The sequence below is a fragment of the Paroedura picta genome, chromosome 12 (genome assembly GCF_049243985.1).
Source record: "Paroedura picta isolate Pp20150507F chromosome 12, Ppicta_v3.0, whole genome shotgun sequence".
Lineage (NCBI taxonomy): Eukaryota > Metazoa > Chordata > Lepidosauria > Squamata > Gekkonidae > Paroedura > Paroedura picta.
The window spans coordinates 11,618,241-11,900,883 of NC_135380.1; the positions used below are offsets into that span (position 1 = coordinate 11,618,241).

The following is a 282,643-nucleotide window of genomic DNA, read 5'->3' on the forward strand; positions in this document are numbered from 1 at the left end:
CATCCCTGGTTCAGACCAACAAATGATTCATTCCGGTCTTGAGCTTTAGTGGCATGCATGTTGGTCCGTTGGTCCGAAAGGTGCCATTGGTCTCCAGTTCTGCTGTCAATCCGATTCGCTGCAATCGCAGTTTAGGAACAGGCGCCACGCCTTGCGAGCGAACACCGTTATTTGAATGCACGCCGCTGCTGCAATTGCACGGAAAGCTCCGAAGAGCCCGCTGGAACCAGCCCTCTCTCCTCGCGCCACGCGGCCAATCCCCGCGCGCCAAGCGCCCCTTGCCCGCCGCGCCCCGCCCCGCTCGCGCCCCGTGGCCACACCCACCTCCCCTGTCGGCTCGTCCCCACCGCTCCAGAGAGACACGTCACTGCTCGCCTCTCAACCAAACCGCTCGCTCGCCGCACGACAACCGCCCCTGGGCCTGCGTGATCTCTCGCCAATCGGGAGCCGAGGCTGCGGGAGCGCGTCTCTCAAACTTCCTCTCCGGTGAGAGACAAGGCTGGCGCCCAATGAGCTGACGGGAAGAGAGGGCGTTCTGGGCCCTCGGGCATGACGGAGGCAGATTTGTACCAATAGCGCGGCCGCGGTTCAGGCCGGAGAGGCGGGCCGACGCTGCAGTAGGGGGTAGGTGAGCGTGGAGCGGATGGCTGAGGGAGCGGGACGGACAGCGAGTCCCGAGTCCCAGGTGAGACGGGCGGCGCCTGAGGGGGAAAGAGCCGGGTGGCGCGGGCGGGCGGAGGGCGTGGGCGTTGCTCCCTGAGGGAGAAAAGGCCTGGTCGGGAGTCTTACAGGAAAAAAATCCCTGCATGTTTTCACCAGGGGGGGGGGTGGAGGAGAGAAAAATCATGTCCCCCTCGCGAGCCTCCTGACTTGAAAGGGCAACCTCCCTGCGCCTAGAAAAGTAGCCTCTCAGGGGGAGAGCCTTGTCGTTGCAATGCTGCTTTTCTGCTTGCAGGGCGTCTGTCTGTCCAAAGGCTGGAGGGCGTGGAAATGGGGCGTTGTTGGGATACCGTTCCCGGCCTCGCTTCATCATCCTGCCAAAGCCTGTCTTAACAGCCACCTCGCCAAAATGCTTCAAATTGTGGGTCTGTCAGGGACCCGGCAGGAGCTACTTATAGGCTGGTAGGAGAGGTGCGATAACGGAGTGGGACTGGTGGTAGTACCATTTAAAGACCTTACGGCCTAAGTCTGATTTCTATTCCTTCTGATGCTAATAGCATAGTTAGTTGTTGTGTTGTGGGTTTTTTTCCCTTTTTGTGTTGCATAGTGATAACTCCAGAGGGGTAGCTGTATTACAAGAGTCTCCAGGCACTTTAAGAACAGCGGGATCCAGCCATGTAAAATTCAGCCCTAGTCAACAGAGATACAGGGAGTATGTTCAGGCGGGTAGCTGTGTGGGCCTGAAGCAGCGGAAGAATATTGGAATCCAGTTGAACCTTTAAAACCAATCAAGTTTTGTTCAAGGCATAAGCTTTCATCAGTATGCACCCTTTTTGTCTGTTTATTTATTTAATTATATTTATATACCGTTCTCCCCTGAAAATCAGGACTGTTTACATGGAACTTAACGAACAGGGAACAGTACAGATAACTTAGTAATAGTAAACAGTAACAATAGAGTGTTGATGGTAGAACAGTATGATGGAACAGTAGAACAATGGTGATGACAGTAATTTGACTCCAACATACTGACAGCCACGTGGCTTGGACAATCAGCAGTGGTTTTCATGGTAGGAAGGTGATTTGTTCAGGTCAACCCCAACCAAGTGCCTGGTGGAGGAGCTCCCTTTTATAGGCCCTGCGGAATTGTTCAAGTTCCATCAGTACTTCAGATACAATAAAACTTTCCTCAACCTTTACATACAATAATTTAATTTTTATAGTCCGCTTTCCCTAGTTGGCTTAGCGTGGGTAACGACGATATTACAGTATAGGTGTAGAGTGGGTAGATGAATGGGTTTAAGGTCTAGTCGCATACATGATGATACAAGAAAATGGCAGTAAATTAGCATACAGATCTGAGAATTAAGTTTGAATCCAGTAGCTCCTTGAAGACCAGCAGTGTTTCTGTTTCATTGTATCTAAAAAAACTTGCATGTACAGTATTTGCTGGCGTATAAGACTACTTTCCCCCCCTGAAAATCATGCCTCCAAGTGGGGGGGTCGTCTTATACGCTGGGTGCACTTCAGTTGGGATAGACATAGTGGCCCATAGTACTGTATTTTGAATGGAAATGTTGAGGGGTCGTCTTATACGCCCAGTCGTCTTATACGCCAGCAAATACGGTACACAAAATCTTATTATACCTTGAATAAAACTCGGTTGACCTTGAAGGTACCACTGGACTCAAGTTTTGTTCTATAGGCCTTATGTGTTCTGCATGCTTGTCTACATAAAAGCACAGTACAGCAGTATCCGCTTGTGGCACCTGAGAAAGCAGGCTGTAGTTTAGGTGTGGCCAAACTGTGGCTCTCCAGATGTCCATGGGCTATATTTCCCATGAGCTTCTGTTGACAGAGTATGCATGTTCATAAAACTGAAAAGAATGCCTTCATTCAAGCTTCACACATTTAGAAACATAAGCTACTGGGTATGTTTTGTGTCATTTGAAAGGAGCTGTGATGACTGGGAAGGTAAAGATATTGGAGCAATTGATGGAGACCGCTATTTAAGGGCATGAATTACGGTATTGGATCAGATCCTTAAGGAAATTCTTTGTTTGGGAGTGTCATTTGGATAAGTGACTAAACCTATGACCTTTTAGGTTGTCTGTGGTGGAGAAGACCATGTGCAAGCTGCCTAGGGAACACCTTTGCTTGTAATTATCTAATTTGGAGAGCCTGAATAACTGAATGCTTAGCTCAGCTTTTCTTCACCTTGTTCATCTTTTGTTTTCCTTTCAGGTGTTTAAGTATTGCCTTTTGTTGCCTTTGCCAAAATGACCAAGTTAGGATTTCTCCGTTTGTCCTATGAAAAACAAGACACCCTCCTCAAGCTTCTCATCCTGTCAATGGCAGCTGTGCTGTGTAAGTTCAGGCTTTTAAAATGCTGAAGTAAGAGTGCATGGCATACTCCTAGCGTTCTTGTAGCTTAAGTTGCATGTTGGGTCATGGATGCTTGGACCTCACGTTTTTCTGCCTCTGAGCTAGAGGCTTAGTTGATGGCTGTAATATTTTCTAGTTAAACTTTTGTATTTCTAGCAGCAAAGTAATCGTTTTATTTGTGATAATTTGCATTGATTGTCCTTCCTTTCATATTGTAGCTTTCTCTACCCGACTGTTCTCTGTCCTGAGATTTGAGAGTGTCATTCATGAATTTGATCCGTAAGTAGCTCAGTTTTCACTGTCGGTCTTCTTAGTTTTGTGAGATTGATTGTCACACTACATTAGGTGTTGATTATATTTCCCTTTTGTAGTGTGTTAACTGTACAAAGAACTGTGCAGATTATTATATTTTAATCCTAGAGGTTTTAGAATGCTTCATGATGGTTAACTGTTTTTTGGGCTAATCGCAATAAGAGTTGCCTTGGTGGGTTCAGTAGTAGTTCTAATATCTATTCTAGACAGTTCCACCCAGGTCTTACACAGGCTAGGTCTCTAGAAGCTGAAAGGATGAGAATATTTGAAATACTATTATCTAGAGCAGCGGTAGTCAAACTGCGGCCCTCCAGATGTCCATGGACTACAATTCCCAGGAGCCCTTGCCAGCATTCACCAGCGAATGCTGGCAAGGGCTCCTGGGAATTGTAGTCCATGGACATCTGGAGGGCCGCAGTTTGACTACCCCTGAACTAAAGTAACACCCCAAGGCCAATTAAATCCAATTCTTTAAAGAATGGCTTGAAAAAAAAATCACTTGGTTGCAGAAAAATGCTTTAGGGAAGTGGTGGTGTTTTCACAGCAGATGTCCAGTGAGTGGAACTTGCACAAGATAATGCACTCTTTGGCATATGGTAGCACATGTTCCTGAACAAGTCATTAGAAACGGAACAGAAGATTGGGTGCTTCTGGTTGTCTGTTGTAAAGAATCAGTTGCTAGATGGGAGCTCATTTTTCGTGTGTGTGTTTGGTTCAAACAAATATCATTTCCTGAAAGAAGTCATTTAGCCTTTAAGCTGGTGGTAATATGTGCGTTATATTTGGCAGAGCTTCTACATAAGCATATTAACTGAAGGCTGAGATTGTAATATAAAGAGAGTGAATGGTGTTTCCGATGTCCACCTGGAACCTGGACATTCCGGCATAAGCTTAAATTCTCTGTTGATATTGCAGCTATTTTAATTACCGTACAACTCGCTTCCTGGCAGAAGAGGGTTTCTACAAATTCCACAACTGGTTTGATGACCGAGCATGGTACCCCCTGGGGAGGATCATTGGTGGAACTATCTATCCAGGTAAAAAGCAGGACTCATCTTGAGGTACAAGCACAGGGGACCTGTATTTAAGGTTTTTTAATTGTCTTTTGACCATCTTTCTTGGCTCTGTGAAACTCTGTGGCTGAAAGCTACTTGAGAGATTAGTAAGTGCTGCTATTGATTCTGCGGTAGTAATGTACTTATTCAGAATGGCATTAGTGTTTTAGTAAAAAAGCGGAAATAATACATTCAAATGTTTCTGTTGATTTGCTCATATCAGTCAGCCACTGATGGGCCAGTGAAAGCCTCAGAGAGCCCATTCAGGCTTAATTCAGTTTGATCTGCATAGCCAGTGATGTTTCTTTTATTTACTTTTGTGTCAGGCTTAATGATCACATCTGCAGCAATCTACCATGTTCTGCACTTCTTCCATATTACAATTGATATCCGAAATGTTTGCGTGTTCCTGGCTCCCCTTTTTTCCTCTTTCACCACTATCGTAACGTATCATCTCACCAAAGAGCTCAAGGTAAAAACAAGGGTGAAGCATAATTTCTGGATTTAAAGCAGTGCTCTCCATGGCTTGATTTATTTGCATATCACTGCATAAGAGCTGAGGCTGGAATTGTTGGTTTCTAATGTTTGCTATTTTGCCACCTATTGATTATTTGTTTCTTAAGTCAGATTTATCTAGCAGGTCATATTATGCCTGTGATCTTAAATCAATATACTTTGAACTTCTTTCCATACTTGGTGCCCGTGTGATATCTGTCATGAGTACTCTCCCCTTGATTAGAATAATCACAGCTAAGAAAATCTTATTAATTTGAGGAATCATCTTGGCTGTAATAATGTTCAGGCATTTAATATCTATGGTTATACATATGACAGAACTTGTTATTGATTGGAATGTTGGTATCTCTTTAAATTTATCCCCCCCTCTGTAATGTAGGATGCTGGGGCAGGTCTCTTAGCTGCTGCGATGATTGCTGTGGTACCAGGTTACATTTCTCGTTCTGTTGCTGGGTCCTATGACAATGAAGGTGAGTGAATCAGAGAGTGTAATTTTGATCCAATAACAGGTACCTCTGGGGAATCAGTGTAAGTTGATAAAGGGAACTTGTGGTCCCAGCTGTTACCTGATGCTTGAAGGAAATCTTGGTCCAAGAAAGCCTACCGACTTGTAATGTGATCTTTTAAGGACAATGTAACCTCTTCTAAAGGGAGCATTTTTATTAACTCACTGAACTTCCTAGGAATAATATGAATTGCAAATAAGAGATGCAGCGTTATTTTTTTCCTTATATTTTGTTATATTAAAAATAATGGTGTAATTTTGGGTGCAATATAATGACAGCCTGTTACTCTTATAAATAAGATAAAAGTATAAACTAAATAAACAGCATTGTTTAGTGAAGCATGTTTTACTCTGTTATAGGTTTTGGAGGTACCGTTGTGCATTTTGTTTGCAATAATCTTTCAAGTTTTACTTTATCTGCAGGTATTGCCATATTTTGTATGCTTCTGACTTACTACATGTGGATCAAAGCAGTGAAGACAGGCTCCATTTATTGGGCAGCCATGTGTGCACTTGCCTATTTCTACATGGTGAGTGAGAGTTTTTAGTCACATTCTTTCTTGAGGAATTTGTCAGCTGGCCCTGCTGTGGGATGATGAGAAAGGGGGGACAGTAGAATAAGTGCAGCTTGAGTAGAATGTATCTTGCACTCTTAGAACCAGCTGAGCTGTCATGGCTTTCAGCTTCCCCAAATTATTCAGGGAGTGAGTTTTATAAATGGACTATATATCTCCGAACGCATGCTGGGAGACAACAGCACAGTGACGTATGTGCAGTGTGCCCTGCTTCTAGACATTGAGGCATCTGTTTGGCTGTGCTAAGTAATAGGAAGCTGGAACTATAGATCTGATCCAGTAGTGCTCTTTTGTTGGCCTTAGCACTACCTCTGTAATATCATGTGCAAGGTTATTTGGCTGTTTTTGCAAGTGGTCAAATTATATGCTTAAGGAAACCCCAGCAGTGTGTAACAAATCTAGGTGGCAAAAATAAGTTGCTGTAATGTTGTTACATAGAATGGAGAAAAGCAAATGTTAAAGAATGCACACTAGAAGTGTTAAGTGCAATATATTAACCAGTGTGTGCTATCAATAAAATCTAAGAATGCATATATATGGCAACATTAATCTTACAAAGGACTTGCATCTCTACATAATATCAACCTGCTTTAGCTTGAGTAGCAAACAAAGAAAAAAAAAGGCCTTGACAGAAATATTTCCAACTTTCGAACCGTGCAGCCTTGAAGTTCTTAGAAACTTTGATGGCAAGCAGCCAAAAGTGTGATGACACACTTCCCAGGTATCATACTGTCAGTTTTGAACAGCTCTTTTTCATAAGATTTCAAAAAGTCAAAGCCTTCATTATTTTGAAGAACAAAATAAGACATCTTTATCTCAACAATCACATTAATTTTAGTACAGAAGGCAGCAGGCAATTCTGCATGTCTGAGATGTTTAAACAAATGTCTTTGGTTTGCTGAACAGCAGTGTTGTGTCGGTCATTGTTGTAATTTTATGGTCTTTATTGCATCTGGAGGAATGATCACTTGTGTGCCTCTTTTCCCTGCCCTCTTTCAGGTCTCTTCATGGGGTGGCTACGTGTTTTTGATTAACCTCATTCCTCTCCATGTCCTGGTGCTGATGCTGACTGGACGGTTCTCTCATCGGATATATGTGGCCTACTGTACAGTATATTGCTTGGGAACTATCTTATCCATGCAGATCTCTTTTGTTGGCTTTCAGGTGAGGGAAGATCATTGACTGACTTTGTAAGGTTGATGGAGTTGATTTTTGAATTGATTTTTGCTATATATTCCCCGTCATATAAGAAGATCATAGTCTGAGGAAGATTGCACTCGAAAGCTCACGCCTTGAATAAATCTTTGTTGGTCTTAAAGGTGTTACTGGACTCTGATTTTATTGTGCCACTTCAGACCAACACGGCTACTCATTTGAATCATTGACTTTGTAACTTCTCTAGCATCTATATGAAGGGAAAAGATCAGGGGTCTGTCTTCAGATATAACTTCCAGTTTAATAGGGGTTTATTTGGTGATCAACTTCACAAAGTATTTCACGAAGAGATTTCGTGAAGTAAATCTCTTCATGAAGTACCATAATTCCTGCAATATCTTTCCTTTTTGGTAGTCACAGAACTGTATGTTCTCTCTGGGCTTTGTCATGAGCATGGTGTGATAAATTCTGGTGCATGGGTGTAGGAATTTATGTGAAAGAAAGGATATCAAATAAGTAGCAGGAAAAATAGATTAAAATAGTGGGCCAACTTTTACCAATGGTGATCTAGTTGTCCTTGCTCGGTCCAGCTGTTTATAATGATAAATATTTTGTGTCAGGGGCTGAAGGCATGGCTCATGATGCTTCTGCAAGACTGGGCAAAAGAGAAATTGTTTTAGTATAACAAAGTGCAGCTCAACTGGACCTTTTCATTTTTTCCCTATTCAGCCTGTCCTGTCATCTGAACATATGGCTGCGTTGGGTGTCTTTGGCCTATGTCAGATCCATGCCTTTGTGGATTACCTACGCAGCAAACTCAACCCTCAGCAATTTGAGATTCTCTTCCGGAGTGTGATCTCCCTGGTTGGGTTTGTCCTTCTAACAATAGGAGCTGTTCTGATGCTGACAGGTGTGGTGATTTTATTGCTGCTAAAATACATGCTGACTTTATCTGGTCTTTATGCTTTTAATAGGAATGTTAGACTAGAAACAGTTTGCTAGTCCCTGGACCTCGGTTTGAGAAATTTTGCATTAAACTGTATCTGCTTAAATCAGAGACTCTTCAGATTAATGAGGTGCTGTCCTGAGGATGCTTTAACAGAATGACTGTAGCTGCAAAGTAGTTTGATTCCCTCACTATGGGACAGAGCAAAGATGTCTATTTGATACAAACTGAATGTTCTTTGGCATTTTTGAGATGCATGAAGGTTGGCTGAGCTTATCTGTTAAATTCTACTAAATTTCTAAATATCTGGGAACTTCAAGTGTGATTTGAAATTGTTTCGGTTTGAGAGACATTCATGCCCTATAATAAAACTATCAGTTGTCTGTATGTAAATACGGATCTCCTGTCTCTGCCAGGAAAAATTTCTCCATGGACTGGTCGCTTCTACTCGCTGCTGGATCCTTCCTATGCAAAGAATAATATCCCCATCATTGCCTCAGTCTCTGAGCACCAGCCCACCACATGGTCTTCTTATTACTTTGACCTGCAGCTTCTTGTTTTTATGTTCCCAGGTGAGTGTAGCATTGATCCTTAATAATAAATGTTTTTTATAGTTTGTCTTCTCGATAGCTGTTCTTTTAAAAGAACAGCAGGAGCCCGACGTATTGTTTTAGAAAATTAGTGGTCTCTTCCAATAGTAATCAACAAGATGATATTATAAGAGGAAAGTTGACTTATCTCTCCCTCTCTTACAGTTGGTCTGTATTACTGTTTCAGTAACCTGTCTGATGCCCGCATTTTTATCATCATGTATGGTGTGACCAGCATGTACTTTTCTGCAGTGATGGTGAGGACTGAATCGGCTAATCTGGGGATTTGCCAGTTTGGGAGTGGGTCAATAGAGAAAACCATTGAAAATCGAGTTCTTCTCATTTTATTTGCCTTAGCGATCTATCTTACTGAGGCTTCATATGACGAGTGTTTTTAGGAGTACGTCAGTTCAAAATTAAGCATGTCTCCATTTTAATCCAGCCTTCTCATGTTTAAGGGAGCATCACCTAGGAGAAAGGGATAATGTCATGGTGAAAGGGGGTAGTGATTGCTACACCACCTTTTAATATTCATTCTGTTTACTTGGGCATCAGTTGGAGACTCCACAATCAAAGTAACTTCATGAATTTAGGGAAATGTTTAATTCTTTTGCACTCCCTCCATTTTTTGTTTTCACCTGCATATTGGGTTGTTGTTTTTACAGGTTCGTCTCATGCTGGTATTGGCTCCAGTAATGTGTATTCTGTCTGGCATTGGAGTTTCCCAAGTGCTGTCCACTTATATGAAAAACCTGGATATCAGTCGACCAGACAAGAAATCGAAAAAGCAACAGGATTCTACTTACCCCATCAAAAACGAAGTGAGTGGCTGCATGAGGAAGGTTTAAAATGAGGGGTATGGGGTTCTCCTCTCAGAAGAACACAGCAAACTAGAAAAGTATTGTGGGAATTACACTAGGGTTTGCTTTAGTTGAATAGCATTTGTTCTGTTTATCATTTGGTTGCATCTGAATATTTTGTGAAGATTTTCCTTCTAAAGAATTATGATTTTTGCTGTCATAATTTCAGCTTCCATGTATTTTGATAGTCCCTGTCGCTTCCCTAGGTTGCCAGTGGCATGATCCTTGTGATGGCTTTCTTCTTGATCACCTACACTTTTCATTCGACTTGGGTGACCAGTGAAGCCTACTCTTCCCCCTCCATAGTGCTGTCTGCTCGTGGTGGTGATGGTAGCAGAATCATCTTTGATGACTTCAGAGAGGCTTATTACTGGCTTCGTCATAACACACCAGAGGTAATTCTCTCCAGATTGGTCAGCTTTAAGAATAGCAAAGAAAATAGAGTGCTGTTAACTCCTGATGGAGCAAGTATGTTTCCAGCGTTTATAGTGGTCAAAGTTTGAAATCTGTAGCTTGGATGCCTCTTAAACTTACTCCAAGGACATCAGCGTATATTGCTTTTTAGTTTTAGGAGTAGAAGTCGAACAACTGCATGGATTTGTACCTACTGGTTGTAAATACATAATGCTGTTGTCTGAAGGATTGATTCCCCCTTGTGGAATTTTGGTTAATGTTCTTTATACTGCCTGCTCTGTAACTTGGTCTAAATGTGGGGTGCCCATAACTTAATTCACAGAACCTCAGAGAGAAAAAAATTCTCACCTATAAATGTTTTTTTCTGATTTTTAAAGAGAAAAAAATGTTTTGCACTTTAGATAACTTGTTATAATATTAGGTCTTTAGTGATGACAAATTCACTATACTGGGATCACACCTGTGCAAAACAGTTGCACTTAGAGGAGTTATGAATTTATGTAAATTATAATGCAGTGGCTGCCAGCAAGCCTATGATACTGGCATAGAAAAAAATGTTTTTCTAGCCACTGTATTTTTTTTTTACATTCACAAATTAACTCGGATGAGTATGTTCGATTAATAGAAGTATGATATGTTGATTTTGCCTCTGTGTTTTGATTCAGGATGCCAAAGTTATGTCGTGGTGGGATTATGGATATCAAATAACGGCCATGGCAAACAGAACCATTCTCGTGGACAACAACACTTGGAATAATACGCACATTTCTCGAGTTGGTCAGGTAGGTATAGAGATGCGAAGCCCCAGGGGGAAAAATTAGAATTTTAGAAAAAACACCCCCCAGCTTTTTTATTGGAAAAACAGACATCTTTGTGAGCACTGAATGAAAAAAAAATCTATGGAATATTTTCACTTTTAGAATGAATGTGGGGAGGGTGGAGGGTTTTTCAGGAATTTCTGGATCGCCTATCAAACAGAACTCTTCATCTCTAGCTTGGTTCTGCAGTTTAGTAAGTTGCAGTGTTTTTTTACTAGCAATCTTGAGAAATTATGGATATGATGTTTTAAGGTCCAGAGGTGTCATGCTTATTTGTTATGCGGACCAGATTGGACATAAATGTAACTTTGTCAGACGGTCCATGTCTGCCATAAAGTATAATGCCAATTAACCATATTTTTTACCCAAAAGACCAACATGCTTCAAACATTAGCATTTTTACAGCATTTCCTTAGAGTATCTTTCTGATGCCCACCCTCCCACTTCCACTGTCCATTATTCCCAATAAAGATAATGATCAGTTGCTCTTGGGCCAGTCCTAGATGGACAGGTACTGGCCATATATTTGACACCCATGGTCTTAATTCCTCCTTTCAAATAAGTGATTCAGAGAAGTTGTGGTAATTGACATACTGTGAACTTATGCAGTTGTTTTGTTTTCAGGCCATGGCATCCACAGAAGAACGAGCATATGAGATTATGAGGGAGCTAGATGTCAGTTATGTGCTGGTAATTTTTGGAGGCCTCACTGGATATTCATCAGACGGTAATCTTGTCCATTTGTATATACATTTTATACCTTCCATCAAAATAACAATTGTATAACTTCAGTGATTTACTAATCTCCCCTATTAATGGTACAAATGCATGAGCAACTCACCTGATGCTAAGACATACCTCTTTTATGCATAAATACAGTGAGCTCATCATTGTTGTAGACAGTCCTTAGTAACCAGAACTGTGGAATGTAGGGTTTTCCCTCCTGTACTTAAAGCTTGTGGTTAGTTTGCAAACTGCATGTTCATCTGATAAGCAGTCCAATAGGCATTCCTACTGTATTCTGCTCTGCTGTGCTGGCAATTTGGTGAAGTCTCTCATTCATGTTGCTTTTATTTTCCACAGATATCAACAAATTTCTGTGGATGGTTCGAATTGGAGGGAGCACGGACACTGGCAAGCACATAAAAGAACACGATTACTATACACCAACTGGAGAGTTCCGCGTGGATAGGGAGGGCTCTCCAGTGCTGCTCAATTGCCTTATGTACAAAATGTGCTACTACCGCTTTGGGCAGGTGTACACAGAAGCCAGTAAGTGACTTTCATCAGAAAATGGCAGAAGAGGAGATTTGTCTTGGGAGTTGTATTTTATGGGACTAAATTCTTGGTTTCTATGTGAAAGTCTTCTGTTGAACACAATCACATTTCAGAATTTACAGTATAAATGAATTTCTTCCATCAGTTACTTTTCTTCCAGAACATTGACATAACTGTGCATTGGAGGAAGACTGGTTAGAAAAAATACTTAAGTCATATGTGTTAAAAATGAAGATAATATGAGCTGGTGGAGGGTACCACTAACAGTGAGAAGCTGCTGTGAGCTGTCACTTTTTCTCCCTCTGTTTCTAGAGCGTCCTCCAGGTTATGACAGAGTAAGGAATGCTGAGATTGGTAACAAAGACTTTGAGCTCGATGTACTGGAAGAGGCATATACCACAGAACACTGGTTGGTCCGAATATACAAGGTTAGCAAGCTCTGAGTTGTATCACCTGCTAAAGGGGAGGAGAGGTGAAGGCAACTGGGCATTTTCTACAAGCAGCTAATGTGAAATACCTTCTGTCTTCTTATGCGAGGTAGAAGTCTTAGGATGTCCTTTTTTAAAAACAAGGGTTCCATATTTTGAATTGGGCATTTATTTAAATGTATATCCCACTATTCTTTCATAGAACTCAGGACAGTGTATACAAGGTTCCAGAAGGTCTCTCTCATTCTGGACTTGGGTATGATGGGTCCAGTAGCAGGAAGACACGTATTGAAACTTCTAACTATACTATCCCAAGAAAGACTCTTTGCTCAACTGCCTGTTTTGTAGAGCGTTGTTTGATGGCTATATATGCACAATTTGTGATTTGCAGCACCCAGTTCTGACTAAGGAAAAGCCACTGCTATGTCAGCATCATCAGCAGTGTACTTCAGTTCTCTTGCCCTCAAGGTCCCCCTGTGAACCTGACCATTTCCCTATTCTCCCTCCAGTCTTCTACAGAGTTCTCTGCAGAGTTAGGTTGTAGAGCATGTTAGATGGCTGATGGTCAGTGTCAAGGCTCATCTCTAGCCTTATTTCTGGGTATTACTGAAACTAGAGAACTCATTGGTGCCTAACTATGAATTGAAAGATTAAATGAGAGAGCATAAAAAGGAATAGGAAGACATTTGAATTAAAATTCCATTCTTACTGCTTCCAAGTAACTTCCTGGTTAACAGTTGGAGAAAACTTGGTGTAAACCTAACTAACTGGTGTACCTATTTGAGTTCCTTTTTTGCCCTTTGAGGTTAGCTGGTCAGGGCAACACTGAGGAAGCAACAGGAACATATTACATATAGAGGTTCTTAACAAAGCACAGTGAGACTGGTAGCTAATTAGTCATTGGAGCTAATGAACACAGGAGACAGTTGCTTTTATTAGCTTGGGGACCTCCCCTCAATGCCTGAATTGCAGAAAGCTGAACATTTCAATATTGTCTTAACAGGTAAAGGACTTGGATAATCGAGGATTGTCAAGAACGTAATTTGCTTTCAGCTGTACCAGAATGAGCACTGACCGAGCCTTTGCCTGTGAGGCAGATGGGGTTTTTTTTATACTGTTTGTCAGTAAGCAGTTGGGGGGATTCATTTGACCAAGAAATGCTGTCCTCATGCAACAAGTCTGTATTAGAAGGAATGATTTTTATAAATATGAACCAACTACCAAATCAGAATTAGTACCTTTTATGATGGGAAAATTAAAAAGGGTATGTAAAAGTGTGTGTTCTTGATCATTAACCTTTTTCACATGATGGTTCGTAACAATAGCAGCCTGAATACCTGCAATTTAAACTAAGAGTGGATCTGTCACTGTTTATTTTCCATCTCATTTGCTCACTACATCTGTTGTGTATATTGCCTGGACTCTTTTCAAATTTTATACTGTGTGAAACATTTACTTCCTGTACGAAAACACAAAGTTCCCCATACCTATCTATGTTGAAAGCATGGCCTCCAAAGAATTAATTTGCTTCATTTATACTTTGCCTTTATCCCTGAATGGGACACAAAGCCACTTATATTCTCTCTTCCTCACAACAGCCGTGTGAGGTAGGTTGTGCAGAGTGTGTGTGTGATTGGCCCAAGGTCACCCAAATAAAACTGGAGTCCAGGGGCCACCTTAAAGAATACCAACATTTAATAATGTGAGTATTTGTGTGTCACAGCTCACTTTGCATATGTGGAAGTCCTGTATAAGGGAGAAGATTGTTGAGAGGGAGGGGAGTTAAGGTAGAGGGTACATTCCACCATGAACCTTCCAAGTGTGAAGCTGGGGTTGGGTAAAAAAATAGGTAAAAAGATAAAGTTGGATTTCAATCCAGTCATGAAACTTTCAAGTGTGTGAAACAAAACAGTAGTTACAAACAACAGGAGAGACATCAGGTTTGAGTAGGTGAACAGGTAATAAATTTTAGGTGAAAATTTACAGCCACTAGTATGCAGTTATAATTTGTGCACTCATTTATCTTCTTGCTTATCTGTTTGATCCTGTCATCTTAATTGTGCCAGATATTATTTCTAGTACACAGAACTCACAGTTGGACGTTTCAGATGTGAATCGAACCTTTAAGTAAGGCTAGACCAACTTTGTTATGGTAGGAGAAAGAAGCCTGCTCCGCCTCCCTTTTTGTATAAGGGTCCAGGTGCTGCATGACTACGGAATATCATAATGAAGTACCTGCACATTAAACTCTTGCTTTAGTCTGAATGTAAAAGTATGATATGATACAGGATTCCATATATGTATATGTATATGCTGTGTCCCTTGCTAGAAAGGCTTATTTTGAAAGGCCAGTTCAGTGGTTTATGAGCGAAAGGAAGCAGTGCAGTACTGTTCGCATTCTGACATCCAGGGAAGGAATAAGCTAGGTGGTAGGTCTAGTCTTGTGTTCCAAAAGCTAAGTATGTGTCTGTAAATGTGCTTCCTCATAGTATGCTTAATTAAAAATAAAACACGGCTGTTTGGCTGGCAGTAGGGCAGGCTCTGCTTAATACAGTGTGAGCCTACCAATGTTATTCTTAAGGTATTTATGGTGGTAGTAGCCTTTTGGCATCTAAGTAGCCTTGAGGCATCTAAGAAAGAACTTCGAAGACATGACAAAACCAAAATAGCCATAACAAGCAAAACAAGAAAGCTACTGAATTAATGTCACTGCAAGACCATTCAATAGACATGGTAAAAAGAAAACAGCAACCAGTCAGAGAATTCTAGATGCTTTGCATGAATGAACAGCTTCAGTCTTATACTAATATAACTAAGGAAAGTCTCATTTTGGATGAAATTCTAGTTTTGACATCTCTGTAGAAGAGACTTTAATCTTTTAACCATATCACTGATGAAGGATGCAAAGAAGGGTTTGAAGCAGATTAATAAGTGGAAAGTTCGTGTGGAAGTAGGTAGTCCTTTACATGGAGGTAGGCTCCTTTGAATTCTGGGGTATAAAACTAGCAGTAATGGCAACTTAGTATATATGTCTGCCTAACTGGGGGGGGGGGCACAGACTCCAGGACAACGATTTACGAGGGAGAAGATACCAGAGATTCTTTTGGAAAAAGTGATTAGTGGTTACAAGCTCTGTGCAATTCGCTTCTTTGGGGCTAATAGCATGCGTTTGTGCTTGCTGGACAGGGTTCCAGCCTAGCTGCCTGCCTTACTTGCTAGGGTTGTCTGTTTTTTTTTTTCTTTTTTGGGGCGGTGGGGAATTCAGTGTTAGCTATGGGATTTTCTTTTTAAACCCTACTTCTGAGGAGCCTAGTACATCAACACAAATGGTTCCTCCATTTTACCCTCGTAAGAAGACAGTGATGTAGGCCAGGCTCAGAGACCCAAGGCAGATCCACTGGGCTCTTCCAGAGAGCAGGGATATGAACAAGCCTTACCAGAGAGGCTTTCCAATACCTGGGCAGCTGCTCAAAGCCTCCAGGGTTGATAACCAATGTATCACATTGCCCCACCCACTAATATCTTCAAAACTTTGGTAGCAAGAAGTTCACTAGAGTTTCTACTAAAACAGGCCACCTTAAAATACGAGGAAATACCCGACAGCGATGCTTTAATGAATAAAATGCGATAACAAAAGGGAGGGAGAGGGAAAAGGAACACAGCCACGCAGCCTAATGAAGGGCTCCTCCATTGTCTCCGGGGGAACACATCTTTGCAGCGTGACTCGTCGTAGCTCCGGGGGAGCTCCAGGCCAGGCCCCGACCGGAGGGTGGCAACCACCCGCAGGAGGCCGGGCTACAACTCTCCCGGGTTGGCTCGCGCGCGCACCTGGCGGGGGGAGGAGAACACCTTTGTGGGCCTGAGGGCGCCGTCCCGCCTCCCGGGGGGGTCGCAGTGAGAGGAAAGTTGGCGCGGGGCGAGGGGGGCGCGGCATAAGCGCGTGCGGGGAGGGTCCGCCGGCGGCTTCCGCGCCAGCAAGCGAGCGGGGCTCGAGGTGGGGCGTGCGCGCCATGCTGCCGGGCGCCGAGGCGGGCCGGGGGCGGGGCTGGCGCCGGAATCCGGAGTCGGTTTCGCCGCCGCTTTTCGTTTCCCCGCCGCCTGCTGCCCGCCGTGGCCTGTCCTGGTCGTCCTCCTCCTCCTCCTCCTCGTCGTCGCCGCGGCGGCTGGTGCTGCTTGGCGGGAAGCGCCGCTTGCTGAGGAGCCGCAGAGCCGGGAGCCGCCGGGCGGGTGAGGCGGGGCGGCCGTTTATTTCGGGCGCGGAATGCCTCGCCAGGGCAGCCTGGCCCCGGCCGGTTTCCTCTGCTGATGGGGGCGGCGGTGCTGCTTCCCCCCACCCACCCACCGCCGTCCGTGGGGTGCGAATTCCTCCCTGACCCGCTGCCTCGTCGGCAGACGCAATTGGGGGACGGGGTGTCTTGGGGGCTAAGCTTTAGTGCCCTCCACACCCCGAGGCACATTTTAAATACAGCTTTTTGAGCTTTCTAATCTCTAACCTACTCTCCCCCACCTCCCTCCCTCCCCAAGCACTTCTTGACCCGTGCTTGCTTTTGGGGACCCTGTAATTCATCAAGGATTCTGTTCCCCTGATAATTGTGCTCGGAGGCCTGGAAAACCTTGGCCTTGTTGACTTAATTCCCCAGGTAGTTCTTCCAGGTGTTTGGGGATGGAAATAATAAGTGGTTTGCACCGGCCCTCCGTTATTTGGGGGTAGTAATAGTTATTGGGAGATAGTAATCTCTTATTAGGGGTGGTAGGCTGCAAGCAAGCTATATTACATTGTACAGCCCAGCCCCCCCCCCCCTATCATTCATTAGGTGCAGAGGGAAACAAGCTTTTGTGCGGACCTGAACGAGGCTTCCAGACTGGTCTGTGTTTGGGAGAAGCAGCCCTGATCATAGGGTGGAGCTGGCCATTTGTATCTGCACTGGCTTGGTGCCCATGTGGTATGGGGCTACTTCCTGGTGTCCCTGTCCCCCCCCCCCCATGCATGCTTCTGTTATATGCTCACTTGTTGTTCCTATAATAAGAACAATACATCTGAATTCTGTAGAGCAGGGGTAGTCAACCTGTGGCCCTCCAGATGTTAATGGACTACAATTCCCATGAGCCCCTGCTAGCAAACACTGGCAGGGGCTCATGGGAGTTGTAGTCCATGAACATTTGGAAGGCCACAGGTTGACTACCCTTGCTGTAGAGTACCATACAGATTGCACTGTCAAAAGAACAAACATTAGAAAAACTATAGTGCTACCTGAAATTTGAATGTTTTTGTTGGTCCCATAAAATATATTGTCATTTGCCCTGCATTTCTTATTCCCTGGGACAACGTGGCTACTAATGAATGATTTTTAAGTAACTTCCTGAGATGTTGTTTTGGAATGACAGCCATTTGTAGCTTTTATTCTTGAACTTCACAATTCACATTAAGCATCTTGGCATTTAGGAGATATCCACTTGCCTCAGCCATTCTCCATAGTAAAGGAGAAGAAAACATTCTTAAATATGCTGCCAGTTTTTAAATGCTTCTTTCTGCAGGGTGTAGGTTGACAGAATTTACAAATCAACAAGTTCTGAAAGGTGTGGGGGAAATCCATAAATGGCTGTGCTAGGAAATTAACAGTGCTATTTACTAGTTGGAGCAAGGTGTCTTGTCTTAACATAATTTCATGCCAAGTAACTATGTGTTACAGAAAAAAAGGTACAAGAAGCTGCTTCTGTGTGATTAATCCATTGTTTCTTTTATTTCTGTAGTGTATGTGGTGTTTGTAAACATGGCAGTACCCTTTGTGGAGGACTGGGATCTAGTGCAGACCCTGGGAGAAGGGGCCTATGGAGAGTAAGTATAGTCACCCACATACAATTCATGCCTTGCAGAGGTAGAAAATGCTTGTGTGACTGCAGAATAAGGAGACACTATAAATTGTGGATTCTTGATACAATTAATTCATTTTTTTCAAGGAATTTAAAAAATATTGAATTTGAATTTTCATCTAAAAGGATAAAGAATGGACTGTGGGCAGTGGTCAGAGCTAAGGCTAGCAGAAAATAATAAGGTAACTTGTCTCTCTCCTTTGTAATCATGTTTTTCATCCTTTAGAGTTCAGTTAGCTGTGAATAGACGCACTGAAGAAGCAGTTGCAGTGAAAATTGTTGACATGAAACGTGCAGCGGAGTGCCCAGATCAGATTAAGAAGGAAATCTGCATCAACAAAATGTTAAATCATGAAAACATTGTAAAATTCTATGGGCACCGACGAGAAGGCACTATTCAGTATCTCTTCTTGGAGTATTGCAGTGGAGGAGAACTCTTTGACCGAATAGGTACTGGGTGCTTTGGGCTACATGGTGATGCTAGTGGTGAAGGTGAACATTTGGATGTAAAACTGAAAGATCTACTCTTAAATCTGCCCAGATTTGCCTGTTGATATTCCATTTGTTCACTAAGTCCTGATTACAAAGACAGGAAAAGAAGACTCCTCTGTGGTTATATTGCAGTAGTAAAATCTTTTGGGGGCACTACTTTAGGGCTGGGGTTCTTATGTCTATATCATTTCTGCTGTCTTTAGATTGCAACTCTCCCCTGAGGTTTAGGAATGGGGCTATTAAAAAAGTATTCATTCCTCTCCACATTTCTGCTTCTGTGTTGTTCAAGCTGCATAGGCTTACTGTGCCTTGGTTACATGCACAAGTGCTAAATGATTTTCTGTATCCAGAAAATTTCAGTTGGGTATCCAGATTGAAATCTTTGTTCTTTCACATGCTGCTTTGGAGCCTAAAACCACAGCTATTTCAGGACAAACTATTAGAGTTTTATAATACATTATTATATCATATGTCATGGTATAACTATATTTTGAACAAACTATCAACAGCTTCCTGATAAGATGTTTTCTTACAGAGCCAGATATAGGAATGCCTGAACCAGATGCACAAAAGTTTTTCCACCAACTTATAGCTGGTGTGGTAAGTTTCTTTGTACTTTTTCAAACTCCCCCCCCCCTCCTCATGAAGAACATTAAATTAATGCCATGTATTGTTTTTAAAGGTCTACCTCCACAGCATAGGCGTAACACACAGGGATATTAAGCCTGAGAATCTCTTGCTAGATGAAAGAGGTAAGATTAAAAAAAAATTCTAACCTAATGACCTGAAAACAGGTAGCTGTTGGGAAACTAAGAAACAATGTTTACAAGGAAAGTGACTTTCTGTTTAAGCAGTTTGTGTTTATAGGCTTATTTAGCAACTGAGAATTTTCTGTCTGACTAAATTCATTTTTGATTTGGGATGTAGCTCTTAATCTTTCTAGCTATTGGATCACATAGTCTGTCCTGTCTTCCTCAGTAAACATCCAGTTTGGTATTTCCCATGCAAGGCATTATGGCAGCCATTATCCCCTGTTGTTTGACTCCAGAATCCTACACATGGAGTGGTGCTGCCTTTGTATTTGTAATACTTATTAGATTATTTCAGAATCTTGCTGCACTTGAAGAAAAATAATAAAGGAGGGTTTACATTATAAAGTAGGAGCCAGTTTCAGGAGGGCGGTATAGAAATTTAAAAAATAATTATTATCTACTTCTGTTTGCTTAGATAACCTCAAAATATCAGACTTCGGTCTAGCAACAGTGTTTAAATACAATGGTCGGGAGCGATTGTTGAACAAAATGTGTGGCACACTCCCCTATATCGCCCCAGAGGTCCTTAAAAGAAAAGATTTTCATGCAGAGCCCGTTGATATCTGGTCCTGTGGAATAGTGCTCACTGCGATGTTGGCAGGAGGTAAGGGATGTTTTTGTTTTGCGAACTTGGATTTGACTGTCTAGCACATAGTGGGTTTTCTTAACAATAGTACAGGTTACCAGTACAACCTTTGTATTCTCAGGATATACAGGATATATATATAGTTTAAAATGGTGGTCCCCAACCACCGGGAGTGCCATGCATGCGCGTTTGCGGCCGCGCATGGCGCAAATGCGCGTGCGTGACCCAGCAACGCATGCATGGGAGTGCCCTCCCCGCCGGTCCACAGCCTGAAAAAGGTTGCGGACCACTGGTTTAAAACACTTATGTATTTTCTTGGTGGTCTCTCATCCGAATTCTAGCCTGGGCTAACCTGCTTAGCTTTCAAGAAGTGATGAGATAGGGTTAGCTCAGGGCAACGGTAAATGCTATTGACCAGCGTGGTGTAGTGGTTAAGAGCGGCAGCTTCTAATCTGGTGAGCCAGGTTTGATTTCCCCTTCCATATGCAGCCAGCTGGGGGGATCTTGGTCTCCTCACAGCAGTCACAGAGCAGTCCTGCCAGAAGCCCCCTCAGCCTCACCCTACCTCACAGGGTGTCTTGTGGGGAGAGGAAAAGAAGGCAATTGTAAGGCAGTGAAAAGCAGGGTATAAAAAAAAACTTTTAAATAAGTTCTGGAGTACCTCTTTCTGATAGGATGAAAACCCTCATGACAAAGAGTCAGCCTTGTAAATGTTGCCTTTCTCTGAGATTGCTTCCATGCTTGTTAAGAAATTTGACTTCCTTTCTTGCAGAATTACCATGGGACCAGCCTAGTGACACTTGTCAAGAATACTGTGATTGGAAAGAAAAGAAAACGTACCTTTCACCGTGGAAGAAGATTGATTCATTGCCCTTAGGTATCTCATTTGACTAATTAAAATCTGCTTCTTGGAGGGATTTGGAAGCTTCAGACATTGAAAACACTAGACAAATGCTAAACGTTATGCTTGTAGAAATATTTTTGTATGTAGAAAACATCCTTCAGGGGATATTTAGAACCAAAAGCCTTGATTTTGTAGTCCTTTTAAATGGCTACTGAACACACTGAGGAAAAATACAAATTTATTTGAGGTTGAGATGCTGATTTTGTTGACAGTTGTTATGGTGGAAGTTTCTTGGGTTGCTTCTGAAATTCTAAGTCCTGTACAACCAGATTGTTCGTTTTTCTTCCCAGCTTTACTTCTCAAATTACTAACAGAGAACCCTGCATCGCGGCTTACTATTGCAGACATAAAAAAGGACAGGTGGTATACAAGACCGCTAAAGAAAGGTAAGTATCTTAAAAATGTATTTCAGTATATATCAGTGTTTTCTAAAATCCTTACAACAGGTCTGCAGAACGTTTAATAGATTCCTTATTCTGCATAGTACAGAGGACATACCATGGAAAGAAATTCATTGTGGGTTACATCCATACTACAGCCGGCAATTTCTACCAACCTGTTCTTGCTGGAGACTTCTGTCGGAGTCTTCTATCCCCAGGAGCAGCTATTTTGTGGAGATCAGTGGGAGTGGGGAGGCAGGAAAGTTTATTCCTCTGACATGAAATTTAGTCAGGATCTGGCTCTTTTGCATAAAGGTAGTGAAATGAGTATTTTATCTAGTTTAAGACCATCAAGGATAGTTCTAGATTCTATTATATTCTTAGTTCATTTTTCAAGGGTTATTACTGAAGGCCCTTCCTGGATTCTTCATAAACTTATATCGGCTTGAGAGAAAGTCAGAGTGAAAATCCCTTTCCGTGTTATAATTTTTCCTTGTGACAAATTATTTTTGGCAGTACTTCTCTGAATAAAAATGACATCAAAGAAAGTGGTTCTCGGCTTACACAGTCTGTGTCTGCAGGCTTATTTAGCAACTGAAAAAGTTGACTATGATAACACTGCTATCATTTTCCTCCCTTCCGTTTGATCCTTTACTCCTGAAGTTGGTATGGCTGCTTTGACATCAGTGTATATTAAAAATGGCAATACTTTGGTTTAGCTTCTTCTAGCATTTTCAAGAGAGATAGAAATTAACTTGCACAAAGCTCTAGATCAGGGGTAGTCAAACTGCGGCCCTCCAGATGTCCATGGACTACAATTCCCAGGAGCCTGGGAATTGTAGTCCATGGACATCTGGAGGGCTGCAGTTTGACTACCCCTGCTCTAGATAGTCCAGACTTCCTTGGCATTATCAGGCAGGTTGCAGCCGGACACCCAGTATCAAAAAGCAAGGATGATTTGCCTGTCCTGGGATGAAAAATAATTTCTGCGTACTGATGACTGTGGTGTTTGTTCCTTAGGTATAAAGCGACCTCGTGTTTCTTCAGGGGGACTTTCAGATTCTCCAGGAGCATTTTCTAAGCACATTCGGTCTGACATGGACTTCTCACCCGTGAAAACTGCACACAGGTGGTAATCAGTTTACTTGTAGTGTCCAGTTAATATTTTATAATTGATAGTTTAGATGTCTCTTTTGGCCTATCAGACCTGGGTGTTCCTTGCCACTCCCATCATGTCCTACCTCTTGATGTTATTCCTAGTGATGACCAAAACAGGGGACACTGGGATACCTGTATGGAAGCCGTTTTGTGCTTCCATACAAGCATCCCAGTGTCCCCTGTTTTGGTTAATGTTCTGTTTTTTGTACTGGGTCCCACCCTTCTATCTTTGTAATCCCTAGATGATGGACAGCATAAGCAGTGCTCTGCATGCTACAAGGATGCCTGTGAAATACTTGATAAAAAGACTGACCATCTGTGCCACAGAGATTAATAGACCCCTATGTTTTGTATCAAATGGCATTCTTCCCATCTTGCTTTGAGCAAATTCAGGAGTTGAGCTGCCGGTGGGATTTTAATGCGGGCTTTTAAAGCATTTAAATATTGTATTAACAAAGCTACAACTTCTGTTCTATTCCTTCTCTTTTCAAGTTGGATGGAAATGTTATGTGTGATAACCATGGATATGCAATGCAGAATAGGACGGGGTGGTTCTAAATCAACATGCCTTAAAACCACTGAGGGAAAAAGAAGAACCTTCATTGGTTAATATAACCAAGAAAACTATGTACAACTAAATAAAGCACTTTTACTACCCAGGAACATACTCCAAAACATCTGATCACAGAGTTCCCAGACCTTTTGAAGTAGAGAACTCATTTTCCCCTTGATTGGAAAATTACCATATCTGTTTTCTTTTAAAATAGAAATTGAGGGTTTTGAAATAAGTGTTCTCCTTAGCTTGGGACCAGTGCTTTGTGAACGCTTTGCTCCTGATAAATAGCAGAGGCAGAATTAAATGCCTTCGCATAGAGCCAGACCATAGCTAGGTCACCTCCTGTCAAGCAGTACTTCTACATGGGTGGTTTGTTGCTATTTGGACCTGATTGTGGACTAGTAGAATATATGTGAGCGAGCCAGTTCACTGAGAGCGGTGGGATAGAAATTTAGAAATAAATAAATAAATAAAAAATAAATAAACAAACACTTTGTAGTTGACATAGACAATTGAATCCGCATATCTCTTTGAGGTTGCATATAGTGCAATGGCAGCTATGGACCACTTATTTTTCTTCAACTTAACCTACCTTGCAGAGTTGTGAGGACTTTAAAAAAGAGAGTGGGTAGAGTTAAAGAGCTCCTTGGTAGGACAAAATAGAAATGTGGTATTTAACATATATCAGTAATCTTCTGATTCAGCAACTTTAGAAAATCTTCTGTTTAAATAATTCCTTCTCTCTGGGTTTCTTTTTTTAAAAAAATATTTATTGCAGTGAGGAAAGAATGACATGTTCCAATTCTCAGCCAGAACTGGGAACTGGCCTTTCCTTGTTGGACAGCAGTCCAGCAAGTATTGACAAGCTAGTGCAAGGGATCAGCTTCTCCCAGCCAGCCTGCCCTGAACACATGCTGCTGAACAGCCAGTTGCTTGGCACGCCAAGTTCTTCACAGGTAACCTTGTCCACGAATATTTTAATTTAACTTCACACAGAATCCCGTGACATACAATCCCAAGTATACATACTCGTGTGCATTTCCTATTGAACTCAGACTTAGTAGCCAACCAGCTAGCAGTTCAATTCTAGTAATTTTTATTGTTGCTGAGACTTGCCACACTTTCAAATGCTCAGGATAATCCACTTTCGGTGCACTTTGCAAGTAGATTGAACTGTGGGAACTGGCAGATTCACTTGCAAACGCTTGCTAAATTAGATTGGAAATTCATTATTGTAGGAAGTATCTCTTTTACTAAAAGAGCCTCTTGAGGCGCAGAGTGGTAAGCGGCAGAAATGCTGTCTGAAGCTGTCCATCCATGAGGTTGGGAGTTCGATCCCAGCAGCCGGCTCAAGGTTGACTCAGCCTTCCATCCTTCCGAGGTCGGTAAAATGAGTACCAGCTTGCTGGGGGGTAAACGGTAATGACTGGGGAAGGCACTGGCAAGGCCACCTTTTATTGAGTCTGCCAAGAAAACGCTAGAGGGCATCATCCCAAGGGTCAGACATGACTCGGTGCTTGCACAGGGGATACCTTTACCTTTATCTCTTGTACTGGTATCTGTATGTCACTTCTTAGCCACAGGTTTGCTTCATTTAATCACCCAGCCTGTTGTCCGAGCACATGAAAACCTGATATAAACCTTTCATTTTAAAACAGAGTTTGTTTGAGAAGACTCGTTTTAATTACTCAGCTCCTAGCTGGCTTTATGGCATCTGGCTGTGTCTTGCAGAACCCTTGGCAACGCTTGGTGAAGAGAATGACTCGTTTCTTTCTGAAGCTGGATGCTGCTCAGTCATACAGCATTTTGAAGGAGGTTTGTGAGAAGATGGGCTATATTTGGAAGAAAGGCTGCACAAACCAGGTAAAAACAGATTGACATTGACTTATTTTTGGCCATGACATAATTATAAAGAGGGCTGTAAAAGAGACCTTCAGTCAGAATTTGTCATATGTTCCCCAGTGTCTTTTCCCCCTTCTAATAAAGCAGTAATTATTTTTCCTTGGCAAGGTCACCATATCAACCATGGACAGAAGAAACAACAAACTGATTTTCAAGGCAAACCTGGTGGAAATGGAAGACAAAATTCTTGTGGATTTCCGTCTGTCGAAGGTATGCCAAATTTCTAAGGAAAGTTTCAGCGTGCGCACCTGATGTTCTGTAGCAAACAAAAAAGTCACAGGATAGAATCATTTTTAGGTGATGCGACATAAAGCCAAGTGTTTGATTTGATCTGGGGATTCTCTGTTCCTCATAACCTCAACATCCTGCAAGTTGAGGAACAGAGGGTCCAATCATTCTTTGATGTAGGAAGCCATTAACAGTATCAATGTTCCAAGCAATGGCAGACCTTCAGCAGTGCAAACAAAACTGGCTGATATTTGAAATAATTACGGTGGTGGTGGGAATTACATTAATTTCAAAGTTCTTTTCACCCTGTTTACAGAAGCTTCTGCTAATAATGCAGGGTTGCTGAAACCTCATCCAACCCAAATACAGGGTCTCAGGCGGAGCAAGGCCACTGGAGTTGAGCCTTCCAGTCTTAATGGCCTAGTAGGTTCACTTGATTTACTGCTGATGTGTTTGTTGTTCTTTTCCTGTGTAGGGTGATGGTCTGGAGTTCAAGAGACATTTCCTGAAGATCAAGGGGAAACTTAGTGATGTTGTCAGTGTGCAGAAACTGTGGCTTCCAGCCACATGATGGAAGTTGAGAGCTGATCAGCGTTGGATCTTGTCACTCTGACTTAGTCTTCTCCTGGGAGACATTTATGCCTGCTACAGTATGAATCAGACTTTTGGTGCTTTACTGGGTTAAGCAACTCCACTTACTGCTTGTGACAAGTATATGAATAATTTCACTGTGATCATGGCAAAGCTGATAGTGCCTTAGTTTATGGAAAGTTCTTAGAACTATTATTGTGCCTCATTCAAGACTCAAATGCCTGCGTCCCTTTCTTTCTCCAAACTGCTGTAGTCACAAAACAATGGAAATTGAAGTCTGTGAAAAGCTGTAGCATTCATGTTTTTAACGTTTCATCAAAAGTTCACTTTTTGTAAATTTGATACTAGCTTACAAAATACTAGGAATTTAAAATGAGGTCCTTAACATGACATGTTGTTTGATTTATAATGACGCTATGTTTCTAGTCCTTCAGATTTTTATTTGTTCCATTTAAGGTAACACTAGACAGTAGGAAATCTCCAGGTCCAACAGAGAGAAATACTGCCATTTTTAGAACTTATAAAAAAAAGCTTTTCAAAACACCATGGGACCACAGGAGGATGAGAAGCTCAAGGCCCACCCCCAAACTCCACCATTTTGGTGCTGGGAAATAGAAGGGGAGGGAGTTCAGGAGCTCCACCCCCTTCAGCTGCAGTTCCTAGAAAAATTATGTCCCCTGTGACATTTTCAAATGGTTTTTAAAAGCAACAACACTAAGCTTATAGAATGGTATCATACACTTGTGACAGCCTCAGGGATTTTGTATTAACTAGTTTGGCCCTAAGAAGGACATGAGTTGGAACTACAAGAATTATTGTTTAAGCCTTGTTAAACTTTCTACTGTTAGCTAATCTGCATATACATCCCCCAAAATCTGACAAAACCTGTTGAGCCTCTAAGAATAGAACAGAAGGTTTCCATTCCATGATTTTCATTGCCCCAGATGTCTCAGGGACATTTTAATTATGTCTTGCGCCCCATCACCACACCCCTAGAAATTGGAACTGTCCTCCTGTCTGATCATATTCAATGTACAATAATGTGAATTTTTGTATGTGTGTATGTCTGAGAAAAAGATCCTGGAAGAAAACACTTTGCACAATAAAGGATGTTTAAACTTAATATGACTGATCGTATATTTAGCATAGAATTCTTCTGTTTTTGCTCTTTATTGGAAATCCACATAGTTTGAATCAGAATGGAGAAAATGCTTGTAATTTCTTTGTGTTGTGATATCAGGTAATCAGACAACACTCACAAAGGGAGGGGAAGCACCATCCTCCAGCTACAAACAATGGAGAGCATAAACATTCTGTTTGGTCACCACTTGGAACTGGAATGGTTTTAGAATCATATCACCAGATGCATAACATGTAGATTTCCCATTCAGTGTCAATTCCCTTTAATCCATTCCATTCTCAGCAACATTTGATCCCAGGATCCTTTGTGTCTTAAACTAGGCTGGTACCCTAGCTTAAATCAGTGAGCCATTTTTAAATATGCAGCTGAACATTAACTCTGGGCCTCATTAGGGAAAGGATAGAAACTGGTATAGCTCTGGCTTTAAGACCATTTATGCACTGGGAACTTCACTGCCCCCAGCTCCCGTGCAGAAGCACAACTCAAGGGTGGATGAGGCACACCGGGCCAAACGCTCCCCCATGTGGGTGCAGGAAGAGGTGGAGCAACCTGCTACAACTAAAACCCCAGCCTGCATCCCGGCATGAAACCTCCAGTGCGTAAACGGTCTAAGAGCTTTTCCCCTTTAGGTTCCTCTCCTTTATGCTGTACTACTTGCCTTATGATTCATTCTGTTGGTTCTTTGTCTTTGGGCATCGCAGGCAGGAGTGTGTCCAATTAGGTGGCCCTCCACTGTCACCTGGCTTTTGATATTAGCACGAGTTCAGTCTGAGCTCTAGATGACAAATAGTTTTGCTAGAACTTTTATATGATGGTTTATTGTTGGCATTTCTTGTAGAGCTAAATTTTGGGATATGGCGAAGTAAAAAGCCTTTGGGTCTTGATTTTAGTTTGAAAAGGTTAAACTCTGGATATTCTCTGCAAAATAACATGGTGGTGAGAATATTAAATATTAAAATGCAAAACAACCCTGAATTTACTACAATCAAATTGTATAATTATTTATCATTAAACTTGTCTGAAGAAGATACATATAAGATACAAAGCTGTATGCCCCCATCACAAAGAGAGAGAAGGCAGCAGTGTGCAAGATGACAACTCCTTAAATAGAGCTGACTTTAGTAGGGAGGTCTGCTGAAGATCTGATGTACCTTGGGTTTCAATCATAAACCCAGCAGAACAGCTCTGTCCTGAGGGCCCTGCAGAATTCCTTATTTTAAAAATTTTATATGGAATATTTAAACTTTTCAGCTATCCCAAAACTGTTCCTAGAGAGGGGCAGCCTAAATATATATAAAATAAACGTTCTGGAGGGCCTTGGTCTCACTGGTCAGAGTTGTAAGAGTTGAAGGGAAACACAGCTGTGTCTTTAAGGTGTTCCAAAAAGTAGATTTTAATGGAGTCGATGCTGCTTACAGAATTTACTTTCTGTTCTCATAACTAGTTTGTGTAATACATTCCAGTTTTTAAAAAGAGCAACATAAAAGACCTTGTCCAAGACAAAGTGGTTGGGGAGGGACATAGTTCTGAGTCTAAAATCCAGTGTTTTATTTACTGGACCACCCTAGCGTCTTATTAGCTTAAAGTGCAGATTGGCCATTGCTGATTTTTATTACCAGATGTACTAAGGCTTGCTAAGTAATTCAACATTATCAGTTTGTTTGGCGCCAGTAGTTCATTCCATTAGGGTTATTATCAGAATGAGATGGCAGTGCTGTTGGGATGAGATGTTACATACATTCCCACCTGCTTTGATCGCCCACGCCATGACCTTTTTCTTGTGGTCAGCTGATTTCACCACTGACCAAATCTCTATTATTTTTGGAACAGATGCAACATTTTGATACATGTTCTTCAAAGGAGCAGTACGGACTGCATCTACTGAGGTTGGACCAGCCAGTTATAGGAGTTGAAGGGAAATACCGCTGTGTCTTAAGGTACTCCAGGGAGTAATGTTCAGTAAAGTAAAAGTCGATTATTGTTTTAAAAGCATTGTATCGGTTTTTATCCTGCAAGTGCTGGAAAGAGCACGTCATCAGTCGTGGTTATATATTGCATACAATAACAGTTAAGGAAACATAGCATAAGATGAAAAAAAAACCTGCCAAGATATTGTAACAGCTTATACTAATCACATTGCATTTCTTGTGTATCTTTATAGATAGTAACAAGGCCAAAACTAGTACTTCTGAACTTACAAACTTGGTGGGTCCCAAATGTCCATGTAAGTACTGTTTTGCTAATTCTATATACAGTGGAGTCAGTCATTCAGTGTGAAAAATATGCTCATATGTCAACCAGAGGGTACAAAAACAGAGTCTCTTTTTTTGTAATGTTAGCCAGTTAGCTATCATAGCTGTCCTTCTAATTTAATAATATACATAAAAGGATACACAGAATCAAACATTGGATAAAGACATAATCTGTGTATTACTAGCTGTACACAATAATATAAAGGCGTCTTGAAGAAAAGTTCATCATACAGTTGACATCCTAGATATTCTCTATTCCATAAGATTTAGTTTTAATATTCTTAACTTCAATTACACTCACGTGTTGTAGTTTAGTGACAAGCAGGTAGCTCACCTTGTTTCAATAATTCTTCTTCAGACACAGATATTGTTGTTAGGTGCGAAGTCGTGTCCGACCCATCGCGACCCCATGGACAATGATCCTCCAGGCCTTCCTGTCCTCTACCATTCCCCGGAGTCCATTTAAGTTTGCACTGACTGCTTCAGTGACTCCATCCAGCCACCTCATTCTCTGTCGTCCCCTTCTTCTTTTGCCCTCAATCGCTCCCAACATTAGGCTCCCAGCATTAGCATTAGACGCAGATATATCTTTATATAAAAGGCTTTGCCCTTCATTTACCCTTCCAATGTTTAAGATCTATCACCGCCGACATCCAGAGTTAACCATAAAGATAATTGTCTGACATCACTCCAAGCTGCTTTTCACTGCAGTACAATTGGAGACTACAATTGAAGTGAAGAATATTAAAACTGAATCTATTGGAATAAAGTATATCTAAGCTGACAACTGTATGAAAAACTTTTCTTCAAGAGGCCTTTATATTATTGTGTGTAGCCGGTAATATGCGGATTGTGTCTTTTTCTATTGCCCTTTTAATCCAAACGTGGCTGTCTTTAAAATTATGCAGCTGGAATAAAGCTAATAGAGCATACACTGGAAAAAGCGAAGAGAGTGATGCTTATTTTGCCTTCGTGCAGAATAAGGACAGTGCTGGCCAGCCACACATCATATAGAACAGGGGTAGTCAAACTGTGGCCCTCTAGATGTCCATGGACTACAATTCCCATGAGCCCCTGCCAGCGTTTGCTGGCAGGGGCTCATGGGAATTGTAGTCCATGGACATCTGGAGGGCGGCAGTTTGACTACCCCTGGTATAGAACTACATGTCTTGACCTGTTCTACTCAAGGGAGAAACTCTCATATTACATGGTTATGATTTCCATTTTGCAGGCATTAACTGTGCTGTTGGGTCAGCCTGAAGGTGAGGGCTATTGTGTTTTTAAAAGAACAATAAAAAAATCATTCTTTCCTCTGCCCTGTCACATTTTTCATCCCCTTATGAATCAACCTGTAGTGTCTATTTGCAGTTTGACTGAGAGACTTTGTTGATCCAGAAAATGGAAAGGCTAACTCTTAATCTAAAAGAAGGAGATTGTGAAGCCCTGATTGAAACCTGAGGTGTAAATATAATAAAATATTTGATAATGGTTAACGGGGCTTGGCCACCTCATGAGAAGGAAGGTTCCCTGGAGAAGAGCCTAATGCTGGCAGCGATTAAGGGCAAAAGAAGAAGGGGACGACAGAGAATGAGGTGGCTGGATGGAGTCACTGAAGCAGTCAGTGTGAGCTTAAATGGACTCCGGGGAATGGTAGAGGACAGGAAGGCCTGGAGGATCATTGTCCATGGGGTCGCGATGGGTCGGACATGACTTTGCACCTAACAATAACAATGGGGCTTGGATCAGCTATCTGGTCACTGCATTGTTCTTTAGGCTTTGTGGACTCCTTCCCCCTCCTGCCCTACACAGCCTGATTCTTGGTACATTTAGCTCAATACCCGTTTCTCCATCTAGTTCTACTTATTCCTTGCAACGAATAAGCCAATACTGAAAATAGACGGTCACTGCCATTCATCTGTTGGTTGATGTTTTGAAAGCTGGATGTGCTCTTTAAACTTATATGGCTTTCTGTTTTTCAAACTCACATTTTCAGAATGAAAATCCAGATGAATGATATTCTGGCACTGTGTTTCTTAGTGATGCTCTCCGTAGGAATAGGTAGGTTGTTAAAGGAGGGAAGAAAAGTGAAACTATTGCCATCTAATTGACTGGGAAGGAACTCAAGAAGAGAATCATGAACTAAAGGGCTGTGTTGTTGTTAGCTGAAGGACAGCATACCTCCATAATGAAGGTGCTTGAGCTACAGGTTAGTGAAGATACTAGGGATTTGGGAGTAGAACCGTTTCATCTGCCAGTATGAAAATGCTGCTTGTGGAGTTTTGTACCGCAGATGTCAAACTGTTCAGCAGCTTGCTGGACAAAACTCACAACTTGTTATTGCAGGTATGGGTGTTAAGGACCGCCATGTGCTCTGATTTTTACACTCTTTTAGCACATTAGGTTAAGTAAAAACCTGTCAAGAAAGATTAAGTGAATGCTTAAAAACCCACAAAAATTGAGCAGGGGCTACAAGACAGATCTGTTCCACCAGGCCTATGGTCGAATCCTAATGGGTCATCACGGAGTGCTGGCCTCACTACTACAATGGAGAGAAGATCTGTCATCTAAAGCTGGGGTAGTCAACCTGTGGTCCTCTAGATGTCCAGGGACTACAATTCCCATGAACAATTCTGGCAAATGCTGGCAGGGGCTCATGGGAATTGTAGTCCATTAACATCTGGAGGACCACAGGTTGACTACCCCTGCTCTAAAGTTCTGACCCCCCCCCATCCACTCTAAACCAGTTGGGAGCTACAGAAAATGAATGTTTTAATATTTATGGAATTTATATATGATTTTACATTTTTACTGATTGTTGATTCACATTACCCATCCTGAGTGTTTATTAAAATGTTTGTTTATTTATTTTATGTTGCCAGATAGTGATCGAACAAGGTGTGATGGAGAACAAGGATGTCACGAACCAAGGATACTGTCCCGCAGGAAACGAGGCAAGCTGAGACTTTTCTTGTAGAAAAGAGTTCAAAGCTATTTATTGATTCCGAGAAAGGTACATATGGGCACTTTGCGAAAGGATCTATTGCTAAGAACAATTTGCTTAGCCCAGCATGGGGTTCATGTAGGTAAACCCCCCTCTTCCTCCAACGATCGTACATTTTTCCTGCCAAAATCCTTTCCCACAGGAGAAAGCTTTTATCTACAAAGAAAGACCCTGTCCAAGACCTTGTCTCTATGGCCTCAGTCCATTTTTGTGAGGAACCTGTGAACCAAACATTAACTACTGCTGTGTGTAACCCTCGTCTGGGTTAAGCATCTCTGACATTCTCCTTTCCCGTTTCAGCACCCAACCGTGTCAAATGCCTTGGCTGTACTGATGTTGGATCTGACAACAATTGTAAAACAAAGGCCTATGAATGCACTGCTGGCAAATGGCAATTCTGCTATGTACAAAGGTTTTCTCGAAGTGAGTTCAGAACAAAAACTTTATTTAGATAAATGATTTTCTTCAGGTGACCAGGGCCCATTCCACACACATTGGATAATGCAATTTCAATGTGCTTTTGTAGCTGGATTTCCCTGTGCAGAACAGGAAAATCTACTTCTAAGGTGCATTGAAAGTGCCTTATCCAATGTGTCCGGAATGGGCCCTGATGTTCTTTTTACAGTTGTTTTAGGCAGGGAATTGAGCCTGCCTTTTTGCGATCAAGCAACATGCTGTTGCATTGTTAGCCACCTTACGTCTCAGGAAATAACCTAGAATATAATTTTTTAATGCAGTATATTTTCCGCCCATGGGCTTGAAGGCATGGCTAGTATTATAATTTGGGGGAGCCTTGATACATTTCCTATCATGCCTGTGTCCTGGAAAAACTTCAGCATTCTAAAAACATGAACAATTATGAACAGCTAACATGGACAGAAAAATGGCAGTGGCTAATTGTTATCACAAGGCCTTCATACTGATCGCTTTTCCATTTCTTTACTCACAGTGCGAAAGACTGTAAAAGTTCAGCGGGGTTGCACCGCGTACTGCAAAAGTGAGTCCCGGATCAAATATACCTACCGCCTTAATACCTGGTGCTGCTTTAGAGAACTCTGTAACTCCATGAATGTCTGGTAGTAAAGCTGTTAAGAGCAGCTTTGTTCTTAAGTGATCTGGTAGTATGATGAATGCTTCCTTCAAATTGTCTCCAGTATAAAATTGCAGAATTAGAATTCCAGTCATTTTAATTATATTACTCAGTGTTTAAACAAAAGCCCTTCTTAGTCACTACAGATGTCAACCTAGCTTCAGCTGTTCCAAATGTGTCTAGCTTCACAGATAGTCTCCCTTTCATTTAATGGCCTTTCAGTATCACAATTCACAGCATCTTTGCTCTCTATCTGTGCGAGTGTGCGTGCTGATTGAGTTCATGCAACCCCTCAAAGCTTTTAGCACAATAAACCTGTAGTCTAAGAAATAATAAGATGGCTGTTAACCTTGAATATTACAATTTCAGCAGTGGGGGATGAAACTGGCTATTTATACAGTAATAAATGTGAGTTTCAAGGCGATATTTAGAAACATGCCGATGGATGCTGTTGATGCAGCTGATTCTTTAGGAATGTCTAATAATTGGTTACCAGAACGAAGGCCAATGGGAAGAAAATGTTGATTTGGGGAAGATTTCTTCTCACCTGCACAGTTGTCTTTCACTTCCCACCTGTTCAATAGCAGGCAACCACAAGCATGTTTTTCAGTGGGCTGTGTACAAATTTTAAAGTGGATAATCATTTTAAACTATTTTTAAATGTAAAGAAATAAAATCCAGTATGTATAATTGTTGATATCTAGCAATGGAACTAGGGATGCCAGTCTCCGGTTGGGCATGGGGTTCTCCAGGAATTACAGCTCATACCCATACTACAGAGATGAGTTTCCCTGGAGAAATGGTTGCTTTAGAGCAGGGGTAGTAAGCCTGTGGTCCTCCAGATGTCCATGGACTACAATTACCATGAACCCCTGCCAGCAAATACTGCCATTTTTAGAACTTATAAAAAAAAGCTTTTCAAAACACCATGGGACCACAGGAGGATGAGAAGCTCAAGGCCCACCCCCAAACTCCACCATTTTGGTGCTGGGAAATAGAAGGGGAGGGAGTTCAGGAGCTCCACCCCCTCCCGCTGCAGTTCCTAGAAAAATTATGTCCCCTGTGACATTTTCAATTGGTTTTTAAAAGCAACAACACAAAGCTTATAGAATGGTATCATACACTTGTGACAGCCTCAGGGATTTTGTATTAACTAGTTTGGCCCTAACAAGGACATGAGTTGGAACTACAAGAATTATTGTTTAAGCCTTGTTAAACTTTCTACTGTTAGCTAATCTGCATATACATCCCCCAAAATCTGACAAAACCTGTTGAGCCTCTAAGAATAGAACAGAAGGTTTCCATTCCATGATTTTCATTGCCCCAGATGTCTCAGGGACATTTTAATTATGTCTTGCGCCCCATCACCACACCCCTAGAAATTGGAACTGTCCTCCTGTCTGATCATATTCAATGTACAATAATGTGAATTTTTGTATGTGTGTATGTCTGAGAAAAAGATCCTGGAAGAAAACACTTTGCACAATAAAGGATGTTTAAACTTAATATGACTGATTGTATATTTTGCATAGAATTCTTCTGTTTTTGCTCTTTATTGGAAATCCGCATAGTTTGAATCAGAATGGAGAAAATGCTTGTAATTTCTTTGTGTTGCGATATCAGGTAATCAGACAACACTCACAAAGGGAGGGGAAGCACCACCCTCCAGCTACAAACAATGGAGAGCATAAACATTCTGTTTGGTCACCACTTGGAACTGAAATGGTTTTAGAATCATATCACCAGATGTATAACATGTAGATTTCCCATTTAGGTTAGAAGTTATCTCAGTGTCAGTCCCCTTTAATCCGTTCCATTCTCAGCAAGATTTGATCCCAGGATCCTTTGTGTTTTAAACTAGGCTGGTACCCTAGCTTAGATCAGTGAGCCATTTTTAAATATGCAGCTGAACATTAACTCTGGGCCTCATTAGGGAAAGGATAGAAACTGGTATAGCTCTGGTTTTAAGACCATTTATGCACTGGGAACTTCACTGCCCCCAGCTCCCGTGCAGAAGCACAACTCAAGGGTGGATGAGGCACACCGGGCCAAATGCTCCCCCATGTGGGTGCAGGAAGAGGTGGAGCAACCTGCTACAACTAAAGCCCCAGCCTGCATCCCGGCATGAAACCTCCAGTGCGTAAACGGTCTAAGAGCTTTTCCCCTTTAGGTTCATCTTTATGCTGTACTACTTGCCTTATGATTCATTCTGTTGGTTCTTTGTCTTTGGGCATCGCAGGCAGGAGTGTGTCCAATTAGGTGGCCCTCCACTGTCATCTGGCTTTTGATATTAGCATGAGTTCAGTCTGAGCTCTAGATGACAAATAGTTTTTCTAGAACTTTAATATGATGGTTTATTGTTGGCATTTCTTGTAGAGCTAAATTTTGGTATATGGTGAAGTAAAAAGCCATTGGGTCTTGATTTTAATTTGAAAAGGTTAAACTCTGGATATTCTCTGCAAAATAACATGGTGGTGAGAATATTAAATATTAAAATGCAAAACAACCCTGAATTTACTACTATCAAATTGTATAATTATTTATCATTAAACTTGTCTGAAGAAGATACGTATAAGATACAAAGCTGTATGCCCCCATCACAAAGAGAGAGAAGGCAGCAGTGTGCAAGATGACAACTCCTTAAATAGAGCTGACTTTAGTAGGGAGGTCTGCTGAAGATCTGATGTACCTTGGGTTTCAATCATAAACCCAGAAGAACAGCTCTGTCCTGAGGGCCCTGCAGAATTCCTTATTTTAAAAATTTTATATGGAATATTTAAACTTTTCAGCTATCCCAAGACTGTTCATCTTCGTGGCTTCTGTGCAGTCACACATGGGGGTTCTGCGGAATCGCAGGCCTGCCACGGAGAGGAACTCGCACGCTTTTATACATATAAAATTCTAGAAACTCCCAAGAGTGCTCACCCCTCCCCTACAGAGGGTGACTTTCCCGCCCAAAGTCACATGATGTGGGAGGGGTCAGCACTCTCCCCTCAGTTCTTTTTCTGCCGCCTCCGAGAGAGGACTGTTCAGCAAGCTGAAGAGAAATTTTTACCTCAGATTCAGAAGGAAGGCGAATGACTCAGAATTCCGATATTATGGGCCACTGTTTTAAATATTTGCGGCCTTGTTTAAATAAGTAATTAAAATAAATAAATATTTTTAAAAAAGAGAGAGAGAGAGAGAAGAAAGTGGGGTGAAATAGCCCCAAATGAAAAGCTGAGTCCTTCGCCTCTGTTCTGACAGGGGACAGTGCCTCAGCCTTGCTGCCAAACCACCCCGGAAGTCGAGGGGAGGAAGAGCAGTTTGTCTGGAAGTTCTCTGAGAGACGGCCTCGGCGCCTCAGACCTGCGAGGAGAGAGAGCGCCGGCGGCTGATTTATGGCCAACAGCCACCTCAGGTGTGCCCAGTGCCAGTCCCAGTGGTGCCTAATCGAAGGAGGAGTCTGCCCTGTCTAGGGCCACATCTTGCCCACTGGAGAAGGAGAGCCCCAGCGGCGGATTTATGGCCAGCAGCCACTGTCGGTGTGCTCAGGGCCAGTCCCAGTGGTGCCTAATCGAAGGAGGAATCTGCCCTGTCTAGGGCCACATCTAGCCCACTGATGAAGGAGAGAGAGCCCCAGTGGCTGATTTATGGCCAGCAGCCACTGCAGGTGAGCTCAGTGCCAGTTCCGGTGGTGCCTAATCGAAGGAGGAATCTGCCCTCTCTAGGGCCTCTCGTAGCCCACCGATGAAGGAGACAGAAGAAGTTCGGCATCGGCCTGTTTATCGTTCGCATTTAGAGGCGATTTGTCTCCTTGATGCCAGCAGGCACCATTTCCTTGATGTCAAGATCTGCTGCTGCTGGCTGATTCCCAAGGGCTGCCTGGCACTGAGAGTCCTTGATCACGTAAGTCATGACTCCATGTGATGATAAATGTCATAATTTGGTGCCAAGGGGTGCTGTGTTGACACACAACTCACCAATTTGTCAGCTCTCTGACAATGAGACCCTGAGCATGCTTGCCTCCATAGTATTGCCACCAAGCGCTGCTGCCAAGCATCAGCACCAATCGTCGTTGCCCAGCAGTGCCACTGAGCATCACTGCTAAATGTCACCACAGACTGTGGGGAAATCCAAAGGACAGGCAATGGTGCTCTCCCCCTGTCCCCTACTTTGAGTGTCAGCTCTGCAAGTAAGCTCTGCCCACCTTCCCAACACCCAGGAAAGATTGGGAAAGAGATTGGACATGTGGTCCTAGGCTATATAGATGCCATTACCTGCTGCCACCACAAGTGAATCTTTGACACAGTTGCTGGCAAAGGATCTGAGATCATCTCAGAACTGATTTTTATAAAAGCAAGGGTATTATAGCCTTCTGTCTACAGAGGCCCTGAGTAAACTTGCATTCACACCTGCATTAGCAGAAAAACAGGATGTTTAGACTCAGGAGGAAAGGCTGTTCTTATTTTGGATTGTTTTAAATTAGAGCCACCTCCATCATTTGGATGTACAACCAGCAATGATTAGATCTGTTTGTCACCTTCCTCCCTCCCCGCTTTTTGAAACTAATGGAAGGAAAATATATTTTATGACGCATAGGGGATCCACTGGCATAGTGGCAGTGCAACTCAAATGTGGAGAGTGGCAATTGAATGCTTCAGGAAAGGGGGCAAAAAGCCACAATACGGTAATGCCAGCCTATATTGTAATGCATCATCATTCTTGGCTAATCATTCCCCGTGGTTCCCTGAATAAGGTCTAAACCTGGGGGGTTTTCCTTTTGATGGTAAACATTTAGTGCTCAGACATATGAGATGCTTGGGTACATAAAGAAATTCATATTGACAGCCAAAATATTGGCAACGGTAAGCATGCAGGTTCCCATAGTCAGGATCTTCTTTTATCCTGATCAGATCTACCAAACAATCCCGCCCACTCAAATGCAGCTGTGCACCCCTCAAAATAGAGGGTAAGGGGATGCTACGAATGGAAATTCTGCTTAATCCCCAGGGAATCTGCAGCCCCAGCATTGGGGGTCCTTTGTATATTTTCTGGAAACTTATCCTATTGTTCCCATGTTTGGGAAACAGTGATAATAATAATAATGTTTTTGTATTTGTATATTTATGATGCAGAGCATTTGGTGTAGCCTCCGTTTGGCATCCACCATTCCTGATCGATGAAGTGGCAGCCATCCTTAGAGACAGTGTTATATATGTGTGTGTGTGTGTATCCATCCTTCCGAGGTTGGTAAAATGAGTACCCAGCTTGCTGTGTGGTAAAACAGTAATGACTGGGGAAGGGAATGGAAAACCACCCTGTGTTGTCTGCTGGGGGAACACTGGAGGGCATCACCCCAGGGGTCAGACATGACTCGGTGCTTGCACAGGGGATACCTTTACCTTTATGTATATAATAGTCCTAAAGAGTGTAGGTGAAACAGCTATCCTGTATGTTGGGTGACATACTAAGTACAGAGAGATTGAGGAGTTCATATGTCATGAACAAGAGTCTCCCTCATTTGTCAAAAAGCTTATGGTCTGCCATAATCACTCTTAAGGGCACTGGCTTCTTACATCCATTCCTGCATTTCTACATAATGCTTTTTATTATGTTTATAATGTGTTTCTTTTTGGTCTAGTGTCTGCAACTTGGTTATTCCCAACTTATATTGCAACTATAGTGGATCACATCAGGCTATATAGTTGCTATGTGTATCCCTATTTCAGTGACTGGATGGTCAGGCAGGTTCCCTTTTGTATTTGAATCCAGTCTTCAGTGGGCATGCTGTCCAAGTTGTGGGTCTGCAGCATCTGTGCTCATTCCCTATTGAAATGTGGCATTTATGGATCTATTTCACAATGTTTTTTCCATTGAAAGGACTACTGAGGCTATCCCTCTGGAAAACAGATTTCCACCCCCTGGGGGGTGGGTGAGGGAAAAACAAAACAAAAACAAAAAAGTAGAATCTTTAAGGAACACCTTTGGTTGAAACTCCCTATTCCCTTGACTCTCCTGAGGGCTCTGATATAGTGATCTTCCACTTTCTCCTCACAGTGACCCTGTGAGGTAGGATAAGTTGAGAAAGAATCACTCTGCAAATTTCCATGGCAGAGTGGGGATTTGAAGCAGGATCTCTAAGATCATACTCTTACACTCATCACATTGAATCTCTAGTAGGGGATACCTTGATACTATCTCCTTTGACTTTGAAATCCTCACAGTTGCCTTGTTATTTGACTGTGGAAAGCGTTGTACTATTATTGTCTGAGTACCGGGTCAGAACTATTATGTGTCTTTGATTCTTTGATTGTGCAGGATTCAAGAACAGCAGGTCCTGTTTGCCTACAGATGACTCCATGGCATAAACCTATATGAATTACTATGGTGGAAACAGGCTACCTGAGGTTATGTTACAGTGCTCAGGTTCTGTTCAACATGTCTCTGTCATCTACATGATGGGAAACCTCAGTGTGCTTTGGTGCTAGCCTCAGCGCATATATTGAATTGGATTGATACAGGGAAGATTAAGCAATGATTGCGGTCACATATGAGTGTCAATAATGGACACTCCAAACATAGTTCCTTTTTTGCTGCAAGAAGCAGTACAGGGTACTCATTTGCTACTGGAATCAATGCTTGTTGTGCTCTGGGGTATCAGCGGGTTCACAACCCACTGGGGAAACCTTTCCATTCTTCATTAACCTTCTTCTTCCCTTGCAGGATTCCTAGATATGGTATTTGAAAGTTCTAACTGGACAGTGTACACTGCATTTCTGAAGCAACCTGTAGACCAAGTGGAGTATGTTTCCTACTGCAAGCATACAGGTTCATTGCCTGTCTGACAGAGCCAGAATTCCTGCATAGAGACCTCCACCATCACCTAGTGGTCAGGCAATTCCAACTGATAGTTCGTCTGCTATTCCTGGCTGGTGGTTAATATTTAGGGTCTTGAGGGCGTGGGTGGTAAACCACAAACCCTCTTCTACTTGTTCTATTGGTGTAGATGGAAATGTTTCTAGATCAGGATAGCAAGATGTTAGCAACTCAACCGTTAAAAATGCATTTGTGAATCTGCCTTTTCTTTGATTCATTGATTGACAGATTTATGTATTACAGTACATCCTTTTTGGATGGCCGTGGATTCAGCCTGAAGGTTGGAGGAAACGTCTACCTTATCTGATGGCCCTCTCTTCTCTAAGATTTCATCGAGATGAGTAGTATTAAAACCGAACATGGTTTTTCTTCCCCAAGTGATTTCTAAGTTACTCCTGACTTGACACCTGGTTCTGAAGCAGAGAGGGCTATGTGTATGGGATATGTTTGGTTAAAAAAACCAAACAAGTAAATAATGGAATGGGCTGATCCAGGCAATGTAGAAATCGTTACTTGCCTTACTGATCCATGAATGTGTAGAAGGGCCTCAGTACAGATATTACCATGTTGAATGATGTTTCCATAAACTGACAAGCTTTGCCTGAAGTAGATGGCCCTATTGGTATCTCTCTGAATTACATGTTCTCAGAGTTTTTTTCTGCAGTCTTCTTGCCTGGATTGCCTCTAATAGACATCCGCAGTGGAGTGACCTGATCAATCATCCACATTTGTCCACCACTTTGTTATAGATGTCAACTCCTGGAAAGAGGTTCTGTGGGTAGAGTGGATTCAATCCATTTTCTGCTATGTAAGCCCACACCCACCTCCAGGGTGCGTGATCTTGCTAGTCTCCCATGTGGGACTGCACAAAAGCCACGAAGATGAAAACAGGGTTGCACTTACCTGTAACTGTTGTTCATCGAGTGGTCTTCTGTGCAGTCACACAACCCTCCCTCCTTCCCCGCAGTGGGCCGCTGATAATGGATTGACTTGCCTGTTCCGGCGGCAGGAAGGAGAACTGAGGGGAGTGCTAACCCCTCCCACATCATGTGACTTTGGGCGGGAAAGTCACCCTCTGTAGGGGAGGGGTGAGCACTCTTGGGAGCTTCTAGAATTTTATATGTATAAAAGCTTGCGAGTTCCTCTCCGTGGCAGGCCTGCGATTCCGCAGAACCCCCATGTGTGACTGCACAGAAGACCACTCGATGAACAACAGTTACAGGTAAGTGCAACCCTGTTTTCCTACAGAGGGGCAGCCTAAAATAAATAAAATATATAAAATAAATGTTCTGGAGGGCCTTGGTCTCACTGGGCAGAGTTGTAAGAGTTGAAGGGAAACACAGCTGTGTCTTTAAGGTATTCCAGAAAGTAGATTTTAATGGAGTGGATGCTGGTTACAGAATTTACTTTCTGTTCTCATAACTAGTTTGTGTAATACATTCCAGTTTTTAAAAAGAGCAACATAAAAGACCATGTCCAAGACCAAGTGGTTGGGGAGGGACACAGTTTTGAGTCTAAAATCCAGTGTTTTATTTACTGGACCACCCTAGCGTCTTATTAGCTTAAAGTGCAGATTGGCCATTGCTGATTTTTATTACCAGATGTACTAAGGCTTGCTAAGTAATTCAACATTATCAGTTTGTTTGGCGCCAGTAGTTCATTCCATTAGGGTTATTATCAGAATGAGATGGCAGTGCTGTTGGGCTGAGATGTTACATACATTCCCACCTGCTTTGATCGCCCACGCCATGACCTTTTTCTTGTGGTCAGCTGATTTCACCACTGACCAAATCTCTATTATTTTTGGAACAGATGCAACATTTTGATGCATGTTCTTCAAAGGAGCAGTACAGACTGCATCTACTGAGGTTGGACCAGCCAGTTATAGGAGTTGAAGGCAAATACCGCTGTGTCTTAAGGTACTCCAGGGAGTAATTTTCAGTAAAGTAAAAGTAGATTATTGTTTTAAAAGCATTGTATCGGTTTTTATCCTGCAAGTGCTGGAGAGAGCACGTCATCAGTCGTGGTTATATATTGCATACAATAACAGTTAAGGAAACATAGCATAAGATGAAAAAAAAAAACCTGCCAAGATATTGTAACAGCTTATACTAATCACATTGCATTTCTTGTGTATCTTTATAGATAGTAACAAGGTCAAAACTAGTACTTCTGAACTTACAAACTTGGTGGATCCCAAATGTCCATGTAAGTACTGTTTTGCTAATTCTATATACAGTGGAGTCAGTCATTCAGTGTGAAAAATATGCTCATATGTCAACCAGAGGGTACAAAACAGAGTCTCTTGTTTTGTAAGGTTAGCCAGTTAGCTATCATAGCTGTCCTTCTAATTTAATAATATACATAAAAGGATACACAGAATCAAACATTAGATAAAGACATAATCTGTGTATTACTAGCTGTACACAATAATATAAAGGCGTCTTGAAGAAAAGTTCATCATACAGTTGACATCCTAGATATTCTTTATTCCATAAGATTTAGTTTTAATATTCTTAACTTCAATTACACTCACCTGTTGTAGTTTAGTGACAAGCAGGTAGCTCACCTTGTTTCAATAATTCTTCTTCAGACACAGATATTGTTGTTAGGTGCGAAGTCGTGTCCGACCCATCGCGACCCCATGGACAATGATCCTCCAGGCCTTCCTGTCCTCTACCATTCCCCGGAGTCCATTTAAGTTTGCACTGACTGCTTCAGTGACTCCATCCAGCCACCTCATTCTCTGTCGTCCCCTTCTTCTTTTGCCCTCAATCGCTCCCAACATTAGGCTCCCAGCATTAGCATTAGACGCAGATATATCTTTATATAAAAGGCTTTGCCCTTCATTTACCCTTCCAATGTTTAAGATCTATCACCGCCGACATCCAGAGTTAACCATAAAGATAATTGTCTGACATCACTCCAAGCTGCTTTTCACTGCAGTACAATTGGAGACTACAATTGAAGTGAAGAATATTAAAACTGAATCTATTGGAATAAAGTATATCTAAGCTGACAACTGTATGAAAAACTTTTCTTCAAGAGGCCTTTATATTATTGTGTGTAGCCAGTAATATGCGGATTGTGTCTTTTTCTATTGCCCTTTTAATCCAAACGTGGCTGTCTTTAAAAGTATGCAGCTGGAATAAAGCTAATAGAGCATACACTGGAAAAAGCGAAGAGAGTGATGCTTATTTTGCCTTCGTGCAGAATAAGGACAGTGCTGGCCAGCCACACATCATATAGAACAGGGGTAGTCAAACTGTGGCCCTCTAGATGTCCATGGACTACAATTCCCATGAGCCCCTGCCAGCGTTTGCTGGCAGGGGCTCATGGGAATTGTAGTCCATGGACATCTGGAGGGCGGCAGTTTGACTACCCCTGGTATAGAACTACATGTCTTGACCTGTTCTACTCAAGGGAGAAACTCTCATATTACATGGTTATGATTTCCATTTTGCAGGCATTAACTGTGCTGTTGGGTCAGCCTGAAGGTGAGGGCTATTGTGTTTTTAAAAGAACAATAAAAAAATCATTCTTTCCTCTGCCCTGCCACATTTTTCATCCCCTTATGAATCAACCTGTAGTGTCTATTTGCAGTTTGACTGAGAGACTTTGTTGATCCAGAAAATGGAAAGGCTAACTCTTAATCTACAAGAAGGAGATTGTGAAGCCCTGATTGAAACCTGAGGTGAAAATATAATAAAATATTTGATAATGGTTAACGGGGCTTGGCCACCTCATGAGAAGGAACGTTCCCTGGAGAAGAGCCTAATGCTGGCAGCGATTAAGGGCAAAAGAAGAAGGGGACGACAGAGAATGAGGTGGCTGGATGGAGTCACTGAAGCAGTCAGTGTGAGCTTAAATGGACTCCGGGGAATGGTAGAGGACAGGAAGGCCTGGAGGATCATTGTCCATGGGGTCGCGATGGGTCGGACATGACTTTGCCCCTAACAACAACAATGGGGCTTGGATCAGCTATCTGGTCACTGCATTGTTCTTTAGGCTTTGTGGACTCCTTCCCCCTCCTGCCCTACACAGCCTGATTCTTGGTACATTTAGCTCAATACCCATTTCTCCATCTAGTTCTACTTATTCCTTGCAATGAATAAGCCAATGCTGAAAATAGACCATCACTGCCGTTCATCTGTTGGTTGATGTTTTGAAAGCTGGATGTGCTCTTTAAACTTATATGGCTTTCTGTTTTTCAAATTCACATTTTCAGAATGAAAATCCAGATGAATGATATTCTGGCACTGTGTTTCTTAGTGATGCTCTCCGTAGGAATAGGTAGGTTGTTAAAGAAGGGAAGCAAAGTGAAACTATTGCCATGTAATTGACTGGGAAGGAACTCAAGAAGAGAATCATGAACTAAAGGGATGTGTTGTTGTTAGCTGAAGGACAGCATACCTCCATAATGAAGGTGCTTGAGCTACAGGTTAGTGAAGATACTAGGGATTTGGGAGTAGAACCGTTTCATATGCCAGTATGAAAATGCTGCTTGTGGAGATTTGTACAGCAGATGTCAAACTGTTCAGCAGCTTGCTGGACAAAACTCACAACTTGTTATTGCAGGTATGGGTGTTAAGGACCGCCATGTGCTCTGATTTTTACACACTCTTTTAGGACATTAGGTTAAGTAAAAACCTGTCAAGAAAGATTAAGTGAATGCTTAAAAACCCACAAAAATTGAGCAGGGCCTACAAGACAGATCTGTTCCACCAGGCCTATGGTCGAATCCTAATGGGTCATCACGGAGTGCTGGCCTCACTACTACAATGGAGAGAAGATCTGTCATCTAAAGCCGGGGTAGTCAACCTGTGGTCCTCTAGATGTCCAGGGACTACAATTCCCATGAACAATGCTGGCAAATGCTGGCAGGGGCTCATGGGAATTGTAGTCCATTAACATCTGGAGGACCACAGGTTGACTACCCCTGCTCTAAAGTTTTGACCCCCCCCCCCATCCACTCTAAACCAGTTGGGAGCTACAGAAAATGAATGTTTTAATATTTATGGAATTTATATATGATTTTACATTTTTACTGATTGTTGATTCACATTACCCATCCTGAGTGTTTATTAAAATGTTTGTTTATTTATTTTATGTTGCCAGATAGTGATCGAACAAGGTGTGATGGAGAACAAGGATGTCACGAACCAAGGATACTGTCCCGCAGGAAACGAGGCAAGCTGAGACTTTTCTTGTAGAAAAGAGTTCAAAGCTATTTATTGATTCCGAGAAAGGTACATATGGGCACTTTGCGAAAGGATCTATTGCTAAGAACAATTTGCTTAGCGCAGCATGGGGTTCATGTAGGTAAACCCCCTCTTCCTCCAACGATCGTACATTTTTCCTGCCAAAATCCTTTCCCACAGGAGAAAGCTTTTATCTACAAAGAAAGACCCTGTCCAAGACCTTGTCTCTATGGCCTCAGTCCATTTTTGTCAGGAAGCTGTGAACCAAACATTAACTACTACTGTGTGTAACCCTCGTCTGGGTTAAGCATCTCTGACATTCTCCTTTCCCGTTTCAGCACCCAACCGTGTCAAATGCCTTGGCTGTACTGATGTTGGATTTGACAACAATTGTAAAACAAAGGCCTATGAATGCACTGCTGGCAAATGGCAATTCTGCTATGTACAAAGGTTTTCTCGAAGTGAGTTCAGAACAAAAACTTTAGATAAATGATTTTCTTCAGGTGACCAGGGCCCATTCCACACACATTGGATAATGCAATTTCAATGTGCTTTTGTAGCTGGATTTCCCTGTGCAGAACAGGAAAATCTACTTCTAAGGTGCATTGAAAGTGCATTATCCAATGTGTCCGGAATGGGCCCTGATGTTCTTTTTACAGTTGTTTTAGGCAGGGAATTGAGCCTGCCTTTTTGCGATCCAGCAACATGCTGTTGCATTGTTAGCCACCTTACGTCTCAGGAAATAACCTAGAATATAATTTTTTAATGCAGTATATATTCCGCCCATGGGGTTGAAGGCATGGCTAGTATGATAATTTGGGGGAGCCTTGATACATTTCCTATCATGCCTGTGTCCTGGAAAAACTTCAGCATTCTAAAAACATGAACAATTATGAACAGAGAACATGGACAGAAAAATGGCAGTGGCTAATTGTTATCACAAGGCCTTCATACTGATCGCTTTTCCATTTCTTTACTCACAGTGCGAAAGACTGTAAAAGTTCAGCGGGGTTGCACCGCGTACTGCAAAAGTGAGTCCCGGATCAAAAATACCTACCGCTTTAATACCTGGTGCTGCTTTAGAGAACTCTGTAACTCCATGAATGTCTGGTAGTAAAGCTGTTAAGAGCTGCTTTGTTCTTAAGTGATCTGGTAGTATGATGAATGCTTCCTTCAAATTGTCTCCAGTGTAAAATTGCAGAATTAGAATTCCAGTCATTTTAATTATATTACTCAGTGTTTAAACAAAAGCCCTTCTTAGTCACTACAGATGTCAACCTAGCTTCAGCTGTTCCAAATGTGCCTATCTTCACAGATAGTCTCCCTTTCATTTAATGGCCTTTCAGTATCACAATTCACAGCATCTTTGCTCTCTATCTGTGCGAGTGTGCGTGCTGATTGAGTTCATGCAACCCCTCAAAGCTTTTAGCACAATAAACCTGTAGTCTAAGAAATAATAAGATGGCTGTTAACCTTGAATATTACAATTTCAGCAGTGGGGGATGAAACTGGCTATTTATACAGTAATAAATGTGAGTTTCAAGGCGATATTTAGAAACATGCCGATGGATGCTGTTGATGCAGCTGATTCTTTAGGAATGTCTAATAATTGGTTACCAGAACGAAGGCCAATGGGAAGAAAATGTTGATTTGGGGAAGATTTCTTCTCACCTGCACAGTTGTCTTTCACTTCCCACCTGTTCAATAGCAGGCAACCACAAGCATGTTTTTCAGTGGGCTGTGTACAAATTTTAAAGTGGATAATCATTTTTAAACTATTTTTAAATGTAAAGAAATAAAATCCAGTATGTATAATTGTTGATATCTAGCAATGGAACTAGGGATGCCAGTCTCCGGTTGGGCATGGGGTTCTCCAGGAATTACAGCTCATACCCATACTACAGAGATGAGTTTCCCTGGAGAAATGGTTGCTTTAGAGCAGGGGTAGTAAGCCTGTGGTCCTCCAGATGTCCATGGACTACAATTCCCATGAATCCCTGCCAGCATTTGCTGGCAGGGGTTCATGGGAATTGTAGTCCATGGACATCTGGAGGACCACAGGTTGACTACCCCTGCTTTAGAGGGTGAAGCCTATGTAGGTCCCTGTTTTTCTGAAGCTCCATCCCAAATCTCCAGGGGTTTCCGAACTAGGAGTTGGCAACCCTAAATGGAACAGCAGTCCTGCTTGTCCTCAAAAAACTTGTGTATTCTCTGTTTGGTTGAATCTAATAAAGACAAATTGCCCAAGAAACTGCATCTCTTTAGTGCATTTTTGAGAATACAATATTGTTAGAATGTGCACTTGTGGTGAGATGATGAGTGAATGCGGTGGTTGTCTGGGTATCACAGCTTCACTGTCCACAGAAGGCCTGAGAGCTATGCCGTTGGACCCTCAAAGATGGTAAGTTTGGTCAACACTAACCACCTGGGGGTTCCTGGCCCCAGGGTCAGGGCCTTTTTGCTACTGGCACCTGCTTGGTAGAATGAGCTCCTAGAGGAAGTTAGGGCCCTGTTGGAGTTTGCTGAGATCAACAAGGCCTGCAAGATACTCTTCCATCAGGCTAGAGTGACAGCTGACATCTAACTGCCCCCCTCTCCTCCCCCTCCTCAACTATGTATTTGTGGAGGGACCCTGAACTTTTTGAATGTTTTGAAGTGGGACAAGTTGGCCATGATTGTATTTCCTTTGTGCTGAGTGTATTTTAAGTCTGATGGTCATTTTGATAATGCCTTGTCCCCTCCCCACGACAGGAACCATGCTTTAGACTGATCATATTAAATGTGCATCCACAATGCACAGCAAAAGAGGATTCAACTTGAAATGTCTTTCAAACGCATTTGCATAGAATTATTCTGCTTTTGTTCCATCTTCAGTTAGATTTCTCTGTTATTGGAATCGCAGTGGGAAAAGCCCAGGCAACTTCTCCCTGTTACAGTATCCCAGTGAGTCATGGAATACTTGAAGACATATTGCAAAGTGGCACGTCTGAGGCAGAGAAAGAAGGGATCCACCTGCACGAGCAGAGAAGTGCCAAGGATATTGACAGCATGATGCTTCTGTTCGGTCTAGGCTGACAATATGTCCTTGATACAAAAAGGGGACATTGAGATGGAAAAATGGGATGGGGGTTAAATATTCTGTATTCATGAAAGTCAGATGACAAAAAAAAATTGATAAACGTATTGAGCTTACCATTATTCTTGGGCCTGCAAATACATTCAAACTTTTGACTGTGGAAGAGCCCCTGAAATAATTTTTCAGGCTTTGAGGAGCACCAGAAATGGAAGCAGCTGGACACACCTCCCTGCCACAGCTCTCTGAAATGACATGTCACCAGAAGTTCATTGTCTGTCTTGCTGTGCAGCCCCACACTGGGACTGGGTACGTGCACAGGCTGGCCACATAAGTCTCTTCTAGCTCTAGCCCTATACTACAACAGGTACTAAAACCACAACTAACTCACACTTTTTGGGGGCGGGGAAGGGGAAGCAATAGAAGCAGATGGTTCTCTAGTTTGCAGCTGAGTCTACAAGCTCTGGAGCTCCCACAGACTCCTGTGGATCCATGGATCTGGGAATCTCTGGTTTAAGTCCTGGCTTTCTCTCTCTCTGCAGGCCAAAAGAACTCAACTAGGGGAAAGGGTTTTTAACCATATCTTTAAGTACAAAACAAAAGTACAAAATGAGGGGGCGGCCAGGAAAAGTGGAGAAAAGTACTGTACCCTTCAAAAGGGGATATGTATAGTTCTAGTTGGGCCACCTCTTCTAACTGAAATTTCACGACCAGGTGTTGGGATCTCAGTGGCAGTCCCCTTTAATCGTTTCAGCAGCTTTTGATTGTAGGATCCTTAGAATTTCAAGCGGAGTTTGTACGCCAGCTTAGATGAATGAGCCACATTTGTACATGAGGCCAGAATATTGCAAATCTGGTTCTCTTAGGGAATTGACATATATTTGCTGTAGTTTTAGGAGCCCTTTCTTCTTTCAAGCTATCTCCAGATACTGCATTGCTTGTCTTCTCATTCATCCTGTTGGTTCTCTGTGTTCATTCAGGTATTGCAGACAAGGTCTCTCTCCAGTCATGGAGCCCTCCACCAGAATCTGATTGGCTTTTGATAACTGCACGACTTCCATCTCAGTTAAATTGGCTCTAGATGATAAATAGTTTGAATGCTGGAAATGCTGCGAAATGCTTGTTTGTTTGCATTTCCTTTAGAGCTATTCCCTAATGGCAGTGCAGCTTTTGGCTCTCAGTTTTAAACTTCAGTTCTGTATATTATCTGCAAAGTGTCACATGTTTTATCTGCAAAGACGTCACACTTTTTAAAAATCAGATATTAATAAAATCTCTGAAGTTAGTATGGTCAAGATGTTTAGTATTAAACCATGGCTTGTAGAAGATGCTGAAGAATGAATGAATATAGAGATTGGTAAGTCTGGTCAAAAATTCAACAAAACTTAAAACCAACGTGATAAAGCCAATAGCATTATAAGGCATTTTAAATGGTTCTTAACGTAATGGATGCTGGTTACAATATTTTCTATCCGGATAACAAGTTAGTGAAGTCTGGTAACTTATTTACTGGCCCATCCTAGAATCCAATTAACCTAAAGTTCAGATTGGCCATTGTTGCTTTCTTAATACCAGATGTACTAAGGTATGCTGAGCAAACCCACAGTACTGCTCTGTGATTACTGCCTGTAGATCATTCTGATTTGATAATCAGGAAAAGTTGTTAAGGACATTTGATCAACCACCTTTGATCGCCCACACAGTGACCTTTTATTGGTGGTCCGCTGACTTCATTGTGGCCAAACCACCATTATTAGTGAGACAGAAGCAGAGTTTTGGTGCATGTTCTTCAAAGCAGTGGTACAGGCTGCACCTACTCAGGTTTGCACCATTCTCTTGTGGGAGTTACTTGGCAAGTACCTGATGCTTCTGCTGTAGTGGAGAAGGTTGATTTCTTTCTCTCCTGCTATCTGAGCTGAAGAAGCTGGTGCATATCCCATATAATTACCCAGGCATGGAGTGAGAGCTGCATTAGCTAAATAAAGGAAATGCATGAAGTTCGAACCCTGAAGTAGAAAGAAAAGTATTGAAGAGAAATACATCTGTGTCGTAAGGTGTCCGAAGGAGTGATTATTCATGAAATCAAAGAGGTAGATTCTTCTATTAAAAGGTTTCATTATTGTATAATTCTTATAGTGTGAAAATACTTGAAAGAACAACATCCTGAGTAATTATGAATATGAATGTTAAGTCAGTAATGGTAAAAGAAACGCATCATACTAGGACGATATAACAAGATGCAGTAGGGAGATGATGTACTAATCTGTATGTCTGGTGCATTCAGGTGTAAACAGTAAAGAGGCCAAAGAAGTTCCTCTGGTTTTAATAGAATCACTGGTGAATTCCAAGTGTCCATGTGAGTATTATTTGGCTATATTATCACTAAATATCAACTTGAATGCTGAAATCTGAAAATTATGCTTCTGAATCGCTGGCATGTAAATACCAGGCTCTCCAATTGGCTATTATGTCTGCCCTCCTGATCTGTGTGGCTGTTTTGAAATGTCCATCTAGCTGGAATAAAGCTGAAGGCAGAGATTAGAATCCTAAACCTGAATCATGACTTCTATGCAGAATGAGGACACTCCTAGGCAATCCTACATCGTGTGGAATCAAAGTTTTGATCTGTGTAGCATAGTCTGTTCTTATACTTTCCATTTTACAGGGCTCAACTCTGTTGGATCAGCATGAAATTAAAGGACTATTCTGGCTTAATGAATGGAAGGACTACCTTTCCTCGGCTTCTGCCCTTCCAGATTCCTCATCCCCTGTAAATCTCTCTAGCTTCCTTTTCTTGAGAGATGGCATTGACCCAGGAAACCTCAAGGCTTAACTCCAAATGCAAAGAAGGGATTTTGTGAACTGCACATGAAACCTGAGATGTAGATTTAGAAGATATTAAATAGTTAATAATACTAGTGCTTGTGTTGGCTATCTAACCTGTGCACTGTAATTGAGAAATTGTGGATCCTCCAATGAATCTGCTGCATCAAGAGGAGTTTGTTGACCAATTTGGCTTGATATTGGGTTTCCTGGCTGGCAGCTTTATCTGTTTCTTTGCAATATTAATATTAATGGGAAGATGGACTATCTCTGCCCATAATCTTTTGGCATAATGCTTTGTAGTTTTGAGATGCTGTTTTAACCTCTTGTTTTTTCCTGTTTTTCAGAATGAAAATTCTCATGAACAATATTCTGCTGCTTTGTGTCTTAATGATACTCTCCTTTGAAGTAGGTAGGTCATTAGAGGAAGGGAAGAAAGGTGAAATTGTCACAATGCAAGGGACTGGGAATGATTTCTCCAAGAGAACCATGAATTCTGTAGAGCCATGTTGGAAATATTTATGTAGTATGGTGCTTAAGATACTGGGGTTGGTGGAAAATGGAATGGTTTCATATGTAATCGTCAGGGTAATGAAAAAGAATTGCTTTTTATACCTGAAGGGGTCTCAAAGCAGCTTAAAATTGCTTTCCCTCCCTCTCCCCACAACAGACTCCCTGGGAGGTAGGTGGGGCTGAGAGAGCTCTCATGGGACTGCTCTGCAAGGACAGCATTATCAGGACTGTGACAAGCCCAAGGTCACCCAGCTGGCTGCATCTGGAGGAGCGGGGAATTAAACCTGGCTCACCAGATTAGAAGTTGACGCTCTTAACCATTACACACTATGTAGCTGGGATATGAAAATTGTGGATCTTTGACTTTTAAAGCAGGATTATTGAATTATATTGGGGCCACAAGTGGTAGGTGTTTTAACATCTCCAACCAGCTGCTTTCATGAACCATCTTGTACTTTAAAGGGGAAAAGCGTGGTGTGTAGTGTGCGTGTGTAAACATGTTTTACTGAGTGAATGGTAGAGGAAGCTGTTACTTAGATTGCAGCTATAACAGTATATAATGGCCAATGGAAATCCATGATCTTCCTCTTACCCTGTTTGACCCCCAAATATGGTATGATCCAAATATAAACCAATTGCATCTCCATCCCTCACACAAGAACCTATTGCTGCTCCAGAGAGGAAGTCTCATCCCGGTGGGATTACTCGTAAATTATGAAAAGTTGGGAGTTAGTTGTAGGAAGCTACGGGAAATGTGTAAATTGTCCATAAGCCTCATCATGAGTCGTAATTGAACCCGGATCGTCCTGGTCCAGCATTCCACCGATTACACAGTAATTCAAAGAAACAAACTGTGGCCCCTAAGCTTCCATACTCAGTCGTACGTTGCCTGGTTTAGCAATCGGGATCCAGACACAAAAAAGAAAGTCCCCTGAAAATCACAGTCAAAAAATCAAGGTCACAAGGAACCATGTAGGCAGCAGGAATGTAATTCTTCAAAGCATATGAGTGAGCGTAAAGTAGCTTTCATCTTCCGCTTCCTTCCAACAGAAGTCAAACTTGCACTGGTTACGAGCTACATTTTCATGGATACTTCATCAATAATAATTCACAATCAGGCTTACAGGACTTCAAACAGGTGAACAACCGTCCCAACACTCGCAGCCTTTTAGGAACATACTTGGGGTTCCTGAAATCCCAAAAATCTCTGAGTTTTGAAAACATTTTAGGCTGTTGAACTCTTGTAAGCCTGATCATTAATTATCACTGATGAAGGATTCACGAAACTTTAGCTTGTTAAGTGGTGCAAGTTTGACTTCTGTTGTGGGGCAGCTGATGATGAAAGCTATTTGATGTTATCTGCCTTGAGGATTGATGTTCCTCCTGCCTCCACGGGTTCCTCGTGGTCTAGCAACTGTGCCGTGTGTCCAGGGAAACTTTAAACTACAATACCCTGGAACGTGAGGTGCTGATAGGAATGGCACGTCCATTCCTGCGTTTTCCAGGGTGGGAAATCCATAGGTATGACAAAGAAAGGAGTTAAGAGTGGATTGGAAAAAAATTGACCCATAGAGCTGGTTCTGCTGGAGGTGATCTCATCTTTGGAAAAGAAGGATTTGTACAAATTACCCTGCATCACATTACACATTTATGGTCAGCTTTCCATGGTACTGTTTACAATCTATTTGTTTTGGGGGATGGGGTGAAGGGGTTGTGGAAGCATTTCTGGATGCATGCTAACAGTGGTCTCCTTTAGAGCAGAAAAGCACATAATGCTCTTGTTCCTCAGTCACCCTTTCATCTGACAATCCTTTGAAGCACAGTTTAGGCACTGGCTGAGTTTAGGGTCTATCTCTGATATTCTCCTTTTTCCATTTGTCTCCCCCCAGATGGAGGTATCCACTGCCAAGGCTGTTTATATGTTAAATCTGATAACAGTTGTGCAAGACAGCCCTATGTGTGTGACATAGGCAAAGGGAAATGGCGACACTGCTTCATTCGAAAAACTCAAACAAGTGAGTCCTCATGGCCGATTTCATGTACTGTAGACAAATGTACTGTAGGCAAACGCTGGCAGGGGCTCATGGGAATTGTAGTCCATGAACATCTGGAGGACCACAGGTTGACTACCCCTGGTCTAATTGGCTAACTGTGTTCTTCTAGAGGCAATCAGGAGGGAGTGTACTCAAGGGAACGGGTAGTCTCCAGTTGAGCCAATTGGGGAAAGATTATTAGAAAATACCAGGAAGTTCCTAATCTGAAAATGCTAACTACATTGTAGGATATGCTTTTGAATCATACACACAACAGATCTTGCACAATTCAACACATGCTGACTCGTCTCTCTCTTTCTCTTTTTTATTCATAGACGGGATCATTCTGAAAGTTAAGCGAGGTTGCACCTCCTTCTGCAGAACTGGGCTCTTAAGTTTTAAGCGCATTCAGGTTTTTACCTGGTGTTGCTCTTCAAATAACTGTAACTCTATGCATGCTTGGACCTAACATTACTACACGTGTTATCCAGCTTTGGTCTTACGGCACCTGGCAGCCTGTTGACCCCACCCTTCAAAGACTCTGTCCAGTGTGAAGGTTCTGAGCTGGAACTAGTTAGAATGACTTCTGTAATTAGATCGTCCTGTTATGTTATTCACTTCATGAATCTGTCCAACGGGTAGGATTGGCTGCTCTGGGTTGGGAAATCACTGGATATACTGGGGGTGTGGTTTGAGGAGGGCAGGACCTTCAGTGTTGATATAATGTCCTAAAATCCACCTTCCAAAGCTGACATTTTCTTCAGATGAACCAATCTCTGATGTTGCCAGTTGTCACCTGGAGGTTGGCAACCCCACCTGCAGACCTTCAACGCTCTTTCCCGAACAAATCAGCCTATGAAGCAACAGCAATGGATCCTAATCTGATAAAACACAGAAATGCAAAATAATCACTCAGAAGTCGCAGATAGAGCAAAAAGATAAAAATATATTCTGAGCAGAATAGGAAGGTCTCAAATCATAGATCAAAGGTAACTTCCGTTTCTCGTTTGTTACAGAGGACACATTCCCATTGGTCCACACAATTCCATCAAAGAACTATTACTATTACTTGATTGGCCACACAGTTGCTCTGGCCCAGCCTACCAGGTTGGGCGACTCCCATTCCTGCGGGCATAGTAGCCATGCTTAAGATGAGTCCCTCTCCTCCCCCAAATATGATTCCTCACAGATGTACATTCCTAAATCTGACCCATTCACTGACAACCTTGAAAATATCACCATAGAACAGCAGGCCTCACGAATACTGCAGAGACATTTGTTTAGTGGGATTCAGCCAACAGCGAGCGTGTGTTTTTCGCTGACAAACAATGGTGGTTTCATCTCTTCTGGTGTCTCTGTGTAACTTTGGTCAAGCCTCCGAATATTAAAAGCTTATAAAACAATTGTACTGTGTTTTTATGGTCCCATAACAACTTGTACTTGAACATTATAAACTTTGACAGCTGAAGATGACCAAGTGGCTGTTTGCATGTTGGTTTCATGAGGAATTCTTGAACCATGCTGATAACCAGTAAGCAGAATCAGCAACCACTGGGAAGGAATAGTCTGATGGCTCTTACACTGCCACTGAGGCCGGGCTCCAGTGTGCGCTTAGGGTCATATGCGTAGTTCTTCTCCCAACAAGCCTATGGCCCAAGGTTAACCAGAGATCTTCGTTTGACAGTGATTTGAACCTGGTTTTGTCCAGTCTTGGTTCTACATTCTGACCTCTACATCAGGGGTAGTCAACCTGTGGTCCTCCAGATGTTCATGGACTACAATTCCCACGAGCCCCTGCCAGCGTTTGCTGGCAGGGGCTCATGGGAATTGTAGTCCACGAACATCTGGAGGACCACAGGGTTGACTATCCCTGCTCTACATGACTGACCTTTTGTTCCATGCCTGTTCATTAATAAGCAAAAGCTAGCCTAAATTTGCAGGAAGCCATGGACAAACTTTGAAAAATCAGTTAATAGTTTTAAAAACTATTTTTACAAATTAAAAAGAAATGAAATCCAGTGTGTATCTAACAACAGGCTAGCAAGCCCTGTGTTTTCACTGGTTGGTTTATTCTGATAAAATTACAGCTGGATTGCTGAAGAGATGATATCTATTTATCTAGTGCTGCTCTCTTGGAATGTACCCTTCTAATAAGGAGCAAACAGGGCCTGTTCCCTTTTATCCTTGATCTCCTGTGGTTTAGGCCCAGCTCTGCCTCTCTCTTCTCCGAGCCTTGTTCCCCTCTTAACCCTTTACTTGCCTTGTCTATCTCCAGAGCTGCTAGGATCTTCTTGCAAACCCAATCCTTGCCCAACCTTATCCGGGGCGTGACCATATATAGCCATATCATCTGATAAATGTTTCACAAATTTAAAATATGTATAAAAAATTAGTTAACTCCCACCCATTCAGGAAACCCTTCCAGGGCTGTCAAGAAACCTCAGGAATTCACGAAACCCTGGTTGAGGAAGCCTGGTCTACACTATCATAATGTTCTACTAACTCAGGGGTAGTCAAACTGCGGCCCTCCAGATGTCCGTGGACTACAATTCCCAGGAGCCCCTGCCAGCGAATGCTGGCAGGGGGTCCTGGGAATTGTAGTTCACGGACATCTGGAGGGCCGCAGTTTGACTACGCCTGTACTAACTGAACTAGATGGTAAAGCTGTGCAGATGTGTTGTTACATAAACTGCAACCTGCTTTGCTCGCCCACGTCATGACCTTTTTCCAGTGGTCGGCTGATTTGAGCACTGGCCTGTCCTCCATTATTTCTTGGGCAGACACAGCTTTTGGCTGGACGTTCTTCAAAGCAGCGGTACGGGCTGCGTCTCCTAAAGTCTGGACCAGCCAGTCGTGGGAGTTACTTGGTGACTACTGGATGCTGCTTTCTGGCAGAGAAGGTCAATACTTTTCTCTCCTGCTACCCTAGTTGAAGAAGCCTGATGCAAAGAAAACTTGTGTGCCCCATAGAAATACCCAGGCATGGAGCGAGAGTTGCACCAGCTAAATGGAGGAAATGTATGACGTTCAAGCTTTGCTTTCAAAAGCATTGAGTTGAAATAACCGGTGTCCTACGGGGTCCCAAGAAGTTATTCTTTTTGTGATATAAGATGTAGATTCTTCTACAAAACAGTTTCAGTGTTATATGTTTTTTATATTGTGCAATGTTTGGAAGAAAGGCATCATATATAGTTACATATGTAATGACAGATACTTTGTAGTCTTGAGATGCTCTTCTAACCTCTTGTTTTTCCCCCTGTTTTTCAGAATGAGTCTTCAATTGAACAATATTCTGCTGCTTTGTGTCTTAGTGATGCTCTCCTTCGAAGTAGGTAGGTCATTAGAGGAAGGGAAGAAAGGTGAAATTGTCACAGTGCTAGGGACTAGGAATGATTTCTGCAAGAGAATCTTGAACTCAGAAGGGCCATGTTGGAAATATTTATGTAGTATGGTGCTTAAGATACTCAGGGTGGGTGGAAAATGGACTAGTTTCATATGTAAACTTTGGGGAAATGTATGAAGAAGTAGAGGTTTTTTTAACACCCCACTTTTCACTGCCCGAAGGGGGTCTCAAAGTAGCTTATAATTGCTTTCCCTTCCTCTCTCCACAACAGACACCCTGGTAAGTGAGAGAGCTCTCACAGGACTGCTCTGCAAGGACAGCACTATCAGGACTGTGACAAGCCCATGGTCACCCAGCTGGCTGCATGTGAAGGAGTGGGAAATCAAACCCAGCTCACTAGAGTAGAAGCTGCTGCTTGTAACCACCACACCATGCAACTTTAAAATGCTCCTGTTGGGCTTTGTCTTGCAGATGCTAAAAGTGTTCAGCAGCTTCCTGAACAAAACTCACAACTCATTATTTCAGATTTGCATGTCCAGGCCTGCTGTGTGCTCTTCCCTAGGCTGGTTTTTGCTAGCTGCATTTGGGCAACTGAGTCAAAATGGTGAAGTGAATGCTTAGAAATGGAGCAAAGCACCTGAGTATGTTAACTACTAATGGTTATAGCAGGTGGGATATGGAAAGGTCACAAGGAACCTGTTTAGGCAGCAGGAATGTCAGTCTTCAAAGCACTTGAGTGAACATCAAATAGCTTTCATTATCTGCCTCCTTGCACCAAAAGTCAAACTTGCACCAATGATGAAAGCTATTTGATGTTCACTCATCTGCTTTGAAGATGGATGTTCCTCCTGCCTACCTGGGTTCCTCGTGGTCTAGCAACTTGGCAGCGTGTCCAGGGAAACTGTGATCCTACAATACCCTGGAACGTGAGGTGCTGGTGGGAATGGCACGCCCATTCCTGTGTCTTCCAGGGTGGGAAATCCATAGATATGACAAAGAAAGGAGTTAGGAGTGGATTGGTGAAAAATGACCCATAGAGCTGGTTCTGCTGGAGGTGATCTCATCTTTGGAACAGAAGGATTTGTACAAATTACCCTGCATCACATTACACATTTACGGTCAGCTTTCCATGGTCCTGTTTGCAATCTATTTGTTTTGGGGGATGGGGTGAAGGGGTTGTGGAAGCATTTCTGGATGCATGCTAACAGTGGTCTCCTTTAGAGCAGAAAAGCACTGTAGCGCTTTCCTCAAGCTTCCATACTGTGTGTAATTGTTATGGCTGGGTTTATGGGGGGCTCTCTGACATTTTTCTTTTTCCATTTGTCTCCCCCAGGTGGAGGTGCCCAATGCCAAGGGTGTTATAATATTCGATCGGATAACAGCTGTGCAACAAGGCCATACATGTGCGAAATAGGCCATGGCGGACGGAGACGCTGCTTCATTCGAAAAACTCTAAGAAGTGAGTCCTTCCGGCAGATTTCATGTATTGTACACAAATGACTCTGGGGTAAAATGGCCATTTTCTAACCAAGGCATGGCTGTGGTTCCTTTCGCCATAGACATAGGCAGCAAACTAAGAAGAAGCAGCATTGGATTTTTGCAACCTGCCTTTTACTACCCAAAGAAGAAGAAGAAGAGTTGGTTCTTATATGCCGCTTTTCCCTACCCGAAGGAGGCTCAAAGTGGCTTACAGTCGCCTTCCCATTCCTCTCCCCACAACAGACACCCTGTGGGGTGGGTGAGGCTGAGAGAGCGCTGCCCGGTCAGAACAGTTTTATCAGTGCCATGGTGAGCCCAAGGTCACCCAGCTGGTCGCATGTGGGGGAGTGCAGAATCGAACCTGGCATGCCAGATTAGAAGTCCACACTCCTAACCACTACACCAAACTGGCTCTCAGAAGATACAAAGCAGCTTACCATTGTCACCCCTTCCTCTCCTCACAACAGAAACCCTGTGATGTAAGTGGGGCTGAGAGAGCTCTGAGAGAACTGTGCCTTCCCAAGGTCACCCAGCTGGCTGCATGGGTTCTCCAGATTAGAGCTGGTTGCTCTTAACCACTACATCAACCGGTCTAAAGCAGATGCCTAGCACAGGGCTTAATCCGCAGCAGGGTTTCACCTGTAACTCGTTTTGATTGTCTGAATATAACTTGGAAAGTCAGAGTGGATGGAAGAGCACTTGAGCAGGTAAAATAACGCATTTCAATGCATTTATTTCTTTTTCTACATCCAGCTACCCTCTCAAGCAGGTAAAAGAATACATTTCAAAACTGCATTATATGCACATCCCCTGAAACAACGTGGTCCTGTGGCACGCCTGTCCATTCTTCATTGAGGAGTATTTAAGTATCATTTGGTAGCCACATCTGCTTTGAAAGAACTGGGCTGCCCATCCTTAGTAATTTTTTTATTTCTAAAAAGCTGTTCTTTGCAGAAATTATTTCCTTGCCAGTCTATAACTTTGGCTCTTAGAGGCAGAGCTGCTGTGGAATTTTGTTGGCGATCATGATTTTGCCTTTATTTCTTTTCGTGAGAGCCAGTTTGGTGTAGTGGTTAGGAGTGCGGACTTCTAATCTTGTGAGCCGGGTTTGATTCTGCACTCTCCCGCATGCAGCCAGCTAGGTGACCTTGGGCTCCCACAGCACTGATAAAGCTGTTCTGACCGAGTAGTAATATCAGGGCTCTCTCAGCCTCACCTACCTCATAGGGTGTCTGTTGTGGGGAGGGGAAAGGGAAGGTGACTGTGGGCCGCTTTGAGACTCCTTTGGGTAGAGAAAAGCAGCATGTAATAACTAATTCTTCTTCTTCTTCTTCTTCTTCTTCTTCTTCTTCTTCTTCTTCTTCTTCTTCTTCTTCTTCTTCTTCTTCTTCTTCTATAACCTACTGTTCCCCCTGATACTTGAAGTGGATTGCAGAATATAAAAACAGTGGGTTCAGACAGCATGCATGAGACAGCCAATGAGTAGCACCACAGGATGTGATGCAGAAAATGGATCACAAAAGTCTAGGCAACAAATTTAAGTCGGATGCAACAAAGAGAGCAATAGACTACAGTCCCGCTCCATTGATGATTTTGCTCTTGTGCTTGTGGGGAAAGAATGTAAACATTGTTCTATTTATGTTGGGGAACATGAACAAACATGAATGGAGAACATTCCTATGAATAGAAAGATCACAGTGCTGAGCATAAGAGATTTCCAGGACACAGCCGTCATACTGTTGGTAGAGTTCAAATATGACACAGCATGTGTTTATTGTGAAGAGATCCAAGTATGTACAGAGAGAGAGGAGAGAGATAGTCCTAACAGTCTAACTGACTAATTGTGTTCTTCTGGAGGCAACCAGGAGGAAGTGTACTCAAAGGAGCAGGTAGTCTCCAGTTGAGCCAGTCAGGAAGAGAATATTTGAAAATTCTAGGAAGCTCCTAATCTGCATATGCTAGAACGACATCTTCCCCCCCCCCCAAGGTCTCCTGTAGGATTTGCTTTTGATTCATGCACAGAACAGATTTTGTATAATCCAGCACGTACTGACCCTTCTCTCTTTTTCTCTTTTTATTCATAGGAGGGATGATTATGAGAGTAACTCGGGGTTGTGCCTACTACTGCAGAACTGGGGCAGTTTATAATAGGGGCAGTTATGTTGTTACCTGGTGCTGCTCTTCAGATAACTGTAACTCTATGAATGCTTGGTACTAAACATTACTGCATGTGTTAGAGCAGCTTTGGTCTTACAGCACCTGGCAGCCTGTTGGCCCCCCCCATCAAAGACATTGTCCAGTGCGAAGGTTCTGAGTTGGAACTAGTTAGAATTACTTGTGTGATTACATCACCTTGTTAGGTTATTTATGAATCTGTCCAACAAGTAGAGTTAGTTAATCTGGGTTGGGAAATCACTGGAGGGCCCCGCCTCAGATGCCCTTCCATGACTGAACAAATTTGATCTCCCCAGTGTTGTTGTTATTTATGTTGTGTTATAAATTGTTACTTGGTTGTTATGATGTTGTATTGAAACTTGTATATTATAGATTAAATTATTATAATGTGCCATGTAAAATGACATAATTATTCCATGTAAATCGCCCAGAGCTGTAAAAAATGGGAGGTATAAAAATCCAAATAAACAAACAAACTAACTAACAAATAAATATGAGGGGTGGGTTTTGAGCAGGGCATGAACTTCAGCGGGATATAATGCCATAATGCTCCAAAGTGTCCGTTTTCTCAGATGAACTGATCTCTGACACTGGCAGTTGTAATCCCAGGTTATCTCCAGCCGTCACCTGGAGGTTGGAAATCCTACCTGCAGACCTTCAAAGTTCTTTCCCTAACAAATCAGCCTACGAAGCAACAATACAGAATCCACTGTGAGATTCAAAGCTCAAAACCAATAAATCACAAGAATCCAGGGATGATCTTGGTTCAACAACAGTTTGAACCTGGTTTTGTCCTGTCTTAGTTCTACATTCTGACCTCTGCACAACTGACTTTTTGTTCCACGCCTGTTGAGTAATAGCCAAACGCTAGCCTGAATTTATTTATTTATTTATTTGTTTGTTTGTTTGTTTATTTATTTATTTATTTAGATTTATATGCCGCCCTCCCCGAAGGCTCAGGGCGGTTTACATTAAAACTAGTCAACGATACATGAAACATGTATTTGCAGGAAGCCATGGACAAACTTTGCAAAAACAGTTAATAGTTTTTTAAAAAAACTATTTTTACAAGTTAAAAAGAGATGAAATCCAGTTTGTTCACGAGTATCTAGCCACAGGCCAGCAAGCCCTGTATGTGTTCACTGGTTGGTTTACTCTGATAAAATTACAGCTGGATGGCCAAAGAAATCACATCTTTTTATCTAGTGCTGCTCTCTTCAAATGAACCCTTCTAATGAGGAGATGTGTGAACAGAGCCTGTTCCTCTTGAGAACTTGGCCCTGGATTTCTGCAGAAGGTCCACTGGTGTTACCTCTTTTTGATGCTGCAACCTCCCCCCCCCCCCCCCGGGACATCATAACTGATTTCAGTTCAGACTCAGCAGGTGCAACATTATTTCATAATTGGATGCAGCAGAGTCCAAACAGGCTTCCTCATGAGCTGGTTTCCTTCACCTGCCCATTTCTGCCCCTTGATAGTCATTTCCCTGCCAGGTATCTCCTGCAAACACCCTTCTCCTCTAGTCACTTTGGGAGCAAACACAGTGTTTTCTCTTACCAACTGGATAAAAGAAACAACAGAGTTATTTAAAGGACAATCTGGTGGAAATGGAAGATAAAACGCTTGTAGATTTCTGTTTGTTGAAGGTGTGCGGAATTAAACAGAAACAGCTTGAATTCTAATTCACTTGAAACCTCCATGTTCATGCGCTGCAGTATAAAATTGCTATTTGATTTGACCTGAATGTGTTTGGGTTTTTCACTTCCACCTTGCAGCTTAGCTGTCCTCCACGGTGTTCTCATTTTGGAACCATGACATCTACAGGGCCGTGGTCTTTTTGACTTCCTTGAACAACAACGCATTCCTTGCCGTGATGAGGGGGCGAGCTAGCCTATTGAAGAGGCACGGCAATGGGTCTGAGCACAGGAGATCCTTTACCCTCCTTCGTCACAATGCCCTGCCCTCTGCTTACTTGAGTGGGAAATTTGATGGACTCCCTCTCAAGGATCGACTCTGTATCTGCAATGAGGGCCAAGTAGAGAACACAGAACACATCTTATTTGAGTGCAAGCTGTATAATCATATTCGCACAGGGGCATTAGTAGCAATGCTTATAGGATGCCCTCACGACCTGAGAAAGCATCGCCTGCAAATATTGCTATTAGATTCAGACTTCCTCGAACATGGAATGGGTGCCACATTGGGGACAGCGCCTAGAAGAGCCACAGGTGGCTCCCAAACCACTGAGTGAACATCAGTTGTTTTAACCTCTTAAACAGTGGATACTAATCTTTCCTTGATGGAGGGAGTTGGTTCTGGTGTTCCAGGCAAAGATCTTCAGCAGTGCAAAGAAAATTGGCAGAAAGTTGAAAATTTCACATCGTGATACTGTTGCACTTTTCTAGCTTATATAAATGCTACTAATATATGCAGGGTTGCTGATCCTTGGATTCCCAAATCAATATTCTGTCTGGTCTCTGGTTGACATCACCCAGCTCAGACGTAGCCACCATATGAAAGTTAATCACATAACTTTGAATCACAGAATCATAGAGTTGGAAGGGACATCCAGGGTAATCTAGTCTAACCCCCCCTGCAGAATGCAGGAAATTCACAACTACCTGCCCACTACATTCCATGCCCAGATGATGCTCACCCTCAAAAATCCCAGAATTCCTGGCCAGTCTGGCCTGGAGGAAATTCACCTCCAAACCCAAAATGGTGATTGGCATTTCCCTGGGCAGGCAAGAAAGAGCCACAAGACCCAAGCATGGGCACAGTCCCTTTTGCCCACCCACTCACAATCTGCCTAAATTCACAGAAGTGGCTGTCTAGCCTCTGGGTCACCTTAGAACACCTAAGGAAGGCCACCTCTGTGGAGACCCCAGGGCTACCAGGGCCTCTAGAGCCAGCGTGGTGTAGGGGTCAAGAACAGCAACCTCTGATCTGGAGAACCACTTTTGATGTCTCACTGCTCTACATGCAGCAAGCTGGGTGACCTCAACCATTATACCTGGTGGAAAAGCTCCATTTTGCAGGGCCTGTGGAACTGTGCTAGCTTCGACAGGGCCCAGGTGTCTTCATTCCACCAGGTGGGGCCCAAGGCTGAATGATCTGGCCCTGATTGAGGTCAAACATGCTTCCTTGGGGCCAGGGAGTGTAGTGCTCTTTGAGGGGCATAGGCAGAGAGGCAGTCCCTCAGATACACGGGACCCTGAGTGGCATGATGGCCTGAAGGCAGGCCTGCCACAAATACTTACAGGCTTCTAGAAAGCAAAGCTGAGGGCTCCCCCTGAGGACAAACATCCCAGAATTTACTATGGCCAAAATATGATTTTGCTGCTAAAAATGGCCTGGAAAAGCAGTGGAAGAATATAGATGCATGAATACATTGAAGAATAGTTCTGGTCCAAAATTAAACTGTCATTAAAACTCTAGACTATAAGGTAAAGGTATCCCCTGTGCAATCACGGGGTCATGTCTGACCCTTGGGGTGACGCCCTCCAGCGTTTTCATGGCAGATTCAATACGGGGTGGTTTGCCAGTGCCTTCCCCAGTCATTACCGTTTACCCCCCAGCAAGCTGGGTACTCATTTTACCGACCTCAGGACTATAAAGACAATACTATTATTAAGTATTTTAAATAGTTCCCCAACACGATGAGTGCCGCTTACAATATTTTCTGTCCTCATAATGAGCTTCTGAAAAACTGAAAAAAATCCTTGGCCTAGGCCTAGTGGCCAGGGGGTAGGGTGGGGGGGGGGGTCAAATCTGTTGGCAGATCTATTGGACCATCCTAGAATCTCATCAGCCTAAAGTGCAGATTTTGCCATCACTAGTTTCTTATTTCCAGATGTACTAAGGTAGGAGTTCCCAACCAGGATTCCAGGGACCCCTGGGGTTGTGTGAGACCCCCCCCCCAGAGGTCTTTCCCAGATGCTCAGATAATGGCTGGCATCAATAGGTGTCACTGGAGCCCTCTTACTCGGTTGCTCTACAGGCCTACTCTCTTTCTCCACAATGGAAACAGTCAGTGATTGATGGTCTGGTTCCTACATCATACTTCGTACTTCCGTATCCGCTTTTCTGAAGGGGCATGACACCACTTCCAGGGGTCTTTGACGCCTGAAATGTATTTCAGGGGTTCCTCCATGTTAAAAAAGTTGAAAAAGGCTATACTAAGTTATGCTGAGCGAGTCCACAGCATTGCTGAGTGGTTAGTGCTCACAGTTAATTTCATTTGGCTAATAATAATAGTATCAGAGTGATCAATTCAAGTGGGTAGCTAGGTTGACCCAAAGCAAGTCCAGGGGCACCTTTAAGACCAACAAAGTTTTATTCAAGGTATAAGCTTTTGTGTGCTTGCTTGCTTCTTCAGATACAATGAAATGGGAATTTCCAGTTTATGCTATCAAAATGAGATGGTAATGCTGTCAGGATGAGTTGTTACATAAATTGCCACCTGCTTTGCTCGCCCACGTCATGACCTTTTTCCGGTGGTCAGCTGATTTAAGCACTGGCCTGTCCTCCATTATTTCTTGGGCAGACGCAGCTTTTGGGTGGATGTTCTTCAAAGCACCAGTACGGACTGTGTCTCCTAAAGTCTGGCCAGCCAGTCGTGGGAGTTACTTGGCGACTACTGGATGCTGCTTTCTGGCAGAGAAGGTCAATACTTTTCTCTCCTGCTGCCCTAGTTGAAGAAGCCTGATGCAAAGAAAACTTGTGTGCCCCATAGAAATACCCAGGCATGGAGTGAGAGTTGCATGAGCTAAATGGAGGAAATGTATGACGTTCAAAGCTTTGCTTTGCATTGAGCTGAAATAACCTGTTTTCTAAGGGGTCCGGAGAAGTGATTCTCATTGTAATAGAAGGCGTAGATTCTTCTACAAAACAGTTTCAGTGTTATATGTTTTTAATATCATGCAAATGCTTGCATCATACAGTTACGTATGTTAAGGCAGTAATGGTAAAAGAAATGTCTCGTGCTAGGATGATATTGAAAGATACAGTCGAGAGATCATATACTACTATGTATTTTTGTGTGTGTTCAGATAGAGGCAGCGAAGGGGACATAACAAGTTTTTTCAGTACTTAATACAATAATCGGTGAATTCCAAGTGTCCATGTGAGTATTATTTGGCCTTATGACTGCTAAATCTCTTCGTGATTGCTAAATCTGAAAATTATGCTCCTGAATCACTGGCATGTAAATACCAGGTGCTCTAGCTAGCTATCATGTCTGCCCTCCTGATCTGTGTGGCTGTTTTGAAATGTCCGTCTAGCTAGAATAAAGCTGAAGGTAGCGACTGCAATACTAAACCTGCATCATGATTACTGTGCAGAATGAGGACACTCCTAGGCAATCCTACATCATGTGGAATCAAAGTTTCGATCTGTGTAACATAGTCTGTTTCCATTATAGTTTCCATTTCAGAGGCCTCAACTCTGTTGGATCAGCATGAAATTAAAGGACTATTCTGGCTTTAATGAATGGAAGGACTATCTTTCCTCGGCTTCTGCCCTTCCAGATTCCTCATCCCCTGTAAATCTCTCTAGCTTCCTTTTCTTGAGAGATGGCATTGACCCAGGAAACCTCAAGGTTTAACTCCAATTCAAAAAAGGGATTTTGTGAATTGCACATGAAACCTGAGATGTAGATTTAGAAGATATTAAGTAGTTAATGCTAGTGCTTGGACTGGCTATCTAAACTGTGCACTTTACTTCAGAATTTGTGGATCCTCCAATGAATCTACTGTATCGAGATTGTTGACCCATTTGGCTTGATATTGGGTTTTCTGGCTGGCAGTTTTATCTGTTTCTTTGCAATATTAATATTAATGGGAAGATGGACTATCTTTGCTGATAATCTTCTGGCACATGCTTTGCAGAGATGCTGTTTTAACATTGTGTTTTCCCTTGTTTTTCAGAATGAACATTCAAATGAACAATATTCTACTGCTTTGTGTCTTAGTGATGCTCTCCTTCGAAGTAGGTAGGTCATTAGAGGAAGGGAAGAAAGGTGAAATTGTCACAATGCAACTGACTGGGAATGATTGCTGCTAGAGAATCATGTACTCTGAAGGGCCATATGGGAAATATTTATGTAGTGTGGTGCTTAAGATACTCAGGGTGGGTAGAAAATGGAACAGCACTTCTTTAGGCTAGTTTATAGTGGTTATAGCAGGTGGGATCTGGAAAGGTCACAAGGAACCCGCGTAGGCAGCCGGAATGCCAATCTTCAAAGCAGTGAACATCAAAAAGCTTTCATCATCTGCCTCCTCGCACCAAAAGCCAAACTTGCACTGGTTACAGGCTAAAGTTTTGTGAGTCCCTCATCACTGATAATTATCGGTGTGGCTTACAAGAGCTCAAACAGCCGAACAACCATCCCAATGCTCAGACCCTTTTAGGAATGTACTTGAGGGTCCTGAAATCCTGAAATGCTCTGAGTATTGGGGCTGTTGTTAGTCTGTTGATCTCTTGTGGGCCTGACCATTAATGATCACTAACGGTGTATTCACAAAACTAGCCGGTAACTGGAGTAGGTTTGACCTCTGTTGCTAAGTAGCCAATGATGAATGCTATTTTAGGTTCACTCATCTGCTTTGAAGATTGACATTCCTGCTGCCTACATGGGTTCCTCGTGGTCTGTGCAGTATGTGCTGGTGGCAATGGCACATTCTGTAACGGGAAACCCAGATGGATATGACAAAGAAATAAATTAAGAGTGGATTGGTAGAACTTGGCCCATAGAGCTTGGCCCATAGAGAGTTTCTACTGGAGAAGATCTTGACCTCTCAGACCTTCTATCTGATCTTTGGGATGGATCGATATAGATAACCTGTAATGGCATAACAAGTAGCCACAGATAAATATAGGTGGCGAACACTAAAACCCAGAACAAATTGTAGCATTTTTGCAAACACAAAACAAAAGGATTTCCACAAATTACCCTGCATCACATTACACATTTAAGGCTGGCTTTCCATGTTAATGTTTACAATCTATTTGTCTTGGGCGATGGGGTGAGAGGATTGTGGAAACATTTCTGGATGGGTACTAATGGTGTCGTCCTTTAAAGCAGAAAAGTACTGCAAGTCTCCCCTTCCTCGGTCAATCCCCTCTTCTGACAATCCTTTGAAGCAGAGCTTAGGCGCTGGCTGGGTTTAGGAGCTCTCTCTGATATTCTCCTTTTTCCATTTGTCTTTCCTAGATGGAGGTGCTTACTGCCAAGGGTGTAAGGATGTTCTGTCGGATAACAGTTGTGCAACAAAGCCATACGTGTGCAAAATAAGCCGTAACAAACGGCGACGTTGCTTCATTCAAAGAACTCAAAGAAGTGAGTCCTGACGGCAGATTTCGTGTATTGTAGACAAATGACTCTGGGGTCAAATGGCCATATCCAACCCAAGGCATGGCTTTCACTATAGACATAAGCAGCAAATTGAGAAGAAGAAGAGCTGTTTTTTTGGAACCTGCTTTTTACTACCCAAAATAGTATCATGGAATCACAGAGTTGGAAGTGACTTCCTAGGCCATCTAGTCAGCCCCCCATACAATGCAGGACTCTCACAACCCTATTGCTCATCCACTGCAATCTGCCACCCCCTTGAAAGCAGCTTATAATCGCCTAGCCTTTCTCTCCCCACAACAGACACCCTGTGTGGGAGGTTAGACTAAGAGAACTCTGAGAGACCTGTGACTGGGCCAAGGAATGTGGAGTTGGCTGCTTTTAACCACTACATCAACTGGTCCAAAGCAGATGCCTAGCACAGGGCTTAATCCACAGCAGAGTTCCTTCCTCCAATCTTAATTCTGGTGACTGATTCTTTGCGTTCAATTTGTCTCGTAATGATCTCAGCATACAAATTAAACCGGAAGGGGGAAAGAAAACTCTTAGAGGCAGAGTTTCTGTGAAATTTTGTTGGCGATCAGGATTCTGCCTTTATTTCTTTTCATCTATAACCTACTATTCCCTCTGATACTTGAAGTGGATTGCAGAATATAAAAACAATGGGTTCAGACAGCATGCATGAGACAGCCAATGAGCAGCACCACAGGATGCAATGCATGTTGGGAAACATGAACAAACATGAATGGAGAACATTCCTATGAACGGAAAGATCACAGTGCTAAGCATAAGAGATTTTCAGGACACAGCCGTCATACTGTTGGTAGAGTTCAAATATGACAGAGCATACGTTTATTGTGAAGAGAACCACCTTTTTAAAGAGAGAGAGGGGATAGTCCTAACAGTCTAATTAACTGTGGTCTTCCGGAGGCAATTGGGAGGAAGTGTACTCAAGGTAGTCTCCAGCTGAGCCAGTCATTTGAAAATACCATGGAGTTCCTAATCTGAAAATGCTTCAACTACATCTCTCTCCCAATGTCTCCTGTAGGATATGTTTCTGAATCATGCACAGAACAGATCTTGCATAACCCAGCATGTAATTACCCTTGTCTCTCTCTTTCTCTTTTTTTATTCATAGATGGGATTATTCTGAAAGTTACGCGAGGTTGCTCCTACTCCTGCAGAACTGGGTACCTTTATATTACAGGCACTGATGTTTTTACCTGGTGCTGCTCTTCAGATAACTGCAACTCTATGAATGCTTGGTACTAAAAATTATTGCATGAGTTAGAACAGCTTTGGACTTATGGTACCTGGCAGCCTGTTGACCCCACCCTTCAAATACTCTGCCTTGTATGAAGGTTTGGAGCTGCAACTAGTCAAAATCATTTGTGTAATCATATCATCTTGTTTTTCACTTCATGAATCTGTCCAACAGATAGGGTTGCTTGCTCTGGGTTGGGAAATCACTGGAGATTTTGGGGCTTGGGTTTTGAGGAGGGCAGGAACTTCAGTGGGATACAATGCCATAAAGCCCACTTTCAAAAGTGACCATTTTCTCCAGATGAACTGATCTCTTGTCGCCTGGAGATCAGTTATAATCCCAGGGGACCTCCAGCCATCACCTGGAGGTTGGCACCCCCTCCCTGCAGACCATTAAAGCTCATACCCGAATAAATCAACCTATGAAGCAAAAACAATGACTCCTTTGTGAGATCCCAAACTCAAAACCAATCAAACACAAGAATCCAAAATAGTCCAACAATAGTCCCATAATATAAAAATTATATTCTGTGCCGAGTAGAATGACCTCAGATCGTAGATCTTCAACTTAGCAAGTGAATACAAATCTTTTAAACTTCCGTTTCTCATTTGTTACAGAGTACCCATTCCCATTGGTCCACACATTTCCATCAAAGAACTATTACCATTACTTGATTGGCTGCACAGTTGCTCTGTCCCAGCCTACCAGGTTGGGCGACTCCCATTCCCACAGGCATTGGTTGCCATGCCTAAAATGAGTCCCTCTCCTCTCCCAAAGATGTACATTCCTAAATCTGTCCCACTGACCGACAACCTTGAACAAATCACCATAGAACAGCAGGCCTCACGAATACTGCAGAGACATTTGTTTGGTGGGATTCAGCCGACAGTGAGCGCGTGTTTTTCGCTGACAAACAGTGGTGGTTTCATCTCTTCCGGTGTCTCTGTGCAACTTTGGTCAAGCCTCTTAATATTAAAAACTTATAAAACAATTGTACTCTTTTCTATGGTCCCATAACAACTTATGCTTGAACATTATAAACTTTGACAGCTGAAGATGTCCAAGTGACTGTTTGTATGTTGGTTTCCTGAGGATTCTACAACTGTGCTGGTGTCTCTTGTCATTCCAGCAGACTGTTTTTGAACACATCTAATAATCCAGAAGCAGAATCAGTAACCAGTGGGAAGGAATAGGCTGATGGCCCTTAAACTACCACTGGGTCCTGGTTCCAGTGTGCACTTAGGGTCATATGCGTAGTTCTGCTGGGTGCCCATTTATTTTCCCAACAGGCCTATGGCCCAAGGTTACCCAGAGATCTTTGTTTGACAGGGATTTGAACCTGGTTTTGTACACTCTGAGTTTTACATTCTGACTTCAACACGACTGACTTTTCGTTCCATGCCTGTTCAGAAATAGCCAAACGCTAGCCTAAATTTGCAGGCAGCCATGGACAAATTTTCCCAACAGGAGAAGGCCAGCAGGACATCCTAACTGAGACTCCCCAGATGCAGTCGTATTCCTTCATTTGCAGTAATGTCCATTGTGTGCTGTAATACAATGGGCACTCGCTCAAGGTTTGGTGTGGGTTCTGTGCCTCACTTGGAAGCTGGCAACTCTAAGACGAGGTCTCTCTACGCTCAACAGTCAGGTTCACGCACACCTAGGAAGTGGAAGGTGGACAAGTTTGTCATGCAGAAGAAACATTTGAAGCTTCCCACACAGGTGGTTGTGGAGATGAAACACTTGAGGCCTACTGCACAGGGTTGTTGATGAAGCTGAAGGCAAAAGCATCCCGTTTCATCTGCATAACAACCTTGTGTGGTAGGCCTCAAATGTTCAGATAGTGATGGAGAAGACACGTGTCTGGCTTGGCTGCATCTGCCCTCGAGCAACAAGGCTGGCCAGAGCAGTATTTTAAGTGAGAAGAAGCTTTTCTGTGGCCTCCTTGTCAGCCGACCCTTAGGCAGAAGGGGAAAGCTCCCCCCCTCAAAAGGAATGCAGGTGCCTGCCCTCAGACTCCCCTGTTTTGCTCTTGGAAACATGTCCCTCGCCTCAGTCAGGGGCTGTTAGAGGCTTCCTTCACAGCAGGCCTGAATGGAAGGGGTGTGTGTGTGTGGAATCCTGAGCAAGAGCAGCAATTGGCCCTGTGTGGGGGATCCTTCACCAATAGGAGGCTTTGGAACCTTAAGCATGTTGCCAGGGTCACGATTTTATAGGTTATGATTGGATGGAGCAGAGTCCCCACAGGCTTCCTCATGAGCTGGTTTCCTTCACCTGCCCATTTCTGCTCCTTCATAGTCATTTCCTTGCCAGGTATCTCCTGCAAACACCCTTCTCCTCTAGTCACTTTGGGAGCAAACACAGTGTTTTCTCTTGCAAGCCCACCAGATCAACTGGATGAAGGAAACAACAAACGGATTTTCTTTTGAAGGACAATCTTGGTGGAAATGGGAGATAAAATGCTGGGAGATTTCTATTTGTTGACGGTATGCGGAGTTAAGCAGAAATAGCCTTAATTTTAATTCACAGGAAAACTCCATGTTCGTGTGCGGCAGCATGAAACACCTATTTGGTCTATGCTATTATAATGTTCTACTGTCTGAATGAGATGGTAATGCTGTCAGGACCTGTTGTTATATAAATTGCCACCTGCTTTGATCGCCCACATTGTGACCTTTTTCTGGTGGTCAGCTGATTTGAGCACTGGCCTGTTCTCCATTATTTCTTGGGCAGACACAGGTATTGGGTGGACGTCCTTCAAAGCAGCCCCCAAAGGTAAATCCCTTCTACTTTAAAAATACTTCCCCCAACTAAACAGGTATTACCCCTAGATATTTCTCAGTGTTAGTCATTACCCTCCTCCCCCCCAAATTCCTATATCAACTTATCTTTCCAATATTTCAATATTTCAATGTTTTAAATCTCTATTTAAAAAATCCTACATCCAAAGGTGAGATCCTTCTTTGATCATTTCTATATGGAGGGTTTCCCTTGTGTTGCTGATCTAATAAATTCCCATATAAAATTTCTATTATCCTGTTGTAGTTATTAGTTATTAGATTTGCAATGATATTGTGTGTTTATAAGAGTCAAAAGTCTATTAAGTATCTGTTGCGTTTTCATCTTCTTAGTCATATTTTTTCAGTAGAGGTTTTATGTAGAACAGTAGATGGCAGTATATCTCTTTAAGCAATTATTGTCTTCAAAAAGATGTAACAAGAATTCTTGGGTGAACCCATTTTCTAAAGAGGGAAAGTAGGTAGACATAAATTTAGACAAAATATAGCAAGATGTAGAAAAGTAAAAGAAATAAAGTAAAATAGAGTAGTTGGGCAGGCAAGCACTAATGTTTACTCAAAGTGAGCCTCCTCTATGATAATATCTTCAGCTAATTGGGAGCAAAAATAGCACCTTTTCCTTAAGTACCTGTTTTCCTGCAGGTGGACATTAAAGATACACTTTATCTTCACCTGGTTTATCAACCCTGGAATAGAAGAGTCAGCAGAGCTTGCTGAAGAAGCTCCTTGGTTCACTGCCATTACCCAGGAGCGAGATCTAAGCAAATATTAAACAGTTAATGTTAGCATTTGGATTGGGTATCTGATCCATGCATTGTATTTTAGAGGCTGTGGATCCTCCAATGAATCTGCCATTTCTAAAGTAGGTTGTTTGCCCATTTAGCTTAAAAGTGGCTGGCAGTTTTGTTTGTTCCACTGCAATATTAATATCAACGTAGCCAAGATGGCAAGGTGGCATAAGGCCATGCACAAGGGTGTGTGTGTGTTTGGGGGGGTTAACTCCCCCCCCAAAGACTTTTAACAAGAAATACCATTGAATCAATGAAAATTTAACAATGGTGCTAGATAAAAAAAATAATAGAAAAAAGTGAGAAAGACCTAATTAAGAAGTTGCACAAAGCGTCTGGAATGTATTGTAATCCCCCCCCCTTTTAAAAATCCTGCGCATGGGCCTAGTGGTCCATTTTAGTCCAGAATCTGTTGGCAGATGCTTTGTAGAATTTAGGTATTCTTTTAACCTTACATTTCTGTTTTTCAGAATGAAAACTCACGTGAAGGACATCCTGCTGCTTTTTGTTTTAGTGATACTCTCCTTAGAAATAGGTGGGTCAGTCTGAACATATCAGCAAGTCTGTAGTGCATGGCATGTGGAAATGACAGATTTCTCTCTTCCACAGTGGGAGATCCACAAAGTTTTATGGAAAACAGGAATTAAGGGCAGACTGATAAAAATTGGCTTATAGATCTGTTTCTGTGAGAGACGATGTTGTCTTCACACATAGATCTTTGGAACAGAAGGATTTCCACAAATTAACCTGCTTCAGGTTACGCATTTAAGGTTGGCTTTCCATGGCACTAATTCAAAACTTAGACTTGTTTTGAGGATCAGGGTGAGGTGGAAGCATTTCTGCATTGGTGTTCTGGTGCTCTCCTTTAAGGCAGAAAAGCCCCATAATTCCCTCCTTCAACCATCCATGTTCCTGAGAAATATTTCAAGTAGATGTTAGGCACTGCTATGTGTGATTGCTTTGTCTAGGCCAGCCTCTCACTCTCAACTGTTTTACTGTTGAGAACCCCCTGAAGTATTCTAAAGGCTTTGAGAAAACCCAGTAGTGGTGTGATTGTGCAGAATATGGATGAGAAGCAGAGCTGTGGACATGCCCACCTGGGGCCTCTCCTCTTCCCACCCCCTTTAGGCCCATCATTGACCATTTTTGGAAGGGAGGGCAGGTAGGCATGTTCATATATGGTCATATCACCTGATAAATGTTTTAATTAAAAAAAAATAAAAATTAATTAACTTCCACCCATTTGGGAAATTCTTCTAGGGCCATCAAGAAACCCCGGTTGAGATAGCTTGGTCTTGGGAGGTTCTCTAACATTCTTTTTTTCCATGTGTCTCTCCAAGTTGAAGGTGCTCAGTGCCACGGCTGTTTAAATGTTGGATCTGATCATGAGTGTATACGAAAGGATTTTGTGTGCACTGCAAACAAACGGCAGTTCTGCTACGTTCGAAAAGTTACTAAAGGTGAGTCCTGACCACAGACAAAATGACTCTTGTTAAGCTGAAGACAGGTGTTTCTTTCACTGTGGTCTAAAGCAGCAAACTAGCCCTGACTTCAGTTGATATTCTTGTGTCACCTAAACTCCAATGATTCTTACCTGAACACTTCTCTACTTCCATTCACTACCCATTCTGAAATTGAACTTTAAGAGATTTGGAGCAGGCGCCTGAAACTTGGCAGCTTGGTGTAGTGGTTAGGAGTGCGGACTTCTAATCTGGCGAGCTGGATTTGATTCCATGCTCCTTCCCCACATGCAGCCAGCGGACCTTGGGCTCGCCACAGCATTGATAAAGCTGTTCTCACCACGCAGTAATCTTAGGGCTCTCTCAGCCTCACAGGGGGTCTGTTATGGGAAGAGGAAAGGGAAGGCAAAGGGAAGCCACTTTGAGACTCCTGGTAGAGAAAAGCTGCATATAAGAACCAACTCTTCTTCTTCTTCTTCTTCTTCTTCTTCTTCTTCTTCTTCTTCTTCTTCTTCTTCTTCTTCTTCTTCTTCTTCTTCTTCTTCTTCCTTTTAATACTGGCCAAAGCAAGTATAATACATAGCTGGGATCATCTGTAACACCTATTTCGATGGCCAAACCATATCTTATGAAGTGAGAGAGAATGAAAAAGCCCTTGAGGAGGGGCTCACAGAATGCCTTTCAAAACCACACTTTATCCATGTAGGGAATCCCCTTTAGAGATATTCTTGGGCCCCCGAAATTCCAATGATTCTTACCTGAGCTTTTTTTGTGTGGGGGGGAGTGATATTTGTTCGGTTGATATAGGACAGGGCTCTTGAAAGACTGAACAAGCATGCACAGAGAAAAAAACACATCAGTAGGATGCTGATGTTAGGAGACTGTCACGACAGGGCCTTCATCCTGACCCCCTTTTCATTTTACTTTTAACTTCGTAGGGGGAAAGACGGTGGTTGTTGATAAAGGTTGCACGTCATTCTGCAAAAACGAGATGCGGGTTAAACCGAAATACAGGATTTATACCTGGTGCTGCATAACAGACTTCTGTAACTCGATGCGTATCATGAATTAAATGTCAGTGCTCATCTCCGGGCAGTTTTGGTCCGACGTCATCTGGCAACGTGATGAACCCCGTGTCCTTCTAAGAGCGTCTCGAGAATTTCCCAGTAGGTTTAATTGTATTAACAAAGGCTCAAGCGTGACACTTTTTATCCACTGCAAATATTAAATGAATCACAGCTGTTAGCAATGCGGCTAGTTTTTGCATGTGTCATATCATCTTGTGGTTCACTTCGTGCATCTGAAGTATCCTGCAGACTTATCATGGCTCTGGCCACAATAAATAGATTGAAGAGCCAAGCTGAATGTGATGGTGGCCGTGGGTCCTTCTCATAGACACTGTCACTGCTTTGGAATATGTTGTCGTTCTTCGAAAATTGCTGGGAAGCCCCGATCCAGATCAAGCGCATGGTGGCCCCAGGAGCTGTTGTGTCCCCGCTGCCAGACACCTTTCAGGTACCAAAGCAGCTCCCCATGGCTACTGTCATGTAGAAGCAACAGCACAATTTATGCTTGACAGTGGATGATGAAACATTTGGGCCGGGAAAATGGTTTTCTGGGTTATTAGCTTCTGAGACTTGTCTGCCAGTCAAGGACTCAAAGGGGAATGGTCAACTGGGGAAGAATAAATTCAAGTGGGTAGCCGTGTTGGTCTGAAGTAGCACAACAAAATCAGAGTCCAGTGGCACCTTTAAGACCAACAAAGATTTATTCAAGGCGTGAGCTGTCAAGTGCAAACACTCTTCCTCAGACTTGCTCTTGCTCACTCCCCACCGGCGATGCCTGACTTGGATGCTGGTTTCATTCGTGTTGCTCACCCCCTCCGTGTTGCACCCAGCTCCTCCATCTGAGCAGGATAGGTAACTGTATGAACTTTGCTGCCCTCTTCCCCAAACTGGGCCATTTCCTATCTTATTTTTTGTGCTGTAGGTGTTAGTGCAATGGCTTAGTCTTATTCTGTAAATAAAGCTACAATATTGTTTTTAAACAGTATTGAGGCCTTGGATTTCTGAAAGACAATCACCTTGTAAACTATGCAGACAGATCCTGCTAGTTATCCCCGCTTTGGCATAGCTGATTCCCCCAATTTTTGATCAGAGCATTTGGGGATAACAGAGCATTTTGCACATGTCCAGACACACATGCACACAGTCCTCCCTCCCCCCCCCCGTATCACTTGCCATGACCCTTCCCCTACTGGCACTTTGCATATGGGCAGGGAATATGAGTGCCCCTTCCAGATCCAGTTTCATATAACCCCAGTTTAAATTTCTCAGCTGTCTGTCTCTTGATTGAGACTGGCTTCACGCAGAGCCAACATTTGGCTTATTTCTGACATGTAAAGCTTTCTGGGTAAGCTAAAAGGTAAAGGTAAAGGTATCCCCTGTGCAAGCACCGAGTCATGTCTGACCCTTGGGGTGACGCCTTCCAGCGTTTTCATGGCAGACTCAATACGGGGTGGTTTGCCAGTGCCTTCCCCAGTCACCGTTTACCCCCCAGCAAGCTGGGTCCTCATTTTACCGACCTCGGAAGGATGGAAGGCTGATTCAACCTTGAGCCGGCTGCTGGGATTGAACTCCCAGCCTCATGGGCAAAGCTTTCAGACTGCTGCCTTTCCACTCTGCGCCACAAGAGGCCCTCTGGGTAGGCTACTCTTGGGCTAATCTGTCCTGCTTATAGTGAACCAGAAATAAAACGGAGGATTGCAGCCGTTTTCCTCTTTTTCCAGTGAAGGGCATACCTGGGGTGTATCACCACTGGGGGGGGGGGGAGATGGAAATAACTATTTATGGGTAGCGTGACTAGTTAGTCCCTTTAGGAATCCAGCTTCATCTGTGGTTTGCTTCATGATCCTGCTTGAGCTGGCCTTCGGTCTTTACAGTGCCTGCAACAGCACGGTACCTGAACCCTACCATCATGATGAAATGTACAAAAGTCTGTGCTCCTGCAGAAGCAGATGTGCACAGCAGGAAGAGGCGGATGCAGAATGGTCCACCCACACCTGGCCTTTGATAAAGGAACATTCTTAATTGGGTATGTGATGTATCTGTTTTCAAACCAAAAAACACCCACACACAGCTCCCCACTCCAAAGTTCAAGAGGATTTCCATTACATTTAGTATCCAGTTAGCTCTTCCTGCAGTCCTTCAAGGAGGAGCATGAAAGGTCCAAATCAGGGCCAGGTAGTAGGAAGGGCTTTCAGGTATCACCCGCTTTTGTTTAGAGACCTGAAAGGATAACCGCGGCCCTCATTTAGAAAACGGTGACTAAAGATGAATAGGATTTTGCTTTGTGGCATATGGGTTCTGCTCTGCACTTCAGAGGGTAAGTTCCTGAAAGAAAATGAGAGAAGATTAGATAGAGAGCTGTTATTGTATGGACCAAAGGCCTTCACAGCGGGATAATAAAATATAAATCAGAAAAAACAGATAATGGATAAAAATTCCATAAACAATTTAAAATACAGTAACCAGAATTCAAATGTCTAGGGGTGGCATTTTTTACATAACCTTTTTTCCTCTGATCTTCCCAGCTGCAAGTTCACAAAGAGCCGCTCTAGTAGAGAAATATAGGTTGGAATCAGATAATAGAACATGACAATCAACCAAAATGCAGAACTGAAGGCGTATGTATTCAATGTACATACCACCCTGCACTATGGCATCTCTGAAACCTTATATAGGTAAAAGCCATTCTTAATGGAACAGTGGTAATATTAGCCAGGTAAGGTCTGTCTGTCTGCCCGTCCATCTATCCACCCACCATTCATTCATTCATTCATTCATTCATTCATTCATTCATTCATTCATTCATTGCCCACCCTTGTGGCTCAAAACGGTTTACATCTAACAAAGGAATAATACGGTATAATTCAATTACTCAAATAAATATAGCAGTAACAATGGTTTCAATAACAGTTTTGTAACTTCTAGAACAATTCCAACACTACCTAACTATAACAAAATCAACCTGTTGATTATGGTCCTGTAGGTTGGTTGATTCAGGTTCTGTTCATGGGAAGGGGCTTAAAAAAAATGATCTGCATGTGATCTTTTGTTTTTAAAAAAATAAGCCAAGGCGTGGTCTTTGACTGAGAAATTATGAAGCTATCCATGGCAGTAGCCATATGATAAATCTACCCACAGAGAGTGTGACCAGTACCCTCATTTCTTAAAAAGTCATTTGGTACAGAGCACTGTGACTAGATTATTCACAATGCATTTGTCCAGCTCTGTAGTCCTCTGTAGTCCTCTGTAGAGAGAGACAGAGAGAGAAGCTCTGCTTAAGCACTGCTTAAATGTTGGAGGCTCTGGGTGTTCACATTTATATTCAGGGATGGTTTGTGTACAACAAAGGAACCTGGAGAGGAGTGGATGAAGGGTTGATCCTCCGAATGGTTTGTCTCTCCCCATCCTGCTTTTGAGGTAGATCCCAGTATACCAAAGGAAAAGTAGCATTTCTTTCCCTTCAGTTTTATTATACACTGTACTTTAAGTAAATAGACTATGCTTGCTATGATCTCAACCCTGGATCCATGCTCCTGAGACACCATAGGTATTTTCCCTCCTGTCTCAACTTCTGTGCTGGTATCTGAATTTTGGCTTTTGCAAAGTGGCAACTCAAATCCATCTTTCTTATCCTTGTTCTTACACCCCTAGAATCCCTGCTTGGCTTTCCTGTCTACCTTGCCTGGGCTGAATCTGAGAATCTTCACCATTTTCTGTTTCTTCACCACACATTGTTTTCCTGTAAAACACTCTTTTTTTTGCCACATTGTTTGAGTCTCATACTGACCAAATACATTACATGCATGTGATGGACCTTATACCTAAAGGGGGCTTACTAATTGCTTATAACCCCCCCTCCCATCCAACATGCTTACATAATGCAAACAAACTGGTAAAACCAAGAGAAAAAAGGAGAGAGCTGAAAAATATATACAACAGAAATATATATATATAAACAAAAGAAATATGGAACTTTAATTCATATCTCTGAAAATTCTGTGTGACTTTTCCTCCTGTTCTGTTTAGCAACAGCCATTTGGTGTTTCCATTGTGATATGCTGGAACCATTTGCTGGGTGCCCACCGGGCAAGAAACGGTTCTGTTGGGCTGGTCCAAATTCAAGCTGCAGCACAGGACGACTTTATATTGGTAAGTGCCCACATTTCAAGGGCCTTCCAGAAGACAAAGGCAGCTCCTTAGGCTTGATTTCAGTGGATAGATTGCTGGCATCAGTGAGGCCCACCACTTGCCTCCGGGATGTCTGCTTCTTGTAAAAGCATGCAGTGAGAAGATCAGAGGATCTCTCTGGAAGATGATAAACTTCTTAGGGGGTCTAAAGGAGGCAGTGGTTAAGCCCTTGCTGAAGAAACCATCTCTGGATCCATGGGACCCTGTCAGTTACCATCTTGTCTTGCATGTTGCATTTCTGGGAAAGGTAGTTGATCTGCCAGCCATGGACCAGTTGCTAGAATACCTAGAGAAAACTTTGGCCTTGGGCCCATTCCAATCTGGCATTCAGCCCAGTCATGGAGTGGAAACAGGCTTGGTTGCCCTCATGGATGACCTTCTTCGACAACTAGTGGGTCAGTGCTGCTTGTATTGCTCGATTTTACAGCAGTGTTTGATGCTGTAGATCATGAGCTTCTTGCTCACTGCCTTGTCAATACTGGGAGACAGGAGACTACCTTGAAGTGACTGGTCTCCTTTCTTGAGGGTCAGGGACAGAGAGGAAGGACAATCTCAGTCCTGCTGCCTCTAATGTGGGGTTCCACAGAGTGCAATTCTCTCACCAATGTTGTTTAATATGTTTCTGCACCCTCTAGCCCAGCTGGTTTAGAAATATGGGCTTGGGTTCCATCAATATGTAGATGACACCCAGCTCTATCTGCTGATGAACAGCCAGCTGCGTACACCACCTGGGTTGTTGACCGGGTGTCTAGAAGTTGTGAAGTCACCTGAAGTTGAGCCCTTTGAAGATAGAGAGCCTGTGGCTAGGAAGGAAAGGGCCTAATGAGGAAGCATGCCTCCCCAGTATTAACATATGTTGTTCATCACCCTGAGTCTGTTTGAGCAGAGAGGGCAGTTTATAAATCTAAAATAAATAAATAAAGGGTTTGTGGACACAAAGGGCATACTGTCTAGGTGTCATGTTGGTTAGGACTCTCTGTCACCCTATGGAAATGCTTTCTAACATATTTCCAAGATCAGCAACGGCTGACAAATTGACTTTATGTTATTCCTGACTTTTTTTGGCGGGGGGGGGGGATTCTGTTTCAGAAGAAACTCAAAGTCCCACAGAACCTACTTTGATTTTTTATTTATTTCTTTACTGAGTCACATCACTTCTTCTCGTCCCCATTACAGGTTACAAACGTGAAATTTAAATGGCTGGGTGGGGGGAGCAAAGTACAAAGAAAAGAAAAAAGGACAAAGATAAGAAAAAGCACAATAGATTATATCCTGGACTGATCTTAGTCCCACAGGTTCATCCCACATAAGAGCACAGGCTGTGAAAGCTACAGGGTTAAGAGGTCCCTTGACTTGTGCTTACAAGAAGGGTTATTTCATATAATTCTGATATCTCATCTTATGATTCCTAGGCCGTAAATGTCAATATGTTCAAAGAATCTGTTCTCTGACCTGTAAGGAGGAAAGGTTACCCAAGAAAAACACCATTGCTCTCTTATCACACGAGGTCCTTTGCTGTAATACGGAATTCTGCAATTGGGAGTGATGAAATCAAGACATCTGCAATACCTCCTTAACAGAGGCAAAAATGAGATGAACGATCACACCTTGAACAGCAATTCCTCTTTCAAACCAGTTATGGGGTGATGGTGGAATGTCCGTCCAGTCACACACACACTCATCATTCCTATGGGCCTGTATCAAACAATTCCCCACACGGATATCCACCCAATGTCTACATGAAGAAACTTCTCACTAGGAATGGTTCTACATGTTTCACAGAATGAGATGGCAAAAATGTGGACTCTTTGTTGTTTCAGACTTCAATTGTCATCATCGATAGCAACTTAGCTCAAGCTCAAATCATGCCTCTGACTGAAATGCTCAGGCCAGGCAGAATGTCTCATTGAATGATAGAATTTCTGCAGTAATTACATGAGATCAACCTGTAGCCTGCATAGAAGAACTTGGAACTTTACAGAGGGTCTCCTGAAATGCTTCACTAGATAAAACAGTTTATCCTCTAGCTTCTGTAATCACATGTAGCACGATGGTTAGAACTGCCTTTCTCAACCTTTTTACCTCTGAGAAACCCCTAAAACATTCTTCAGGCTTTGAGAAACCCCAAAAGTGATGTCAGCAGGCCACGCCTCCCTGCCATGCCCCCGGAAGTCACATGTCACTAGAAGAGACATCATCCAGACACTCCTACCAGATATGACATCACACTCCATTGCCCCTGGCCCTCCCACCTCAGCAGCCTATTCCGCTGCGGTGGGAACAGGTATGTGGCAGGCATCTGCTGCTCCATCACCCCTGCCACACCCTAGGTTAAGTGGGAATACTTATCTCTCTGGACTCAGTCACTACCATGTGCAACTAGCTATGGCCTGCAAGGATTGGATACAGTTGCTTTCACAAGTGCTCCCCTACCTTCAGTTTCCAGTGCCCTTGTCTTGTGAGGTTATGCAGGGGACAACCTGGGAGAGACCCTTCTCGGTCATGGTACCAAAGTTCTGGGACTCCCCCCCCCCCCCCCCCGGAGATTAACCTTTCCCCTTCTGTTGCTGTCTTTGTTTTATTTGCATCCCTTTCACTGATGCCGTTTAGATTGCTATTATATCTTTGTAAGCATTTTAAGCCTGTTTTTTTATTTGTTTCAATGATGTCTGTTGGTGAGGTTGATTTAAACAGCTTAAAAATGTGAGTTTAGCATGCCTGTTTTAAATTGCTGCTGTCTAAGTGGCCGCTGTGAGGGTTGCAAATAAATAAATACATGGACGGGTGTGTTGTCAAGCAGTATTATGGGAAAAGATGCTAGAATGGGAACAGAGGGGAACATGAAAAGAGGCCCCTTGAAATCAGCAGAGAGGTATTTGCATCCTGGTTCAGCTAAGGTTGCCCACCTCCGGGTGGGACCTGGCTTTTGTCATTGATCTCCAGGCGATAGACATCAGTTCTTTTGGAGAAAAATGACTGCTTTGGAGGGAGATCTGTGGCACTGTACTCGGCTGAAGTTTTGAAGTCTATCAGGGAATCAAACAAGGCCTGTCAGCAAAACACAAGGGCAGTATAGCCAAGAAGACACTCTGGGGTTCCTGTCATGGCACGTTCAAGAAACTGAATATTGAAAATATCTTGATTTTATTAAGTATGCACAAAAAACACGTCTAAAACCAGGAAGGAAAGACAATAAGGAAGTTATTTAATGTTCCTATCTAAGCACATTTGCTCATGAGCAAAAATTACAAAGTTGATTCGCAAAGTCCATAGAACACAAGCAGAGTTTGAAATGGTCAGACCCACAACATCCAAAAAGAACAGAGCTCCGGCAAAACAAGAGGTCAAGACGAAAGGGTAATACCAGGGATGAGACAAAATGGAGTTCTTTATCAACAAGTCCCAAGTGGGGCTTAATAATGAAAAGCAATCCAATTCATATGCCTGTCAATATTAAGGCCAATGATATGCTGGACATCGGGGTGGCCACTAGAATAATGACCAGTCAGGGGCTTGGCCAAGAAAGATGACTTTGTGGTGATCCAGCCTAACAATGGTGACAATTTCTCAGAGCACTAATTGGCAACAACTGGAAAGGGGAAAGCTTATCTTCAAAAGTTTCAACTAGGTCCAGCTACTGAGCAGGGGGTTGGACTAGATGGCCTGTATGGCCCCTTCCAACTCTCTGATTCTATGATTCAAGGATATAGGTGTAAAAGGCTCCAAGGACAATGTAATCTACAACTAATTGGAAGCATATAGTTTCACAGAAAGATCAGTTTGAGGCCTACTTGTTGTTACAGGCCTTGACCAAAGTTTGAAGCAGCAAAATTATGCAAGATAGCCATTGTTCCACGACAGTACATTGTTGTGTCAAAGGTACCTCCAATCAGAAAGGCAATGTTGAGGTTAAATCACATTTTGGAGGAGATGGCGGGGGCTGTTCACCGATAACCATCTCAGCTGTGGTGTTCTTCAGTCCCCTGGCCCTGATGTTATCACTGGCTTTTATGCATACCGCTCTATGCGCGGCGTGATCTGTGGATGGCACCCCGTGTACCCATTGCAGTATGCCCTGCGTGGGAGACAAAGGCAGAATGTTTGAATTGCTAACTGGTATCCTGAAATAGTTCACGTAGGTTAATTATGTGGCATTCTTGTGGGGCATTTCCAGATTGGCTTGTTTCGCCTCTGACTTCAGCCAAACACCTGCCCAAGGAGAAAGTATGAGGAGGCACAGGGGAAATTAAGGCACATAACTTGGACAGTGCAGATGGTACTAATGCTGTCTCTGAAGATCATCTTCCGCCTACCTGAGGACTGACTACCTCGGAAGGTTATATGTAGGAAGGACTGGTGAAGCCCCGTCCAAGCTCCTGATTTGTATGCTCACACTGATCCTTCAAGGAACCATCTTGGAAGCCTCTGGCATTTTCTTAAATCCAGACTGCTCAAGAATCTGGCCTATGAATTATGAACAGGCTTCTGGCATGCGGACTATGGATGCTTCTTGGCCCTTCCCCTGGTAAGTCCTGAAGGGAAATGGAGAACTGCAGAAGTTCCAAGATCTCGGTTAATAAATGATTCACAGAGTTTTAGTTCACGTGTTGGATTTGATTCCGAGTTCACGTTTTCTGTCTTGCAAAAACGTGAAACTTGCACCAAATTGAAAAATATGTTCTGTTTCCTATTCCTGTGCTTGTACAAATTGCAAAAAGCTAATATCCTGTGTATCTAAACGCCGCCCGCGGCGCCACGGGTGCCGCGGACTAAATAAACCGGTAAGGGGTTCTGGGGCGGGATGTGTCCGTGATGAGGAAGGGTCCGGATTGGACCCTTCCTCCAGACAGACAATCGGAGGCACCAATCGGCAGGTGCGATTGCCCCTCAGAGAGCTGCCGCCCGAGAGAGCCGCTGCCGCCGTGAGACCACCGCCCGGGGGAGGCCCCGCCGCCCGATGGAGCCCCCGCCATCAGGACGCCGCCACATACTGACACGCAAGACTGTAAGTTTCTAGCGCCCGCTGTATTCGTCATACAGCGGGCTTTATTACTAGTATATATATATTCTTGAATGCAACAGAAATGGCTTGCAGTGCACAGGCTAGTCTACCCAGTCACCTCCTGGTATTGTTTATTACTGCATCAGAATGAATCTGGGAAGAGGGGTGGAAAGGTAGATATGGATGGTTACATTTTACAAAATGGGACCTCACTAGAGCATAACACTATTAACTGACAGACCACTGGTGATTAATATTATAGGTGTCTTTCAAGGATGATCAAGCCTGTGTGGTGTAGTGGTTAAGAGTGGGGACTGTAATCTAAAGAACCGGGTGTAGAATCATAGAGTTGGAAGGGACCTCATGGGTCATCTAGTCCAACCCCCTGCACTATGCAGGACACTCACAACCCTATCGCCCATCCACTGTCACCTGCCACTTCTCGGGAAAGGTTCTGAAGAGGGTGGGCTATACATCTTTTAAAGCAGGGGTAGTCAAACTGCGGCCCTCCAGATGTCCTGGGACTACAATTTGCTGGCAGGGGCTCATGGGAATTGTAGTCCATGGACATCTGGAGGGCCGCAGTTTGACTACCCCTGTTTTAAAGGAATGTCCTAATGGAATGCAAACTCTGATCCCCTCTTCTTCCCGTCTGCCCTTTCAGCCAGCACAATCAAGTGTTTTAAATGTGAAAAGCCGTTTCCAGGTTCAGGCTGTCCCGATATCCCAGAATTCTGCACAGCAGAGGAAGGAGCGGCTTGCTATACACAGAATCTCTACATTGGTAAGCACGCATCGCAAACGACACCCCGACTGCAAGCCGCTGAGCATATCTGCCCCATGCACATGACCATGCAACCATCGCCTTCAGATGAGATTACTGCAACTTGCTCTCTGTGGGGCTACCTTGGTCCTGACCCAGAAATGGCAGCTGGTACAGAGTGCAGTTGCTCAGATAATTATGGATCCCATGAACTGCCCACTATTTGACATTCCCTCCAGCAATTGCACTGGTTGCCAATCGAGTTCCAGATCAGGTTCAAGGTTTGGGTTTTGACCTTTAAAACCCTACATGGTCTGGCCCCTGCATGCTTGAGGGACCACCTCTCCCAATATGCCCCAACCTGGAGAGTAAATGCTAATTTGCTGGTGTTGTGGTTAAGAGTGGCGGCTTCTAATCTGGAGAGTGGGTTTTGATTCCCCACTCCTCCACATGCAGCCAGCTGGGTAACCTTGGGCTAGTCACAGTCCTGTTCGATCTGTTCTCACGGAGCAGTTGTCTCAGAGCTCTCTCAGCCCCACCTTCCTCACAGGGTGTCTGTTGCGGGGAGAGGAAAGGGAAGGCAATTGTAAGCTGCTTTGAGACTCCTTCAAGTGGTGAAAAGTGGGGTACAAAACCTCAACTCTTCTCTTCAAATGCCCTTCGTGGTCTAAGAGCTGCTGAAAGAATGTGTGTGTGGGGGGGTTATGACCAAATACTATGTGTTATGCAGGACCTGCAGTGTCTCATTTCTTTCTGTTTCCAGGAGACACTGTTCTCGTTTCTGAAGTCGGCTGTCTCCAGGACTGTATAGATGAACATCTGCCCACTTTCTTCATGTGGCACGAGATTATTTGCTGCCACAGTGATTTTTGCAATGTATAGGCTGATGGGGAGCTTGAAGAGCCAAAAGTTGGGAGTCAGCAAATGCAAGGTGTTCTTCATTCCTCCCCTTTCTTCTCTTTCTTCATCTGCCCATACATCTTTCTTTGGGCCACCAGAATCAAGCTCAGGTGAGAGAAGATTCAAGTCTGGTACCCATCTGGATCCATCCCACAGATACCTCTGGATGCCACTGCTGCTCCTTTTCGCTTGCGTTTTTGGGAAAGTTTCTCTGCTTTCAGGAGCTGGTGGTGGTTATAGTGGTTAAGAAGCCAGGAAGAGAACAGGATACTCCAGGTTAAAATCCCAGTCCAATCAGGCAGCTCTTATTCAGCCTAGCCGACCTCCCTGGCATGAGGATGCAGCCACAACAATAACTCAGACCACCCTGAGTCGAGAGCTTGGAATCTAAGCAGGTTCAGCCATGATCAATGCATGGATGGGAGGCTGCCCAGGAGGAACGGGGCTGCTATGCAGGGAAGGCAATGGCAGGTCACCCTATCTTGAATAAGGACGCTGAAATACTGAACTAAGGAAATCCAAAGATTGCCATGCAGGGAGTAATGCCTGCTCAGCTGGATGTGTCTGTTGAGAAGGATGGGCTATGCAAATAAATCTATTGTTATATTCATCGATGCAATTTGCATAATAAAGCAAGGCGGATGGAATTTTGAGATGCACCCTGCATGGGTCTGGGTCAGGGTCAGGGCAGAATCATACAGCGGGAAGGGACCTCTAGGGTCATCTAGTCCAACCTCCTGCAGAATGCAGGCAATTCACAACTACCTGCCCACCCATAGTGACCCCAATTCCATGCCCAGATGATTCCCCATCCCCAACCCAGAATCTTTGGCCAGTCTGACCTGGAGGAAATTTGCCTCCCAACCCCAAAGTGGCAATCGGTGTTTCCCTGGACATGCAAGAAAGGGCTGTAAGGGCCAAGCATGCACACAATCCCTTCTGCCCACCTGCTCACAATCCGAGTGTGAGACCACTGGAAGTACTGGGAACCTTGTTTGAGAGCCAGTTTGGTGTAGTGGTTAGGAATGCGGACTTCTAATCTGGCATGCCGGGTTCGATTCTGCGCTCCCCCACATGCAACCAGCTGGGTGACCTTGGGCTCGCCACGGCACTGATAAAACTGTTCTGACCGGGCAGTGATATCAGGGCTCTCTCAGCCTCACCCACCTCACAGGGTGTCTGTTGTGGGGAGAGGAAAGGGAAGGCGACTGTAAGCCGCTTTGAGTCTCCTTCGGGTAGGGAAAAGCGGCATATAAGAACCAACTCTTCTTCTTCTTCTTCTTCTTCTTCTTCTTCTTCTTCTTCTTCTTCTTCTTCTTCTTCAATGGCTGTGGCTCAGGGGTAGAGCATCTGCTTGGGATGTAGGAGGATGCAGGTTCTGTTCCCCTACACCTCTATTTAATGGAATCAAGTAATAGGTGGCATGAGAGATCTCTGCCCGAGACTCTGGAGCGCCTCTGCCAATCTGAGTAGACAATTCCTTGATAGGCTGAAGGTCTGACTCAGTATAAGGCAGATTCATGTAGTTGTATAACCCACAAACACAGTCCCTCCTTAAGCATATCATGTCCTAGATCTCAACATCCCAGTTTCCGGATATCACAGCGCTGGTTGTGAACTGATTGGCTGAAGGAGGTGCCAGTCATCAGCTTTTGTTCACAGTCACCACTGACCATCCAATACAGAAATCAGACATCGATAACCAACATGACATAAAGCACCAGAGCTCCCTTCAAAGTACTGTCTCCACGGTGACTCATGAAATTCCAGTGTGAAGGGTTCTACTTGACATATATGCTCATAGCACCTGTACAGGCTGACAGTGTAGCCTTTAATACTTCCATCTCTCCCTTGCGGTAGCATATTGGTGTGCATGATTAGCAAACTTAACAATCATAGAATCATGATTAGTTGGATGGTACCTCCTGGGTCATCTAGTCCAACCCCCTGCACTATCCAGGACATACACAACCTCATCGTTCATCCACTGTAACCTGTCACCCCTTGAACCTTCACAGAATCAGCCTCTCCCTCAGATGGCTATCCAGCCTTTGTTTAAAAATTTCCAAAGAGGGAGAAACCACCACCTCCCGAGGAAGCCTGTTCCACTGAGAAACCGCTCTGTCAGGAACTTCTTCCAGATCTTGAGATGGAATTTCTTTTGAATGGTTCTGGTCTGTCCCTCCGGGGTAAGAGAGAACAACTCTGCTCCGTCACCTGCATGGCAGCCTTTTAAATACTTGAGAGACTTTGGTTTAATTCTGGAGGAAGAGAAGCCCAAAGGAACCCACACTACCTGTTCAGGTTTGGTGCTCAGGTTGACCACCACAACAAGAATGATGAGTTGACCTTTGCATCACTGCTTCTTTTATTTCGGCCTCCTGAAGCATTTCCCCTTCTCTTGGATGGTGTGGTATTTTTTGAAAGCAGGGCTCTTCAGGGACCAACGAGACCCATGTGGTCCTCACCTCTTGTCTCTACATGCTTCGTAAATCTTTGAGCATAAAAGACCCATGTGGCCTTTTATCTCTACACGCTTTGTAAACCTTTGAGCATAAAACGAGATGAGCAGGCCTGTAAATCGCTTAGTGTGGTCAGTTCTCCCTTGGACAGCAGACTGGGACATTTGGGAGATGGAGACTAGGGAGGACTGAGGCTCCAGTGGGGGACCATGCCATGGAGTCCACCCTCCAACCCATCTATTTCCTCCAGGGGAACTGATCTCCATAGTCTAGAGGTGAGCTATGATTCTGGAGGTTCCCCTGGTACCATCTGGAGGCTGGCATCCCTAGCATGGCTGCTCTCCTGTGGAGGGGAGGGGAGTAACAATAGTTTCCTAGTCACCAGATAGTTCTGCCATGATCAGTGACCCCACCTGTTCTTCCAGAAGCTCCTTGAAGAAAGAAAAATGCTCCTTGAGGAAGAGCTATTCTTTGTGTTGGCTAATAATGAAAGAAAAGGAGGTGGGAAGCAGAACTAGGGTGGTAAGAAAGGAACAGTGTGCTTTTCACACCCTCTCCTCCCCCGTGGATGCTCTTGAACTTGTCTCTTATTGCCGGAACTACTTTTGAGGCACTCCAGTTGGCAAGGAAGCCCCTGGCATTAGGATCCATCCCTTTATGACTCCTGCTGCTTTGGGAGAACTATTAAAAAAAAAAAAAAGCAACCACAGGCATTAGGTTTGGTGTTACTTTGCAGCATTCTTCGAACTGAAACTCCACAGCTTCTGGCAGATCATCCGACAAGCAAAGCAAAGGTTTGTTTCCTTTTGCATTAACTCCCCCTCCCCAGCCACGGTAGCTGAACTAAGTTTTGCGAAGGATTTGGTGCTTCTTGGTAACTTCAGTTTGAATTAGTGGCTTCTGAGGGAATCGCTGTGACAATTTTTTCAGGCAGCTTCTGTCTCACAAGGCAGGGAGTCAGCTGTTGCACGTCCCGGTGACCTAATCTTTATCGCACTCTGAAGAATAAGTTCCCTCCTATGTTCTGAATGGTCAAGGAGCAACAATTGACTACCAGAAGGGGCCTCTGTCACAAGAAGGAGTCATTATTTTGCAGTGTGAGAATGTGTGGGTGGAAAGCAGTGCTTTTGAGAAGGACCTGGGGACCAAGTCCTATGAGGAAAGGCCGAGGGACCTGGGAATGTTCAGCCTGGAGAAGAGGAGGTTGAGAGGGGACCTGATTGCTGTCTTTAGGTATTGGAAAGGTTGTCACTTAAAGTAGGGCAGGGAGTGGTTACTGTTGGAGCTATGTGTAGAATGGTACCAGCTAGATCATGAAATTTTTTTTTCACAGAGTAGTTCAGCAGTGCAACAGGTCGCTTAAGGAGGTGGTGAGCTCCCCCTTACTGGTAGTCTTCAAACCGTGGCTGGACAGAAGATACTTTTCATGGATGCTTTAGGATGATCCTGCATTGAGCAGGGGTTTGGACTAGAGCAGGGGTAGTCAACCTGTGGTCCTCCAGATGTTCGTGGACTACAATTCCCATGAGCCCCTGCCAGAAAACGCTGGCAGGGACTCATGGGAATTGTAGTTCACGAACATCTGGAGGACCCCAGGTTGACTACCCCTGGATTAGAGGGCCCGATTAACTAGAGCAGGGGTAGTCAAACTGCGGCCCTCCAGATGTCCATGGACTACAATTCCCAGGAGCCCCTGCCAGCATTCGCTGGCAGGGGCTCCTGGGAATTGTAGTCCATGGACATCTGGAGGGCCACAGTTTGACTACCCCTGAACTAGAGAGTCGATTCCATCTGATGTTCAGCCTTCCTCTTTTCCTGCTGCCTTAAATGCTTCCTAGCACAATTGTCTTTTCCAGTGACTCTGGTCTTCTCATCGTGTGACCAAAGAATGGTAACTTCAGTGTAGTCATTTTAGCTACTAGGGATATTGACCTAAAGCCCAAATAGTTCAAGTAAGTTCATTTGGTGGGCTGTTCTACAGTAAAGCTGCAGTAAAGATTCAGCCGGATGCCTGCCAGAAGAGAAGGTATGGTGAGCCACCAGAGGAATTTGCATCAAGCACATGGCTTGCATGGTGGAGATTGTGTTGGCAAGATCTTAAGCTCTGCACTCAAGGATCGATTGATCCAGAAGCTAATATGTAGGGAGGATTTGCTAAGCTCCGAATGTAGCCCTCTTTACATTTCTTTTATATATTCGCAGAGACCATTATTTGACCCAACTTCAAAGCTTTTCCTCACTTCAAATACAAATTAAAGATGCACAAGTTTCTGGCGTGTGGCCTGTGGATTCTTCTCAGCATTTCCTCCGGTAAGATCCTATAAAAAAAACAACAACAATAGAGTTTCAGATTTTATGCTGAATTCTTGCGAGATGGGTAAATCAGAGTTTAATTGGCATGTCTGCAATGCAGACATGAAGCTTATCCTGGATATGAACATACTTTCAACCCTAGGCCTGTCCAGCTGAAAGGATCAGGTAGGAGGCGATGGGAAAGGTGTGGAAAGACAGGGGGCATTATGCCGGGAGGGGGAACAGCTCCCCCCTCCCACGCAGTTTAACCACTGAAACCTTCCCCTTGGTTGTTCTGTCATTACCATGAAAGGATGAGAAAATGGCCCACCAGCAGCGAGGTTTTGAAGACATCAGAAGGCTTAAACCCTCCAGGCTAAATCGAGCCCCACATGGACACAACGCGTAGTTTAAAAACAAGGCGATGCTCCAGTGGCAGATCTCCCAGCCTTGCATCAGGTTGAACTCTTAAAGCTCCCCTTTCTTCCCTCCCTAACCCTTCCTTTTTAATCCCCAGTGAGTGCCGTCTGGTGCCATCACTGTGAAACGAAGTCTGTAAAAGAAAGATGCCCCATGAAGGAGGAAGCTAGGTGCTGGACAGCTCCAGGAGAAACCTGCTATAGCCAGAACCTCTATCTTGGTAAGTACAGGTGGCAAAGAAGGAGGAGAAGAGCTGGGTCTTTATACCTTACTTTTCACTAACCAAAGAAGTCACAAAGGAAGTTCCCTTCCTTTCCTCACAGCAGACACCCTGTGAGCCAGGTGGGCCTGAGGGAGCTCTTAAGAGAACAGCCCTAAGAAAACTGACTAGCCCAAGCACCATGCTGGCAGGGGCTCGTGGGAATTGTAGTCCATGGACATCTGGAGTGCCACAGTTCATCCACCCCTGCTCTATGGCATTATGGCACTACTGAGGCCTCTCCTGTCCCCAAAACCTCACCCTCCCCAGACTCCACCCGCACAATCTCCAGGAATTTCTCTGTCCAGAGCTGGCAACCCTTCTTCTTGCCAAATGGCAGTAGGGCTGCTAGGGGTGGGTGGTAGGGGCAGGTTGGGAACCTCCTAGAGATGCAAGGATTGAGCCTGAGGAGGACCTGGGCTTCAGTGGGTACAATTCTATAGACTCCACTCTCCAGGGGAACTGATCTCTGTAGTCTGAAGATTCTGGGGGATCCCCGAGTCCCACCTGGAGGCTAGCAGCCTTGGGATAAAGTGCTACTAGAACTGAGGGCAACGCCTGTCTTATATCACCCAGAGTCTGCAATGTCCTTCCTTTTCCTTCTGTCCCCAGGAAACAAGATCTTGTTTATGCGATACGGCTGCTTCAAGGGCTGCAGATACATTTACAAGACGGCGAAATTCATGTGGCACTCCGTCACTTGCTGCAACAAAAACTACTGCAACAAATAGGCAGGAGCGACACTGTCACTCCAAAAAGACCATGTGTCTTACAGCAGCTTGCACCATGCCCTTCTTTCCCCCTTTATCATTTCTCTGTTATGAACAGAGCTGCCTTCCTGCGTAGCTGCCTTCCCGCGAGGTTCCTCTCCCTCTCCCCCGTTTTGTGCTGACACAATCAAGGTCGGGGTAGAGTAGAGCAAGATACATACTGGGAGCGGCTTGTCACCGAGGGAGAGAGATTGGCCCTGGTAGGGAACAATATTTTCCCAGTACATAGATGTGAAATAAGGAAAATCTGTACCCTGCCAGCAAAGGTTGCTTGGCTTGACTGTATATGTTTGCATAATAAACTGACTCATATGGAATTGGGAGGTATTTGTTGCACAGACTGGTGAGGGATGGGGTGGGACGGGTCTAGATCACGGGAAGGACTGGGAGGAGGGTTGCCAACTCTGGGTTCAGAAATTTCTGGAAATTTGGGTGGATTTAGGGAGGGCGGGGACCTCAGTAGGGTACAAAGCCGGACAGCCCACCTCCCAAGGCAGCCATGTTCTCCCCAAGAAGCAGGAAACAGTTTTTTTGATCAATGAAAGGTTTTTTAATATCCTGCTTTTCACTACTTGAATGAGCCCCCAGGCAGTTTACAAACACCTTTCCTCTCCCCACAACAGAAACTCTGTGAGGTAGGAAGGGAGGAGAGAGCTCTGAGAGAACTTCTCTGAGAATAGCTCTTAGAGAACTGACTATCCCAAGGTTACTCAGCCGGCAGCATTTGGAAGAATGGGGCATCAAACCCGGATCTCCAGATTAGGATCTCCAGATTAGTGTCGCTCTTTACCATGCTGGCTCTCATTCAAAGCCATCTATTACACCTGAAGATCAGGTGTAATAGCCCTTTAGCCCCCACCTGGAGGGGGACAAATGTGCTCCCCAGGCAAAGCCAATAAGCAAATCCAGAATGCAGATAGGTTAGTAAGCATTTTCAGAAATTCACAGGCTAGCTAAGGTAGGCACATAATAATAAAAAAATAAGACAATTGATTAAAATTAGTGATTTCAACATTCCCCAGTGTAAAGTAAAGGAAAAAAAAACATTGCAAGTGATCCTGTATGAAAATTGCTTTTGGGAGGGGGGGGGGTATGACGATGACAATGAGTTGAGTTTTGTTTCTTTCCCCCTTTTTATTTACTCAAAAAAAGTTTTGCTTGTTGGTGAAGACTCCAGTTAGATCAGACAAAGAGAAAGAGAGCAGGCTGGTCCCAGGCCATCCAGCGAGCTTCTGTGGCAGAGTACAAATCCGCATCAGTGTCTCCTGCAAAACTCTACTTGCTAACTGGCCTGGGTTAAAATGCCCTCTCCCTTTAACAGAGCATGCATAGATTTATTTACCACCCTGTCAAAAAAAAAAAAAGCCTTAGCTGCTCATTCTCCCACCTGAAGCCTCATTAAAGGGATAGGAATTGTTTTCTTTTGCTTTTACATAGCTTTGGATAAGGCGCTCTCCAGACACTGTAGCAGTCAATTGCAAACAACTGCAATAGGGCAGGGGTTCCCATCAGACTCCCCAGACTTCCCCTGCATCCTGCCTTAATGGACTCAGCCACAAGCTATTTAGATAAATGAAAGAAGAAGTAGAAGCTTTTTTATACCCCACTCTTCCCTATCTGAACAGGTTCCTATGAAAGCAGGGTTCCATTGACCTGGGGGTGGTGTTCTCACATGGTTGCCATGCCTGGGAAAGAGGGTGGAGCCTGGATGCCTACTCCTGTCTCAAACCACCTCTATTATTCCCCCCCCCCCAGTCCTCCTTGGGTGTGGCTAGGTGACTGGCCACATTACATTTTTGGATAGTTTCGGGCTCTAAGGATGAACTATAGGGTACTGAGAGGGCCTCATCCAACCTGTGTGAAATCAGCTTAAAAGCAGAACACACCTGTTCTGCTTACAGTTGCCAACAGCCCTGGGGAAACATGCCCTGTCCCTTTAAAAGAGGCTCAATATGTGGAAGCAGGCAGCTGAAGCTGTTCATGGCTTAGGGGGAAATAATATGACCTGATAAAACACAATTAAAGGGACAAGACACTTTCTCTCCAGGCAGTTGGCAGCCTTAGGACTTGTGCCCTCTTGTGAGCCGAAGATGTAGTCAATTACTTGGAGAAGTAATTACTCCTTGTCAGTCAATTACTTGGAGAAGCCCTATTGCAGTGAACAGAGGTGGTTCAGGCTAGCAATGGGTGGAAGGTAAGATTGCAACTCCTGGATCTAGACAGAGCCCAACGCGCAACTTCAGTGACCATCAAGAACCTGGATGTGACTCTTGATGTCCAGCTGTCTGTGGAGTCCCAGGTCACAAATGTTGCCCGTCAGGCTTCCTTTCCTCTTCTTCAGACATGGCAGCTGGTGCCCTACCTGCTGGCACCGAACGTCATCCTCCCCAGGCTCCAGTCCCAAATCTGTAGGAATTTCCCAACCCAGAACCGGCAGCCCTAGAAGATCATGCCGAAGCTTGTCCCAAGGTGGTTATTAAACTTGTTTTGACCAAGCCACTTATTTATTTTTAATTTTAGATTTCTATACTGCTATAAAACCCAATAAAAACACCCCAGAATAACAATTACAAATTAATTGCAATTAATCAGGTGGCGATTTAAATCCTAAGAGCCCTGACCCTCACTCCCCTCCATTCAGTCCAGGGGTCAGTCCTCTTACAATAGGAGTGAAGCCAGATCTAATCAACATGGGGGGGGAATCCTCCAATGAAAACACCCAGACACTGCCCCAGCCTCAACCGTATGCCTGGCGGAAGAGCTCTGTCTTGCAGGCCCTGTGGAAAGCTGCCACCTCTGGCAGGGCCATCAGCTCTTCTGGGAGCTCATTCCACCAGGCTGGGGCCAGACGAATGCCCTGGGACAACCAGCAGGTTCTCAGAACCTTACTTCTGAGAAACAGGCATGCAGCTGGCCTGGAAGGCAGATTTTTAAATTAAACTCAGGTGCTGCAAATCACTGTTAGGATTAAGGTGGTGGTGGTGGTGGTGGTGGTGGTGGGGATTTAATAGGTACTACATAGCAGTCAGACTGCTGTATTTAATTGCTGGCCATTTTTTAATTTTTAGAAACATCCTATATTTTTGTCCCTTAAACCCAGAACCAAGGAAAATCACAGTTGTCCCTAATACAGGTAAAAATGCGTGATCTGAAAGTCTTTGCTCTTTAAGACCAACATTTTGCCTCTGAGCTGATTGGCCCACACTCCTTTATAAAGATGGGCTTGTTAAGGTCCTTGATTTTTTCCCCCTCCTTCCTTCTTAGAGACTGTGTTGGGTGAGTTATCCCTAATCTGTTTTGCACCTCGTTGTTTGTGCTAATTGTTTTGCACCTGTAAGGCTAGTGATTTTGAAAAGAATTTTGAAAGTATTGTTAAACTTCCCTGCTACTTCTTTTGATGGTGTTCAGTTACCTGAAACACCCTTATTTTATTCTGAGTTAAGATAGGCAACAGCTGTGTTGAGTGAGGTGTGGTATTGTGGTGTGGTGTGGGGGTGGGAATCCCAAACCAGTTATCTAATACTGCTGTCCTTGTCCTTAATAAAATGCATTTGTTCTAACATAGAAGAGTTTGGGGAATTTTTTCCCCTCATAGCTGTGTTGGTCTGAAGCAGCAGAACAGAGCTTCAATCCAGTTGCACCTTTAAGGCCAACAAAGTTTAATTCAAGTTATAAGCCTTTGTGTACAAGCACACTTTTGCCCATGAAAGCTTATGTCTTGAACAAAACTTTGTTGGTCTTAAGGGTGCCATTTGGACTCCAACTTTGTTCTCTTATAACTTGGATCCTTAAAGGGCAAGTGCAAAGGTGAAAGCAATGGTGCCTAATTATGACACTGGGTTAAAAGCACCTGTCCTCTGATGCAGGGGTAGTCATCCTGTGGTCCTCCAGATGTTCATGGACTACAATTCCCATGAGCCCCTGCCAGCGTTTGCTGGCAGGGGCTCATGGGAATTGTAGTCCATGAACATCTGGAGGACCACAGGTTGACTAACCCTGCTCTGATGGATTCAGGTGCATAGCCACGTTGGTCTGAAGCAGCAGAACAAAATTTGAGTCTAATCGCACCTTTAAGACCAACAAAGGTTTATTCTAGGTGTCAACTTTAGTGTGGATGCACACGAAAGCTCACACCTAGAATAAAAAATGGGTTGGTCTGAAAGATGCCAGTGGACTCAAATTTTGTTCCATTCCTCTGATGCTCATTGAAAGGGGGGCTCTTTGCTTCTTTCCCTGTTTTGCTGTCCCATCTCATAAGTTGGTACGAAGGTAAAACCAGTAGGAGAATCAGGAGATACTTGGATTGGGTCATCAGGTTTCCCCTAAACACCAGTCAGCAATGGGGGGTGGGGGAGGGGTAGGGTTGCCAGATCCAGGTTGGGAAACCTCTGGAGAGGACAGGGACCTTAGTGGGGTGAAATGCCAACGAATCTATTCTCTAAAGCAGGGGTAGTCAACCTGTGGTCCTCCAGATATCCATGGACTACAATTCCCATGAGCAGGGGCTCATGGGATTTGTAGTCCACAGACATCTGGAGGACCACAGGTTGACTACCCCTGCTCTCAAGCATCCAATTTCTCCAGGCATTTCTGTAGTCTGGAGATAAGTTGTAATATTGGAGCATCCCCATCCTTGCAGGAAATAGGATAAAAATTAGTGATAGACAAAGAACCATCTGTTTGTGTTCAACTGGGGGAACCGACAGAGTAAGTTGGTAAGTTTCATAATCTTTCTCTCAAATGTTGTTGAGTATAGAAACAAAGAGTTCTTCTGACACCCCCCCCCCCTCCTCCAGCAACCTGCTATCTGGATTGCCTTGAACTTTTTTGTGAACAGAGAAGTGGGAATGTGAAGCTAGAATAATGCAGAATTTTCATTTGGGATACTCATCATCTTTTATGGGTGGATATAAAGCCACCAACTAGACAGGCTAAGAGCCGTAGACCTCTTACTCAACGGAAGCGCCAATGGAAGCACATACTGAAAAGTGGGGCTTGAAATTTTTGGTGGCCTTCTTGACACGTGTGCTTTTTTCTGTGTTAGGAAAGAGACACTCTGAGCCCAATGGCTTTGGAAAACAGCACCAACGACAGCTGTCGGTCAGAAAGAACCATTGCGCTGGTCTGGGGTGAGGTGTTGGGCTTGTCCCTCTGCAGCACAGGAGGGTGGGGTGAGGGGATCAAGGCCCTCTCCTGATATCTGCTTTGCACACAGGGTGTGAGTTAACCAAGGAGGCACCAACCTATACGTTTGAAGTCCCAGATGACTGGTCCTATGAGCAGCAGTTGGCCCTGAGGACGGTATGTGTCTCGCTGGCCGGTTTGTGGCACAGAGTGGTAAGGCAGCAGACATGCAGTCTGAAAGCTCTGCCCATGAGGCTGGGAGTTCGATCCCAGCAGCCAGCTCAAGGTTGACTCAGCCTTCCATCCTTCCAAGGTTGGTAAAATGAGTACCCAACTTGCTGGGTTGTAAACGGTAATGACTGGGGAAGGCACTGGCAAATCACCCCGTATTGAGTCTGCCATGAAAACGCTAGAGGGCGTCACCCCAAGGGTCAGACATGACCTGGTGCTTGCACAGGGGATACCTTTACCTTTACCTTATGGGCTTGGATGGACTCTGATGAATCTCTTATTCCTGTTTTGATTTTGCAACTTAAAACTGTGATTTTTAAGTAGTTCTTCTGTGGCTTTTTTTCCTGCCAATTTTTCCTGCAAAACTGATATGCTTTCCAATACCAGGGCATTAATTTGTTGGCCTTACACATGAATTGATGATGTATACTGCATATGCCTATGCTGTATGAACTATTTTTTTTTAACAACCAAACTATGCAGCATACAAATACAGTGTCAGCGACTTTACAAAACTAACAGCAAAAAGCAGAGACGTGAAAGTGTCAACAAACAGAATAAAGGAACAGGGAAACCCTTGCTTATCCTTTATAGCAAGGATAGTCAACTTGTGGTCCTCCAGATGTTCATGGACTACAATTTCCATGAGCCCTTCCCAGCAAACGCTGGCAGGGGCTCATGGGAACTGTAGTCCACGGACATCTGGAGGACCACAGGTTGAGTACCCCTGCTTTATTGCAAGTGGGAAAGGTTGATAGTTTCCTAGTAGGGACGCCAGCCCCAGGTGGGACCTGGAGATCCCCTCGAATTACAGCTCATCTCCAGATTACAGAGATGAGTTCCCCAGGGGAACATGGATATCTTTGGAGATTAAACTCTATGGCACCATACTCCACTGAGCCCACTGTCCTTTCCAGTTTCCCACCCACTTCCCCCACCAATGGCGGTGTGTGTGTGCTTTGCAAACCTATCTCCAACTCCTGTAGTGGGTGATGTGGATGAAGAACATGGCTTTCTCTAGGAGATCTTAAGGTACTGCTTTGATGAAGGATGAATAGAGGCACAAAATCAAGGCTTGTGAGAAGTGCTCCCACTGCTATGAATGTGTCCTGTCCTACTGAAGAAGGGCTTTGAGCTCATGTCCCAAGCTCTGTGGTGCAGCTTCACTTTCACATTTGGCCTACTGGGCTGGAGAGCTGTGATTTAACGGTGGTCGAGGAAAATGAGCTGAGAATGTAGAACTAGGCCATGGATGGCAACAGGAGGGAACCAGGTTCTAAGTGGTTGCCCCTTAGTCCAGCAGCTGCCTGTGACCTATGTTGGTTTTTAGAGCTTCTGTACAATCATTCAAGCCTACACCTCAAGCGGTGAGCCATCCTGTGTTAAGTGGCAGCTCTGACCAATGTAGAGCTTCCTCATGGTTCTACCAACTTGAGTGAGTGCTACAGTTGTGTTGAGAAATGTTTCTGGTTTCGCTAGGTTTGTTCCGAGGAGTTGATGGCTCTTTCCCTCCCCCCCCCTCTAAGGTCTGCCTCGGGGAGAAAGCCAAAGATGAATTTCACGTGGTGGAGATCCTGCCCCCAAAGGACAGCAAGGAATCTGCTCCAGTATGCATAGCGAACTTGAAACTTTCAGTTCTCCCCATGGTGAGTGCCTTGGTTGGGCTAACTACCCTTGCCCAAAGTTCTCCTAGTTAGTTTCTCAAGCTTTCAAAAAAGAAAAAATCTGTCCGGAGTGCCGATCTCTATGGCCCTTTAGTGTTATCCACCGTGTCTTCCAGTCTGTAACACTTAAGTTGCCATGACAGTTGATAGCAAGGAAGGGCATCATATTCATAGCCCACCTAATAATTTAAACCTTTCTGTTTTCCAGGTTGCCTCCTTAGGATTTGATCTAAATCCACCGGTCACATTCAGACTAAAGTCAGGGAGTGGACCAGTCTACCTTGCTGGACAGCATCTGACAGGTGAACATTATGTTGTGTTGCGTCTTTTCCAGTGATCTAATGTTTACCTTGTGTAGGTAGAGTGAAGGCTAGTTGCAGCCATTTTGGGGCAGCTCCCACCCCCAATAGGTTTTGAAAGCAAGATTCAGGCAAGATTGGACTAACCCTGGACCATCCACCTTGGGCAGTAACTGATAATTCCAGGGTCGCTGGCCAAAGACTTTGATAACTGTTAAATGTATCGTATGTACATTCCGGAGTCTTCGGAATGTTCCAGGAATTATGTTGGGACATGCAAGGGAAACAGTTCGAGATTTATTAATCTGAATGGCCAACGTCTTCGGAGAGGTAGCAGGAGCCCCTGCAGTTTGCCCAACTGGTAGCTGAGCCGTAGGGGAGGGTAGTAGATAAATTAAATAAAGAATAATTAGTGGAAGCCATGTAGGAAGTGCCCAACCTTGGACTCCATGCTGAGGAAACCCAGGTGCAACACTTAATCTACAGATTTAAGTGAGCTTAGTTTAATTAATTGCTAACTGTCAAGCTTCATGTGGAAGCACAGTCCAATGGGCCTGGGGCAATTGCAGTTCCATTGGGAGTGAAGGGCTGGAACTGATATTAAGGCTGGTGCCCTTGATCTGTGAAGACCAGATGATGGTTGAAGCAGGCTTCATCATAGGGTTACCAGACTCCACTGTGGAGGGGTGTGTGTGTGTGTGTGTTGTTCTCCTGCTGCCAGGGAAACGTACCGTGGTATGTAGCAATGTGCCTAGCTCTGGTATCTGGGCAAAAACTGTATGGTGGAAGCCATATTTACCATAGAGTTTCTACCCAAATACACCCAATATGAAGACATTTCTTCCAGATCATGTGGGCAGGCACATTACAGCATGTTGGCAGAGCCTCCCTCCTGCTCCTGGTAAGGCTCCCTCCCCAATCCCCCACCTTACTTCCTCAGTAAAGGCAGCTCTGGGCTTGGGAGCAACCTAAGAATTGAATCCCCTGAAATGCCACAGACCATTCCTCCAGGCAGATTTTCTCAAGCCAGATGAAACGATGGGAGTTCACATGCCGGGCATGTGGGATTCAATTTCAAGTCCTGGTATTTTGGCTGGCTTGATCATGCACCGAAGGTCCACTGAAACCTCAAGGGAATGCTACTATCTTGATAGCTTCATGAGCTGTAGTTCCTGTTTGCAGCTGTCAACGCATGGAATGATAGTGAAGAGGAAGAAGAGTCCTCGGGAGATGAAGAGATGGAGGAATCTTCCAAGGAATCCATCAAGATTCCAGACATTAAGCATTCTTCTGTAGCAGCCAAGAAGAAGACAGGTGTAGCTGCTCAGGAGCAATCTCAGGTAAAGTCATTCATTCATTCATTCATTCATTCATTCATTCATTCATTCATTCATTCATTCATTCATTCATTCAGTTTTTATACCGCCCTCCCATATGGCTCAGGGCAGTTCACAGAAAACATTGCAGGAGTAATATATAGAACAGTCTGAATGCTTAACAGCTATAAATAACATATCAACAATAAACTAACAGAGACTTCGAATAGAACGACAACCCCCAGGGAGGTCAGGCTGCTTTAGAACATGGAGGAGGTGTCTGGGGACAGGGGGGGGGGGGGACCAGCGGATGTTCATAGGTTGGATTAACCTCAGTCGAATGCCTGGTGGAGGAGCTCCCTTTTGCAGACCCTGCAAAATTGTGGTAGTTCAGGCAGGGCCCTGATCTCTTCAGGGAGCTTGTTCCACCCGGTTTGGGGTCATTAGGAGAAAGAGGCTTCATCTGTAGTTGTCCCTAAAAGATTTCCTTGGGCCCTGTATCTGTGTCCATTCAAGTGTTTTGTCTTTATACAGACCAAAGGAGCTGGCAGAGGGAGGAAGCCAGCAAGTAAGAAATAGATTAACATCCAGCAAGGTAAAGATACGGTGCATATGGCCACCATCTTTATGGTATTGTTTATTGGATTTCTAGTTCACCCTTCCCTGGAAGCTCTAAAATTACAAGCTCTAAAAATTTTGTCAAGAAAGGGGCACCCAGAGGACCACTCTGATTCCATGACTTGGACTCGTTGGGGGGGGGGGGTCAACAAAGGCGAGGAAAAATACTCATGACTACTGGACTTCAGCTAACTTTAATTCTTTTTTTTTTTTAAGGAGGTGGAAAAGGAGTGGGAACACCTTGGCACTGCTTGAAAGGAATAAACGTTGCATGTTGTGTTTCAGTCTGTTGTGTGTATTCAGAATCCTTACTGTTGGTTCGTTTCTATGGGATGTACCTAGTTAGTAGGAGGCATGTATAGCTTCTTGTTCTGCCTTCTCCAAAATTGCTGAGATGGCATTGCTAATGGCCAGGTGAAGCACCTCCAGAGATGTCGTCACATACTCCAAGCTGGCAGGCAAGAAAGCCCCCCCCCCTGAATGGCTAGTGGGCTCTCCTGCCAGGCTGGAGCCCACAACCCTCCCAGTCTTCAGGTCAGCCAGGCTCCTCGAGGGCCAGACCGGTCTACCCAGCCCCAAGGAAAGCTCTTCCTAGCAAGTGAGCAGGCCCTGCCTCCACTTGCTCTATGGACATGTGCCTTTCCTGTCCATAGGCTACTTGTATCCAGATTGGTGCTCCTTCCGTTGGAGCTCTTGCCCCTATTTGCAATCTTTGGCTGCAAACGACACCCAGGTAGAGAGGGGAAGAGGGACAGGCTGTCTTTCAACACACGCACAGTGATTTTGTGTGACTACTGACAATGCTGCTAAAAAAGGTGGTTTTATTGAGGACAAAGGTGAAAAGAACAAAAGGGAAAAAACAAAAGGGCTGTACTGGTTGCTAAGAGAGAGAAATAAGACCAAGGCCACGGGTGCAAGTAAAGTAAGATGTGTGTTTTATTACTCAGCTAAAAATCTTCTATGTGTTTTGCCAACTGGCTTCTGCCGTCGTTGAGTGCTCCTTCCGCAAGAGTGCAAGATCAGCAGCCCCCATCGCTTTGGAGCCCCGTGCAAAAAATCAGTGCTGTTATCCTAGGACAGAGAGTGATTAGAATGTGGGCCACAGGAATGAAAAACTTTAAAGGGGGACTGGATAGATTCATGAAAGATAGCAATGGTTACCAGCCATGGTTACTGAGGGCAACCTCTACATTCAGAGACACAAAAACTGATGAATCCCAAAGCCAGGAGTTGACATCGAATCATAGAATCATAGAGTTGGAAGGGGCCGGGCCATACAGGCCATCTAGTCCAACCCCCTGCTCAACGCAGGATCAGTCTTGAGCATCCTAAAGCATCCAAGAAAAGTCTTGGCCTTTGTGCCCTGCCTGGTGGGCCACTGTGTAAGACAGGATGCTGGACTGGAGGGACAGTCTTATCCAGCAGGGTTCTTCTTATATTTGTTTGACATTTATTTAATTTGGTTCACCACCACTACATTTTCCTGCTGAAGAGCACAAGCCGAAGTAAGATCTAGAGTAGCTACCAACACTATGGTTTAGGCCAGGGGTAGGGGCTCATGGGAATTGTAGTCCATGAACATCTGGAGGACCACAGGTTGACTACCCCTGGTTTAGGCATTGCAGAAATCCTTATCTGAACAGCATCTGTACACCTGGGGGAGACCCTTGTTTTGTAGCTTCTTCTCGCAGTCCTGAAGGCAGCCTCTCTCCGTGTAGAGAGGTTTCCTTCCTGGGGAAGAAGAAAGACCTGTGAGACTCCAAGTTCCTTGTTTGCTTCTAAGTTTGCATTGGTTTGGAAGCAGCCATTCTCAACAGAGGCTCTATGGCTGGGGGCAGTGGATCCTTTTGAAGGGGACCACAGACTGAAAGATGCAAGAAGGGAAACCCAAAGGGTTTATGGCATGGGAGGGTGGGTGGGGTGGGATGGTAACTTAACCAACAAAATACCCCTTTTGTGACATACAGCATCATTCAGTGCTAGAAAGTTTGACCTTGGTCAAGGGAAAGAAAAAGAGATAATGTAAACCATTCCTTTGTGTGTGCTTGAATTAATGCATTCAAGACAAAAATGAGCTCACATGCTTTTCCTGGTTGATCTGTTCTAGAAATCTGCCTCATATGTATACAAGGTGCATCGAGTATAGTAATTTCACTCTTAGCTTAGGCCTTTTTAAAGCCTAGCTCATTGCGCAAGCAGCAAGCCTGCTGGAACCTGAGAAGAGCTCCAAAAAGGTTGGGGCCAAATAAAGGGTTGAGAATGGCTACTTTAAAGGATGGACACTTAGCAGGATCTGCCATAGGCAATGCATAACATTAAAAAGTACAATTTGAAAGGAAAAACCAAATAATTAAAATAAAGCAGCAGCAATAAGAGGTTGTCAGTATTGTAAGTAGAGATGCCAGCCTCCAGGTGAGACCTGGGGGATCCCGCAGAATTACAGCTCCTCTCCAGACTATAGAGATCAGCTCCCCTGGAGAAATTGGAGGCTTTGGAAGGTAGACTCTATGGCATTGCACCCCAACGTGATCCCTGTCTTCCCCAGGCTCTATTCCCATTTCTCCAGGAGAATTCAAACATAGATCTGGCAAGTGACAGTACAACCAGTAGCATAAATTAATCTTAAAAATGAGAGATTAAGGCAAAGAGATAACACTAGGGTTAAAAGAATGGGTGGACCAAGGCACTGGATGAGCATCAAGGCGAACGACAGCATTCCACTGGCAGTGTGCCCATGCAGAGAGGGGCGGAGCCCCGATCAACTGCACAGATGCCAATCACACATCCATGCCCAGACTTTGTTAAGGCTGCCTGAGCTAATGTCCAAGTGCAGTAGAACCTTTAAAACCCAGCAAAATTCCCAGGGGATCAGCTTTCAAGAGTCAGAGCTCCCTTGGTCATGTGCAAGGAAACATATGAAGCAAAGAGAACATCAGCAACTGAAACCTACCAGGGATGGCCAAACTGCGGCTTTCCAGACGTCCATGGATTATAATTACCATGAGTCAGTGCAATTCACGTGCAATTCAGGGGCTCATGGTCATTGTAGTCCATGGTCATCTGGAGAACCACAGTTGGAGAATTCTTGTTGGTCTATAAGGTGCTTTCAGACTTGGATCTTGCTCTTCTATGGTAGTCCAGCACAGCTACCCATCTGAAACCATCTGCAATAAAAGTACTACCTGTACCCCTTTCCTATAGCTGCCAGCCTCCAGGTAGCATCTGGAGACCTCCCACTATTGCAATTCATCAACAAGATCACCAAGATCAGTTCCCCTAGAGGAAATGGCAGCTTTGGAGGGTGAATGCTATGGGGTTATACCCTGATGAGGTCCTTCCCCAGGCCAAACCCTGCCTTCTCAAGGCTCCACCCCCAAAATATCCAGGTTATTTCCCAACCCAGAGCTGGCAACCCTACCTTTTCCTTGCTATTGGGTCGAGGGGAGTCTTTTAGCCACAGGATTGCAAACTGGGCCATGTTTTCATAGCCACATGTTCCCCCTCGCCTCCTTTTCCAACCTTTAAATTTTTCATTCTGGTCAGTTATCTGGTGCTAGGACTTGAGCAGATTTCACCTTTTCCTTTTCTCTGCTCTTCCAGAATTTCTTTCTCCAGTGCATTCCTTTAGTGATAAAGGGAATGACTCTAAACACTATATTCTAAGTTAAGGAATCGGCAATTTTGTTAAAGATGACATGAGGTTAGTTCTCAGTAGAAGGACAATCTGTACAAGATATGAATGTTGCCTTAATTTGCTTCTTGTTGGAGTACGGACCAAGGAACATTAAAGTGATGTGCCTCAATTAAACTTCAATAAAGAGAATTTCTGTAATTAAATCTGGAATCCGATCACATGCACAATGCCGCAGCTTCTAGCTCTCTTGGTTACTTTGCATCTCCTCTCCTCCTGGCTGCAAGCCATTTGTGCCTACCATTAAAGATGGTCTGTCTGAAGCAAGATTCTCCATCTTTGAGTGTGCAGGTAGCACGTGGGATAAGGCACGATGTGTCCGGGAGCCGAAAGATACACCACTCGCATTTTATGCCATCAACTAGAAAAAGACAAGAGAACAGACAAGAAGTCATATTGGCAGAGTGAGAGAACAAAGCCTTTTTAATGCTGTGGTGCTCTACAGATGGTTGGTAGGCCCAGCCCTTCATTAACTCTTCCACAACCAGCCCCCTGTGATGCAGACTCCTGTTCAGGCTTCTTCAGTGTGTGGATGAAGCCTTGGTTTGAATAAACATTCTTCCCCCCAATGCACCAGGATGCAGCGAATTGATGTTCAACGCCTTTGACCCTCCATTTTGTGCTGGACAGCTTGTGCATAATGAGATGGGGTGTGGGGTCAGAATAAGGTTAACAGCTGGAGGTTGGGAAATCCCTGGAGATTTGGAGGTCGAGCAATGGAAGGGCAAGTTTGGGCAAGGGAGGGACTACAAGGGGTCTTAAATCCAGTTCCTCCAGGGGAAGTGATCTCTGCTATTTGGAGATCAGTTGTAATCTTGGGAGATCTCCAGGCCCCACCTGGAACCCTAACCCCATTCTGCTAAGGATTTGGACCCAGAGTCCACAGGTGTGGCTGCTCACTTGACTTCAAACACTTACCCATAGCCATGGACAACGACATCCATAAACCAAGGCACAGGTGCCTGTTCATGTTGCGGTTTTTTGCCTTCAAACCAAGTGTAGACAAGTCTGGGGGTGGGTCAAGAACAGCATGTCCGCTGCAGGAAAGTTCCAAATTTATAGCCTCCTCCGAGGATGGGGTACGTGGGGAGCCAATGACAAGGTCCTCCCCTGATGGATAGATCAAGAAGGTGCCTCTTCAGAACCCTGCTTTGGGGGGCTAAGAGGAGAAGCCCGGTTTTATTGTTGCGATGATCAACCCTCACAGAAGAACACCTGATCTGGTCAGCGGACAAACTGAGGAAGAAAATCTGAAGGTGCCGTACGGTGTGCTTGAGAAGGTTATTAGAACCTAATCTGAAAGCATTGATTTATCTTTAAAACTGTTGCTTGCTGTATATAAGTACAAACCTTTCTTCTTGAAGCAAAAGTCTACAAGGATGAGACTTTACTGAAACATTTCAGTGTGGAATTTTACAGAAAGGGTATGTTGCACCTTACGATTGCCTCCCCCTCTCTGAATGACTTTCTCTCTTTCTCTCTTTCTCTCTCTCTCTCTCTCTTCCTGTCTTCCTTTCTTCCTTCCTTTCCCTTTCCCTTTCCCTTTCCCTTTCCCTCTTCCTTCCTTCCTTCCTTCCTTCCTTCCTTCCTTCCTTCCTTCCTTCCTTCCTTCCTTCCTTCCTTCCTTCCCCTTGTTCTTTTTTCTTTCTTTTTTTTAAAGAAATGTACAAGGTTAAAGAGAGTTGAGGTCTTCTGAAGGAAAGGTGTAAAGTCTATGGCATTATACCTGACTGAGCGCTCCCCCTAGGTTCTGCCCCCCAAATATCCATATATCAAATATCAAAGCATTAAGTTGCTCAGAGGATACAACTGGAAACCAAAGGAACATTCCAGTTGTGTGCAAGAGAACAGACCATTGTACTGAAGCAAACGATACCCTGTGGTTCAAAAACTAGCCAAAGCTTCTCTGGAGGAAAGAAAGAACCTTCAGAAGACTTATTTTAAGAGAAACTTTTTGCAACACGCAAGATGCGGGAGGAAGGTATAAGGAATATCAGGACTATTCAACGTTGGTTTGTTCAGGAACAGAAGATTTGGTTACATAGAGCTGCCAACACTGGACTAGGAAATTCCTGGATATTTGGGGGGCAGAGTTTAAGGTATAATTTATTTTATTTATTTATTGGATTTAAATAAATAAAGCCAGTCCGAAGCCAGTCTGGGATGCCGTAGAATTCACCCTCCAAGGCATCCCTTTTCTCCAGAGGAGCGCATCTCTTTTTAACTTTTTACATTTCTTCCTTTAAAAAAGAGAGAAAAAGGAACAAAGTGGTGGGGGAAAAAATCCACCAACTAGATAGATTTTTTTTTTTTAAGAAAGAAGAGAACAGGGGACCTGAAGACCTGAGGCTGGCCCACAGTGTCTCACAGACACATAGCTCCATGACTTGAGAAGCTCTGGTCGTCTACACCAGGGGTAGCCAAACTGTGGCCCTCCAGATGTCCATGGACTACAATTCCTATGAGCCCCTGCCAGCGAACGCTGGCAGGGGCTCATGGGAATTGTAGTCCATGGACATCTGGAGGGCTGCAGTTTGACTACCCCTGATCTACACAATCCAAGACAGCAACGGATGGGGGATTATCCTCTACCATCTCTCAATGGAGACAAAGCAGCAATTCAGAACTCATACAAAGAGGGGCAACAAATCATTTCTTTAGAATTCCACATTGAAATGGTTCAGCAAAGTCTTGTCCTTGGAAACTTTATAATTGTTTGGATATATATACTGAAATCAACAGTTTTAATGATAAATCAATACTTTCAGATTAGGTTCTAATAACCTTCTCAAGCACACCCTACGGCACCTTCAGATTTTCTTCCTCAGTTTGTCCGCTGACCAGATCAGGTGTTCTTCTGTGAGGGTCAATCATCGCAACGATAAAGCCGGGCTTCTCCTCTTAGCCCCCCAACGCAGGGTTCTGAAGAGGCGTCAGAGACACCTTCTCGATCTGTCCATCAAGGGAGGACCTTGCCATTGGCTCACCAAGTACCCCACCCTCGGAGGAGGCTATAAATTTGGAACTTTCCTACAGCAGACATGCTGTTCCCGATCCACCCCCAGACTCGTCTACACTTGAAGGCAAAAATCCACAACATGAACAGGCACCTGTGCCTTGGTTTAGGGATGTCGTTGCCCATGGCTATGGGTAAGTGTTTGTAGTCTAGTGAGCAGCCACACCTGTGGAGTCCGGGTCCAAATCCTTAGCAGAATAGGGTTAGGGGTCTAGGTTTGGCCTGGAGATCTCCCAGGATTACAACTGGTCTCCGGACAACAGAGATCATTTCCCCTGGAAGAAATAGAATAAAACCCCACTGTAGTCCCTCCCTTGCCCAAATTTGCCCATCCCTTGCTTGATCTCCAAATCTCCAGGGATTTCCCAATTTACAGCAGTTTATTCTGACTCCCAGTCCCTGCCCACTCATGGACAAGCTGTTTGGCGTGGGCATTGATATGCTGCCTCCAGGTGCATTTTGTACAGAATGTTTATTTAAAACAAGGCTTTTGCAACACACTGAAGAAACATGTGTCTCAGAGGGCTGGCTGTGGGAGGGTCTCTTGAAGGGCTGGACCCATCTATCATCTGCAGACCTCTATAGCAGGGGTAGTCAACCTGTAGTTCTCCGGATGTTAATGGACTACAATTCCCATGAGCCCCTGACAGCAAACGCTGACAGGGGCTCATGGGAATTGTAGTCCATGAACATCTGGAGGACCACAGGTTGACTACCCCTGCTCTATAGTACTCGATAGACCTTGTTCTCTCATTCTGTTGTCCCGAGGAAGCCTGTTCCACTGAGAAACCAAACTGTCAGGAACTTCTTCCGGATGTTTAGACGGAATTTCTTTTGAATTAATTTCATCCCATTGGTTCTGGTCTGTCCCTCTGGGGCAAGAGAGAACAACTCTGCTCCATCCTCTATAAAATGAAGGAGAGGAGAATGCTGGGCGCTGGTGAGGCACGAAGCAAAATCAATGAAATGAATGCATCTGCATTGATCGAATCACTCCTGGGAGAACGACCCAGTCCTTTTAATCCTCTACTGCGGAGCCAGAAGGGGGCACCACAAACCCTAAGGCTTGGGTCTCTTCAAACGACTCTTGGCACCTATCTTGAGCCTGTGACCCCACAAAGAATGTGGCCCTGCCGCTTCGAAGTTTAAGCCCTCCGATGGGAAAGGAACGTTCTCCTCCCATTCGGATAAGATTTTACTTCCTAAATGGCATTCTGCGAGGCATAGAGAACAGACTCACCGGAGCCTTTCTTCAATAGCGCATCGCTCTGCTTAGCTTTGGTGAGCAGGGGGGCAATGGCCAGGATTGTGCTCTTCAGCTTTGTAGCCCTGCTTTGCTTTTTCCAGAGTGAGTACCAGAAATAAAACTACAATGGGGGAGATGGGGATGGTGGAGGGGGATGGAGGCGCGAATGCTCGAAGACAGCGAATCTTCAGCTAGCCCATTGGCCGTCACTGGTCAAGAAATCCCACGTGGGGGAAATAGACCAACGACAAGATGAACATTGTCTGTTCTCTCTGGAAAGCAGCTGAACCTAAAAGCTGATCCTTAAGCAGAAGTCATTGTAAGACAAACACACACACCTCCGGTATGCAGCTCCTCCCTGGGTGTCCTACTGCCCTGTCCTGTCCATATATGTTGTAATATTTGAGTATTTAGGATGGAACAGAGTTGTTCTCTCTTGCCCCAGAGGGACGGACCAGAACCAATGAGATGAAATTAATTCAAAAGAAATTCCGTCTAAACATCGGGAAGAAGTTCCTGACAGTTAGAGCTGTTTCTCAGTGGAACAGGCTTCCTCGGGAGGCGGTGGGCTCTCCATCTTTGGAAATTTTTAAACAGAGGCTGGAGAGCCATCTGACGGAGAGGTGGATTCTGTGAAGGCTCAAAGGGGGTGGCAGGTGACAGTGGATGAGCGATAAGGTTGTGAGTGTCCTGTATCATGAGGAGGGTTAGTCTAGTTGACCCATGAGGTACCTTTCAACTCTATTATTCTATGATTCTAATATTTCTATAGAAATAGGGAGCTTGAGGGCTGTGGAATGTTCATATGAGTTTGAGCTTGCTAACAAGGACCTGGAGAAGAAGTGAGATCTGGTCATGAAATGATTCTGCATACTTCCCACTGATTCTCTCCCCCCCCCCCATGTTTGTCACTTGATCTCACCTGGTCTTTTCAGGGCTTTGACTCTCGCTAGGCTGAACTCCCATTCAAGAGGCTGCTTTTGGCTTTCCACACTTTTCTTTTTGCAAAATCATTATTTTTGCAACAGGAGCAGCCACAAATGCAAAGAAAAGATGTAGAAAAGGATGCACTGGAGACATGACATGGGTGTTAGGGGTGCAAGGTGCATGCAGCGGCATAGGTAATTATGGACTATATTTTAGGGCATGGCTCAGACCCTAAAACTCTAGCCCTAACCCTGTAAGCCATGCTTCATTTCTCGAGCAAAGGGCATGAATTCGAGTATCATGCACATCTAGCACTATGATGAGTTCTTGATTTTACAATCGTCGGGGGTTGTTTCCTTCTTTCTCTGCAGCTGAAGCTCTCAAATGCCACGTTTGTGATTTATACGATCCCTTTCAGGGCTGTCTTAAAGGAGAAGGAGTCTGCGAAGCATTACCTGGACAATGGTGCATATACATCGACTACTTTAAGAGTATGTTTGCTCTCAAGTGAATACCTACTTTCTGCGGTCAAGTCCTCTAATTGTACATGTGATAGTGAGCTGGGCCAGGAGATCCCACTCAGCTCATGCCACATGTCTCATGTCTATGAGTCCTAAGTTCCCAGCGGAGAACTCTCAGAACGTGTCTGCTGTAAGTCAACATGGGGGACACGTGAACTTCATAAGGTGTAAATCAGCCCTCCGTTTGCTGAGGGCCGTGAGGACATCCTGACATGAACTGTCTGCCACTGGACAGTATATCCCAGAATCCTTTGCAACAGATAGTGATTATGTAGGAGAGAAGTGAAAATTCCAGAGAATGTGACTAGGGATGCCATCTTCCAGGTAGAACCTGGGGATCCCCCAGAATCAGTTCCCCTGGAGAAAATGGTTGCTCAGATGGTGGGCTGTATAGCACCCTACCCTACTGAAGTCCCTCCCCTCCCTAAACCCTGCCATCTGCAAGCTCTACCCCCAAAGTCTCCAGGTTTTCTCAACCCAGAGCTGGCCTCCCTAAACATGACATAAGTATCTTCAAGTCCAGAACAATTGAAAGCTACAAGCAAGTTAGTGAAGAATACAAGGGCATCCCCTATTATGTGGCTTTGACTTTTATCTGTAATGCCAATAAAGCTATGATAGGTAGGTAGGTAGGTAGGTAGATAGATAATGTGGCTTTGACTGGAAATGAATAAAAACTCTCGGGGAAAACTCTCATGATTTGCTTGTACTAAAATGTGTTTGGGTTTTAATCTCTTTTCAGAAAATGGGGAAAAATGGGCTACACGAGGGTGTACCACGCCTGGCATATGGTGCGAAGATATAGAACAAGTTGAACATGACTTAATCATGACCACAGCATGCTGTAATCATCGTGATTTTTGCATGTATCAAATTGTTTTCCCTCCAAGAATCGTGGGTTGAGTTTGTACCCCACCGAGAACTGTGACTTGCATTCCACCTCTGCCCATGCTGCATACCCAGGAAGTCTGCTTTCTGCCTACTTTACGCTGGGTTCCTCGACTCTCTGAAATCTTGTCTTGGGTCGTTTCCAAATAACTTTCTATCATGTACTGGCTGCAATGATTTCCTTTTCGCTTAAGGAAGTGTAATACAATGTTTAGTTGCACAATACATCTTGTACTAATCATGAAAAGCTGGTGGCCCATAAAGAACAGAGGAGGAGGAAAAAATATTGAGAAAAGACCTTAGGAGGAGCAGGGAATCAGACTTGGCTCATCAGATTAGACGTCCGCACTCCTAACCACTACACCAAGCTGGCTTTGTTATTCTAGCTTTATAGCTTACTCCTCTGCTGGGGCTGACTGAGTGGAGCAAAAATTGGCCAGGATCCTGCTGTTCAGTTTGGCAGCTGTCCTCTGTTACATCCAGAATGAATGCCAGGGGGGAAAATATGGTCAGAAAGACTGGGAACACGGACTGCCAACGCGAGAAAAAACCAAATCCTTCCCCAATGGCCCATCAGCTAGTGCTGGACATGGAAGTGCCCCTCCTTTCCAAACATAGGGAATTAGAAAACTCATGAAAGGCACATCATGCAAGGAACCCAGCTAGCAACTAGACCTGCAGAAATGGCCTTCCATGTACACAAGTTATAAAAAGCCTTCATTCTGTCCCCCCTCCCAATGTGATAAACCACCCTATACAGTTCTGCAGAACTTGAGCAGCTTGAGGCAAGGATTGGGGTCAGCAGCATCCACTCATTAGCTGCTAAAGGATAAATTTTCCGGTGGGAAGGAATGCCTACCAGCCTCTAGGTTGGACCTGGGGAGACGCCCGAATCACAGCTCACCCCCAGACTACAGGAATCCAAATTTTACATTGCAAGATTTTTATTTTATAACTCACCGCAAGATGATCCTCAGTAGTAGTGGGCAATAAACAAACAAACAAACAAACAAATCAATAGTAACATCTAGCCAATGAATGCACACCTGCTCAATAGTGGACCAAATCTCAACCAATAAGTAAGCATCTATACATCCTTCTTAATGAAATTTGAGTCCAGTGGCGTCTTTAAGACCAAAAACTTTGGTAAAACACTTTAAAAATCCATAACATTATAAAACCAGTGGGGGGACATGTTAACTTCCCAGGACATTCAGATTTCTCTGCACCTCCTTAGGGTTGCCAACTTCGGGCTGGGGAAAACCTGGAGACTTTGATGGTAGAGCCTGCAGAAGTTGGGGTTTGGAGTGAAGAGCTTAAAAACATGCAAACGACTGAAAGCTATACCCTCTGGTGTCCCAGAGTAGTACTGGGACAAAGAGGCTGTTCTTCAAAAATAACCAGACCATGGCTGATTTTGCTGGGACAAAACAAGGTTAGGAAGCATGGCAAGTGAGGCATCTCTTAAGCCCCTTTCAACTCATGCAGCAGGTATGATCTGTCTCCATGCTTAATTGGATGGGATGGCATTGACTCATTCACTCACATGAATGAATAGGGGGCCATCAAGTCACAACCAGCTTATGGTGATCCCACCTCAGGGCATTCAAGGCAAGTGATGCACAGAGGCAGTGTATCATTGCCGTCCTCCTCATAGCAACCTCAGTCTTCCATATGGGTCTCCCCTCCTAGTAGTGACCGTGGTTAATCCTGATTAGCTCTGATACATTTGGGCTAAGCTGGGCTATTGGCGTGGCTTCTCCCCTACATACTTTGAGGAAAATGGTGCTGTATCTAAGGCCATTTCCAGTGCACAGTTTTTCATGTGTAAGTCTTCATAAGCATGGCAGGAGAGGGACAAAAATGTTTTTTGCAAATAAACCAACAATGTGGGGCTTGCACCATTCTTTGGGAAGTCTGCCGATTTAATTGGAGAAATTAGCTGTGAATTGCAGACTTAGCGGGAGGTGGGTAACTACGTGTTCTCCATCAGCGTTTGCAGCAATTCTAAACAAACCAATTGGGGCAAACTGGAAATGTTCTTTATTGAAAAGAATTAGAGAGGCACAAGCACACAAGAAACCCCATAAAGCAGATAGTCAAGATTGTCTAATGAAAACAAGGGGGCGAAAAGGGATATTGGGGGTTTTTTGGGTGGGGGAGGTGATAATTAATGTTCCTGATGTGACAAGAGACTTGGCAGGGAAATGCACAGCGTTTTACAGAAAGATGAAAGCCTATATTATTATTATTATTATTATTATTATTATTATTATTATTATTATTATTATTATTATTATCAATCTCAGTATCAGTATCAGTATCAATATCAATATTGACATTAATAATATTAATACTAATATAGATATTAATATTGTCATTAATATTGATATTAATAATATTAGTAATATTATTAGTGTCAACATCAACATCAACATCAACATTTACATTAACATTAACATTAACAATATTTAATTTATATCCTGCCTCCCCCCCGGCACTATACGTAAGTAAGGCACTATGAATACACGGAGAGAGAAGAAGAAGGCAGGTCCACATGCAAGTGGGGAGGGCAAAGAATCCCAGAACATAAGCACAGCACTGGTGCTGGGAGCCATATTTTTATAGGAAAAATGTTACCTTGGGCTATGCCGGCATTCTAGCCCCTAAAACAAAGCAGTGATGCAATTTCCTGCATTTGACCATGACACCAGAAGACATCTAATCGGTGTGTCTGCAGAAGTACAATGTTCTGGGAGGAACTTTGTGGAGTTAGAATCATAGAATGGAGTTAGAAGGGACCTCCAGGTCCAACCCCCTGCACGATGCAGGAAACTCACAACTCCCTGCCCACCCATGGTGACCCCAATTTCCAGAGAATGCCCCTCCCAAGAAAACCAGAATCCCCGGCCATTCTGGCCTGGAGAAAATTCATCTCCTGACCCCAAAGCGGTGATCGACATTTCGCTGGGTGTGTAAAAAAGGGTCATCGGTGCCAAGCACTGACACAGCTCTTCCTGTCCACCCACTCAGCTGCCAAGCCTGTAACACAGGGGTAGTCAGCCTGTGGTCCTCCAGATGTCCATGGCCTACAATTCCCATGAGCCCCTGCCAGTATTATGGCACAAATGTCATATAACATTGGTGGCTTAGTGGGAGATGCAGCATGGAGTGACCAATTTAATGCCTTCCTTTTCCTATGGCATAAAAGAGTTGGAGATGAGCATTGGAGTTAGGCATGCATTATTCTGGAGGATTTGTTAAGACCAGTTATGGGCACAACATAGCCTTTAGTGGGCAATTAATCAGGACCAGAGAAAACTGATGTTCTAGGCCAATTTTTGGTGTCTTTTCAATTTCCCTTTTTGTTTACTTAAACCTCTGCTCAACAGACCTCAGACCTCAGTGTTCCGTGCCTCTCTGGAGGGAAGTGACCATATTCAGTATCCATTAGGCTGAATTTGGGGGGCAGAGGCTGTGTTTCTTGGGCAGAGGTTGGGTTTTTTCTTTCTTTTCTAACTCACTGGTTAACCTAGGGAGTTCTTGGAGTACCTGCTGTCTTCAGTAGGTGACCTTCCTTCACTTCCCTATTGGTAGCCAAGGGACCATCATGTTCACTATGGGAACGAAGGATCATCATGAATATGATGACATTCCAAACTATTGGCCTCTCCATGAAGGTCAATAATGTGACTATCAAGCATTCAACTGAAGCCTTGCAGTGGACATAGAGGTTATTTGGGGGGTTTGTTCTGGTCATTTGTACTGTTCTGTTTTCTGGGATCCCTCCAGAACTGACTTCCTGCCTCAAGTCATTTAAATATATCTCAAAGTTGCTCAGGAGAACTTTTCAGACCCATAACATAGACCAAAGGGTCTCATCACTGGTCTTGCCCTCTGCGTTTTTGCTGGCAACCTTGCTTCTCCATCCAATCACCCATTACTAGCAGAAGACCATTCATTCATTCATTCATTCATTCATTCATTCATTCATTCATTCATTCATTCATTCATTCATTCATTCATTCATTCATTCATTACATTTCTAGCCCGCCACTCCCGAAAAGGTTCATGGCGGGTTACAAACGTTCCTCTATCAAGGTCAGTAGGATCAAGTGCAACTGACATAGGGTCTCCAAGAGTTTCAGGCCAAGATCTTTCCAATCATCTGCTCCCTATTCCTGGAAATGCCTGTAAAGCAGATATTCTGCCAATGAGCCAGAGATGTTGATGATAAGTATCAGGTTTGTTTGAGTTTCCTCCTTCTGTTTCATTTGATCTCTAATTAATGCCTTGAGTATGGATGAATGTGTTAGCATTGTCTGAATACACAAAAGCAGAGCTGCCGAAAAGAATAAAATAGTTTTATTTAGAAGAGAGACAACTTTCTATAGAAAGAGGAGAGAACCCTACCCTCTAACTACCCAACTGTTCTTTTTTCATTCAGTCTGTTCATTCTGAAGGCAAGCTGGGAGGAAGCGTGCTCAAAGGAGTCAATCAGGAGGTTGGAGAAGATTATTTGAAAAACACCAGGAAGTTCCTACTCTAACTATGCTGAATATACATATACTCTGATGCCTACTGCATGTTCTGTTCAATCATGCATGCTGCAGATCTTGCATGTCCAACAGAATGTTCCCCAATGTGACTATCAAGCATTCATCTGCAGCCTTCCAATGGACATGGCATGTTCTAATTTTAAGCTAACCCTCGCTGATAAGAGATGGTTCCCCCTAAACAATTTGACCATTTCTACTGTTTCTGGGCTCCTTCCAGGACTGATTTCCTGTTCCAAAGTGTTTAAATATTTCTTTGACTTGTTCAAGAACAGATGCAGGAGAACCAGAACACAGGCAGCAGAATTCCTTCTGTGTTGCGACAGTCCGTGTTCTGCTGACAACACCTTGTTTCTCCTTCAAATCACTCCTTATTGGCAGAAGAGGGGGAAAAATGAACAAGATTCTGCTTCTTGGCATTGGAATACTTCTCAGTTGTGTCCCAGGTAAGAAAGTCAGCAAGGCAAGATTGTTGGGATGAGTGTGTGAGAAGGAAAGAGGAAAGTCATGTATTCAAGGTTGCCCATGAAGGTTGTCCTCTGTACAAACCCAAGGTCAGATGTTCTTACGCTCATGAAGCAGAGGTGAATTGGGCTTTCCATTGTGTCTTATCCAATCATTGTCAGAATTCCTTAGAATTAAATCTCACATAAGTTCCACTTGCTGTTTTAATCCCCCCCCCAAATCTTTCATTTAAAAATATTTACATGTCAGTGTGAGAACTGTATCTATGTACATTATACAAAGATGTGACAGATGAAATTACAGAATCAGGAAGGGACAGAAATAAAGGCAATGTATTTTCAATCAACCATGATTATGCTTCTCCACTGGTTTGCTCTCCCCCGCCTTCTGCTCCTCCTTATTTCCAATTTAACTTGGATAACTTCTACAATTAATTCCAAAATTGAAACAGGCACTGTTGTTCTTTTTTTTAACTAGACTATGTGAAGAAACAATATAAATATATAACACAAGTTGGAAAGGCGGGGAAAGTTATACACAACAACAAGGCAAGAGTACAAATTATAGAAACCAGTAAAAAGAAAGATGTTACATGCCCCATCTCATAAATTTACCCTTAAGGTAAAGGTAAAGGTATCCCCTGTGCAAGCACCGGGTCAGGTCTGACCCTTGGGGTGACGCCCTCTAGCGTTTTCATGGCAGACTCAATACGGGGTGGTTTCCCAGTGTCTTCCCCAAAATCTACCCTTAGTGATTCTATTTTCTTCATCACTGTATTCCCTTGATGATCTGCTGTATTAAAGTATTAAGCATTTTGCTTTGCCCAAAAACATAGACTACTTTATTCCTACTTAGTCCAGTACTTTTTCTGACAGGGAAGTTTCTATTTCCAGACCTTAGTAAAACTTTATCCAGCAACAATTAACATACAAAGAGCTACCAACTGTGAGGCAGATGCCAATAAACAAGAGTAATCTATTTCTGTTCTGCACCCTAAAACCTCTAACCCTATTAGGCTTGCCAGGTCCTCCTTGGCTTCTGATAGGGTTGTCAAATCAGGGTTGGGAAACACATAGAGATTTGGAGATGACATCTGGGTAGGACCTCAGTGACATAGAGTCAACCCTCTAAAGCAGGGGTAGTCAAACTGCGGCCCTCCAGATGTCCATGGACTACAATTCCCAGGAGCCCCCTGCCAGCGAATGCTGGCAGGGGGCTCCTGGGAATTGTAGTCCATGGACATCTGGAGGGCCGCAGTTTGACTACCCCTGCTCTAAAGCATCCATTTTCTACAGGGGAATAGATCTCTGTGGTCTGGAGGTAATTCTGGGGGATCCCCAGGTCCCATCTGAAGGCTGATGCTAGGGGAGTTTTCAGAATCCTAATCTAACACCCCCTTTCTCTAAAATATGGGGAAAAGATTTAGGCTTTGCATAGCATGCAGTTTTAATAAGATGATCATCCTGATCCAGGCAAGATAGATGCTCACTTCTTCCTCGAAGCTTCGCAAAGACATTTTGGATTATAGTTTATTCCTCCATTTACACGACATTGCCAACTGATTCTCTCTTCTCTTATAGCTAAAGGTCTCGTCTGCCATTTCTGTAGAGACTATAGAAGAGGGGCCGGCTGCATCAAAGAGGGTACCTGTAGAGCTCAACGAGGACAAAAGTGCAAGATAGAGGAACTCTTTATGCGTAAGGAATACTCCCTCATGACTCTCTATCTTCCCCTTATTTCCTGATTCTTCAACCGAATGATAGATTGCAACGGATATGACGCAGGCTGCCTCTGGTCCAGTGAGGAATTGCCTGCTTTCAGTCCAAGGCTCTCAACCTGAAGAAATTGAAGAGAAGGAGGAAAAAAAGTCTTACAGATAATCGAGGAATTTCCTCTTGTCCAGGGGTAGTCAACCTGTGGTCCTCCAGATGTCCATGGACTACAATTCCCATGAGCCCCTGCCAGCAAACGCTGGCAGGGGCTCATGGGAATTGTAGTCCATGGACATCTGGAGGGCCGCAGTTTGACTACCCCTGAGTCTTGTCTTTACCATAGAGATTAGGGGAAATTCCCAGAGTGTCACCGAGTGTCACATCTTCTTATAACACTGCAATGAAATGAGCTAGAATTCTTTTTTTAAAGAGAAGAAAGCTGGAATTAGCAGGTGAATGCAATAGACTGTTACCTGGGGGTCATGCTACATAGCTGTTACAAAGTTAAAAAACAAACAAACCCAAAGCAGTCAAGCGGCGGTAAGGAGAAAGGCAGCTTCAAAGGACAGGGAAAACTTCTGCATGAATGCTCTGTTTTTGCCACGAATGTTGCAGCAGCCCAAGGAACTCCATGGGAATCCTCCCCAAGGGAAAGCAGCCAAGGCCATTAGGGCGAAAAAAGATAAGATCAGCTAAGGATCCCTGGCCCTAAAGAAGTCTGTCTGGTCTCGACCAGGGCCAGAGCATTCTCTGTTCTGGCCCCTACCTGGTGGAACGAGCTCCCAGAGGAGATCAGGGCCCTGATGGAGCTTAAACAGTTCCGCAGGGCCTGCAAAAAGGAGCTCCTCCACCAGGCATTTGGCCGAGACCAGACGTAATCTACAGCGACCAAGGGCCCCTGCTCCCCCCCAACCCCCCCTCAGAATTCAACGAGATCTGAACACAATGGAAAAATGGGCAAATGAGAACAAGATGCAATTTAATAAAGAAGTGTAAAGTTCTGCATCTGGGTCAGAAAAATGAAAAGCATGCCTACTGGATGGGGGATACGCTTCTAGGTAGCAGTGTGTGTGAACGAGACCTTGGGGTACTTGTGGATTGTAAACTAAACATGAGCAGGCAGTGTGATGCAGCGGTAAAAAGGCAAATGCCATTTTGGGCTGTATCAACAGAGGCATCACATCAAAATCACAAGATGTCATAGTCCCATTGTATACGGCACTGGTCAGACCACACCTGGAGTACTGTGTGCAGTTCTGGAGGCCTCACTTCAAGAAGGACATCGATAAAATTGAAAGGGTACAGAGGAGAGTGACGAAGATGATCTGGGGCCAAGGGACCAAGCCCTATGAAGATAGGTTGAGGGACTTGGGAATGTTCAGCCTGGAGAAAAGGAGGTTGAGAGGGGACATGATAGCCCTCTTTAAGTATTTGAAAGGTTGTCACTTGGAGGAGGGCCGGATGCTGTTTCTGCTGGCTGCAGAGGAGAGGACACGCAGTAATGGGTTTAAACTTCAAGTACAACGATATAGGCTAGATATCAGGAAAAAAATTTCCACAGTCAGAGTAGTTCAGCAGTGGAATAGGCTGCCTAAGGAGGTGGTGAGCGCCCCCTCACTGGAAGTCTTCAAGCAAAGGTTGGATACACACTTTTCTTGGATGCTTTAGGATGCTTAGGGCTAATCCTGCGTTGAGCAGGGGGTTGGACTAGATGGCCTGTATGGCCCCTTCCAACTCTATGATTCTATGATTCTAATTCAATCAATAAGCCACCCCCCTCAGAATCCCATCAACAAGCCCTGGACCTGTTTGTATTACGATTGTTTACTGTTATACTGTGTTGTGTTTGGTTGCAATTGTTGGTTATCGATGTACATGTTCTACAGACTGTTTTATGTATGGTTCTCTGTTATAATGTAAACCGCCCTGAGCCTCTGGGGAGGGCGGTATAGAAGTATGATAAATAAATAAATAAATAAATAAATAAATAAATAAATAAATAAATAAATAAATAAATAACAATATTCTAAAGTAGTCAAGGCCGCTAAAGTGCTAACAGGAAGAAAAGAACCCTCAAACAAAAGCCCGAAGGAATAAAAACACCTTAACCTGGCCCTTCAAGGCTGGAAGGACAGGCACGGGGTCCGGTGGGCAGTGCAGGACCCTGCCACGAATGAAAACCCTGGTTGTGCTTGCTGCTGGTCTCGGAGCGGTTTACGAAAGCAATTAAATGCACTAGAACAATTAAAACAATTGACAATTAACCTGCCAATCGATAGGTGATGCCCAATTATTTTTTGTCTGGTTGGGGCAGGCGGTGAGCTGTTGGGTTGCAGTGAGGAAAGCCCGTTTGTTGTTGGTTATATTTCTTTGTCTGAACTGTCCTCAACCATAAGCCTGACGGAAGAGCTCCATCTTGCAGGCCCTACGGAACTGCGTTAGCTTCCATTCCCCCTTATTTGCATCTTTGCTTTTCCATGGCAGAGGCTGTCCTCTAGCCATACAGAATCACAGAATCATAGAGTTGGAAGGGGCCAGACAGGCCATCTAGTCCAACCCCCTGCTCAACGCAATCAGCCCAAAGCATCCTAGAATCATAGAGTTGGAAGGGGCCATACAGGCCATCTAGTCCAACCCCCTGCTCAACGCAGGATCAGCCCTAAGCATCCTAAAGCATCCAAGAAAAGTGTGTATCCAGCCTTTGCTTGAAGACTGCCAGTGAGGGGGAGCTCACCACCTCCTTAGGCAGCCTATTCCACTGCTGAACTACTCTGAATTTGTTCCCCCTGATATCTAGCCTATATTGTTGTACTTGTAGTTTAAACCCATTACTACGGGTCCTTTCCTCATGGCTTCCTTTTGGTTCCTACTGCTTTGGGGGCTGCTGACGTGGAGCGGGATGCAGAGCTGCCTACCAACGTATTCCATTTGGTCTCTCTTTGCAGAAGACGCACCCAGACAAGGATGCACCAGGACGGTTTATGAATGTGGCAGGCAGTATTTTGATGAGGAGTATGGCACTACCAAAGTAACGTGCTGTGATGATGACTTATGCAACATAATATGAAGACCTCACAAACGCAGTCCTCACCAAAGCAGATGTCCAGCATGCGAGCCTCTCCGACATCCAGAGGCCAAGGACCTCCTACCATTCTCTAGCAAAACTGTAGAAATTGGAATGCGGACATTATCACATGCTTGTATTCTTTTCTCTGCCCTACTTCAGTGACCTTGGCTGCTGCCGGTGGAGATAAGGATTCATCTTTAATAAAGAGAAGCTTAATCCAGAGAAAACTGGGGTGTTGTGGCTTAAGAATAGGACCCACTAACACTGATGCTTGTCTCCAGTTTTTGTAATTCTCAATAAATCCGATGTCTCGTCATATTGCCTGCGCCGACTTACACTGTGTGATCTGCCACGAGAAAGGCAGAGTATAAAGAATGCAACAATATAAATTACCCACATTTCATTGGCTGCTGTTATCAGGCCCGTTCAAAGGGAACTAACAGAAGGCTTTCTCTTTTCAAATAGGGGTAACTTTATTAAGGTCCAAAGCCAGAAGCTGCATAAATCCCATTCATCTCACAGACCCATTCTCACTTATTTCGGTTTAATAGCCCACATGTTTTGTCGGTTGCAGAAGTCTCTCCTACAGCACACCATGTACATTCTCCAATGCGCGGTCTTGATGCTTCTGCATCGTTTAGTGCAGCCCCGGGTGACCCACCGGTCTGTCCCATCTGGAGAGGAAAGTCAAGAAAAGAGACCAGTGAAGTTCCCCAGCTCAATGGCTGGTAAAGTTATGTTCCACAGGCGTCTGTTAAAGAGTGCACATTAAGAAGGAGCAACGGAGACATTAGTCATAGGGCTTCACATCATAGCTTCTGTGGCCTTTCTTCTCCTTCTTTGGAAGTTTTTAAGCAGAGGCTGGATAGCCATCTGACCGAAATGCTGGTTCTGTGAATTTAGTCAGGTTGTGAGTGGGTGGGCAGAAGGGGTTCTGTCTGAGCTTGGCTCTTGTGGCTCTTTCTTGCATGTCCAGGGAAATGCTGATCGTCACTTTGGGGTCAGAAGGTGAATTTCATTCAGGCCAGATTGACCATGGATTCTCTGTTTTTTTTGGGGGGGAGGGCGTGGAGTTGGGGTCAATGTGGGTTGTGAATTTCCTGCATTGTGCAGGGGGTTGGACCCTGGAGGTCCCTTCCAACTCTATGATTCTATGAGCTGGATGTTTGGTGGTTGAGACCCACCTCATCCTTGCTCCTACAGCTTGATTCAGTTGCTTTGATTGCTTTAAGGGCCTTCCCTGATATGACTCATGCTTTTGCTTCCCATTCCACAGATGCTCTCATGGCCCTGTAAACTCTTTGAGGTGCCTCAGTTTGAAGACCTCTTAAAATAGTTTCTGGTCCTCACACTGCTATGAGTGAGTATGATGGCAGAATCATGGTAGCTAGCTAAAAAAGCCCTGGCCCTGGTCGAGGCCAAACATGCTTCTTTGGGGCCAGGGATCACCAACGGATCGGAATTAACAGAGCACGATGCACTCCAGGGGACATACTTGGAGAGGCAGACTCTTAGATAGGCATGATCCAGACTGCATAAAGCCTGAAATGTCAAACCCAATATCTTGAACTTGAACCGGAGCAGCATACCAGGAGAAAAAGTAAAATGAATACTAATTCCTCATCTATGTTCAGGAAGTTCTTACCATGATGTTCCTGGTGATTCCTAGAACTACCTGGAAGTGGCAAAGGGATCTGGGGGTAGGATAGCCCCTGCACATGAGGGCAGTCGTAGCGGACAGGGCTATGGGGCACAAGTTCAAGGGCTTCTTGCACTCCCCCTTTAGTTCATGAGTGATATCTTTGGATTAAGCAGCTATAGAAGCCAGGTCCGATCTGAGGCACAGCTTGCTGTTTTGTTCCTTTATTTGTATTGTAATTCTGTTTTGGTGCCATAAGCCATCTTGGGACATTTTGGGGAAGAAGACAGGATACAAATACTGAAATCAACCGATCAATAATTTCATGCTCACCAAGAAATGCAGCTTCCTCCTGGACTCACCTCTAATAAATTTCTTAGCAAAGCAATATGACCAGCTCTTTCCAGAACAAATAGTTGTTTTAAATACACATTTGTTTTCTCGGTTAACGTTCCGGCAGTAGTGGCAGATGACAGCTTTAAGAGAAATGGGAAATATGTATATAGATACACGCACACATACCCCCTTCCACAGCAAGCCATGGTTAAATTAAACAGTGGGTTCTGAAAGCAGAATTAGCAATGAAGAGTCAAAAGCAAAGTGAAGCCAAGAAAAGGCCCCATGACACTTGACCCAAGGGTATTGAAGTCCGGGCTTCTCCAGCTAAACATGGGGCCTAGAAATGCCTTCATTCTTGTTTATTTGACTTCTTCATTTCAAAACATGTATAAGCCACTTGTTCTTTAAGCATTCAAGGTTGCAGCAACAGGACTAAACAACCACACTAAAACAAATCAAATCCAGCCTACAAAATATAGTAAGGGATGGATCCTCTCCATAGCAGGAAAAGTGGGGCGGCGTCATTTCCGTAGAGCTTCACATTGGTGATGACAACACAATAACCAATGAGATTATTTCCTGTATCGGGGAAGGGACTAAGGAGGGGCTGTAGCTTAGAGGAAGAGCCTTTACTTTGCATGCGGGAAGTCCCAGGTTCAATCAAATCAAATCAATTAATACAATAAATAAATCCCTGGCATCTCCAGTAAAAGGACCAGGCAAGCCCTCTGCCTCCACGGCGAAAGTCCACCTGCCTTGCTGCTCTGAAGCACTGCTTGGGAAAACGAAGGCACAAATCCTAGAGTTGCCAGCTGTGGGTGGGGACATTCTTGGAGATTTGGAGGTAGTGCCTGATGAGGGCAGAATCTAGGGAGGGAAAGGAGTTCAGAGGTGAGGTGAAGCGGTAAAATTCACCTGTTGAAGCCACCAGTTCCTCCAAGGAAACTGATCTCTGTTGTCTGGAAATCAGCTGTGATTCTAGGAGAACTCCAGATCCCACCTGGAGGTTGTCAAGCCTGACATGCTTGGTTCTCTTAAGAGTACAAGGACATGTATAACCATAGGCATGGATACATATACATGCTTAGGAATCATACAAGAGACCAGGGCAGTGAAATACTTGATAAAGAGCAGGAAATGAGATCATTTGGACTTCTTTGCTCTATTTAAAAGAATTATAGAGACATAGAGTTGGAAGGGGCCTCCAGGGTCATCTAGTCCAACTCTCTGCAGAATGTGGGAAATTCACAACTTAACTGCCCACCCATGGTGACCCCAATTCCAATTCTCAGATGATGCTCCCCCCCGCCCAAACCAGAATCACTGGCCAGTCTAAGAATAAGAGCTGGTTTTTATATCCCAGATTTCACTAGTCTCAAAGTAGCTAACAATTGCTTTCCCCTCCTCACAACAGACAGCCTGTGAGGTAGATGAGGGATGAGAGAGCTCTGAAAGAACTGCTCTGTTATAACAGCTCCTTCAGGATTGCAACTAGCCCAAGGTCACCAAGCTGGCTGCAGAACCTGACTTGCCAAATTAGAAGCCACCACCCTTAACCACTACCCCCCACAACTGGGGATGGGGGTCCTGAAATAATAGGGATTCCAACCTACAGGGGGGACCCAGAGTGACCCCTCATCTACAGTTACCCTAGAGAAAATGGATGCTTTGGAGGGTGGAGCCTACAGCATGGTGCCCCACTGTGGTCCCCATCCTCCCTCAAGCTCCACCCCAAATCTCCAGGAGTTTCCCACCCTGGAGCTGGCAACCCTAGCCCTGCCCCCTGGTGGGGGCCAGGAGGAATCTGGCAACCCTATGAAATAACCATGTCTGCCTAGAGACTTGGATCCTTTATTGTTCACATGTATCACCATCCTTATACAGCTACAAAAAGAATAACCAGTCATATCACAAGGACATCAAGGGAAGAAAAAAGGGACCTGGGGTCTGAAGGGACTGGAGACAAACTTCCCTTCCCTTCCCTTCCCTTCCCTTCCCTTCCCTTCCCTTCCCTTCCCCTTCCCCTTCCCCTTCCCCTTCCCCTTCCCTTCCCTTCAGTGAACCTTTTTCTACTGGAAATCAGACAGGGTGAGAGCTCAACACTGGATGTCCTGGAGCATGGACATTGGCAAGACCTTTTCCCCTACCTGCCTGCAGTTTTGAAGAGTGAGGGAAAGAACAGCTGACAATTTTGTCACAATAGAGTCGGGGACATGACCCCTGACAAAGTGTTTCCTATAGTAACAGCTATTGAACCCAGATCAACTTTTAAAATGACAAAATAGCTACATTTAAGACTTATTTTTATGGCACACCTTTAAGAGAAAGCCAGCGTGGAGCAAAATAGTGTTAAGGTTTAGAGTGGAGACCTCTGATCTGGAGAACTGGGGTTCATTCGCCACTCCTCTTCCACATGCCTTCATCCGGGTGGCCTTGGGCCTGTCACAGTTCTCTCAGAGCTCTCTCAGTCCCACCTATCTCACAGGGTATCTGTTGTGGAGAGAGGAAGGGGATTGTCAGCCGCTTTGAGACTTTTTCAGGTAGTAAAAAGCCGGGTACAAAAAAACAGCTCTTATTGGAGAGTCAGCTTGGTCTAGTGGTGAAGAGCAGCACTCGAATCTGGAAAACCAGGTTTGATTCCCCCACTTTTCCACATGCCACCAGTTGGGTGACCTTGGACAAGTCACAATTCTCATAGAGCTCTCCCAGCCCCACCTACCTCACAGGTTAAGTGCCTGTTGTGAGGAGAAGAAGGAAAGGCGATTGTGAGCCGCTACGAGACTCCCTCAGGTAGTGAAAAGTGGGGTATAAAAGCCAGCACTGTTTCTTCCCTCAAATCTGCTTTATTATTTTTTTTATTTGGGTGACCTACCTGGATTATGCAAATATGGAACTGAGACTGAGACTCCTATCATCAAAGCCAGATACACCAGAAGGGTCATTCTTCTAAGATCCAGGATAAACATGATAAAAAGTCCCCAGAGACAGATAACATTGGGTGGCGAGAAGCAACCTCCCTACTATGGAAGAGAAGAAGAGGCTGGGTTCACGCAATTTCGTCAGGAGGTCCAGTAGGGTTAATATTAAAGCCCTGGAAGTCAACATGTAAAACATTAACAAATGAATGGGCACCTGGCAGGTCTTGTGTGTTCTTTAGTAAGAATGGTGTGGGATTAGGGAACTGGAATATTTCCTTGGGTGAGGAATTTCTGGCCATTCTTCCCCATCTAAGAGGGATGTACAGGTGCAAACATCCTACCCAGTGGAAACAATGAAAACAGTGAACCTGAAGGACCGGGGCTTAGTGGTAGAGCATCTGCTTTGCATGCAAAAGGTCCCAGGTCCCATCTCTAGCATCCCCATCTCAAAAGGATCTTCCTGAGACCCTGGAGACCCACTGCCAGCCTGAGTAGACCATACTGCCCTGTCTTAATCAGTATAAGGAGAGGACATAAGGTTGCCAGCCTCCAGTGAGATCCGTTCCTCTGGAAGACATGGATATTCTGGAGGGTGGATTGTGTGGTTTTGTGCTCCATTGAGGTACCTGTCCTCTCTGGGATCCATCTTCAAATCTCCAAGAGCTTCCCAACTTAGATTTGACAACCCCTCATCTTCTGCTGCTGTCCAGGCGGGCTTTGTAACCTTAGAGAGGAGGGCTATTGCCTAAGTTTTGCTGCTTCAAATGTACAGATACTCCTCATGGAACAGCAAAATCAAGGAAATAACTTCCACTGGTGTGATTTTCATATAAGAAACTAGGCTTTGAAAGGGGCGGCAGGCAGGAGGGTGTGAAAGGGTGGCCACGGCTCCCTGTGACCCACAAAGTGGGCTAAAGGAAGTGGAAAGCCACCCTGCTGGTGGTGACAGAGCTTTGCAGCCCGCAGGGAGGCTCCAAACTCCCCCTGCCTCCCTCCCAGCAGGAGCATACCTGTAGGCCGCAAAGCCCTGTCACTGCCTCTCTCCTTGTGGGCGACAATGGAGGTCACAGCCACAAGGCTTCTAGCAAGCAAGGAGGGAGGGCGGGAGCTGGAGGGGGAGGGCCAATCAGGGCGGACTTGGACAGACAGGGCCCTGGACAGACTCCTCCCAGGAGGCTGTTTCCCAAATATATAAGGGAGCGAAATAGTGTTAAGGATGTTACCCCAAATGCTCTAAAACTGCGGGGAAATTAGCAGAGTGAGAAGGGGGTTGAGCCCTTCTAGGAACCCAAAGCAGACAACAAGTATTTTAAAATAATGTATTTTTATTAAAGAATAACATACAAGGCAAATGATAGACTACATGCATTGACTGATTGATTGATTATTTATTTGTTGACTGCCACTCCCAGACTGGCTGACTCGTGGCGATTCACATCACTGTAAAATACAACCCCAGCAATACCTGCCAACATCACCCTTCTCCCCTCCCGGCAACTCAATGGACTGCCAGCTCCATGCCATAGAGACAGGGTACCCAGTGGTGTGTGAGCTGTTCCAAATTGTTCGGAATTCTGCTGAAGTTCAGATGTTCAATCCCCAGATAGTCCGGCCTTCACAGAGCAGATGTTCAGGGGGTATTCAGAGGAGGGACCTGGTAGATTACACTAACACATGTCTTCAGAAAGAAAAATAAGGTAGGAAATGCCTAAGTTTCAGGGGAAAGGGGCAGCAAGGCTGTATGTAATTTGGGGAGCATAGATTGAAGGAGTAGGGCAATGCGAAAGAGCTGGCAGGATCTAAGGTTACCAGAGAGGCAATCTGGAGTGCCCAGGTTAAGGGATTTTGTATCCTTTTTTGTACCCTTTTCATGGTGAAAAGTCATGGAGGCTGAGGAGGGCTTTAGACAAAAATTGTGGTTGCCCTCTGATTGGTATAACAAAAAGGTTCAATCTGTTGCCATGGGAAATAGAAGATGGTTATGGGGGTGAGGCAGGAGTCCAACTTCCCATCTTGGCACCATTCTGAGCCATAAATGGTCATGTTGACCCACCCACCCCAATGAAGGGCCTGGAGGGGGTGGGAAGGGGAGAGGCCCTGGCTGGGCGTGCACAAAGCTATGCTCCCCGGTCATATTCTGAACTATTGCACCCCTTCTGGAGGTTCTCAAAGGCTGAAGAATGTTTTAGGGGTTTCTCAAGGGTAAAAAAGTTGAGAAAGGCTGTTCTATCCAGGCATAGAGGTCCCAGGAAGACAGGAAAAGGATAAGGTTTTTTGAGCTGCCCCTCTCACGTCATTCACCCACACCATTCTGCTTAGGGAACACAAGTGACCTACCAAGTGCCGGATGTTTTGTATGTTCCCTGCCAAGGTTCTAATAATAAACCCACTGGGCTACATATCTTAACCAGCCTAGTCAGTTCGGCTCATTGTGAAGAGTAGGAAGGTTGGAATTTGATTTCTCCCCAGCTGTGACTGTGAAGACTCTGAACATCCCTAGGAGAATGAAACTTGAGATGTGTCAAGGTTTGGCAGTAGGATTCTTAGTCTTGCTTTTCTTTGATGCAGGTAAGTCCCTAGGGCAAGGGAAATGAAACTTTGTAGGGATAATCTATTAAGGAATCATGCAAAAGAAAAAGAAAGGTCAGAAAGGTTCAAATGGGGCTGTTTTCTTATTTTAAAAAATAGTATGGGTTTGTCCATCTAGACTTAAAATTGGTTCTATCATGAGATCAATCTGATAGTTGCTTTCGTCCATTTTCAGTGGGAACTGCTGTCCAGTTGGAACTTCCGCCACTTGATTTGTAAGAAAGAGTCAGGGGTTGCTTGCCACAGTGGTCCCCAACCCCCGATCTGGGGACTGGTACCGGTCCGTTGATCAGTCTGTACTGGGCCACAGCTCCTCCTCGTCCTCCTCCCCGGCTGCTGCCTCAGGGGCTGCCCTGCCACTCTGCCACCAGCTCACCTTTGGTGCTCTCTGGCAGCCGCCATGGCTGGGGCTCCCCCTCGGCGTGGCACTGCGCATTTCATTTTGCTTTGAAAGACAATAAGAAAGACTAAGGAACCATTTGTTTCTCCAGCGTGTCCTTTGCTTCCCCCTGTTGCAGGGCAGGCAGGAAGGCTGTCTATTGGCGGCGGGGGGGTGTCTTTTCCCCATTCTGTTCATATCTTGCCTGTCATGGTTCTGGGGTGGGGGTGGGGAGAAACATCGGGCTCTGTCCCTGCCCATCTCTGTCCCTGCCCCTGCCTTGATCCCTGCCCATCAAATGCAATTCCTCCCCTCCAAAAAAAGTCCCCACAAATGTGGGATGCACGCTTATGTAGAATAACAAAGCGCTACCAGAGGCTTAGACTCGTCAATGATTGGCAGAAAGGAGAAATGCTGTCAAAAGCAGAAACATCACTCGGGAAGGTGCAGCTTGGAGAGCACATCGCCTAACTATGGTAGGTCAGCTAAAGCTATTGTGAAAAAGATAAAAAGAGACAAAACCGACCGTAGTCACTCAGACCTAAAGGACAACGTTTTGCAAGTGTTTGAATTTTGATAAGATTTTTAAGTGGATTCATTTTATGTAGTTACTTGATTCCCTTCACTAGGCACAACTGAGGCCTTGGGGGATCATTGGGGCACAGTTGTTTTGGAGTAAAGGTGTGTGTAAAGTGAAACGGCATCAAGTGGCAACTGAGCTATGGCCAACCCAGCAAGGGTGTCTCCAGGCAAGAGAAAAACAGGGCTTTCTTCTGCATGGTCCCCCTTGGAAGAATCCCTTCTAAGGACTGTCTCTGCTTAGCTTCCAAGATCGGACCAGACTGGGCTATACCCCGTGGCCTTCCCTCCTTTGAAATTAATACATAAATAAAACCACAGCATAATTCCCAGAATGCTTTTGTAACACAATCAGCATCCTTCTTTCCCACGACTGAGCGTTCTGTTGCCTTTTCTTTCCTTTTTTGTTAGATTTTTAACTAGGCACGATCAGTTTTACCTTTGTGAGTCTCACCTAGCCATGGCTTAACAGATCTGTTCATCTTACCCAGTCCAGGCGGTCACGTGCTTTCGCTGCCGGAACGTCCCTCAAAATAACATGTGTAAGGGTAAGGAAACGACCTGTCAAGCTGGAAGGTGGAAATTTTGCTTTACTCGGAAGGTTATTCGAGGTGAGTCCAGGAGGGGGAGGGAAATGTTTTTTTATAGAGAGCAAAACGATAGGTCTATATGCCATGCCTATCGACTGAAAAGGTAGCTAGCTCATACAGGTAAAATGTGTAGTCCAAATCCCAATTCATCCCTGAAAAGCTTGAAAAATTAGCTCCCCACAGTTGCAGTCTGTGGGTACAGGAAGAGAGCCAGGTTAGAGGAACCCGGTCCAAGACCCGGCTTGTTCAAAAAAGTATTGCTGACTTTAACATGAAGTCTGCAGTGTCCTAAGACAGGGGTAGTCAACCTGTGGTCCTCCAGATGTTCATGGACGACAATTCCCATGAGCCCCTGCCAGCGTTTGCTGGCAGGGGCTCATGGGGATTGTCGTCCATGAACATCTGGAGGACCACAGGTTGACTACCCCTGTCCTAGGAGACATAAATCTGTCAAGTGCAGGATCCTACACAGGATGGCAGGTGGGGAGCATTTAAAGGGAACAGGGCCTCTGTGTAACAGCTGATCATGACAGCTGTGCAGATATGGCGTAATCAGCTGTGACATGGGGGCTAGTCCCTTTAACAGTCCCTACCAGTCTGCTAAGCCGCCCTGAGCCTTCAGGAAGGGTGGTATATAAATGCAGTAAATAAAATGCAATAAATAAAACAGGTGGGGTGTTTAAAGGGAGCGTGGGCCCCATGGCTGTCATGATCAGCTGTAATGTGGTACCTTTAAATACCCCCCACCTTTGCTGGCAGAACTTTGCCTCTGAAGTTGGGGGGGGGGCAGGTGGTATACAACTTGAACATGCCAAAGCTTCCTGGTGTGGGCGGGGCCCTGCTTGGAGGCTTTGGAATGGCCATCGAAAGTACACACACTCAATTAAATGGTATAGAGGAGAATTAAGAACTATTAGCTCCAGCAACACTGGGCAGCCTGCCTACATGATTCTCATCACAGACTTCAGGCACATGAACTGGTGAAATCCCCAGAGCCATTTTTAGAGGTCTCCTAAGTGGCACTCCTTGAAGGCAGCACAGAGCCATTAAAGAACTTGGAGAACAGCAAAAGAAAAAGCAGCACAACTCTAGAAAGACGCTCAAAGCAATACAATTTATTTACTGTATTTATGATTGGACTTGTATCCCGCCTTTCCTGGAACCCACCTCTTGGTGGGTGGCTGGGAACAGCAGGAGGCAGGCTGACGGGGGGCGGGGGGGGGATGACCATCAGACATCCCACCCACAGGACCAAAAGCCAATGAGGGACAGACAAACATCTTCCTTGGCCTGCTCTAGACCAGTGCTTCTCAACCTTCCTAATGCCACGACCCTTTAATACAGTTCCTCCTGTTGTGGTGACCCCCAACCATAAAATTATGCAAGGGTTCTTTCACAGAAATTAAACCGAAACTGACCAATGGCGAGAAGATCCTTTGTTCATGATTGTATATACATTGATTATAAATTGTATATAAATTGGAGGGCGCCTTCAGGAGGAGTGACAATAGTGGTAGCCCCGGACAAGCTGCTTGCCATGCTGCAACCCCTGTGAAAGGGCTGTTCGACCCCAAAGGGGTCCCGACCCCCAGGTAGAGAACCACTGCTCTAGAAGAAGCAGCTTATCAATGCCTGACATGATTTTTCATTTTCTTGCTCTCTGTTGCCAGATGACAAGACTAAGTGGGTGAGCCGGGGCTGCACAACCCGATGTGTTGACATAATGACCCGGAAACTTCGAGTACGAACAGAATGCTGCTTGGAGGACTACTGCAATTTGCATAATTTGTGGAAATACCTGTAGGCTGGTGCCTCTTGTGGGTTACCTGGCACTGACCTGGCTCTCTTTTCAGCACCAGGACAAAATGTGTCTGTCTTTTCACTCCAACGAATAAATAAAGTCCCCGGCATTTCTGGAATTCATTTCTGCCTAGAGGAGTCCACGTTTTGACATCCTTGGTTCCCATCTCAAAGTTTTCTACTGCCTTTTCTTTCCTTCCCTTTGCATTCTCAGACTTATCCAGGAAAAGCTTCATGATCAGACACTCAAGGCGAACGGATGTTGCTAGTGAATCAGATGAGCCGGGTACTCAAACTCATTGCTCTGACCTACCGCCTCTCCGAGGGAATCTGCAGTGACCCAAATCCCACCACTTCAGAAGGGCCATGACAATAGACTGGGTGCCTGGTTGGATTCTTCCCCTGGTAAACTGGGGTTTACCAGGGGAGCTGCAGAGCTAGCTGCCCAGCTGCCATGAGCTCTCCAACAGAGCTGGAATCAGGGGGAGGGGGCTGGAAAAGTGGGAGGGGGCTGGAAAAGTGGGAGGGGGGTACACCCGTGCTCAGAGCTGAAGCAGGCAGTGGCTGAGGAGAGGAGATTGGTCTTTCTGTGAATCCTGTTCATTCTGTGTCCTGAATAAACAAGCAGCAGATAAGAGCACTCTGACTGTATTGTCCGTTTAGATCAAAATGGGCAGCCCTGCTAGACTATCTGAAGCAACAGAAAAGAGCTAGAATTTGGTAGCACCTTAAAGACTAAGAAAATGTGTGGCAGGGGATGAACTTTCTTCAGATTTTATTGTGCTGCTTCAGACCAACATGGCTACCTATTTGAATCTATTCTTCAGCCCTGACCAAGCTAGCCAGTTCCAAATCTGTGAGTGTGCTGGATGAGAGGAAGATGGGCAAGAGATGTTATAATAGTTGTGGTGATGGAAGAGCACATGGGCATTCCTGTGGCTGGGGGAACATGGGAAAGGTGCTCTTCTCTGCATAGGGAGCATCCCTTACAACAGACAGGGAGCACACACTAGCTCTCTGAGGTGTTAACACGTCATGAGAGCCAGCTTGGTGTAGTGATTAAGTGCGGCGGCTTCTAACCTGGAGAGCTGGCTTTGATTCCCCAGTCCTCCCAATGAAGCTAGCTGGGTGATTTTTAGCTAGTCACAGTCCTATTACAGCTGCTCTTGCAGAGCAGCTCTCTCAGAATTCTCTCAGCCTCACCTACTTCAAAGATTGTCTGTTGTGGGGAGAGGAAGGGAAGGTGATTGTAAGTGAGATTCCTTCAGGTAGTGAAAAGCAGGGTATAAGAAACTCTTCTTCTTCTTGTTCGTGGCCATGTTCTGGTGGTCTGAGCCCCAGGACCAGGCACCCAGATTGGGAATTTATGAGGGGGGGGTCTGAAAAGGGGAGATGTTCGTTTGTTTGGTTCCTTTGTTAGGGTGGCTGTCTCTCCTCTATGCACTCAAAATAATGGATGACAGAGGAGAAGATGCTACAGATGGTTGCATAGGAAGGAGGTATCATGCAGCTAACAAAGACCAGATAGAGCATGGATTGCAAGTACCCATTTAGTACTTTACTTTACTTGGCTTGGCTTAGTGTACCCAGATCTGACTTGTAGTACCAATTTTGTGCCTTGTGGCAATACAACTATTAAACAGGAGTGTCTGCCCATCTCCCGAACCACCTACCTTGGCTACTTGGCATGCTAAAGTATCACACCCCTATGATGCCTGCCTCAGGCGGACCCATGACACAGAGAGGGGTTGAGTTTGTTGGAATGCGCAAGATCTGTATTGTGCATGAATCAACAGCCTATGAAGAATACCCTACAGGGGGCACCAGAGAGGATGTGTAGTTAGCATAGTTAGATCGGGAACTTCCTGGTCTTTTTCAAATAATCTCCTTCTGTGTCCTTCTGTGCCCTGATTGGCTCAGCTGGAGACTTCCTGCTCCTGTGAGCTCACTTCCTCCCTGATTGCCTCCAGAAGGACAACAGTCAGCTTGACACTTAAGACTCTCTTTCCCATCTCTCATAACAATGCTGTTTATTATTTTAAGCTGCTTGGAGCTTTACCCTCTTCTCAATAAAGCTATGTATTCTTTAAGCAGCCAGTGCTCCACTGCTCCTTTGAATTTTTAAAGCTCTGTTGCCTGAACCTGCGTCATGACCCTGGTATTCCTTGGAGGTCACCCTTCCAAGTGCTATCCTGGGCTGACCCTACTTCGCTTCCAAGGTCTGATGAGATCAGGCATGCTTGGGCTATCTGGGCTTGCAGAAGGTCTTGCACAACACCCATTGCTTTTCCTCCATGTGTACTATATTGCCAAAACTGGGTGTTCAGCATCTCTCATTTTGTAAGAATTCAGCTGCATTCCAATGTCCTCCTTCCTTTCACGGCCACCAACCTGGGTAAAGTTCTGTGGGCTGCTTAAAGAATTAATAGCTTCATTGAGAAGAGAAACAACATTGTGAAGAGAGAGAAGAGAGAGAGAGAGCCCTAAGTGTCTAACTGCCTGTTGTTCTTCTGGAGGCAATCTTGGAAGAAGTATGTGGGTATGTAGCTCGGGGAAAGGAGAAGAGTCCCACCAGGGTATCTCTTCTGTTGTCATGGCCTTTCTGATATGGTGGGGTTTTGTTACTGCTGATCCCCCCTGGATAGGCATGGGGCAAAACAATGACTCGTCTGATTTGCTAGCCACACCAGTTCCCCTTGAGTGTCTGATTATAAAGCTTTTACTGTATCGGTTTGAGAATGCAAAGGAAAGGAAGGGGGGGAAGGCCAAATTGTACTTTGAGATGGGAATGAAGGATGTCGAAATGTGGACTTCTCTCGGTAGAATAGAATTCTAGAAATGCCATGGACTTTATTTATCCATTCATTTGAAAACATTTGGACGGCAATTACCCCCAAAAGAAAGGAACATTCTGTCCTGGTGATGAAAAGAGAGCAAGGCCGGTGCCAGATAAGCCTCAAGGGAAACTTGTCTATTCTTATTCATTCTCAAAATTTATACAGTTGCAGTATTGTTTGGTACAACAATCCTTTTGTACTACTTCTCTCTCGGTCTGTATGTTAATACGTCAATCTGCACAGCCCCGGTGTGCCCACCTCACCTCATTATCTGAAAAAAAAGAGAGCATAAAAATAAAGTAACCTTTAATCAAGCATTGGAATAAGCAGTGGAATAGGCTGCCTAAGGAGGTGGTGAGCTTCCCCTCACTGGCAGTCTTCAAGCAAAGGTTGGATACTTTAGGACAGTGGTCCCCAACCTTTCCGAGGCTGGGGACCGGCAGGGCATCGGGCCGCGCCCCCGCGGACCGCGCCCGTGCGGGCCACGCCCACGGATCGGGCCGCGCCCGCGGGCCGCGCCCACGCCGCGCCCGCGGATCGGGCCGCACCCGAGCCGCGCCCGCGAGCCGCGCCCGGGCCGCGCCCACGGATCGGGCCGCGCCCGCGGATCGGGCCGAGCGGGCGTGGCCCGCACAGGCGCGGCCCGGCCCTGATTCCCTCTCCCCGCCTCCCGCAGTAAGAAGCTTCCCGGGCCGCAAGCTTGCGGCCTGGGAAGTTTTTTACTGCGGGGGCGGGGCGGGGAGAGGGAGCCGCGGCCCGGTGCCATGGCCTTTGCGGCCCGGCACCGGGCCGCGGCCCGCAGGTTGGGGACCACTGCTTTAGGATGCTTTGGGCTGATCCTGCGTTGAGCAGGGGGTTGGACTAGATGGCCTGTATGGCCCCTTCCAACTCTAGGATTCTATGATAAGCTTGTTCTTAATTAAGAAGCCCAAGAAAGACCTCACTGCCTTTTGGTCCTGTGCATTGGACAGCTGATGATCACCCCCCCCTGTCAACCTGCCTTCTTCAGTTCCCAGCTTTAAGGAGCTTTCCTGGTTGCATTTGCTCTTTGTCTTGCTGTCCCCCAAGCTATTTCATGGATCTATGTTATCTTCAAGGAGTTCCACTTTGAAGACCTCTAAAAATGGCTTGGGGGGGGGTGTTTACCAGTTCATATGAAGACCTGGGAAGATTCCTTGCAATTGTGCTTGTACTGATACAATGATTGTTGCATGTAGGCTTGTGCACTAAGGGCCCAATCTGGCCGTTTTAGATTTGGCACCCATTAAAGTCAATGGCGCCATTGACTATAACGGGATTTTGAGCTTTTCTGACTTTCCCAGGGCCTGGGGGGGGGGAATTAATTTACAGCCTCAAAACTTTCAGGGAAGCTCTGGAATGCTCTTCACTGACTCCCCTCCAAGTTTCAAAATTATTGATCCAAGGGGTCCACTTTTAGAGGCTCCCAAAGAGGGTGCAGAGCCTCTTGTGGCGCAGAGTGGTAAGACAGCAGACATGCAGTCTGAAAGCTCTGCCCATGAGGCTGGGAGTCCGATCCCATCAGCTGGCTCAGGGTTATCTCAACCTTCCATCCTTCCGAGGTCGGTAAAATGAGTACCCAGCTTGCTGGGGAGTAAACGGTAATGACTGGGGAAGGCACTGGCAAACCACCCCGTATTGAGTCTGCCATGAAAACGCTAGAGGGCATCACCCCAAGGGTCAGACATAACCCAGTGCTTGCACAGGGGATACCTTTACCTTTACCTTTAAAGAGGCTGCCCCTATCACTCCATTATATCCAATGGACAGTCCATCCCATCCTATAGGATATAATTGCTCTTTAATTGCAACCTGGAAAGCTGCTTGAAGCAATAAAATTTGCTGGTTGGGAACAGAAGGAGACAGGTTATCCATCAGACATCCCATCCACAGGGTCAAAAGCTAATGAGGGACAGACAAATGTCTCCCTTGTGCTCCTTAAAGTGTAGAACAACAAGCTTATCAATACTTGATTAAAGGGAACTTTCTTTTTCATTTCCTTGCTCTCCTTTTCCAGGTGACAAAATTAAGTACGTGCACCGGGGCTGTACAAATCGATGTATCAACATAAAGACCAAGAGACGATCAGTACACATGAAATGCTGTACTACAGAACATTGCAACTTGCATAATTTGTGGAAATATCTTTAGGCTCGTGCCTCTTGAGGCTTACGTGGACCTGGCTCTCTTTTCAGCACCAGGACAGAATGTGTCCACCTTTGGAAACAATTGTTGTACGAATGTATTCATTTGAACGAATTTCTAGAATGCTTTTCTTCCTTGGGAACCTGCATTTCAACACTCTTCACTCCCCTCTCAAAGGATTCTCTTGTCTCTTCTTCTCTTTGCTTCCTCAAATTTTTGCTATATATTCCCTGTCATGTAAGGCAGGGGTAGACAACCTGTGGTCCTACAGATGTTCATGGACTACAATTCCCATGAGCCCCTGCCAGCAAGCAGGTTGACTGGCACAGGCGTTTGCTGGCAGGGGCTCATGGGAATTGTAGTCCATGAACATCTGGAGGACCACAGGTTGACTACCCCTGATGTAAGGAGTTCATAGTCTGACAAAGAGTGCTTGCACTTGAAAGCTCACGCACTGAATCATAGAATCATAGAATCATAGAGTTGGAAGGGGCCATACAGAATAAATCTTTGTTGGTCTTAAAGGTGCCCCTGGACTTTAATTTTATTGTCAAACTTATCTGGTAGAAGCTTTATGATCAGACTAGATTTAAAGCCCATTTTAATTGAAAATAAAATGGGCACTAGATGCTATAGGACCCGGGCCCGACTCCCAAGGGCTTCTGCGTACGCCTGGACTGGGTCCGTGGGGCCGCTGAAGCCTTAATGCTCCCCCCCCCCAGCGGATGACAGAAGGCTGAAGTGGGGCCGGCGCTGGATTGGGGGGGAAGCAGCCTACCTGTCTCCAGCGTCGTCGTGTCCTCATGGGCCGGGAGCTGCGGGGACGCTGGTTGCGGGAGGGCCTGAGGCGGCCGGCCACATGGCACATCACGGGAGTGGCGGCCAAGGCAGCGGGCCCCGGCGGCGACGGTGAGTTAGCGGCAGCCTTCTCCCGGCCACTGGAGTAGCCTCGCTGAATCTGCGATGCGGCATGGCCGCTCCTGCGGCTGGGAGAAGGCAGAGTTGAGCAGGTGTGCAGGTGGAAAGGAGCAGGGCCGCCGCGTCTTCGACGTGGCAGCCCTGCTCCTTTCCCCGCATCGAGGCGGAGGGAATGGCGGCCAAGTAGGCAATCCTGGACCTCCTTGGTCCAGGATTGACACTCGGAGGAGCGAATCAGGAGCCACTTCGTGGCTCCTGATTCGCTCCTCCGAGTTTTTATCCCGGACAGAGCCCGCCCTAACTCCTCCCCACCAGCCCTTACTGCTTTATTTAGTCGGTTTAAAGATGTTCAAGGGGAACTGGTGTTGCTAGTATGATTTACTAGATGGGAAGGACACTCGCACCCATGGCGCTCTGCCACCCCTATCCAGGGGAATCTGAAGCCACTAAACCCCACCACATCAGAAAGGCTATGACAACAGATTGCACACCGGATAGGGCCCTTCCTCTTTCTCTGAACAACAGAGCTATGCAGCTGCATTAGTTGCTGGTTGAATTCCAGCTCAAATTGAAGGTGTCGGTTTTAGCCTTTAAGGCCTTGCACAGTTTGGGTCCTGCGTATCTAAGGGAACGCCTCTCCCAGTATAGCCCCGGACAAACTCTAAGATCTATAAATGCAAATACACTGGTGGACCCTGGCCCTAAATAAGCACTACTGGCTTCATCCAGGGCAGGGTCTTTTCACCCCTGGCCTCAACCTGGTAGAATACGCTGCTGGCAGAGATGTGTGCCAAGATGGAACTATCAAAATCCTGCAGGGCCTGCAAAATGGCAGTATTCTACCAGGCATGCAGCTGAGGCCAGGACGTGCAGGCAAACTGCATGCCCCCACCTCAGAATACCCCACCCCACTCAGATACACTGACACTGAGCATTGGGATAGAGCCTTGCCCTATACACCCCTGAAGAGCTCTTCACCCTGAAAATCCCTACTCACTGGTCATCTCTGGCCCCAGAGAGGCATACTTGGCCTTGACCAGAATCAGGGCCTTTCCAGCCCTGGTTCCTTCCTGGTGGAATCAGCTGCCAGTAGAGATCAGGGCCCTCACTAAACTTTTTAAATTCTGCAAAAATGGAGCCTTTCCAATGGGCATTTGGTTGAAGCCAAGGACTGCGCCCCTACCCATATGGGCCCCTTGCCAGCCCCCACGCCTGGCATCCTGTCCAAGTTGTTGCCCCCATTCCAATCGGGCCAGAAACCTGCTTTCTATCGGTCAGTGTGCCTCAGCTTGTTATGCACGTATTTATTTTATTTATCTGTGTTTGGATTTATACGTCCGCCTGTCCCAGGATGCCAGCTTGCGGGAGTTTACAGCAGCATAAAACGTCACACCCGAAACCATTAAAAATATTTAATACAGTTCAAAACCATAAAGTGCATTTTGACTCCGTTATTCACAGGTATAACAGGTTTGGTGGAGGCCAGGCTGAGGACTATCATAGCCCCTCCATTGGTGGTCTGTTAGTTAATTACACCATCCCTGGATACACATAGCAGATAGTGGGATGCTTCGTAGGGGGTAGAGGTAGGGGGCTCAGAGGGTGGTTGGAAGAGGGGGAGGGAATTTTTTAATAGAACACTTTATTGAATTATTGTACCGTATTTTAAATGGATGCTGTTAGCTGCTGCAAGCTAGCTGACTAGGAGTGCTGGCCTAGAAATCAAACTAATAAATAAAAATAATAAATACATATTTATTTGGGGAGGGGGCCTTTGTAGGCTCTTGTACGAGGGGGGGGCAGCTCAGTGTTGTTCTGTAATTCATTGCCCCAACCAAATGCCTGGCAGTATATTGATACTGATACTGTTCCATGTAAATATTCCAAAATGTTTTTTGTAACCGCCCAGAGCCGTAGGGAAGGGGCGGTATAAAAATCTAAATAGAGATAGATAGATAGATAGATAGATAGATAGATAGATAGATAGATAGATAGATAGATAGATAGATAGATATGAAATGAAATGAAATGAAATGAAATGAAATGAAATGAAATGAAATGAAATGAAATGACATGAAAGAGGGAGAAATCTGGCATAGAGCAAATACGTAGTCAATTTTAACTGATAAATTTTTAGATTTTTTATGTATTTGTATTTCAGGTGTTATTTTACAAAACTGTTGTAAGCCCGAGACCTTTTCTTAAGAGGGTGGCCTAAAATCTGAATAAATAAACATACATTTATTTGTACAGTTTTAATATTCTGATTTTAGAATATTTAGAATAGAATATTTAGAATATTTAGAGCTAGTTTGGTGTAGTGGTTAGGAGAGCTGACTTCTAATCTGGCGAGCCGGGTTCGATTCTGCGCTCCCCCACATGCATCCAGCTGGGTGACCTTGGGCTCGCCATGGCACTGATAAAATTGTTCTGACCGAGCAGTGATATCAGGGCTCTCTCAGCCTCACCTACCCCACAGGGTGTCTGTTGTGGGGAGAGGAATGTGAAGGCGACTGTAAGCCACTTTGAGCCTCCTTCGGGTAGGGAAAAGCAGCATATAAGAACCAACTCTTCTTCCTCTTCTTCTACAATTGCTAGATGTTGGACATGGCCTGGGTGCAGAGAGGGGCATTTAATCAACCAAACTAATGAATAAATATGGTATACAGCAAGGCAGCTGCCATGAGCTCTCCAACAGAGCTGGAATCGGGGGTGGGGGTGGGGGAGAGAGGAAAAATAGGAGGGGGGGTACACCCATGCTCAAAGCCAGAAGGAGGTTGTGGTTGAGGAGAGGAGCTTGGCCTTTCTGCGATTCCTGTTCACTCTGCGTCCTGAATAAACAAGCGGTAGATAAGAGCACTCCGACTGTATTGTCCGTTATGAATTTAGATCAAGGTGGTCAGCCGTGCTAGACTGTCTGCAAGAGAAAGAGCCAGATTCCAGTAGCATCTGAAAGACTAACAACATTTGTGGCAGGGGGTGAGCTTCCGTGAGCCACTGCACGCTTCTTTAAATCTGAAGAAGGACACCTGGGCATTTCTGTGACTGGGAGAACATGGGAAAGGTGCAAGTATTGGGCTTGAGTATCGGGCTCATTTGATTAACCAGCAACTTCCTGAGTGTCTCATAATAATTTTTTTTTACTATGTAAGTTTGAGGATGCAAAGGAAAGGGGGAGTGGTCAAAACAATACTTTGGGATGTGAAAAAAGAATGTCAAAATATGGACTTATCTAAGTAGAATTCTAGAAATGTCATGGACTTTATTTTCTCATTCATTCAAGAACATCTGCATGACAATTATCCTCAAAGATGGAAACATTCTGTCCTGGTGCTGAGAAGAGAACAAGGTCAGTGCCAGGTAAGCCTCCAGGGAAACTTTTCTATTTTTATTCATCGTCAAAGTTTATAAAGTTGCAGTATTGTTTGGTACAACAATCCATCCGTACTACTCGTCTCTTGGTCTGTACGTTAACACATCGATCTGTACAGCCCCGGTGCACCCAATGGATCCTATTATCTGAAAAAAGAGAGCAAAAAAGTTTAAAATAAAGTTGCTTTTAATCATATTGATAAGCTTGTTCTTCTACAGTTCTCATTCAAGGAGCACGAGAAAGACATTTGTCTGTCCCTCATTGGCTTTTGATCCTGTGGATGGGATGTCTGATGGTCAACCTGTCTCTTTCTGTTCCCAGCCAGCAAATTTTATTGCTTTAAGCAGATTTCCAGGTTGCAATTTCCCTTTGTCTTGCCGCTCCCCAAGCTCTTTCATGGCTCTATGTTGTCTTCAAGGAGTGCCACTTTGAAGACCTCTAAAAATGGTGGTGGTGGTTTTCACCGGTTCATATGAAGTACTGGGAAGATTCCTTGCAATTGTGCTCATACTGACTACGGTGCTGCAGGGAATCTCTTACTGCAGGGAATCTGAGCTGTCCTGCCTTTAAGCTTGATTTCAGATTTCTGTACTTGCCATATGCACCATTCTTTTTCTGCAGCTACATTAAAAAACACACACCGTTTTTCTTAATTGGGGTGGGAATGTCATTTGTGATGTGCAGTGGTGTTGTCCATGTGCGGTGGTGTTGTTAAATAAGGTTTGTTTAAATGACATAACTGTAGCTGCACAGTAGCTTCAGGTAAATGTCTTCCATTTAAAACCTTCTGGTTCAGTTCCCCATATGAAATGAGTGTCCAACACTCTAGCCACTAGCCTGCACTGGATCTCAAGATTTAGTCAGGAGAGTCCTTCTTGATGTGTAGTTGTCAGTGGCAGAAGGACCTTGGCACTAAAAGCCTGAGAAAATCTACCTGTATGAGCTAGTTTCCATTCAACAGATAGGCATGGCATATCAACCTTCTTGGCTCTCTGTGAGAGATAGTTTTCCCCTGGACTCACCTCGAAAAACCTGACGTTTAAAGCAGTATCTCCACTTTCCTGCTGTACAAGTCGATTCTTTTCCCTTACACAGGTTATTTTGGTCAACATTTCGGCAGTACAAGCATTTGCGAGCTTGAGCTGAATAAGAGTAACAGATGCATTAAGCAAAGGCTGGGGAAGGCTCACAAAAGCCAAAAGTGAGTACGCATCATCGAAAAGCTAACAAAAAGGGAAGAAAAGGCAAGGGATCCCTCAATAATGGGAAGGAAGGATGCTTTTCTGTGGACTCCTCATGCTTCAGAAGCATTCTGATGGTTAGGATGCAAATTTTATTTATGTGTTAATAGAGCCTCTTGTGGCGCAGAGTGGTAAGGCAGCGATATGCTGTCTGAAGCTGTCTGCCCATGAGGCTGGGAGTTCAATCCCAGCAGCCGGCTCAAGGTTGACTCAGCCTTCCATCCTTCCGAGGTCAGTAAAATGAGTACCCAGCTTGCTGGGGGGTAAACGGTAATGACTGGGGAAGGCACTGGCAAACCACCCCGTATTGAGTCTGCCATGAAAACGCTAGAGGGCGTCACCCCAAAGGTCAGACATGACTCGGTGCTTGCACAGGGGATACCTTTGCCTTTACCTTTATATTGGATTGGTGTGGGCAAACTGTGGCCCTCCAGTTGTCCATGGACTACAATTCCCATGAGCCCCTGGCAGGGGAATTGTAGTCCATGGACATCTGGAGGGCCACAGTTTGCCCACCCCTTGTATAGCCCAGTCTTCTCAGATCTCGGAAGCAAAGCAAAACCCATACTTGGAAAGGAGATCTCCCAGGAAGACTATGCAGAGGAAAGCCCTGGCCAACAACCCCGGCTTTTCTCTTGCCTAACCCTTGTTGAGACTTGATGCTACTTCACTTTACGCACATATTCATTCCAAAACAACTGTGCCCCAATGATCCCCTGAAGTCTCAATTGTGCCTAGCAAAGGGGAATTAAATACCTTCATTAAATAAATCCAAACCAAAAGGATTTCAATTATACCACTTAAAAATACACTAAAATTCAAAGACATATAAAAAGCTGTCCTTTAGGAATGAATGACCACCGTCTGTTTTGTCTCCTGGTCTCTTTTTAGTTGACCTACCATAGTGAGGCAACGCTTACCAAACTACACCTTCCCCAGTGATATTTCTACTTCTGAGAGCATTTCTCCCTTCTGCCAGTCTTTGCAGGGTCTATGCGTTGTCGAAGGCGTTTAAAGCTGGAATAAGCCAGCTTTTGCAGTTTTCTTGGGTTGTGGGGCCATGTTCTGGTAGTTTTTGCCTCTTATGTTGCACCTGCATCTGTGGCTGGCATCTTCAGAGGTCTGCCATAGCAAGATGTGTATCTCTTTGAGGCATGGAGTTGGATGTCCTTATGATATTATTCATCTCTCAGGTGGAGATGCATTAGACTCACACAGTTCAAAGGAAAGGGTTCCTAACGCTCCTCCCTTTCACTTTACTGGGCTAAAGTTCTTTTGCTCTGCTAGCAGCCTTGTATATGTCCCCATCTATACTCTTCTGCCTAGAAGTCCACTAGGCTTCTGACTCAACACAAAAAGCCTCAGAGCAAAGTCAATGAGGCCGGGAGGATTCGAGCATTCTTCCCCATGTCCTGCATGCTGTATTTCTGTTTAGAACTTGGCTCATCTGCCATGTAAATCTACGAGGAAAGAAGGAAGAATGAACTCACAATATGTCAATTTGCGCTCCTCTGCTCCTATTCTGTGAGATTTTTTGTCATCTCCAAATTAAGAGCTTTTGCCTATCTTGTCTGCAGTTTTGGGGAGAGGCATGGGCATAGTGAACAACCCCTGATTCTTTCTTCCCAATCAAATGGTGGACAGCCGTTCCCACTGAAACTGGATGGAAACAAGTATCAGGTTGATATAATGATATTTTCAGTGCTAATTCTAGATGGAGGAACCCACACTAACTTATTAAGATAACAAAATAGCCATATATGAACCTTTCTGACTTTTTTTTCCCCATGATTCCTTAATATATTATCTCTAAAGATTTTGTTTCCCTTGCTCTAGGGACTTACCTGCATCAAAGAAAAGCAGGACTAAGAATCCTATTGCCAAACCTTGACACCTCTCAAGTTTCATTCTTCTAAGGATAAAGGAAATGCAGAGTCGAATAGTAATAGCTGGGGAGAAATCAAATTCCAACCTTCCTACTCTCAGCAGTGAGCCAAACTGACTGGGCTGGTTAAAGTATGTATCCTGGACCCAGTGGGTGTAAATAATAGAACCTTGGAAATGAACATGTAAAGTAGCTGGCAATGGAAATGCACTCAGTAGGTCTCTTGCATTCCCTAAGAAGAAGGGTGTGGGTGAATTATGTGAGTGGGAGAGCTCCAAGAACCTTGTCCTTTTCCTGTCCTCCCGTAACGTTTGTATCTTGGATAGGCGGTCCCTTAGGACAGGAGTAGTCAACCTGTGGTCCTCCAGATGTTCATGGACTACAATTCCCAAGAATTCATGGGAATTGTAGTCCATGAAGATCTGGAGGACCACAGGTTGACTACCCCTGCCTTAGGATTTCCTTGACATCCACAATGCTATCTAAAATAGCCGTCAGACCACCAAGAAAGCAAATCTGAACTTACCAGGTAACATTTCATATGGATCAATAATAAGCATACATCTCAAAACCCTCTGGCCGGGCCAGTGATTGTATGGCAGCAGGACTAATCCTGGCTTCCACATGATGTCGGTGCCGGCCCGGCCCCTTCCTGGCCCTGCATTTTTAAAATCCGCACAAAGGTTTATTACATCATTACATAATCCTGTGTGCAAATACCCCCCCCCCCTGCGGCACCCCCACACGACAGAACCTTTTTGCCCCAGATGCACCATTGGGATGCAGAAATCCAGGGTGGAAAAGGACACAGGAAGTGGTGGGGCATGCTGCTCTGTTGCAACCAGCTGGAGCGGCGTTGCTCTTGCGGAATTTGCAATATTCGGCACGCTTGATGGTGATGGTGACGCCAAAGTTTGGTGTGGAAATCAATACACTTCGCTCTAGTGCTTCAGCTGTACAGAGAGTTTATTTTTTAAAGGATTGTGAAGATACATCAAGCCTACCCAGAGGGAAGATCCCTTTGACATTAGAGTCATCAGTCGCAGCGCAGAGGGGACCATCCCACCCAATTTCAGTCATCACTGTGAGCCACCTGGTTTGAACAGAACCGGTAGACGGTCAGGTATGTCTTGAGAGGGGTTATTCAGACATCCGGTCAAAGGCCAGGCTTGGGGGAAGTCCAGGAGACGATGCAAGACTTTTAACATCTGCGGTGCATTTTCATGTTGTGGGTGTTACATAGTTTTTCGTCACAGCAGCTCATTTGTATCTCTCTGTATGTGGACCAAATATTACGACATCTTGAAGTGCAGCCCCGGGAAACCTTTGTGTAACCAGGACCTAGACAGATTCAAAGAGAACAGAATACACCCCAGGGACTGAGAAATGTACAATGCAATCCTAAGAACACTTTCCTGGAAATACCACCCCTAAATAGTAATCTCTATGATTCTGAGTAGACCTGTTCTCTTAGCCAGTTTGTTTGTTTGTTTGTTTGTTTGTTTGTTTGTTTGTTTGTTTGTTTTTATTTATTTATTTATTTATTTATTTATTTATTTATTTATTTATTTATTTATTTATTTATTTATTTGTATACCGCCCTCCCCAGGGGCTCAAAAAAGTTTGGTATAGTGGTTAGGAGTGCGGACTTCTAATCTGGCTTGCCAGGTTCAATTCTGCCCTCCCCCACATGCAGCCAGCTGGGTGACCTTGGGCTGGCCACGGCACTGATAAAACTGTTCTGATGGAGCAGTGATATCAGGGCTCTCTCAGCCTCACCCACCTCACAGGTGTCTGTTGTGGGGAGAGGAAAGGGAAGGGGAATGTAAGCTGCTTTGAGCCTCCTTCAGGTAGAGAAAAGCGGCATATAAGAACCAACTCTTCTTCTTCTTCTAGCCTCTACCTACAACTTTTCCTCTAAATTTCAGAAAGCTAGAATTACACTGGAGTTGGCTTGCACACATTTCCTTCTCAGTCTTCCATCAAGCCCTACAGTTTAGGATTGGTATTCCCAACTAGGATACTGGGGAACGCTGGGGTTCCATGAGAGTTTCCCAGAGATTACGTGGCCTCTGCATGTGCTTATGGGGCCCTGGAAGCACTGCAGTAATAGTAGAAGAAAAAGAATTGGATTTTATATGGCACTTGCCTCTACCAGGAGTCTCAAAGCATCGTACAATCATCTTCCCTTTCTTCTCCCCACAACAGACACCCTGTGAGGTAAGTAAGGCTGAGAGAGCCCCAATATTACTACTTGGTTGGAACAGTTCTATTAGGGTTGTGACAAGCCCAAGGTCACCCAGCTGGCTGCTTGTGGAGGAGTGGGGAATCAAACCCAGCTCGCCAGATTAGAAGTCAGCACTTCTAACTTCTACACCCAGCTGGCTCTGCATCATCTTGCTTCCTGCAGAGTTCCCATGGCTGATTTTACTGCTGCAAGCAACATTAAGACGCATAGAGATATGCTGCCACGTTGCAACCAACTTATAGCAACCCCAGGAAGGGTCTTTTAAGGCAGGGGTAGTCAACCTGTGGTCCTCCAGATGTTCATGGACTACAAATCCCAGGAGCCCCTGCCATCAACTGCTGGCAGGGGCTTGTGGGAATTGTAGTCCATGAACATCTGGAGGACCACAGGTTGACTACCCCTGTTTTAAGGCAAGTAAGAAACAGAGGTGGTTTGTCATTGCTGTCTTCTGAAGAGTCTTCCGTGTATTCTCCCATGCAAGAACCCATCTAGGTTCTAAGATCTGATGATCTCTGATCTCTGCCATGCCCCTTTCTCTTACACAGGCAAGCAACCAGCAGATACGATCAATTTCGGCGTGTTGATACAGCGATCACAAAGGTTGACTTGGGAGCCAGCGTGGTGTAGTGGGTAAGAGTGGTGGCCTCTAATCTGGAGAGCCGGGTTTGATTCCCCGCTCCTCCACATGCAGCCAGCTGGGTGACCGTGGGCTTGTTGCAGCCCTGATAATGCTGTTCTGACCAAGCAGTGATATCTGGGTTCTCTCAGCCCCACCTACTGGATACCTGTTGCAGAGAGAGGAAGGGAAGGTGATTGTAAGCTGCCTTGACACTCCTTTGGGTAGAAAAAGGCAGGTTATAAATACCAACTCTTCTTCTGCCCATTGTTGAATTTCTGCTCTTAATAGAGCCCCAGTCTTCAGGCAAACTGGTATGGGCTTGCTGCCTCTGCAGCCTACGGGCTTAGTAGTCCTTATTCAAAGGGAAGGGGGGTGGGGAAGGAATCCGTCTTTCTTCCAGACTCACGTGTAACTTTTTTAGTGTAGCAAAATCTCGTCAATTGTGCTGTGCACGTTTTGGAACGATGAGCACAAGTGTTATCCTCTTTAACCATTCGACAAACATGGCATAAATGAGAGGAAGCTGAGAAAGGAAAGAAAGGAAGCACTTAGAAAAGGACCCCCTAAAGACAGAATGGGTCACAGTTGTTACCGAATTGGAAAAGTCTGGATGAAAGTGAAGGAATATTTTTTTTTAAAAACTGTTGGGATGAAAAGTGTTGGAAATGTGAACTCTTCAACAATCTGTCAACCATGGATTTAAGTTAGGAGAAGATCACTAGATCTATTATTTGTTGGTGGATCAGATTATATTTTTGAGCCAAACAGATGAATAACATGGAGTCCCACCAGTGACATAGGGCTGATCTTGTGGACATTGCAGGGGAAAGGGGAGAAATGGTCACAGGTGCATTAAAAACCCTGATTGCAGTCCTTTCATCATAATGGTGGACTTAATGTCTATATCAGATAGAATTAGTGAGAGGAGAAGCCCTAGATTGTTCCTGTGACCCAACGGGAAGAAACGGCAGTGGGTGAAATATTCTGTTCTGCCTTCTGGTAGCTCTGAAAAATAAAAGGTCAATCTAAGGGAGGTCAGATCAACGCAGCAGGAAAAGTGGGAGAAAGTAATTTCTATATGCCTTGATCCTGGTGGCGATAAAAGGAACAGAAGGTAAAAGGCATTGGAGTTCAGCCAAGGATACCCCTTTGGAAGTCTATAATGTCCTTTTCTAGAACACCATGTCCAAGGACAAGGTGTGTCTTGTTTTTTTAGTTTCAGATGTAGGAGGAGTTCCAGACCACATTTCCTCAGGTCCGTAAAGAAGCCATTCGCTGGCTTGAACTGCATTTCTTTCTTTTGCTGTCTGCTATAAGATTTGCTGTCTCATGCAGCTATCCAATTCCTTATCTGATTTGACAACATTCCCGTGTTCAAATGCTCATCTTTGGTTGCCCTTTTATTGCTCCCTTGGGATTGTTCTAAACAAACCAAGATCTTTCCAGTGGCTACTGCTTTTCCCCTCTGCAATGTTTTTGATTTCCCCTTGAGACTTACCAGAATCCAGGAAGAGCAGGGCTGAGATTGCTAGAGTCAGAATCTTGTGCATCTTTAGTTCTTTGATTCCACTGAGTTAAGACCATCCAAAGTCTTCAGAACTCAGCAAGAGCAGCTGGGGAGAAAAATGTAACAGTCTTGCATTCAGTGATGGGAATCAGAGACTGAGTCAACTTGTGTTCTGGGTCTGGGACATTTATTATTAAGGCTTTTTCAAGCTCCAACTGTCCTCCCAGTGCCATGCGTTGGGGTGTGGAGGGGGATGTTCCACAAGCCTCTGACAAGCAGGACGTTTTTTCCCCCTCCCTGTTCCTTCGCCTCCCACCTGGAGATCATCGACAGGTAGCTTGCAATCTACAGGTTGCTCATCACCCCAGCTTGACATTTGGAGTCCCATTTGGAACTTCTCACCACCCACCTGAAGCAGAGTGAAGACTTTTTATGGTTGAGAAACCCTTGAAACATTCTTCAGGCTTCAAGAAACCCCAGAAGGGGAATAAAATTGTGCAGAAGACCGTTGAGAAGCATAGCTGTTTACATGCCTATATGGAACCCCTCCCCTTCCCACCCCCTCCAGGCTCACCATTGGCCATTTGGGGACGGCAGGTTGACATGCCCATATATGATCATATTACCCAAGAAATGCTTAACGCATTAAAATATATTAAAAATTAGAATCATAGAATCATAGAACCATAGAATCATAGAGTTGGAAGGGGCCATACAGGCCATCTAGTCCAACCCCCTGCTCAACGCAGGATCAGCCCAGAGCATCCTAAAGCATCCAAGAAAAGTGTGTATCCAACCTTTGCTTGAAGACTGCTTGAATTGATCAATTCCCACCCATTCTGGAAACCCTCCCAGGCCCATCAAGAAACCTGGGGGTTTCACAAAACTCTGGTTGAAAAAGCCTGCACTAGAGGCACAGTTTGCAATTGGATTAGTCTTTCCACACTGGATAAGCCAGGTCCAAATGGTATTGCAAAGCTGCAGTATTCAGCCAGGTGTGGACAAAGCCTGTAAATCTGACTTGGAGTTTGCATTTTTATGCCCCCTGTGATAAGTCTTTGGACATTTGTGGAAGTGACCAAGCTGGGTGACCAGGTCATGCCTGACTAACAGATCTGAACACAGTAAGTTAGATTGGAACATGTTCATGGTGAAATTTCCAGCATCCCTGTTTTAACAAACACCCCAATAACGTGTTCTCTTCCCAAGTCTAACTGAGCCGAGAGGCGTTAAAATTTGGTATGGAAATCAATACACTTCGCTTTCGTGGTTGAGTGGTATGGAGTTTATTTTTCAAAGAATTGTGAAGATACATAAAGCCTACCTAGAGGGAAGATCCCTTTAACATTAGACTCATCAGTTGCACTGCAGAGGAAACCATCCATCCAGATTTCGGTAATCGCTATGCCCTTAGCTGGGTTGAACAGAACTGGTAGACTGTCCAGTGTTTCCTGAGAGTGGTTATTCACATAAGGCCAGGTGTGGGATAAGTCCAGGAGACGATGCAAGACTTTTAACCTTTTTACTATTTTTTCCTGTTGTGGTAGTTGCATAGGTTTTCCTCACAGCACTGCATTTGCAGTTCTCTGTATTTGGTCCTAACATTACGACATGTTGAAGTGCAGCCCCGGGATACCAATAGTATCCTGGAACCTGGAAAAAGCAGATTGAAAGAGAACAAAATACCTCTCAGTGTCTCCCGCTCAGTGACTGAGAAGTATACAGGGCGATTCTAAGAATGCTTTCCTGGAGGTATTCTGCATGGAGCCAAATAAAACAGGTTAAAAAACAACCAGTTTAGACCGCTTTATTTTATTACAGTTGTTGTTCTGCATTGAATATAGACTGTTGAAAAACTACGTTGCAATGCTCTCTGCATGAAATAATTCATAGCCCTGCCCCCTGTAGTTTTGCCAACTCCACTTTGTTCTCTAATGCAGTCACTAATCTGCATAACCAAGGAGCTTCCCTGCATGACTAATACAGTGTTTGAGACAGGCAGGAGAGAAATGAATTGGTGAAAAGCATCTTTCAGAAACAATGCTTAAAAGATGCTTAAAGCACCAAAGAGGCAGTTCACCATGCAGAGCAAAATCAGTTTTGCGGAGTAAATTCACTCTTCTGTGCAGAGATCAGAAAAACAACGTATTTAGTGAGTTTTCATCAGCTTAACCATTATGCAGAAGAGGCTCTGGAAATAAGACCCCTAAATAGACTAAGATTCTGAGTAGATCTGTTTAAAAGTGTTGTTTTAGCCTCTCCTTGCAATTTCTCCTCTAAACATCAGAATGCAAGAGTTACACTGGTGTTGTCAGTTCTTGTCAGTCTTCCATCAAGCCCTACAGTTTAGGACAGGTATTCCCAATGAAGGTATTGGGGAACCCTGGGTTTCTCAGGGGTTACACAGTCTTTTCCCAGAAGTTTTTATGGCCATTGACATCACTAGATGTCCCTGAAGCCCACTTCCCCTGATGCTCTATAGGTCTCTTTCTCCTCCATGGAAATGATCAATGATCGATTGATTGACTGGTTCCTGCATCTTACTTCTCCATCCACTTCTGGGGTTCTGAAAATTATTTCAGAGGATCTTCCACAGTCAAAAGGCTGGAAAAGGCTGGGTTAGCGCATCGGATTATAAGAGACCTTTAAATACTAAGACCTTTTACAAAAATCCACTAAAAATAATCCCAAACAAATCTAATCATACTCAAGTCTAATTGACTGGGTTATTTCCAGAAAAGTGCCTTTAAAACCTTAGGTGGTCCTGGATCGGTATACTTGAGGGACTGTCTCTCTGAGTATGTCCATCGAAGACCATTATGCTCTGAAAACTCCAACCTGCTGGTAATACCAGACCCAAAGTAGTCTGATTGGCCACAACCTGAGCCAGAGACTTTTTGGCCCTGGCTCCAGCCTTGTAGAATAAGTGACCAGCCAAGATCCAGGCCCTATCAGAGCTGACAAAGTTCTGATGGGCCTGCAAGACGGCACTCTTCCCCCAGTTCATGGCTGTGGCCAACACAAGCAGAGTATGACACCAGAAAGGCCCCCTTCCTTCTCCACCTCCCTCTCCATCTTGAAATATGAAATCCAGATTTGTTCTGACTGAGTTGTCAGATTCAGGGCTCTCAAATTGGGTATTTTAGCTTAATAATTTTTCAGATTACCGTTGATTGCTTTATATTGATGTTGTATATCAGTTTCATTGATGTTAGCCACTCCAAGCCTTTCCTAGGGAATGGCGGGCAATAAATCTAGTAAATAATAATAGGATTACACTACAGTTTACCAATTTGGGGGGGGGGGGAATGTTCTAGAGCATCGTAAATTTTGCATAGTTTCAGGCCGCTGCATGTGTTTATGTGGCCCGGGAAGCATTGTATGCATCATCATGCTTCCTGCAGTGTCCCCCTGGCTGATTTTATTGGTTCAAGCAACATTAGGACACATAGAGATATGCTGCCAAGTTGCAACCAACTTATGGCAACCCCAGGAAAGGGTCTTTTAAGGCAAGTGAGAAGCAGAGGTGGTTTGTTCTTGCCGTCTTCTGAAGAGTCTTCCTTGGTGTTCTCCCATGCAAGAACCTATCTTGGTTCTGACAAGTCTGGCCTCTGCCATGCCCCTTTCTCTTACACAGGCAAGCAGCCAATCTTGGCGTGTTGATACAGCGATCACAACATGCCACCTTGGTGTAGTAGTTAAAAGTGGCGGCCTCTAATATGGAGAGCTGGGTTTGATTCCCCACTCCTCCAGATGCAGCCAGCTGAATGACCTTGGACTGGTGACTTTTCTCTTAGAGCTGTACTCACAAAGTAGTTCACTCAGAGTTCTCTCAACCCCACCTCGCTTACTATTGTAGGGAGAGGAAGGGAAGGTGACTGTAAGCTGCTCTGAGACTCCTTTGGGGAGTGAAATGCATAAATACCAACTCTTCTTCAGTTTGTTGTTGAATTTCTGCTCCTCATACAACACTGGGTACCAGGCCGGCTGGTTTGGACTTGCTGCCTCTGTAGCTATTATTGCTTGTTCAAAGTGATTATTGCTTGTTCAAAGTGTGTGTGTGTGTGGGGGGGAATCCATCTGTCTTCTAGACTCACGTATAATTCTTTGAGTGAAGCAGAATCTCGACATTCCTGCTGCGCATGTTCTGGGACGATGAGCACAAGTGTTATCTTCACGAACCGACCGGCAAACATGGCATAAATAAGTGGCAGCTGGGAAAGGAAACATAGGAAGCACTTAGAAAAAGGACCACTAAAGACAGAACAGATAATAGTTGCTACCTAATTGTAAAAGTTGAGATGAAAGTGACGGAATCATAAAGCAAAATAAAGACAAAAAGGATGACGCACAGCCTATCTGATTGGCCTTCTGGGGCATCAGTCGCCTGGAAGCGCCAATCAGGTGGGGTGTGCATCATCCCCGATTGCCTCTTCTCTTATCTGCATCCTCTTGGGCATCAGTTCCTCAGAGGACCAATCAGGTAGGGGATGCCCCGCCCTGGCCAGCCTCCATCTCCTCCTTTCACTCACAGGAAAAGCTGGCATAAGTTCGCCGGCCGAATGGGGTGGCTGGGAGGGAGGGAGATCTTGTCCTCCAGGCCAGCCCCAAGGAAGTTGGTGGTGGCCTGCCTGCCAATATCCGGGGGGTAGTGGTGGTGGTGGGAGACCAATGGGAAGTAACCGCAGTGGGTGAAATTGTTTTGTCTGAAAAATAGCTCTGAAAAATAAAAGGTCAGATCAGCCCAGCAGGAAAAGTGGAAGTAGCTCATTTCCATATGCCTAATCTTGGTGGCGACAGACAGAAGAGAAGGTAAAAGGAGAAGGTTCAGCCAAGTGTAGCCATTTGGAAATCTGTAATGTCCTTTGCTAGAACTCCATGTCCAAGGACAAGGTATGTTTTGCTTAGTTTTAGATGTACGAGGAGAAACCCCACCTCCAGGCCATGCTGCCTCAGGTGCTTAAAGAAACCATTAATTGGCTTGGATAGATTTTCCTTCTTTTCTTCTTGGCTCCCTTGCCTTTCTCCCAAGTGAGCTGCAAGCTGCTTATCTTGTTCTCCCCCTCCACAACAACCTCATCCTCACAACAACCATCAGAGGTCAGAGGCCGTGTGACCGGAGCCCGTCCCTTGCTCATCACCTGGTCCCCTGCTTGTGCCTCCCTTACTGTGTGCCCTCCCATGCCCTGCACTGCCCACAGTCCTTTCCCTGATGGGGCTGGGCAGTACATAGCACTGTGACCACGTGTAATGGGGCATTTGCAAGTGACCCAGAAGGAGCTGTTATGGGAGAGTTGACAGGTGAGGGCCTTGCAAGAAGCCCTGAGCCTCAGCAGCTGCTCAACCTGCCTCAGGCCCAGTTCCAAAGTCCCGAAATAGGAAGAAGCCCCTTGGCTTTTGCAACTTTCAAAAGGGGGAATCAGTAGGGTCTATGCATGGAGCTGTGCCTTAACAGCTCTATCAGAATTGCCTATCTTGCAGATTATATGCATTTAACAAAAAGGTATCTGGGAAAGACACAAGTAAATCTGCCTGCTACGTACTTTGAACTAGGAAGTAAGCGCTCACCGGCAACCATTGCATACAGCTGAGTGGTAACAGCCCCATTTCAACAGGAAACATTTGCTATCTAACGCAGCTATCTATTTTGCTTGTTTGATTTGACAACATTCTGGTTTTCACATGCCAACCTCTCCTTGCCCCTTTATTCCTCCCTTGGGATTGGTCTAAATGAACCCACCTCTTTCCAGTGGCGTCTGTTTTTCCTAGGTTCCCTCTGCAAAGTTTTTGATTTCCCCTTGAGACTTACTGGCATCCAGGACGAGCAGAGCTGAGATTGCGAGAGTCAGAATCTTGTGCATCTTTAGTTTCTTGGTTCCAAACCACTGACTTAAGACCATTCAAAGTCTTCAGGCCTCAGTAATAGCAGCTGGGGACAAATTATACCAGTCTTACATCCAGTGAAGGGAAACGGGGACTGAATCAGTTTATGTTCTGCGGCTGGGAAGTGTATTATTAAGGCCTTGTCACGCTCCGACTGTGTTCCAGTGTCACGTTGCCTTCATACGTCGCATTGGGGTGTGGAGGGGGATGTTCCAGAAGCCTCTGGCAAAAGGGTAGGGTATTATTTATTCTGTTCCTTGTCTTCCCAGCGTGAAATCACAGACAGGTAGCTTGCGACGTCCAGGTAGTCGTCCCCCAGCTTGACTTTTGGCAAATATGTTTTTCAGAGAAAGATACTACATATCCTCAAGATTCAGCACAAGCAATTAAAGCAAAATAGATAATGTGAGGAAGGAATACACATGTGATGTGAGGAAAGACAAAGCAAGTCACTATACTCCTTGTGACAATATCTTCTGCATCCCTGCCACTGTAGGCGATAATCTGGTTTGAAGAAGAAGAAGAAGAAGAAGAAGAAGAAGAAGAAGAAGAAGAAGAAGAAGAAGAAGAAGAAGAAGAAGAAGAAGAAGAAGAAGAAGAAGAAGAAGAAAAGTTGGTTCTTATATGCTGTTGTTCTCTCCCCAAAGGAGTCTCAAAGTGGCTTACAGTCACCTTCCCTTTCCTCTCCCCCCAACAGATATCCTGTGAAGTGGGTGAAACTTAGAGAGAGCCCTGATATTACTGAAGAAGAAGAAGAAGAGTTGGTTCTTATAAGCTGCTTTACTCTACCAGGAGGAGTCTCAAGGTGGCTTACATTCGAGTTCCCTTTCCTCTCCCCATAACAGACACCCTGTGAGGGAGGTGAGGCTGAGAGAGCCCTGATATCACTGCTCGGTCAGAACAGCTTCATCAATGCTGCGGTGAGCCCAAGGTCTCCCAGTTGGCTGCATGTGAGGCAACGTGGAATCGAACCCAGTTTACCAGATTAGAAGTCCACGCTCCTAAAGAGTACACCAGATGGCCCTTAACTTGTGAAGTTCTTAATTGTGACTTGTAAGCTGCCTTCAGTCATGTGGAAATGCAAGATATAAATATTTTGACAATAAATAAATAAGTATATAAATTAAGGTTAGAGACTTGAGAGCAGTGGGCGTAGTGATGAATTACTCCAGGAAGTTTCGAGAGTCAAAGAAGAATGCTTTTATGGTTTTTCTTGCTAAGCATGCAGACACACAAAACAAGTTGTGGGAACAATCTTCATAACCCTCAGTGCAATATAAAAAATAACACGTATTTTCCAGCAAAGTAAACCTAACGTTCAGGCATCACTTTGTCTCAGGGGTGGATCAAAGACTCTCCCCAGCAAGGTATCTGGGCTGGACCAAATGTGACAAAGAGCAAGGAGCAAGGAAAGTGGGACGAATCCCATGGTTCTCCCCATCCCCTTGGAAAAACGTATCTGGTCGCTCCCACTGAGTGAAATGGAATTTGGTGCTTTGTAAGTCCAAAACCTCTTAAGAGCCTCTTGTGGCGCAGAGTGGTAAGGCAGCAGAACTGCTGTCAGAAGCTGTCTGCCCATGAGGCTGGGAGTTCAATCCCAGCAGCCGGCTCCAGGTTGACTCAGCCTTCCATCCTTCCGAGGTCGGTAAAATGAGTACCCAGCTTGCTGGGGGGTAAACGGTAATGACTGGGGAAGGCACTGGCAAACCACCCCGTATTGAGTCTGCCATGAAAACGCTGGAGGGCGTTACCCCAAGGGTCAGACATGAGCTGGTGCTTGCACAGGGGATACCTTTACCTTTACCTTTAAGTCCAAAACAAGACAGACATGTTCCAACAGAAGACATTTGGACAGATTGATAACAATACCCAAAACAAAATGATTGTCCAACATTTTAAAAAAACCAAACCCACAAAGAGGACAAAATGCATCATAAATTTTGCTTTGTGGTTTGGTTTATGTCTATCCCTAACCCTGATCCAGGCTCTACAAGTTTGCCCAGGGCAGCTACTGTCAGCTCTTCGGGACCATTTCTGGAAAAGTGAATGGTTTAGGGAGAAAGTCTGAATCCATCTGACCTGAGTCCCAATCTGTCTCTGGAACTCATGTGCTTGAGGTTTAGAAAGACCACTAGGGAGCACCATCAGGGTTGCGTTTCTCCAGGGCTGGCAGGAGACCTCCTGGACCTGCTGTTTTCCAGGCATCAGAGATCAGTCCCCCTGGAGAGAACGGAAGATAGATTCTATGACATTGTATGCTGCTGAAGTTTCTCCTCTCTCCAAACCCCACCCTCCTTGGACTCCACCCTGCAAAACCTCTAGGTCTTCCCCAAACCTTTTCTGATTGAACCCATAGCAATCAAAGAAAAATCGTGATGGTGACTTCAAAGGCATTAAAGTTTGGTGTGGAAATCAAAACACTTCACTTTAGTGCTTCAGCTGTATAGAGAGTTTATTTTTAAAAGAATTGAGAAGATACATAAAGCCGACCCAGAGGGAACATTAGAGTCATCAGTCGCATTGCAAGGGGAACCATCCATCCAAATTTTGGTAATTACTGTGATGCAGCTAGTTTTAACAGAACTGGTAGAGGTGGTTTTTTGAGAGGGGTTATTCAGTTATGGCCAGGTGTGGGAGAAGTCCAGGAGACGATGCAAGACTTTTAACCTTTTTAGTGTTTTTTTTCCAATCATGGTTCGTTGCACATGTTTTTCTTACAGCACGACATATATATTTCTTTGAATTTGGACTTGAAATTAAGACATTTTGAAATGCAGCCCCGGGACACCCAACTGGACCTAGGACCTAGAAAAGGCAGATGGGAAAGAGAACAAAATACATCTCAAGGACTGAGAAGTATTCAGGGCTCTCCTAAGAACACTTTCCTGGAAATAAGACCCTTAAACAGTCATCTCAAAGTTTCTGAACTCTTTAGTACTTTTTTTTCAGCCTCTACCTGCAACTTGTCCTCTAACTTCAGAAGGCAAGAATTGTGCTGCAGTTGAATGGCACACCTTTCCCTGTCAGTCTTCCATCAAGCCCTACAGTGAAGGGCCGGTATCCCCAACAAGGGGAATTGGGAACCCAGGTCTTTTTCTCTTCTAATCTGGAGAGCTGGGTTTGATTCCCCACTCCTCCACAGGCAGCCAGCCGAGTGGCCTCGTCACAGTCCTGTTAGAGTTGCTCTCACAGAACAGTTCTATCAGAGTCCTCTCAGCCCCACCTACCCCACAGGGTGTCTGTTGTGGGGAGAGGAAAGGAAGGCAATTGCAAGCTGCTTTGAGACTCCTTCGGGTAGTGAAATGCACAGTATAAATAACTTCTTCTGCTTGCCGTTGCTTTGCAGAGGGACATTTCCCAAAGTCAAGAAGGACACAAGCAAACACATTCTTTTGACGTAAACTTGGCCAGAGCTTTATTTTATATCCAGAGCGTGGTGCAGCATGGGGAACGGATCCTGCTCTCTTGCGGTCAACTGATCCCAAGGCAGCTCATTCCAACTGCAGGCTGCTGCCCTGGATCCCTGATCCCCAATAGCCCAGATCCTTGGGCCCCCATAGCCTGCTGAGCCCATGGGAGGCAGGAGGGATCGGAAACTGTGGGGGCGTTCTCCTGCCACCCGGAAATATGTGACAGCCGGCCCATCCCCCCCTTCCTCCATGATTCACCCGGCTCCACATCCTCACGGCCTCTTATGGAGGCCTCCTCAAATGGGGAGGTCAGCATGCAGGCTTGGCCTCCCTTGTAAACGGAACTGCCCCCAAGCTACAAAACCACAAGCTGTGACAATAAAGGAGCCAAACAGATTAGCTTATACAGCCCTATATGTGTCTCAAACTGTAATGGGGGAGAGGATCCGGTGGGAGCCTCGATGGCGCAGGAGAGAAAGGAGGCTGTACTCCACATTCAGGATGCCTTTAAAGGCGCTCCAGCTTTCCTTCCTTGCCACCTCTCCTGGGCATGCCCACATGTTCCTGCTGCCCCAGGGGATACTGGGAATCGAAGTCCCCATCCTCCACTCCTGACCTGCTCCATCCGGGTGTGGAGTCCCCATGGCACCAAAGGCAACCTGGCTGAGTCCTGCTCACTCCTTGTTGAATTTCTGTGCCTCATAGAGCCCTGGTCACCCAGCAAGCTGCTTTGGGTTTGCTGCCTCTGCAGCGAGTGAACTTGATCCGAGAGAGGGGGAAGTTCTTTTCTTTTTTTTTTAAGACTCACGTGTCACTTTTTTCGTGTAGCAAAATCTCGACACTCCTGCATTGCATTTTCTTCCTCGACGAGCACAAGTGCCATCCTTTCTGACCCGTCGACAAACACTGCATTGATAAACGGTAGCTGGGGAAGGAAAGAGAGGAAGCGCTTAGAAAAGGAAGGGACCCCTAAAGACAGAATGGGTCACAGTTGTTGCCAAATTGGAAAAGTCTGGAGGAAAGTGAAGGAATAATTTTTTTTTAAACTGTTGGGATGAAGAAGAAGAAGAAGAAGAAGAAGAAGAAGAAGAAGAAGAAGAAGAAGAAGAGTTGGTTCTTATATGCCGCTTTTCCCTACCCAAAGGAGGCTCAAAGTGGCTTACAGTCGCCTTCCCTTTCCTCTCCCCACAACAGACACCCTGTGAGGCGGGTGAGGCTGAGAGAGCCCTGATATTACTGCTCGGTCGGAATACTTTTATCAGTGCTGTGGTGAGCCCAAGGTCACCCAGCTGGCTGCATGCGGGGGAGTGCAGAATCGAACCCGGCATGCCAGATTAGAAGTCCGCACTCCTAACCATGACACCAAACTGGCTCTGAAAGGTGTGGGAAATGGGAACTCTTCAACAATCAGTCACCATGGATTTTAGTTAGGAGAAGATCGCTAGATCTATGATTTGTTGGTGGATCAGATTCTGGTTTTGAGCCAAACAGATGAATAACATGGAGTCCCATCAGTGACATAGGGCTGATCTTGTGGACATTGCAGGGGAAAGGGGAGAGATGGTCACAGGTAAATTAAAAAGCCTGATTGTAGTCCTTTTCTCATAATGGTGGGCCAGATAGAATTTGTCTCTGGGTCAGATAGAATTAGTCAGAGGAGAAGCCCTAGATTGTCCCTGTAGCACGATGGGGGAAAAACAGCAGTGGGTGAAATATTCGGTTCTGTATTCTGGTAGCTCTAAAATATGAAAGATCTGTCTACAGGAAGTCAGATCAACCCAGCTGGAAAAGTGGAAGAAAGTAATTTCCATATGCCTAATCTTGGTGGCGATAGAAGGGGCAGAAGGCAAAAGCATTGGGGTTCAGCCAAGCATGGCCATTTGGAAGTCTGCAATGTCCTTTGCTAGAACTCCATGTCCAAGGACAAGGTGTGTTTTGCTTAGCTGCTGATGGAGGAATAGAAACCCCAGCTCCAGACCATGATGCCTCAGGTGCTTAAAGAAACCATTAACCGGCCTGGATAGCTTTTATATTTTTACTTCTTGGCTACGTTGCCTTTCTCCCCAGTGAGTTGCAAGCAGTTTATCTTGTTCTCCCCTCCATAATAACCTCATCCTCACAACAACCCTCAGAGGTCAGAGGCCATATGACTGGCTCCAGGTCACCCAGCTGGTTCCCATGGCAGTCAGATTCTCCACCAGCGCTCAAACCAAAACTCAGGATGGCTGTGACCCTCTGTTGGAGGGAACCTCCAGAGCAGTGTCAGTTCTAGATTATGCAGGGGGGGGGGGGAGCTGGCTCAGAGCCTATCCCTTTCTCATCACTCGGTCCCCTGCTTGTGCCTCCCTTACTGTGTGCCCTCCCATGCCCTGCACTGCCCACAGTCCTTTCCCTGATGGGGATGGGCAGTACATAGCACTGTGACCACATGTAGTGACCCGGAAGGGGCTGGCATGGGAGTGTTGACAGCTGAGGGCCTTGCCAGAAGCCCTGGGCCTCGGCTGCTGCCCCACTTGAGGGTTTGCTGCCTCAGGCCCAGCTCCAAAGCCCGGAAAGAGGAAGAAGTCCCATGGCTTCTTTCAAAAGGAGGTTTTGGGAGGGGTCTATGCATGGAGCTGTGTAAGCTGTGCCTTAACCGCTCTTATCAGCAGGAAGACAGTCTCTAACCTAAGTTGTCTCATAAATGGTGACTGGGCCAATTCTGCACATTATGTGCATTTAACAAAAAGGTATCTGGGAACGACACAAGTAAATCTGCTTGCTACATACTTAGAACTAGGAAGTAAGCGCTCACCGGCAACCATTGCATACAGCTGAGTGGTAACAGCCCCATTTCAACAGGAAACATTTGCTACCTGAACGCAGGTATCTTTTTTGCTTATTTGATTTGACAACATTCTGGTTTTCACATACTAACCTCTTTTATTCTTCCCCTGGGATTGTTCTAAATGAACCCAGCTCTTTCCAATGGCTTCTGTTTTTCCTCTTCTTCCCTCTGCAATGTGTTTGATTTCCCCTTGAGACTTACTGTCATCCAGGACGAGCAGAGCTGTGATTGCTAGAGTCAGAATCTTGTGCATCTTTAGTTTCTTGGTTCCAAACCACTGAGTGGTTTGGAGTCTTCAGGCCTCAGTAAAAGCAGCTGGGGACAAATTGCACCAGTCTTACATCCAGTGATGGGAAACAGAGACCGAGTCAGTTTACATTCTGCGGTGGGGAAATGTATTATTAAGGCCTTGTCACGCTCCGACTGTGTTCCAGTGTTACGTTGCCTTCATCCATTGCATTGGGGTGTGGAGGGGGATGTTCCAGAAGCCTCTGGCAGAGGGGAAGGGTATTTCTTATCATGTTCCTTGTCCTCCCACCATGAAATCACAGACAGGTTGCTTGCGACGTCCAGGTAGTCGTCCCCCATCTTTACTTTTGGAGCTGCAACCAGTGAAACCATATCCTGCTTGTTGTGCATGAAACAGACCCTGGATTCTAACCTGTGAAAGCCAGACCTTGAAACGTTGCCCATGATACCAGACTCCTGAATCAGTACAGATATCGCAGTAGGACAAGATGCATTTTTTGGCTTCTTCAATCAAGACTATTCCAATTAAGACTCTGGACATTTGCTCTGGCCTAGACAAAAAGCAAAGTCAGGGCAATGTTTTCTAGAGAGCATCAGTGAAGCTTGGCATGAATGACTCATGTACTCAGCATCCCCGTATGTGGGGGAAACCCATGTACACTTGCTGCAACTTCAAAGGGCATCCGCCTTCCTGACTTTCTCCCTCATGGCAGATCTCAGAAGTGCTTTCTTACCTCTGAAATTCCCTTCCTATCCATTCACATTACACTGAATTTTCAAAAGCTTTATTGCTCTATGTAGTCACCTAGATCAAACCAAGTCAACAGCTTCTTCTTCTTCTTCTTCTTCTTCTTCTTCTTCTTCTTCTTCTTCTTCTTCTTCTTCTTCTTCTTCTTCTTCTTCTTCTTCTTCTTCCCCCGCAGTCTGCACTAAAGCTCCACTTCCATAACCAACCCTCCACTTTTTATCCCTAATCTTAAGTGGTAAATAGGGTTCTTTACACCTGGCTCTCAATTCCTCAGTCCAAGAATGAATGACACCTGGGCCCTGTACCATTAGCAAGTATAAGAGCAGGTGAATCTAATCCAACTTGGGACCCTTCTTAATGCCGTACACTTGGTAATTTCTCCCCAATTACTAGAATTAGGTAAACATGTTTGTCAGAGAAAGATACTTCATATCATTATGATTCAGCACAATCATCAATTAAAGCAAAATAGAAAATGCTAAGCATGCACACAGACAAAAATAAGTTGTGGGAACAATCTTCATAATCCTCAGTACAATATAAGAAAAAATACGTATTTTCCAGCAAAGTAAACCTAACATTCAGGCATCACTTTGTCTCAGGGGTGGATCAAAGACTCTCCCCAGCAAGGTATCTGGGCTGGACCAAATGTGACAAAGAGCAAGGAGCAAGGAAAGTGGGACGAATTCCATGGTTCTCCCCATCCCCTTGGGGAAACATATCTGATAGCTCCCACTGAGTGAAATGGAATTTGGTGCTTTGTAAGTCCAAAACAAGACAGACGTGTTCCAACATAAGACATTTGGACGGATTTATAACAAGATCCAAAACAAAATGGTTGCCAATCATTAAAAAAAAAAAGAACCAAACTCACAAAGAGGACAAAATGCATCATGAAGTTTGCTTTGTGGTTTAGTTTGTGTCTATCCCTAACCCTGATATGGATCCTACACGTTTGCCCAGGGCAGCTACTGTCAGCTCCTCAGGACCATTTTGGAAAGGTGAATGGTGTTGAGAGAAAGTCTTAATCCATCTGACCTGAGTCCCAATCTGACTCTGGAACTCAAGTGCCTGAGGTTTAGGAAGACCACTAGGGAGCACCATCAGGGTTGCGTTTCTCCAGGGGCTGGCAGGAGACCTCCTGGACCTGCTGCTGCTTTCCAGGCATCAGAGATCTATCCTCCTGGAGAGAACGGAATATGGATTCTATGACATTGTAAGCTGTTGAAGTTTCTCCTCTCTCCAAATGCCATCCTCCTCAGTCTCCACCCTGCAAAACCTCTAGGTCTTCCCTAAATTTTGTCTGATTGAACCCACAGCAATCAAAGAAAAATGTTGATGGTGACTTCAAAGGCATTAAAGTTTGGTGTGGAAATCAATACACTTCACTTTAGTGCTTCAGCTGTACAGAGAGTTTATTTTTTAAAAGTATTGAGAAGATACATCAAGCCTACCCAGAGGGAAGATCCCTTTGACATTAGAGTCACCAGTCACACCACAGAGGGGACCATCCATCCAAATTTCAGTAATCACTGTGCAGCAGCTGGTTGGCACAGAACTGGTAGACGGTCAGGTGTTTTTTGAGAGGGGTTATTCAGTTACGGCTAGGTGGGGGAGAAGTCCAGGAGACGATGCAAGACTTTTAACCTTTTTAGTGTTTTTTTTTCAGTCATAGTAGTTTGTTGCATAGGTTTTTCTCACAGCACCACATATATATTTCCTTGACTTTGGACTTGCTATTAAGACATCTTGATGCGCAGCCCCGGGACACCCTACTGAACCGAGGACCTGGAAAAGGCAGATGGAAAGAGAACAAAGTACATCTCAGGGTCTGAGAAGTGTTCAGGGCTATCCTAAGAACGCTTTCCTGGAAATAGGTAAAGGTATCCCCTGTGCAAGCACTGAGTCATGTCTGACCCTTGGGGTGACGCCCTCCAGCGTTTTCATGGCAGACTCAATACGGGGTGGTTTGCCAGTGCCTTCCCCAGTCATTACCGTTTACCCCCCAGCAAGCTGGGTACTCATTTTACCGACCTCGGAAGGATGGAAGGCTGAGTCAATCTTGAGCCGGCTGCTGGGATTGAACTCCCAGCCTCATGGGCAGAGCTTTCAGACAGCTGCCTTACCGCTCTGCGCCACAAGAGGCTCTTCCTGGAAATAAGACCCCTAAGATTCTGAATGGACCTCTTTAGAAGTGTTTCTTCAGCCTCTCCAAGCAACTTGCCCTCTAGACATGATCCAACAGAGGGGATAATCCTTTTTTTTTTAGACTCACGTATAACTTTTTTAGTGTAGCAAAATCTTGATGATCCTCCAATGCATGTTTTTTCACGATGAATACAAGTGCCATCCTCTTTAACCACTCGACAATAAAGGCATGAATAAGGGGCAGCTGAGAAAGGAAAGAAAGGAAGCACTTAGAAAAGGACCCCTAAAGACAGAATGGGTCATGGTTGTTACCTAATTGGAAAAGTCTGGAAGAAAGTGAAGGATTAAAAAAAAAACATAACTGCTGGGATGAAAGGTGTTGGAAATGTGAACTCTTCAACAATCTGTCAACCATGGATTTTAGATAGAAGATCACTAGATCTATGATTTGATGGTCGATCATATTATGATTTTTCCACAAAACGGATGAATGACATGGAGTCCCAGCATGTGGACAATCAGTGACGTAGGGCTGATCTGGTGAACATTGCAGGGGAAAGGGGAGATATGGTCACAGGTGCATTAAAAACCCTGTTTGCAGTCCCTTTCTCATAACGGTGGACTTTATGTCTGGGCCAGATAGAAATAGTCAGAAGAGAAACCCTATTGTCTCTGTAACACGGTGGAAAGAAATGGCAGTGGATGAAATATTCTGTTCTACCTTCTTGGTAGCTCTAAAAATGAAAGGTCAGCCTACAGGAGGTCAGATCAACCCAGTAGGAAAAAGTGGAAGAAGGTAATTTCCATATGCCTTGATCTTGGTGGCAAATAGAAGGGGCAGAAGGTAAAAGGCATCGGAGTTCAGCCAAGGGTAGCCATTCGGAAGTCTGTAATGTCCTTTGCTAGAACTCCATGTCCAAGGACAAGGTGCGTTTTGCTTAGCTTCAGATGGAGGAGAAGAAATCCCAGCACCAGACCATGCTGCCTCAGGTGCTTATAGAAACCATTAACTGGCTTAGAGAGTTTTTCTTTTTTACTTCTTGGCTACGTTGCCTTTTTCCCCAGTGAGTTGCAAGCAGCTTATCTTGCTCTCCACAACAACCTCATCCTCACAACAACCCTCAGAGCTCAGAGGCCATGTGACTGACTCCAGGTCACCCAGCTGGCAGTACATAGCACTGTGACCACACGTAGAGACCTGGAAGGGGCTTCCATGGGAGGTTGACAGCTGAGGGCCTTGCCAGAAGCCCTGGGCCTCAGCAGCTGCCCCACCTGAGGCTAGGCTGCCTCAGGCCCAGCTCGAAAGCCCTGAAACAGGAAGAAGCCCTTTCAAAAGGAGGCTTAGGTAGAGGACCCGTCTGAGCTGTGCCTCTTAACCGCTTTATCAGAATTGCTTATCAGCAGGAAGAGAATCTCTAACCTTCGTTGTCTCATATACGGTGACTGGGCCTGTTTTGCAGATTATGTGCATTTAACAAAAAGGTATCTGGGAATGACACAAGTAAATCTGCTTACTATGTACTTTGAACTAGGAAGTTAGCGCTCACCAGCAACCATTGCATGCAGCTGAGTGGAAACAACCCTATTTCAAAAGGAAACATTTGCTATCTGATGCAGCTATCTATTTTGCTTATTTGATTTGACAACAATCTGCTTTTCATGAGCTAACCTCTCCTTGCCCCTTTATTCCTCACTTGGGAGGGATTGTTCTAATGAACCCAGCTCTTTCCAGTGGCTTCTGTTTTTCCTAGGTTCCCTCTGCAAAGTTTTTGATTTCCCCTTGAGACTTACCAGAATCCAGGAAGAGCAGGGCTGAGATTGCGAGAGTCAGAAGCTTGTGCATCTTTAGTTTCTTGGTTCCAAGACCATCTAAAGGCTTCAGGCTTCAGTAATAGCTGCCGGAGACAAACTGCAGCAGTCTTACATCCAGTGTCAGGAAATGGGGACTGTCAGTTTATGTTCTTGGGCTGGGAAGTGTATTATTAAGGCCTTGTCACACTCCGACTGTGTTCCAGTGTCATGTTGCCTTCATCCATTGCACTGGGGTGTGGAGGTGTGGAGGGGGATGTTCCACAAGCCTCTGACATTGGGGCGGGGTATTTCTTGTCCTGTTCCTTCTCCTCCCACCAAGAGATCATAGACTGGTTGCTCGTCACCCCAATTTGTCATTTGGAGTCTCCTTTGGAACTTCTCACCACCTACCTGATTCCCTCATCCCTTCCTCCAATTGGCACAGAGGTCTGCCCCTCAGGAGGAACCAACTGCTATTGGCAGTTCATTTCTGGTCCTGTCCCACCACCAGACACTTGATGACTGCCAGACCTACCTTGCCTGTACTGAGGCCTGTGTTCCTGTGATCCCAGTTCTCTTCTGGTCCAGAGATATAACTTGGTAGTTTACACTTGGATCTTAAAAGCAGACTGCACCAGCAGGTCAGCATATAAATCTCTTTGAATGTACACCAATATGCATGTTAGTGGGGAAATGCAGAGTCCCTACTTCCTTTCTCCCAAATGTTTCCCATATGCCCCCTTGTGTCCACTAAAGCAGTGGTCCCCAACCTGCGGGCCGTGAAGGCCATGGCGCCGGGCCGCGGCTCCCTCTCCCCGCCCCCCCACCGCAGTAAAAAACTTCCCAGGCTGCAAGCTTGCAGCCCGGGAAGCTTCTTACTGCGGGAGGGCGGGGAGAAGGAATCGGGGCCGGGCCGGGCCCGTGTGGGCGCGGCTCGTGGACGTGGCCCGATGAGGGGGTGTGGCCCGCGGTCGCGGCCCGATGAGGGGGCGTGGCCCGCGCAGTCCGTGGGCTGCGGGCCGCGCCCCAATGCCCTGCCGGTCCCCAACCTCAGAAAGGTTGGGGACCACTGCACTAGAGCAGGAGTAGTCAACCTGTGGTCCTCCAGATGTCCATGGACTATGATTCACATGAGCTCCTGCCAGCGTGGAGGACCACAGGTTGACTACCCCTGCACTAGAGTCCTCAGGTTAATATCTACAAGGCTGTTTCCCCCTTAAGGGATCCCCCCTGGCATCAACCAGTTCACGCATTTCCATTGTTGCTCCTGCTTTGTGGAATGTGCTCCCAGAGAAGTTCACAGGTGCACCATCTCTAGACATTTTCAGGAGGTGTTCTAAGACCATTTTGTTTGGCAATGCTTTTGATGGGGCATAAGCTAAATCCATCTTTTAGTGGTAAGTGGGGTAATCTGGGGGTTATTTTGTTGATTTTAAATTGTGATGTTCTTAATTGTGACTTGTAAGCTGCCTTGAGTCACGTGGAAAGGCAAGGTATAAATATTTTGACAATAAATAAATAAGCACTAGAATTAAGGTTAGAGACTTGAGAGTAGTAGGTGTATGGGTGAATTACTCCAGGAAGACTCTACAGCCAAAGAAGAACGCTTTTATCATTTTTGTTGCTAAGCATACAAACACACAAAACAAGTTGTGGGAATAATCTTCCCGCTCCTCGGTACAATATAAAAAATAACATGTATTTTCCAACAAAGTTAACCTAACATTCAGGCATCACTTTATCTCAGGGATGGAACAAAGACTCTCCCCAGCAAGGTATCTGGGTGGAATCACACGTGGCAAAGAGCAAGGAGCAAGGAAAGTGGGTCAAATTTCCATAGTTCTCTCCATCTCCTTTCCTTCTGAGTGAAATGGAATTTGGTGCTCTATAAGTTCAAACAAGACAGATGTGTTCCAACATTAAACATTTGGATGGACTCATAATAAAATAGTTGCCAATCATAAAGGTCAGCCACACTTCTTGCGGGCCGGGAACCACTAACAGATTTGCGTCCATAGAGAGAAGAGTCCTGCAGGGGGCATAAGGTGATAGGCGGTCCCTGAAATATATGGGGCCTGGACCATGGATGGCCTTGAAGTTCAGTACCAGAATCTTGTCCTTGATCTGGTACACAACTGGCAGCCAGTGTAGCTGCTTCAGCCCAGGCTGCATATGGATCTTCCAAGATGTTTCTGTGAGGACCCTAGCAGCTGCATTCTTAACCAGCTGTAATTTCCGAGTCATGGACAAGGGAAGGCCTGCATACAGTGGCCTGGAGGAGATTGTGCATGTCTCACCATGGTCATGTGCTCTGAGGACAGATAGTAAGGAGACTGGGTGACCTCGGAAGGATGGAAGGCTGAGTCGACCTTGAGCTGGCTGCTGGGATTGAACTCTTTAATATGATATATTTTCCGTAAATAACCATGGAGTAAAGATTCCCTCTTTTAGACCTCAAAGCACTGTGAGTCTGTATCTGTATCTCATCCATAAAGCTAACTAATCGTTGCATACTTTCAAAATGCTCTGTTCTACTGCAGCTCTAATTTTCTGGAAGTGCCTAGGGTTAGCCAAGTCCTACAGCCCCAACAGGGTACAGTGGCATAGCTGGCTGAGGGGGAAATAGAGAATGTTTTGTGATTGCTGATGGTGGTTTCTCATTAAGAAAAAGGTTCTATGAGTATAGAAATCTATCTGATCTTACAACGTCTCCCCCTCCCTAAATGGTTTCTTCTGTTAGTCCAGATTTTATGATTATTACAAAGGTCTTTTGCACAGCACAGCATACGTTCTTCATAGGCATAGTTTATCTTCTTGATACCATGGCACTGAGAAGTGCATCCCCGGTCCATCTCTGTGAATGTACCTAATGAAGAAGGGCAGCAAGAAAGAGAAAACATACTCATACATTAATTTGTACCTCACTTCCCTACCACAACCACCAATGGTGACCCAGGAAAATTCATCATGGAGTAACACCAGCATGGTGACTGATTATTTCTCCTCGTCTCAGAGTATGCATAAATAGGTGAAATGATAGAACATAACAATTTAGAGATAAACCTTTATATTCACAGTGTTCAGGATAGTATGTGGACTAAGAGCACATGACCTAAATTAGTTCTAGAGACTGCTGTAGAGGTTTTATTTGCTCATGTCAAAGCCGTTTTCATTCTGGTTTTTATTGGCAGAGCCAGAAATAATATACTACAGATAAAGAAGTAAGGCTAAGATACATTTGAAGAGGGTCTACACCAGGGGTGGCCAAACTGTGGTTCTTCACCAGTTCCCATGAGCCCCTATGTTGGCAGGGGTCATGGGAATTATAGTCCATGGGCATCTGGAGAGCCACAGGTTGCCCTCCTCTGGTCTACAGGATGCAGAATGATTCCCACTGCTCTCCTCCACCACCATGCTGGCTCCATGTCTGTGCAGAGATTGTGCTGAGGAGACTTAGCCAACCCATTGACTGTCACACTTCACTCCACTGTGCCCTGCTTAAAAGCTGAATCAAGAGGAGTGCCTTCTTGGTAAGTTTTTGTTAGACTTTGTGAGCAAGAGTCAGCCACTGATTGTCAGAAAAAGAGTCAACATATTTGTTGACACTTGTTGCTATAGGAACAGGCGTAGTGGGTCATGTGATATGTTTATTGGTAGGCAAAGTGTTTAGCCACCATTGCTAAGGTGTCTAGTTCTCACACACACAAGTGACCAGAAGAGAAATCATTCTCCGTCCTGCCTTTGTTCTTCTCTGAGGCTGCTTTGGGCAGTGAGTGAGATCCATCTTAGAATCCAAAGATGCAACATCTAATCTCTACAGCTCTGTTGATGAGCCATAGGAAGCGATGCATTTCTTGGTTTTACTTCCTAGTTTCCCTACCGTGGTAGTCTAGTAAAATACTTTTAAATACTATAATACTGCTTTGTCTGGTCTCAACATTTATATATATGTTAACTCTGCTAACTTTAATTATACAATTTACCCAACAGATTTCCAGCTCTGGGTTGGGAAATATATGGGTTTTTGGGGGGCAGGGGGTGGAGACTGGGGAGGTTGGATTGAGGAGATGTCATCACCAGGGTACAATGTTGTAGAGGCCACCCTCTGAAGCAGCCATTTTCTCCAGGGGAACTGATCTTGGTCATCCGGGGATCAATTAAAACAATGGGACAATTTCCAGGAATCACCGAAGGCAACCATATTTAGATGACATCCATATATAGTGGCCCCGTTACTTAATATTGCCAGCTGCATCTTAAATATTCCTGGAGATCTGTGAACAATGACTGAGGAGTGGGGGATTCAGTGGAGGAGAGGGAGTTCAGCAAGGACTCTGGCGTCTGGAGACCTGTTGTCGTTCTGGGAAAACGTCCAGCCTCAAAGTGGACGCCAGAGTCCTTGCTATCCTATCCTGAACTTTTTCAAAATGCCCATTACATACATTACCCCAATCCTGTCCCAGTACAGTGAATTATTATTTCTATACTTCTCTTCTTCTTGCCGCCTGTTTCAATTAAACTACCCTTCAGGTAGCAAGATTCCTTGCTTGGGCATATTTAACAAGGTAGCAGAACATGGTCAAGAGTTTTAATATAATTTTATTATTACTTTTAATTGTATCTTTTCTGTACAGAATATCTAATTTCATGCATCCAGTGTGTGCTATGTATGGTTGGTATTCTTAACAGCCGATCTCGGGTTGCAAGCATAGCAAACTGAACTAAATTCCCCGGCTGGACAAGGGGAATAGCTAATGGGGGGTTTTTTTGCCTGTCGCCTTGGTATTAGTAGTATTTATGCATTATTATTATTATTATTATTATTATTATTATTATTATTATTATTATTATTATTATTATTATTATTAAGGGAAATCATGGGGTTTTATTGTATTTTTATTCTTTTATGACTTGTAAACCGTCATGAGCCTAGTTGGGAATGGCGGTATGTAAATCCAACAAACAAGCACATTTATTTATTTATTTATTTATTTATTTACTTATTTATATACTCATTTATTTATTTATTTATTTATTTACTCATTTATTTATTTATTTATTGCCGCCCTCTCTGGAGGCTTTCTGGTTCAACCAGGATAGAGACTCCAGACGTAGAGTGTGAAGATTTTGTGCCCTTCCAGATTAATTATCTCTTGGACTCACCCCTCATGATCATCCGAACATAGCAGAATCCCCCATTTTGTATGTTGCATGCATATTCAGTATGCTTGCAGGTGTTGTAACTATCCACTTCTCGGCAGTCCAAGCAAGCAAGGGCTCTAGCTGGAGAAGAAAGGAAGACGGATTTGTGACGAGCTGCAAACTGTGAAGAGGATGGAAGCCCAGGATCAATTGATTCATGATTTATTATTTTTATTTATTATTATATTTATATACTGCCCTCCCCTGAGGCTCAGGGCAGTTTACATAAAACAGGGAAACAATAAAGATAGCTCAGTAATTATAAACAGTAACAATGTAGTCATAACAGTGGAATGATAAAATAGAACAGAAAAACACAGGTGAGAACATTGTCCATGGGTTGGACAAATCGGTGGTGGTTTTTGTGGAAGGGAGGCTCAGGGGCCAATGGAAGGTGATTGGTTCAGGTCGACCTCAACCAAATGCCTGGTGGAGGAGCTCCCTTTTGCAGGCCCTACAGAACTATTCTATAAGGGCCCTGATCTCCTTTAGGAGCTTTTTCCACCAGGTGGGGGCCAGGATAGGGAAAGCTCTGGTCTTGGTTGAGGTCAAACACCGCGGATGGCCTATGGAAATGTTTGCATTTCTTTTTAAAGAAATTAAGATTTAGAGTCAAAGAAAATGTTTTAATCTCTTTCTTCCATCAGAAAAAAATGAAATGTTTAGGGCAGGGGTGGCTAAACTGTGGCTCTTCAGATGTCTTCGGATGCTGGCAGGGAATTGTAGTTCATGGATATCTGGAGAGCCAGAATTAGACCAGCCCTGGTTTAGGGAATATAGCAGCCTTTCTCAAATTTTTACTGCTGAGAACCCCCTGAAACATCCTTCAGAAGTGAGTTTTCCAAGTCTGAGACACAGACCATTTATAAAATAGTTTTCTGGGAACCCAACAGGACTAACCTATGAACCCAGGTTTCCCCCAACATCTTGTTTCATTAACACTTTAGTTCTTCTTTCCTTGGGAACTTACCTACATCAAAGAGCAGGGCTGAGAATCCTGCGGCCAGAACCTTGTGCATCTTTGGATTCTATCTTCTAAGCCCAAGCCAGGCAAAGAGCATCAAAGGCTCGCAAATCCAAACAACAACATATGATGAACAACAGCAGCCCGCCTACACTCAATGATCAGAAGAACAAAGTGGGTCGATTTTGTTTTATGTTCTTAGTCCAGTGGGTTTTCTGATACAGCCTTAATAGTTCTTGGCAGTGGACATGGAGACCAGCCAGAGACTCCTGTGCAGGTCTACCTTGTACTTCAGGAAGAAAGGTAAACATGAAGGTCATGAATAATTTAGTCTGTTAAAAGTTGTTCCCTTCACATGAAAATGCCCCATCTTGTGGATGGCTAGAGCAGGGATAGTCAACCTGTGGTCCTCCAGATGTACATGGACTACAATTCCCATGAGCCCCTGCCAGAAAATGCTGGCAGGGGCTCATGGGAATTGTAGTCCACTAACATCTGGAGGACCACAGGTTGACTACCCCTGGGCTAGAGGACAGACCAGCTAACCTTCAGTTTGGACCTGGGACTCTCTAGGAAACAGAACAGAGCTTCAGGCTACAAAGACCAGTTCTCCTGTAGAAAATGGCAGCTTCAGAGGTAAGTGGCATCTCACAAACTGCAGGAGAAATGGAAGTCCTAGAGTGACATCACATCCCTGCAGAGATCTCTGCAGACCATTTTGTTTAACAAAAACACAGCATGCATGCAAGGAGAAACAAATTGTAGTCCCTCACTGCATCCAACACTAAGATGGTTGCAACACTTCTTGCAGCAAGATTTTCAAGAAGGGTTGCCAGGTCCAGGCTGGGAAATTCCAGGAGATTTGGGGTGGGGGTGTGTAGAGTATGGGGAGGATGGGGTTTGGGGAGGGGAAGGACCATAATGCCAGGAGGGACCATAATGCCATTCATACATCATGGTAACGGTGCATATCTGGATGATCATAACTAGATGATCATGCTACAGTTGTGCATGACTGGTAGAGTCTCAGTACATGTAATGGGCTTGCCTGAAAAGGACTAGGGAGTCTTTCTGATCTGAAAATTGGGACCTCTTGGGCTAGGAACACAATCCCTGAGAATTTCATCCATATTGGCTGGGATTTCAAAAAACTGCAGTCGGAGATGTGTTTTCATTGGATGTTTCCATTGAAACTGGTGGCTGCACCATACCAAATCAGCAGAGGCTCCAAAGATGACATGATGACTTTAAAGAATCTTTAATGAACAAAATGAGAAATGAAACAAAAGGCAGCATTTTTGTACACTTCTAGTCATTTTTTAAACAAACCATCAAAGACTAAACTTTCGATAGCTATTAGAAGATGGTGGCTCAGTGGCCATGAAGCTACTCTTATCACATTTCACCATGGCTGCAAAAATTGTCTATACACATTAAGGAAAGCCCATTTGTGCTCCTCCCGCACCAAATACTCTGTGTGAGCTGGCTCCTGGGAAATAGCCTAGCTGGACTAAGTGACAGATAACAACCACAAACGTTTTTTTTCAAGAAATGCGCATGATAATTTGACTACCATGATTCTTATTTTAAGGCTGGAGATTTGTGTTTTGTCAATGAATTACATTTAAGAGCCCACTGAAGAACTGGGTTTATGTGGGCTACGGAAACAAGGGAAAATATTATGTAGGACGACTAGTCCCAGTTGAACGATGGCTAAATTTCACGCCAGATGTTGTCCTCATTACACATCTGTCTACTTCGACAGCACCAGGTCACGTTCATATTGTTATTGTGCTTCACTATGTGCTCACAGGCAGAAGTACAGCCCTTCTCCAGCCGTTGTACTATGTTGTCTGGCAAGAGAAAAAGGGTGGGGAGGAAGAAAAAGAGTCTCTCTGATGCTGGGATGTCTATATTGAGACAATGGTACTTTGGTCACATCGTGAGAAGACATAACTTGCAGGAAAAAACAATAATGCTAGGAAAAGTTGAAAGTAATGGCAAAAGACGCCCTTGAAAGCAATCTCGAGACACCCACCAAGAAGCTTCTCTGAGCTCTACATACATATTAGTCTCATTTTCATTGCCATTGTAAGCCAAGGTCAGATCAGGGCCATTTCAGATGGTAGAACAGGCCTCTAAACCTGTTGTTGAGGAACTTGTTGGCCCTGGTGTGAGACACGACGCTGGACTAGATGGACTCTTCTTATGTTATGTGAAAGCCTTCTACCATCTGAAATATTCAGGTGGGTAGCTGTGTTGGCCTGAAGACCAACACTGTTTTATTCAGAGTGTGAGCATTCGTGCGTAAGCTCACAGCTTGGTGAAAACTTAGTTGGTCTTAAAGTTGCCTTTGGACTCACATTTTTTTTTCTGCTACTTCAGGCCAACACAGCTACCCACCTGACTATTTCAGATGGTAGAATGCTTTCACATAACATAAGAAGAATCCATCTAGTCCAGCGTCATGGTCTCACACCAGGGCCAACCAGTTCCTCTGTATGGTCAAAAACAGGCTTAGAGGCCAAGGCCTTTCCCTGAGGTTGTCTCCTGGCCCTGGAATTCAGAGGTTTCATGTTTTGGAATGTTAACATTCCCCCAATCACCATGACTAGTAGTCATAGATACACATCCTCCATGAATCTATCTAATCCCCTTTCAAAACTGTTTATTCTTGTGATTATCACGGCATCTTCTGATAATGAAGTCGTGTTTCCTTTTGTCTGTCCTGAACACACACCGCACGGTTATTTCATGCCCCCTTCCATTTCCTCTAGCATCCAAAAAGGTAGGAGGTAAGGGAGCAACATTCTAGAGCAGGGGTAGTCAACCTGTGGTCCTCCAGATGTCCATAGACTACAATTCCCATGAGCCCCTGCCAGCATTTGCTGGCAGGGGCTCGTGGGAATTGTAGTCCATGGACATCTGGAGGACCACAGGTTGACTACCCCTGCTCTAGAGGAACCTTTTCTTTTGCTCTGTTGTGTTTTTAGGGGAAAATAATGATTTTTATTTGAAGAAACGTGTTACGGAAGACTCAACTTGAAGTCAGAAGAGGAATAACTCAAGCAACAGAATTACTACTTCAGTGAGAACAAGACTATTTTACTTTTGGAGCTTGATTTATTGTAGCGCACTGAAAAATAGAAAAGGGACAGATTAATCCGCAGTCCAGGAAGGGTTTTTTTGCTTCTGAAATGCTAATCTAGCAAGATACCACTTTGTTAAGACAGCAGTTGGTGAAAGTTTGCCTCTATGTACTTACTTTCAATAATCAAGCGGCTGTAACAATACACACTTCTGGTTGGTTGTGCGATGCATGTTTTTTTCAGTATGTAACACTGGTTGTTGAATAACACTCTTGGACAGGAAACACATGCAAGTGGCCGTCGTGCCCCTTTAAGGGAAAGAGAATGAGAGAGCAATTTTAAATAGGTCTACTCAGAATCCTACTCATGTGTATCCAGTGGGGCTTGCTCCCAGGAAAATGTCCTTAGGATGGCACTATTAAGAATCTTATAGCAGCAGAACTAGCCTTCTCGGTCCTGGCCCCCCCCTGGTGGAACGAGTTCCCTGAAGAGATCAGGGCGCTGCCCAAAGTCCCAGAATTCCGCAGGGCCTGCAAAAGGGAGTTCCGCCACCAGGCATTCAACTGAGGTTAATCTGACCTATAAACATCCAGCGGTCCCCCTCGGATCATTCCCTCCGTAATCTGAACGTTTCTGACCTCCCTAGGGGCTTTGTTAAAGTTGATCTATTGAAATTGTTCAATGAGTTAATTATGGTAACCTGTTAAACTTATATTTACTGTTGGAATTGTTATTGATATAAGGTTGTTACTGCTAGTAATGTATAACGTTCTATGTATCCCACAATGTTCCCAAGTAAACCACCCTGGGCCGTATGGGAGGGTGGAATATAGATAGATAGACAGACAGACAAATAGAACACTTCACTCTGGGCTAATTCATGAAGACACAGTAACTGTCAGGATTGATAGAAATCCCTGCCATAAATTGGCCTGAGTTTCTCCATGACAGTTAGATTGACCTTTTAGCTTGGTGCCTGGGAGCTCCAGGCCCATATATTATGCATGCCTGCTTATAGTCGAAACTATGTTATTGTAGCCATTATCTCTGGGAGCTGTGAAAGTGTTTTTCTTTGAAGTCGCCTGGTTCTTGTAACCATAACATCTTATCGGAGCCTGAAGACAGCCAAGGACATGTGAAAGTAACACTGTTTTTAATTGTACCTGTCTCTTCTTCTTTCCTCCCCTCCCTTGGGAACTTTCAAGTTTTGGGCGGGAGAACTGTATTGATAAGGAGAGGCAAATCTGTCCTCAGGCAGATTTGACTTCTCTAGTCTAGGTGTATGAAGTACTTCTCAATAAAATCTTTCTTTTTAAAGAAGTTCGTTGTGAGTCCTTGCAACGTCTGACAGTAACTTGAAGTACCACCTTTTCACATACAAAATCTGACCATTCAGATCTGGTTCTATAAGGTTTAGCAGGAGAGGGTTTTTTTTAATGGCAGATGTCTGTTTATGGAATATTGTTCCCAGAGAGCCTTGATTGGGACTGAGATAAATACCAAGAACTAATTTATTTAGCTTGGCAAAGGGTAGAGTCAGTGGATGGAATTTAGCAGCAGAGGGAGATACTGTTTTGTTGGAGAAGATACCCTGGGCATTTACCACCTCGTACAATGTAACTGCTCAGACCTGGATGGTCCTGGCTAGTCTACTGTAATAGGATCTTGGAAGCTAAGCAAGGTTGGCCTTGGTCAGTTCTTTGCCTATCGGGCCTGGCTAGTCCTGGTCCTCATACAGATCTGCACCCAATTCTACGTCTGGGTCAAATGGCCCTGGTAGCAGTGTACTAGGCCTGCGGTCAGAGACTGAATCTGACATGGGTGTAGTGTCCCCTGCTGGCATATCAGGGTGTGGGCATGATAAGGGTTTCCTGCCTTCATCTTGTACAAGCTCCAGTACTACTTAAGTATTTACATTTTTTTTTCATCGAGTCTTGCAAGAATAGGGTTCAGTGTTAGTGTCAGAACTATAGACAAGCCTTTCTCATGGATCCCCTCCAGCCTTTCATCAAAACATTCTCCAGGACCATCTCATCATCAGTTTTCTTCTCCTGTTTTTCCTCCCACCCATGAAGTCCTAAACAAACCTTGTTTTTCCTAGTTCCCATGTAAACCACTTCTTCAGTTTGACATTTTTTTTTGACAAGGCTCAAAAACACAAGATAAATGACATGTGTAAAATTGCTGTGTTCCCCATAGCTAGCCACAACACAACAGACATATCAGTAACAGTGACTGCCAGAACTTACCTTTTGTACCAGGTGTTCACACCTTTGTATTCATCAACAGCTGCCCTACCAAGAAATGAAAATTGTGCAGGGACAGGAGACATCCTGCTATTGGACGGAAGCTTATGAAAAATATTTCTCCCAATTATCTCTACGCAGAAGCTAGCAGCATTGATTTCAATGGGACTTCCTTCTAAGTAGGTATCTGTAGGACTGCAGCCTTAAATGGATTGACATCAACCAGTTATGACTTCAAAGAGTAGCAAGAGGTTGCTAATGGTCTCCTCCAAATCCTCCCCCAGTTTTGCATCACACCCTATGGCAGCTGAATAGCATCAAAATGCATCAAAATATGGCATGTGGAATGGCATGGTGTAGTATTATCTCATCAGCCCTTGGAAGCTAGGCAACGTCAGTACTGGGATGGGAAACCACCAAGGGAGGCTCTGCAAAGGCAGGCAATGAAAAATCACCTCTGTAAGGTGACTGCCATTGGACAGTGTGTGCACACATACTCCAAATGCAGCAGGCTTCCATATTTTGCTTTACCTCAAGACTGCCTGGAGAGAGAAAGCATGTTTGCTCCTCTTCCTGATGGGAACTCACCAATTGCCATGGAGAAAATGGCCAACAAACCCAGTGCCAGAATCTTCTGCATGTCTCTTCTCTCTCATTCAGGAAACAGGCAGCAGTGAGGTAGCCGGTAGCAATGAGGTTGCAGAGATTTGTCACAGGTATAGAGAAACTGAGAGACAGATGGATGGAAAGAGTGTCTACAGCAAGAATGTGGCATCTGGTTCCTGGAGAGCACAAAAAAACTCCCCTCAGATTGTGACTGAACTAATTTCCCATGACAAAGAATGCAATTGTGGAAAGGCAAACCAAGAATGCGGCAGCCCAGATCTCTTACGTCTTTGGCAGGAATATTATGTCCTTCCAGAAAAAGAAAAGAAAAAGTTATTATGAATCCCTATGTGATTGCAACCTTCAGAAGGAAAAGGTTGATGGCATCATGTAATTGTTCTTGAGGCTGGAATCCCCTTTCAGGTCCAATGTATGAACTCACTGGTCTCCAACCCTGAGAACCAATTGCTCATTCATTCATTCATTCATTCATTCATTCATTCATTCATTCATTCATTCAAATGTATAGACTACCCCTCTTGAGCCTGCCATCTTGGGAAGGCAGACAAACATTATGAGAAAATACATAGTAATAAAGCAGGGTATAAGAACCAACTCTTCTTCTTCTGATGCTGTCAGAACCTGGCAACATCATGGGATCTTGACATGTCAGGGTCAATTATTCTCTGATGCCCTCTCCCCGCATCTAGAAGAGCCTTTCCCCCTGGTTTGCCTATGAGCAGAGCAACATTAAACAAGTTGGGACCCAGCTTGCTCATCATTGCTACTAGTATTTTAATACCTCTGTGTTATGTTTGTCAGACATTCAGCTGTCTTGAGACCTCTAAAGGCCAGATATGTGGAGACACTTAAAATAAAATGGATGAATAATTTAAAACAGAGAATTGTTGGAAACAGTCACACGCCATTAACTCTATTACGTTTATTTCCAAATAAACATGCTTACATAAAGGGGCTAGAAAAACCATGCGGAAATCAACATAGCACAAAGTTCAGTGGGAATCAGGAGAGGATCCCCAAGTAGGAATAAAATCTAGAACTGGGTTGGGGGGCAGAAGAAAGAAAACACAAAGTCATTTGGTTCTGCAATCCCAGCCTCATATCAGTCCCAGTGAAAAGTCGTGGGTCCAGGGGTTCCGACTATTGCAGTATTTTCTGTAGTTGCAACACCAGGTAAAATTCCGATAGTTTTGGCTGGCAAGTACGGGAGAGCAGGTCGGCGTGCAGCCCCGCTCAGCCAGAACAACGCTCCCATCTGTGAAGGTAGAAAGAAAGGACACGCAGCAATGGGTTTAAACTGCAAGTACAACGATATAGGCTAGAATCAGGAAAACATTTTTCACAGTCAGAGTAGTTCGGCAGTGGAATAGGCTGCCTAAGGAGGTGGTGAGCGCCCCCTCACTGGAAGTCTTCAAGCAAAGGTTGGATACACACTTTTCTTGGATGCTTTAGGATGCTTTGGGCTGATCCTGCGTTGAGCAGGGGGTTGGACTAGATGGCCTGTATGGCCCCTTCCAACTCTATGGTTCTATGATTCTATGAAAGGGGACATTATGCAGGCACAGAGAAGCTCTCGTCTCCTGGTGTACATTTATTGCTTATAACTAATGTTCTTAAAAATCCCAGAGCACTGCTGGGTTAGATTTTTAGAATGACAAAAAGGTTGTTTGGTCATTGCTTTTTTTTGCATTATCTGAACACCGCCCGTGGCGCCACGGGCGCCACGGACTAAATAAAAGAGTAAGGCGTTCTGGGGCGGGATGTGTCCGGGATGAGGAAGGGTCCGGATTGGACCCTTCCTCATGACAGACAATCGGAGGGAACAATCGGCAGGCGCGAAGCGCCTGCCGATTGCTCCCTCTGATTCCCAGCCCCAGCAACTGCGAGCCGCGCCCAGCGCGGCTTGCAGTTGCTCCTGGCCTGACGCCCGAGGGAACCCACGCAGGCCGCAGCCCCCGCGCACCACCCCCTCGCCCCCAACTTACAATGGTCTCCGCCGTCCTCGCAGCCGCTCCCGGCCAACAAGGTTCCAGGAAGAAACAGTCCACCAGCGGCCCTGCCAGCAAGCGGCCCGATGTGCGGGCGCGGCTCGCGGGCGCGGCCCGGGCGCGGCTCGCGGGCGCGGCCCGCGGGCGCGGCCCGAGCCGGTCCCCAGCAGACTGACGGCGGTCCCCAGCAGACTGACGGCGGTCCCCAAGGTCAGTTTCTAGCGCCCGCTGTATTCGGCATACAGCGGGCTTAATTACTAGTATGCTATAAAATAGCTCTCCCCCCCCCCCAATATACTGAAATCAAATTTCAAATGTGAACACCGCATCATGGTCACAAGATGTCGGGCTGGTGACACTTAAGCTTTGAATGCTGGGAAAATGTGATTTACATGTACTTGGTGAACCTTGGTGAAATATGTCTGGATCCTGTAAAAAAAGGGGGAAACACTGTTGTATAGAGCAAAGTTTGAGTCTAGGGACACTTTAAGACCAACAAAGTTTCATTCTGAGTATAATCCTTAATGTGCATGCACACTTTTTCATATACATCTAGAGATTCTGTTTCAGTGTAGCAGGATATCCAGAATTAAACTTTGTTGATCTTAAAGTTGCCCCTGGACTCAGACTTTTACTGTTTCTGCAGACCAACTCACCTTCCCACCTGAAGTGTGCGTGTGTGTGTGTGCGTATGCTTCCACAAACTGGAAAAACATTTTGAGGAGAGGAAAGGAGTCATGCAGAGGTCCATCAATCCTGGAACGGATGAAGTTTTTTACCATCTGCATAAAAAGCCGACCTCAACATTTCCTAGAAACAATATTCCCTGACATGAAAGCTGTTCCCCAATCCCAAATGTCGATGATTATTTTGATTTAAGTCTATGCTTATTTGGATTAATATTTTGCGTCTCATTTCTCAACCATTGTATGAGCTGCCTTACGGACGTTCTGATTCTTGATTTTATTCTTTATTCTTCCGTTGGTTTCTGTGTGCCAACAAAGGCCTTCCGAATCTGAATCTCTACTGGCTTAAATGGGAAACGGATTTCCCATCTATAGTTGCTTCACACCCACTCATGATACATTTCTGAGAGAGAGGATTCTAAACCACAGAATCCTTCCCGGCCAAATTTCAGGCACCTACAAGGAAGTGCCCCCATTCAGTGGCAACTGAAAATGTAATACATTTCTAGCTTGCATGAATAGTCTTTGTAATGTGTGAATTGGCTCTTGGCAGTCCTAAGGTTGTTGCTTGAATCCTGCCCGGACCTGTATAACCTAGGCAAGCTCAATCCCATCAGATCCCGAAAGCTAAACACAGCTGATTCTAGCTAGGGATCCTGGCTTAAATGGGAGACCACCAAGGGTTTGGAGACTATGAGTTGTGATATGGAGGCAGGCAATGGCAACCCCCCCACAAACCTCCCTTACCTGGCTTCCAGACAATCCTCGCACCTCCTGGCTACCCAAAACATGACATGCAATCAATAACCTGCTTCAGTCTTCCAGGCATTTGCCTGGGGATGCTGTTCCTGCATGGCGACGTGGCTGGAGGGAGACCCCCAAGGAACACCTCTCCTTTCAAACTTACCTTTGATCACAATACGGTTAAAACAAGATTCGTGTATTTTTGCATAACACAGCCTCCAGTTTTCTGTACAGGTGTTATTTGGGCGGAGATTGGAGCAGACAATGCAGACAAAAGGTCTCCTGTTTCGGTGCGTGTGTTCATCTAAGGGGGAAACAAAAGAGGACACGTCTTTCGTTCATTAAACTGCTCCATTCCAGGGTTTCGAGGGGTGTTCTGAAACAGTTTGATAACACACCTGCGCCACCCCATCCTGACAGGGCTTGTCACCCAGCAAGCAGGAGGTACACTGCCTGTCACCTGCTCCTATCGGAGTAAGCCTTCTCCGAAGTTTCACAAACCTCAGGGGCTTGGCTCACATGCAGAATTTGGTAGTGTGGGTCCAGGAGGCAAATGCAAACATCAGCTATGCCCATTTCCTACCCCAGGGGTAGGTTGCCAACCTCCAGGTAGATCCAGGAAATCTGGAAATACCACTGCTCTCCAGACTGTTCCAGATTCGAATGTCATAGAACTTCCAGAAAATATGAAACAGGCTGCTGAACACTGTACTCCTTGTATGGCTTAGGCAGAGAACTAGCCAGGCTAAGAGTTTGTAACACTGCCTCAGCAAAGGCTGGGAAATTTAGAGGCAGTGCCTGCATAGGGCAGAGTTTGAGGAGGATATGGTATCACTTCAGGATGATGCTATATGCCGCATTCCCTAGTTTCTATGGTCTTTACTATAGAGGTGGGAGAGATTCCTAGAATATCACAATGCGGAAGTCATTCTTTTCCTCTCACTTTATTTCTCATGGGTAGGAAACTGGGGCTAGTGTTAACAATCGCTACCCCCAGGCAGGCAAATAGGAGGCCAGGCTCTGCTGGAACAGTGCTCAGATCATCAAACTAATAAATAAAAGCACCCATTAACATGTAACATCCTAACAATGTGTAAAACCAAAATGCTATAATACATTTAGTAGAAGTAAAGTACTGGCCTAATAGAAATAATACTCCAAACTGATTTAAAAATACATCAGATCTGGTACATACATCTCTGGCTGTTAAATGTAAGAACACGTTTGACTTTTAAAAATAATTTCCAAGGCTTGGAGCCAACTGTGATTGGAATCTTTTGGCCAGGGCTATGACCGCCAGGTTTTCCTTTTACGTCTCTCAAATGATGAAATTGTTGCTTTTGTGTACCGAGGATTTTTGCTTGGCATAGTGAACTGAATGTGTCTGTGTAATTACTCAAAAATTACCAAAAATTAAATAATTTGGTTGTCCCCTCCCCCCCAAATGAGGCACATAGCAGTTCCAGTAGGCCAGGGGTAGTCAAACTGCGGCCCTCCAGATGTCCATGGACTACAATTCCCAGGAGCCCCTGCCAGCATTCGCTGGCAGGGGGCTCCTGGGAATTGTAGTTCATGGACATCTGGAGGGCCGCAGTTTGACTACCCCTGCAGTAGGCTGTCTGAGGTCCCATCATCTGGGCATGGAACTGGGGTTCTTGTGGGTGGGCAGGTAGTTGTGAATTGCTGGCATTCTGCAAGGGGTTGGACTAGATGACCCCGGAAGTCCCTTCCAACTCTATGATTCTATGAAATGCCTGCATTGGTGGTGGTAGTAGAGTGTGTGTGTGTGTGTGTGTGAAATAACTCTTTATGGACTCTGGTGTTCACTTTCATTAATGGTCTTTGGGAGAGATTTGGTTGTCTTGTGTTTACTGAAGATGAGGACTTACCGCTGGGCGTTAAGCAGGAGAAGGTTAAAAGACTCACAGCCAGAATCTTGCACATCTGGATTCCGTTCCTTTCAGGATGCGAGGCGGAACAACAAGCATGGGCCAGTGGAGGGGAGAATCCAGAAAGCTGGAGGGAAAGGGGTAGTTGATCATAAACTTGCCACACCAGAAGGAAAGTGGGTTTTCTGGCTTGGAGTTCAGCTTTGTCTACTAGAAGCTCATGCCAATACACTCCATAAACAAAGTGTTCCCTGAAAGGAATGAGGGAACACTGAAAGGCATCCCTGGGCTCAAACTTTATTCTGCTGCACCCAACCAACATAGCTACACACCTGAATCTCTTTTCACCTGAATTTCTCCTTGGATTTGGAGGTCTGAATTATGTGATCCATTACTTGGAACCCTCCCCCCCTTTAATTCTAACTTTTATTTGAGGGAAACAAAAATTGTTTAAAAAACGGATGGCATTTTCTCTGAACATACGGCATTTGTACTGAATTTTACACCCCCTCCACCCTACCAGCTGCATTAAAATGGTTTATATAAATGGTTTATAGAGCTGCAAGACATCTACTGGGTCATCCAGGGGTAGTCAACCTGTGGTCCTCCAGATGTGCATGGACTACAATTCCCACGAGCCCCTGCCAGCAAATGCTGGCAGGGGCTCATGGGAATTGTAGTCCCTGAACATCTGAAGGACCACAGGTTGACTACCCCTGATCTAGACCAACCCATCGCACAACACCGAAAATTCACAGCTCCCCCTCCCTGCCTCTCATTCCCCCAATGCCCCCTCCCCACTGTCCTGAGAAAGGCCAACCAGAAACCCCAGGAACCAAAAACAGGAAACAGTGCAAGCGGAACACATGCAGGAGAAATAAATGAAGGAATCTTTTTGTGTTCTTGATCAGACAGTTCACATGCTGAGAAAATTCGGCCTTCCCAGTGCGACAGCATCACCTGCTGGCACCTTCAAAGTCCTACAAGACCATCGTAGTTCAACAAACCTGGTGGCCCGATTGTAACTTTCATTCACACACAGCAACTGCAGGGTCCCGCTCTGACAACCCACCTTGGGTTTAAACATGTTCCGAAGCACTGCCTTCAGTTTGTGATGAGCCAAGGTTGCCATAGTAACAATGGAGTATATGTATGAAGTAGAATGTTGCAGAACAGGCTGTACCATTTCAGAAGGCAGGTAGCAAATGTTTGAATGCTGCCCCCTATGCAAAAAGACATTCAAAAATCTGAGGCTGACCATCCACCAAGGGTTTCGATCATTGTAATGTATTTTGAGCCAGCCTTCCCTGGAAGATGATTTCGAAACTACATTTAGCAAAAACTATGGCGCCCAGCAAGAGCCTCTTGTGGCGCAGAGTGGTAAGGCAGCAGTCTGAAAGCTCTGCCCATGAGGCTGGGAGTTCGATCCCAGCAGCCGGCTCAAGGTCGACTCAGCCTTCCATCCTTCCGAGGTCGGTAAAATGAGTACCCAGCTTGCTGGGGGGGTAAACGGTAATGACTGGGGAAGGCACTGGCAAACCACCCCGTATTGAGTCTGCCATGAAAACTCTGGAGGGCATCACCCCAAGGGTCAGACATGACTCAGTGCTTGCACAGGGGATACCTTTACCTTTACCTTTATGGCGCCCAGCTGGTCAGAGAGATCCCGTTATCGTGAGCTGCCTCTTGGTTTCTGTGTCCTGTTCAAGGTGCCGAGCTTACCTTTAAAACCCTTCACAATCTTGGAACAGACATACCTGAAGGACTGTCTCTTCTGCTCTGTCGTCTACTGATCCCAACCCCTGTGTCTGTCCCAGTAATGATTTCCCACTAAGGGGTGTTTTTGGAAGTTGTTTGAATGCTAAGGAATGGTCTTCCGGAAGACATTAGATTGATTAGAAGATTCTCTTCTGCAATTTCTCTACCACAATACCAAGATCTTGAGGTTCCCAGTGGAACTGACTGGTAATCAGTACAGGGCAGTCAATGGGAAACATTTCTTTATTCAATGAATAATTAAATTATGGAACTCACTTCTATCAGAGGTGATAATACGCACGAGTACAGATGTCTTTCAAAGGCAGTTAGTCAGCTTCATGGAGGAGACTGGTCCATCAATGGCTACTCACCATAGAGGCTGAGGGGAGCCTTCAACTGCAGAGGCAGAAAACATCTGGATGCCAGTGGTGGTGACAATTTTAATGGCTGTTCTTAGAGAAATTTCTTCTCGCTCTCCTGAAATACTAGAACTCAAGGGCATCCATAGAAGCCAATGGGTAGTAGATTCGGGATGGACTAAAGTAAATACCACTTTACACAATAAGTGAATCTGTGCATGAGAACCTTCATAGGAAGGCGGTATACAAATTAAATTAGAATAATGTGGGGAAAAATTGGACAGTTTCAGATTTGGCCCAAATCGATTCAGGCCAAATCTAATGTGTCCATTTCAGTCAATTCGGGTTCCCCGAATTGATTTGCTGCCTTTAAAGTCAATGGCACTGTTAAAGTCTATGGGGATTGTCCTATTTCCATATTCTGGAATTTGCTCCCAGAAGGTGCAGTAATGGCCACAGGCATAGAAGACTTAAAAGGAATTAGATTCATGGAAGATAAGTCTATCAGAGGCTACTAGCCATGGTGACTGAGGGGAACCTCCACTTTCAGAGGCACTAAGCCTCTGATTCCCAGATTTAGGAGGCAGCATCAAGGGAAGGCCTCAATCTCTTTGCCCTGTTATTGACCATCCAGAGGAACTGGTTGGCCACTGTGTGAGACAGACTGCTGGACTAGATGGTCCATTGGTCTGATCCAGTGAGGCTCTTCTGATGTTCTTATGACGGATTTTATTGTTCTTACCTGCCTAGTGCCTTGGTGTTCCGTTTTCTTGGCAGAAGGAAGGCTGATAAAAGTTTGAAATAAAAAGTAAATTGGTACCATTATAGAGAATGAGCTCCCCATTTTAATTTCATCGTGCTTTCTGGTCAGATTGATCTCTTCTTTAGAACATTAAACACAAGGGCAGGAGAACAGTGCGAGAAACCCAGTTCATGATTAATTTCTGCTCTAATCGTGATCCCATCTACAGGGCCCCTCAGAGGACACGCTTAAAGAACCATAGCAGTTTCCAAATGTTTATATGCATCCTGTTGATAATATGCAAATAATGAGAATCACAGCAATGCAATTAGATCTTTTTTTTAACGAAGCAAATGCTCTATTCCTCTCCCTGCATTCCCGTACTCGTTTAGGGCTTTCTTATAAAGAAACACAACAGAGACAAGTTGTCTCTTTCCACTCGCTTTTTGCCACAGCCCAAATCCCAAAGCTCCCTTATTGTTCTTCAACCAAGCTAATTTCTCCTCTCCGACGCTTTCATCTTCAAAGCCTGAACTGATCTCACGCCCAAATTTCCAGCCACATGCGTTTTGGAAGCCGCCTTCCAAGTGATAACGCCAATGAGGTTTCTATTATCTGCTGTCTGATGGGAGCGCCTAGTAAAAACTTCAGCTTTTATGGCTTCGGGGCAGGGCAGCCGTCTCAATGCAAATATTATTCTGAGAGCTTTCATGTGGCTTTTTAGGCATTAACCGACTTCGGGCCACACAACAGTTGGCTGTTTCCCAGCAAGAGCTTTGTCAGCCACCAGATGGCGCACTCGAACCAGGATTATGGGTGCTTATTTTAGCGGGGGGGGGGGGGGCTAAGTCTGTATAAGGCAGAAAAAGTAAATAAGACCACAGAAGTCTTGTGGCGTCTTAAAGAGCAGTGCATTCTCATTCTTGGTATAAATTAAGGTGACCAGATTTTAACATTGGTAAAGCGGGACACCATTGACAGGGGGGGGGGGTCTTGATTAAAAATTTGGTCTATATGGAGCAACAAAAATTTTCACAGAACGCATAGAACGGGAAAATAGTATTGTAATATATATATATTTTTAATTTCAACATAAGTACAATTTGCCAGGTGCCCCCAGATGTCCCTCCAAAAGTGGGACAATCTTAGAAATGTTTGCATGATCCTTAGTGGTGCTAGCCCCCCAGGTAGCACCTGGAGATCTCTGGGAATTGATCTCCCAATGACAAACTGGGATTGCCAAACTACAATGGCCAGTTTCCCTGGAGAAAATGGCTGCTTCAGATGGTAGACCAGGGTCACCCTCTTTAAAAAAACATACTTATTTTAGTCCTTGCTTTCTAGTCCCCCAGTGGATGTAACAGGGATATTTAAAATCAGATTTTTCATAGGGATCAGTGGTTTGAAGTAGTCAATGGGGAAATGTGTCTTCTTTTTTGCTTTTCAAAATCTGGTCACTCTATGGTAGACTCTATGGCATTATCCTCTGCTGAGGTCACTCCCCTTCCCACCTTCCCCAGATGCCACCCCTAAGCCCTCCCCAGCCCTGAGTGTCAACCTCAGCCCGGGCCCATAAAAGAAGAGGAAGAAGAGCTGGGCTTTCTGTACTCCGTTTTTTACTACCCTGTTTTTTTTACTACAATCACCTGCCCTTCCTCTCTTCACAACAGACACCTGTGAGGTAGGTGAGGCTGAGAAAGCTCTGAGAGAACTGCAACTGACCCAAGGTCACCCAGCTGGTTGCATGTGGACAAGGAACAGGGAAACACACCTGGTTCTCCGGATTAAAGGCCGCCACTCTTATCCACTACACCAAGATGGCGCTCAAAAGATTCTGCTAGAAGAAAACTGAGCTCGTCTTTCAGGTGTGACCAGCCTCAAAAGCATTACAACCAGGCCTTGAACTCAGGAAGCTGCCCTAGAGTGAGCTAGATGCTGTGTGGGACCAGGAAGTCTTGGTAACAGCTTATCATGGGCAGGTGGGGGCACAGCCCACGCTGGAACAGAGATTCCCCCCTCCCCCTCCAGTTCCCTCATTGACCATTTTGGGAGTGGGGAGGAAAATTCCTTTCTGACCTCAAAGTGTCTGTAATAATTGTAGTAACTCGTAATGGTGGTATATCCATATCCATATCCATATCCATATACATACACACATACGTGATGGGCCTGGTAAGGTTTCCCAAAGGTTTCCCACTCATTTGGGAAACCTTTCCAGGCCCGTCAAGAAACCTTGGGGCTTCACGAACCCCTGGTTGAGAAAGCCTGATTTAGACCATTTACAATTGTACCTATTTACAATTAAGTACTGTAAAATAATATCTAAGACAGTGTATGAAATCCCTTTAAAATTATTTGCCTCTGGGGTCATTAGCATACCCTGAATGTCAGGGGTAGTCAAACTGCGGCCCTCCAGATGTCCATGGACTACAATTCCCAGGAGCCCCCTGCCAGCTGGCAGGGGGCTCCTGGGAATTGTAGTCCATGGACATCTGGAGGGCCGCAGTTTGACTACCCCTGATGTAGATCATATGAATCCCAGGCTGAGAGACAGAAAGAGACGAAGCATGTAGAGGTCACGGTGGTGCTCTGATAAAGAACACTCACAGCTACCCACACAGTGTTCTGAAGTACACAGGAGACCTGCCAAATTCACGAAGGAGTCTAAGTGTTCTACTTCCTTACGGACAGCAAGACTCCAGTTAAATGTTAGCTGCACCTACAGAGATAAAACAACCAAGCCGGCATTTCTCAACATTGAGCAGGTGCCTCCTCCAGCACCCAGTCCTCCTCTCCTTGAACACAGCTTTGCAGCATGAAGACCAAAGCGGACAAGTTCCTCATTCTGGGGTTCTCGCTCCTCCTCTGCCTACTAATAGGTAAGTTGCCAATGTCTACAGCATCCTATTGGGCCTATGGGCCCCCTTGGAAGTTTGGGAACCTTGGAAGGGCATCATTACAACATGTCCCCCAGAGGGGATGCAGCCAATTGCCAAAATAACTGTCACGAGGACTGAGGGCAGACACAAAATATCAGCTGGCTCCAGACCAAGCGTCCTCCTGGTTTATAAGAGCCGCTGGTTTATAAGGAGCCCCATTTGGAAACAGTTCGGAAACAATGCTGAGGTTTTAAATTTTGACAGCAAGTCACAGCTGACTTATGACAATCCTACAGGTTGTTAAAGCAAGAGACATCCAGAGATGTCTCTTTAACAACTTGTAGGATTGTCATAAGTACAGTACCTAATTGTAACCCTGGCCTTCACTGGTGGTTTTCCATCCAAGTGCTTGCTAGGGCTAAGCCTGTGTCTGAAGTCTGATAAGTTCAAGCTAGCCAAGTGGTCCAGTTTATAGAATCATTGAGATGGAAGGCACCTCCAGGGTCATCTAGTCCGCCCCCTGCAGAATTCAGGAAACTCACAACTATCTGCCCACAAACAGTGGCCCTAATTCCATGCACAGATGATGCTCTTCCCTCCCCAAAAAAGCCCAAAGTCCCTGGACAATCTGGCCTGGAAGAAATTCACCTCCCAACCCCAAAGTGGTGATCGGCATTTCCCTGGGCATGCAAGAAAAGGCCACAAGGGCCACCACATGTCTCCACACTTTCTGAAGAACTCACAGGTACAGCAAGGAAAGTGCCACTTGGCACCATGTTTCTCTGTGTTTTAAGTAGGTGGATATCGCATTTGCCACAGCTGTTACAGTGTTAAGCGGGATAATACATGTTCCATGAAAGCAAGTTTCTGCAGAGTGGGCCTTCGGGAATCCTGCTACACAAAGAGAATCCTCATAGGTGAGTCCATGGGGCCAGGAACCCAGGTGGCCTGTCAGTTGTCCTAAATGTAGCCAGTATTTTTTCTCCAATAAAACCAGGGCTGATTCTGCACTTACATTGTTTTTTTTCCATCGCGGATCCTGCTGAATTCAGATTGATTTGAACTCGGGTCTTCCTCTATCCTGCCCCCCTTCCCCATTGAAACAGAAAGTGTTCTGCACTCAATTTGGGAAAACTCAGAATAGGGAGGGGAGCCAAGCACAGCAGGAGTCACTTTCTTTCTTTTCTTGAAGGGGGGAGGGGAGGATTGGAGACAGAAGAGGAGGGGGAATAAATCCAAGAGAAAAATCTCTGCTGAGAGAAGTTAGGGCTTCTGGAGTGCAGACACTTTGAGACAAGCCTTGCAACTGGAACCAGAAAGTCTTTGAACTGACACCTTGGCCAGTCAGGGAAGACTGCTTTGCTACAAGGCAAGAAGGAAGTTAATTTGTAAAAAGCAGAAATCTGCACACCTACTGATGCCAGTTTTTCAAATATCGAGGCTTATATCCATTTCTGGATATCGCGGGAAAGGTAGGGTCAACTCCAGATCAATCATGCATGTTACAGAGGGAAAATTTAAAGCACCCAAAATCAAAAAGGGAATCGAATTCAGTGTAGATGGGAGGAATTTATTTGATCTGGGAGTAGGTAAAAAGCCCCATGTAGACTACACCCAGGAATGGCTAATGCCATAGAATCTGCCAACTAAAATGCCCTTTCCTTCAAGGGAACTGATCTCTGTTGTCTACAAATCAGTTGTATTAGTGAAAAGTCTCCCACTACCACCTGGCTGTGGGCCACTCTAGCAGTAAGGACACACATGGGGGTTGAGTCCAAGATATTTATCAGGTATATGGGGAGAAATGTCTCACATAAACAAACATGGACCTGCCTGATACTGTATCAGACTGTTGCCCATCAAGGTCAGAATTGTTTTCTCAGACTAGCCACTGCTCTCCTGGGTCTTAGGCTGAGATCTTTCCTATCATCTACTACTTGATCCTTTCAATGGAAGGTGCCAGGGATTGAACGGGGGACCTTCTGCATGCAAAGCAGAGATTATTCCACTGAACCACAGCCCCTCCCCTCCCCATATAAAGATACACAGAAGCACCAATGAGACTTTTAGGAATTAGAAAGATCATTGCTACAGTCTAGGTAGAAGGGAGGCTGCTCAAAAGAAGGCACATAGCTAGAAGAAGAATCACACAGGTAACAAAATGCTCAGTACATGAGTCTCCCAGGCCACTTTTGCAATCAAGGAGTGGTGTTCAGATAACCAGCAATGGCACTGATCTACCATAGGGGAGAAACCAGTTTCAGTTCCTCCCACCCGATCCAACAGATTATGATCACTAATACAAATATCTGAGATGTTCCTAATTATCTGAGAAAGCTCTTGTAAGATATTTACTCTTAATCATGTAGCTCCATCAGATTCACATGAAGCTGCATTCATGATGGAGCATCAAGCTTCCAATGTAGGGCTGGGAAATTCCTGGGGATTTGAGGGTGGAGCCTCAAAGGGGTCTCAGATGGGTATAATGCCACTGATTCCACTCTCTGAAGCGTTTTTAGTTGTAATTCCAGGACATCTCCAGGCTTCACCTGGAAGCTGGCAACCCTAACATAAGCTTTCCCCCCCTGCAAAATGTAGCAAGTAGAACTAGTATGTGCGGCCGATCATTGGATTTAACTTAACCACTTCCTAAGTGCAATGTAACTACAAATTCATCGACATACATTCGAACATTCATTAATTATGTTCCCCCTGAGATAGGTGGGATGGCTGGGGTCCATGTCTAGTATCCGGGTAGACTGGAGTAAATGTGAGGAGTAATGATAGATAACTAAACCTACACTGAACTTAAGAAGAAGGTTGGGTTGCTGGAGGTGTATGCCAGAGGCCTGGTGTATGCCAGAGGCCTGTCCAATCTCTCTCTCTTTACATCCTTCCTCAGGAGATGCTATTGTCCGGGTACAGCGAGGCTGCACGTTCTTCTGCCACACCAAAGAGAACAAGCTCAGGTTTACTAGGACAGAGATCTTGTGCTGTGGGAAAGACCTGTGTAATACTCATGACATCTGGACCAGTGGATAGCATCTCATCTGGAGCGAGGCAGGATGGGAGAGAACCGCTAAAGTTTGCCACCTGATTTTTCCTCTAAGGGGTCTTTCGGTGTCACTCAACTCAACTTCGTTGGAAAGGCTTACTAAGCATCCCTCCTCCAATTAGTGTAGACCAGGGGTAGTCAAACTGCGGCCCTCCAGATGTCCATGGACTATAATTCCCAGGAGCCCCCTGCCAGCGAACGCTGGCAGGGGGCTCCTGGGAATTGTAGTCCATGGACATCTGGAGGGCCGCAGTTTGACTACCCCTGGTGTAGACGGTGAGGCCATCTTTATTATGTTGTGCCTAAGAGATCTGGAGAAGATCTTGCGACTTGGACAGATGCCAAAGGTTGGGGAAAGGGGGGGGGGTTCACCATTCCTTCCTCCCAAGGACTGTTCTCTGGGTTTGCTCTGTTGGAGAGAATATATTTCGCAATTGTGACTTGTTTTCTGAATACAACCTTTCTCAACTTTTTTTACCATTGAGAACCCCCTGAAACATTCTTCAGGCTTTGAGAAACCCCAGAAGTTGTGCGATGGTGCAGAACATGATTGGGAAGCATAGCTACGTACATGCCCACCCGGGGGCCCTCCCCTTCTCACCCCTCCAGCCCTATCATTGGCCATTCCCACCCATTCAGGAAACCCTTCCAGAGCTGTAAAGAACCCCAGGTAGAAGGATCTGCAGGACTCTACACTGAGCTGAAATGCTGGCAAGAAAACCAGTTAACTCCCTCTCTGCAGATCAGCATTCCTTACTGCCTGCATCTAAACAAAGTCTAAGCCTTGGTAACCTATAGGCCAAGAAGCCAGGCTTTCTCGTGCAGATGGGGGAGCCATAGCCTCAATATTTCATCTGCCCTGCATCTGAACCTCTGACTATGTTTTCCCTTCAGTCTACAAAGCCAGTATCAAAAGTCTGAACCTCTGCCTCTATCGCTTGGTCTGAATTGCACCATCCTGCCTGCATGCCAGCAGGTACAAGCAAAACTAAAATATCTAAGCAAAATATAAAGCTTATATAAAATCAGAAGTCCACTTCCCCCAAAGCCACTGAGATTGAGTAATAATTAGCAAAAAGAATGTCATTAGAAGGGAAGATATTGCGGCTAAAGCTCACTTACTTTGGACACATCATGTGATCAAACTCGCTAGAAAAATCATTAATGCTCGGCATGGTCAGCGGCAAAAGGAAATGTGGTCGGCAAAAGATCCGCTGGCTCAACACGATCAAAGCCGATACAGGGATGACCATGAACCAACTAAAAGAAGCAGTCAGGGACAGAGGTGCATGGTGAAGACTTTCCTATAGAATTGCCGAGGGAATTGCCGAGGGTCGGACACAACCGAATGGATGACATCATCATCATGTTCCTCTTTGGTGGGAAGATCAGCTTAGCTATCTGGTTGGACAATGCCCCTCTCTGTTGGGCAAATATCTGATTCTCTCCCCTTGCTATCCCCTCTCCTACTGTTCATGGAAAAGAATAGAGACAGTGTGTCATTGGAATAACTGTCATATCAGAGGATTTTGGACAGCTCCTGAGTGTTAGAAATAATTCTATTCAGATTTAGAACATTTGCAATATTTAACGTTGGCATGGTCTGGGATGGATCTGGCTTAGTAAAGATGAAGAACCTACAGGATTAGCAAAGCAAAGTTGATGTTAAACCACTATCAACATCTTGCCCATGAAAATCAGTCTAGATATCCTCCCCCGAAACCCTGTGTTACACTAGGTGTAGTCGCATGAGGCAGGATGGTTTTACCATTAAAACCAGCATACGTATGTGAAAAAACTTCCAAACTTCTGGACATAAAATATGCAGACAATTCCAGGTAGGATGGGTCATTAGGACTTCTATGCAACTGAAAATGTTCTGAAAATATAAAAAGAAACACCTTTGTTGTCTGTAGCCCACCCAGGATGGACCGGAGAGCTTTAAAAGAAACAAGCTGTTTCCATCCAGGGCTGGTATGCCACACTATCAATCTAGGGTTCGTGAGCCTACCAGTTTTCCCCCTATTGCTGATGAGGTTTAGATAGGAGATGACTGTCTCTGTTATGCCTTAAGGTTCATAGCACAGAGGTTCAGGCAATCACACTAACCATAGATTCAAGTCCAGGAGCACCTTAGAAACCAGCAAGAGTTTCAGGATATATGTTTCCAAGAGTCAAATTTCCTTTTATCAGACTGTACCAGGGAATGGCTAAACTGTGACTCTCCAGATGTCCATGGACTACAATTCCCATGAGTCCCTGTCAACAGCATGCTGGACTATACCATGATGACAGCCAGAGTGGTGTAGCGGTTAAAAGCGGCGGCCTCTAATCTGGAGAACCGGGTTTGATTCCCCACTCCTCCACATGCAGCCAGCTGGGTGACCTTGGGCCAGTCACAGTTCTCTCAGAGCTCTCTCAGTCCCACCTACCTCTTCAGGGGTCTGCTGTGGGGAGAGGGAGGGTAAGCAACTGTTATCTGCTTTTAGACTTTTTCAGGTAGTAAAAAGTGGAGGGTTTGTACCCCCTGCTCTTCTTCTGAATAGCATTTGAATCAAGCCCGGTTCTTGTTTACGTTTCATGTGAACTACCCTGAGCCTTAGGGGAGGGCGGTATATACATGTAATAAATAAATAGATAAATTCTTCATTGATAACAGGAGCTGAGCCATGACATAAAGCATAATGATGCCCCCCCAACATTCCAAAGGTGAAACCAAGACATAGCAGTAATACTCCCCCAAAATCTGTGCCTCAGCCCAACCATTTATCCTCAGCCGAATGGTACAGAAAGCTCTGGTAATGTTTAGAATGTTGGCCTCTGTTTGCATCCCCACTCCGCCATGAAAGCTTGCTGGCGCAATCACCTGAGCCTACCTCGCAGGGTTGTTGTTGTGAGCATAAAATGCAGAAAAAGGGAATGCTGTAAAGCCACTCTGGGTCCCCATTGGAGGAGAAGAGTGGGGTATAAATGAAATAAGCACATCAACTCATCCTGTTTTGAACAGTATGTTGCTGTCTCCCCAGGGAGGTAATGGCTACTTTCTTCTTCACTCTTACCTGGTCATGACACGCAGCAAGTGTTCCCCAAATGCAGAACCTTTGCCAAGGATGATCCCAAGTTTATGGTTCCCAACTTCCAGGTGGAGCCTGGAGATCTCCTGGAATTAAAGCTAGACTCCAGGTGAACCAGATCATTCCCCCTGGAGAAAATGGTTACTTTGAGGACTAGTCTACACAGCATTGTGCCCCACCGAGGTCCCTGCCCAAACCCCATCCTCTCCAGCCTCCACCCTCAAATGACAAGGAGTTTTCCAGCCGAGAGTTGGCACCTCTGGGATGCATGTCTTTGAACCTCTAGAACAGGGGTAGTCAAACTGCGGCCCTCCAGATGTCCATGGACTACAATTCCCATGAGCCCCTGCCAGCGAATGCTGGCAGGGGCTCATGGGAAATGTAGTCCATGGACATCTGGAGGGCCGCAGTTTGACTACCCCTGCTCTAGAAGGAAGAGACTCTTTTTCACCCCCCAGGCTCCCCCTATACTTCAGGGGAAATTCCATCCCCAGACCAAACACTTGTGTCATGTTTCATCACTCAGGGTTATTTAGCTTTATTTAGATCCATTTGTCAATCAGCAAGGCCCCTGAGAGCCTGGAATGACAGTTCCTGGGACTGCTTGGGGTGCATTCCCCTCTTTGATCTAAATTACAGAGGTCAGGAGATGAGCAGGGTTGGGAGTGGGGGGAAAACAGAATGCCAGTCTCTGTTCTGGCTCTTCAGACTGGTACCTTGCATGCCTCTGTTCTCTGACCTGCTCATCACCTTATTCCTGCTCTTCACCCAGTCAGTGAGCCTCACTTTCGTAGGCCTCCTATCTGCCCAAACTGCCCAGGCAAGTACCAGCTTGGTGTAGTGCTTAGGAGTGCGGACTTCTGATCTGGTTTGATTCCCCATTCCTCCACATGCAGCCAGCTGGGTGACCTTGGGCAAGCCACAGCACTGATAAAGCTGACAGGGCTCTCTCACCCACCTCACAGGGTGTCTGTTGTGGGGAGAGGAAAGGGAAGGCGAATGTAAGCCGCTTTGAGACTCCTTCGGGTAGAGAAAAGCGGCATATATGAACAAACTCTGCTTTTTCAGTAACATCAGGGCTCTCTCAGCCTCACCTCCCTCACAGGGTGTCTGTTGTGGGGAGAGGAAAGGGAAGGCAATTGTAAGCCCCTTTGAGTCTCCTTCGGGTATATAAGAACCAACTCTTCTTTTTCTCCTCCTCCCTCTTCTCCTTCTATAATCACTGCGGAGGAACAGGGGTGACCAAAAGTCTTTGGCTCCCACCAGAGTAGGCAGGCCACAACCCCCTGTGCCTTGATTATCTTTCCAAGCATTCTTCCAGGTAGGGATGCCAATCTCCAGGTGGGACCTGGGGTTCTCCCGGAATTACAGTTCATCTCCAGGTGGCAGAGATCAGTTCCCCTGGGGAAAATGGCAGCCTTGGAGGGTGGCTAGCCAATCAGTCAATGGATCATAGAATCATAGAATCATAGAGTTGGAAGGGGCCATACAGGCCATCTAGTCCAACCCCCTGCTCAACGCAGGATCAGACCTAAGCATCCTAAAGCAGGAGGAAATCATTACCATTTCCATGCTGTAGACACTGGCAACTTACCTATTAGTAGGCAGAGGAGGAGCGAGAACCCCAGAATGAGGAACCTGTCCGCTTTGGTCTTCATGCTGCAAAGCTGTGTTCAAGGAGAGGAGAACTGGGTGCTGGAGGAGGCACCTGCTCAATGTTGGGAAATGCTGGCTTGCTTGTTTTATCTCTGTAGGTGTAGCTAGCATTTAACTGGAGTCTTGCTGTCCATAAGGAAGTAGAACACTTAGACTCCTTCGTGAAGACACTGGGCCTGTAAAAGAAGAGGGAAAGTGGAGCCCAGTGACATCTCGTAATGCCAGCCATCATCCAAACATCTGGGAATGGCCATTTAACCCCCGGGGAGCTCTTGCGGAACCCCAGGATTCCCTGAAACCCTGGTTGGGAATCCCTGAGCTAGAGACTGGCAACCTTATGCAACTTGGACATGGAGTCAGTCATTGGGCAGTTGATTCTCTTCCATCAGATGGTTTCCTTTACTGAGAGAGGCTTTCCAATGAGTAATAGCCTACTTGTAAGTCAAGATCTGCTCAGGAATGAGAGCTTCTAACAACCCCAGAAATTTGGTGTGGCTGGAGAGCTACACGTGGAAGGAAGGAGAAGTCTGTGAAGGTAGACGTTTTGCGGCTTGTCATGGTCAATTAGGGAGTGAGGTGTGTTGGATGAGAAGCTGGCAGGTAGGAAGAACAGGTCTCTTCCCTCTGGCTGTGGCTGAAGGGGCCTTTCTTCTCCCCTTCCTCGTGTTTTCAAAATCAGACCTATGGATTTCAACACAACAGGCATCTCCACAAAACGCATCCCGCTTCCTGTCTGTTGCGAGATCAATCCCAGCTTTATTCCGTAGAGATTTTCCCCTCTTCAGATTGTTTCTCACGCATTCTTTCTGGAGTTAACGGAATAATAAAAGAGCTCGCGAGGAAGGAAGCCATGACCCACCAGAAGAGAAAGGACTATGTTTTGAGATGAAGCCTAAAAGAACCCTGAGGGGTTTGGGCCAGAAAATATGATTCATAGCCTGAAGAACAGGCATGTTTGACAGAGGAAAAATGGGTTATTGCTGTATATAGCTCATTCCAGATTGGGGGGGGTAAAGGGGGAGAGGCAGAGAATTAAAACCACATTTCGTCAAGGTTCAGACACAGAGCGGTACAAAGGAGGGCTCATGAAGCCGGGCCATAAACTCTCCTTCAGAAATGCCAGATTCAAAGCATTTTTAATAAAGGGTTTTGGACCTAGAATTCAGATTTTTAGGAAAGGGAGGGGGCAGCCTGTTGTTTCCAAGAGAAGCAACTATACTAAAATAGGGTTGCCAACCTCCAGACAGGACCTGGGAATGTCCCAGAAACACTAGTGATCTCACTATCTGTTTTATCTGGCCGTAGTGCTGTGTATTACATACATTTGATTTGATTAGAGATCTCAAGAGATCAGTTCCCTGGAGAAAATGGCTGCTGTAGACAGAGAAATCTATGGTATTGTACCCTGATGAGGTCTCTCCCCTACCCAAATGCCACCCTCCCTTAGCCCAATCCCCCCCCCACCCCATCCTCTGGAATTCCCGAGCCCAGAGTTGGCAACGGCAACCAGTGGTGTAAGGGCTAAGGTGGTATATCCCATGCCGCAGTGGAGGGAGGAGGAAAACAAACAAAAAACGAACCCATGAGAGTCCCTGGGGTACTTGAAATGGAGAAAGGTGCATTAATCCACCCTGCAGGCCGATTTCAAGCCCAAATTGTGCTCTTCGGTTTTGTGTTTTGTTTTGTTTGGGTCTCGGATGGGCAGGGAAGGTGTTTGAGACTTTGCCATCGTGCGTTTTCATTTTCTTTCCCCTCTTAGCAGGGGAGGGTGAGCCCTGTAAATGAAAAACAACACTTCACCTCCAAGTGCAATAGACTCGTGGAAATATAAGCTGACCCCGGTTGAGCGGCTGCCAGACTGGCTCTTCCAACCATTCATTTCACACAGCGAGGTGGACTAATAGCCTTTCTTCCCCCCCTCCCCCCAAAATTCCTTTGTACTCTGCTTGCCAAGGCCCAGATGTGGGATGCTGGGAACTGGAACAAAGAAATGGAGATCAAAAAGGTGTCTTTGGTTTCTCTCATGTATTCGCTCTGATAACAGCCATTTTCCTGATTCATCAGTTCTGAGACTAACCGAGGTCTGAATTCTCTCTGGGGGACCGAAGGGTGTGTCTGCATGGATTTCATAAGGGGTACACTCTACGCGTTTGACTTCAAGACCAAAACTGAGGAACAAAGGTTCTGAGGAGAGGATATCGTCCAAGTGGACTCAATCCAACCAAACCAATAATACTTGGAAAGCAGATATGACTTCGCAAACTCACAGAGAGGGAATAGCACATGAATAGCTGAAATGAGACTGGATTCAGTGATATAATACACTGTGCTGGATGGTTGGCTGCAGGCATGCACATATGTGTATCTGTAGCCATATTGAAGGGGAAAGAGGAGGGGAAAGACATGTAATTCACCTGCCCCACTCTTTTCATCCATTCTATGGATGTGTGAAATACTCACATGGGCCATGTGATGGTTATGGCGACCCACCTTGACGACTTTGCTCACATCAGCAGGGGCTTCTATGGCGGCCTGCCTGCAAGACGGCAAACTCAGCAATTGACTGTATGTATGGTTTCTCCATTGTGGCTCCCACCTTAGGGAGTGGACTGGCCAAGGAGGTCAGGAAGGCTTCCACTCTTCTGGCTTTCTGCAAACCACACAGAATGGGATTATTCAAGAGTTTGATTCCCTGCTCCTTCACATGCAGCCAGCTGGGTGACCTTGGGCTAGTCACAGCCCTGCTAGTGAGCCCCACCTCCCTCTCAGGGTGTCTGTTGTGGGGAGAGGAAGGGAAGGTGATTGTATGCCACTTTGAGACTCCTTTGGGCAGCAAAAAGCAGGGTTTAAAAACCAACTCTTCTTCTAGATCAGCCCCAGAGAAGGTCTAATGCATAGGCTTGCCAACTGGCTTGGGAAATTCCTGGAGATGGGGAATGGAGTCAAGCAAGGGTGGGATCGGGGAAGTGAGAGACTTCAGTGGGGTAAAAGGTAAAGGTAAAGGTATCCCCTGTGCAAGCACCGAGTCATGTCTGACCCTTGGGGTGACGCCCTCTAGCGTTTTCTTGGCAGACTCAATACGGGGTGGTTTGCCAGTGCCTTCCCCAGTCATTACCGTTTACCCCCCAGCAAGCTGGGTACTCATTTTACCGACCTCAGAAGGATGGAAGGCTGAGTCAACCTTGAGCCGGCTGCTGGGATCGAACTCCCAGCCTCATGGGCAAAGCTTTCAGACGGCTGCCTTACCACTCTGCGCCACAAGAGGCTCTTTCAGTGGGGTAGAATACCATAAATGCTAGTCTCCAAAGCAGCCATTATCTCTAGGGGAACCCATCTTTGACTTCTGGAGATCAGTTTAATTCTGGGAGATCTCTAGATAGGGCTGCCAGCTCCAGCTTAGGAAACACCTGAAGATTTTGGAAGGCTGAGAAATGCAGGGTTTGGGGAGGGGAAGGACTTCAGTGGGGTGTAATTCCATGGAGTCCACCTTCCATAGCAGCCGTTTTCTTCAGGTGAACTGATACCTGTCACCTGGAGATTAGTTGTTATAGTGTGAGATCTCCAGCCGCCACCTGGAGGTTGGCAACCCTATGCAATGCAATGCAATGCAATGCATCCCATTTCTTGTTTTGCGGTTGAATTTGATGGATCTGGCAATGATGTCATAGCCAGAAGAATAAAGCAAAAGACAGAGGTAAGACTCATGCCTTGACATAGCGTGGGGGTGGGGGGAGATAATTTGACTAACACTGACCAGGCCCGAGTTTCTTTCTTCCCCACGAAAGCACCGGAGGCCCCTCTGAACTCATTCTGTTGAACGGATGCCAAGTCAGAACAGGGTTTGGAGTCTGGTCTCTTTCTCGTCTACGGTTTTGGAATTTTCCAGAAGATTTTCTTCTTCCTCTTTTTTTAAAAAAATAATCACTATATATCTACTCCTCTAATGGAAATGCTTCGGAACCAAGGAAAGAAGCTATTTATTTTGGAAAGGAGTATCCTTTTTTGTCAGCAAGGCCATGAAAAAAAAGGCTAAATATAGTCCTGCACTCCCTGTCTTGGTTAATTTAACTGTTGATGGGGAGAAAATACAAATGCTGCACATTTACTATGGATTCTTCTTTCTTACGCATCCGGGGGCAGCTATTAATCCCAAGCAAGTGTTTATAACTGGATGGGGGTGAGGGGTGAGACCGTTTTAACTTTTGCTCTGTAAATAGAAACAGGTCTCCCAGAAAAAAGACTGTCCACTATTCAAAAATCCTTTGCTGTTGTCTTAGAATGCAGATGGGTCTGCCTATAAGCAAGGTGGTTTCTGCTCCAGGCCTACTAAGTAATTTTGATCATAAGCACATGGATGCTTATGAAAACCTAAGGTCGCAAGGGCAGTTTTAAAAGTGGCATTCCTGCTGGGGTGTGCGTGCGAATGCTGGGTGCCTCTTAGAAATTATGCATATAATCCAAAAAAACAAAGTGATGTTTTAAAAATTCTTCTTTTCTCTCCTATGGCAATCTAGGCAGACAATACATTAACCCACTAAGACCCAGGAGCTGGATCCTGTCCTACTTGTGTACATAGCCAGCCAACAGCAGGGGATGGGGTGGTAAGATTGCCATTTCCTGGTTAGAAACTCTTGGAGAACTGAGGATGGAGCCTAGAGAATACAGGGATGTCGGTGGAGTACAATGCAGCAGAGTCAACGCCCCAAAGTGACCGTTTTCTCCAGGAGAACTGATCTCTGGGCTCTGGAGATGAGCTGTAATTCCAGGGGATCCCAAGGTCCCACCTGGAGGCTGGCATCTCTTTCCCCAAACAAGCTCCAGGGCCTCCTAAAATGTTGCTCTTGAGGATATGGGACCCCCAGAGGCAACCTGAGGGGGTAGCTGTAGGGCTGCAACCTGTGGGGGTGACGTGGTCGTCATTAGCGCATGATCTTTTCAATGGGACATCATGCCCAATTGGACACATTTAACTAGCTGGCAACCCTGATTATTATTAAAGCCACATTTTCTTTCTGTCCCATGGGAATTCTTTCTCCACTGAAATGAGCACTCACACTGTTCAGAGCAGGGGTACTCAAACTGCGGCCCTCCAGATGTCCATGGACTACAATTCCCAGGAGCCCCCTGCCAGCATTCGCTGGCAGGGGGCTCCTGGGAATTGTAGTCCATGGACATCTGGAGGGCCGCAGTTTGACTACCCCTGGTTCAGAGTCTAGCAAAACAGCCCTCGATCTGCTCGGGCCCACTTCTCTGTATGAGGACAACCTTAACGCCACCATGGATTTTTTTTGCAGTGGGAAGGACAGAGGCTGTTTTGTTGGGCTTTGCCACTGGGAGGAGGGCGTGCTTGGAAGGCTCGAAGTGATGGGCTGACCGTGCACGGCCAGGTGTCTGTCCACAGCTGTTAATAGCCTTCATTCCCCGGTGGGCCTTCTCGAGGGCCAGAAGGACTCCCTGCTTGGCTCAGTTTTAAACCAGCCCTCCTGCAACCCCTTTCACCTCTTAAGATTCCTGCCACGGGCTATACATTGTGGAATGAAGCCAGATCCTTTACAAGAGGAAGGAGAGGGCACAGAGGTTGCATTCCAAGGGTGCTGCTAAAGCCTGCAGGTGGACTGTCATGTAACTGACAACTCAGAAATGTGAAGGGGGGAACTGTAGGCCCCGGCCACCCATTTGGACTCCCGTCCATAACAAGTTCCCTAAGCCCCAGAGCATGGTGGTTTGCCATTGGCTCATGTTTGGAGGCGGCATGTGAAACCTGAAAGTGAGAGCCGAGTAAAGTGTTGATCCAGTGTCCAGTGACGTGGCCTGTTATAGTGTGCCGTTTATTTGCCCAGTTCTTGAGTCTATTTAAGGATGCCAGCCCCCAGGTTCCACCAGGGGATCCCCCAGTTTTATAGCTCATCTCCAGGCACCAAATATCAGTGTCCTTGGAGAGAATGGCTACTTTGGAAGGTGGACTCCATAGCATTATACTCTCTCCCCACCCCAAATCCTGTCCACACCCAACTCCATCCCCAGAGTTGCCAGGTATTTCCAAACTCAGAGCTAGCAACCCTATTTGTATCTTCCCTTTTCTCTCAGAGGTTCATTATCTCCTTCTCTGTTTTCTGGCCTTATCCCCTCCTCCATTTTATTCTCACAATAACCCCAAAGAGCTAGATCCAAAGCAGCCATATCCTCCAGGAGAACTGATCTCTGTAGTCTGGACATGAGCTGTAATTCCAGGGGATGTCTCACCTGAAGGCTAAGAAGCACCTCAGAGACCAAAAAGACCAACAAAATAGTCTGGGTATCAGCTTTTGAGAACTGAATCTCCCTGTGTCTGATTCTTGAAAGCTTATAGCCCAGAAATCTTGGTGGTCTCCACATGGTGGTAGAAAGTCAACTGACTTCTGGCGACCCCATGGGATTTTCAAAGCAAGAGACATTCAGAGGTGGTTTCCTATTGCCTGCCTCCATGTTGCAACGCTGATCTACCTTGGTGATTTTCCATCCAAATATTAAGCAGGACCAACCCTGCTTGGCTTCTGAGATCTGATGAGAGGCTGGCATCCCTACATTCATCCCTCCTTTAACCTACTGCATGGATCTGCATATAAGAACCTTCTTCTTCTTCTTCTTCTTCTTCTTCTTCTTCTTCTTCTTCTTCTTCTTCTTCTTCTTGCCATTCTAAGGGGTTTCTACTTTCTCAAAGAACACACCCACTAGGCAATAAAAACACCCTTCTTCAGCCCTTCCATCTCTCAAATGCATGATCCAAGTGGACTGGAAATGAACATCAGGTCCCTTAGTCACTGTAGAATTTCACAACAATGGCTAATTTTCATCTCATTCTTGAGGTACAAATGACTAGGGAATTGCAAAACAAAATATACTGTTCACAAGTAGCTGAACTTAGCTTTGTTAACTTATTCAACAGCCATGAAAGGACATAGTAGGACATGATTTAGAAAGCAGTCTTCTTAGTCAACCTGTGGTCCTCCAGATGTTAATGGACTACAATTCCCATGAGCCCCTGACAGCAAATGCTGGCAGGGGCTCATGGGAATTGTAGACCATGGACATCTGGAGGACCACTGGTTGACTACCTAAATCTTAACCAGAGAAAAATGAGGAAGAATGAAAAGCTGCCAGCAGAGCAATGAAGAAGAAAATGAGCTATTAATCCTTTCACTAGTTAAGTGATGACAAGAGGCCCAACAAACAAGTTCACTAAATGCTTGAGGAGAATCCCTACTAAGAATATAAGGATTTCCCATGATCCCCCGTGTCAATTGGTGTTTTAGCTTTGTGCCCCAGAGTGGGTAATTTGGAGGCTGTTTGCTTTGATCCCTTGACACACCTTGTTTTTATTGTATGTCCTTGGTGGGAATAAATATAAACCCAGAATGTGTATAATTTATCATTCAAACTGAACTGCTGCGATCGAGGATAAAGCCATGAAATTTCCAGGGAGACCATTCTTCCAAATATTAGCGCCTCTAAGAATTTTCTCATCGGCGCTCATTAGGCTGTTTGAATGTCTTCTTTTAGGGTTGTCACCCAATTAAAGAAATTGTTCCTAATTAATTGAATGAGTTTTAATTGCATCCTTGATTAATCCATTAAATTTGCATACATCTGCATATAAATAGTTCTGAGAAGAAAGCATACTTTGTGGTTTCAACTGACGTGCTCGCCGTTAATAATAGGAATCATTTTAGGAAAGTTATGCTCCCTTCTGCATGAAAGAAGGGGAGATACCCCCTCTGACCTTATGCATTGTAGTTCTTCTGGGAATGATTTAGAATTTCTCATCCTTGCAATTTCACACATCCCCCATCCCTGTTGCGCACACTTCTCCCTTGTACGAATCGAACTTATTCTTCTTCCATTTCTCGCCAATTTATTTGCACGTGCTAAATTTTCTGTTAAAAGTGCATTCATAGTACAATGTTATTGGAGTATCAGTAGATCAGCAATGATGTATATATGAATAACATATAAATTCCACTAAGGAAGGTGGATTGTATGGCATTACACCCTGTTGAAGATTCCCCCTAGGCTTCATCCCCAGGAATTCCCAACCCTAGAGTTGGCAACCCTATGACTTCCCAGCCTCCATTAGTAGCAAGGAAACAGTAACAGGCCCACCACTGATAAGAAGCCCGAAGAGTAGCAGATGTGCTCCACAAAAGAGGGCTAGGTCTGGCAGTTGTGTGTCAGCACTTGCGACAGAAAAGGCTTCTTCGTGGCTTTGTGTCACTCATCCCCAAGCAATTTAGTTGCCATCATCCCATACAATTCTGTCAAAGGGGGAGACGAAGAGAAGAGATTGGGCTCGCGAAGCAAAGGAGAAGAAAACGTCACGTGATCAGGATGATACACTGGGCCCTTTGTTTTGGTCGTCTTCTTGGGTCACAGGAGTGTCTCGCAGTCCAAAAGTTGGGGAAGAAAAAGAATAGGGAGAGGGAAAGATGCGAAAGCAACACTTGGTGCATACAGTAGACTTGGGGACGGCCACATTATAGGTCCTGAGCACTGCCCGTATTGAGAGCCAGCTTGGTGTAGTGGTTAAGAGCAGCAGCTTCTAATCTGGCAAGTCAGGTTTGATTCTCCACTCTTCTACATACAGCCAGCTTTGTGACCTTGGATCACAGAGTTTTTCTCACAGAGCAGTCCGGTCAGAGCTCTCTCAGCCCTACCTACCGCACAGGTTGTCTGTTGTGGGGAGAGGAAGGGTTGTACACCGCTGTGAGACTCCTTCAGGCAGTGAAAATCAGGGTATAAAAAAAACCAACCTTCTTCTGATGCCCAGCTAAAACAGGTCTTTCAGCTGGGAATCTCAACGGTTGATGAATTGTGTTGTTCTCTCAGCCCCTGTGCAGGCTAATGAGGTAATGACAAGTCTTTAGCCATGACGAGAGCTGTCAGCAATGGACTCTCCTACAAGGAGGGATGACAGAGACGATTCCAAGGAGTCTGCATCAAGAAGGCTTCTTTGGAACAGCCAGGCCCTTGGGAACAAAGACTGATAAGAAGATCCAGTTAGGTGTTCCGGAGGTCAAAACTCAGCACTATCTGCAGAGTGAAGGCTGAGGAGGCCTTAGTCTAGCTGGGCCTCACTATTATTGTCTTATAAATGGCTGATCTGCGTTACTCCAAACAAGCTGCAGTGGGAGCTCAGAACTGCCATCTTGGTTAGGATCCCTAGACCTCAAACAGAAGAAGAAGAAGAAGAAGAAGAAGAAGAAGAAGAAGAAGAAGAAGAAGAAGAAGAAGAAGAAGAAGAAGAAGAAGAAGAAGAAGAAGAAGAAGAAGAAGAGTTGGTTGTGGTGTTGCGGAGCTGGCCGGGGAGTCCCACACCCCCACCGTGGTGGGACAGCAGCATGCCGCTCCCTGCCATCGTGCAGTAGAGGCTCCATGCCCCCTGCTCCCCCCCCACTGCTGCTACCTCCAGGCAGCATATGGGTTTTTCCAGCCCCGGCGTTTTGCACACATGCAAGCTATACCAGGGCAGCCCACATACGCGTAAAGTGCCAGGGCAGCCCTCCATGGCTGCTGCCATGAATAATGGGTCTCTGTGTGGTACTATTGATCCCAGTGTCGCTGCTTTGGAGAAACTGGTTTGAAGAGCGGGGTTGCCAGTCTCCAGGTACTGACTAGAGATCTCCTGGAATTACAGCTGATTCCCAGGTCAGAGAAATCAGTTCCTCTGGAGTAAAATGGCTGCTCTGGAAGATGGACCATATGGCATTATTCTCCATAGAGGTCCTTTCTCTCTCCAAAACCTTCCCTCCTCAGGCTCCACCTCCAGAATCTCCAGGAATCTCCCAGAGGTGGAAACCCTCTGATTTCTGGAGGCATCCCTGAGCCAGGTCTTTCCTTTCTGGGAGGTTGTCTTTTTCCTTAATCTAAATGAAAAAGGGTTGCGTCTCCTTGTATACGAGGAAAACAATTATCTCAGACTGTGGATTGTTTTGTCTCGACGGCTCAAATAATCTGATTCAGTCCAGAAGTTGCCAGAAATCACTCTCGTAAGCATAAACAACAATCTCTGGGGTCGTTAGAACCCCTGGCCAAAAGGGCTTCTTCATTCTCCTTCCTTAGCATTTCAAAACACAGTTCTGGCTGCGTCTTCACAGGCCAGTGCCAAGAGAGATTGGGAGGAGATAGGAGAGGACATGATGAAAATGGAAAATCCTGGCTCAAAGATTATTTGTCATGGCCTTATGTTATATCGCTGGGGTTTTATAAAGGACAATTGTATAGGTAGGGGCTGTCTCCATGGGCTGCCAGATTAAACCAGAGGATCATTCTATATCTTTAAAATGAGTCAGTGGAAAGGATGCAGCTGTTAAAGTTACTACCAGTCCTCTGCTGGTCCTATTGCCCACCTTTTTGAAACAGCTAGGACTCCAAATTTACCCGGAGGCTTTGCAGAATAATGGTGCAAGAAGCAGGGCTAGGCACAGAACTGGATTTCTTGTTGCACTTTTGTTCAGTTGTTAGAAACTCGATTCGTGATTATTGGGGTTAAAGGTATTGGCATAATTAATATCTTTAGCCATTACGTTCCGGTTGCATTTCCATTGGTTTCGGTGGGAAATGTAATTCTTCCTGTGCAATTTTTTTTTCTTTTTGTCTACCAGTCCACTGGGACAAAATTCTTAAGGACTGTACTTTGGTCAAAGTATCCTTCCACCCAAAGGATCCTCTTGGCAAGAACTCAGAAAGTTGAGAGAAGGGGTTGGATCCAGACCACATTTTCCAGTGGCAGAATGGAACTTTCCTGCTTCCTCCTTCCAACTGCAGCACACTGAGCTTCGCAAAATACTGTTTCTGAGGGAATGGGGATGTTGAGGAATGATGGAGGAGGGAGGGACTGCAGCTGGAAGGAGGTATTCGTCAGTTTAGTCTGGATCCAACCCAAGTGGCTTTTCCACATTCTCATTTTCATCTCTTATGTGTCCCTGTTGCTTCCGGACCTTTCCTCCCTGTTCCACATATGTTTTGCCCCATCTAGTGGTCAATTCGATATTACATCAGTTCATTCCAGCATATCCTTCTGCAGATTTAAACTGCAGATTTTTTCTGTCGTCAATTTCTAGCCCATTTAAATGATCACTTGTGGAGCAGGTACAGGGTGGTGGTAGGAACAACAGGAGCAAGTAAGTTGTTCTACTTTCCTAGAATGTCCAGGTAGGGGGGGATCTATTTTTTAAATGAGGTGTGGAGACCAAGTGAATTAGCCTTCTCTTACTTATCTATTCTCAATGGCATCCCCTCCCCCAAATTAACTTCAGAGCTAGGGTGGGGAAAATATTTTGAGCAAGGAGTGGCAGGGGGCAGGGCTTAATGTCCCTTGTCCTCCACTCTAAGTTGATTTGGAGGTTTCTTGTACAAAAAATACATTAGCCTTGGTCCTCTGCAAGCATGGGAAGGGGAACATACAGCATGACGAACATTGTCCTCTGCTCTTCTACTTTTATCCATTTTCAGAAAGTGCCAAGCAAAACTAAGGCTTCTAAAAGGGCAGTTCTAAAAGGACAAGAACTGAGACTAGCACAGCAAGCAAATGATTCCCTGCTAATCACTAAAGACTTCTCAAGCCACTGCAAATGGTTGGTGGAAAGTGGAAATGTTTTGCATAGAAACCCTTGTGGGGATGATCCTCTGTAGCTGGAACATCTGTTAACTATTCTGGTTGGAAGGTATTCTGTCAGTTAATCCGCTGGCTCATCCTCCCTGCTTTTTCCTTCTCTTCCTCAGCCATAAGGGATGAAACCAAATTTCAACTCCAATGTTTGTTTTCAAAGACCTCCTTCTCCGTTTTACTCGATCCCGTCAGTCTTCTACTTCAACATTTATCTCCTCGCACATCGATTTTATTGCTAAATGCAATCAATCATAGACGTCAAACCCCCGTTGCATAAGCACAACATGTCCATATTGTCAGGTGTCAAAAGGACAAGAAACTTGAAATCATCCTTAGCTGGCCAAGTTGTCTTCCGCTGTCACCCAGCTGTTCCGCTCCAGACAAACAGTTTCCCGGGTTGTTCCAAGCCCATCCTAGCAGCACAATCTTGACCTCCCAGATAAGGGGCAAAACAAATCGTGATGCCTAATCAGCTTCCATTTTCAGGGAGAACCGCTAGCCTCCCTCTGCTGGTTCACGTTGGAACACATTCAAGCCAGTCACTTCCGGCACTGGGCGGAAAAAAGAAATCTTTAAAACAGTGATTGGAGTAACAGCAGAAGCTCAAGGCAAAAATCCCCACAAAAACAGCCCAACAGCTGCAGCCACCAGTCTCCTGCTTCCCTACTGAAGTTCTTATTTATTTGAATTATATAGGCATTATCTCAGCAGTAAAATGGCACATCTGGAACAGTTTCTTTAGCTGCCTCTAATTGCCTCATTATTTCCCCCAGAAGTATAACCTGCACCTTTGAAAGTGGCATGAAGAAATCCGATTGTTTTCTCATTTCAAACCCCCCTCCCCAATTCTCGACAGCCAGCAGCAATATTGAGCAAGGCTGCTAGCGCAACTTATGTCAGGCAGAGATTCAGAGGAAACCATTAAAACCGGTGTCAGGAAGGGCAGCCCCATCCACGAGCTATCCCATTGGTGTTGTGATCTGGCAGATTCAACTGGGGCTCCTGGTGGTCACCGATGTGCCAAATGGGAAAGACTGTGCCTTATAATAATACTGGGAGGGTTGTGCTTTCCTGCTGTGCAGATGCACTATCGTAAAATAAAACAACAACAACACAGGCACTCAGAATTGGGGTGTTGGTGGTCATTAGGAGCAGCCAGCAGGTAGGGCAGATAGCTATTTTGGTAGAAGCTAGAAATAGGAACTATTGGAGAACAAGACTATAGAGCAGGGGTAGTCAAACTGCGGCCCTCCAGATGTCCATGGACTACAATTCCCAGGAGCCCCTGCCAGCATTCGCTGGCAGGGGCTCCTGGGAATTGTAGTCCATGGACATCTGGAGGGCCGCAGTTTGACTACCCCTGCTACAGAGGCTGCCAAGAAGAACAGGATTTTTTTAATGCCTATATGGACCGCAATGGGTTGAGTTTGGGGCCAGGGAAAGAACAACAGAATCTTTGTTCATTATTCCTATGATTTTTAATAAAGTGATTAATTAAACCTGCATACAGCTGGACACCAGGAGAAGAGGTATTCTCCATCAGAAGAAGCATTCTGCATCAGCAGAAGGATTCTCCATCAGAAGAAGCATTCTGCATCAGAAGAGGCATTCTTGTTGAAGATGAAACTCATACCCACCACCTGCAGTTTATAGATACTTATATGAAAAATTATTCCCATTTACGCATTGCCCGAATAACTGGGGTAGCCTTGATAGGACTGATCAAGAGGCGTTTAAAGGTTGCAGCTCAGAATGGAGAATCTCCTAGATATTTAAAAGCCGATAACCTATGTCAGGTGGAAAGGACACTTGTGCATTATATGCTAAGGCATTCATTTGTAAAATGTCAAAGGGCCTGCGGCTGTTTAAAGCCAAGGAGCCTCTTCAGAAACAATGCAGCAGGCCAGCCGGCCCCTCCCCCCATTCTCCTTGTGCCCTTTTCTGTCTCCCTCTTTTGTCACCCTCCTGCTGCCTTGTCTGTCATTCTTATTAACAGACCCAAGAGCTCTTGATTATTGAGTAAGCCTCTCCGGCACACTTGCTGATAGAGCGGCTCTCGGCCGTCCCCAACAGACCGAGAGCTGTTTTCCTGGAGTCATCACAGGCCATAATCCCCTGGTTTTTCGTCTGGTCTGGTTTGGAGTGTGTGTGTGCATGCTGGGGGGGGGGGGGGTGAGGGGGCTGGAGTTAGAAAGTATACAAACGGGGAGAGGGATTCGCTCTTTCTTCGCTTTTGAGCACCATCCGGGAAGGACGATGGGGCAGCAACTGGAATACGCCTGCGTGTTTGAAAGAGCGAGAGAACAAGTGAGCAGTAAATCTGCATGAGAAAAGACAGCCTCGGCTTTTCACAGGGGCGACCCCTGAAGGTGGTTCCTTTTGTGGGCGCCTTATGGAGTTGGTACAGAGCAGCGAGCCATTTTGCCAGCCATTGTAAGACCCACTTCATCCTTTAAGGATTAGACACAGCCCTGACAATCTCCGGGCTCTTGGAACGAGGCCCGATCCTTTCTCTTTCTGTCCTTCTTGAACCGTAATATACTCTGGGTGGCTGCCTAAGTCAGAACGCTCTCACCTCTTACTTCTGGCAGGATGGGTTCCAGGAACACTCTCTGGACAGTCTCAAATCTGCTCTAATGATGGAGCCATTAAACTGTTGTAAGAGCTGCCATGGCCACCTCACTCATGCATCAGAAGAAGAAGAAGAAGAGTGGGATTGAACTCCCTGCTTTTCGCTGCCCCAAGGAGTTTCAAAGTGGCTGACAACTGCCTACCCTTCCTCTCCCCACAACAGGCATCCTGTGAGGGAGGTGAGGCTCAGAGAGGTCTGTGAAAACAGATTCCAACCGGGCTGTGATGAGCCGAGGGTCACCCGGCTGGCTGCTTGTGGAGGAGAGGGGAAGCAAACCCAGCTTGCCAGATTATAAACCGCCTCTCTTAACCACCGCACGAAGCTGGAGATTTGGGGGGTGGAGTCTAAAGAGGGTGGGGTTTAGGGGGAGTGATCATAATGACATAGAGCAGGGGTAGTCCACCTGTGGTCCTCCAGATGTCCATTGACTACAATTCCCATGAGCCCCTGCCAGTGTTTGCTGGCAGGGGCTCATGGAATTGTAGTCCATGGACATCTGGAGGACCACAGGTTGACTACCCTTGCCATAGATGACATCTTCTATAGTGGCCATTTGCTGTAGCACAGAAGTGGCCAAACTGTGGCTCTCCAGTTCTCTGTGGGCTACAATTCTCACTACAAGCATGCTGGAAGGGGCTCATGGGAATTGTAGTCCATGGACATCTGGAGAGTCACAGTTTGGCCACCCCTGCTCTAGCAGAACGGATCTTTGTCGCTGGCGATCGGTTGTCATCTCAAGAGCTTGCCAGCCAGCACCTAGAAGTTGCCAGCCTACCGGTGTGTCCACTTTCCTTTCTACTTGTTTCACTTGGCCTGCAGGAATCCTTCACTTCAGGGGCAGTCCACCTGTGGTCCTCCAGATGTCCATGGACTACAATCCCCATGAGCCCCTGCCAGCATTTGCTGGCAGGGGCTCATGGGAATTGTAGTCCATGGACATCTGGAGGACCACAGGTGGACTACCCCTGCTTCACTTGACACTCTACATCCAGGGCAAGGCAGCCTCCTTCCGTTTGCTTTCCCAGCAATTCTTCTCCCCTGCAGATGGCAGCATGTTTCTCAGAACACCATCCTGTGCTCGCTTGAGCCTCTCGTTCCAGGCAGGGCTGGCTGGCTCAGGTTGTCAGCTCTGGTTCTGAACCGCAAATGCACCTGCACAGACTGCGTAGGGGAGACGGCAAGGCAGCGGCTGAGAGGGCCATCAAAGCAAGTGGAGGAAGGAAGCTGGATCCCATGAAGTAACCCATGGAGGAATGTGTTGGGGGAACGTATTTGGGGTCTTGCAACTTGGGGTCTTGCAACTTGGGATGGGGTGGATGACCCCTGACCTTGAGTCTCTTCTGGATTCCTGCACAGTTGCTTGGGGCTTCGTTTGGGTACTGCTTGCGGTGCAGATAGGATTATTTCCAAGGAAACACCGTGGCATTTTGTGAAAGGTTTCCAGGCTCAGCTCCGATGTGTTTCGTGGCAGCGTTCATGGTTCAAGCTTTTCTGGTGGTAAACACGTGGTGGCTGGAGTCATTTGGTTTTTCTCATGTGTGTGCATGCCAGGAGGGGTAAGGTAGAGTAACTCGGACCAGTATTCGTTAGGGCTCGTCTTGAAGCAGGAAGGGATGTGCCAGTGTTTGTGGCCCTTCCTTGCACACCCAGGGAATTGCTGGTTGCCACTATGGGATGGTAGGTGAATTCCCTCCAGGCCAGTCTGAATTCTGGAGATTTTTGTTAAGGCGGGGGGGGGGGGGAGGGATCACTTGGGCATGAAATCGGATTCACTGTGGGTAGGCAGTTAGTTGTGACTGTCCTGCATAGTGCAGGGGGTTGGATTAGATGACCCTGGAGGTCCCTTCCAGCGCTATGATCCTGTGATTCTAGGTGGCTTCTCCTTGGGCCCTGTGGCCCTTCCCTGACTAGCAATCCGGGAACAGAGCAAGCAAAGGCAAGGGGGGGAGGGGAGGCTGTCCCATGCAGCAGTGCTGTGTTTAATGAGGTGACTTCCAGTTTAAATGAAACAGAGGGCGGGGTACATTGTGTGAACTCTGACCCCCGCTGTCCATCTCGGCTTTTATCTGGGAGTTTTATGAGCTGCGTAAGCCTCTCCGAGAGACCCACCGCAGCTTGGAGCACTGCATTGTTGGGTTAAAAACCGACAAGGGCTCTCATGAAAAGGCAGGAGGCGACAGAGGGAAGCGACTGCGGGTGGAGGGGGGGGAGGAGAAAGCAGAACTGGGGAGGAATCCTGACCAGACCAGCCATCTTCCCGCCTTCCTTGACATTGAACTTGACTACTTGTTTTGTTCTCACTCACCGGTTGGGTTGCAAGCACCTGTCCTTTTTCCTGGATTCCCTCCTCCCAGTCTAGCTGTAAATGCCCCTGCTCTGGTCTCCTGGGGAGGAGCTGTTAAGTCAAATAGGCTGATCAACGTGCTGTCCACAAGGCAGCTTGGGCAGTAAGTATACTGATTCGTTTTCAATAATCTGAGTGCAAGGGGCAATCCAATGAATGGACTTAAAATGCTAGTTCGGGAGGGATGGCCGTATTAGTTGCTGGAAGCAAAATAGAAGAAGAAGAAGAAGAAGAAGAAGAAGAAGAAGAAGAAGAAGAAGAAGAAGAAGAAGAAGAAGAAGAAGAAGAAGAAGAAGAAGAAGAAGAAGAAGAAGAAGAAGGTTCTTATATGCAGATCTATGCAGTATGTTAAAGGAGGGATGAATGTAGGGATGCCAGCCTCCAGGTGGGACCATGAGATCACCTGGAAATATTTCTCATCTCCACACTACAGAGACCAGTTCCCCTGGATAATGTGGCTGATTAAGAGAAGAAGAAGAAGAAGAAGAAGAAGAAGAAGAAGAAGAAGAAGAAGAAGAAGAAGAAGAAGAAGAAGAAGAAGCGTGGACCACAATCACCGTGAGCCTCTGCCAGCATGGCCAATCAGCACTCATGGTCATTGTAGTCCATGGACATCTGGAGAGCCCTAGAAGATCTTCATAAACACCAGGAGGCAAACCTCCTGTTGCAGGGGTAGTCAACCTGTGGTCCTCTAGATGTAACACTGGCAGGGGCTCATGGGAATTGTAGTCCATGGACATCTGGAGGACCACAGGTTGACTCCCCCTGTTCTATTGTACTGTCCTGAAATGGTCCATTGAGGTCCTCCACACTCAGTGATGCAGCTGGGTTAGCCTCCTCCCCACCGTAGCACTCCTATGATGTCCTACTGGGCTTCCAAACTTGTTGATCCATGCCTGTAAACGGGTTTCTCTGCCACACCAAATCTGTCCTTCTTCCCAGCTCCTTTTCATGGCTCCTGAAAGCAGAGACAGCGAGATGCTCTATCTGAGGGCTCCTGCCCTCCTCATCAAGAGTCTGGAGGGCTTGCGAGGCAACCAGCTCCCTGCAAAGAGCCTTCGGCATGCAAGGAGTTAACCCGCCTCCTGCCTGCATAGATGTCCTTTACTGAAGCCAACAGGCGTGATGTGTTCACTCCCACAATGGGCCAGCCCAGGCGAGGAGGTTGCAGCTCTGCCACAGCTGTCAGGAGGAGGAATGATTGAAGCCCCCAGCAGCAGGGGCGGGACGGGGAAAGAATTCTCAGGCCTCCACCAGCCATCAAAATCTGGGAAAGCCAGCAGGCTCTCCGCCCCTCCCCTTCCTCTCCAAGCTCTCTACCCCCTCCCACTGCAGGGGCTCCAGAAAAGACTGATTATTTTTAAATTTTTGTTTTAGAGACTCTGAAGTACCTGGAGTTCATGGCAGCCCCACATGAGTCAAGAGAGTTTTCAAGGACCGTGTTGGTCTGAAGCAGCGGAACAACGTCTGAGTCCAGCAGCACTAAGGCCAACCAAGTTTGATGCCGGGTATAAGCTGTCGTGTGCATGCACGCTTCTTCAGACAACTAGGCCAAAAGCCCGTTGCACCCAAAAATGCAACAGGTGCTAGCAGCGGGGGCCCCCTGACGTCACCGCAGCCACCCTACCTGGTCGTCCCGCTGGCACCTGGGCCTACGGCTCTGCGGCAAGTTGGCCTCTGGGAGGGTAGCCTCTAGGGCAGGGGTAGTCAAACTGTGGCCCTCCAGATGTCCATGGACTACAATTCCCATGAGCATCTGCCAGCAAACGCTGGCAGGGGCTCATGGGAATTGTAGTCCATGGACATCTGGAGGGCCGCAGTTTGACTACCCCTGCTCTAGGGCATTATACTTCACTGATGTCCCTCCCTGTCCCCAATTCCCAGCCCCTCCTGGCTCCACCCCCAAAGTCCCCAGGAATTTCCTATCCAGGAACTGGCAACCCTCCCTCTGCCCCATCTATATCCATTCCCCAGTGCCTTTGTTTGGGCCTTTGTGAGAGCACAGGGCAAGTAAGGCTTCGTTTCCCAAAGAAGGGCAGCTGGCTTTGTGCTTTGCACAACCCCCACAGAAGGTTTGGCGGTACTGGCTAATGGGTTAACACAGCCTGGCTCTTAAGGACTGTTTAATTCCCCCCGTGTTTGGCTCCCTGGCCGTGGTTCTGTTTCAAAGCTCTGCAGGCAGGGCTGTTTTGCAATGCCGAGTGACCGGGTCTAAGGGTGGCCTCCTCGGGATGAAAGGAGCCTGAAAGTCTGCTATTATTGGATCTGGGGAGATGCAGGCGATGAAGAATAGATGAATCGGGGACCTCTGACATCTGCCTGAAGGGTACCATGGCTGTCAGTGGCAGGGAAAGAGCAGCTACTTTCTTTGCAAACAAAAGTGGCTCTCGTAGAGAGATAGGAAAGCCAGCCATTTAAAGGAGAAACGGCCACGGGAGGTGACAGAAGGAGAAAACTCCTGGGCTGCAGTCAGAATTAGAAGCATAGAATCACAGAATCATAGAGTTGGAAGGGGCCACACAGGCCATCTAGTCCAACCCCCTGCTCAACGCAGGATCAGCCCAAAGCATCCTAAAGCATTAGGCCTGAAGGGAAAGTGGAATATAAATATAGAAAGTAATTTGAACAATCTGCTGTTTTCCCTGTCCAGAGTTGGAATTTAAGGACTTAAATTCCAGGCCAAGGACAGTATAAATCCTAGTATCATACAGGACTGGAACAGGGTTGCCAGCTCTGGGTTGGAAAATACCTGGAGATTTTGGGTGTGGGGCCAAGAGTGGGCAGGATGTGAGGCAGGGAAGGACTTCAGTGGAGTATAATGCTATGGGGTCCACCCTCCAAAGCAGCCATTTTCTCCAGGGGAACTGATCTCTGTCGCCTGGATATGAGCTATAATTCCAGGAGATCCCCAGGCCCCACCTGGAGCCTGGCACCCCTATACTGGAGGTTTTGTTTCTGCTGGTTTTGTTTGTATTCTGCATGCTTTTATATGCAATATATTAGTACACACAATGTACATCGTTTGCACATATATGGATCTCTGTAGCTAATTCTGAACTTGGATATAGAGATTAAGGTTGCCAGCTCTGGGTTGGGAAATACCTGGAGATTTTTTGGGATGCAGCCGGGGAGGGTGGGATTTGGGCAGGGAGGGACCTTGCAGGGCACAACGCCAAAAAGTTTACTCTCCAAAGCAGCCATTTTCTCCAAAGGAACCGATCTTGGTCATCTGGAGCTAAATTGTAATAGAGGGAGATCTCCAGATGCCACCTGGAAGCTGGCATCCCTAGAGGAGAATCAGCAAATTTCACAATGATGCCCAGTAGAGAGAGGTTTAGAAAAGCTTAATTTCTAGGAGGTCCTGATCACACATCTCCCATGCCGAACTTTATAGTAATACCAAAAGGGGGTGTTTGTAGATAGTCCTTCTTAGGTCAGAGAAACACAATGAAACGGGACCTGAATATGCAGCATTGAGATATTGAGCTATGGATCAGTTTATGGATGGACAGATGAATAGATTGAAGCACAAAGCCTGACAAGACATGCCTCAGAAAAGCCCATGGAGGACTTTGAAGTTTTGAGCAAAGAATAGTTACTAGATTTGAGTTTAGTTGCTCCTTTGAGACCCAAAAGATTTTCAGTGTATAAACTTTTGAGAGGCAAGGCTTCCTAAGAACTCTCCAACCTGAGCCAAGCCTAAGTGAACCCTAACCCTAAAATTTACTCTGATATAAATCCCTATTTTTAACATATTTTACATGTAAAATATTATTATTATTTATAAATAATGTCAAATAATATTTATACATCCCATGGCCTTTCCTTACCATGTCACAAAGTCTTTCACAATCTCAGCAGGGTAGGGTGGGCCCACCCCACCCGCCCTGGTTGGTACTTGGAAATGAGACCAGCACGGAAGTCCAGGATCACTCCGCAGAGGGAGGCAACGGCAAACCCCCTCTGAATATCTCTTGCCTTGAAAACCCCACAGGGTCACCACAAGTCAGTTGCATCTTGACAGCAAGAGGGGAAACGTTGGAGAATGCAAGTTCCGAAGTGTGCTTGATTCACAAGCATATGAAAAATGTCCTGCAGGGGGCATGAGAGGACACGTATATTTAGCATAGTTGGAGTGGGAACTTCCTGATGTTTTTCAAATAATGTCCTCCAGCATCCTGATTGACTCAGTTGGGGGCGTCCTGCTTTTTTGAGCATCCTCCCTGCTTGCCTGCAGAGCCAGCAGAAAGAAGGAACCGAACAGACAATGAGTTAGGACTCTTCTCTCTATATACAAAGTTGTTTCTATTCTCTGTTTTATTCTTTTGAGCAGTCTGGTGCTCCCCTTCTTTGCATATTTCAACTCTGATGACAGAGAGAGAGAGAGAGAGAGAGAGAGAGAGAGAGAGAGAGAGAGAGAGAGAGAGAGGCAGGCTATAGTCACCCAGCTGTGAAATCCTTCAGTCTGCTATTTTTGATTTGAGAGCAAAGAGTAAGAAGGGACTGTCCCGGTTGTGTTACCAGCAGGGCTAGAGAGCCTTTGGACTCCCAGGCCAGTTTTGCACAACGGTTTTGCGGATTATAGAATTATAGAATCATAGAGTTGGAAGGGGCCACACAGGCCATCTAGTCCAACCCCCTGCTCTACGCAGGATCAGCCCAAAGCATCCTAAAGCATCCAAGAAAAGTGTGTATCCAACCTTTGCTTGAAGACTGCCAGTGAGGGGGAGCTCACCACCTCCTCAGGCAGCCTATTCCACTGCTGAACTACTCTGACTGTGAAATTTTTCCCCCTGATATCTAGCCTATATCGTTGTACTTGTAGTTTAAACCCATTACTGCGCGTCCTCTCCTCTGCAGCCAGCAGAAACAGCATCCTGCCCTCCTCCAAGTGACAACCTTTCAAATACTTAAAGAGGGCTATCATGTCCCCTCTCAACCTCCTTTTCTCCAGGCTGAACATTCCCAAGTCCCTCAACCTATCTTCATAGGGCTTGGTCCCTTGGACACTGATTGCAGTGCCGAAGGTGAGAATCGTGTCTGGGGAGCTGGGAGAGAAGAGAAGACAAGAGGGGGAGACCACGCAGCAGCGCCCATAGAGAGGGAAGCTGCCCGGTCACGCTGGCTGCACTGAGTAAGCTGCGGTTAACCTAAGTACACTGCTGAGTCAATGTAAAATAAACAGAGGCCAGGACAGCTTGCAGGCTTTATGTGAGCAGCAGCGGGCACTTGATTGGCTGCTAGCTCCCTCCCATTCTCCCTCTCCCGGGATCGCAAGCTTTGATAATTTTTTTTCTCTCTCTTACCCCTTTCTTGGCAACGTTTTTGGAAAGACACTTTGAGGGATTTCACAGTAAATAAACCTTCTCGCTCGCAAAGAGACTCCAAAGAATAATTGAAATAAGATTGCTGTCTTCGGCAGTAATGGGGCAGGCGGTTTGTACGCTGACAGGCACGGCTTCTTCAGGCTGGCAAGAATCACGCTCCTCTTACAGGGCTGAAGTGCAGCTGTGGATGTCTGATATCTTCCTGTGCTCGGTAACCAGTGCTATTGTGGCCTGAGTCACCGGGCTGGGCCTAGGCTAGAGCTGACAGGTGTCCCCAGAGCCCAAACCTAGAGGATGGGGATACAATTTACTGGAGCCCAAAGGCAGCATCCATTTTGCTGCTGAGAAGCCAAAATGATGAGGTGCTGATGGAGAAGCTATACGTCAGTTCACAAAATCAAATAATTCTTTTTATTTAGACAACAGAAAAACATATGCTAGAATGTGAACTGGTTAGAGACACATTTTCAAAACTTTTTTCCTCAGTGGCATAGACTTTCCCCATACGTCAACTTTAGAATCTTGTCCTCATAGGTAAAGGTAAAGGTATCCCCTATGCAAGCACCGAGTCATGTCTGACCCTTGGGGTGGCGCCCTCTGTTTACCCCCCAGCAAGCTGGGTACTCATTTTACCGACCTCGGAAGGATAGAAGGCTGAGTTAACCTTGAGCCGGCTGCTGGGATCGAACTTCCAACCTCATGGACTGACAGCTTCAGACAGCATTTCTGCCGCTTACCACTCTGCACCACAAGAGGCTCAATAGGATACCATAATCCTTATACAATTCATTAAGAATCAGGATTTATCATTCTTGTAGAACATTCTCTGGGGGGGGGCAGAATATCATGTATTTCTATCATTCGTGTAGTCTGCACTGGGCTTTTTACCCACTCCCAGTCTGAATAAATCCTTGCCATCTACACTGAATTCAATTTCCATTTTGATTTTGGGTGCTTTAAATTTTCCTTCCGCAACATGTATGATTTATATGAAGTGACCCTACCTTTCCCCTGCGATATCCAGAAGTGGATATAACCCTCAATATTTGAAAAATCACTGTCAGTAAGTGTGCAGATTTCTGCTTTTTGTTCATTAACTTCCTTCTCTAGGCCTCAGAACAGAGCAGTCTGACATTCATTTGGAATATACAGGAGCTAGCCCCCTTGAACTCCTAGAGCTGGAAACAGAGAGACTGCAGGACAGAACAAAGACATTTTCCATGTGAAGAAGAGGCAACAGGTGGATATATTAAAGTGAGGAAGGGCACTAGGGACCAGGGGAGGAAGCAACTGTCCTAGTTAATGCCACCTGCTGAACAACTGTCCAGCATTCTGCAGAACTTGTGGATTCAGGTTTCACAAGGCAAAATTTAAAGGAAGCGAATGGGGGTCCAGACCTTTTAAATTTTATAGCGATAGTGGGGGAGATCACAGAACAACAATTGTGTTGGCACTAGATGCAAACAGGAAGCCAGGTGAATGCCCCTACTTCCCTGAAAGAAATGTCAGAAAACTGGTAAACGGTGCCAAAAACAACATCCTAAATTTATTTATTTATTAAATTTATATACCGCCGTCCCCTAAGGATCAAGGGGTTTGGACAAGGGAGGCAATGAAGAGGGGAGGATCATGGCCTTCAAGCTGTATTTCCCCAAAGAATCTGACTAAGCACTTCTGGAAATCAGATGCTGGACTAGAGGAGACATTGGTCCTTATGGCTAGCTCCATCACACTCAGCCTCAGATCCGTGTTGCTGTGATAACTTAGTAGTTACCACTCGGTATGTGCATGGGAGGTGGATTTGCTAAGGCCTTAGAGCCCTTCCAACACAGCAAATAGGGTGTGCTGTATTAGCCCCTGTAATTAGCATTCTCGCAAATGGGATGCTTGCAGAACCACAGTTCTGGGGGATGAGCATCTCTTTCGTTCATGTAGGGAGGTGGCTCTGGTAGTAAGCTGGGAAAAGGGGAAGTGCTTGGCAAAAAAAAAAAAAGGAACAGATTTTGTGGGGGCACAGCAAGCTTGCCTGAGACAGAGAGAAAGGAGCATTGCCTTCCTTATAGGAGGATGACAAGCTGTTGTGGAAATCCTCAAAATGGGAGTTAATCCTAATTGACTGGCCTCAGTGCTTGGCTCTGCAACTGTAGAGATAGCACGAGTCCACCTTGCTCATGTCTGGCTTATCTCTGACTCGGTCCAGTGAGTGACAGCTGGGCTGCCCCTGCTTATCCTCTGAGCTTGATTTATTGCTATCGTGCCTGATGGCAGCAGCATCTATCAATATTGGCTGACGTCAGCAGCCGTATATCAGTTTCTTGAAAGATTCTCTGCTGGGAGGACAGTGAGCTATCTCCTTGGCTTGGTACTTTCGGTGGGAAAGGTCATCTGTCCAGTGGTTGGCTGTGAGATCCAGCCAGGGCTGCAATTTTGAGGGATGAAATAACACAAGCTCAGGGCACGCGCCCTGCTGTTTTCCATTTTTAAAGGCCTTGATTTATGAGAGCTGAAGCGATCCTATTGTGTTCTGAAGAACCGGAGAGCCTGCTGATGGAGCTCTTGCATTAACTGTGGCACAAGAGTGATGCTCAGGTTGCCCTCCGTGCCTCTTGTACTCTGCCAATGAGGCTCATCCAAGGATAACTACTATGAGCTTTCTGTTTAGGTGGCCACTAAATTCATATAGAGGAGAAGCAATTTGAAGGGGGGCAGCAACCAGTGGGACAGGGGTGCCGAATTCTCCTTCCGCTTCCTGCTTTTCAGCCATTTGCCACCTCCCTTTTGCTCCTGGGAGAAGAATGACCCAATGCCGTCACCAAAACTATGGGTACATTTGTAGTGCCCAGAAGAAAATTTGAAAAGAAATCCAAGGGTTCTGGATAAGAGTAGGAACAGACCCCAGAGATTTTCCTAAATCACAACGGCTGGAGCCAGGCATGAGAGAACGTATAAGTCTGCTACCAAAAGTAGCACCCTGCATCTCCTCCTACTCCAGCAGGGTGCAGTGGTTAAGAGTGGCAGACTCTAATTTGGAAAACTGGATTTGCTCCCCCACCCCCATTCTTCCACCTGAAGCCTGCTGTGTGACCTTGGGCCAGTCCCAGTTCTCTCAGAACTCTCTCCACGCCACCCACCTCACAAGGTGACTGTTGTGGGAGGGGAAGCGAAGGCGATTGTGAGCCACTTTGAGACTCCTTGAGGCAGAAAAAATGGAGGATAAAAACCTACTTCTGGCCGACCTTGGGCGACTCACAGTTCTCTCAGAACTCTCTCAGTCCCACCTCCGTCACAAGGGGTCTGTTGTTGGGAGAGGAAGGGTAGGCGATTGTAAGCCACTTTAAGACTCCATCGGGAAGTAAAAAGCAGGGTATAAAAAAACAGCAATACTTCTGCTTCTGTTTCTTCTCTCTCCCAGTGAAAATAGAGCTGCTGTCTGTGTGAGATCCCTGGCCCCATTCAACTCAAATCATGTGGCCAGGCTTGCCACACGACAACATCACTTTGTGTGTTTTGAAGAAGAGTTGGTTCTTACATGCCGCTTTTCTCTACCTGAAGGAGTCTCAGAGTGGCTTACATTCACCTTCCCTTTCCTCTCCCCACAACAGACACCCTGTGAGGTGGGTGAGGCTGAGAGAGTAGTAGAATACACTTTTATTTTCAGGAAAGGATCACAAGAGACAAGGCTCCTGATTCCAGGGGCAGCTGTGTTGGTCTTAACATTAGGGTTGACTTGCCAGGTCCCCTAGGCCAGGGGTAGTCAACCTGTGGTCCTCCAGATGTTCATGGACTACAATTCCCATGAGCCCCTGCCAGCAAACGCTGGCAGGGGCTCATGGGAATTGGAGTCCATGAACATCTGGAGGACCACAGGTTGACTTCCCCTGCCCTAGGCCACTGGTGGGGTGTGGGAAGTGGAGGGTAGCCAGATCTTGGTTGGGAAACTCCTGGAGATCTGGACAGTGAACCTGGGAAGGACAGGGGCCTCAGTGGGGTACAATGCCATGGCGTCCACCCTCCAAAGTATCCACTTTCAGCAGGGGGAATCGATTACTATAGTCTGAAATGAGCTGTCATTCCAGGGGCTCGCTGGGTCCTATACGGAGGCAATGGAAGGCCTACATAACATCCGGTGCTGGCCTAAATCACCATCGCAAATCTCACCTAAAATCAATAGCCTGACAGATTTCGAGTTACTGGGCTGGGTGTACCATCTGTGGAAGTCATCAGGAGGAATTAAGAGAATTTCGCCAGGATTAACAGCATTTCACATAAATTTCGGTACCGTTGTAATTCACCTCTTGTACATTGACACCGGAGTTCTCCTGAAAGGAAAGGGCCATGCGTCTGTGATATATGGGGGAATCGGCAAACTGATATGCTTCTCAACCCGAGTAATACACTGGTGGCTGACGTTGTGGTTTTGCTGTCTCCCCGTGACACATCAATAGAGCAGAGCCACTAAACCCATGTGAACGTATCAAGCAGGCCCGTGGTCATCTGCAAGGTTTATGGTTTCAAGGCCAAGGATGCTGAGTGAGGATACACATTTTGTCTTAAGTGTCCTGTAACAGGCACCCTGTAGGGCACTGTTTGACATTCCTGGCACGGGCTGGGCTCAATTATGCCTCTGAGCTGGTTTGGGGTGGGGGAGGAGAGGTGGGGGAGAAACTGAGCCGAAACAATTTGGAAGCAGATCAACCAGTCAAATGTAGCCTCACAATGGATTTTCCACGTGTCCCATCTGGCACAGAGGTTTCCCCGCCCCTGGTTTTCACATGCCATTGAGATTCACAGACAAATATATGAGACTGAGGTGCCCTACTAGGAGGGCACATGTAACCGAAGAACATAGGGGCTGCAATCTGGAATCTTCATTTAGGAGAAAATACGAGCCTGACCATTGAAATGAGGAATTGTGACGGTCTGTTGTGCCCAATCTGCCCATTGGGTATTTGGCTTTTCGATACTGATGCAAAAACCTGGATGCTTTGATGAAAGTCAAAGCCGTCCCGACTAAAGTCATGGTGGAATTTGTCTCCCAGGTATTTACGTCAGGGAAGGGCTCCGCTCTTGAAATCACAGTTTGCTTGCGAATTGCAAACTGCACCTTAACCGCTTGTAAAGAAAATGTTCATGATGGCTCTTTGCACGGTTTTTACTCACCTGCTCTGGTCTCCATGCCTTCTCTTCCACCTGCTCAATCAACTCAACCCGTCCAACTCAATGCATCAAATGTTGCGGCTAAACTATTGGTTGGGGTCAGCTATCAGGAATGTGTCGCCCCCAATACTGTGCCAATGACCCTGGTTACCGATCTATTCCCAAGCCCAGCTCAAGGTCTTCGTTTTGTCCTTTAAAGCCTTACATGGCTTGGGGCCAGGGTGTCTGAAGGACAGTCTTTTCCCGTTATGTTTTTGCCCAGGAATTAAAATTGCAGGGAGAGACCCTCATGACTGTCACATTAATCAAAGAAGCTTGTTTGGTGGGTACATGAGAAAGGGCCTTTTCAATGATGGCCCCATGATTATACAACCCCCTCCCCAGGGAGGTGCAGCTGACCCCCTTGCTTTTGGTCGTTAGGAGGCTGTTGAAGATGCTTTTTATTAAGGACTGCACTAGATTAATTTACTGACAGTCCTATGTTGTGATGTATATAATTAATATAGATTGTTTCATGTATTGTTCATATGTTCTATGTAAACCGCCCTGAGCCTCCGGGGAGGGCGGTATATAAATATAATAAATAAATAATAAATAAATCATGTTAATTTTTTATTTTTATATTTTCTATGCAATCTATTATATATATTTTTATCTACATTCCAAGATGCCTTGAGTTCCATAAGGTAGACAGCTAAGCAGTGTTTTAAATAAATAGATACATTTCCAGAAAGGGTGCCTTCCTAAATTGTGTTGGTGAAGGGAGAAGAAAGCTGCATGGTCTATTTTTGAGTATTCCAGCCTTTTTTGTTAAGTGCTCTAAACTAGCTCTTAAATACTTTGCACTGCCTTCTGGGAACTGTGATTTGGCCCTGTACCTTTGGCCCATGTACCAGGGCAATGCATGCCTTTGGCTGATTACTGTTGCTAGCTGGCCAGGTGCAAAAGCAACCCATACATTCTAAATGCAGCTAATTTTCAATGATTCATGGCATCTCCATAATGACCTTGGGGCATCCGTAATCCCAACAACGGAGCAAATGGTGAGGATGTTACAACAACTGCTGTTTAGCCAAAGGTCTTGCTGAAGCCTGTCTATTACGCAGGTTTCAAACAAACCTGCTTGAAAAGCTGCCTATTTTAAATTCAGAACAAATCAACAATGCAATGGTTAGGGTACAGTGTTTGAGAGGAAACAGGCACTGTCATAAAGAGAGGCAAGTCAATTTTCCATTGTTTTATTTGCAACAATCAAATCAGCATTGGTTTATTACCGGGGGTTTAGATGGGAATTCAAACATGGCTTTCAGCGGTGACATTTGCAATAGACCTTGGAGCTTCAGTCCTTGAAACAAGGCGCTGCAGTAAGCCATACTCCGTAGATTTTCTCTGGTTTTAAAAATGGGTGTTTTTTCGTTAGGAAAAGATAGTAAAACCTTGCCACTGTATCATTTGTCGGTCATTCATCGGTGACTGTGCCATATTTGTGGCCTGGGGTTGCAATTCAAAATATACTTTCTTGGAAATAAAAACCACTAAAATTAATGGGTTTTATTTCAAAGCATCGTTCTGTGATGGGGCAGCTATGCTGCAGCAGCCACCCCCTGCAGACTGAATGTCTCTTGGAGTCCTCGAATTCACTAAAATGGAGGAAACCCAGGATTGGCTTATCATCTTGGGGAAGAGGCACTTTATGAAATAAATATGTGGGTGCCAGGAAATACAGCAGCAACCGGCATGGTATCCATGGGTATGACATGGCAGGGAGGGGGAGATTGCTGTTCTACTGGTTTTCCTCCCTGCACTCACACATTCTGCATCTTCTAGTCCCTGCCTTGAAACCCAACAATGTTTCTTCCTGGTGGCATCAGCATCAGTTGATACGGATACCAGCATCTCTTCCTAAGGAATTACGTGCACCATTTTGGAAGCTGAATCACAATGCAAGGTTACATTTCCTGGCACACCACTGACTTAAGCAGTGATTCAACACCCACGGCGGTCATTCCAAAGATTGCTGACTCCACGTCATGATATTTGGTGAATTTTTGTGGGTGGGGCTTGGGGAAAGCGGAGTTTGGAGAGGGGAGAGAGCTCAGTGGGAGATAATGCCATATAGTACACCTCCCAAAGCAGCCCTTTTCTCCAAGAGAACAGATCTCTGTGGTCCGGAGAGCTGAAGGCCTCCAGGCCTCACCTGAAGGCCAGTAACCCTAGATTCCTGAATTAAATGGTGGTCAGTCTGACTCGTTGGCTGTAGAGCAAAGCCATTCAGTAGCCCTGCAAAGAATCCTCTGCTGCCCCATATTTCCTCCACTTCTGTTGTGGCTGCAAAAACTGCCCGTACTGCAGCTCAAGCCGACAGTGTCTCTCATCCCAAGATGCTAGCGGGGAGTTCAGCAGCAGGGTCTTGGAAGCACAAGGCATCTTTTTCAGATTTTCTCAGCCGGAGGTCTTGGCAGAAACACTTCATTTCCGGAGTCAAAACAAGCTTTTAATCTACCGAGAGAAAACTTACTTGTGGAGAGAAAAGGAGTGAGGGAAAAGAGGTCATAAAATTCTGATAAGTGAAGCCACATTTTTTTTTAAATCTTAAGAACATAAGAAGAGCCCTGCTGGATCAGACCAATAAGCCATCTAGTCCACAAAATGGCCCATCAGTTCCTCTGGATGGCCAACAGCAGGGCATAGAGAGCGAGGCCCTCCCCCAGTGCTGTCCCCTGGCTCTTGGATTCAGAGGAATACTGCCACTGAACATGGAGGTTCCCCTCAGTCAGCATGGCTGGAAGCCACTGATAGGTTTATCCTCCATGAATCTATGTAATCCTCTCTTCGAGCTCATTATTCCTGTGATCATCACTACAGCGAGGTGTAGTGGTTAGAGAGGCAGCTTCTAATCTGGCGAGCCAGGTTTGATTCCCCGCTCCTCCTCCACATGCAGCCAGCTAGGTGACCTTGGGCTGGCCACAGCACTGAGAAAGCTGTTCTGACTGAGCAGTAATATCAGGGCTCTCTTAGCCTCACCTACATCACAGGGTGTCTGTTGTAGGGAGAGGAAAGGGAAGGTGATTGTAAGCCGCTTTGAGACTTCTTCAGGGAGTGAAAAGCAGGGTATAAAAACCAGCTGCTCTTTTTCTACATCCTCTGGCAACGGATTCCACATTTTAATCACTGTTTGCCCATCCTGAACCTTCTGCCCATCAGTTTCATTGGATGCCCTTGAGTTCTAGTATCTTGAGAGGTAAAGGTAAAGGTATCCCCTGTGCAAGCACCGGGTCATGACTGATCCTTGGGGTGACGCCCTCTAGCGTTTTCATGGCAGACTCAATACGGGGTGGTTTGCCAGTGCCTTCCCCAGTCATTACCATTTACCCCCCAGCAAGCTGGGTACTCATTTTACCGACCTCAGAAGGATGGAAGGCTGAGTCAACCTTGAGCCGGCTGTTGGGATCGAACTCCCAGCCTCATGGGCAGAGCTTTCAGACAACATTTCTGCTGCCTTATCACTCTGCACCACAAGAAGCTCTTGAGAGAGAGAGGGAGAAAAATTTCTTTTTGTCAACCCTCTCCATCCCACGCATAGTCTATAAACCTCTGTCGTGTCTCCCTTCGTCTTCTCGTTCCTAAACTGAAAAATCCCAGGCTCTTCAGCCTTTCTGCATAGAAAAGGGGTGTCAACCCCCTAATCATCTTCTTTGCCTTCTTCTGTGCTTTTTCCAGCTTTGACATGTCCATTTTGAGATATGGTGACTAGAACTGTATCCAGTATCCCAAATAAGGCTGCATCATAGAACTGTGCAGGAGCATTGCAATATCGGCTGCTTTCTTCTCAGCCCCTTTTCTAATAATCCCTAACAGAGTTAATGTTCCCCAGTAGTTTAGGAAAAGATAAATAAATAAATAAATCTCATCTTCCCAGCAGTTCTGGGTTTTGTCCCAGTTCAGTTCTTCCAGCTGGCTCAGTTCGTCAGTGTGTTCTCTTAGAGCACTTCCAATTGTTGGGGGACAAATGCTTACCACAACAACCAGGTGCTCTGACTACATCTCCCACTGCTGCTGTTGATCACATTCGGACAGCACTTTAAGCTCCCGGAGCCCAACTGAGCTGGAAATAGTGGGGAAAACAACAATAGATCATCGATCCTTGTTCTAGACATTCAGAGGGAGAGGGTGGCAGCTTTCCCAAACTTAACGGCCGAGTTTCGTTGCTGCCATTCAGAGGTTCTCAAATCCCATCATGAGCTCCTCCAAATCAAGGAATCAAAATATTCATCATCTTCCGCAACTATAGGCTGCCCCATTCTTTTTATGGCAACTGGTCTATGAAGTCAGTAGGTAGAAATGAGACCCTGAGATGGTAGAATCGCCTGTAGCACTTCAGAATGGAGGTCAGAGACCACGTATTAGAATGCTAGATAGAAAAAAGAAAATCTCACTGAAAATAGAAAGCTAGCATAATACAGAGTGAGCTTGGCTAGGATCGTTATCCCTAATGACTTTGTTTTAACTTGGATGGAGTGTTTACGTGGGGGAGCGCTGGAAAATAACTCGTGCAATCTGATATAGTGCAGCCAACAGTATCTAGTGAAAGCAGCACTTACTCATTCTGTTGTGTACGCTAAGCAGATTCTGGATGGCTTTGAACAGGGACTGGACAAATTCAGAAGGGACAGGTTTGTTGATGACTCTGAGCCAGGATATCTAAATGGAACCTACAAGTTCAGAGGTACCTTGGAACACCCGAAGTTGGGAGCAGCCAAGAAAGGAAGGCTGTTGTCTTCATGCTTTGCTTTCCAAAAGCACCTAGCTGGCTGCTCTTGGGAACAGGAGGCTAAACTAGATAGATGTTTGTTCCAGTCTAGTAGAGACCTTCATCTGGGAGTAGATAAGATCAATCATAACAAGCATTTATGTTGTTCTTTTCCTGAGTGCTCCACAAGCCCAAATCCAGTCCTCTGGGGAGGCCAGTATTATTCCTCCATATAAGGTGGTGACCTGGCCTCGGGATGGATGCAGAGACAGGCAATGCCAAATCACCACTGTTTGTCTCTTGCCTTGAAAAGTCTACCAGGTTGTCATAGGTTGGCTGCCACTTGATGCCACTTTTCATTGGAATATGCAGGTGGGCAGGATTCCCTAAGCTTAGGAGAGCACATTAGGCCTAGCAGTAATGGAAGGCATGCGCTCCATTGCATGTGCGCCGGTAAGAAAAAGCAACAGTCAAATCAGCAGGCTCAGGCAGGACTTCTTCAATGTAACATAACTACTTTATTAGAGGAAATGCATTTCCTGACTGGCAGGCTCCCAATGGAAATGCTCCTAGACAAAAAAGGGTGGGAGTGAATGGCCATTTTGGAAAGAGCACTCCTAGTTGGAGAGCTTGATTTGATGACCTGGTAGGAGAATCTCTCTGTCTCTGTCTCTGTCTCTGTCTCTGTCTCTGTCTCTGTCTCTGTCTCTGTCTCTGTCTCTGTCTCTGTCTCTGTCTCTGTCTCTGTCTCTGTCTGTCTCTGTCTGTCTCTGTCTCTGTTTGTCTCTGTCTCTGTCTCTCTCCCTCTCTCCTGTTCACGTCGAATAATGCACTTTCAATATGCTTTTGCAAAACAGGAAAATCTACTTCTAAAGTGCACTGAAAGTGCATTATCCGATTTGTGCGGAATGTGCCAGAATTAGAATCTCTGATTTGTATGCAGAAAGTACCAGGTTCAATTCCCAGCATCTCCACATCATACACCAGTTAGGGAGTGGGGGGATGGAAAGGACCTCTGCCTGGAGAGCCACTGCCAGGCAGAGCAGAGCAGACTGATCTTGGTGGACCAGTGGGTTCCCTCAGCATGGACCAGCTAAGAGTTCCACCGTGGATGATTCTTAATATGGCCCCAGGCCTCTTTGCAGCCGTTTCTCACTGCTGACCGATCTGCAGCGATTGCCAGCCACTTGCATTCCATGGCCTTCTTTTCAAGAAATACAAACTCAGCACTAATCCTCTGCGTGGGAAGCGTTTAGAAGAAGCCAACGCTAGAGCCAGACAAGCTCATATTTTAAAAAAAAAAGCCAGGCACAGGAGGCTAAGTGTGCTGAACTGGCTCATCTCCCTGTCTGACACCGAGGAGGATCCAAGGAGAAGGTGAGCCAACTGGAGTACTCTGGCCTGGTCTCTTGGCGGTCATGAGGCCCATTATACATCACTTCCTGTGCTGTGCTTTCTTTTCCAAGAGTGGCGGGCCAACTGAAATGGCCCCGATTGAGGTTTTGGCATCTAGGATCCAAGCCTGGCTTCCTTTCCTTTCCAAGCGTTGAGACTTGCCAAGTTATTCGGCACCAAAGGAAACCCAGGCTGGAGTTGGACAATCGTTTTTCAGAGAGTCGAAGGTGTTACGAGCAACCTGTCACTTGGGTGTGGTGTAACATGTTCTCTTTGCTTCTCCTGTGCTCCTCACTGGTCTGAGGGGTTTAACACCAGCAGCTGGCAAGCAATTTCCTTATAAAAGGAAGGCAACAATAGGGAGGATAACCTCCCAGTTCTTGTCAGATTCTTAACATGAATATGATAGTATCCCCTAGCCAAAGGTGACCCAGTGGGCCTTGTGACAGTTTGGGGATCTGAAGCCAGGTCTCCCAGATCTTCGCTTCACACTCTAAACCAGGTATTCTGTGGGCCCCTGGGGGTCCGTGGGAGCTGTGAAGTGTCATGATATGGGGGGGGGGGGGTCCAGGCTGTCTTCTCAGCTCCTGTTCTTCTTTCTGGCCTACATGAGGCAGAGCCACCATAGTAGTAGTAAAGGCAGGGGGAGGGAACAAAAGGAGGGCTAAAGGTGTGGGTTGTGATGTCACTTCTGGGGGTGTGGCAGGGAGGCGTGGCCAGCTGACTTCACTTCCGGGTCTCCTTGAAGTCTGAAAAATTATTTCAGGGGTTCCTCCGCAGTTGAATGGTTGAAATCACTATCCCACAAGGCTTATTTCATATCTCCCACTTGCTGCTGTGATTTGTTTATTTTATGGCATGCCTGTTTCAGTGGCCAATATTTAATGTTGTTTCTCCAGTATTTATATACAGCCCAGGGAGGTAGTGAGCTCCCATCACTGGCTGTCTCCAAGCAGCAGCTGGACCAGGGGTAGTCAAACTGCAGCCCTCCCAATGTCCATGGACTACAATTCCCATGAGCCCCTGCCAGCAAATGCTGATCTGGACGAACACTCATCCGGAATGTTTAAGCCTAATCCTACACTGAGAAGAGGGTGGGACTAGATGGCCTGTATGGCCCCTTCCAACTCTATGATACTGTGATTCTACATCCAGTTGACCCCAAAATAATGTTTAGAAGAAGAAGAGTTGGTTCTTATGTGCCGCTTTTCTCTGCCTGAAGGAGACTCAAAGCGGCTTACAGTCGCCTTCCCTTTCCTCTCCCCACCACAGACACCCTGTGAGGTGGGTGAGGCTGAGAGAGCCCTGATATTACTGCTCAGTCAGGACAGTTTTCTAAGTGCCATGGCGAGCCCAAAGTCACTCAGATGGCTGCATGTAGGGTAGTGCAGAATAGAACCTGGCATGCCAGATTTGAAGTCTGCACCACTAACAACTTCACCAAACTTAGAGAACATCTAAGAATGTAAGAATACAGAAGGTGTCTTACAGTGGCCCATCTAGGCCAGCATCCTCTTTCTCACAGTGGCCACAGAGGTGCTCTGGAGCATTATGTACAGTTTATTATACGATTCCTTTATGCTACCTGGTTGGCCACAGTGTGAAACAGGAGGCCGAATTAGATACTCAGCTTCCCTAATCTGTCAGAACACTTCTAACATTCTTATACGCTACACGGTTTAAGGTATCATATCAGATTTTTGTCCTCATTGTTTCTTAAATATCCCATCCTCTTTGACTTCATTGACTTACTTAGAATCATAGAGTAGGAAGGTACCTCCAGGGTCATCTAGTCCAACTCCCTTCAGAATGCAGGAAACTCACAACTACCAATATGACCTTGCATAATCCATCTCGAGATAAAGGCGGACTATAAATATAACTAAAGTAAAAAATAAAATAAGAATCATCTGCCCAGCAATTGCTCCCAACAGTGGATAAAATAATTCTTTTTTAAGAGCATGTAAAACAATACACTTGTTATGAAAATAATACGTATGCATACATATGCAAGGTATAACAAGGAGTTAAATGGGAGTCCTAGTTCCACCATTAAAGTCAACAGCGCTCAACTGCAGCTCCTAATTGCTTTCTTTTTCCATTCTGGCCTTCTTATCTCCTGGGGTAGCCAATGAGATCCCAGCTGATGTCCCCGGTATTCCGTTCCTTCTATATAGTGAGGAAGAAAAATAAACTGAATGGAATGCAGTATAGAGAATCTTTTCAAATATTGCTTCTGGAAGAGCCGCTTGGCCTAAGACCATGTTTTCCATCAAAGCTACAGCCTCAAAGTGAATCTGGATTGGAAGCCCAACCGTGACTGAAGCTTCAAAAACGATGTTGCCCAGTTTTTTCTTTCTCACAAACAGTCCTCATCCTTTTCTTTTCTTTTCTACAGTGGAACATTCCCTGGCAGATGAGGATTACACAGGCTGTCTCTCACCAGGAAGATCTGATCACTTGAGGTTTTGTCAGAAGTTGACTTATAAGGAATTCTGGAACTCGTCAAGATAGGAATAACAGTTTAGGCTGGCCCCTGAGGGGAAATCTCAGTTCCTGGGAGCTGTCAAATGGACATGCCCTGTTGGTTTACAAACAGGCTTACAAACAAACCGGAAGAGGTTCAGGATGTCAAGGGACCAGATTCATTTTTATTTATTTTATTTAAATCGTTTTTATGCCATCTTTCAACCCAATCAGAGTTCCCCCAAGGTGGCCTACATACAAGCATTCAAACATTTGGCCAATTAAAAACAAATATAATATAATTCAATAAAAACACATAAACATGAAATACCAAAATGAGGAAGGAGGTCTAATAACCATTATGGGCCAAATGAAATTAGAGTAATTACTTGCTGGTGGAAGGCACTCATGTGGGAAGACGGACCTGTGGGAGGGAATTCCAAAGTTTTGGTGCCAACAGTCACGAAAACTCCTTTTCAGGTTGCTCCCTGTCCAACCTCAGATGGCAGAGGCAATTGAAGCAAGGCCTCTAAGGATGACTGGTGTGAACAGGTAGGTACATCTGGGAGAAGGCAGTCCTTCGGGTATGTTTAAGAAGTCTTTAATCTAAACTTAACCCCAGTTTGTTGGACCACCTGGATTCTGTCATCACAACAAGGCGAGGAGCACACTCAAGCATAGAATAAAACAAGACCCAAGGTAGTCACAAAGAGCCAACTTGGCGTAGTGCTTAAGAGTGGCAGCTTCCAATCTGGAGAGGCTGGTTTTATTCCCCGCTTCTCTGCATTCAGCCAGCTGGGTGACCTTGAGCTGTTAGAGCAGTACTGATCAAGTGGTACTATCAGGACTCTCCCAGTCTCACCTACCTCACAGGGTGTCTCTTGTGGGGAAAGGAAGGGAAGGCGATTGTAAGCTGATATGGAGCTCCTTCGGGCAGTGAAAAGCAGGGTATAAATATCAACTCTTTTTCTTCTTCAAACAAAACCCAGATTACTTATGGTATCTGAACGTGAGCATTATTTATTTGGCACTCCATTAGGAGGACTTGGGGCAATTGAGCCAATTGACGAATCCAAAGAGAATCATGACATCAATGTTCCTGCGTGTCCTTGAAGCTTCCTTCCAGATTTTAAGGCAAAAACTTATACTGCACTCTCCCAATGTATGCCAAAGTATGCATCCTTGCAGCTGGAGAAAGGCCACTCACTTTTGTCCCTCTACCACACATGTGGTACCTCTGAGAGGACATCAAAAGTGGGTGCAGAGCTTGGTTTAGATCCACCAAGCTCTTCCCACTCTAACAGTGATAACCAGAGGATGGTTCCCAATACAACAATTCTACCCTGTGGAGAAATGCACAGAGGTAGTTATTCTCACTAGCAAGAATGTCAGCAAATGTGATGCAAATGTAGTCCTATCCGCTCTTTCCCTCTTACCTCCTGAGACATTAATCACTGTCAAAATGCAGTCAGGAGGATTTAATGTCTGCATTCGTTCCAGTTAGTAAGACTCCTTTGGCATTTTTCTAAAGAGCAGCACAATGATGGAGTTGAGGGGCTGGCTAAAAAACATGGCTTGTTTTCAGCTTCATACGGGGAGGGAGGTACAGTAAATACAGTAGGCCCCTGCCAGGCATGACTTGGCATGAGTACTGTTGGAACGTTCTCCCCCATTGCTCCTGGAAAACCGCTTGCTTTTCGACCAGATGCCACAAAACTAGATCGACTGAGCAGGGAGCCAGGTCAGCTCAGCATCTTGTCCCTCTGAGGTCTGATTCCGGGTTGAGAGTGTCCCTAGGTTGGGTTGGATCTTGCTTTCAATAATCAGCTTTTACAGCAAGCATGGCCAGATTACAAAGCTGGATGAGATGATACAAACTGGCCAAGTCTAGCTTGATTTATTCATGTGCTCTGCTCTGCCCTAATGGATCTTGGAAAGCTTAATGCTTTTATAAGTAGGGATATTTCATTTCTTGGCAATGTTAAAGTGGCACCAATTGGTAGGGTTGTCAGCTTCAGACTGGAAAATGCCTGGACATTTTGGGGGTGCGGCCTGAGGAGGGTCAGGTTTGGAGAGGGGAGGGACCTCAGGGCATAATGCCATAGAACAGGGGTAGTCAAACTGCGGCCCTCCAGATGTCCATGGACTACAATTCCCAGGAGCCCCTGCCAGCGAATGCTGGCAGGGGCTCCTGGGAATTGTAGTCCATGGACATCTGGAGGGCCGCAGTTTGACTACCCCTGCCATAGAAGCTACTTTCCCAAGCAGCCATTTTCTCCAGGGGAACTGATCTCTGCAACCTGCAGTCAGAGGGATCAATCCATCAGAAATGATGTTAGAAAACAGAACATATGAAGCAGCTTCATACGGACTCAAGCCTTGGGTTTATCTCCCTTAACATCATCTCAGATTATCAGAGGAAGTTCTTTTCTCAGAGCTGTTACTTGTGCTCCTTCAATGAGAGATACCAGCGATTGTGCAGCTTGTGTTCTGAGCTAGGTCCCTTCCAGACATATGTAAATGTTTGCTTGTAAGTCTAAAGATTTTTAAAGAGGCCCGCAGGAAGAAACTTCAGAACAGAATGGGATTTATTGGCCCATCTCAAGGCCAACCAAGTCCCAACTGGATCCTCATTAGCATCCTTTGTCAGCAGAGAATAACATTTACCATACTATAGGTGGGAATATGGAAAACAAGCTTCTGGATACAATTATCTCTGACACTTCACTGGTAAATCTCAAAGTGCTTTAAAGAAAGAAATAACTTTCACCCTCATTTCCATCCTTGACCAATAAATGTCATAATTTAACAGGAGACTCTGGGAAATGTTCAGAATTATGAAGAAATAAATTGCTTTCCATGCATTCTATTATGGGTTTATACTAGACACAATTGCATAAGTGAGCATGGGAATGTATGCAAAGAACAATAAAGAGATAAAAAAAATAAGATCAGCTTATTAGGCAAATCGAAACAAACATTATTTATTTTATTGAAAACCTGCGTGATACTTGGAATTTAGGAGACAAGGTCTTATTTAATGCATTTGCTTTTTTTTATTTATTTGAAATGTTTCCGGGCTTCCTGTTTGGACATGGCAGCTCCTCAAGGACGTTTAGAAGGACCCCATAAAATCATACAAGGTCAAATCTAAAATTTAACACTATAAGCACGTAAGAGACCAAAATCCTGCCCAAAGGGACTTTTTTGCCATCAAATTAAATTATAAATCTATAAAAGAGGCAATTGTTGCATTTTCATGTTCATATGATGAGCAGAGCATCCACTGTGGGGACAAAGAAAGACAGAATGACTTCACGGCAAGGGGGCGAGGAGCCAACACATGCCTTCTCCTTGGATAGATGAAAATGATTTCAACCACAGCGTTTTAGCTCTCCGTGCATTTTGTGAGCGACAGGAAGTTGTCTACGGAGCTACGCATCAAGCTGGTCTAGCTTTATATGTATATGTTCTGTTACCGAAACCAGCTTGGCTGGGGTTTATGCAATAAAACCTTATCGCCAACCAGAATGTTTCCATTATTTTGATTTTCGAAAAAATTCCAGTGGAAAAATGACTGCTTGTTGGATGTCAACGATGCCCTTGCAGTAACAGCAGAAACATAGAAGCAGGACACCTCCATGCAAGCGAGTTTGGACACTGTAGCCCCATTGACAGATGGAGGCTTATATGCCTCATCAAATGGCCATAGGCAACCTCTCTGGAATCCCCCTCCCCCAACCTGTCTTTAAATTGACAGCCCCTCCTGGGGTGGTCTTAAAAGGTAAAGGTATCCCCTGTGCAAGCACCGAGTCATCCTAGGGGTGACGCCCTCTAGCGTTTTCATGGCAGACTCAATACGGGGTGGTTTGCCAGTGCCTTCCCCAGTCATTACCGTTTACCCCCCAGCAAGCTGGGTACTCATTTTACCGACCTCGGAAGGATGGAAGGCTGGGTCAACCTTGAGCCGGCTGCTGGGATTGAACTCCCAGCCTCATGGGCAGAGGTTCAGACTGCATGTCTGCTGCCTTACCACTCTGCGCCACAAGAGGCTCTGGGGTGGTCTTAGCCAATAGGTAACAAGGGCAACTTCCCTGGTCCCTGGTCCCTGGTCCCATCTCCCTGGGAAAAAGAAGACAAGCAGGCTCCTGCTGTTGCTTGTACCTGCCCTCCTTGAGGCTGAGTCCACCTGCTTGCAGAAATGGCTACTTGCCAACCTCCAGGCAGGGCCTGGGGGAATCCCCTATAATTACAACTAATCTGCAGGGGGGAAAGATCAGTTACCGTGGAGAAAATGGTTGCTTTGGAGGGGGAACTCTATAGCAGTGCAAACCATTGAAGCTCCTCCCCTCCCCAAGCCCCTCCCTAAAATCTCCAGGCATTTCCCAACCCAAAGGTGGCAACACTAACATTTGCACCTTCCCCATCATGTGCTCAGAAGGCATTGATTTGCCCAGAGAATCACTAAGTCCACCCCTGAGAGAGCTCTGATAGAACTGCCCTGTGAGAAGAGCTCTAACATAACTGTAACTGGCTCAAGGTCACCCAGCTGGCTGCATGTGGGGGGTGGGGACTCAAACTCGGTTCTCCAGATCAGAGGCTGCTGCTCCAAACTACTACACCAAGCTGGCTCTCCTTCAAGACCAGCAATTACATGCCAGCTTTAAGACCAACAATTTTTTTCAAGGTATTTGTGTACCTGCATCTGAAGAAGTGTGCCTACACATGAAAGCTTATACCTTGCTGGGAGGAATGTTTCACAGTTGTATGGAGATGGATGGATTCAAGCAGCATATGGGAAGGTGAGAGCCTTTGATCACTGATAAAATCAGAGTCCAGTGGCACCTTTAAGACCAACAAAGATTTATTCAAGGCGTGAGCTTTCGAGTGCAAGCACCCTTCGTCAGATATCACTGATAACAGGCAATTTGGTCTTTCCATGTGTTTTTGTAAACTACACTGAATTCACAGGATTGATTGGCTGTTTTATCATTGGCTGTATTTGGTTGTGACAAAGTCTACTGATGTAACAGAATTGATTTTTGCTCTATATTCCCTGCCATGTAAGGAGATCATAGTCTGACGAAGGGTGCTTGCACTCGAAAGCTCACGCCCTGAATAAATCTTTGTTGGTCTTAAAGGGGCTCCTGGACTCTGATTTTATCATATCACCTTGAACAAAACTTTGTGAATCTTAATGACGCCATTGGAGTTAGTCTTAAGATAGCAGTTTTTAGAAGTTTCAGTGCCAGCATGCACAACTGGCCCCCGCACATCAGGAAGGGAAGGAAGGGGGGGGATGGATCTTGTAGGCTCAAGGACACCTCTTCCAGGAAGGCTCCAGAGTTCCAGCACCTTTAAAAAAAAAAATTGGACGACTGCCTGGCAAATTGCTCTCATCAGGGTCTGGGCCTGGAAACGCTGGGTCTCTTCCAGAGGGTCTTTCATTGTTGTTTGCTTCCTAAGCGAAAGCAATCCGAACGAACGGAGAGAAAAGTCGCCGAAGGATCTAAATCCAAAGGGTGACCTCAGCGGATGCAGCGCTGGTTTAACGGGAATCATGATTTTGGCTCCAGATGCTCCGTTGTACGTTAACCAAACAAGTACTTTGAGGGTTTCCTGCCCCTACGACAGCGAGGGAAAGTGAGCACATCACCCCACCAAGTCCCCTCCTGAGCGATGAATCCGGTCTGCTTCTTCCCATTCATTTCCCTTCCCCGAGGACGGTTCAATGACAGAGAAGCATGAAGCACCGTTACCGGCATGCGGGCTTGTAAATGTCAGGGCACGGCAGATGTTCCTTCAGCTGTTGGGAAGGGGGGGGGAGAGGTTGTGGGAAGCTCACATGAGATCTTCATGTGGCCTGCCTTTTTAATTGCTTTACACTTTTCCAAGCTTGTTACAGTTGCTTCAATTAAAGAGGCTAATTTTAGCTGAGTCCTCCTGATTGCTCCCATCTGGGACTGGTTAGGAGAATTCGCAGAAAGCTTGAGATTTGGCTCAAGTATTTAGATACCTCGTGCTTTTCCTTCTCTGCTTTCCATCTTCATCTAACCATTGTGTGTGTCTGTGTGTGTGTTTTCGTTATTCCAAAGCAGGGGGGAAATATTGGGCCAACGAGAGATGTTTGTGATTCACAATACCAACGCTGGGCAATTGGGGAGGGCCATGGCAACTCCAGTCTGGAAAAGGACCAAATGGGGGACGGGGAAGACCTGTCTCCTTGAGACCTTGGAGAGCTGCTGCTGTTCAGAGGAGACAAAAGTATCCAGTTAAGAAATTATCAAGTACTAGATCCTAGAGCAGAACTGCTGGTCAGGGTACAGTAGACTTCGTGGATCCTGATAGACCATTTGGCCTCATTCAGGGCCAGGCACCTTCATGGATTCATGTGTTTTCTCTTTGGAGTAACACTTGGACAAACAAGTTTTTTTAATTTATTGTATTTATGTATTTATTTCCAACCCGCTCTTCTTCTAACTTGGTCCTGGGGTAGGGTACATCAGCAAATTACAATATACCACCAAGAAATCTGGACACAATTCTAAAACTTTGACTAGAAACTAACTACTTGCTCCTATTGTCCCGCTTTGCTCTAGAGCAGGGGTAGTCAACCTTAGATCCTCCAGATGTCCATGGATTACAATTTCCATGAGCCCCTGCCAGCAAATGCTGGCAGGGGCTCATGAACATCTGTCCATGAACATCTGGAGGACCACAGGTTGACTACCCCTGCTCTAGACAAAGCATACCGACAGGCCAGGTAACGGGCTGGAATTTGGATCAGAGAGGCCTGGCCCGGAGAGGGAGGCCCATTCAAGTGAAACGCCCCCCAAGTGGAGATTAGCAGGGGGGCCAGACAGATAACTCAGGTGCAGCCTGACCTCAACCAAATGCCTGGGGGAGGAGTGCCATTTTGCAGGTTCTCCAGAACATCAGGAGCTCCATGAGGAACTCCTATCTCCTTCAGGACTGTTCAAAAGGGGATGTACAGACTGGGTACATCTCATTTCCTGCTCCATAAGCAAGAAGTGGGCAGTGACTCACAAAATCTCTACCCCTCCACCATTTTTGTTCATTTTTTAGGTCCTAATGGACTCTTGTTCCTTTCTTCTGCTAAAGGCAGACTAACACGGCTACTCATCTTGATCTATCGCCATGGAATGTTTCTGTCACTGGCACAGCTCAAACACTGAAACTAGCACATATTTTTGGAAAGAAATCAAGTCACTTCTTGCACATGTTACTTCCTGCTGGGGAAGTAGCACTGAAGTACTGCAGAGAGCATGGGACAATCCCATGGGGACAGGTTACATTTGTTTATGAGAGCATCTGTAGACTGTCCTTCCGCTGGGTTACATTTATTCCCATTCGTAGATCTTGTTTCCACAGATCAGCATGTATATTCATCTAACCACATTGGTGAAAGAGTACTCATTTTTGCTCTGAACAGAGTTTTCAGGAAGTAAATTTCTTAGACCAGAAGCTGCTTGCCTTTTGGTCTAGTTTCAGGCTTTGTCAACCAGGGTTTTGGGAAACCCTGGGGTTTCCTGACGGCCTTGGAAGAGTTTCCTGAATGGGTGGGAGTTAATTAATTTTCTTTTCTGGGACAGCCATTTTAAAACTGCTCCGTGGGACTTGCCTGGAACCAAGTGCCTAGTGAGCAACGAAAGCTCTTTGGACTCAGCTGAGAGAAAACAATTCTGGAATGAGAAAGGGGGGAGGAGCACTAAAAATAACAGACTTTTAAAATATTGAGTTCTTTCAAAAGAGGGATGCTGCTATATCTCTGGTTCTGCACATACAATGCGCAGCACTTTGTGGGTGGCCTGAATGCAAGCCACGGTAAACAAGTGAAAAACAATCTATTCTAGGAAATGCAAAGTGCTTTCCACGAGTGATAGATCTGGATTTGAGAGAGCAGCGTGTGTGTGTTTGTGTGTGCAGAGAAAAAGACACAGCATTTTTCACTTTTATCGTTGGAGCTTTGCTTTGAATCACCACATAGTATGTTTCGGGGCATGGTATCTTGGCATGCTTAAGGTTGGCTGATATGCCATTTTCAATATAGGAAAATATACTGCTAACAGCTTTTTTTTTATGGAACTAAAAGGAAACATAGGAAACAGAATTCTTTAGCTACAAAACAAACAAGCATCAGAACCCCTTTTGCTTCCTTCAGAAGGAAGACTTCCAATCTGCTGTGCCTGAATTGAGTTTGAGAGCTCTCTCTCCCCCATAGATCACCCATGTCCACAATGAGGGGTTACAGTCAGGGGATTCCACAGTGAATTTCACATGCATAGCACCCCAGGAAACAGCTAAACCATTAACGAACTCAAGCGAACCCAAAGATTCGTGAACATGGGGAAGGTTCGTGCAAAATCGGTGTTCAGGGTTCATGGCTTCCCCCCAACCCGTGACCACCCACAAATCCAACAAACTTCCATTGTCCAGGTTCGTGCCCACGTCTAGTGGGGAATCAAGCCTAGTTCTCCAGATTAGAGGCCACCATTATTAACCACTACACCCAGCTGGCTCTGAGCATGCATAGCATCTCTACAGATCGGGACACAAAATTCCACTGGACCAAAGTCAATAAGGTTTCTTTTTGTTTGCATGTCTGTTTTTTGCTCCAGTTCAAACGTGCAGACTCACCAGTGCAGCCTGTGAAACGCAGCGCCCACTTTCCCAGTCTGCTCCCTCGTGAATTTAGAAGTAGAGCTTCACTGGGGGCGACCTCCACCCTCCTTGCTAAAGCCTCATCCTTGGCTCTCGTGTTGAGGTCCAGGTCAGTGCCTGCATTAGCAAGTGCATTTTTGGAGTTCCCTCCAGCCTGCTTGCTAATTGTTTTTGGAGGGTAATGAGCAAGTAGCTGCCAGGAGCAGTTAGCAGTGGACCGAGAGGAGAGCCTCAGAAGGGTTGCTGGGATGTCAAGAAAGCTTATGCTTACCAGCTTGAAGGCCCAGCCGGCTCCTCATTCACTTGACTGCCTTTCTGCTATTCCGGCTGGTTGGAATGGAGGAGAGCCCACAAATGCCCAAGAAGACTGCGGTTAATTTTGTTTATTTAGGGTCCCCCCCCCCTCAAAAGTAGCCTGGTCGATTTGGTGCCAGCGAGCTTATATAGTCTGCCTGGTTGGGGGACATGACTTCCATTTTTCAGCTTTCAGGCCACAATAGGGGTGGGAGACGGAAGAAGAAGAAGAAGAAGAAGAAGAAGATACACTTGCTGCAGCTGACTGAGTTGTATATTACCTGCTTTTGCACTGATGCAAGAGAGGGGGGGGTGGTCATGCCTAGTGCCCCTCCTTAACACAATACTATCTGACTCTGGTGTTCGCTAGGGCTGCCAGACTCCAGGTGATCACACTGGAAGGTAGGCTTTATGGTATTAACGCCTCTGAAGACCCTCCTCTCCCAAAACTGTGCCCTCCTCAGATTCTACCCCCCAAATCTCCAGATATTTCCCAGTGCTGAGCTGGCTACCATAGTGTTTGCCCATAAACCCTGGCATAGCCTTTTCCAGTGTCCAACAGGACCCTTTGTCCTTCTTGCATCCATGGAAAAAAACTGGTTAGAATTGAAATGAACTAACTTATGAAAGCCTGGAATGGTAAAACAGCAGCTGCTACATGAATTAGGTGCATCTACATCTTCTCAATGCATGTTCATCTTGATACTCTAAACAGTTCAAAGCGTTTATGTTTCATAAACACACCTGAATCTGTCAAGCTTAATGGCATTTAATTAATACAAATTGTGATAATAACATGCTAGGGATTTTGGGGGGGCACCTTTTCCTCTTCCCCAAATAACCTCCTCCCTCTTCTTTGACTCTTGACTGATGCTTCTAAAAATTTAATTACATATTGTCAACCAAATAATGTTGAACATTTGAATGCTATTGTTCTCTGTCTCCTCCCATTTCCTGGTTCTTCGTGTTTCCTATCGCATTATAACATTCTTGGGGAAAGATGAGATTTCTCCAAACTTTGGAAAAAACACCTAGGGGGGAATACATTAAAATTCAGCAAGAAGCTACAGATATTAACCAGTAGGGTTTCCAACCTCCAGTTGGAGTAGGGTTGCCGGATCTGGGTTGGGAAATAAATGGAGAATTTGGGGATAGAGCTGAGGAGGGCAGCACTGGGGAGAAGAAGGACTTCAATGGGGTATAAGGTCATAGAGTCCATCATCCAAGCAGCCATTTTCTCTGGGTGGCTTCTGTTAACTGGAGCTCACTTGTGATCCAAGGTGGTCTTCAGCCTGGAGATCTATTAGAATCACAACTGATTTCCAGGCTGCAGAGATCAGTTTCCTTGGAGAACTTGGCTGCTTTGTTGGGTGGTCTCCATTGCATTACGTCTGCGCTAATGTCCATCTCCAAATCTTGACCTCCTGAGACTCCAGCCCCCAAAATCCAAGAACTTCCCAAGTCAAAGTTGGTCCCTTTCAAGTCCCATTGATTTCAGAGCAGGCAATCCTCATAACGTTTACCAGGGGTAGTCAAACTGTGTCCAGGTGTCCATGGACTACAATTCTACAAGGTCTAAACTTTTTGGTGTTACTGGTCTAGGCAGATGTTTTATGTGTGCCAAACAGATATTCCTGTATGGTTTTTGAACATTTGAGCTCTTATAATAAACTGTTTATATTTTTCTAAAATTGATCTCATCCCTAACCTTTTGGGCTCTCACATGTAGTCCAACCCCTTGCTCAATGCAGGATCAGCCTAAAGCGTCCAGGATAAGGAGCTGTCCGGCTGCTCTTGAAGACTGCCAGTGAGGGGGAGCTCACCACCTCCTTAGGCAGCCCATTCCACTGCTGAACTCCTCGGACTGTCAAAATTGTTTTCCTGATATCTAGCTGGAACTATTCTATGCGTAGTTTCAAACTATTACTGCAGGTCCTATCCTGTGCTGCCAACGGGAACTGCTCCCTGCCCTCCAAGGGAAAACCTTGCTGGCCTCGAAATGAAACGTGGCCCAATGCTTGTTCTGGTGGGCAAGATCCCTTTTGCTTACCAAAGGCCAGTTGGGCGCCTGGGCGTGAGTGGGTTGCTGACCCAGCTGCGGCCTTGCTGGACTGTTTCCACCATCTCTACGGCTGGGCAGATTCCCAGCGTTTTAATAGCAGCTTACTTTGCAGAAACGGACTTGCCAAAAGGAAAGCAACAAAGCTCTTTTCATTCTTTCCTTTTTCGGAGGAGGGGTAGGTGGGTTAGGGGGAGAGCCAGGAACCCCCCTTGAGAACCAATTACTGAAGCCTTTTGGAATTTTTAATTGAATATTTGTATTGTAAACAGGAGCAGGACCTGTAGCCTTGATTAAGGGAAGCAGGAAGACAATCACTTGGGCCTTGTTTGCTTTTCATTCTGGATTAAGGCCTCGCCATTGTTCCCAAGCTCAGAGATGGTGGCTCTGAGGATAATTAGTCTGAATTGTGTGTTTGCTGTCTGACTCCCTCCCTGGGTTCCCCTCCAGTTCCCTCTCCCGCCCCTTCCCCTGCTTCACGGGGTAGAAGGGACTGGAACGAGACTCCCACGTCCCGCCCTCATACAGGCAGTCTGTCTTCTGGAGGATTTTGTACGTCTAGATGGCGTTTAGCGGAGATTAACTGGCAGCTCTCATAGGGTTTCAGGGGTTTACGTCTCTGGTTCTGTCAGTAATTGGGATATACCAGCTTGTATGTAAAACTCAAACCATATGCATAGTCTAGCCAAATCTCTTCCTTTCCCCCATGAACACTTTGGGAGGAAATATCCGTAAGCCCCCACAAGCCCCTTAAGAGTGGCGGGATAAAAGTCTAGGAATAAATAAATAAAAATAAATAAAACAATCCCTCATGGCTAAGAACGGGATGGTGATCGTCTCCATTTTCTGTTTGTGAGATGAGCCTTCAGTCTTGGGTTGCCAACCACTAGGTGGGGTCTGGAGATCTCAGAGAATGACAACTGAACTCCAGAGGACAAGGATCAGTTCCCTGGAGAAAATGGCTGCTCTGGAGGGTGGTCCATGTGGCATTATACCCCGCTGGACTTCTTCCACTCCTGCACCCTGCTCTCCAGATCTCCAGAGATTCCCCAACCCAGAGTTGGCAACCTAGTTCCATGTGATTACTTGCATCAGGATGCACTGATTTAGCAAAGAGGCATTTCTGTATGGGGTCTCTACAAAGTAAGATTGCCAGATTTGTGCTGACAACCTCTGGGAGCTTCGGGAGTTTCTTGCTATGGAAGAAGGCCTCCCTCTGCCCTCTGTCCTCATAACTACTGACACGAAGATGTCTGTGTACAGCCAGCTTGGTGTAGTGGTTAAGAGCAGCAGCTTCTAATCTGGAAAGCCGGGTTTGGTTTGCCACTCCTCCTCCACATCTGGCCATCTAGCCAAAACAGACACGTCTGTCCTGACCGAGCAGTAATGTCAGGGCTCTCTCTGCCCCACCTCCCTCACAGGGTGTCTGTTGTGGGGAGAGGAAAGGGGAGGCAACAGTAAGCTGCTTTGAGCCTCCTTCGGGTAGAGAAAAGTGGCATATAAGAACCAACTCTTCTTCTTCTTCAGTAATCTCTGAGCTCTCTCAGCCTCACCTCCCTGACAGGGTGTCTGTTGTGGGGTGAGAAAACGAAAGGCGATTGTAAACCGCTTTAGACTCCTTCAGGTAGAGAAAAGTGGCATATAAGAGCCAAATCATATGCTTATGGTTCTGGTGAGTACCTGGATGGACAATCTATAGGAAGGCCATGTAAGACACTTGGAGTTGTATCAGAAGAAAATCAGGATATAAACAGGGCTGCTGAGAAAGCAGAGAAAGCCTGAGATGGTGAAACGCCAGATGGTCACCATGGAGACCATGAAGCTGGGAAAGTAATGTGATTTGCTTTTCTAGGATGCTTGAACTGGGTCTAGGTGTTATGAATCAATGTCTGGAGACATGGTGACAGCTCTGAATATAAATGCAATTAATTAAGTCCTTTCCCAAATATTAATATGGAGAAATCAGGCAAGACATGTGGTTCCTCTGGCTTCAACATCAAGGGTATGTATGGAGCCAAAATCTTGGGGAGCAGTTGACAATGAAGAGCTATGAAAATCAAATTCCAAAGGACTTGGCCAGGCCTGCTTCCAAATTCTGTGGTTCCTGTCATGACAATAGAGTCGGGCATAAATCCATGGACTTCCAAGATACGCTTTATGGCACTTAATTGCATCTCATGGACCAATGAGAGTTTCCTGAAATTATGACTGTTAAAATGAACTACAAAACCTAGTGCTGCTGGCAAAGACTTTCAGACTGCCGTTCTGTCTCATACCAAAAAAACTGGCCATAGGGTGGGGAGCCAAGGCGAGGAGGGAGGCCCATGTAATTTCCAACCACCATGACCTCAACCATAGACCTGATGGAAGAGTTCCGTCTTTGACAGCCACAACAGTGGACAGTTGAACCTTGACAGCTTCGTCAGGGCTCGAATTTTCACTGGCAACTCATAGCACCAGGTTGGACCCTGGTTCTGGTCGAGATCCGGTGGACACCTCTGGGGGCAGGGATCACCAAAAAGTTAGTATTTGCAGAGGCCCTCTGGGGAACACCTTCTGAACTCCTTTCCCTCCCCAGACTCGGTATTCTCCAGGCACTGCCCACAACCTCCAGAAACTTTCCAAGCTGGAGTTGGCATCCATAGTACTCACCTTATTGGGCCAGCCACACTATGCCAGTCTAACCAACCTCACCGCGCTGTTGTTGCGAGAATAAAGCAGAGGACAGGAGAACAAAGTAAAGCAGCGTATAAATACCCAAACACATAAAATGTCCATGTGGTATAGGGGGAAAAAAAAGACTTTTATTTATGCCTACTAAGCCCTCAAATAATATGACGCCTTTCTATGCAAGAAATGTTTGCCAAACTGTCTTTCCCCCCCTTTGCACACACCGCTTCCCCCCCCTCACCATGCGCACTACTTGATTTACTTCAACATATGCATTTCAGCGGATTTATGCTCCAAACAACATAAGCTGGAATCTTTCCCAAATGTCTGGAGCCCAATGAATAGTTACTTCAATTACGCTGAATGAGATCATGGAATAATTGGAATGTCATGATGAACACTCTGCTAGGTAACGCATTCATGTGCTGGGCTGGCCTTCTACTCTCGTGATATGAGACATTGTGTTTTTCTGTATTGCTTCTGATCTTTTGTTCCCTCCGTTTTGTAAAAAAATGCTAAATCTGCCTTTGAACTCAAGAGAGAGAGAGAGAGAGAGAGAGAGAGAGAGAGAGAGAGAGAGAGAGAGAAATTATAAGCTTTATTGCGTATACACAACCCTCTGGCATGAGAAAGCGGAGGGGTGCAAAAATGATGTGAGATCATGCGCTAGGTGGTGGATCTAATGCACAGCCCTTCAGTCGGCATGGAGACTCTCTCAGACAGCAGTATAGATCGAGGCATCTGGAAAGTAAAGACTCAGAAAAAACTGGAGTGGTTTTAAAGGAATGCAAGAGTCTCCTTCAGTGACAGCAGGCTGTAAATAACATCCCTGTGGTTTGGAGTGGTGCATTCTGACTGTGACAGCTAGTGGTATTAACCCATCACAAATCCTGAGAGGTGAGCAAAATCTATGACTGGGAACATGTCTCTCCTAGGGGGCAGGCTCCATAGGATGTCTTCTATGTAAACACATGATGCAGGTAGGGTTTTAACCCGCCGAGGACTAAGTGAACCCTGACCTGGGTGTCCCATGCTAGCCTGATCTCATCAGATCTTGGAAACTAAGCATGGTTAGTCTTTGGATAACCAAGGAAGGCCAGGGTTGCTACACAGAGGCAGGCCATGGCAAACCACCTCTCAATATCTGTCGCCTTAAAATCCCTGTAAGTGAATAATTACTCGATGGCACTTTCTCCCACCAAAACCACGTGGAGATGCTCTCCACATGGAGAGCATATAAATCCATTCCGGAGTCTCCATGGAAAATCATCATGGCTCAAGGTTCAGAAGAAGTCAAAAACCCTTCGGATGTAATCTTGACCTCTGATCTGGCCTATAGGTTAAGCTGGTTATGTAACCATCTCCTTTTAAGTTACCAGGACCAGTGCAGGGACTCCCTTCAAAAGCATACTTAGAGGCAAATAAGTATGCTTTGGCCACCTCATGAGAAGGAAGGACTCCCTGGAGAAGAGCCTGATGCTGGGAGCGAATGAGGGCAAAAGAAGAAGGGGACGACAGAGAACGAGGTGGCTGGATGGAGTCACTGAAGCAGTCGGTGCGAGTTTAAATGGACTCTGGGGAATGGTAGAGGACAGGAAGGCCTGGAGGATCATTGTCCACTGAGTCGCGATGGGTCGGACACGACTACTCACCTAACAACAACAAAGAGGCAATTAATTACATCAGAAGTTTAACAATATGTAACGTTCGAATCACCATAACAAAGGCGAACGGCAAGAACTTGAATTTAAAGCAAAATCCCAGTTGACCTAAAATGTTCTCCTTTTCCTTTTGATAAAAAATGTCTCCATGAATCCTGGGTTTTCTGCTACTAAACAAGGACAATTCAAATCCATTTTTTTCCTAGCCCTCCAGTGGAGCACTATGCCAAGCAGTTCTGGATGTAATCATCTCCAAAGGGACATCCCTTTCAACCTGCACCTCTCAATACTTCCCACTTCAGATCCTTATCCCCAGTCCTGCTCTCTGAGCCTCCACCAGTTGAGGCATGCAGCAACTAGAATAGGCTTTCTCAACCAGGGTTTCGTGAAACTTTTCTCGATGGCCCTGGAAGGGTTTCTTGAATGGATGGGAGTTAGTTAATTTTTATGTATTGTTATAAATTAGTCAAACATTTCCCCCTCCCCCAGTGGTGGCTTCTGTCCTGCATAACAGGAGTACGTGGGACCTCCTCATTCTGCAAGGCTTGCAAAGCAGAGCTGCTCTGCAGGGCTGTGAGAAAAGCAGCTGGACTGTATTATCTTCCCGGCTTTGATGTGCTTGATAATGGTCTCTCTATGAACTTAGCACGTTTGTAGGTGTTGTTTCAGCATGGCCTACGCTGTTGTTTTTATTGATTGATTGAAAACCACTGCGGATTATGGGAAAGTGAGATGTTTCCGTAAACGTACAAGGTCACGCCAGGACTCTCTTGGCCCACAGATCAGGTGCCTGCCATTCATGCTCCCCGTCTCTGATATATCACGGTGTGCCTTATGATTGTCTTTGGCTGCCAGATCAGTGAAGCGCAGCACAAATGGCTGGATCGCCTCTAGTTTGGATTTCTTTGTTATATATATTTTGATTTTGATGATGATTACCAGCAGCAGTTTGGCAGGGGAAAAAGGACCCAGGCCTTCTGCTTCACATTTCAACTGTTCTTTGTTGCTTCTCAGATCCATCGGGGTATTTGTTTTCCCTTTTGCTAGCGTAGAGAGGCTGGAGAGCCTGGGTTTGACTGACCTTGTCAGGTCTTAAGAACGAAGCAGGATTGGGCCTGGCTAATATTTGGGAGGGGGATCACTAAGGAAGACAAAGCTGATGAGGCAGAGACAGGCAAGGGCCAACTTCCTCTGAAAGTCTTTTGCCTTCAAAATGCTGTAAGTCAGGAGCAACTTTCCACCACCAGCACACAGAGCTGTCTCTCTCCTCCTCAGTTTTTTTGTGTTCCCCCAACTCTAGATTTGCCTTTGAATTTACCACACATTTCATCTAACCCAGCCTTTCTTGACTACTTTTACCACTGAGAAACCCCTGAAACATTCTCCAGGCTTCGATAAACCCCAGAAGTGGCCCAATCGGGTAGAATATGGTGGGGAAGCAGAGCTGTGTAAATTTGCTTTGGATTTAGCCATGGACCAAATCTGGTAGCCCTGTGGAAGCCGCCTGAGAAATTTCACTAGTCTTATTTTGCTTACCCCTGTTTGTTGTTTTTTAAATCATTCAAGCCAGGAAGAACTCTTACATTCGTTTCAAGCTTTGCCTGATGTGTCATCCCATTTTAAGTCTGAAATCATTAAAGAACAGAATCTGAGATTCTGGGATGAGTCCTGAGGTAATATTTTTCCATCAGGAAACCAGAATTTTATTTGCCCCTCCCTCCCACTGAAGTCCAAAATTATCTCTAGCGGGTTGTTTCAGGGGACAGGAACCCCAAGGAGCCGCAGATCTGTACTGAGGTAGTGGAAATGGCAAAAATCACTGCTTCTGTTTGAGGAAATTTCCTGCAGGAACCACCATACTCTAAAGCAGGGGTAGTCAAGCTGTGGTCCTCCAGATGTTCATGGACTACAATTCCCAAGAGCCCCTGCCAGCAAACGCTGGCAGGGGCTCATGGGAATTGTAGTCCATGAACATCTGGAGGACCACAGCTTGACTACCCCTGCTCTAAAGAACATTTTGGTTACTGCTTGAGTCTTACCAAAGGAAGCAAGTAGCCTCTGTAGACAAACAGCTTTTCCAGGCATTTTATGGACAGCTCATTCATTACCAGAATATTTGCAGGGAGCTGAGGGATGGGGTGAGAGAACTCTACTCATAAAATCAAGAGAAAAGGATAGTCCCTGCCTCTTAATGGTGATTAATGGCTCACATTTTACAGGCTGCTGTTAGCCGAGCGTGTGCAGAGAATATCCCACTAATTACCTGAAGCTGCCAGTTATTATGCTGTCTGTCTGTGTGGGTTTGTGATTTACAAAGCTCTGAAAACCTGGGTGGGGAATCATCTATGCTACCTACAAGTGCCAGAAGAAAATAAAGGCTGCAGTTAGCACTTGTTTCCCACCAGACTTCCCGACAAGTGTGCATTGCCATCTCTAGGTTGTGAGATTGCGAGGGAGACCCTGGGGAGGCCAGGGGCCTTGGTGAGGTACAGCATCATAGAATCCACCCCCCAAAGCATCCGATTTTCTCCTGGGGAATGGATTTCTGTGAGCTGGAGATGAGCTGTAATTGCAGGAGATCCCTGGGTTGCACCTGGAGGCTGGCATCCATACTCTTTTCTCTCCCACTTTTGTTTGTTGGTAGGCGTGTTGACATTTTTGACACCACCACTAAAATTCTTGCCTACACCTGCCCTTGGGCATGCAGCTCCCAGGCCTGCAGCTTGCAATAGGACTGCCTCTTACCCCCCATCTTTTTCCAAAGCTGCCTGGAGCATGGATAGCTCTTGTGGTTTGGGAAGCCTGTTAAACAACCCAGAAATCTCCGTGATGCCAACCATCAACCAATGCCAAGAGCTTAATCGGCTTCTTGCTTTCGGCCTCCAGAATTAAGTCTGGGGAGCTTGACCCCGAGCATAACGCAAGCAATTTACAAAGCGTGACCTCTGACTCACAGCTGTGTGCCTCGAGTTGCTGCCAATGGCAATCTTTCAGCATCAGCCGTGTCTTTGGGGGCATGCTCGGATACCCGGCTGAACAGAGCCGCTTATTAAAAAATGTGTTTTCTCTCCCCCGTCCGATTTCATTTGCCTTTTGATTCTGTTTCAAGAATCAAAGTTCGCCAGGGCTGCAAGGCGACCTGCTGGACTCCAACTGGGTGGCCTGATGAATCTTCACTTTTGTTTTAAGAACTTTGCCGCTGGACCTCAGTGTGGACCGCTGAAAACCTCCCCTCCCTGCAGCCGAATGTGGTGCCGCATTCTTGAAGAGAAACAGTCCGTGTTCCGCCCACCCTCCTGTCCCTCCATGGGCCTGCCTTTGCAAAGCACCGTGCTTTCATCCAAACTAACTGTTTGCAGAACCCTTGGACCTTTGCTGGCCTTCTTGGCTCATGAAAGAAAACAGAGAGGTGTCTATCAAAAAGTGTACAGGCTTGCTTTTCAACACCTGCGACAGGTCCTGCTTTGATTTTACAGCTTCAACAGCCAGTTCAACGGTGCTCTGAAAAGAACTCTTGGAGCCAACTTCTAATCTGGAGAGCTGGTTTTGATTCCCTGCTCCCCCACATGCAGCCAGCTGGGTGACCTTGAGCTACTCACAGTTCTTCTAAAGTTCTTCTCACATAGCAGTTCTTCTCAGAGCTCTCTCAGCCCCACCTACCTCACAGGGTGTCTGTTGTGGGGAGAGGAATGGGAAGGCATTTGTAAACCTCTTTGAGATTGTAAGCCTCTTTGAGATTCGTTCGGGTGGGAAAAGCAGGATATGAAAACCTACACTTCTTTTCCACTTGTTGTAAAATCTCAGCCCACCTCTCGTGGAGTCAAGTATGCTGTAAACCATCCTGTGCCCAAAGGGAAAGGTGGTATGAAAATTTAAATAAATAAACAAACAAATAAAAATATTTGTTAGTTGCAACAAAAACAAGACAGAGGTATCATCATCATTATTTACTTTTTTAAAGTTCTGCTGTTTTGATTATATTCAGGTGGGTAGCCATGTTGGACTGAGGCAGCAGATCAAAATTTGAGTCCAATGGCTTATTTAAGACCAACAATGTTTTTTTCTAGGTGTGAGCTTTCATGTGTATGCACACTTACTCATTGTCTGCAAAAGTGTGCATGCACTCGAAAGCTCACACCTTGAATAAAACTTTGTTAGTCTTAAAGGCGCTATTGGACTCAAATTTTGTTCTGCAGTTTCTATTGCAACCCACAAACCATCAACCCCCCTGGACTATATTATACCCATCTAGAGCCATATACAAATGAATCTGAACTGTATTTGGGTTGTAAGTTCTAATGCAGGCTTCTTCAAACCGTGAGGTTTCTTGACAGCCCTAGACAGGGGGGGGTGGGATTTAGTTAATTTTTAATATATTTTTTTAAATGTGTTAAACATTTATCAGGTGATATGACCACATATGGTCATGTTGACCTACCCACCCCTCCCAAAATGGCCAATGATGGGCCTGGAGGGGATAGGAAGGGGTGGGACCCTGGTTAGGTGTGCATGCTTCCCAACCATATTCTGCACAATCGTACCACTTCTGAGGTTTCTGGAAGCCTGAAGAATGTTCCAGGGGTTTCTCAATAGTAAAAAAGTTGAGAAAGGCTGTTCTAATGCACTGACTTCTTCGACCTTCGTTATTCTGTAGCTTCAGCTGTCCTGCTGCCATTCTCCCCACCCCCTCCACAAGCGCCTTGGGCCATTTGCCCTTCAGTTACTCTTTTGCTCTGCATGGATGGAAAGGCAGCTGACCACACTGTCAGCCTGAGGCCGCAGCTGTGGTGTTTATTGGAAAAGACACACCGTTTTTAGCTTTTATTTACTACAGTTCTCCAGCCCTTGTTTGCCAGGCTCTGCACAAGAGCCTCAGCAGCATAATCAGTGGCTGATGTCTTGAGTCTAGCTTGCCTCTTGGATGTAACGACAGTAGCGACTGTTTCTCCTGCTGCTACCTGCTAAATGTGGTCGCATTGGAGGAGACAGGCCACATAAATAAAGGCAATGTGTCCTTTGGCTCTTAGAAGCAGACCGAAAAACAGGTTTTAAAAATGGAGCCCCTCAGTTAAAGGCCTGGGTAAAAAGAAATATGCAAGGCAAGGGAGTTAGGCCCTGGGCAAGCCTCAGGGGGGAGGGTGTTGCAAGGGCAAGGTGCCACCACTGAAAAAGCCCCGTTCCTTGTTGCCACCTGCTTCGCCTCTACAGGTGGGGCACAGAGAGCAGGGCTTGAGAGGAGATCTTAACTGGCAGGCTGGAAAGTGTATAGGCAGAGGCAGCCCAAGCACGTCCTGCATTTTGAATGTGAAATGTCTCAGATTTTGACATTCAAACGCTTTGAAGCGTGTTGACATTTCTTGGCATCATGTCCGTCATGCTGTTTCATTCCAACAATGTTAAATCCCAGAACTGAACAGTCTCATAGCGTGTCAAATACAGAGGTCCAATACAGCATGTGCGCACGGACACACATGCACAGTTTTCTGTTGTGTGGCTTGCTCTCCGGGGGATGTGCCAAGGTTCTCACCCCAGAACTCTTGGTAATTACAGCCAGGTGCCTTTCATCAAGATGTGTCTCACAATGAGAGAGTAGAGAAGATTTTTTTGCAAATGAAAACCTGCTTTCTGTGGTGCTTTGTCAATCCTCATATGGATGGCCAAAGGACAGTGCTGCAGGTAACACAGGATTCAGTGGACAGAAGGGGCTAGGGATGCCAGTCCCAGGTAGGACCTGGGGATCTCCTGGAATGGTAATTCATCCCCAGGTGACAGAGATCAGTTCCCCTGGAGAAAATGGCTGCTTTGGAGGGTAGACTCCAAAGAAAATATATCAACAGATAATATATCAACAACTGTCCCCAGTTTTAAAATACCACTAACCGATTATGCACTGGGAACTTCATTGTCCCAGCTCCAGTGTAGGAGCACAATTCGGGGGTGGAGGAGGCACACCAGGCCAAAGGCTCCCCCACGTGGGTGCAGGAAGAGGTGGGGCAACCTGCTATTACTAAAACTCCAGCCTGCAACCAAGCATGAAACCTCCAGTGCATAAACGGTCACCGATCCTTCTTTGTTGCATCATCTATGATAATGAGATTCTGCAGCCAGGGGGGGATAGGGAAACATCCAGGTAGTATTTTAGAAGAGGATAATTCATGGATTATCTTGAAAAACAACCAAAGTCAGACATGCACAATGGGTTGAGAGGAGGAGATTTCTTTGGAGAGGCTCGTCAGAAGGGATCATCAGATTAAGAGTGAAAACAAACCTTTGATGGAAAGATTGAAAGGATCTGTTGTGCGGAGACAATAATCTATTGGCACAGGAGAATACTGGATCAATGAAATGAACAGACAACTGACTAATGCTAAATAAATAATAGTGGGAGGACGGATGGCCATGATCTGGCCTACGGCAATGTTGAGATGGGATGCTGAGTCACCAGCTTCTTCTCCTTATAGCAGAAAGAGATGTCTATTCCCAGGCGGGACCAAAGAATCCCCTGGAATTATAGCTCATCTCAAGAGTAAAGAGATCAGCTCCCCTGGAGAAACTGGCTGCTTTGCAGGGTGGATTCCCCCTTCCCAAAGTGGCCCATGATAGGCCTGGAGGGGATGGGAAGGGGTAGGGGCCCCAGGTGGGCATATACACAGCTATGCTTCCCAACCACATTCTGCACAATCATACCACTTCTGGGGTTTCTCAAGGATTAAAAAGTTGAGAAAGGCTGCCATATAGTCATGAAGCACAGAGGATCGCCTTGGGCTAGTCACTGTTCCTCAGCCTAATTTACCTCACAGTGTTTGGTGGTCATTTCCTGCCACCGCTTGGAGCAGCAGCAGGAGACCATGTTTTAAAAATAAAATAGCCGTTGAGTCAAGGGTATGATGTCATTTCTGAGGAAACCGGACATGACGTCAGCCGTCTCCAGAAATCGCTGGAGACCTAGTACCCCTGAGGAGTGGTGGGATAAACTAGATTAGTTATCAAAGGACCTTCAGGCTAGTAAATCTTCAGGGGTACCAGCTCTGTCTTAAGTTAAAAGGGGAAAGAGATAGTCCAAGTCCTTCCTAAATCCAAAAGTATTATAAAACAAAATTCCCCACATGGGCTGAATTGGTGACAGCCCTTCCCACGTTTTCAGACTTGCAGCTGCCTGCCTCTTTTGAAAGGTTTCTGTGTTTGATGCTCAGATGGAATAAATATCATTCCAAGGTCTATTATTTTATTTTGGGGGGAAAAGTAATGAAATGAATACCATTCTATTCCCAGTCCACCTCCTCATTCTTTAGGATGACATTAACCAGTTCAATAACCCTCAGCATTTTTCCCCCTCCCCTTTTCCTTTATCATGCCTTCCTTTCAATTGGAACAAGATGCGGCAACTTTCCATGCCCGGGTCTAGCATCTAGTAGAGACCCTAAGGCCTGAACAAAAAGGGCAGACCAGCATAGGGGAATAACAGCAGGAGAGGAGAGGAGAGGACATGACATACAGATACCGAGGGGAACATTGGGCCAACCAAAGAGCCAGTTTGGTGTAGTGGTTAGGAGTGCGGACTTCTAATCTGGAGAGCCGGGTTCGATTCTGCGCTCCCCCACATGCAGCCAGCTGGGTGACCTTGGGCTCGCTCACAGTTAGAGGAGTTTAGCATTGGAATGGGCTGCCTAAGGAGGGGGTGAGCTCCCTTTCACTGGCAGTCTACAAGCAGTGGCTGGACAGATCCTTATCCTGGATGCTTGAGGCTGATCCTGCATTGAGCAGGAGGTTAGACTAGATGGCCTGTATGGCCCCTTCCAACTCTTGATTTTATGATTCTATGATTCCTACTGGGGGAGCCAAACCCTATTAAAAAGCAAAAGGCCTGGTAAGCAGTGATTAATGCAGGCCGGCTGGACATTGTGGAAGCAAGGCTCAGTTGCCGGACGGCGAGCTTGATTACCTTCCTCGGCTGGAGAGAAAGAACTTGATTTGAACCATTGTCGACCATTTCATAAATTCCCCCGATGTGTCCTGGGGATACCTAGAGCCTGACCTTAAACACTCAAGAGTTCTTTTCTTTGTTTCTTAATAAACAGCACGGATTGAGGGCAGGCCTCCAGCTGTTCCTCAGATCCTGGCTTCCTGAACGAGACGACTGCTCCATGTGACGTCTCATTAATGTGGACTTAGAGCCAGTTCGGGCTCCCGACAGCTGCCTCTCCCCCTCATTATAGGCCCCGGCCTAGTTAGAGCAATCATTTCACTCTCTACTTGACTGAGGAGTGACTCTCTTGGTTAGGAACCTGCCCTCATAGAAGCCCATTGTATAAAAGAGCACAAGCCTTCTGGTTTGACAGTACTGGGGTGGGGGTGGGGAATTTTATTTTTTAGAGGTATATAAAGGTCTCGCTAAGCGTGACATTTTTAAACCTCTTGAGAGATTTCCCTCCTCCTCTTCTTGCGTGAGTTGTATTCGCTCCTCTCAAAGACAAGTTATGCAAAATAACTAATGATGTGTTCTCTGCTTTTTTTTTTTTTTAAGCAGAGGAATAATTTGGGGGATTTAGGGGTGTTGAGTTTTTGTTGTTCTTAGAAAATAGATCAAGGCCAGCTGTTGAGCGGACAGGCAATTCACACCCACACATGCGGAGAGACTGTGAAGTCGTCATCCCAGGGTTCCAGTGCGAGAGATGGAAAAGGCAGCTTGGGTTTGGCTTCCGTGAGATTCTGAAAATAAAATAGATCATTCCGAAACATCCCTTCCTGCTTTGTGAAGCTAAAACAGAGCTGATCGTTTTGTGAGTGCACACGTGCGGTGGAGACATAGAGATCCAGTCCCTCGGGGAGCCTAAAAGTTACTTGTCACATTTCTGTGATTTAAAATGTCAGCAATGAAGAAATGACCAGGGCTTTGAGTCGTTAGGGATGGTTTAGTAGTTAGAGCAGGGGTGCCAAAGCTTTTTGACCCTAAGGGCACATTTGGAATTCTGATAGCCAGTTTGGTGTAGTGGTTAGGAGTGTGGACTTCTAATGTGGTGAGCTGGGTTTGATTCTGCATTCTCCTGCACATGCAGCCAGCTGGGTGACCTTGGGCTCGCCACAGCACTGATAAAGCTGCTCTGACCAAGCAGCGATATCAGGGCTCTCTCAGCCTTACTCACCATACATGGTGTCTGTTGTTGGGAGAGGAAAGGGAAGGTGACTGTAAGCTGCTTTGAGACTCCTTTGGGTAGGGAAAAACGACATATAAGAACCAACTCTTCTTCTTCTTCGTCTGGATCATGAAGGGTGTAGCCACAAAATGGCTGCCACAAAATGGCTGCTGGCGGAGACAGAGCCAGCACAAAAAATGGCTGCTGTAGCTTACTCTTTGTGTAACATTTATAAAAAACATCCACAGCCAGTCAAATTTCCAATGGCAAGCAAGGTCCTATGTTGGGCAAAATCCTCACTTCACAGCCCATGAAAGGTATCAGTGGGGACCATGGCACCCCTGGGCATCAACATGGGGTTCCTCTTCTATTTAAGCTTCATGGCTGGATGGGAAGTTGAACGCAGGTCATCTTAGTCTTGGTGTTTCCTTAGCCATCTTGGAAACCCTGGTTGTGCAGAAAAACAGGCTGTAAAGGAAAAATTTCTCTTACCCCCCATTTTCCTGCATTTTTTCCCTGGGCATTCCCATCTTTATATATAGTTCTTATGGATGACCTGCAAAATCATATGATACCATTTTTGCCTCAAGGGAAGAGGAACCTGAGTGTAAGACAACCCCTTAAAGATGTTAAGGCGGTAGAGGGTGTTGTCGACTTGCCACCAATTTATGGCGACCCCATAGGGCAGGGGTAGTCAAACTGCGGCCCTCCAGATGTCCATGGACTACAATTCCCATCAGCCCCTGCCAGCATTTGCTGGCAGGGGCTCATAGGAATTGTAGTCCATGGACAACTGGAGGGCTGCAGTTTCATAGAATCATAGAATCATAGAGTTGGAAGGGGCCATACAGGCCATCGAGTCCAACCCCCTGCTCAACGCAGGATTAGCCCTAAGCATCCTAAAGCATCCAAGAAAAGTGTGTATCCAACCTTTGCTTGAAGAAGAAGTTTGACTACCCCTGCCATAGGGTTTACAAGGCAAGAAATTAACTGAGGTAGTTTGCTATTGCCTGCCTCTGCACAGCAACCCTAGACTTCCTTTGTGGTCTCCCATCCAAATATATCTGATCCTGCTTAACGTCTAAGATCTGACAAGAATGGGATAGCTTGGGCTACGCAAATCCAGGTAAAAATGTTATACACATTAACACATACTCCAAAATATTCAACATAACTGTAGCATATTCAAATCTACGCTCAGCCCTCTCTTTTGTATAGCATATCCACAGGAAAAAAACTAGTCTTGCATTTGAGTAAATATTGTAATAGCAATGAAAGCTTGTGCTTTTGAATACTCAGGAATATTCTATTCAAATACGTATACTATGCCTACCTCCTCCCCATGAGGGTCTCAAGAGAACTTCTACAAGCCATGTTCCTGCTGATTTAATCAATATATAAATTCTGCATCTCTAGGGGACCTGGCCACAGCATCTCACATGTTAAAGCAGAATCAGAATACGAAACGTTAAAAGCCATTAATTAAAACACCATGTTTCAGGCAGCTTAAAATGAACTGATTTCTAGGCTAAAAGAACAGTCCTGAAGTGTAAAGCCACATAATCTGTAAACCACACCAAGATGTGTTATTCCTAGTTGTGTCGAACATCGGCTTTGGCTCTGCCTGGCTGCTCCACAACGGACAAGCCAGGTAGCAAGTGATTCATCTGTGCTCAGCTTGCTTTGCCCGCAGCTGCAATTGAATCTAAACATTCTGCACCAAAGACACTCAGATAGGAGATTCCTTTGGCTACTGTTCCACACAGCTGGAAGTATTTAGACTCTGCTATAAACTTACAAATTACACTTGTTTAGCCATTGCTTTTGGAGAGGGGGAGAAGTAAACAGAATCCAAGCTGCAGGTTCCTCCTTGCTCCCTTTTCGTTTCAGATAGAAAACTCACTATGCTAGAATTACAATTGATTGGCCCTTTAGAGAGCCAGCTGGGTGCTGTGGTTAAGACAGAGGCCTCTGATCTGGAGAACCGGGTCTGATTCCCCAGTCCTCCATGTACAGCCAGTGGGGTGACCTAGGGCCAGCTACAGTTCTCTCAGAGTGCCTTTAGCCTCACCTCACAGGTGTCTGCTATTGGGAGAGGAAGGGTAGGCAATTGTAAGCAGCTTTGAGACTCCTTTGGCCCTTGATCTTTTCCAGTTGGCTTCAGGACTAGTCACAAGGTGGAGATGGCTCTAGTCGGACGATCTCCAGAGGAAATTTGACCTACACCAGTTGGTGTTGATGTTTCTTTTAGACCTCACAGCAGTGTTCGACACTATAGATCATGAGCTACTTGCTCAACACTTAGGCGATGCAGGGATACAGGACACCACCTTGAAGTGGTTACACAATCCTTTCTTAAAGGTCAGGAAAAGAGGGTGGCAGTGGGGGAGAGAAACTCCCAGCAATATGTGGGGTCCTGCAGGAAGCAATCTTGTTCCCATTGTTATTTATCATCTACATCTGCCCCCTCATCCAGTTAATCCGGAGTTTCGGGCTAGGGTGTCACCAATACGTGGATGACACCCAACCATAGCTGCTAACGGACAGTAATCCATTGACACCCCTGAGTGTACTGATCAGCTGCCTGAAGACAGTGAAAGATAAGCTCACGTAGAGCCAGCTGAAGTTAAATCCAGCTCCTCTAAATCTGTACTTTTAACAATATAAAAATTTTAATAATAGCAATTAATTGTTCTATGTTACTTATGATAATTGTATGATTGCAATTCGTTATAGATGCTGTAAACCACCCTGAGCCCATAGGGAAAGGCAGTATAACATTTTAATTAATCAATGAAGTCACAAAAAGCAGGGTACAAAATACTACCTGATCTTCTTTCAAAGGCATTACTGAACATTGGTCATCAAACAGCTTCCTTGGGCGCTGATCTCCCCCAACACGCCCCAACTATAACTACAAATTCTCCATCTTCCCTTCCTTAAAGAAAAGAATTCTGGCACTAGCAGTGCAGAGACATTCCCCTTTATCGGGAAACATCTAGCTGCACCACAGAGGTGTCTCTGCCTTCCTTCTGCTCGGGGTGTCCATGCCCATAGGGTCGTAACCTGTCTCCTTTGGAGAGTAGCAAGCCTTGATAAAGGGGGCTTAGCATTTATATGGTGCTATTTACTGGTGTTGTCCCCGTTAGTGCCACTCTGAAATTTTCTTATATTACATACTGCTGTTCCAACAATAAACAAGTCATTACTGAGGTCAGAGGGCAAACTCTGGCTGTTTTATATTCATTGTTTTACAGATTGGCGCGCTCCTCTCGTTAAAATAACCGTACACTCTCTGGACTGTTCTGCAAGGAAAAGGGGATGGAGACGCCCTGAAACTTTAACAGGTGAGTTCGGGCTTTGCTCTAGAGCAGGGGTAGTCAAACTGCGGCCCTCCAGTTATCCATGGACTACAATTCCCATGAGCCCCTGCCAGCATTCGCTGGCAGGGGCTCATGGGAATTGTAGTCCATGGACATCTGGAGGGCCGCAGTTTGACTACCCCTGCTCTAGAGGTTCCATTCCACTTTGCTTCTCCCCCATTCCCACTGCCACATTCTGAGCAATTTCCAAGGGAGCCACGAGCCACATCATTAAGAGCTGGGTCAGAGCTCTGCTTGCTTTCGATGGGGTTTATTGCTGTTTCTCCTGCTAACAGGCAGAAGAGCCCCGCTGCAAAATTTGGATCCATGCCCACCGTAAATGAGCCCACGACTGGCAATAAACAGCCATTTTGACCAGTTTAATCACACCTGCGCATCTGGAGGAGCCAGTAAAGTCGCACATTTCTGAAACCTTCAGGGACAAAAGCCACAGGGCCTCCTGGCCACTGGCAACAACAAAGAGCCTGGTGGCACCTTAACACTAACCATTGGTTTATTGTGCTGCACAAAACAAACAGAAGAAGAGTTGGTTCTTATATGCCACTTTTCTCTACCCGACGGAGTCTCAAAGCGGCTTACAATCGCCTTCCTTTTCCTCTCCCCACAACAGACGACCTGTGAGGTAGGTGAGGCTGAGAGAGCCCTGATATTACTGAAGAAGGAAAAGAAGAGTTGGTTCTTATATGCCACTTTTCTCTACCTGAAGGAGTCTCAAAAAGGTGGCTTATAGTCACCTTCCCTTTCCTCACCTCACAACAGACCCCTTGAGGCTGAGAGAGCCCTGAGATTCCTGCTCAGTCAGAACAGCTTTATCAGTGCCATGGTGAGCCAAAGGTCACCCAGCTGGTTGCATGTGGGGGAGCAGGGAATCGAACCTGGCTTGCCAGATTAGAAGTCCGCACTCCTAACCACTGCACCAAGCTGGCTCTCTAAACTGATGTGCATCACATGCAAAACTCAGGGAGCTTATACTGAATCAGACCCTGGGTCTTATTGAGTACTGTCTACTCTGACTAGAAGCAGCTTTCCTGAGTCTACAGGCAGACAAGTCTTTCATATCTCCTGCAACCTGATCTTTTAAACTGGAGATATCAAGAACTGAACCTATTTATTCATTTATTTTTCAATTTGCACACCGCCACTTTTGACAAAGCCGTCTCATGGCGGTTCATAAAATAAAACAATAAAGTTACAATATAAAACCCAGTGCCTGCAGAGCAAAGAGGTTTGCGGGGGGCATAAGCAGATAAGCGGTCCCTCAGATAAGTAGGACCCAGGCCGCGTATGGCATTAAAGGTAAAAAACAGGACCTTGAACTTGATCCAGATGCAGACCAGTAACCATTGCAGCTGTAGCAGCACCGGCTGAATATGGGTCCTTCCTAGGTGTTCTATTGAGGACCCTCATGGGTGCGTTTTGTACCTAGGGGTTGTCAGGTCCCCCCTGACCACCAGAAGGAGAAAGGGGAGGTAGAGTTGCCCATCTAGGCTGGGAAACTCCTAGAGAACTGGAGTCAGAGTCTGTGAAGGGCAGGGACTTCAGTGGGGTTCAGTGCCACAAATTGCATCCTCAAAGCATCCATTTTCTCCCAAAGAATTGATCTCTGTAGTCTGGGGATGAGCTGTAATTCCAGGGGATCCCTGGGTCCCACCTGGAGGACGGCATCTCTAACTGAACCTGACCTTCTGCATACAAAGCAGATGCTCTGCCGCTGAGACACAGCCCCTCACCAAGGTGCCTCTGATGGGAACAAAAGTTTTCTCTGGCTTCCAAAATTTAAGAAGGAGACAGACTTGCAACCGTTCTACTTCTGTTCCAAATTACAGATTGCTGAAGGCAGAACTTTCTCTGTGTTGTATTCATTTACTGTGCAATAGCTGTTGTTCCACTGATTTAAAAGCCAAGATAAAAATTTGTTAGGGCGAAGATATAAATATCCAGGCTGTGTGCAGGATAGGGCTTTATTCATGTGCCTACGTTTAGACAGACATGGTTTTTCACATTGTATTAGCAACTAAGTAGAAACTTCCAACCCCAGGGAACTTCAAGGGCTCAAAGACTCAGGAAACTAGCACTGCACAATGCCACAGAACCCTCTTCCAGTTCCCCCAGTCACTATGGTTTCTACTATAGAGATCTGGGAAATTCCTAGACTGTCATATGTAGCCATGATGTTACTTCTGACTATGACACAGTGACATCATAGGGTCACGTAACACTGGTACTACCACATGTTGCTCCTCCTTCTTTGCTGAGTTGTATCAAGAGCCTGGGGGCAGAGAGCTGGTCTATTGGCCTTGAAATCTTTGGCCATTCTCCTCAAGAGACCCTAAGGGGCTTATATCTTTCTTCTTCTTTTCTCCACTTTATCCCCTGTATAGTAGGTAATGTGGAATGAGTGTGGGTGGCCCAAAGTCTTCCTGCAAGCTTCCATGGCAGAGTGAGGATTCAAACATGGATTTCCCAGATCCTTGTCCAACCCAGCATTTCTCAACTTTTTTACCATTGAGAAACCCCTGAAACATTCTTCAGGCTTCTAGAAACCCCAGAAGTGGTGCAATCATGCAGAATCTGGTTGGGAAGCAGAGCTGTGGACCCACCGACCTGGGCCCCCCCCCTTCCGACCCCCTCCAGGCCAATCATTGGCCACTTGGGGAGTGGAGGAGGCAGGTCGACATAACCATATATGGTCATATCACCTGATAAATGTTTGACACATTTTTTTAATTAATATATTAAAAATTAATTAATTCCCACCCATTCAGGAAACCCTTACAGGGCTGTCAAGATACCCTGGTTGAGAAAGCCTGCTCCAACCGCTACATTTTAAGAAAATATACACCCTGACAAGATATACACAAGGGTTAAGGGGGTAAGATGTCACCAAAGAATAATAAGCTAATAATGTTTTCCTGTTACATCACTGAATATATTCCGGGGTGAGGGGGTGTCCCTGCTTTTTATGGCCATCACATGTATATAAAAAATGAGCTTCTTGATGCATAGCACTTTCAATTATTTGGGCTATTAAAGGGCCTTTGTTATTTGTGTTAATTATCTGTCCTCTTGTTTTAATTATGTGCTTATGTGCCAGAGGCCAGCTGTCTCTGTGTGTATGTGTGCGTCCACGAGCGTGTATGCTGGGGAGGGGGTTGCAGTAAAGCATGAACATTAGCACCACCCCATGGGAAGTCCTGAACTTGTTTTCAGGAACTATTGACAGACTCATTAAAGCAACAGAAACAAAGCATCTGAATTAAGCCACGGAAGTTCGTGGGCAAGGGAGATTCCCGACTGTGGAAAGCGTTCTTTCATCTGAAAAAGTTGTACTTCACTCTCTAATGATCTGCCCAACTTGTGGGGATCTCAGCTTATAGGTGCAAAAATACCTTCACTCATTTTTAAAGCTGTAGAGAAACAAGCCATTTCTGTCATAACATTTTGCTGCAAAATAGCTTATTTGGCCCCCATGATGTCCTTGGACCATTTCTGCTCATCCCGTCAGGGCTTCACAGAAGAACTTCCCATGGGTTGTGTCCAGAGTTCTGACTGTTGTTCTCTACTATTCAATCAATCAATATTTATTTACGGTCATTCAGACCAAAATTTCTCTACTCTTGATTCAGATTCAGAGTACCTTTATTGGCATAACTATTGTTCAGCTCACGGGTTTGATTTTATTTCTTCCCTGACTTTCCTTCCTGGAAGAACCCTGTGGCAGTTTAATTCAAGTGGGTAGCCATGTTGGTCTGAAGCAGCAGAACAAATTTAGAGTCCCGTGGCACACAGATGAGATGGTGGGAAAGGGGTGGAGAAACAATAGCTACCTTCACAACATGCAGAAGTCCAAGGGCCAACATTTCTTGGAGAGATAAAGAGCCTACAAATGTGTAGGGATGTGCATATTGGATCTCATAACAAACACATAGAGGGGATCTGCCGTGCATCTTAAATAGTAAGATTCGTATCTGGAAACTAAGGTCTCATTGTTTTAGGGGCTGTCTCCTGGACCCAGATCATCAGCTCCATTCTGGCAGATTTAAGCAGCTGCATAGGTCATAAAATAAGCTGGTAGGTCTCAGACTATCAAGAATCCTCTTCATAGTCTCAGAGAGCCAGTTTGGTGTAGTGGTTAGGAGTGTGGACTTCTAATCTGGCATGCCGGGTTCGATTCTGCACTCCCCACATGCAACCAGCTGGGTGACCTTGGGCTCGCCACGGCACTGATAAAACTGTTCTGACCGGGCAGTGATATCAGTGCTCTCTCAGCCTCACCCACCCCACAGGGTGTCTGTTGTGGGGAGAGGAATGGGAAGGTGACTGTAAGCCGCTTTGAGCCTCCTTCGGGTAGGGAAAAGCGGCATATAAGAACCAACTCTTCTTCTTCTTCTTCTTCTTCTTCAAACTGAACAACTGGAAAGGTATTATACATAACTGGACAAGTTTAGGCTGTTTATTTGTTTGTTTGTTTGTTTGCTTATATACCACCCTCCCCGGAGGCTCAGGGCGGTTTACAGGAAACAGGAAAAAGATACAGATAACATATGGTAACAACATGTGATAACAGCACAAAACTTCCAAGATAAAGGGGCAATTCCAGATAAAGGGGCAATTCACACCTGGTCTCTCTGATCCAAACCCTACTTTCTCCACCATGCTGGCTCAGATTCAAAACAGATTCATCTCTGCAGATAAGCCATGGAGAAATTATTCTGTTCTGAACTTTGGACGATGATGTCACCAAGCAGCTTCTCTCCCACCCACTCTATGTACTTTCCCAATTTTTCTTTACTCAGGTGCAAAGCGAAAATGCTATCTGTAAAAGTTTGGGGGCTTTTCCCAGACACTTACATTATCAGAATTGTCCAATTCAAATAGCACGGACCTCTCAATGGTGCAGCCTTACCTGAGAAGTCATTGTGGAGATCTGCAGACTTTTGCATTCTCAAAGGCAGAGAGTAGCTTGTTGATATTATGCCTTGTTGGCATCCTAAAACCATCCTTATTGATTAAAAAAAAATTGATTCCATTTTTCCATCAGAAATTGGTTCCCAGTTACATAAACAACAATGGGATTCAGTGCAATATTGAAGTCAGTGTGTCAGGTTAGGATCTGGGAGGCCCACTCTGCGATGAATGTTTGCTGAGTGACCTCAGGCCAGTAACAAGTTCTCATCTAAACCGACCTCACAAGACCGTTGTGACAGTAAAATGGAATAGTATAGGTAGGATACCATTATTGTCCCTTTCTCCTACTTTATCACAGCTGGGGGGGTGGATGGAGAGAGAATCAATCTGGGAACAGCTTTTCCCCGTAGCTTGTGATTCTGGCCCATGGGGGTGTGGGACAATGTTCATTCACATCTGCTCTTTGTTAAGCAAGCAACAGCTTCATCTGGGGACATGGGGAGAAGGTACGGTAATTGGCTTGTGAAAGCTGCATTTTGCTGGAGGGTTCAGGAAGGGGCTGGGGGTGCAGAGAGAGCAGGGGAAGGGGCCTTAATGGGAACCAAATGCAGAGCGATACCCCCTGCTATCCCCCCTCTCATCCCATTAGCATTCCTCAGACACCTGTAGGCACTTAAATCCTTGGCAGCCGACAGAAAACATTTTCTTTTTCTTCTGTGCCATGTTTGTTCACAAAAAAAGACACACAAGTTTGGTTTCAATTAGGGGAGCTGCCAACCACAGGGAGTTCCTTATAAATCCATCCTGAGGAAAGGATGGGGAGGGAAGTGCCTTTTTGGCAGAGTGCTAAAAAGATGGGTGACTTCAGAAAGCCTCCCCGAAATGCCCTTGAAGGTGTTGGAGCCTGATCTAATTGGTCTCAGGGACACTGGGACATGTCAATAAATGTTCCATCAAAATGGTTTCTCCTGTAACAGGAGCTGACATATCAGCAGAATTCAAGACACCTGCTGGGGATTTTTCCTGAATGCTCCAGTTCTTCTCAATGGTCACATGCCTCTTATCCATCCTGCTTGCCCTCTTAAATGCAACCAGCCTTCTTTAGCCCTGGTAAAAGTTTTACCTGACAATTTCTTCTAGGGAACTGTGCTGAAACAGTTGATCACACTTCAGGAGTTTTGTTTTTAAGTCTCTCTTTTTTCAGAAAAATTCAGCACTTGAGGGATACAGCTGCAGATGGTTGATGAGGGCACCGTTTTCCCTCCTCTTTCAGTGCCCTTGCCCTCATTAGCTCACACTGCTCTTTAATCCGTCAGGCTGTGGTAATCCCCGCCATCCTGTCAATTAGGTTGCGGGGCTATATGGATGATTGTCATGTAAACAAATGTCACGTGGGTCAGCCCAACAAATAGGATTACATGGTCAATGAGGGCAAGGAAAGTGAGGGCAAACTGAAGGCAGATGGTACTGAGAAGCAGTAGAAGGGGAAATATAGGGCCATTTCGCACGGCTTCAAAGTAGCAGAATGGTTGCTATTTGGAAACGCTACTAATTTGCCATAACCCACGACGACGTAGACAATCTGCAACAATCCTGAAACCAATCAGCAAAAAGCGCTTCGTTGTGGCGCTTTCAGGGGAATCCAGAAAAGTGGATTCACCCTCCGGATAGCGATACACTCCTGCAACCAATCTGCAACAGTAGCGCTAAAGACCTGTGCGTTACCATTGTTGCTGGTTCTTCAAAGTCCCTCCCCCTGGCTCTCTCCTCCAAACTTCCGGCGAAGTGATCGCCATTTTTTTTCTCCGAGCGAGCGGGGATAAACGCACCGGCGAGCCTCTTTCTGTTTAGAGGCTTCCCTGGCTTCAGTCCTTCACCTTTAGTCACTAAGCACAAACCACTGAAAAGCCCGTTTGCTGAAATAAAGTCCCTTTATTTTTTACAAATAAATTCAGCCGAAAATCGGGCCCGTGAGAGGGGGGGGGATTTTTTTTTTATCACTCGAGGCAGCGTGCAAACGATCATACAATCAAACGACAGCTCACGTTAGGCAGCTGGATGGGTCTCTCCATAGCAACGAATCTACCTAGATTCGTTGCTATGGGTCTGTTTTTTTTTTAAAAAAACCTTTCTTAAAGGGAAAGGGGCTGTTTGGGAGCATGCTAACGGCTGCCCATTGGCTGCTTGACGGCCAGGGGCGGGACGAGCTCGGCAATAGCGCTTCCTTTCTAGCGATTTCTGCCGTGACCGGAAGCCTGTGGGAAACGCTAAAAAACGCAACTGATTCCACTACAAAGGCAGGTATGCATAACGACGAATTCCACTATTTTAAATGGCGATTTTTCATTCCGCAAACAATTTGCAACAAAGATCCCTGTGCGAAAAGGCCCATAGGGTTGCCAAACTTCAGAAAAATCCCCTGAGAAGCAAAAAATAAGGAGGAAATGTTGATTGTTAACAAAATTTATTATGATATAAAGGCCTTTATGAAAACAACTTTAAAACAGGTCAGACCAGTGGAGCCTTCCAAATTGAGCTTTGCATAGCTACTGTTAAAGAACTATTTTCTGGAAATACAATTCCTTTCTTCAGAAAACATTTATATTGTGCCGATAGAGCTGAACAAGTGACTAGACCAGAGGTAGTCAAACTGCGGCCCTCCAGATGTCCATGGTCTACAATTCCCATGAGCCCCTGCCAGAGTTTGCCAGTGAATGCTGGCAGGGGCTCATGGGAACTGTAGTCCATGGACATCTGCCTGGAGATCTCCTGGAGTTACAACTGAACTCCAGACTACAGAGATCAGTCCCCCTTGAGAAAATGGCTGCTCTGAAAGGTGGGCTCTATCTCCCACTGAGGTCACTCCCCTCCCCCAACCCTACCTCCAAAGTCTCTAGGAATTTCACAACTCAGGATGCCTAGGGAATAGTATCAAACAGCAGTGAATCAGTAAAAAAGGTAAGATTAGTGAGGGGGGGGGTTGTCAGGGGCCTGTGGGACATGGGCAGTTGTAGAGGGGAAGATATAAAGCACTTAGTGGCTAGTGGAAGACAGGCAAATGAATAAAGAATAGACTGAAGGCAGACAGATCCAAGTTGGGAAGAGAAAATGTTCAAGAGCCCTTTATCAAAGAAATGGACAAAACTGAATTTCAAAGAAGGGCAAATGAGGAACTGGAGGAACCAGTGGACAAAGTTACGCAGCATGGGAAAGATGGCGTTATGGCGTAAAGAGGTAGGCTAGATGACCTTCTGAGACGTCTCCGTCCTTGCCGTTCCATGACATACTGTGGGAATGGAAATTAAAGCCTAAAGACACAGCAGGAAGAGCAGCCTTTGACTGGGAAGGGCCTCTTTTCCTTTGGTGTGAATATATTTTATGAGCTGAGTGGGAGACACGGCTGGCAGCTCAGGAATTACAACAGTCAGCTTTTCCGCCAGGCACTGGCAAGACAAATATTGTGCTAAATGGCCCCTACCCGACTATCGGCTTTAGAATGCCATTTTTCTTTGGTCATGCTAAAATTCTCTAGTATCTTTCTGTGTATTCTTCTGCCTGGATTAAGGGGAGAAAAGTTGAAGCTAGGCATGTGCATTTCAGATCGTTGTGGCTGAAAAAGACCCGAATCAAGCTTGATTCGGGCATAAATCAGCCTTAAATGGTTTCGATCGTGAAACGAGCTACACTGAAATCTTGGAGCCTCTAACTCAAACCTGCACCCCCAGGCCATGGAGAAGACAAAAATGGGGAAATTCCCATGGACTTTAATGGCGCCAAATCGCTTTGGGTCCAGCTGCATCCAAATCAGCTGATTTGTATGGCTTTAAATCAGTCCTAATTGGGTCGTGCTGACCCCAAAACCGGTTTGGAAGGTGGATTCTATGGTATTATACTCGGTTGAAGCCTCAAAGCCAGGGTTTCCCAATGTACCCTGAGAGCCCCTCAGATGTACTGTGGCACGGGGGATTCCAAGATGGTGGCCAAAGGGAGCCGGCAGCCACCGCCGCAGAGGTTCTGCTTCTTCCCCTGTGGCTGAGGTAAGTTGGCCTGGTAGGTCTTTTGTCTGGTGTCAGGGCTGGGCACAGAGGCCAGTTTTAATGTTATTTTTATGTGCATATGGGGGTGTGGCAGGGGTCGTGGCCTGATGACATCACTTCTGTGGTACCTCAAAGCCTGAAACATATTTCACGTGTACCTTAACAATCAAAAGGTTGAAAGAGGCTGCTGTAGATGGGGGAGAGGAGGCCCGTTTTCCGACCAGCAGTCAAAATGTCTTAGCCCAGCTGAGGAACAGGGAGAGGGGGAGGAGATTCGAACACAGCCTTCCCAGCCTCCACATGTACCTGTGCGGCATAAGAACTCTCAAAAAACAAGTGTGGAGCCCAGCACCTTTCCCCGGCTGCTGGGTTTTATGGTTTTCCAAGAGCTGGCAAGCCCCTTTTCTCACCTGCTCCCCAACTGTTCTCCACAAGCTTGCGTGTCCCCCCCCCCCCCCGCAATTGTAACTTCTCAAGAGCTTCTTAAAAATCATCCGCCAAAATGCCAAACATCTGTAAAACGGATTTGCAGATTAGTGTTAAGTGAAGCTATTTATACTGTTATCTTTGGGAGGATTCATTCCCCCTTCTTCCTCTCCTTTTTTTTTAATGTTCTGTTTATTTTATTTTTCATTAATGAGGGAATGGTTCGTGACGCTAATATCCTACATGGGTAACAGTCCTCTGGGATTCCATTCTACTCTTTTCTTTAGGAAAGGGACACGTATGTAGAACTTGGCTTTCAGTCTACCAGAAAAATCCCAGATAAATGTAGGACAAACAATGTGGATTTAGAAGCTAAGAGGATCTAAAGTCTGGCAGAAATAGGGTGGAAGCGCATTCTGGAACGAGACACATGCACACACATTTCTACAGCTGGAATAAATTATGCAGAAGGCATTTCTGAACTGCAGACTTAAGCCCCCTTTATAACCATTCTCTCAGCCCAGGGTGCCCTGGGAACTGTAGTTTTAGTAGGGGGACTCACTATTTCCAGCATATAATTTGTAGTATTGATTGCTAAACTAATATATCAAGAATTTTCGGGGGAAGCCATTGACAATAAATAGGCATAAAACCAATAAAAGTTTTTTTTTTAAGGCAAAGAAGGCCCAAGGTGAAACAATAATGACCCCATTAATTTGCAGGTTCCTGAGTTTGCAAATTTAGCATCGTTTCAATTTAGGGATAAGGCTACTTGAAAGAAAGGGCACTTCACATGTGTGGGGGGGTGATCTTTTAGCAAACCTTCTCTGCTTTTTTCCCAAAGTTCCTCCACAGATGCAGGGTTCTTTTAACTATGGAAATGGTTCTTTTAACAAGAGAAACTGAGATTTTGGGAATGTTGGAAAAACCACCCATGCTAATTGCTAAAGGAAGTGCTGTCTAGAGATGCTAGTCCCCAGGTAGGACCTTGGGATCCCCTGGAATTATGGCTCATCTCCAGCTTAGCATGTGTAAAGCCTCTGGTTCTATCCCCAGCATCTCCTGTTAGAAGGACAAGATGATATGATAAAATCAGAGTCCAGTAGCACCTTTAAAACTAACAAAGATTTATTCAAGGCGTGAGCTTTCAAGTGCAAGCACTCTTCCTCAGACTAAGAAAGACCTCTGCCTGAGACCCTGGAGAGCTTCTGCTAGTCAGAGCAGACAATACTGATGGGCCAAGGGTCTGACTCTGCATATGGCAGCTTCAAGTGTATGTTCATGTGTACCTAACAGATTACTGAATCAACCTCAAAGTATTGAGGATAAAGTGGAGACGCGGAGACTGATTTGTAAGCTGCTTTGGGTTACTATTGGGGAGAAAAGTGAGGTATAAATCTTTAAAGAAAGAAAGCAACACCAGCAAAGATGGTCCTCAGATTGTTACTAGATTATCCAAGGTGTTGTATTGGGATAAATATGGCAGATTCATAAATCCCAAATGCCAGTTAATGTACAAATTACCAAAGGACTCGATGCCATGGAATTCTACTCTCAAAAATTCCAAACACCACTGTAATATTCCACCGTTCTATTGCGTTGTGTATTCTTATTACTATGTTGATGTTATTGTTATCACCATATTATTATTACAAATTGGAGTTATCTATATCGTTCCTGTTTCATGTAAACCACCCTGAGCCTTCAGGGAGAGCGGTATATAAACACAAAAATAAAATAAAAATAAAGTTGATAGATAAAGGACCAAAAACTCATTGCTCTGTACCTTTCACCACCCTTGTTTGCACTTTCAAGATGAAAGCAAAAACAATCCTGAAGGAAGAGATGGATGGCGAGGAAAGATAGGTTCTAATTGTTGGCAGGTGCTCCTTAAGCAGAGCTGGACATTTTCCTTAATGGTTTCAGGCCGATCTGGTTGGAATTGCAGGGGAAGGGCATTGCGGAGTCTTCAGGAGTTCGGCAGGTCAAAGGGTCGCTGGCAAAGCAGCCTTGCGGGCTGCCAAAGGGGAGGGAAAGTCTCTCATTAGTTTGAAATCCTGATTGGTTTTTCTCAGCAAATAATTTAGTCCCAAAGCGTGCATGGCTTTTGTCTGCGGCCTAATTGCCTGCTTTCCCGAGATTCATCACGTGCAAGCTGCGGGGAGAGAAAGCCATCGGAGCAGCTGCCCAGGGGCCGAACAGTCTCTGCTTGAGTGGTTCCAAGTGAGGGGTGGGCTTTGGGTTGCCAGCTCAGGGTGAGGACATTCCTGCAGATTTGGGCGTAGAACCTGGGGAGGAAAGTGCATAATGTCACAGTCCATTCTCCAAAGCAGCCACTTCCTCCAGGAGAACTGATCTCTGTAGTCTGCAGATCAGTTGTTAGGGACGGCAGTCCGCAGGTGGGACCAGGGGATCCTCTGGTTTTACAGCTCGTCTCCAAGCGACAGTTCCCCTGGAGAAAATGGTTGCTCTGGAGGGTGGGCTCCATATTCCACTGAGGTCTCTCCCTGCCCCAAGTCCTACCCATGCCCAACTCCACCCCAAAGTCTCCAGGGATTTCCCAAGCCCGAGCTAGCACTCCAGCTGTAATTCTGGAAGATCTCCAACTCCACCTGAGAGCTGTAGACACCGAGATACTTTGAGCTTGGGAGCTGAGACTTGAGATCCTGAACCCTTGCTATAGATTCACCAGTCCCAGGCTTGTAGCCAATCATGAACAGACTTTATGGACCAATCACTGGTCTCCATGTGTTTTGGTGGGAGGCTCGAGAATGTATACAAGTTCCACAGTTCTGGTTAATGTTGTTCAGTGTTTTCAGATTCCAGTAAAGTTGTTGGTTGTTTGGAGCTGAGTGGGCATGTCTTACTGAAACTATGGATTTAATACTGGCATCTCTAAGTGGGCTGGCCCTTTAACTAGCCAGGAAAATTGGGCGGCCCAGCTGAGTCAAGTGACTAAGCTTGCCCTAAGGGTCCTGTTCAAATCAAGGCCATTTTTTTCTGCCCATGAAGACTTTAACAAGCCTTATCTAACTACGCTTATCAAGTGTATATTGCCTTTCCAGGAATTAACAGCAATTGCAAAGGATGTTGCCAAGATTCGGCTCTTGTGCCTTTACCTGCAGCTAGATTTGTTCACTTTAGAAAATTAGAATGTTTGTCTCCCCTGATTTCTGTAGAGGCTCAACAGCAGGCCAAGGCGATAATAGTGATGATTCTCCAGTTGTTTGGTTTTTCCTCTCTTATATGTTGTAATGCTATGGAATGAATGAATGAATGAATGAATGAATGAATGAATGAATGAATGAATGAATGACTGGTGTCCACATTTAGCCCTAGGTACCTCCAGAGAGGCAGCATGATGTAGTGGTTAATCTGAAGAACCTGGCTGCTGGATCCAAGTTAGGAAACTCCTGGAGATTTGAGGAGGGAGCAATCCTGGGGAGGGTGCAATCCCATAAGTCCACCCTCCAAGGCATCCATTTCCTCCCTGGGAACTGATCTCCATAGTCTGGAAATGAGTTACAATTCCAGGGGATCCCCAAGTCCTGCTACGATCTCTACTTTGGATTCCCACCAGCTGCATGCACATCCAGTTCTGCATCCAGCGGCCTTGCGTGGTTTCTGCCATTCAAATGGCGGTTTTGTACAAGGTTGTCTTCAAGAAGCCCCCCATGCGCAAGTGACTGTGCACTTAGCTTACATTAGCATCTGGAACATTGGCACGCCAGTGCACTTGCTTTCCAAGCCCGTTTTCTTTTCTTTTTTTTTTCTGCTCTCCCGAAGGCCACCCTGGTGCCGGCTGGCTGCAGGTTCATTTCCAGCAACAATTAAGCCAGGAGCGAGGCCTTGTGTAGGTGGAGGAAAGAGGGAGGGAGGGAGCTCTGTCTGGGAGTAAACTTGACCTGTCCTCTCTTAAAAGGGCCATTAGTTTTTGCCACCGCCAAGCGGGAGAGCGCAAGGAAAGGGCCGGCTGCAAGCTGCACTCCTGCTTGGGCGGACTGGGCAGGGTTAGGCTACAGAAAGACAAGCACTCCATAGACGGCAGCCTCCTGAAAGCCACTATTGTTAGGGGCTTTGGCGTGCGGGAGCCCGGAGCAAAAGAAGCTTGTCAGAGAGGCCCAGACTGAATACAAGACGCTCTCAGAGAGCCACTGAACCATGCTAAATTACTTAAACCAACACTATTGACATTGCACCCAGTTCTACTCGAAGGGGGCAGTTTCTCCTTCTGTTCATCAAAAATTCATAGTAAAAAGCCTCCGGCACTTCTTTCTCTACTCTTGTTGTTCCTCCAAGAGGGCTCCCCCCCACCCCTTTCCAGCCCCTTGGCTCTGAAAGGAAGAAGAGGAAGCTCGAGGGGGTAGATCAAGTGGGTCTTTGGAGAGGCGGGAAGCCCTTTTCGAGATTATCAAACCAGAGTACCAGGCCGAGCAAACCTGGATGGATGTAGCTAATTTGGCAGCAGAGGAAGGGTTTCTCCCCTTGACCCGGCTTTAGGTTTCGGAAGATGGTTTTGCAAAGATTTTCTGTATGTTCCATTCTCCCTCCAGGCTCCCACTATTCAAGGCTGACAAGAGTTCGGAAACTATCTTGGGGTGGTTAAACTGGGATTGGGATCCTCCCATTTTCCCTTCCCCAGAACTAGACAGAGGAGCAAAGGCAGCCACGATCCCTGTATGGAGGTTTGGAGATGACATAGCCCCTTTTCCACATCAAAATGGAAAATATTGTCAAGCAGCTCCTGTTCAGACCTCTGGATCCTAGTTGGATTTGGGGAGCAAAGGGGTGTTGAATTGTAACCGTAGGGGAAAGGACTTTGAAATCTAAGTAAATTAGGATAGAAAGGCATGGAAGGTAGGAGAGGGTTTTTTGTGGAGCGTTAAGATTCAGCCCCTGTAGGGTTGGAAGGCAGGCTGTTCCAAATTCCTATAAATTAGGTATAATTTAAAGTGCATCATGGGTGGGTAGAAGGGGAGTACTGAGAGCCAGCATGGTGTAATGCTTTGGGTGTCAGACTAGGATCTCAGAGACCCGAGCTCAAATTCCCACTCTGCCATGGGTGCTTCATGGATGACCTTGGGCCAGTCACACACTCGTTTGCCTAACCTACCTCACAGGGTAGTTGTGGGGATAAAACAGACGAATGCCGATTGACATAGGCCACTTTGGCTCCCCATTGGGGGGGGGGGGAGAGAAGGAGGGTATACATGAAATATGTGGATATATCCTCTCAAGGGTTGTCAACCTCCAGGTGGGGCTTGGTATCCAAATTCCACAGGTATCTGTGCAAGGTATCTGTGGGACTGCCTCTTCCACTATTCTCCCCACAGAGCATTAAGATCAAATGATCAGAACTTGCTTAGGATCCCCAGAAGTAAGGCTGGCCTCAACCAGGGCCTTTTTAGCCCTGGCTCCGGCCTGGTAGGATGCAGTCCCTGGTGAGATCAGCGCCCTCCAGAACCTTCAACAGTTCCAAAGGGCCCGTAAGACCAAGCTGTTCCGCCAGGCCTACGGCTGAGGCCAGAATTTTAATGCTGAGGAGATATTAGTCTCCCTGCCTAAGAACCCCTGCCCATAAAATCTCTGACTCACTAGAAGTACGCCAATCCACCCTCAGTAAGGTTTTATGTACAGTTCTATTTACTGCTTTCACTGTGTAACTATGTGATTTCTATGTTTTATTTTGTTGTTACCTGCCCCGAGCCAACTGTGAAGGGAAGGCTATAGAAATAAAGTTTATTATTATTATTGACTGGGGGGAGAACTTACTGGCAGCAAGGTTGGTCTTCTTCAACCCTTGTTTGAGCTGGCAGTCGCTGTTGTATCCTCGGGCGGCAAGCTGTGCAAAGTACACATTCAATAAAGCATCACTTTGTCACTTTCCCTCAACTTTACAAGGATTTAGATTAACCTGTGCCACCATGATGGCTGACTTCCAGACTACAGCCGAAGGACACATGGAGCAGAATGGTACCTGGCTACCACCCTGCTTTGGTTCCTGGAACATTGAAAGGCCACATCGGGAGTCCTGTGTGCAGTTCTGGAGACTTTACTTCAAAAAGGATGTGGACAAAATCGAAAGGGTGCAGAGGAGAGCGATGAGGAGGATCCGAGGCCTGGGGACCAAGCTCTTCATGGCAGCCATTTTGTTGAGGCATCCCCTAAGGTAAAGGTAAAGGTATCCCTTGTGCAAGCACCGAGTCATGTCTGACCCTTGGGGTGACGCCCTCTAGCGTCTTCTTGGCAGACTCAATACAGGGTGGTTTGCCAGTGCCTTCCCCAGTCATTACCATTTACCCCCCAGCAAGCTGGGTACTCATTTTACCAACCTCGGAAGGATGGACGGCTGAGTCAACCTTGAGCCGGCTGCTGGGATTGAACTCCCAGCCTCATGGGCAGAGCTTTCAGACAGCATGTCTGCTGCCTTACCACTCTGTGCCACAAGAGGCTCAGAGGCATTCCTTACCTGTTCTTAAAATTTCCAAAGTATCCACATGTCTATTTTTCAGCATAAAACATCCGCTTTATGCATCTGACAAGTATATTCCACTATACATTTATATCAGTTATGAAGTGCTGAAGAGCAGTCGGTGATTGGAATGGGAAGTAAGCAGAAGGCAGATCAAAGAAATAATTTATTCAGATACCACAATGGTAACTTCTGATGATCATCTTAGATGGCTTTTTTAAATAATTGACAATTTCATCGAGGAAAGGTTGATCAGTATTTGGGCACAATAAGCTTAGTGAAATCATTTCACAAGCCACATCTGGCTGGCCCTAAATCATAAGAAAAATGGGAACTGGATTTTGAAATCCTGCAGAAGAATCGGCTTCCGAAAGGATCATATTATGTCTGTTCAGATTTATTCAAAAATCGTTTTCCGTATCTTAGCTCTTCCACTGAGATACCCTTCTCCGTCGGATTCTGCCAGAATAGCCTTTCTGGATCTAATCAGAAGGGGTAGATGACACAGCTGAGGCTGAGCTTTCCAGTGGACCAAGTGTGAAGAGGATACCTTGTGGATCAGTGACTCTGCGCTAACTCGGTGGGAAGGAAATGATAAACACAGCAAAGTGCTGCTGGCTTGGCACTGTGTAAACTCCAGCTGACACAGTTTACTTAGCTGTCAGAAGGCCCTTAACCTTGCCACAGAGCAGAGCACTATCCAAAATGCAAGCATCAATGCATAATCACAAGCGCCAGCTTTTCCCTGGTCTAGCACTGCCAGACCTGAATTTGATGGCCTGATCTCATCAGGTCTCAAAAGCTAAGCAGGGTTGGCCCTGGTTAGTACCTGGACGGGATGGGAGACCACCAGGGGAGTCTCAGGTTGTCCTGCAGAGGCAGGCAACAGAAACCTACCTTTACTCATCTCTTGCCTTGAAAAACCTACGTGTTCGCTGTGAATCAACTGTGATTTATTTCTAGCCTATCTCACAGAGGGTCGATTACATGTAGTCAGTTGGTGTCGTCCAGAAAATATTCAGTAATCAGCAAAGCAGGATTTTAGGACTCTGCAACCACTCGAAAGAACAGAAGCATAGCATCGGTATTAATGTGACATGTTAAGGCATACAGAAATTACATAAATAATATCCTACTTACAATAAACTACACACAGCAGTCCCAATATTTACCCCCCTCAAAAAAGGTATGAGAATCTTATTCTCACATAGGATGCATGTCAAAACACCAAGGCACCTACTCTACCACCACAGAAGGTGGGCTTTCCCCTCTCCATGGAGCCCTCTTCGGCTGCAGAGGCATGGGGGAAGGTTTAAAGCAATTCTGGAAGGGCAGTATAGATATTAATTAATTAATAATAAAGAACCAATCAATTCTTCCATTGGGTGAGTGACTCAGCAGGCTCTTTCCTCTCAGCACAGGGCCACTCCTCCTCCCCACCGCCTATGACGTTCCTTCCAGAGTACCACGTCACTTCCATAACAACTTCCGTTGCATTCCCCCCCCCAGGGTGCTGTATAAGATGTTTTCACACCAATAGGTTTGTGAACCATTTTGTACAGTGCAACCCTATTACCTGAGCAGAAAAGTCCTCTTGAATAATTCAGTTTATGGGACTTTCGACCGCCACCAGGATAACCAAAATTCAGGTCTGACCCAAAACTCTCAGGAGTTAGACTCTATCTCCATCACTACCACCCCATTCCATGCATATTCTTCCTGTCTCTGTTTTCTGTAAAACTGGGAGGTGATTCCTGAAGGCTTGTTTAGAAAACACATGGCAAAGAGGGTAACCATTTAGCACTGCAGGCTAATGTGAAATTGAGGCTCAAGATGTTTTTAAAAGAGCCCCAAAGTTCTGTCCACCTCTGCCCCTGGTTGGAACAGATGCCACTCTTGAGCTTTCGGGTGTTCCTCCTCTCCCTGATCCTCGAGAGAATTGGTCACCTATCGAAATCCCATTTTGGGTCAGCAAATTTGGTGAAAACACAGAGTGACATTCCGTTTTGAAATCCTCCTGGTAGTATAGTCCAAAAGCATCTGCTGCAGCTTGTCTTTGGGCTTCTGGTTAATGTCAAAGACTGTCTGGGTCAGTTTGCAATGATGTAAGGTCTCCATGAGAACAGCAAGTATGTAAGCACTGCTCTCCATCACCCAGTCCACATTCCTCTGCAGCAGAAAGCAGGTTTCTATAGGAATATATTGCTGTTGCCTGTCAACATTAGTGTCTGGAATACAGTCAGAGGGATCTCTGTACGTTTCCTGGAAGCAAAGCAGGAGAGAAAGCCTCCTGTACCAGAATTCAACACCAACCAAAATCTACCCTTCCAGCTGTGAGCCAAATTATGCATAACTTATTTTGCTGTGATTTCATCTACTAATTATCAACATGGACAATCACCACCACCATCATAAGATGTCCTTCATACCTCCCTCCTGTGGGATTTTCATAAAACTGAGTTGAAACCATTTATAGATTTTTTTCCCCTAAACATTGGATGCTGCATCTTTTCAGCAGTTTTTTTTTTCAAATTTGCAAAAATATTCTTGTTTATTTGTTTGTGGAAGAGCCGTAGCCCAAATCTAAAACAACAATAAAATAACTAGCACATGTCTATCATTGACAGCTTAGTTTATTTCTCTTTCACCTTCCAACTAAAAGGTCTAGATATCAGTTGTAATTCTAGGAGAACTTTAGACCCCGCCTAGACGTTTCCAACCTGGTACCATGAAGAAGCTTGGATAGTCCAGGCTAGCCCAATCTCATCAGTTCTAAGAAGCAAACTGGGGTAAGTCCTGGTCAGAATTTGGATGGGAGAAAGTCCAAGATCACTGACCTTAAATGGCAAGCCAACTCTGAACATCTCTTACATTGAAAACCCTCTGGGGTTAGCTGTAACTTGATGGCAACCCCCCCCCCAAAAAAAAAACCATGAAGAAGACCCCATCCTCAATAGCCAAAATCCTGGCCTTCAAAGGTATCTAGAAAAAGATTTCTGATGATGGCTCCTGGCCAGCTCATACAGAAGATATGTGTCACATACCCTGGTCCTAGACTGCTGATGATTGTGCTGGTTCTAAAAGGCAACAAGTGTACAACCAGTCCTCGAGGATGCTGTGTAGTTCTTGTTCAGAGCCCTTCTTGTTCTACTTCCTATTTTGTTGTTCCCACTGGTTGCAAGAAGTGACCCAAGAAATAATCCTCCATGGCTGAGGTGGGAAGAACAGCTGCAAAGTTAGCGGGGGAGGGAGCAAGTTCTATGATGACTTGTCTGTTTACATTAAGATCATACCTTGACAAAGTTTCATGTAATTCTAGATAAGGTATATAACAATCTTAAAGGCTGAGACTTCATGCCCGAACATCTGAAGTCCACCAATCATCGCTTCAAAGTCATCGGCACAGAACAGATTAGAGACCAGGATGGATTTAGTTTTCAGATTCAAGAGAGCTTGGGAGGGAATTCATTAACAGAGTCTAGGGCTGCTGAGGGATTTCACTAATGGCATGTGGAATTCACCTCCCTCTCATGCTCAACCGTCCCAATTTTGTTCTTCCTTCCATCAGCTAACTTCCCGAGGAGCCAAAAGTGTGTGAACTTTATGCTAATAGCTCGACTCTGGCTCTGATTTAAGACACAATTCTTGCATGTCTGAGATGAAACACATGCCTTCCTGGCAGGCCGGTAATAAGAAGAGAGCTCTTAAAGGTTCCAGGGCAACTGGAAACTATTTTGAAGGGGATGAAGCCGCAAAGAACAATTACGTGCAATTCTAGTCAAGAGGAGAAATCTCCAGTGTCCAGAGCAAAAGAGGCTTTTCTTCTTTTGTCGTGAAGGGAGAATCTGCGTGTGATCAAGCTCTTTTGTGTCCATACTGTGTGTCTTATAAGCTCCTGCTTCCTGTTGTTCTCTGGGAAAGATATCTGCAAACTGGACCTGATGGACTGGTTTCAGCCACATCCACCAGAAATTGCGTTCCTGATGAAAACAGGCACAGCTGACTTCTTCCCAACATTCTCCAACAGCTCCTCAGACAACTGGTGTAATGGTTAAGAGTGGCAGCCTCTAATCTGGAGAACCGGGTTTGACTTCTCTTCCTCTCCCCACATGCAGTTGAGTGACCTTGGGCTAGTCACAATTCCCAGAACTCTCTCAGCCCCACCAACTCACAGGGTATCTATTACGGGGAGAGGAAGGGAAGGCGATTGTAAGCTACTTTGAGACTCCATCGGTTAGTGAAAAGCTAAGAAAATGTTTCAATTCTTTCATTTACAGTCCTTGAACTGGTCACACACCAGTAACAAATTTATGCTCTAAGTGAGCAAGATATGGCTAATGACGTATGTGACTCCATTTTGCCACTTCTCTGCCAGAGATGCACCCAACGTCCTGTGCTAAGAATTCTGGGTTATATGTGACAGGTATTTCCTGGACTAAGAGATGCCAAACGTTGGAGTTGCCACTAGAGGGCATGCCCAAAGAGTTGTGTGCCCAGGTATGACTCACAGATGTTAATTGCTGGCCTGAAACTTGGTAGATATCTCACATGGCTTCGATACAAGCCCTCTGTTATTCTTTGTTTAAAAGGGTTCAGCCTGTTAAGCCCCTGTTTAGTCACAGAAGAATGGCCAGCTCTCACAACAGCGTGTCATAATAACTGCCATGAACACAGGCAAGCAGGCAGCTGGAACAGCATTAATTCAAAAAAAAAAAAAATAGCTTCACTTTTAGAGCTCCAAGTTTCTCAGCCTTTGTGGCATTTCATGGCAGGTTTCTTTGTTTTGCAGTGCTTAGAATCAACCGGACAATGATGCCTCCTCCTCTTTTTGCAAATGTTTGCGTCCTCCCTCAAGACTCTTATATAGGGGTGCAGCTGTTACAGAGTCCCCTGAAGCCCATAAGAAGATGGAGGCTGTTTGGAAGGGAAGTGTCTAATTTCTGTGGCTCCCAACTGGGAGCAGTGACTCACTTCCTTTTCAGGGGAATGAAAAGCACAAAACAAAACTGCAATCGCATGTAGGGTTTTAGTAGAAACCGTCCCAGAACTGCAAACTGAATTACCGTTTGGCTGACTGATGATGGAAACAAGCAGCCAGCGTGTCTGGTTATTCAATCAGTGAATCACAAGATAACCTTAAAGCGAGGGCTGCTCTTCAGCTTGTTTAGTGCCGGATGTAGCCCTAGCTTGAGGAGGTTCTGATGGGAACTGTTTGGCAACTTGGTGGTGATTTCCTCTGGTGATATCTAAACCAGAGGCAAGAGGACCAGAAGTGAGCTCCAGGAACAAAAGAACACACCTTTTCTCCCTTACCGATAGTCCACCTAGTAGAGGAAAGGTACTTGATAGTCCAGGGCAGGGGTAGTCAACCTGTGGTCCTCCAGATGTTCATGGAGTACAATTCCCATGAGCCCCTGCCAGGAAACGCTGGCAAGGGCTCGTGGGAATTGTAGTCCATGAACATCTGGAGGACCACAGGT

General features: G+C 45.4%; 9 protein-coding genes and 9 long non-coding RNA genes across 30 annotated transcripts; 11 read left to right on the forward strand and 7 right to left on the reverse strand.

The window, feature by feature from the left end:
- The first annotated feature begins 547 nt into the window (after window positions 1–547).
- Window positions 548–13,774, forward strand: STT3A (STT3 oligosaccharyltransferase complex catalytic subunit A). Its single transcript, XM_077304862.1, has 18 exons — window positions 548–685; window positions 2,905–3,027; window positions 3,264–3,324; window positions 4,273–4,394; window positions 4,739–4,884; window positions 5,308–5,398; window positions 5,857–5,963; window positions 7,008–7,172; window positions 7,893–8,073; window positions 8,526–8,681; window positions 8,865–8,956; window positions 9,365–9,520; window positions 9,766–9,954; window positions 10,639–10,755; window positions 11,416–11,518; window positions 11,875–12,063; window positions 12,382–12,497; window positions 13,501–13,774. The coding sequence occupies exons 2-18, from the start codon at window positions 2,940–2,942 to the stop codon at window positions 13,537–13,539; spliced, it is 2,118 nt and encodes a 705-aa protein (XP_077160977.1). The 5' UTR covers window positions 548–685; window positions 2,905–2,939; the 3' UTR covers window positions 13,540–13,774.
- Window positions 13,775–16,451: 2,677 nt separating this feature from the next.
- Window positions 16,452–27,100, forward strand: CHEK1 (checkpoint kinase 1). Its single transcript, XM_077304864.1, has 13 exons — window positions 16,452–16,724; window positions 18,249–18,333; window positions 18,595–18,818; window positions 19,396–19,460; window positions 19,543–19,612; window positions 20,088–20,276; window positions 21,031–21,135; window positions 21,453–21,548; window positions 22,563–22,671; window positions 24,035–24,212; window positions 24,988–25,119; window positions 25,267–25,368; window positions 25,862–27,100. Exons 1-13 carry the CDS (start codon window positions 16,508–16,510, stop codon window positions 25,955–25,957), a joined length of 1,668 nt encoding a protein of 555 aa, XP_077160979.1. The 5' UTR covers window positions 16,452–16,507; the 3' UTR covers window positions 25,958–27,100.
- Window positions 27,101–28,582: 1,482 nt separating this feature from the next.
- Window positions 28,583–34,967, forward strand: LOC143821852 (uncharacterized). 2 transcript variants are annotated; one of them, XM_077306273.1, is made up of 7 exons: window positions 28,583–29,055; window positions 29,280–29,342; window positions 30,602–30,632; window positions 31,364–31,428; window positions 32,250–32,321; window positions 32,672–32,794; window positions 33,321–34,967. In XM_077306273.1, exons 4-7 carry the CDS (start codon window positions 31,365–31,367, stop codon window positions 33,449–33,451), a joined length of 390 nt encoding a protein of 129 aa, XP_077162388.1. In that variant the 5' UTR covers window positions 28,583–29,055; window positions 29,280–29,342; window positions 30,602–30,632; window position 31,364; the 3' UTR covers window positions 33,452–34,967. The 2 variants fall into 2 exon arrangements, with proteins under 2 accessions (XP_077162388.1, XP_077162387.1); XM_077306272.1 differs by lacking the exon at window positions 30,602–30,632 and having other exon boundaries at window positions 28,591–29,055.
- Window positions 34,968–41,578: 6,611 nt separating this feature from the next.
- LOC143821643 (uncharacterized) lies at window positions 41,579–55,365 on the forward strand. 2 transcript variants are annotated; one of them, XM_077305834.1, is made up of 12 exons: window positions 41,579–42,238; window positions 42,465–42,527; window positions 43,786–43,816; window positions 44,548–44,612; window positions 45,438–45,509; window positions 45,859–45,981; window positions 46,504–47,464; window positions 47,582–50,683; window positions 50,878–50,949; window positions 51,764–51,828; window positions 53,819–53,944; window positions 54,298–55,365. In XM_077305834.1, the coding sequence occupies exons 4-7, from the start codon at window positions 44,549–44,551 to the stop codon at window positions 46,632–46,634; spliced, it is 390 nt and encodes a 129-aa protein (XP_077161949.1). In that variant the 5' UTR covers window positions 41,579–42,238; window positions 42,465–42,527; window positions 43,786–43,816; window position 44,548; the 3' UTR covers window positions 46,635–47,464; window positions 47,582–50,683; window positions 50,878–50,949; window positions 51,764–51,828; window positions 53,819–53,944; window positions 54,298–55,365. The 2 variants fall into 2 exon arrangements, with proteins under 2 accessions (XP_077161949.1, XP_077161948.1); XM_077305833.1 differs by lacking the exon at window positions 43,786–43,816 and having other exon boundaries at window positions 41,584–42,238.
- Window positions 55,366–56,749: 1,384 nt separating this feature from the next.
- ACRV1 (acrosomal vesicle protein 1) lies at window positions 56,750–76,449 on the forward strand. Of its 4 annotated transcripts, XM_077306255.1 has the most exons (8): window positions 65,495–65,624; window positions 66,011–66,084; window positions 66,887–66,951; window positions 68,173–68,298; window positions 69,449–69,500; window positions 73,631–73,695; window positions 74,501–74,620; window positions 75,559–76,449. In XM_077306255.1, the coding sequence occupies exons 3-8, from the start codon at window positions 66,888–66,890 to the stop codon at window positions 75,690–75,692; spliced, it is 561 nt and encodes a 186-aa protein (XP_077162370.1). In that variant the 5' UTR covers window positions 65,495–65,624; window positions 66,011–66,084; window position 66,887; the 3' UTR covers window positions 75,693–76,449. The 4 variants fall into 4 exon arrangements, with proteins under 4 accessions (XP_077162368.1, XP_077162370.1, XP_077162367.1 ...); XM_077306253.1 differs by lacking the exons at window positions 65,495–65,624; window positions 73,631–73,695; window positions 74,501–74,620; window positions 75,559–76,449 and adding exons at window positions 56,750–56,862; window positions 70,192–70,629; XM_077306252.1 differs by lacking the exons at window positions 73,631–73,695; window positions 74,501–74,620; window positions 75,559–76,449 and adding an exon at window positions 70,192–70,629.
- Window positions 56,900–62,906, forward strand: LOC143821839 (uncharacterized). Its single transcript, XM_077306256.1, has 4 exons — window positions 56,900–56,980; window positions 57,230–57,294; window positions 58,639–58,764; window positions 60,869–62,906. The coding sequence occupies exons 1-4, from the start codon at window positions 56,970–56,972 to the stop codon at window positions 61,000–61,002; spliced, it is 336 nt and encodes a 111-aa protein (XP_077162371.1). The 5' UTR covers window positions 56,900–56,969; the 3' UTR covers window positions 61,003–62,906.
- Window positions 76,450–77,815: 1,366 nt separating the features above from the next.
- Window positions 77,816–92,798, forward strand: PATE3 (prostate and testis expressed 3). Of its 5 annotated transcripts, XM_077306399.1 has the most exons (7): window positions 77,816–78,004; window positions 79,714–79,836; window positions 84,050–84,400; window positions 85,542–85,661; window positions 91,205–91,312; window positions 91,812–91,934; window positions 92,586–92,798. In XM_077306399.1, the coding sequence occupies exons 5-7, from the start codon at window positions 91,261–91,263 to the stop codon at window positions 92,702–92,704; spliced, it is 294 nt and encodes a 97-aa protein (XP_077162514.1). In that variant the 5' UTR covers window positions 77,816–78,004; window positions 79,714–79,836; window positions 84,050–84,400; window positions 85,542–85,661; window positions 91,205–91,260; the 3' UTR covers window positions 92,705–92,798. The 5 variants fall into 5 exon arrangements, 4 of the variants coding, with proteins under 4 accessions (XP_077162514.1, XP_077162516.1, XP_077162515.1 ...); XR_013225969.1 differs by lacking the exons at window positions 91,205–91,312; window positions 91,812–91,934; window positions 92,586–92,798 and adding an exon at window positions 86,404–87,134 and having other exon boundaries at window positions 77,817–78,004; XM_077306401.1 differs by lacking the exons at window positions 79,714–79,836; window positions 84,050–84,400; window positions 85,542–85,661.
- Window positions 92,799–95,851: 3,053 nt separating this feature from the next.
- LOC143821928 (nucleoplasmin-like) lies at window positions 95,852–102,279 on the forward strand. Of its 2 annotated transcripts, none has more exons than XM_077306426.1 (8): window positions 95,852–95,876; window positions 97,788–97,872; window positions 97,959–98,044; window positions 99,625–99,744; window positions 99,971–100,064; window positions 101,244–101,401; window positions 101,912–101,972; window positions 102,212–102,279. In XM_077306426.1, exons 2-7 carry the CDS (start codon window positions 97,809–97,811, stop codon window positions 101,954–101,956), a joined length of 567 nt encoding a protein of 188 aa, XP_077162541.1. In that variant the 5' UTR covers window positions 95,852–95,876; window positions 97,788–97,808; the 3' UTR covers window positions 101,957–101,972; window positions 102,212–102,279. The 2 variants fall into 2 exon arrangements, with proteins under 2 accessions (XP_077162541.1, XP_077162540.1); XM_077306425.1 differs by lacking the exon at window positions 95,852–95,876 and adding an exon at window positions 95,948–96,019.
- Window positions 102,280–103,522: 1,243 nt separating this feature from the next.
- LOC143822033 (uncharacterized) lies at window positions 103,523–106,698 on the reverse strand. The gene is made up of 3 exons (XR_013226021.1): window positions 106,605–106,698; window positions 105,928–106,047; window positions 103,523–103,726 (listed from the first exon to the last, which is right to left on the reverse strand). It is a non-coding gene; the product is annotated as an uncharacterized LOC143822033 (long non-coding RNA).
- Window positions 106,699–109,867: 3,169 nt separating this feature from the next.
- Window positions 109,868–113,605, forward strand: LOC143821915 (uncharacterized). The gene is made up of 3 exons (XR_013225968.1): window positions 109,868–110,050; window positions 111,247–111,366; window positions 112,139–113,605. It is a non-coding gene; the product is annotated as an uncharacterized LOC143821915 (long non-coding RNA).
- An 8,927-nt stretch (window positions 113,606–122,532) lies between these two features.
- LOC143821513 (uncharacterized) lies at window positions 122,533–127,105 on the reverse strand. The gene is made up of 3 exons (XR_013225822.1): window positions 126,935–127,105; window positions 124,086–124,199; window positions 122,533–122,758 (listed from the first exon to the last, which is right to left on the reverse strand). It is a non-coding gene; the product is annotated as an uncharacterized LOC143821513 (long non-coding RNA).
- Window positions 127,106–129,327: 2,222 nt separating this feature from the next.
- On the forward strand, window positions 129,328–133,036 carry LOC143821514 (uncharacterized). Of its 2 annotated transcripts, none has more exons than XR_013225824.1 (3): window positions 129,328–129,548; window positions 131,024–131,138; window positions 132,788–133,036. It is a non-coding gene; the product is annotated as an uncharacterized LOC143821514 (long non-coding RNA). The 2 variants fall into 2 exon arrangements; XR_013225823.1 differs by having other exon boundaries at window positions 129,530–129,548; window positions 131,019–131,138.
- Window positions 133,037–146,138: 13,102 nt separating this feature from the next.
- Window positions 146,139–149,925, reverse strand: LOC143821815 (uncharacterized). Its single transcript, XR_013225918.1, has 3 exons — window positions 149,700–149,925; window positions 148,608–148,724; window positions 146,139–146,675 (listed from the first exon to the last, which is right to left on the reverse strand). It is a non-coding gene; the product is annotated as an uncharacterized LOC143821815 (long non-coding RNA).
- Window positions 149,926–151,225: 1,300 nt separating this feature from the next.
- LOC143822196 (uncharacterized) lies at window positions 151,226–155,608 on the reverse strand. The gene is made up of 3 exons (XM_077307077.1): window positions 155,518–155,608; window positions 153,806–153,922; window positions 151,226–151,361 (listed from the first exon to the last, which is right to left on the reverse strand). The coding sequence occupies exons 1-3, from the start codon at window positions 155,606–155,608 to the stop codon at window positions 151,234–151,236; spliced, it is 336 nt and encodes a 111-aa protein (XP_077163192.1). The 3' UTR covers window positions 151,226–151,233.
- An 8,626-nt stretch (window positions 155,609–164,234) lies between these two features.
- LOC143821898 (uncharacterized) lies at window positions 164,235–167,171 on the reverse strand. The gene is made up of 3 exons (XR_013225958.1): window positions 166,765–167,171; window positions 165,101–165,217; window positions 164,235–164,613 (listed from the first exon to the last, which is right to left on the reverse strand). It is a non-coding gene; the product is annotated as an uncharacterized LOC143821898 (long non-coding RNA).
- A 1,992-nt stretch (window positions 167,172–169,163) lies between these two features.
- Window positions 169,164–173,302, reverse strand: LOC143821538 (uncharacterized). Of its 2 annotated transcripts, none has more exons than XR_013225835.1 (3): window positions 172,941–173,302; window positions 171,928–172,047; window positions 169,164–169,630 (listed from the first exon to the last, which is right to left on the reverse strand). It is a non-coding gene; the product is annotated as an uncharacterized LOC143821538 (long non-coding RNA). The 2 variants fall into 2 exon arrangements; XR_013225836.1 differs by having other exon boundaries at window positions 172,937–173,302.
- Window positions 173,303–179,799: 6,497 nt separating this feature from the next.
- Window positions 179,800–185,314, reverse strand: LOC143821927 (uncharacterized). Its single transcript, XR_013225980.1, has 4 exons — window positions 185,207–185,314; window positions 184,200–184,326; window positions 182,474–182,614; window positions 179,800–180,147 (listed from the first exon to the last, which is right to left on the reverse strand). It is a non-coding gene; the product is annotated as an uncharacterized LOC143821927 (long non-coding RNA).
- A 4,476-nt stretch (window positions 185,315–189,790) lies between these two features.
- Window positions 189,791–193,120, forward strand: LOC143822139 (uncharacterized). The gene is made up of 3 exons (XR_013226059.1): window positions 189,791–189,937; window positions 190,732–190,854; window positions 192,840–193,120. It is a non-coding gene; the product is annotated as an uncharacterized LOC143822139 (long non-coding RNA).
- The last annotated feature ends 89,523 nt before the right edge of the window (window positions 193,121–282,643 follow it).

What these genes read in the sequence shown, in the direction of transcription:
- STT3A (XM_077304862.1), top strand. Translation starts at nt 2,940, where the DNA reads ATGACCAAGTTAGGATTTCTCCGTTTGTCCTATGAAAAACAAGACACC. An exon ending in ATCTCACCAAAGAGCTCAAG is followed by an intron (nt 4,885 to 5,307) that starts GTAAAAACAAGG and finishes TCTGTAATGTAG; the next exon opens with GATGCTGGGGCAGGTCTCTT. An exon ending in TGGGTCCTATGACAATGAAG is followed by an intron (nt 5,399 to 5,856) that starts GTGAGTGAATCA and finishes CTTTATCTGCAG; the next exon opens with GTATTGCCATATTTTGTATG.
- CHEK1 (XM_077304864.1), top strand. Translation starts at nt 16,508, where the DNA reads ATGCTGCCGGGCGCCGAGGCGGGCCGGGGGCGGGGCTGGCGCCGGAAT. An exon ending in AGCCGGGAGCCGCCGGGCGG is followed by an intron (nt 16,725 to 18,248) that starts GTGAGGCGGGGC and finishes TTATTTCTGTAG; the next exon opens with TGTATGTGGTGTTTGTAAAC. An exon ending in TCTCTTGCTAGATGAAAGAG is followed by an intron (nt 19,613 to 20,087) that starts GTAAGATTAAAA and finishes CTGTTTGCTTAG; the next exon opens with ATAACCTCAAAATATCAGAC.
- LOC143821852 (XM_077306272.1), top strand. An exon ending in ACTGTCCCGCAGGAAACGAG is followed by an intron (nt 32,322 to 32,671) that starts GCAAGCTGAGAC and finishes TTCCCGTTTCAG; the next exon opens with CACCCAACCGTGTCAAATGC. An exon ending in TGTACAAAGGTTTTCTCGAA is followed by an intron (nt 32,795 to 33,320) that starts GTGAGTTCAGAA and finishes CTTTACTCACAG; the next exon opens with TGCGAAAGACTGTAAAAGTT.
- LOC143821643 (XM_077305833.1), top strand. An exon ending in GATGCTCTCCGTAGGAATAG is followed by an intron (nt 44,613 to 45,437) that starts GTAGGTTGTTAA and finishes TTATGTTGCCAG; the next exon opens with ATAGTGATCGAACAAGGTGT. An exon ending in ACTGTCCCGCAGGAAACGAG is followed by an intron (nt 45,510 to 45,858) that starts GCAAGCTGAGAC and finishes TTCCCGTTTCAG; the next exon opens with CACCCAACCGTGTCAAATGC.
- LOC143821839 (XM_077306256.1), top strand. An exon ending in GATGCTCTCCTTCGAAGTAG is followed by an intron (nt 57,295 to 58,638) that starts GTAGGTCATTAG and finishes TGTCTCCCCCAG; the next exon opens with GTGGAGGTGCCCAATGCCAA. An exon ending in CATTCGAAAAACTCTAAGAA is followed by an intron (nt 58,765 to 60,868) that starts GTGAGTCCTTCC and finishes TTTTATTCATAG; the next exon opens with GAGGGATGATTATGAGAGTA.
- ACRV1 (XM_077306253.1), top strand. Translation starts at nt 66,888, where the DNA reads ATGAACATTCAAATGAACAATATTCTACTGCTTTGTGTCTTAGTGATG. An exon ending in GATGCTCTCCTTCGAAGTAG is followed by an intron (nt 66,952 to 68,172) that starts GTAGGTCATTAG and finishes TGTCTTTCCTAG; the next exon opens with ATGGAGGTGCTTACTGCCAA. An exon ending in CATTCAAAGAACTCAAAGAA is followed by an intron (nt 68,299 to 69,448) that starts GTGAGTCCTGAC and finishes TTTTATTCATAG; the next exon opens with ATGGGATTATTCTGAAAGTT.
- PATE3 (XM_077306399.1), top strand. Translation starts at nt 91,261, where the DNA reads ATGCACAAGTTTCTGGCGTGTGGCCTGTGGATTCTTCTCAGCATTTCC. An exon ending in TCTTCTCAGCATTTCCTCCG is followed by an intron (nt 91,313 to 91,811) that starts GTAAGATCCTAT and finishes TTTAATCCCCAG; the next exon opens with TGAGTGCCGTCTGGTGCCAT. An exon ending in TAGCCAGAACCTCTATCTTG is followed by an intron (nt 91,935 to 92,585) that starts GTAAGTACAGGT and finishes TTCTGTCCCCAG; the next exon opens with GAAACAAGATCTTGTTTATG.
- LOC143821928 (XM_077306426.1), top strand. Translation starts at nt 97,809, where the DNA reads ATGGCTTTGGAAAACAGCACCAACGACAGCTGTCGGTCAGAAAGAACC. An exon ending in AGCAGTTGGCCCTGAGGACG is followed by an intron (nt 98,045 to 99,624) that starts GTATGTGTCTCG and finishes CCCCCCTCTAAG; the next exon opens with GTCTGCCTCGGGGAGAAAGC. An exon ending in AACTTTCAGTTCTCCCCATG is followed by an intron (nt 99,745 to 99,970) that starts GTGAGTGCCTTG and finishes TCTGTTTTCCAG; the next exon opens with GTTGCCTCCTTAGGATTTGA.
- LOC143822196 (XM_077307077.1), bottom strand. Translation starts at nt 155,608, where the DNA reads ATGGTCTTAAGTCAGTGGTTTGGAACCAAGAAACTAAAGATGCACAAG. An exon ending in TCTGCTCGTCCTGGATGCCA is followed by an intron (nt 153,923 to 155,517) that starts GTAAGTCTCAAG and finishes TTCCTTTCCCAG; the next exon opens with CTGCCACTTATTTATGCCAT. An exon ending in CTTCACTCAAAGAATTATAC is followed by an intron (nt 151,362 to 153,805) that starts GTGAGTCTAGAA and finishes TGCTTTTTCCAG; the next exon opens with GTTCCAGGATACTATTGGTA.